At 42.0% G+C, this 239778-nt stretch overlaps 1 protein-coding gene and 1 pseudogene across 11 annotated transcripts; one reads left to right on the top strand and one right to left on the bottom strand.

The window, feature by feature from the left end:
• Positions 1-22902: 22902 nt before the first annotated feature.
• On the bottom strand, positions 22903-224157 carry Ptk2 (protein tyrosine kinase 2). Of its 11 annotated transcripts, none has more exons than XM_029470110.2 (36): positions 223983-224135; positions 197388-197484; positions 175345-175658; positions 157493-157719; positions 145334-145500; positions 140514-140601; positions 135786-135865; positions 135520-135582; positions 124310-124364; positions 119287-119427; positions 118700-118777; positions 113034-113141; positions 111503-111620; positions 110268-110298; positions 106759-106811; positions 97385-97468; positions 96334-96351; positions 90829-90885; positions 89593-89613; positions 88460-88557; positions 82736-82820; positions 80172-80272; positions 78303-78418; positions 76604-76704; positions 73321-73410; positions 70801-71005; positions 56224-56335; positions 51228-51314; positions 47330-47467; positions 45243-45374; positions 37824-37886; positions 33745-33784; positions 33385-33491; positions 28310-28465; positions 26903-26983; positions 22903-24061 (listed from the first exon to the last, which is right to left on the bottom strand). In XM_029470110.2, exons 3-36 carry the CDS (start codon positions 175442-175444, stop codon positions 23849-23851), a joined length of 3414 nt encoding a protein of 1137 aa, XP_029325970.1. In that variant the 5' UTR covers positions 175445-175658; positions 197388-197484; positions 223983-224135; the 3' UTR covers positions 22903-23848. The 11 variants fall into 11 exon arrangements, with proteins under 11 accessions (XP_029325970.1, XP_085688130.1, XP_085688131.1 ...); XM_085832004.1 differs by lacking the exon at positions 223983-224135 and adding an exon at positions 223528-223626; XM_085832005.1 differs by lacking the exon at positions 223983-224135 and adding an exon at positions 204299-204317.
• LOC115029451 (small nucleolar RNA SNORA70) lies at positions 164655-164780 on the top strand (annotated as a pseudogene).
• Positions 224158-239778: the final 15621 nt, after the last annotated feature.

The raw sequence follows: 239778 nt of genomic DNA, 5'->3' as shown, positions 1-239778 counted from the left end.
GGCCAGACCCGTGCGCGTGACCACACCGCCACCTCCCGGCGCGACTCGACAACCTAGATAATCCTAGCAAAGCACCAAGGAAGCCCAGCAAGTTCAAGATTAAATTTTATCAGCTGTCAGGGAGCAGATCTGGTCGGGGCTCCCCGCTTTCTGGCCTCCGAGCCCCCAAGTTCTGCTCTGAGGCCTGCTAGACCAGCATGCTCTATGCACGCATGTCCCTTCTCCACTTGTTGCTGGCGTGTGCTCCCAGACCTGTCCAGCTGCCTCTGGAACCTTTTCTATAGAAGAGGAGGGTGTGTCAGCTCCTGCCTCGCCCTGCAGACTTTGCAATGTCTTCAAAGCCCATACTGAGAACCCAGGCCAAAGACAAACAGGGTCCTACTGCAGGGACCCCATCATCGGGGTAGGCTCCATATTCTGTGTAGTGCTTAAAGATAGTGCCAGGAGCAAGAAAAGAAGCTCTCCTTCCAATAAAGGAGGAGGAGGAGGAAACTAGACACAGCATTGCAGGGCTGCCATCCCAGCTAGCCAGAAGTCGAGGGAGGCGGATGGCTCCCGTAAATCCAGTCTAGGATACATAGAAGAAAGACTTGCCCCCACCCCTCTCCCAAGTGATTGACACAAATGGGTAATCAATCATACCTAGCCCTTGTGGTCACCACTACTTTGGTACTTTAGGGATGGAGACAGGATTTGCTGAACTCAGGAGACATCTTGGCTCAGAACCAGCCAGGGTAACACAGAACTAATGGGGGGGGGGGAGGCGGTGTTCAGCGGGAGGCAGTGTTAGACTTCAACTCAGCAGTAAAGCACTGACATTGGGTCTGCTCCCAGCACTGACATCCTACCCCCAAAGTCATGAAGTCGTTTTGGGGAACATGGAGTAGGTAAGTTGCCAGGCATCAAGAAGCCCTGGGTTCAATCCTCAACGCCGCAAAAAAAAAAAAAAAAAAGCGCATGATTACACATGTGTTTCTGAGCACAGGGAAGCCTGGGTACTGTGGGCATTGCTGCTCATCACAGGGATCACGGCGAAGATGGACACCGTGCGCGCTCCCTCCAGAGTGGAGTGAGAAAGACAGTAGAGTGTGTCTGCAGATGGGATCCAGTCAGTGCGGCTAAGTGCAGCAGTGTGCTTGGCCCTGAGCCAACAGGCCAGCATCAGCCTGGAGGTGTGACTCCCATTATTGTAAGGGTTCCTACGCATCCAGCTGTGCTTCCAGGAGGCTGAGGCAGTATAGGAATCCCTGCCTCTAAGGGAGGGAGCGAGGGAGGGGGAAGATCCCAAACAAGCAAAATTAAAGTAGCTCAGAGATGCCTTTGTAAGTAGCCGCCATCCTAAAAACAGCTAAGTAGTAGCTACGGTGTCCATCTAGCAGGAAAGGGCCGTGTGGAGCAGCCCCCTGGATACCTGCGGTTGCAGCATACCGTTCCAGGAGCCATGTTTCACTCCGAGGCCCACAGAGCCTGCTTGACAGTATAACACTAGGACCTGGGAGAAAAGCTGCAGGCTCTGCGGTAGGATGGAGGCTGGGAAACTTTTGTTTCCAGGCAGGATTATCTCAGGAAGGCTGGATTGTGTCTCTCCTGAGACCCAACACTGCCCTCTGCTGGTAGAAGGATGCCATTGCTTCCCGTCGGCCTCCTTCCACAGCTCAGTGCCCAGTTAAGTCCCGGGCTCACATTCAGCCACTCCGTACCAGCATTCAGAGTGCCCTTTTCCAGGGTACAGCCATCCTCCCCTGCGCTGATGCACCGTCCAAAAATCTGCAGACCCACAACCCAAGCCAAGGACACCATCGCTCCCTCTGACAATTTCATCCCCAATCCACCTCTTCCCCCATGGAGGGGGGGGGCTGCCTTCTTTCTGGACTGCAAGCTAGGACTCAACTTACAACGGTGTCATCTCCACTCACGCCTAGAACCTTCTCCAGTTCCCAGTCTGGCCTGGCACATAGCATTGGAGGCCTCGGTCCCTCCCGGCTCAATTCCTACTCTTGGGTTGGGGCTCCTGGTGCTATATGTAGCTATACACTCAGGCACAGGACGAGCTGATGAAGCAGGCCAGCCCATCTCTTAAAACACTTTGCACTCCCAGTTTTGATCAATAATCCCCAGGAAAGAGAAAAGAGAGCCTGAGGCATTGCACACCACATGCTCCAATGCTACGGGGCCTGAAGGATTCAACTTTAGGGCCTATTAGTTCCTTCAAGTCGGTGTGGTTATATTTGTAATCCTAGCACTGACGCTAAGGCAGGGGGATCGACAAACCATCTCAAAAACAGCTAGGTGTGATGTGCTGCATGCATTTAATCCCAGCACTTGAAAGGCAGAGGCAGGCTGGCCTATACATGTTTGAAGCCACTAGGCTTCTTTTGCTTTTTTATTCCTTTTGAGACAGGGTCTGAGGTAGCTTAGATTGGCTACCGCAAATTCACCAAATAAATAGCTGAGGCTGCCCTTGAACTTCTGATCCTCTTGCCTTTACCTTCGTGACCACACCTGGCTGTCTTTCCTTTCCTTTCTCTTGGTTGCTTCCTATCCCTCTCCACCCCATCCTTCCGTTTCTGTCTTACTCTAGAGCCTCAGCCTTCCCTGTAGGTGGCTCTTTACACGTGTAGGCCCACTGCCCACGGCTCCACTTTCTGTTGTGTTTAAGCCATGGTCTGTGGCATTATGTTACGGTAGTCACTATGGATTGAGACACTTTTACTGGACTCTGCAAATGAGAAGGGAAGCGCTGGAGTTATGGTTCCGTTGGTAGAGGGCTTGCCTCGCATGCACAAAGTCCTGGGTTCTCTCCTTAGCATCACATGAATCAGGCCTGGTGGCCCATGGTTGGAATCTAAGCACCAAAGAGGCAGAGACACGAGGATCTCTCCAAGTTACAGGCCAGCCAGGCTATATAGTGAATGTTTTGGGGGAAAGGAAGTTTCGAGACAGGGTTTCTCTGTGTAGCCCTGGCTGTCCTGGAACTTGCTCTATAGACCAGGCTGACCTCAAACTCAGAGAGATGTGCCTGGCTTTGCCTCCCAAATCCTGAAATTGAAGGCATGCGCCACCATACCTGTTAAAAGGTTCCTGCCATGAAACCTGATGGTGGGAGTTCAGCCCTAGATCCACAGCGGAAGGAGAGAACGGGCTTTTTCCAAGCTGACCTCTGACTTCCACATATGAATCATGAAAGGCAGGCACATGTGTATTGCACATGCACATACCAATACACAAAAATGTAACACAACATATATATTTTTAAAGGCCACCAAAAAAAAAAAAGAGTAATATATAACGGCTAGAGTACTTGCCTAGTATGTGTTAAGGCCTTGAGATTAGTCCTTGGCACTGAAAAAATATTGTGTGTGTTTGTGTATCTCTGTGTGTGTCTATGTTCATACACACGTGCATAGGCAAACTGGAATCTCAGACTTTCCTATGCGCCTCCGAGTACAAGGAAAATAGTTGCTATGTGATCAGATGTGCAGTACACAGCTGGTTAAAGAGACGTAAGAGTTGGATACGAAATAACCCAGTCACTGGGACTGTTGTCTTGACTGTAAACTTGACTCCAAAGATGCCCAGCTCACTAGTAAAGCATAGCCTAAGGGCCCGTGGAAGTGTTTAGATCGTCCACCGTGCGGTTCCTGGGATGAATGACTGCAGGGAGGTGGTGCAGCTATGCTGGGAACCCGGGTCACCAGGTATGATCCCGAGGCCTGCATGGTGCCTGACTATTTCCTGTCAATCATGAAGGAGAAGAGCCTCCACTAACACATCTGCCACAAGTGCCATGGAGCCAAGCAGCCATGGAGCAAACACTCCAAAAGAAATCTCTTGGGACTGAAAGAGGTGGCTCAGCAGTTAAGAGCTGGTCTTCCTGAGGCCCTGAGTTCACTTCCCAGCAACCACATGATGGATCACAACCATCCATAGTGGGATCTGAAGCCCTCTTCTGGCATGCAGGTATACATGCAAATAGAGCACTCATAGACATAAAAATAAATCCCAAAAACAAAAAATCTCTTGCCCCTAGGGGGCTTCTCTCAGGAATCTGGTCACAACGGGATAAAGCTGACTGATTGTTACAGTCATGGAAAGGACAATTTGAGTGGAAATTTATTTCTTTTTTTTTTCCCCCTCCTTCCCTCCCTCCCTCCCTTCCTTTCTCTCTTTCTTCACTGCTGGGGATTAAAGCCAGGGAGTGCTCAGGACATACTAGATTAGTGCCCTGTCCTGAGCTCCAGTCCCAGCAGTAACATAGTTCAAAGAGAGAACAGAGACCTTTCTTTGTCCATGACTTGACGAACCCAAGGAAGGGCTGCTGATGGCTGGAGGGAGTAGGGGGTCTTTGATTGTTCTTTTCTCATTGTTCATTTTCCCTACATCAGCACCACGGGAGCTATGGGCCCCAAATAGCAGGTGGCATCAGGAGGAAGTTATATCAAAGTGACTCCAGTCTCGGAGCCATTTCAGCCTAAGGCCAGAACCCCAGGCAACCTCTTTCCTGCAGCCGCAGAATTGGACCTAAAGCTGGCTCACTGTGCACTGGTGCACAGGGTGGGGAAAGCAAAGGTCGGGAAACCAAGCTTAGGTGTGTGTTGGCAAGAGAAGGGGCCAGAGAAGTGACCTGCCTGCCCTAGAGCCTAGTTCTCCCTCCAAGACACCTGTGTGACTAGGGTAGTACACACTCAGACGCCTGGAGACCTGGCCTCAGCTTGGGTCTCGCCAAGGCCACCAAGAGCAGCTTACCCCTGGTGGCTATGGGGCCAGCCTGGCCTTAGCTGCTCATGGAGCACTGTCCAGCTGTCCAGCTGCGGCAGGCCTCAGGTAAACACAGCTACCTCAGCCAACTGAGCCACAACCAGCCAAGCCTCAGATGTGGAGTCAATAGCATTTGTTAAATGAACTGGTACAAACCCCAAAGGGCTTTTCCCAGAGTGGGAACTGACAAACTGACTTTCTCATTTAATACAGTTCATTGGTGTGGTCCTGGGGATTGAATCCAGGGCCTAGGCAAGTGCTCCGCTGCTAAGTACACCGGAGCCCAGAAACTGACAAATTCACTCTAAGTGAATATATAACTGCAAACGACAGCGAGACATGGTGGCTCAAACCTGTAACTCCAGAACTGGGGAGACAGAAGCAGGAGGATTAATATCCCTGTGAGACCAGCCTGGGCTACATAGTAATCACCAGGCCAGCTTGGGCTACGTATTAGACTATCTCAACAAAACAGAACAAAGTGAGACATAAACAAAATGACTTAGAAGAGCCAGAAATACAATGTCTTGAAAAAGGACAAAAGGGTCGGGCAGTGGTGGCGCACTCCTTTAATCCCAGCACTTGGGAGGTAGAGGCAGGCAGATTTCTGAGTATGAGGCCAGCCTGGTCTACAGAGTGAGTTCCAGGACAGCCAGGGCTACACAGAGAAACCCTGTCTCGAAACACACACACACACACACACACACACACACACACACACACACGCATCATGAGCTGTGTGCAAGGGAAAGCAGGGAAAGCTTGGGGACATGAGAAGGAGAAAGGAGCCCCTTGCCCTGGAGTCTGGCTGAAGACTCTAACTAGCATAGTTAACTGCTTAAGGTCTTTCTCCCTTCCCAGTTACAAATGTGTGAAATTCTGTAGGAATCTCATCAGAAACCCCATTTACATGGAAAGGGCACACACTAAGTCCCCTGTGCAACCCTACTGACTCCTGGCTTCACCTCATCAGACTAAAAATCCGCCCAAGGTATCCACAGATCTTTATCTTGCCCATCAAAATGCCTTTAATCCCAGAGCTCTGGAGGCAGAGGCAGGTAGATTTCTATGAGTTCAGGGCCAGCCAGTTGTACAGAGCAAAGTCCAGGACAGCCAGAACTACACAGAAAAACCCTGTCTTGAACAAAACAAAACACACATCAAAAACAAAAACAGAAAACAAAAGAAAAAGCAAAAAGGAGAGGGTGTTTTAGCAAATGTTTGAGGTGTAACTTGAGACACCCCCCCCCAAATGGTCTTCAGGGCTGATGCTGAGAAGCCATGCCTACTCCAGCAGAAGCTCACACGCACTTGAGTACATTTTACTTGCTCCTATTCTCCCGTGGGAAGCACACCATCTCTCCACCTCAGGGAAGGGACATCTCTCTCCTGAGAACCTTTCTCTTAATTCTCTCATAATCCCAATGCCTATAATCCCAGCACATGGGTGGTAGAGTCCGGGGAAATGGCCACAAGTTCCAGCCCAGCCAAGGTTTCACAGACTCTGTCAGAAAAACTAACAAACAAAAAGACATTTCAAATGATTGTCATCCTTTACTGGGTAAAACTGAGATGGCCTGCAGAACTGGTATGGACTAGGCCCGTAGAGATGTAGTCCAGGGCAGATACAGGTGGAGAACACTGGAGTGACCATGCACCCAGCAATGTAGCCCAGGGCAGGGCAGCAGCTGGTGTGTCCTGCAGCTTCAGGGCCACATGCCTGAGAGTGTGAGGGAGGCCTCTGGCTCTCCATACCATGTAGACATCAGACTCCATTCTTGCAGGTACTGTTTGTTTCCAGGGCTCCCAAAGCTCAGCTCTCACAGTCCTTTCTGCCAGGCCTCACAGGCACCCTTAAGCCTGGGAGCAATGGTTTCTTGCTTTGTGAGGAACTGAGATCCCCTGGCCTTTTGTGAAGTGTTCTGTGAATGCAGGAATCTATTTAGATGTGGGCTTGGTGAAGTGAAAGCCTGAAGCAAGAGTCACATCTTTCCTGGGTACCTTAGCTGCTTTCAGCTGTGCTTGGCTGCCTGTAGGTGCCTCCCATCTTGCTGCTCTTTTTTGAATAACAGACCCTTGGGGACATGGTCACCTAGCAGCACCTGGCTCCCACGCTCCACAACACAGCAGATGGAGATGCACTTGAATCCAGCCATCCACTCCTGTCTTTGTACAAGCCAAGGCATCACTGTGTTGCCATAGAAACAGATGCTCCGTTCCTACGCAACTAGCAATCAACCTCCGCACACAAAAATGCTGATGAGAGCTTCCACAAAAGCAGACATTGGTGACTCCTAGGTGTCATCCTTCTAGCAGGTAACATCAGTCATCTAGATGGGCTGGGCTGCTGGGCCATGGTGATGGTCACAGAGTACTCTATAGTCAACAAAGTCCAAGAAAGAAGAGAGGGTCAAGCAGTCTCCCAAAAGTCAGTAACCCTGGATAGAGAGCCAAGCAAGGTCCCATCTTTGGTTCTCTAGTCCTCCTGATGATGACTATATGGGCTTCCCTTGAGCCAATGTGAGAAAGCAGTGGTAAACCCAACAGAGGCCAGGCACCACAAGCCTGTGGCCTATAGGCCTATAAGGATACAATGTCGTTTGGTTTTTGTTTGTTTGTTTTGTTTTTTGAGACAGGGTTTCTCTGTGTAGCCTTGGCTGTCCTGGAACTCACTTTGTAGACCAGGCTGGCCTCGAACTCAGAAATCCACCTGCCTCTGCCTCCCAAGTGTTGGGATTAAAGGCGTGTGCCACCACGCCCGGCTTTTGTTTTTGTTTTAGTCAGGTTGCTGTTTGAAGCCAGCCTGGGCTACACAATAAGTACCAGGAAGTATGGGATACATGGCAAGGCCTTGTCTCAGAAAAGCACACTTCAAAATCAGCCTGAGCCTCACTGAGACTCTGACTCTTAAAAACAAAGCAAGTCCAAGGGCTTTGTGATGGGCGAGCGAGCACTTGACAGCTTCCCAGGAGGAGCGGCTGTGATTGCAGGTCAGTGTAAATAGCCCACACTGGCTCTTCCCAGGGTGGGAAAGGACAAGTAATATGCACCATCACACAGTGCAGCAAGCAAACTGGAGAGGCACAGAGAATAGCGAAACAAGCCACTGTTGTTTAAAGGTATTCACTTGTGCTGGCGCGTGCATTCGATACCAGAACTGTAGAGGCAGGCAGATTTCTGCAAACTCTAGCCCAGCCTAGTCTACATCTTAAGCTCTAGACCAGCTAGGGTAACATAGAGATCCTTTTTTCAAAACGTCATTTTACTACCAAATGACAGAATGGATTCCTGGAAGGTATCCTCTGACTACATTGACACAGACTGTAGACACACAGACACACGAAAAGGCCAGCTCAGGAACTTTGGGAAGGTCCTGAAACGTTTGCCCCTCAGGAAGGGAGAGGCTAATTAATATTCCTCAGACCAAGGGGCAGGAACCGACATGGTGGGGACACATTCTGCAGGACCAACCTTGCTCACCTTCAGACAAGGTCAGTCCTTGTCACCTCATTCCCCAAAGACCAATCAGTTTAAAGGGTGCATTGTTCCGCCAATCATATTGTGCCTAGTTGCTGATGCTCTATTCTGCCCCTGGAAACCATATAAAAACTTGCCAAATGGGCACCAGGGGTCGACTCCTCTCCTTCAGGTCTGGGATGATCCCAGTGCACTGAAACAGCAAATTCCTCTTGTTTTTTGCATTGATCCCGGCTCCGCGTGGTTCACTTAGGGGGTCCCCAGTAAGCTAAGGCTTCCCATAGTCTTACACACACACTAAATGTAAAATACTTTTAATTTTCAAGGAAGAGGATTGGGGATAGTTCAGCAGTAGAATGTTTCCCTAATGTGCCCAAGGCCCTTGCTTCAACCTTCAGCATAACACCTAGAGGCACATAGCAGACGGAAAAAGCAGGCACACTTAATCCCAGCCTGTAGGAGGCGAGGCTGACAGGTCTCTGTGAGTTTTAGGTCAGCCTGGTCTATATCGTGAGTTCCATGTAGCCAGAGCTACATGGTCAGACCCTATCTCAAAAAGGGGTTGTGGGGAACTGGTGGAGAGACAGCTCAGTGGTTAAGCACACTTGATGCTACTTTAGAGAACTATGGAGAGCTTTGGGGGTGGCTTCTAGAAACTTGGCAGAATTTGACACTGGGCTAGGACACTGAAGTAGACTTCAGGCAGAAACCTGACTTTGGACTAGAACAAAGAAGTAAGCTCCCGCAGGAATTTGACTTTGGGCTAGGACAGGGAAGTAGGCTCAGATAAGAATCTTTACATTTGGGCTAATACAAAGCTCAAGGTAAACTCAGCTGAGGCCCATGGCAGTTCTTTTATCTTGGACATCCTGGTAAGCCCCTAGAAACACCAATCACAGGCCTTTGTTTATTGCTTTGTTTGTTCCTTAACCTAGAACTGAACTCATTATTTGCATGTAATTAAAACGGTATAAAAACAGACTGGGACCGGGTGGTGGTGGCACATGCCTTTAATTCCAGTACTTGGGAGGCAGAGGCAGGCAGATTTCTGAGTTCTAGGCCAGCCTGGTCTACAAAGTGAGTTCCAGGACAGCCAGGGCTATACAGAGAAACCCTGTCTCGAAAAACCAAAAAACAACCAACCAACCAAACAAACAAAAAAACAGACTGGGGTAAAAATAAGCCTGCTTCAGCCTCAGAACAGGCTGGAGTCATGTTATAATGTTGTCTAATTGTCATTTTCTTTTTAATCCCCTCTCCCTCCCTGGAGAACTCGTTGACTGTCTGAGCTGGCTTGGTCAGAGAACCCAGGTTTGGTTCCCAGCACTCAGTAGCTCACAACCATGTGTAGTTGCTGTTGTAGGGGACCCAATGCTCTCCTCTTACCTCCATGAACAGCAGGCACACATGTGGCATGTATTGCATACATGCACACAGAGCATTCTTTTTTTTTTTTTTCCTTCGAGACAGGGTTTCTCTATATGCTCTGGCTGTCCTGGAACTCACTCTGTAGACCAGGCTGACCTCGAACTCAGAAATCCGCCTGCCTCTGCCTCCCAAGTGCAGGGATTAAAGGAGTGTGCCACCACACCGGGGTCAGAGCATTCTTTATACATGAAATAGAATAGCTGTAAAAAGGAAGTGATACCAACCTGACCCAAACCAAGACCTCAACATAACCTGACCATAAAAGCTGGGACTCCAGGCAGGCAAGATGGCTCAGCTGGTAAGGGCATGGCCTAAATCTGATTCCTGAAAGAAAATAAAACTTGAGGCCCGTGATTCATGTAATTTATGTCAAATAGCCCAAAGAGTTGTTTGTGAGCTTTGAAACCAGGGGCTGAGAACATAGCAGAACAGACATGCCCGGGCAGGCCCATCGTTAAGACATTCCTGAGAGCCGGTTAGTCCCAGCACTCGGGAGGCAGAGGCAGGCGGATTTCTGAGTTCGAGGCCAGCCTGGTCTACAAAGTGAGTGCCAGGACAGCCAGGGCTACACAGAGAAACCCTGTCTCGAAAAACAAAAAAAAAAAAAAAAAAAAAAAAAAAAGACATTCCTGAGGCTGCTTAGCCATAAAGATAAAGAGAATGACATGTCCAGACTGGCCCGGCGCCTCCCTATCTCCCGCCCTTCTGACCTAAGTTAAATGTTATCTGCATGTACAGTCTGCTGATGTTTAAATGGACCAATCATGTGAAACCGCCCCAATTCCTCCCCCAGCCCCAGACCCTTTTCTATAAAACCCCCTAGCTTGCAAGCCTCGTGGTCAAATCCACTGTCTCCTGTGTGAGATACATTTCGACCCGGAGCTCTGCCATTAAACTACCGCGTGTATTTACATCAAGATGGTCTGTTCGTGATTTTTGGGTGCACGCCAAATCGGGAATTGAGTGGGGGTTTCCCCACTAGGTTCTTTCAATTCCCAGAACTGACAAGGCAGAAGAAAAGACCTGATGGACAAAACCATTCTAACTCCACATGTCAAAAACATACACTTACATACTCAAGATCTTTTAAAACATATAAAAAAAAGACAAGTGAAATTCACATATTTTATTTTTAAAATGTATTTTAGAGATGCCTGTTCTCTTATTCTGGTTGAGTAAGTTCAGTGAAGTCCCACATGTACAGAGTGTGTAACAATTCCTCTGCCAGTTTCTCAGGTAAGAATGTGCTGAGCTGGTTGCGATGTGGCGATGCATTCCTTTAATCCCAGCAGTTGGGAGACAGGTTAGTCTCCAGGTTTAAAGCCAGCCTGGTCTACAGAGGGAGCTCCAGGCAACATACAGCCAGCATTCTCTCCTAAGAACAGAGAGGGCAATAGAAAGCAGGGATCAAAACACCCACACGACAAAGACGAAGCGATAGCACCTAGAATTGCAGTTTTCCCAATCCCAGATGCCTAGATGCCAGTGTAAAAGCATAATAACTGGACAGCATGTCTCCATGAGAGCCCAGCAACCCTACCATGGCAGGCCATAGATGCTGCAGCATAGCTGAAGTACAAGGCATAAAGACATTTAGTCTTTATAAATATGATAGAAGTCCTAAAGAGGAAGTGAATACATCCCTCAAGGAAACCTATCAAACACAAATGAATAGTGGAAGAAAATGAATAAAATAGGGCTGGAGAGATGCTTAGCAGTTTAGAACAGAAATGAGTGGCATTATCTGAAAGAATTAGAAGATATGTCCTTGTTCAAGGAAATGTGCGACTGGGGTGGGCAATGAGGTTTCAAGGGCCAAAACCAGGTTCCTGTCTCTTTCTGCTGCCTTAAGATCTAGATCTTTACATAGAATTCTTAGTCACCTATGTCTACTTTCATGCTGTCATGCTCTTCATCATGAGATAATGGACTAAAACTCTGAAACGGTATGCAAGCCTCAATTAAATGCTTCTTAAGAGTTGCCATGGTCATGATGTCTCTTCACAGCATTAGAACACCACGATAGCATATAATATTCAAAACACTAAAGAACAAAGGAAAAACAGTAAAAGCTGCAAGGGAAAAAGGCCTAGAAACATGTAAAGACAGACCTATTAGAATTACACCTTATGCCAGGCGTGGTGGCACACGCCTTTAATCCCAGCACTCAGGAGGCAGAGGCAGGTGGATTTCTGAGTTCGAGGCCAGCCTGGTCTAAAGTGAGTTCCAGGACAGCCACGGGTAAATATGATGCCCTCTTCTGGTGTGTCTCATGTGCTGACATGTAATAAATCTTAAAAAAAAAATTACACCTTATTTCCCAATGGGAGATTCTAAAAGTCAAAAGGGCCCAGACAGATACACTACAGACTATAAGAGATCATAGATGCTGGTCCAGACTACTCTACCCAACAAAATTTAAAATCACAACAGATGGAGAAAATATGAGAATCCATAACAAAACCAAATTTAAGCAATATATATCTATAAATCCAACCCTACAGAAGGTGCTAGAAGGAAAACTCCAACCCAAAAAAGTTATACAAGAAAATACAAAAAAAAATAAAAAATAAAAAAATAGCCGGGCGGTGGTGGCGCATGCCTTTCTTTAATCCCAGCACTTGGGAGGCAGAGGCAGGTGGATTTCTGAGTTTGAAGCCAGCCTGGTCTACAAAGTGAGTTTCAGGACAGCCAGGGCTACACAGAGAAACCCTGTCTCAAAAAAACAAAAAACAAAACAAACAAACAAACAAAAAACCAAAAAAAAGAAAAGAAAATACAAGGATTAAATAATCCCAGATCAGGAAATCAAAAGAGGGGAGAGACACACCACCACCACCACCGCTACCACCACCTCTACCTCTACCACCAACAAAATAACAGGAATTGACAAACACTGCTTACTAATAATTCTCAACAGCAATGGTCTCAATTCCCCAATAAAAAGACACACACTTAACAGACCAAATGTGAAATCAGGATCCATTTTTCGGATGTGTCCAAGAAACCTCTTAAAATCGAGAATACACATCATCTCAGGGTAAAAGGATGGAAAAAGATACTCGAAGCGAATAGACCTAAAAAGCAAGCTAGTGTAGCCATTTTAATATCTGACAAAATAGACTTCGAACAAAAACTAATATGAAGAGGTTGAAAAGGACACTACATCCTCATCAAAGGAAAATCTACCAGGAGAACATTATAATTCTTAACGTCTATGCACCAAATGCAAGGGCACCATAAAAGAAACATGACAGCTTAAATCAAGTATTGGCCTTCACATACTGATAGTGGTAGACTTCAATACCCACTTTCACCAAAGGAAAAAATACTGGAACCAACTGGTATCATAAACCATATGATACTAACATATTTATAGGACATTTCATCAAATCCAAAATAATATACCTTCTCTGCACTTCATGGGACTTTCTCCAAAATTTACCACATACTCAATCACAAAGCAAGTTTCAACAGATACAAGAAGATTAAAATAAGCCTCTTTATCCTATTTGACCACCATGGATTAAAGGCAGGTATCAACAACAGAAATAATAGAAAGTTTATAAATGGGCTGGTGAGATGGCTCAGCGGTTAAGAGTGCTGACTGCTCTTCCAAGGGTCCCGAGTTCAAATCCCAGCAACCACATGGTGGCTCACAACCACCCGTAAGGAAATCTGGAGTGTCTGAAGACAGCTACAGTGTACTTACATATAATAAATAAATAAATATTTTTTTTTTAAAAAGAAAGTTTACAAATTCTTACAAACAGAAGCTGAATAACTCATCACTGAATGAAAAATAGGTCAAGACAGAAATTAAGAAAGAAATCAAAGACAGTTTAGAACTGAATGAAAATGAATACACAACATACCCAAACTTATGAGAGACAATGGGGGATGGAGAAATGACTCAATGGTTAAGAGCACTGACTGATCTTCCAAATTCCCAGCAATCACATGTAATGTGATTACACCATCTGTAATGGGATCTGATGCCCTCTTCTGGTGTGTCTGAAGACAGCTACAGTGTACTTATATACATTAAATAAACAAATAAATAAATAAATAAATTTTAAAAAAGAGAGAGACACCATGAAGGCAGTTCTAGAAGCAAGTTCATAACAAGTGCCTACATAAGAAACTTGAGGAGAATTCTTACTAGTAACTTAACAGCATACCTGAAAGCTCTAGAACAAAAAGAAAAAAAAAATCACATCCTAAAGGAGTAGACAGAGGAAAAGAAAAAAATCAAACTCAGGGCTCAAATCAATGAAATAAAAACAACAACAACCAACAACACAAAGAATCAATGAAACAAAGAGCTGGTTCTTTGGGAAAATCATTAAGATTGATAAACTCTTAGCAAAGTTAACTAAAAGGTGGAAAGAGAATATTCAAATTAACAATATTATAAATGTGCAGCGGGACATAACAACAAATACTGAGGAAATCCAGAGAATCATAGGAACATCCTTCAGAAAACCTGTACTCCAATAAACTGGAACATTTAAAAGAAATGAATAGTTTTCTTGATATATACAACTTACCAAAGTTAAATCAAGATCAGATATGCAATTTAAGCAGACCGTTAACCTCTAGTGAAACAGAAGCAATCATTAAAAGTCTCCCAACTGGGGCTGACGAGATGGCTCAGCGGTTAAGAGCATTGACTGCTCTTCCAGAGGTCCTGAGTTCAAATCCTAGCAACCACATGGTGGCTCATAACCATCTGTAATGGGATCCGATGCCCTCTTCTGGTGTGCCTGAAGACAGCTACAGTGTACTCACATATATAAAATAAACAAATCTTTAAAAACAAACAAAAACAAAAAAAGTCTCCCAACCAAGAAAAAAGGGGGGGGGGCAGCGCCAGATGGTTTGAGCACAGAACATTATCAGACTTTTGAAGAAGAGTTAATGCCAGTATTCTTCAAATTATTTCACAAAATAAAAATACAATAAACATTGACCAGTTCATTTTACCAGTTCACAGTTATCCTGATACCCAAACCATGTAGAGATCCAACAAAGAAATATAATTTCAGGCCAATTTTCTTATGAACATAGATGCAAAAATACATGCAAACCAGATCTAAGGACACATCAAAGATCATCCACCATGATACAGTAGGCCTTATCCCAGAGATATTAAGGTATTAACATATATAAAGAGATAAATGTAATTCATCATATAAACAAACTAAAAGATAAAAACCATATGATCATTTCATTAGACACAGAAAAGGTCTTTGACAAATCCAATAGCCTTCATGATAAAAGTCCTGGGAGATTGGGGATACAAGGGTCACAACTCAATATAGTTAAGACAGTTTACAACAAGCCCATAATCAACATCAACTTAAGTGGAGATAAACTCAGAGCAATATTAATAAAATCAGGACAAGACAAGATTGCCCACTGTCTTCACACCTATTCAATATAGTACTAGAAGTCTTACCTAGAACAATAAGACAACTGAAGGAGATCAAGGAAATACAAACTAGAAAGGAAGAAGTCAAAGTATCTTTATTTATAGTGATATAACCTCAAATATAAAATATCTTGGTGTAACTCAAACCAAGAAAGTGAAAGGCTTGTAGGGCTGAAATCCTCAAGTTGCTGGGCTGTCGTGGTACACACCTTTAATTCCAGCACTCAGGAGGGAGGCTGAGGAGTCAGGCAAATCTCTGTGAGTCCAGGCCAACCTGGTCTTCAGAGCAACCAAAACAACCAGATGATACACACACACGCACACGCACGCACGCACATAGTGACAGCTCATACTGACAAAGATACAGAGTATAGCAAGGACTATACAGAGAAGGCCTGTCTCAGGAAAAAAAAAAGCAGTCAGGCAAGCAAACAAGTGACAACTCATGGTGGCAAAGATGTGGAATATGGGGAACATTTATCCATTGTTGGTAGGAGTGCAAACTTGTATAGCCACTATGGAAATCAGTGTGGTGGTTTCTCAAAATGAGAATTGATCTACCTCATGATCCAGCTATACCACTCTTGGGCATATTCCCAAAGAATGCTTCATCCTACCTCACAAGACACTTGCTCAACTACAATCATTATTGCTCTATTCATAAAAGCAAAAAATTGGAAACAACCTAAATATTCCTTAATAGAAGAATGGGTAAAAAATGTGGCACATTTACAAAATGCAGTATTACTCAGTCATTAAAAAAATGACATCATGAAATTTGCTGGTAAACGGATGGAACTAGAAAAAAAATCCTTAGATAACGCAGACCCAAATAAGTATGGTATGTATTCACTTATATGTAAATATTAGCTGTTCAATAATAACTAAGATACAATCTATAGAATCACAGAAGTTAGGTCCAGAGTAAGGAACTAAGGGGACAAGTAGATCTCATTAGGACAGAGAAATATAATAGTTATGGATAAATGGATGGATGGATGGATGGATGGATGGATGGATAGATGGATGAATGGATGGATGGATGGATGGATGAATGGATGGATGGATGATGAATGGATGAATGGATGGATGGATGGATGGATGGATGAATGGATGGATGGATGGATGGATTTATGGGAGGCTGGAGTGGGAGGATCAAGTGGGTAGCAGGAGAGGAGATGGAGATGAGGAGGGAACACAGGTAGGAAAGATACATAAATTGAGGGCCACTTGAAGGATAGTATGGAAACCTAGTACAGTATAAGATTCCTAAAACATATACATATACAAAGATGATCTAAATGAAATTGCCAAAAAATGGGGGAGACAGAGCCCCAACTGGCCACCAAATGAAGCTTCCAGTACTGGGACTGGCTTATATCCAATTGAGTTGCTGGCTGTCTTAGTCAGGGTTTCTATTCCTGCACAAACATCATGACCAAGAAGCAAGTTGGGGAGGAAAGGGTTTATTCGGCTTACACTTCCATACTGCCGTTCATCACCAAAGGAAGTCAGGACTGGAACTCAAGCAGGTCAGAAAGCAGGAGTGGATGCAGAGGCCATGGAGGGATGTTCTTTACTGGCTTGCCTCCTCTGGCTTGCTCAGCCTACTCTCTTATAGAACCCAAGACTACCAGCCCAGGGATGATCCCACCCACAAAGGGCCTTTCCCCCTTGATCACTAATTGAGAAAATGCCTTACAGTTGGATCTCATGGAGGCATTTCCTCAACTGAAGCTCCTTTCTCTGTGATAACTCAGCTGTGTCAAGTTGACACAAAAACAGCCAGTACAATTGACCCCTTGTCAACTTGACACACAAACACATCACTAGTAAGCCTCAACTCTTACATTCTTATTCATCCCCGAGATCTAAATAACTTTAAAAGTCCCACAGTCTTTACATATTCTTAAATTTTCAATCTCTTTAAAATATCCATCTCTTTTAAAATCCAAAGTCTCTTTACAATTAAAAGTCTCTTAACTGTGGACTCCACTAAAACAGTGTCTTCCTTCAAGAGGGAAAATATCAGGGCACAGTCACAATCAAAGCAAAAATCAATCTCCAACTGTCCAACGTCTGGGATCCAACTCACGATCTTCTGGGCTCCTCCAAGGGCTTGGGTCACTTCTCCAGCCATGCCCTTTGTAGCACACACATCGTCCTCTGGGCTCCAGATGCCTGTACTCCACTGCTGCTGCTGCTCTTGGTGGTCATCTCATGGTACTGGCATCTCCAAAACACTGCATGACCCCTTCAGTCCTGGGCCTTCAATTACAACTGAGGCTGCACCTTCACCAATGGCCTTCCATGGCCTCTCACAGTGTGGAGCCTCAGCTGCTCTGCATGACCCCTTCATGCCTTCAAAACCAGTACCACCTGGGTGACCCTTACACATTACCAAGTCCCGCTGCAGAAGGAGTACAACCTTGCCTATCTCTGGAACACAGCCTCTTTGTGCTTTCAGAAAACACTTCCCAGAAGATGTCACCTTAACGATGCTGGTCTCTTCTTAATCACCACTAATTCCTTAGCTCCAGCTAACCAGGATCAATTTTCCCAGTAGTTCCTTTCATTCTTAACTCTAGAGCCAGAGGCACATGGCTGAAGCTGCCAAGTTCTGCTGCTTACAGGAACTAGAACATGATCCCCTTGTATTATTACATTATCACTAGCTTTATGTTTTCTAAATCCTTCACTGCCTAAGCTTGACTATCCTGGTTCTTGCTCTGTAGATTGACCTTGAATGTAGAGATCAGCATGCTTGTCTCATGGGATTAAAGGTGTGTACCACCATGTCTGGATCTAATTTAGCTGGGTAGGATCTTGCCCCAAGGTCCCACTCCCTTAATCTTTATCTCCTAGAACACAAGATTTTGCTCCATTTCACTTCCTGGTACTCCTTTAATACTCAAACCATATATTTTATATTTTTCCTTTCTAAGCTTGCTATGCTTATTCAAACTTCTCTTCATAATACTTAACCAGAGAACAAAGTCTCTGGTGGGCTTCTTTGAAACTTCCTTTGTCAATGCAATTAATGCAGTTAATCCAAGTCTCTTAACCTTAGCCTCAGGCAGACTTTTCAGACAAGGGCAAAAAGTAGCCACATTCTTCACCAAAATACCACAAAACCAGTCTTTATGCCACATTCTGAAATTCTTCTCCTTTGAAATCTCTTGGGCCAGGTCAACACAGTTCAAATTACTCCCAGCAACAAAGTCTTCCATATTCCTACTAGGATGTCCCATTAAGCCCCATTTAAAGCATTCCACTGCTTTCCAAATCCAAAGTCCCAAAATCCACATTCTTTCAAATAAAAGCATGGTCAGGCCTATCACAGCAATACCCCACTCCTGGTACCAATTTCTGTATTAGTTAGGGTTTTACTGCTGTGAACAGACACTATGACCAAGGCAAGTCTTATAAAAAAACAACATTTAATTGGGGCTGGCTTACAGGTTCAGAGGTTCAGTCCATTATCATCAAGGTGGGAGCATGGCAGTATCCAGGCAGGCATGGCACAGGAGGAGCTGAGAGTTCTATGTCTTCATCCAAAGGCTGCTAGTGGAAGACTGACTTCCAGGCAACTAGGGTGAGGATCTTATACCCACACCCACAGTGACACACCCATTCCAACCAGGTCACACCTATTCCAACAAGGCCACACCTTCAGATGGTGCCACTCCCTGGTCCAAGGATATACAAACCATCACACTGGCTAAAGGGGTACCATGGGAATTTCCAAACAATTCAGGCTATTGCTAAGTAAGACTACAGGTTGCTCTCTACAAACTGCCAGCAAGGTGTTGATGACAACACCTAGACACCTCATTGAACATAGAGAAGTCAAGCTGGTGCCTACATAGAGCCTTTACCCCGTTCTAGTGTTTCTGGTACTCTGCATACCACCAAAGGAAAAACGTAATCACCAAGTCAGCCATAAACTCTGTGATCACCAGTGGTGTCCTGCCTACAAGACATGCTAGGGCAATGGTGGCACAAAGCTTGTGGGAGTTACTAATCAATATCTAATTTGACTTAAGGCCCACTTAACATGGAACCATACTCAACACTGCTTGGGTAGCCAAGAACCTGTGACCAGATAGCTCAGAGACCTAGGATAAAACCAACTACTACTGTTCTAAAACAAAACACAAAGCAATAAAATGAGTCATAGTGACACAGCTATACTCAGATACAAGTGCCTTTCTTGCTCGGCCATCATTAGAGCTTTCTCCTGCAGCAGATGGGAACAAAAATGGAGAACCAGAGACAGACACTGGAGAGTGAGACTTTCAAAACATCTCATTTAGAGCCAAGTGTTCCATCAAATCCTTCCCCTCAGGACTCAGGAAACTCAATGAAAGGAGATGAGAGCATAAGAGCCACAGGGAATGGAAGATAACCAAGAAAACAAGGCCTCATCAACGTAAGTGAAGCTCATATGAGCTCAGAGAGACTGAGGTAGCACGCACGTGTCTGTGTCAGGTCTTCTATGTATACACTATGGCTTCCAGATTAGTGGTTTTTATGGTATTCCTGAGTGTGCAAATGAGTGGGTCTGATTCTCGTGCCTTCTCTTAGGCTGCTGGTTTATCTCCTACAACTCAGATGTGATAGTTTTTCGTTTTATCTTATATTTTATTTTGTTATATCAAAGGAAGAGAAAGAAGAGGAGGAGGGGAGGAGGTGTAAAGGAGCTGGGTGAGGACGAGGAGGAGGACAGGGAGAAGGAAAAGGAATGCCCTATAGCTAGGTATGGTTTGCTCATACCTGTAAGCTTCACCACTCTGGAGAGTAAAAAGTGCTAATGAAGGCTAAGAAAAAGAAGGGGAAAACCCTCATTGCATAGAAACAAGTCAGCAAACAAAACACAGCCACCATTCAGGAAGGCAGTGAAGTCCAGAATATAAATTAGAAAGCTCAGAGGTCGCCAGTGTGAGCTTTCCTTTCTCTTGACTGGGTGGCAAGGCATGTGGTTTGCCATCATAGGTAGCTGCTGTCTCGGCAGGCAGGCAGGCGGGATCAGGGAGTCTTCTGAAGACTTGAGGGTCGGATGAATTCTCCACCTGTCCATCCAGCTCAGAATCCAGAACCATTTGGTGAGGGCTATGAGGGGCTTCCGCAGGGCACTGCCAGCTCCTTGTTCCACATCTGTCCTCTGGCCAGTCACCTGCCTCCCCGTTCTCACAGCCAAGGTGTCTTTCTCGTCAGGGTATATGGTTTGATACTCACCTGTGACTGTTTTAGAAGAAAATCAAGGGAGCAGTGGAAGTTGGAATGAGGTAAAGGTGCTAAATGTGGTGAACCCTCACCCTGCTGCAGCCCGAGAGCTCAGTTCAACTCTGTCTCCTTGGCACATATGGCAGCATCTAGAGCATTGAAGGTCATGACAGAGTCTGAGGGTCTCAGACTCTGAGTCCCTCTGAGGGATGAAGTGAAGGACACCCTCTTTTGTGCATGCTATATAAACATTCCTATGGAGACCCACCCCTAGCTCATGATTGATGTCTTAATGGACTCCGCAGAAGTAACAGCGCAAAAGACTGGCAATCCCTAGTCCCTTTTCCAGATGACCTAAATGTCATATGTCCAAAAAGGAACAAGAGTTTGCTCTTGGGAGTTCCATGTTTCCCTGAGCATTTGCTCCACAGTCCCCAGGGCTGTGTCACTAGCCGCCTTTTCCCAGTCCCAGTTTTGTTTGGTCTGGCTTTGTGGCTCAGATCAGGGAAAGCCTGAGAGACAAAAGCTAGCAATTCCCTTAAAAAGTGACACATGTACAGACAGCTTCCTAGAGTCTGGATAGACAGACTATTATCAGATACTGAAGACATCCAAAGGGAATTCTTTCTCAAATTTATGGCTTTTCTTTAATGGTTGACCGTGTGTGTGTGTCTATACTTAAATATACAAGTATAACACGTTCAGACGTTCAGTTTGTTTTTTTGAGACAGAGTTTCTCTGTATAGCCTTGGCTGTCCTGGAACTCACTCTGTAGACCAGGCTGGTCTCGAACTCAGAAATCTGCCTGTCTCTGCCTCCCAAGTGCTGGGATTAAAGGCATGTGTCACCGCTGCCTGGCATGTTCAGTTTTTAAGTTAACTTGCATGAATATTTTCAGGGCTGACCATTTGTTGTTAGATAACCAATCTATGTGTTCTTCCCTCAGGAAGACTATTTCTCCTGCTCTCAGCATTCCTTGGTTCCTGAAATTCTCTGTTTAGAGTTGAGGCCTTGTGGTCTTTCCTCTATCCATGTTGGCAAGTCCACTGATGCCATCCTTGCTCAGGTAGCCATGTTAGTGACTTCATGTGTGTAGCTTCTCTGACATCCCTAGGAGACACAACCCCACGAGAAATCCCTGCTCTGGCTCTCAGTCTTTCTGCACCCTCTTCCGTAGTGATCTGAGTCTGAGCCTTTCATGCAGGGCTTGGATTATGTTTATCTGTTGGGACTATCCTCCCTGCTCCTGCTCTGCACATTGATCAGGTGTGTGTTTGTGTGATGGTCTCTGTCTATTGTCGCATAGAGAAATTTCCTTGATGAAGGGTAAGGATTAATCTATTTATCTGGGAAAATGCTTAGAATAGAGACTATGTTCATTTAATAAAATGGCAGTTTTAGGTTCTCCTCTAAGAATCATGACTTTGGGCTGGAGAGATGGCTCACCGACTGCTCTTGCGAAGGTCCTGAGTTCAAATCCCAGCAACCACATGATGGCTCACAACCATCTGTAATGGAATCTGATGCCCTCTTCTGGTGTGTCTGAAGACAGCTACGGTGTACTCACATACATAAAATAAATAATTCTTAAAAGAAAAAAAAAGAATCATGACTTCACTAGACAAGCTGGTCACACACCCCCCCCCCCCCTTTTCTTTCTAGACAAGGTCCAATTATATAGCATTGGTTGGCCTAGAACTTCCTATGTAGACCAGGATGGTCTTGAACTCAGTGGTCTGCTTGCTTCTGCTTTCCAAGTGCTAGGGGCTCTGTCTACATTTTTGAATCGAGACAGAATAAAAGCAAGACATAGTGACTCATGCCTATTACTTATACACTGGAGAGGCCTAGCATGAGGACTGTCATGAGGTCTAGGCTAGCCTGGAGTACAAAGTGAAACCTTGTCTCAAAAGACCAAACTGGAGCTGGTGAGTTAGTACAGCAGGTAAAAGCACTTGGTACACAGCCTTACCCAAGTTCAATCCTTGGAAACCTTAGTAGATGGAGAGAACTGAGTCCTAAAAGTTGATTCTGTATGAGCATCTCCCCCCCCCCCCCCCCCGAACCAAAGGGTAATAATAAATTTCTAAAAAACAAACCAAGCCAGCCAGGCATAGTGTTGTGGATCTTGAATCCAACATTTGGGAGGCAGAAGCAGGTGGTTCTCTATGAGTTTAAGGCCAGCCTGGTTTACATAGTCAGTTCCAGGACAGCTAGAGCTATATAGTGAGACAATATCTCAGGGGAAAAAAACAAAAATAAAATCAAACAAACAAACAAACAAACACCCTCTCCCAACAAAAATACACAAAAAAGAAATCTCCTTAAAAAATAAAATAAAATAAAATCAAGCAAGGAACATCTAAGACCCTGACAGAATGGAAAGTCAGGTTCCACAGAGCGATTATCTCTGGTGGAGTCCTCCACTTTATACAAGAAACAGGAAGAGACTGCTGATTTGTGAGCACTCCTGTAAGTGACAATTTCTTACAGGTCCCCTGAACAATTTTAAATGATTTGAAAGAATTTCCTCCCCCATTAAAAAAAAAAAAAAAAAAAAAAAAAAAGGCAAAGCAACCTTTGCTGGCGCCACCTTTTTAATAGGTCAGAGTAACTGTACAATTTATTATATTCTTCCTGAGAATAATTTATATCCCCCAACAAACTAAAGGGAAGGTATGCTCTCAAAATCACCTAACAGAATGCATGGTAAACCAACTGGACATCTAAGGAAAACCACATCCCTGTTTGTCCTGCGGGGTCCTCCCTGGGAAGACAGACGCAATGAAGGTCAGTTAGCTCCAGTGGCTGTAAGAGTCAACATGGCTTTAATTATTCTTATAAATTATATAAAAATGGAGAACAGGGCTGGTCCTGGAATTTCTTGATGCAGTTGGGAGTGCTCTGGTACAAAACTGGCACAGAATTCTGATGAGGAAAGACAAGTTTTTGTCAGTTCTACAGAGAGTTCGCAACCCAATGCTTCAGTATCCACAGGAAAGAAGGTGGAGACAGGGAGGGCAGAAGTTTTCTTTTGAAACCACTCATTCTTCAAAATATAGCTTTTATGCACTTTCTCTATAAATGAGATTAGCATATTGCAACACAGTCTGGATAGGAATTCTGGCAGGAAGGATAACCAGTCTCCAAGGTCTCAGGGAGCCCTCCCTCCTCAGACATTTCTCTTCCAACTTGAAGTCATGGTCAGTATGAATTACCACTTCTAGGAACACACATCCCAATTTGAACACCAAGTATATTTTAAAAGCTTCTTAATGTATAATCTTCATTCTCAGAAAAATGCCACATTTTGGATCCAGAGTTTTCTGAACACTATTTAGAAAAATAACAAAATCAAAACCATGTATAAGTGGTGAAACTTATACAAGAGAGACTTTCAGCTAGCTGTCATTCAGTTGGAGCCGTGAGCACGGGCGACTGAGGCTAAGGTTACTTCCTCGCTGCTGGTGGAATGCTAGAGAAGATCTCCCAAAGGGCAGAAAGCCACGTTCAATGGCCAGTGGCTCAGTGTGGCCGTGTCTGCCCTAGCATTTTCAGTCTTGCTTGATCAATAACATCAAGTAGATTCTTGGCATCCACAGCCAGGGCGTGAGCAGCTGTCAGCATCTGCTTCTTGTACTCCTGCTGCAGGCTGGTCATGACATACTGCTGTGCCAGCTTCATCTTGCTGATGAGCTCGCCTAAGTCGGAGTTCAGCAGCTTCTGTGCCATCTCGATCTGGAAAGACAAGAGAGAGGTCACAAGAACGGCTTCCAGGCACTGGTCCTGAGTCTGTTTTTGAGCCACCAAGACAAAAAAAAAAAAAAATTTCCCTGGAAGAAACTTTCCTTAGAAGTAACAGGATAAGCTGGGCATGGTGGACAATGCCTTTAATCCTAGCACTCCAAAGGCAGAGGCAGGTAGATCTCTGTGAGTTCCAGGTCAGCTTGGTCTATACAACACACAACAACTTCTAGTCCAGACAGAATTACACAGCGAGGGGATAAAAGGGCAGATTTCAACAGGATGTGCAATCTGTCTGTCTGTTTGTCCCCTTTGGAAATTCAGCAACTGTGTCTTGTGTGCACTCATGTATGTACACATGTGTCTTGTGTGCACACATGTATGCATACATGTGTCTTGTATGCACACATGTGTCTAGCATTGCTTTCCACTCCCAGCCCTCACGCCTCCACAACTAACTCTTCTGCACACTGTACTTGCTGTGTGGACTCCAACCTCAGTGTGTGGCCGAGAATTTACCTCATTTTATAGACACAAAGTGTCTATAAAAGAAGCAGAGGTGATCAAGTCCAAGCATGCACAACCCTAACATGAACAACTGTAATACCAAGTGACCTCAAGTGGGCCACACAGGCTAAGGACCATGAACATGCTTTCTTACCATGCCGACTCTCTCCAGGCCTTTCCTTTCCTTTTCTTTAATTGGTGCATGTATGTGTGTGCATGTCTCCTGTGTACAGGTGACTAAGGAGGCTAGAAGGGCCTCCTCACAGAGCTTAGTTACATTTGGTGTGACCTGGCGTGTGGGTGCTAGGAACTGAATGAGGGTCCTCTGTAAGAGCAGCCAGTGTGCTAAACCACTGAACCATCTCTCCAGCCAGCCCTCTTTCTATGTTTTCTGTATTTTGTCTTAGTATTCTAATGACTGACTGACTTCCAACAGCTATTTCTCTCTATTGCCAGTATCAGGGTCACCGTCAAACCACTCTGCTGGAGTGGGGTGGGCTGTGGAGTACACGTTGCCTTGCAAGGCTCACAGCAATTCCTGTTGATATTTTTTTTTTTTTTGGAGACAAGATTTTTTGACTATTTAATATCAACTAGTCAGCCTTAAAAATATACACACAAGTAACATTATACATACAAATACACACACACAAATGCGCACACACACACACAAATGCACACACATATGTAACATCAATTGAAGAAAAAAAATGAGGCAAAGAAAGAAAGAGAAAAAGAATAAAGCTTTCCCACTCTAGAAGTCAATGCCATATAACAGGAATGCAGCCAAACAACTTTCAGATGAGCAGAGGTTACACAGAGATGGGCTGGCACCACCATTTGAAACAAACAACCCAAGCTGCCCCTACATTACAGGAGGGAAGAGGCTTACAGCAGCCAGAGGCTCAGAGATTACTACTGTAGGGTGGTGTCTTAGTCAGGGTTTCTATTCCTGCACAAACATCATGACTAAGAAGCAAGTTGGGGAGGAAAGGGTTTATTCGGCTTACACTTCCATACTGCTGTTCATCACCAAAGGAAGTCAGGACTGGAACTCAAGCAGGTCAGAAAGCAGGAGCCGATGCAGAGGCCATGGAGGGATGTTCTTTACTGGCTTGCCTCCCCTGGCTTGCTCAGCCTACTCTCTTATAGAACCCAAGACTACCAGCCCAGGGATGGTCCCACCCACAAGGGGCCTTTCCCCCTTGATCACTAATTGAGAAAATGCCTTACAGTTGGATCTCATGGAGGCATTTCCTCAACTGAAGCTCCTTTCTCTGTGATAACTCCAGCTGTGTCAAGTTGACACAAAAATAGCCAGTACAGGTGGTGTCTTAGGGTTTTACTGCTGTGAACAGACACAATGACCAAGGCAACTCTTACAAGGACAACATTTAATTGGTCTGGCTTATAGCTTCAGAGGTTAACAGCTTCAGTCTAGTATCAAGGTGGGAGCATGGCAGCATCTAGGCAGGCATAGTGCAGGAGGAGCTAAGAGTCCTACATCTCCCTCTGAAGGCTGCTAGTGGAAGACTAGTTTCCAGGCAGCTAGGATGAGGGTCTTAAAGCCCACACCCGTAGTGACATACTTATTCCAACAAGGCCACACTTACTACTCCAACAAGACCACACCTTCTAATAGTGCTACTCCTAGGCCAAGCATATACACACCATAACAGTGTGGGTGCACAGAAGGCCATCTCTGTTATCAGGACAGGCCTACAAGTGTTCATGGTTAAGGGAGCACACGTGAGTATATGGAGCAGATGCAGGTGTGTTGGTGACCGGCATGTGATACTTATATTTCAAACAAAGGATGCTCAAAAATTTTTTCTTTTTTTTTTTTTTTTTAATGTTTTTTGGAGACAGGGTTTCTCTGTGTAGTCTTGCCTGTCCTGGAGCTCACTTTGTAGACCAGGCTGTCCTGGAACTCAGAAATCCACCTGCCTCTGCCTCCCAAGTGCTGGGATTAAAGGCATGCGCCACCACTCCTGGCTAAAATTTAAGAGGACTTTTGTATCTCCTTTTCAGGGAATACTACCACCAGCTAGAGAAGGTGAGACTTATGAGGCAAGAAGAAGAGGGGCCTGGTGGGAGGAGGTGATTACCCGAAGCGTTCTTTCTCAAGGCTGTGTGTTACCCCAGAACTTGCCCTCTCCCTCCAGACTACTCTGTTGTTCCGTCACGTCGTCCTGCCCCTCTATAGTACTGAAACAATGGAGCCAGGAGCTGAAAAGTCAGTTGTTTTCCTCCGTCCCCTTGCTGACCGGCCAGCACTGCAGCAGCTGTGCTCTGGCATGACCTCCTTCCCCCAGCACTATGGCCTACCTCTCGATGAGTGCTGGCTGGAAGAACAGGAATGGTCTCATCCACAGTGGCCAGTAAGGTCCGCAGGGCCAGGCCAACTTCCTAAGACAAGAACCAGAGCAGGATTAGGACACATGAAGACATTGGGCCAATACTGATTGATATTTTCTCTCAGGAATGTACTTTCTGCTAGTTGTAAGGAAACTTTTTTTTTTTAAAGGTATGACTCTGCAGCCAAGGCTGGTCCTAAATTCACCATAATTTTCCTGCTTCAGCCTCTCAAATACTGAGAATATGAGCCACCATGAGGAACATATATCTGTCTGTGCTTGATACTGACCAGTGTTGCATGTTACTAGGCTCATGTCCCTGAAGATTCAGATCTAACTATCCTTTGCTCTAATGCCCAAGGACAGATGCTCACATCAGAAGTTCCCATAAGCAATGTAAAAAGTAGCACTTTTCTTTTTTGTTCCACTGAGCTTCCAGGTAGATTATGGTAGCCTCACAGTTCAGACAAGCTGACAAAGGACACATCCTTCTCCCTGTGTATTCAATTTGGCTAAAGAGAGGTTCTCCCTGCCTGGAAGCAATGTGGGCCTGACTTGGGAGCATGTTTTCAATTTCACTGCATTCAAAACTATCCAAAAGTTGTAAAGAAAAGGCCTGTTGTAGCCTCCTTCTATAATCTCAACACTTCTGAGAATGAGGAAGAAGGACTGCTCAAAGTTTAAGGCTGGCCTAGGTTATATGCAACACTGTGAGAGAGAGAGGAGAGGAGGAGGGAGAGCAAGAGATGGAGAGTGGGAGAAGTATGCCCTAGCATATAGTAAGCCAGGCATGAGCACACAAGTATGGTGGCTCATACTTGTACTTCCATAACCCTGGCACTTGTGGGATGAGAAGGACCTGTTGAGTTCACACCCAGCTAGACTAAGCTGTATAGTGAGATACTACCAAGAAATGAGTTTCCTGCCTCTCCTTCCAGATGTTAGGGCAGCAGGTGTGTGTTATGCTATTTACAGGACACAAGGGATGAAGCCCAGAACTTTGTCCATGCTAGGCCTTCTGTTAGAGCTCCATTCCCAACCACCTCTTGCCCCCATCTCTGTGTAGCCCTGACTGTCCTGCAGCTCTCTTTGAAGACCAGGCTGTCCTTTAACTCTGAGATCTGCCTGCCTCTGCTTCCTAAGTGCTGGGATTAAAGGTGCACTCCGCTAAACTTAAAAGTAACAGTAATTAGAAGACTCTAACGCTTCAAGGAAGCAGCCTAGTACTTATTGATAGGATCAAGTGAGAGCTATGACAATCCCTTAGGATGCTTCTCAGTGACTCTGTCACCACCTGGTGCTTTTACATCCAAAGCATCAGCTCTGGCTTCGCAGGGAAAAGAAGCCATCCCCACCGTACCGAGTGATCGAATTTTACCTTCACCATAGGGACGTACTCTTCTGGAGGAGCTGGCTGGATCTTGCTGGACATCTCGATGACAGCCTTCACCAGGCCTGTCACATTTTCATATACCTTGTCATTGGACCGGTCAAGGTTGGCAGTGGGAGGGGGGCTGATTTCCTGGGGTTGAAGCTGATAAAACAGAAGCTGGTCAATTCCTGCTCTCCAGGACAGCATGCGGTATCACCACAGTTAAGTTAGAGGGTCTTTAAAAGAGATCAAAGCAGATACAGAAGGTAATAAGATTTTCTTGTTTGTTCAGGACATAGTTCAGTTTGAGGACGACAATAAAGCAAGTCATCCAAGGGACAACACACAAGGCAGTGATGTCGTCTAACTTTGAGCTCAGTTAAAGGAATTGAGAAATCATGATATGCACTAAAGTCTCGAGATTCAAAGAAGCAATTAAGCACCCCATACTCCCAAGTCATTCACAAGGGGAACAACCCACAGAATTTACAACCAAGAATTTATCCAATTTTAGGGAAAGCTACCACTGCACCACTGAGTGATCAAACACTTAGCATCAATGCTAAACATCTCTGCTGGTTGTAAGTTGCCTTCACACATCAACAGCAAAGTGCTCTTTTCATGATGATAGTGCAGACCCACAAGCATCTGCTTTAGGCAGACACTATTTCCTTGCATAAAGCTACTCATGTTCTAGTGGCAGAGAAGTGACCTCCTGCCAGTTCTATGCTGCCAGCTGGGTAAACCAAGGCTGGCAGGGCTTGGCTCACGTAGTAATGAGGATGAGCATAAGAAGCCGCAGATGTAAACATGTACCTAGGTCCTGTGCAGAGGGATGCCACAGGCACCACCTACTGTATCCTGAGTGCTGAGGGCAGAATGACACAGAGCTCCTAGGGAAGGCTGAGTAGTGTTTCAAAATTCAAGTCATGCGTGGTGTGTATTTTACAAAGATTAAACTGTATAACAGCTATCAAATTATAGGTCTGTTATGGCCCTCAGGCTATACCAGATTTCTGGATGCCTTGATCATGCCCAGTGGCATGTTAGACAGTTATGTCTAACTTCACTGCAAAGTTGGTTATGTACCAGTCTCTGAAAACTACAAGAACTCTTCTTGGCATTTGTCAGTCATGAGAGGTGACAAACAAAGCAAGTGTGCCCTCCCACAGGGCTATCCACATGGTAGTCCAGAGTCACATGCAGAGAACTGGATGTGATAAAGTGAGCCAGACAGACACACAGATATGATGTGCTTACCCTCCACGGCTATTGTCGAACAGAAGGTGAGGAAAAGTTAAAGGAATTTATCAGAGAAAGGGAAAAAAGAAAAACAATATTAATAAGGCAGCAGAAAACTCCCATATAACACAAGAGCAGAACATCTGGGCACTAGCTACAAGCCTGCTGTGTGCTCTCTGCTCACTGGCTGTCAGAAGTGCCTGTGCCTGCTATTGGCTCTTTGCACAGCACATTACCAGAGCTCTGCCATGCAACAGTTGTTCCCATGAGATAAATGAGGGCAGCATGCAAAGCCTGTGAGCGGCAATGGGCAGTCGTGCAAGTCTAGAGAGCAAGGCTCTTTGTGAGCAAGGAGAAGGGCATGTGCAATCAGTAATCTTCCATCTGACTCTAGGAGAGTAGCGAGAAGCCACTCCACCCTCAGTCACTGCACATGGTCCCTCAGGCTTTGAGTCCTTGAATCTTAGGCAGCATTAGCCACACTGTCTGAGACAGATTCATGGCTAGGGGCTATGTCTAAAGACCTCAGAAGCTTATTTTTAACTCTCCTTCTCACATATTTGTTGTTGTTTTGTATGTATATGTTTTAAAATCTTTTAAAGACAGGATTCATTATGTGGCCCAGGATAGTCTCAAAACTCCTGATCCATCTGCCTCCATATCTCAAAACGCTGGGGTTATTGGTGTAAATCAGGCTGGCATTTTTTGTTCTGCAATTGGGTGGCTTTGGTGTTTTATCTCCTCAGTTCAATCCCTAGCTATCTTATTATGAATCGACTGGCATGGGAAATGCGACCACTTGCTACCTACACACCTGTATAAAAGCCACCATGCCACCGTAAGCCCCAGAGAGTCTTGAGTTTAGAGGTGCAAACACCCAGAGATTTCCTGCACACTGATGATCATAATCTGTCTCTCCACAGGCACGGGTTTAAACCAGCACAGCAAGGTGGGTGGGCTCCTTAGAGGGGATATCTAAGGAGCATTACATCACAATATGAAATAACTGTTTGGTTCCAGTAGGCCAATGCAAACTTAGTTTAAGCTGAAAGCTTTTTCTTCTTTTGTATGCTACCCTTTGATCACCCAGTCCTAGGAAAGCACTGTCACGATGCCTCTAGGACTCTTCATAGTGACATACCGCAAGCAGGGCTTGGTGGGAGAAACATCTATTATCGATTTTTAATTGTCCAGAGTTTTGATGACTTAGAAACTCCTGGGCTGGGAATTAAAAGCCAGCCCCCCTCCCTTTGCCGTCCCCCAGAGACAGCCAATTCCTACTCTACTTAAAACCCAGAGAAGGAAGAAAATAAGACATGTGAGCTCAGTGCCTGCCTTGCGTGAGCATAGGAAACAACAGAACTATGCAGAGAAAGCTGGAGACTGTGTCCGTCTAAATGTTATTTGGGTGAATGACCTGAGTCACACGCACTCAAGGCAAACATTTTTACATCAGAAATACTGTCAAAAATATTTAAAACTCAGTATTGTTTGTTTGTTTTTAGGATGGGTTTAACTACCTGTACTAGTCAGATAATGGAAACATGAACTTTACCTAGATGAAGTAAGTCTATTTCACTCATGAGATTTCTCCTCAGGCAGTATCATATATTAAGGCGTCCTCAGGAATAACTCATGATGTTACTCTCATCATGAACTATAGTAAGAGGGAGTGTCAGGATTTCAGAACAACTGTTCATTATAACACAAGACAGGTCAAAGGTCTGCTCTTGTGGCTTTTGAGAACAGTTCACTGCTCTAACTTTTCTTTTTTCTTTCAAATTTAAAGACATAATATTAGGAAGAGTTTTGTCTTTGCCTGTTTCTTCTCTAAGAATACCCAGCGTTGCCAACAGAGTTAATGAGAAGCTACCTGGATTGATGGAGCTGACAACAGCTTGTAGGTGTTTGAGGCCCAATCCCCTTGGCAGGGTTCCCTCGTCCAACTGCGTTTACTCACCATAACTTGTTGTATGCTATTCTGTGCCACAGTAAATCCTGCTGCTCTTGTTACCTTATGAACGCACATGGCAATGATGCCTCAGAGCCGCAGACCAACCTGCACTGAGCATGGTGAAGCTGTGTGCTCTGAGATGACATCATACCACTCTCATCACTCTCAGTGTGCAGTCCAGGGTCCTTGGACAATGGCATGCTACTTCAACCACTGGCTCGAAGTGACCATGGATAAACGGCTACACTTGTGTGAACAATAGTCATCTAATATAAAAAAATGTGACCCCTACCAACCTTGTGAGGCTGATGGCAAGGATAAAACATAAGGAAGTCTGTCACTTCAAGTACAGAGGCAGCACTACATAAACATCCAGCCTCATCAGATTCAAGATGCCATCCATTACACCCTGTACTATTGGTTTTTTTTTTTTTAAGACTGAGTCATGTTACAGAGCCCAGGCTGGCCTCGAACTCGATCTTCGTGTTTGTTTCTTTTTTCTTTCTTTCTTTCCTTTTTTTTTTTTTTTTTAAGATTTATTTATTATTATATCCAAGTACACTGTAGCTGTCTTCAGATGCACCAGAAGAGGGCATCAGATCTCATTACGGATGGTTGTGAGCCACCATGTGGTTGCTGGGATTTGAACTCGGTGCTCTTACTTACTGAGCCATCTCTCTGGCCCTCGTTTGTTTCTTGAGTGCTACATCAATGATGCCTCATTTTGTACATCTGCATGACTGCACTCATATGCATCGAAGTCAAAGGTCAATCTAGCTATGGCTCCTTAGGTCTCACCCATTTTGTTTTGAGGCGGTTGGATCCCTTTATAGCTCTGGCTGGCCTGGAACTCACTTTGTAGACTAGGCTGTAATCAGAGATCTGCTGCCTCTGACTGCAGAGTACTGGAATTAAAGGTGCGTGCCACCATGCCCATCTATCTTGTTTTAGACAGTGTCTTGTATTGGGACCTAAGGTTTGCTGATTGTGCTGGTGTAGATGGCCAGTGAGGCCCAAGGATCTGACATTTCTGCTTCCCCACTGCTGAGATTTTGAACATGTGCTACCATACCTAATTTTTTGACATGGGTTTTGGAGACTGATCCTCATGGTTGTGTAGTAAGCACCTTACTGAATAACCTACCCCTCACTAAAAAAGCAAAGCAAACAAACAAAAAACCCAAACCAAAAACTTAAACCACTAAGAAACAAATTCCACCTGTATTCTAGAATTACTAGAATGAAAAATACTGTGTAACAGATTGAAGAACAGGACACAAGGAGAGGTATCCTGCCACTCTGAGTGGGAAATAAAGAGGTCCCAGCTTTAAGTACTGGACAGGGGTGAGGGTGTCAGGGGAGTTGGATACTTCCTTTCTGTCCTTGGGACAAAGAGATACAGGAGAGTTAGACAGTGACACAACCCTGGGGAGAAATACTGAGAAATCCCTCCAAGAGGAAGCTTGCTGGAATGTGTAAGTCAAATGCTGCCCTTAGGTTGAGGAAGGCTCCTGCATGATCACAACTGTGAGCTGAGAAAAATACACTTTCTACAAAGCCATATTTATAAGTGTGTGCAGATGACAGTGAGCCTACACATATCCCCAGCATCCCGGCTTCATGTTTAAAACAAGAAGCATCTCGTTGATTCCTATCTGGCTAGGGGATGTTGGCATAAAGTCCCTCAAGCCTAGCACGCTCAGAGAGTCCATTCAGGAAAGAGTACAATCAATACTTTTCTGAATCTTAAGAGGTTTGGAACACAGGATGCTAAATCCAGGGTTTTCCTACAGTCTTATTGTCAACATCTCTAACCACATGAGCTGAGGACTCAGTGACTCTACTAACCAGGAACAGACTACAGTGCACAGGCACAGATACCCACCTTGACACCCTCATTGTAGCTGTCTGCAGGGCTGCTGATGCTGGACAGGTTGCTTAGGTGGCCAGGTGCTCCAGGACGAGGAGGTTTCTTTGGTGGAGCTGCAGGATCTGGAAAATCAAAAGGGTTCCATTGCACATTAGTGAGCACTTTCAGGCCCACCCAACTCCGTCACTCCTAGCATTGGTACGGCATATAGGAGGCTCATGTTCTAAGAAGGAGCTTCTGTAAGTTCAGCTTTCTAGTTCTCTAGGTACAGATCTAGTATGGTGAACACCACACTGTGCAGAGGAAACTGTGAACATAACAAGGCACTCCATTTAAATCCTACCCCTGCCAAATCACAGGTACTTCCTCACTTACCTGGTTTCCCCACAGGCTGATAGATGTGTTGGTTTCCAGTCTGTGGAAGAAGAAAAGTTCAGTCTACTGCTCTGTGCCAGATAGAACAGCCCACCTCCCCTTTCCCTATTCTTCTTTATCTTGAGGTCTCTGCTGGAGTCTCCAGATGCCTCACAGCCTCAGGTGGGTGTCACTAGGAAAGTAACCAATGCATCTGAGTGTGCTGCTAGTCTATGTCAACTTGACACACAAACTACAGTTATCTGAATGGAGGAAACCTCAACTGAGGAAATGCCTTCATAAGATCCAACTGCAAGTGATTTTCTTAATTAGACTGATGGGGACGGGCCCAGTCTCTTTTCTGGGTCAGTGATCCTGAGTTCTATAAGAAAGCAGGCTGAACAAGCTAAAGGAAGAAAGCCTGCAAGCAGCACTCCTCAATGGCCTCTGCATGCTTTCAGGTTCTTGCCCTGTTTTGAGTTTCTGTCCTGACTTCCTTCGATGATGAACAGAAATATCAGTGTAAGCCAAATGAACCCTTTCCTTCCCAACTTGCTTTTTGGTCATGGTGCTTTGTCGCTACAAATAGAAACCCTAATTAAGACATTAAGATACCCTGGAATTGAACACAGTGGTCTCAAGTTCTCACAGCTCACAGGACTTCATAGTGTGTGCTCATTCTGCTGGCTGCTTGGGATCCACCTCTCCTCTAGCTTATCACTTAGATCGTGGTAAGGATATAGTCAGAACAATTATAGTAGGAAACCACCTGGTCATACTGCTTATTATATCCCAGAGGCACTCAGAGTCATTGGCCCTGAGGCACTGTGTCAGTGTTACCTAAGCCACTGCATAGGCCAGTCAGCAAATCCAATTCACAGACAGTCCTCAATCTTTTTTTGCTGGGGGTATAGAGTCAGGGTTTCTGGCTGTCCTGAAACTTGTTCTGTAGACCAGGCTATCCTTGAACTCAAGAAATCCACTACCCTGATAAGTCCATGCTAGCACCACCTGGCTAAGTCCAAGGATGGATTAAAAGGCAGTTCTACCCATGACAAACCCTTCTTTAGCTGTACTGCCTAAAACTGGGTAAATGTTTATCTGTGATAGCAGAGTCTTTCTATGTAGTCTAGGCTTGTTCCCCCCCCCCCCCCCCGGGTTTCTCTGTGTAGCTCTGGCTGTCCTGGAACTTACTCTGTAGACCAGACTGGCCTAGAACTCAGAACTCCACCTGCCTCTGCCTCCCAAGTGCCGGGATTAAAGGTGTGCGCCACCACTGCCCAGCTAGTCTAGGCTGTTTTAAACTTGATCCTATCTCTATCTCCCAAGACCTAGGATGATAGGTACATGCCACTGTAGCTGGCCTTTGCTATGTTGTGGGTTCTTTTCCTCACCCTTTATTCACCAGTTTCACCCCTTATCACTAGATAAGAGAGAAAGAAGGATAGTGGGGACAGACACATCCTGAATCCAATTTACTTCTGTTTCTCTTTTTAAATATGAGTATGCTGTAGCTGTCTTCAGACACACCAGAAGAAGGCATCTGATCCCATTACAGATGGTTGTGAGCCACCATGTGGTTGCTGGGAATTGAACTCAGGACCTCTGGAAGAGCAGTCAGTGCTCTTAACCACTGAGCTATCTCTCCAGCCCCAAAGTTGAAGCTCTTATTACGCTATATATACACATATGTACATATACACCCACACATACATCTACACATACATGTATAGTGCTTTATTTTTAACTGGAATGAGCACTTCTTTAAAATACTGGAGCCACAAGACTATTTCATGGCTAGGGACATATCTCAGTTGGTAGCATAATTCCCCAGTAACATATCAGCCATGGTGATAGGTACCTATAATCCTAACACTTGGCATCTAAGGTCATTCTTGGCTATACAACTAGTCTGAGGCAAGTATAGGATAGGTTAGAGAGATGCCCTCTCAAAAACAAAACAAAACCAAAGGACAACAACAACAACTACTAATTCTACTCAAGACTAATCCTGCCCTGCCGTGCCTCAAAACTATTTCACATCCTTGCCTCACAATTACAGCTGTTTGTTTTAACATGCTACTTATCTTGATTAAAAAAAAATCATTGATTAAATATCTAAATGACTTAAATTGTTAGTGTGTAGTTGTTTGACTGTACACCTCCCTGCTGGGCAGGGATGTCTAAACATGTGGGCCCCATCAGGTGGCACTGTTTGGGGAAGGTTTAAGCCTTGTTGAAAGAAAGAAGAGTGTCACTGGAAGCAATCTCCACCTGTCAATATGCCGCCCTATCATCATGAACTCTACACTCTGCAACCATAAGCCCTAAATAAATGTTTTCTTTTATAAATTGCCTTGGTCATGGTGTTTTAACACAAGAAAAAGTAGCTAATATGGCTGGCTTTTAGGTTCTGCTATGTAGCCCATCAGGGTAGGAAACCCTAAACTTAACTGATCCTCCAGCCTCAGCATCTTTTTTTTTTTTTTTTAAAGATTTATTTATTTATTATACATAAGCACACTGTAGCTGTCTTCAGACACTCCAGAAGAGGGCGCCAGATCTCGTTACGGATGGTTGTGAGCCACCATGTGGTTGCTGGGATTTGAACTCTGGACCTTCGGAAGAGCAGTCGGGTGCTCTTACCCACTGAGCCATCTCACCAGCCCTTTTTTTTTTTTAAAAGTAAGGATTAAAAAGTTTTAAAGTAGCCAGGCGGTGGTGGTGCACACCTTTAATCCCAGCACTAGGGAGGCAGAGGCAGGCGGATTTCTGAGTTCGAGGCCAGCCTGGTCTACAGAGTGAGTTCCAGGACAGCCAGGGCTACACAGAGAAACCCTGTCTTGAAAAACCAAAGGGAAAAAAAAAAGTTTTAAAGTATGTGTGTCCAAGTGTATATGAGACTACAGGTATCAGGTATGTGTCACCAACCATACCTGGGGATGGGGGGGGGGGATCTCTCTTTTCTTTTCTTTTTTAAAGATAGATTTATTTATTTAATGTGTATGAGTACACTGTTGCTGTCTTCAGATACACCAGAAGAGGGCATCAGATCCCATTACAGATGTTGTGAGCCAGCATGTGGTCACTGGGGATTGAACTCAGAACCTCTGGAAGAACAGCCAGTGTTTCTAATCGCTGGGCCATCTCTCCAGCCCAGAAAAACCCTTTAATTTTTAGTGTTTCTGGGGACCCAACACCCAGGACCTCCTGCATGAAAAGCAGTGTCCACTCTATCACTCCTCAGGAAACAAGGTGTGAAGAATGGCTCTCCAAGAACTCGCTTTGCACGGTGCTTTTTATTCCACATGCCATCAACTTACTAAATGTTAGGACAATTACTGAGCCCCTGTTCTACTCTTGCTGTGGGTACAAAAGAGATCTTTGCCCTACGTGGACGACAGCGAAGTGAAAAGAGATGATGGACACATGGAGCACACATGGAGGAAATCCAGCACTTTGTATGAGAGGCACCCCCAAAACATGGCCAAGGTGAGCAGACCTTTAACAACAGTGTCTGTGGGCTGGGCTGTACTCATAGGCCCACCAGTAAAACACACACACAGTATGAAAGTATCTGTTCTCAGAGCATTCTGGAATCATCTAACAAGGTACACATGTGTAGAATAGAACTATAGGCAGTTGCATGGATTCTGTTTTAAGGGCTAGCTGTTTAAAAACAATTTAGGTACTTCTGCCCTAAAACCCAGAAGAAAGACATCTTGCTTGAACAAGTTTTAAATGACTATGAGAAAAGTTGTAATTGTGCCCAGCATTGTGTCATCCTGGGACCTGGAGGCAGGAGGTAGTTTAAGTCTATCTTTAACAACTAGTGTATCTGCTACTCTAATTCTTACTAGACAGAGTACAGCTTCACTGCTAAAAATCTGTTATCAGTAACAGGACAGTGATCTGCATCTATGAAAATCTGGAACATGGCATATTTTGACAGTCTTAGATAACTTTCTTGTGTTTTACAGAAAGGCCATTCTATTCCATATCATGAATGTCAGCATGCCTTGATGTCTTTCAATAAAATGTGGAAGGCTCCAATATAGAATTTGGGACCAACTCTGGGGACAGTGCAGGCAGGTGCTTACCGGACCCTGAAAACTCCCGTCCTCCCTGTCGATGCTGCCTCGAGAGAGCCTCACATCAGGTTTCTGAAGAGCAAAACAAAGGCCAAAATAATTTCATTAATATGTGTATGTTACTGACATATTTTGGACTTAAGTCCACCACTTTATACCCAGTTCTCAGATACTGTAGCCCCAACCCCTCGACAGTAGCAGCTTCCGGCTGGTCTTCTCGCCTGTACCCAACATCATCTCAGTGTCACTGTGATGTCTGTGCTCCCAAGTGATAACGACTTCTGGGATCTGTGATGGTAAGACCACCATTGCCTCTTTTGGTGTTGGTAATGTAACTGAGGCTTATGAACATGTTAGACATGTGCTCTACCACTGAGCTTATGGTTAGCCCACAGTGTCAATCTTTAGGTGATCTTAAATGATTTCTATCTGAATTCTGTAAATATTAATAACTTTAATTACATATTTATTTAGCGTGTATGTGTGAGTGTACATGTGCATATGCACATACTGTGGTGTGTGAGAGGAGGTCAGGATAGCCTGAGAGAGTTGATTTTCTTTCTAAACCACGTGGGTCTCAGGGATCAAGCTCAGCTCATTATCAACTGATTTATCCACTGAGCCATTTTATGTGCCCCTTCTTAATTTTCTAGCTAGGACCCTACATTTTTTTTTTTTTCATTCAGAGCCATGTGGACTGGTCAGAGCAGCTTCTTATGGCTGAAAGGAGATCTGCTGTGCAGTTTGGGGTCTTGCACTGTTTTCATTTGTTGCTTCCACCTGTGGGGCATTGAATCAGGATCAAGCGATGCAGCAACAAACAGCTTAAAATCTGGCCAAACAAGAAATTTTGGACAGTACTATGAATAGAACTAGTCAACTTCCAGGTAACAGAGTCTATGTGCTCACAGTAGGGAAGAGTGTAGCTCACAAACGCTGCCCAGTTCACCACAAGGGGACATCATGGATGTCTTCATAGAAACTTGGATAGACATTTTTTTTTTTAAGGATACCAGAGTTTATAAAAGGCAGCCTGGGCCAGTCAGACAGCTCAAGGCTCATGTTGCCAGAAAATGCAGAGACCTTTCTCCCTGGAAGCCTGTAAAGGGAGGGGGAAGGGATTGCCACAGTAGGCTATTCTCTGGCAGGCAGCCCTTAGCTACTATTCCCTAGTTCCCTCATTGGTTTTCCTTCATTAGGACTGACTTGGTCCTCTGTGAGAGGAACACAGAGTAGGCTTTATGTAGTCAGGGCTTCCACATTTAAACTATAAAAAGTCCCCTTTTTAGTACAATACTGTTCGTACAATAATAAGAAGCCTAGTCACTATTTTTAAGCAGTGCTCAGAGGAAACCAAGGCTTCTCATCAGACTGCAGCTCTAGCAGCCCTGGCGGCTAGCACTCTGGCAAAGGAGTCCAGTAGCAATTACAGTAGTGATTCACATGCACAGGGCATCTGAGTAAGGCCACAACCTTGAGCTGGGGAAAAGAGAGGGGACACAGCAGAACAAGGAGCATTTGCTGTCAAGAGGGCATGTGACCTCAGGCAGGATCTGTTGTCCTCAAAATTATCCTGTGCAGGACCATGATCTGACAAGAGACCTCTGACCCACCAGCTACTTCCAAATCTAGTAGAAGTTCTGGAGACCTAAGTCTTCCAAGAACAGTTACTGTGATCTAGTGGAAAATAATTCAAACAGTACTATAAATAGAACTGGTCAACTTTCAGGTAATAGACTCTGTCTGCTCATAGCAGGGAAGAATGCAGCCCACAAACGCTGCCCAGTTTACCACAAGGACACAGTGGATGTCTTTAGAAGCTTCCACAGAAACTTGGACAGGATTTCTTTTTAAGATGCCAGAGCTTATATGGTGGCCTGGGTCAGTGAGATAGTTCAGCAGTGAAAGGGCTTGCTGTGATACACCTGAATCTGAGTTTGCACCCCCCCCCAAGTTCCACTATGGAAGGAGAGAATCAACTTTTCAAAGTTATCTATGTATATACAGTGCACATACACATGCACACATGAAAACATTTTAAAGAAATAACAAGACTGGGCTTGTATATTTCGCTAGAAATGTCATTTTTCTATTGATTTTTACTTCATGGGAGTATTGATCTATAGTGGTCTACACACTTGATAAGACCCTCCTTTTCTGCAGACATAATACTCTGAGAGAAACATACTATATTCAGGCTGCTGGAAGAGGGCAGCTCCAGTAATGTCTTTTAGCATAGTCTCTTTAAAGTCGCTACAACTCTCACTAGTGCCTCTGGTTCGGCAGTTGCAGGTATTCAGGGATTGGACACAGATGAAATGTGCTCCAAGAAGATAACATGGCTGTGGTGCAGGAGCCCACAGGCATGTGCAGATGAAAGCAGATGGCAGGAGCCTTCTGTAGACACACAGTTCTCTCCTACTCAAACATCACCACACTCTTCCACTCTTCCATGCATTTCTGTTTATGGGCAGGTGCATACACCCAATGGCACCCCAAAGGGTATCTGTGCCCAGACACATGACAATCATCTGACAAGAAGATGCATGAAAGAAGCTCTGTTTACTGACTCCAGTGCCCAGCACTTTCTATGCTGAACATAGGGCCTGGCTGGAATGAAATGGGCACAGACTGTTTCCAGGAGACCTCAGTTCAGCAGGGAACACATAGAAAGAGTGACGGCATTTCAGAGAACATCACACTGTGATTGAAATAGGCCAGGAGAGCTTGCTTGTCACCCATCTAACAGCCTCTCTCCACCACCCACTTGTAGCTTAAGAGGGAAGCCCTCAGGCTTGTCTGCCTCCACTTGGTGCCCTTCTGTGCTGCCCATCTCCTTCACTGACTACACATGGAAATGAATGCAATTGCAGCCAGCACTCGTAAGACAGCAAGTGGCAGGAGATATTTTGGTGTTTTTTTTTTTTTTTTAACCAGATTAGGATGGGACAGTGTCCACTCTGTGCCCCACCCTACATGTTCACCCTGGGGCTCTGCACCTGTTCTTTGAATCTCCTCTTCAGATTCTTTTCAAAGCATTTAACTTCTCCTTCTCTGTGTACTGCTTCATTAGTTTGTCTCTTTCTCCTCACTGCATCTGGCTTACTCATCAGTATTTGCTGAGACTGGATGGGCCTGTGAAGAGCCTGACATAATCAGTGAACGTGTGAGGATGGCAGCACTCAGACCCGAGAGGATCTGGTCTCAGTGAATGTGGGAGAAAGTAAAAAAGCAGCACCACCTGGGCTTTTCAAGGTTAAGTGTGTAAGGGAAACGACATGAAAACCACAGAGAAAGGTAACGGAGTTGCTCAGGCTCTGGCAACTTCTGGTGTGCTGAGAAACGAGCTAAGAGGAGTGGGGAGGGGGAACGGGGGCAAGGGGAGGAGACTGTTTCCAAAACACCTGGACTGGGATATATATCATCACTCAGTGAGTGTAAATCACAATTCTGAATGAATTAGTACAAAAGCCCAACCCAACAGCTGTAAGCATGTAGGGATTTGTTGCAGAAGGCAATCAAGCTTCTAAGATGCTTCCACTGGACTTGGTAAGCCTTTCCAAAGCTTCTCTACATATGGGTAGAATGTTTAATACATACAATCATGTTTCATGGAGAACATACTTTTAAATAAAAGCAGGCAAAGAACAAAAGGCACAAGCAGGCAATTCTTTAGGAGAAAAACAAATAGGGTAACAAGAACTGAAAACAAACAAAGAAAAGAAAACACAAGCTTTGGGACTGGGTCTCATATTATAGCTCCAGTTGGCCAGGAATAGCAACATGGCCTCACCCTGCTAAGTACTAGGATTATAGGTGTGTGACTTTTTTTTCCTTCCCTATACTGGGGGCTAGACCCAGCATTTTACATATGCCAGTCAAGCACTTACCACTGAGATGAATCCCCAACCCAATTTTAAAACAAACAAACAAACAAACAAACAAAACCAAAAAGGGTGACAGGCAAAGGCCTGTGATCTCAGTTAATCTGAGGGAGAAGGGTTACAACCTTGGGATCCTAAGTTACACACTGAGTAAATAGAAGGCTAGCTTGGACAATTTAGTGAGACCTTGTAACAGCAGCAGCTAAAGGCCTAACTAACAATAGAGTGCACCACACAAAAATGCAGTGTGGCAGCTCAGTGCCAAGGAGAAACTAAGACAGTTGAGGCTCTATATAGACAGCCGGTACTTTATTCAGGCAGTTAAAGCAGGTACCTCCTCAGAGATCATAGAACTATACAGGATAAGTTAGAATTGAATTGGGAAGATATCCTACTTCAGCAGGTCTTGCTGCTACATACAGAGGGAGACTCTTTAAGGCAGACATTATAGTCAGGGGTCTGGGCATGTGTTACTTAATTCTGCACATGGGCTATGCACACACACTTGGAGCTACCTGGAGGCTGGAGACATCCTGCACAGAGCATGAGTTAGACTTTACCAAAAGTTACCATGTATTTCAGGATGAGGTGTAGTGTATGAAAATAATCTCAAAGAAAGAGTAAGCCTGTAGGATACAGGCACCTCTGAGCCTTCTGATGAGAATTCCCCAACTCCCACAGAGACCAGCTTGGGTCACATCTGGCTAAACTAGTCCCATGACCCCACATCAATACCCACGCTCTTCCCACTGCCTGGAATGTATTTCCTGTGCCTGTTTGCTCTGCAAATTCCAGCTTCTCTTTTAAGACTTAGTTCACACATCGTCCAGACTCTCATGTCTCCCCAGCACCATAGGAGGCACAGAAACTCCAGTTTTCTTTTGACCTTGTTGGCAGGTTAACCTGGTGTCAACACAAACCTCTATTTAGTGGAGCCATAGTAGCACACCTGCACTGAAACCCATTAGCAATTCAAATAATTTCATTTTTAAAAATGCAAACAAATGTGTGTATATGGTAGGGAGGCTTTCTGGATAAAAAAAAAAGCTTAAGACATAAGACAAACAACAATTGGTGTATTCTTAAATTCATTTCCAAATTGAGCACCCACATTAAGAAAATTAAATCACAACTAATACTGTTAATTATTATTTTGTGGCATGACTTACAGGATACTTTTTCTCTAAAGGGATATAAAGTGCAAATCCATGTGATGAGGGGTCTGACAGCTCAACACAGTAAACCCCAGCTCCACAAAGAACCCCAGTGCTGACATGACTAATGCTCTGCATCTGCTCCTCACCTCTGTGAGGAGACACAAGTCTTACTCCCAAAATCTAAGCTTGCATTTTTTTAAAGTTTAAATGCATGTGATATAGCAGTAAAATCTGACTGAATAGAAGACATTTTATCTTTGTTATTATCTTATCTTACTATTATTACTATTTTATCTTTAGTTCTCTGTAAATGTATTTATATTTTGTATAGAAATATTATTGGTTGACTATGGGAGTTTAATGGAGAATTATAGAATAATAAGTGTGTCATCCACTAGTTTTCTAGTTAAAAGAAATCACAATGAATTCTGAGGCACACATGGCCCCTAAGAATTAGACAAAAGGATTCAGAATATGTCCTAAGTGTACAGGGTGGCTGGCTATGAAAATTGAATAACTTTATACAGGAACATTATATAGAAAATGCCAATATTGTCATTGTTTACTATCCTATTACTCGATGTTAACTTTGATAAGAACATGTGTTAAGAGATGATGCACTATCCTGAAGGGGCAGAGACTTGAAATGTGGACTGTGTGCATATCTGAGGCTGAAATAGAAATAAGACATTGAGGGATAACAATATGGCTCAGCAAGTAAAGGTACTTGCCTCCAACCCGTATTACTTGAGGACATTCCCTGGTGGCATGATTCCTCCAAATTGTACTCTGACCTCCACATGCATGCCAGGGCACACTGGAGTCCCCTTCTCACAAATAAATGTAATAATAATAATAATAATAATAATAATAATAATAATAGCAAACACTGAGAAACAGAGCCTCTCCAATGTGATCTACTTCCTGGCTCCCATGAATGCACTGTTGGCTATTCTAGAGTTGGCCCCAGAACTTACCCGGGAGTACAACTGAATGCTCTGCCTGTTAAGGCATGCTCCATCATTCTGAAAGCAAAAACTTTCAATGTTTTCACTTCAGTTGAAAGAGAGCAGCCTTTGCACTCAAACTTGTGGAGTGTGCTTTAACCTGTACAGATCAGTGTTAGAACAATCAGCTAGGATGAACAAGGCTCTGGGTTCAATTGTCACGATAGTGCAGACACACCCCTTCTCAAAAAAAGAAAGCTATTTATTTTACAATGAATAAAGTTAGAATCAAACCCTGATGAAGTCTGCAGAGTACAGTTTGAAAACACTGCCTTACAATACCATCACTGGTTGACTGAAATGCTTCCTGCCACAGACTTCAAGGAAAATAGGACCCAAATTGGTTCCTGTCTTCCCTGTATTTTGTCTCTTGGTGTCTTAGGGTTTCTATTTATATGATAAAACACCATGACCAAAAGCAACTTGGTGAGGAAAGGGTTTTCTTCAGATTGTAACTTTTGGGTCAGGCTCTAGAACTGAGGGAATCGGGACAGGAACCGTGGAAACAGGACCTGAGACACAGGCCATGGAGGACCGATATCTGTTCCCTATGGACTGCTCAGCCTGCTTCCTTATACCACCCAAGACCACCTGTTCAGGGATGGCGCTGCTCCAAGTAAGCTGGGTCCACCCACATCAACTATTATTAAGAAAACGCACCACAGAGTTGTCTACAGGCAAATTTTATGGAGAAGTTTTCTCAACTGAGAGTCCTTCTTTCCAAATAACTCTAGCCTGTGTCAAGTTGATATAAAACCAATCAATACAGGTGACATTGATGAATAACGACTCAGTCAAAGCATGAGGAGTCAGGTTTGTATTCTCCAGATAAAATGACTAAGAAAAAATGTATGGAAGCAGCAGGAAGCCTGGTTCTTTCTAGTCACATTTTTTTCCCCGAGGATTGTAGGGCAGGAGGACAAAGTCTCAAAGGCCCCAATACTGAGGCATGGACATAGCACTCAAGAAGGATTAGACAGAGAGCTCTCTTGTCAGCAAGAGTTTCTTGAAAGATCATTCTTATTAAGGTCCAGATGCATCTGTCAGACACTGAAGCAGGGGCGGGAGGTAGGCTAAGACTCAGCCATGTGAGCACATGGCTACAACAAGGCTGAGATGCACTGTTTTACCTTTACACTAGCACTGAAGTTCTGTGGAAACAACATAATAAAAAAAAATAACAGTGAGATCTGAGCCATTATATACTACAAAATTTTAGAAACCGATTCCTAAAATATCATCAAAAACAACAAAGAGCCCATTACGCGTGGCAAGTGTTTCTGACCAGATGTAAGGCAAGCGTCTTGCTTTAGGAATGGAGCTCTGCAGCAGTGCATGAGGGGGGTCTGGGCGGGGCCGAGTGCTCTGCTGAGTAGTTACCAGGAATCGCTCTTCCTTCTCCAGCCAGCGCTGGTCTTCTTCCATTTCCTGCTGCTGTCGGATTAGCCGCTCTTCCATCAGGTGAGGGGGAAGCACCTGTCCCATCCCTCGAAGGTCCAAAGCTGCGGAATCCTGGAAGGGACATTATTAACAGAACATTTAGTTTCCTGGGTCTGTTCCCATGTTCCTACTCATGCTGTAGGTCTTCTCATACTCCAGCCACCTCTCTGAAGGCTGAGATTTACTGGTTTAATATTCATGTGTATATTCTAAGAAACAGTTCAATACACAAAAGAATGCAATAGCACTTAAGAGTAAAAACGGAAAAACAACTGGTTAGTAAGAAGAGCAAGCTGAAATATGACCAAAACAAGAGCCATATGTAGTTGGCACACATGTCAAAAGCCCTAAGAGGCTAAGGCAGGAAGAACAGGAGTTCAATGTCAGCTTGAACTATATCAGACTGTCTCACAAAAGCACAAGAGGGGCCAGTGAGATGGCTCAGTGAGTAAAGGAGCTCTCCTTCAAACTGGTGACCTGAGTTCAAAATCTAGATTTTAAATCTATTACCTATGTAAAGGTAGTAAAAGAGAATTAACTCCACAAGGTGGTTCTCTGACCTACATAGTCATGGTATCATTGCCCCCATCTCCCAAAATAACAAGTAAATAAATTTTTACATACACATACACACACACACACACACACACACACACACACACACACACACGCAAGGACTGAGGATGCAGCTAAGTTGTTGAAAGTACTAGTCTAGCAGCATGATTCCCTCTCTAGAATGTTATGGTAGTATAGATCTATAATCCAACACTCAGGAGATACAAGCAGGCAGATCAGTCATACTTGGCTTTATAAGGAGTTCAAGGTAGGAGTCAATCTCCAACAACAACAACAACAACAACAACAACACCCCACATTTACTTCAAGGAAAAAATACAAATAGACAATTACAAATAATTCTTTTAAATCTTATTTTATATGAATGAGAGTTTTGCCTGTATGTGTATGTCTGTGTACCACTTGTTTGTGGTGTCCAATGGAAGTCAGAAGAAGGAGTCAGATCCCCTGCGACTGAAGTTACAGACAATTGTTAGCTACCATGTAGGTGGTAAAAATCAAACCTGGATACTTTAGAATAGCAGCCAGTGTCCTTAACCGAGGAGCCATCTTTCCAGCCCCTAGTGTTTCTTAGTTTGACCAGGAAATTTGCATATAACACACACAGTTGAAAGAACATTAGTTGGGTATGTGTGTGTGTATATCTATATATATCTATATATATATACATATATATATATATGTATATATATATTAGCCTTATGCATATGCAAATTACACCCATCAGAGGGTTCTATTTTCAAACAAACTGAGTGAGACATGACTATGTCTGACATGATAATGCCTGCTGGAATTCCTTTTCCATTTGGACAGTGCTAGGAAAGCTCTCTACTACAGAGTTACATCCCCAGTCTCTGGATTAAAACACAAACTAGATGGGGCTGGAGAGATGGCTCAGAGGTTAAGAGCACCAACTGCTCTTCCAGAGGTCCTGAGTTCAATTCCCAGCAACCACATGGTGGCTCACAACCATCTGTAATGGGATCTGATGCCCTCTTCTGGTGTGTCTGAAGAGAGCAATGGTGTACTCATATACATAAAATAAATAAATAAAATAAATCCTAAAAAAAAAAAGAAAAGAAAAAGAAATCTGTTAGAAAAAAAGCAAACTAGAAAAGATTGAGTAGATAGACATTACCATACATGCGGATGACGGTTAGAGTTGGTCCTATCCTTCCACAGTGTATACTGGGGGTCAACTCAGATTCTCAGGCTTGTTCTGATAAAAGCTTTTAAGATAAGGCCTGGCTATGTAACTTGGTTGGCCTGGAAGTTTCAATCCTCCTGCCTCATCTGGAATTCTTGGTATGGACTGCTATAACTGGCTAAGTGGGGTACCTAGATTTTACAATTAAATAATCACAACCAAGCAATCTCAGAATTATAAATAACAGGTGACTTAAACCACACTTTGTCCATTAACTAACTATAGCCAAGAACAACCCGTTTACCTCCACACTGGGCTGCCACATGGACATCTCCTGAGGTCTGTGATTCCACAATTCTGTCTGGTCCAGAAGAGATGCCTGACCTGGGTAAATGCTGCCAGCCATGGCTGGGATTCCATGGGAACCCGGGTAGCCAGAGACCTGTGAGTGATTGAGGAGGCAATGTAAGCTTCTGATATAACAGAGCTTCTGCTATATCAAAAAACCAAACAACTTCTATTAAGGAAAACATGCATGGTAGGCAGAACGGGCCCCAGATCCATGTCTGGTTCTCTGAGCATTCTCTTCTCTGACTTGATAAAAAAAGACCGTGTACATCATGGACACAACTGGAAACAAAATTATTTGAGTGGGTCCAATGTAATTACCAAAGTCCTCAAGTTCAGGGTGGAAGCAGAATACTGAGAATGGTCAGAGAGCCAACACTGTCAACTTTGAACTTGGAATACATGGAAGGTAACCAGGAGCTCAGGAATGCAGGTAGCTGACGTCATCCCTCCACCCCACCCCACCAAGGTTTTGTAGCCCTGGCTGTGCTGGAACTCACTCTGTAGATGAAGACTGTAGTAGAACTCAGAGATCCACCTGCCTCTGCCTCTCAAGTACTGGGACTAAAGGCATGCAGCACTATTGCACTGCTGAGTTTTGTTTTATTTTTTTAAGATTAAAAGTAAATTACTTTTATTAATTTAAAGTTGTGTGTGTGTTCTTCTGGGTATGTACATAAGAATGCAGATGCCCACACAGGTCAGAGGCATCAGATCCTCCTGGAGTGAAAGCTACAAGCAGTCGTGAGCCTGACACAGATGCTGGAAACAGTTATTTTACTTTGGAATTTGTACACCATGTAAGTGCTCAGGGTGACCATTGCTGGTTACAAAGGTAACAGGAGCACTGTACAGCTGTTTCATGTTTAGTTCCAGATTTTCCCTTTCCTAAGTCAACACCATTCATCCCCTGAAGCAAGAACCACAGCAATCATGACGTATCTGTAGGGCAAGCTGATGAAAGTGTATAGTTCTAGCACTTGTAATCTATGGCAAGAGGCCAAGAGTCTGAAGCCAGCCTTTCACAGTGAGGGCTCATCTCAAAAACAAACAAACAAGCAAACAAACAAAACAAAGCACAACCCTACCAAACAGCAGAGCTGCATATGGTGGGCACATCCTGTAAGCCTGACACTTGTGAGGCAGAGGCAGGAGATCATAAGGATGAGACTAGCTTGATTTATGCAGTGAGTGATCATCTAGATTATGGTCACACACTTTAGATTCTGTTCTAAAAAATTCTAAACATGCCATGTGTGGTGATGCACACTTTTGATCTTAAAAGCACTTGGGAGGAAGAAGCAGGCAAACCTCTAGAGTGAAACATTATGAGTTCCAGGCCAGCCATTTCAACAAATTCCAAATAAACTCATTCTCCAACAAGAACAAAAACTGCAACAGAATTCCAAATGTTTTTCTCCAGTGAACAAGAGGCTGATAATGGTGGGAAAGGCCATGTCTTCTATATTTCTTTTTTTTTTTTTTTTTTTTAAAGATTTATTTATTTATTTATTTTATGAAAGTACACTGTAGCTGTCTTCAGACACTCCAGAAGAGGGCACCTGATCTTGTTACGGATGGTTGTGAGCCACCATGTGGTTGCTGGGATTTGAACTCAGAACCTTCGGAAGAGCAGTCAGTGCTCTTACTCGCTGAGCCATCTCTCCAGCCCCGTCTTCTATATTTCTAAGTGTGGCAACTAAACCAGAGAGAGAGAATGCTCAGAAGGACACGGTGACAAAACCCAGGCACAGAAGGAAGCAGAGGGAAGGATGGGAGCAGCACTGGGAACATCATCATCACACGGTCTGAGTTGCCAGTTACTTACTTAGTGAGAGGAGATGAATGCATGGAGAAAGCTACATCCCCAAATATCAATACAGCCTTTGCCAAAGGCCTGTGCACATTTAGTTCTCTGGGCATTGATAAATGCCCAGCCTTCACTGTAAAATCCTACTGGATACAAGTGCTGCACATACAAGTGCATTTTTATATATTTTATGCGTATGTCTGTGTCTGCTTGTCTGTGTGTGCAGGTGTTAGAGGAAGCCAGAAGAGGGGGTTGGATTCTCTGAAACTATAGTTACCAGCAGCTGGGAGCTGCCTGATGTGGATGCTGGAAGCCAAACCTGGGTCCTCTGCAAAAAGTGCTCTTAAATGCTGAGCTGTTTCTCCAGGCCCTATACCATTTTTTTTTTTAAATAAAAAGGAGTACATTATTAACAGAACTTTCAGAAATTTTACAAAAAATAAGTTTTGTGTAACTTACAGCAGTTTTGTAAATAACCCCCAGGGGCTTCCAAAGTAGTGAGATCAGACATTTTTAAAAAACATGTCCTTGAGTGTGATTAGGTTTCCTGCATGCCTGTGAGAACATGCAGAACTGAGAGCTACCTCAGAAGTGGGTGCTGCTGCTGCTGTCTAATTCGCCCTCAGGGTCAGTTGAGTACTGACTACAGGTAGATAGGCCCTGGCTATTTTTCAGGGTGGCTGTGCTATATGCTAGACCTAGGTCTCCCATCAGTCAGAAGTGAGTTTGCCTACTTTAGCCTAACCACACACCTCTCACTGCTATGATCTGTGTCCTGGTCAGAGCTCCAGCCCTTTTGCTGAGCTGGAACACACCCGACTGTGCACCCTCCAGAAGGAGTGGAAGACTTCCCTTTTATGTTCTAAGTGCCCAGACAGTAGATGAATTAACTTGGGGACCCATTCTCCTTGTGAAGTAGTATCTCCCAGAACACAGGCCTAACCCATCAGCCCTGAACCAGTCCCTAGTGATGGGAATCTTCTTTGGCTCCATATGAGAATCAGTTTGTGGGGAACACCGGGCTGTATACAGAGCCCAAGACTTCCCCAGTACCCACTGTCCTAGACTACCGCAGACATATGGCCTTTTGTTTTCTAGTCACTGTCTACCTCCTCCCCTACCACCCTAGTAGCAACAGCAAAGCACTTTTTTTTTTTCTCCTATATTGGCCCAAGACTCTCAGTGACCCTATGGAATGTCCTCAGCAAACCTTGTCATGGGGAAAAAAACTGACCCCTCAAGCACACACCCCACTTTAATCACATCAAACTCCATAAAAAGAAAAATACAACTATGCCTCTGCTGGCCAGGTAATAGGGATCAGAAGGGTAATAGCCTCGATGGCTAGGATGACACACAGATGGCTCCTAAAGAATGGCGCCATGGTGTGGGTGCTGGCGCTCATTAGTAATAGCCTATGCATTTCTAGCAGGAATTATAGTTCAAAGTTAGTGAATGTCTTTCCCTTGACTAATATTCTCCTGGACAGCTGCTTCAAACCCAGCACTGCTCCTCACCCACTCATCTGTAGGGCATCTAGCTCATCTGCCTTCACTTACAGATGTCTGTCTTCAGTCAACAGAAGAAGGCATTGGACCTTGTTACAGATGGTTGTGAAACTCAGGACCTTTGGAAGACCAGTCAGTGCTCTTAACCGCTGAGCCATCTCTTTAGTCCCCTATTTTTTTTTTTTTTTATCTTCTCTAAGAAGTAGAGTTCAGTATTAGCTCTGCCTAGATGTGTTTGTGGTTCCACCTTGTCCTTTAGAGGTAGGTGGGAAAGGATGGATCTAAGTATAGCCACAGGCACTGGCCTGCCTGCTTTAAGACAAAACTAATGAATGTTATGAGCCTGTGGGAGGTTGGAAAGGCATAAGGGCAAGATAACCATCTCCAAGGCAAAGACCAAGGTGACTAGTTTCTTAGCTTCCACTCACCAAAATAAGTAGACAAACCAGAGAACAGAAATGAATTCAAGGTTTTTCCTACCACACAAGTATTGATGAGTCAAGTGGTATGTCTTATATCTGTGACAATTCATATACCTGGTAGTGATTGGTCTGGACCATGTGCTGTGGGCTGGGATAAAATCCTTCACTGGATCTCGGGCTAGGATAACCAGGTCTGCTGGGCTGTGAACAAATTAATAGAACATTATAAGGATGAGTCTTCTGATTCTGAAAAACCAATGGCTCACAGTAAAGAAATTGCTAATACAATTTAATTTAGTTGAATGAACAAAGGAAGTAGGATACTTCAGCAAAGAGTCTTCAACAACTGACACTTCCCCACAACTTACCTGACAGTTAACTCAAAATGACTCACAGCCTAAATGTAAGAGCTCAAACTATAACAATATAAGAAGGGAACAGGGGCTAATCTTTTAAATTACCTGGAGTTGGGAAATGTCCTCTTAGCTACAATACCAAAACCTCAAAGGACAAAACGGAACCCAAATATAAAATTATATTATCAAAATAATAATAAAAAAAAATCTTTGTGTTGTAGGTGACACCACAGGAGGAAGGCCAAGCTGAAGACTAAGAGGCTCTCAGTGTGACAGAGTTCCCACAGGTGAGTGCTAAACTAACAAACCATCTGATTAAAAAGTGGACAAAGCTTGCCACTGCCTCCCGAGAACTGGGATTAAAGGCATGAATCACCGAGTTCAAGGCCAGCCTGATCTACAGATTGAGTGTCAGGACAACAAGCTACCCAAAGAAACCTTGTCTTGGACCAAATAAAATAAAATAAAATAAAATAATTTTTAAAAGGTGGACAAAGCTGGCAACACAGTACAGAGGAGGCTGGCCTAGGCAAGATCTCAGGGCTGGTGACATTAGAGAATACAGACTGGCAGAAAAAGGTACTAGGCACCTTTGGGCAATTCCAAACCACAAGTAGTGACTTATTATGACCTCCAGGATAGAGATTAAAAAGACAAAAATAAAAGTAAGGCCAGCAGTGGAGGGATGAGCTTTGAATACTACTGCTGGGAATATAAAATGGAGCAGGTGCTATGCAGAACAGTATGCTGATCCCTGAGAAAATGAAACACAGAATTACCATACAATTCCGCAAACCCAGAGAAACGAGCATGTAAGCGCAAACAACAACACACACACCAATGTTCTTAGGAACACTGCTCATAGCTGGACAGTGGTAGTGCATTCCTTTAATTCAGTACTCAGGAGGCAGAGAGAGGTGGATCTCTGAGTTCAAGGCCAGCCTAGTCTGCAGAGCAAGTTCCAGGACAGCCAAGGTTATACAGAGAAACCCTGTCTTGTATCTCCCCCCTAATACCTCCACCCCCACCCCCCAAAAAAACCCACTGCTCATGACAGCTAGAAAGGGTGAGGATTATCTGCCAACTGATGAGTGGATAAACAGAATCAAATAGCCCAGGAAGGTGATAACTAAAAGGATGATGCAGTCATTAACTGTGTAGGATAGGTTTCTAAAGCCAAGAAGTGGCAACACTCACACAGTAGCATCCGATGGCTTAAATGAGTGTGGCAAGTAATATACACAGGAAAACACACTTGTAGCTTATGCAGTACATCCTGTACACACTAGATAGACCATTCTGCCAACAATGCTGTAAAGTCATATCACCACTTTAAATAGGCTCAGAAAAGTCAGGTGCTGCAAAAGGCTCACACAACTGACAATGGCAGAAACCCCAAATCTTTCTGCCACAATTCTACTTTGTTAACAAATACATTTATATTTCACCAAATAAAAAGGAACATGGAAGAAATTAGCCTGAACAAGGCAAACCTCGACTAAACATCACACAGTGAGTCACATGCTTTTACATTAGTGTACTGGCTAGTTTTGTGTCAACTTGACACAGCTGGAGTTATCATAGAGAAAGGAGCTTCAGTTGATGAAATGCCTCCATGAGATACAACTGTAAGGCATTTTCTCAATTAGTGATCAAGGGGGAAAGGCCCCTTGTGGGTGGGACCATCTCTGGGCTGGTAATCTTGGTTCTATAAGAGAGCAGGCTGAGCAAGCCAGGGCAGGCCAGCCAGTAAAGAACATCCCTCCATGGCCTCTGCATCAGCTCCTGCTTTCTGACCTGCTTGAGTTCCAGTCCTGACTTCCTTTAGTGATGAACAGCAATGTGGAAATGTATAAATAGGCTGAATAAACCCTTTCCTCCCCAACTTGTTTCTTGGTCATGATGTTTTGTCCAGGAATAGAAACCCTGACTAAGACAATTAGTTTTAGATTATTTTATGTTATATGGATATTTTGCCTGCATGTATGCATGTGTACCATGTTTCTGTCTGGTGTCCTTGTGGGTAAGAAGGGGGCATCGGAGTTACTGATGGATGTGAGCTGACATGTAGGTGCTGAGGATCAAACCCGGGTCCTTTCCAAAAGCAACAAGTGCTTTAAACCCCTGAGCCATCTATCCAGCATGAGTCACGTTCTTAAAGTGAGCAAGTTCTGCTTTTGGACTCTGCCTAAACCAGCTCCCTTCTTATGCCCTGTGCTCCTGACTGCTAGGAGAGACAGGACAGTGAGAAAGTCACTTTCTCCAGCTGTGTCTCTGACTGCACAGTGGATCAGCAGGATCTCTTTACTATCTTCTTCAAGGTCAACTTGGGTCATCATGCAGCAGAATACATAGGCAAGGGGATTTTGGCTGAATCTCCCTTGTGAAGATAAAGGATAAAAAGGTGATGATTAAAGCTGGAGATATAAAGCCGGTATGTCTTCTCTCAAAGGTATGCAAGACCCAGTCAAATTTTCTGATGACCACAATGACTGTCACAGAATGGAGGCCTGAGGAGTGATTCTGGGAAGTGAGACAGGATCAACTCCACTGTGCATATTAACACAACTACAGCTCTGCATGGTTTATTAACTTCCTGGAATAGTAACTGTTTTAAAAAAAAAACAACACAAACAAAATGAGCCTCATATAGCTATTTGACTAGAAATGGAAGACTAGTTCTTTGTGTGCTAAATGTGGAATCTGGGCCACATTTATCAGGTAAATGCTCTACCACTGAGCTATAAATCCCCAGTCCGGAAAGCACTGTGCCCCTGAAAGGTTTTCAGCATAATTGTGAATACTGTTTCTTAATGCTACACCCCAATCACTACATGAATACTTCTTACAATCAGGGCCAGTATGGAATCTTAATCTACTCACCAATGTGCTAAATTAGAATTCATGACTCTGGCCTGTATTTTTGTTGTTAATTTTTTTGAGGTAAGGTTTTGATATGTAGCTCTATCACTATGTCCTCAAACATGTTATTTTCTTCCTTAGCCCTGGTATGTGGGAAGGTAGGCAAGAGCCACATCTTACTTCTGTCTTCTCCTTTAGATGGACTACTTACCTATGTGTGACCCTGTCACATCCCACCATCCATCTGGAGAGCACTAGTTCACTAATGTATGCAGAGCATCTCAGTAAGACACATTCTAGAAGACAGGATGTACCTCTGTGTGAAACACCGTCCTCTGAGCAAATAGCCACCTTTATCAGGGCGGCTGTGACTACTTGCAAGAGCCCCTAAAGGTCATGCTTGTTGATGTACCTTCATATATTGGGTTCATTCCCTCTGTACCTTCCTGCCAGGTATCTATAATTCAGATTCAGCCGCACATGGCCTTGGCTATGCTAGAGAATGTAGTATGGAAAGTTAACTAAAGTTCGCATAGTAGTGTGGAACTTGGCAGTTGGTGCAGCTGTTTTGGGGCCACCCATGTTCCTATAAGCAGCCTCTCCCCATATTCTGTGGGTTAGACAATATATTGCAGGCAGTAAAAGACAAAAAGCCCTGCATCTAATTAAAACAAAACAAAAATTCACAGACAAAAGGTAAATAGCCCATGGAGGGCCATATGTCCTGGGTTGAAGGGTTGGTTCCTTTTCTGTAGGTAAGGAAGAATTTTGTTGTTGTTGCTGTTGTTAAATTGGGAACAACATCTGTTTTTTCACTGCCTGTCTCAAAGTCCTGCTCCCTCAGGTGGTGGGTTCTGTGTTGTGGGAAGAGCTGGGTGGATGAGGCTCCCTGGTTTGTAGACTGAGTTGACCCATTACCTATGCTCACTTTCAGAGTGTGTCAGGTTTACTACTTCATAGCTCAACATGGGACTACCATTTGACTTCTGACACCATGATAGAACACATAGTACAATACTAACATGGTTCCCGTGTTACCAGATTCCTACTTTTCAAAAGAAAACAAAGTGGTGTAAAACTATATTTTTAGCTAACCAATATATCATATAGCAGGAAACAACTTTTAAAAACAAACAAAAAACACCTGTTGTCTTTTTACTTTCAGGAAAAGGTCTGAATTGGATTATTTATTCAAGCTGATGTATGAAGTGTCTATCCCATCCAACACCAAAAGGATGGAAAGACTTTCCCGTGTGTGCAAAGTGACAAGGGCCACCTGTTGTCCCAAATCCACAACCACTCCACAACCACTGTCCAGCTGTTGTAAAAAGGGAACGGCTTTCCTGCCCTGGTTAGAGGAGAGAAAAACCTGGAAAACAAGAGAAGGCAGGTGCCATGCCATGCCGGGCGTGACAAAGGCTTGAGACCTCTCCAACACCTCGAATCAGCCAAAACCCAGAAGCAGCACCCCAAACTCCAGCAAAACCAAAGCAAAAGGGGTATAAGTGGAGTGGTAGAAGAGTGCTAATTTGAAATACACCAAACTCTTAGTGCCTGTGGTCTAGTCTTGTGTTTTAACCCTGAATGTCTGGGAGATCTCTAATTCTCTTGCCAACAAGAGAAAAAGACAAGTCCTATCTAATCGTCTTGGGAGCACCGTGAGGAGAAAAGGGCAGTTTCACATCAAGTCTCTCACAGCCCTGGCTTCCTCAGCTTCTACAGAGTGAGCAGCATATTGGGCAATCTACAGACAGACAGGAGGGTGACTACGCTACAGTTCCTACTCCTCCAATGACTTGGGGGCTCATCATACAATCAACAGAGTCTACCCCCACAGTCTGTACAACTTAGTTCAAGAGGACCCTTAAAGCTGGGGCAGGGACCTCAGCTACCTTGGGTGGTGCTTCATCAGACCCTCCAGAGTCCCAGGACACGGTAGCCTGTCTTCTGGATTCCATCCTCATCCGTTCTTCTTGCTGCACCTTCTCTTCCTCCAGGATTGTGCTGGAGAAACAACACACCGTGTTAAGGGGAGCTGCCAGCCAATCACCCACCCCACTCACCAGTTCCTCCCAGTAGAAGACAGACACAGAGAAAGAACCCTATATAACACAGGTTTCTAGCCTCACTCAAAAGGATTCTAGAGAGGCCATGATGACAACCGGTAAGTCCACTTAAATAAGAGCCATAGGTAAGAAGGACAGATGGTAAGAAAAAGAGCCTGGTGAAACCAAGGCCAGGCAAGATGAACTGTATACACACTGGAGTTTATCCTTGTGCAGACTGGAAGGACCCTAAGAGATCTCCAAGCACTTCTCTATCATGCACCTACATGTCTCCGGCTGACTGTATGAAAGCAGACTCCCACATAGCTCCAACTCACCAGCACATGGTGAACAACTTGTAAGAAGCCAAGATCTCCCCACTAGCTCAGACAAATAGTGTACTAACTTTTGCATTAAAAAAAAAAATAATAATAAAAATGGCAGCAGTACTACTTACAGGTGCTCCTAAAGCACTGCCTGCTCTAAACTGGAAATGCCCCACTTACCACCACCAGGCCGCGGCAATGCGGGCGGCGTCTCAGTCCTGGCTACGTGCCATCTTGTAAACGCCTCAGAATGCAGCCCAGGGAACGTGGCCAGCCCTCCTATTCCCTACTGCCACTTTGGGGTTTGGTAAGCAGCAGGTCTTTAAAATCTTCGTCTTAACTGTGGCAGCAATCGGTTCTTCCCTCCATGCCTGAAACCTGGAGTTCTAATAATGAGGCTCATTCACAGATTCTGGCTCTTGGCAGCCAGATGGAGTAAATAACCACCCAGAATCACTCAGGAAACAATGACATCAGCTGCACAGACTCCTTCTAATCTGGGAATCTGCCTGACTGTTTAAAAAGACATTCCTGCCGGCTAGGGGCTGGAGCCTGCTCTTCTCAGTCACCTCCCAAATCAGGAACAGACAGACAAAATTCACTTCATAGCTGGCCTTGAGTCAGCAAGCCGTCACTGCAGATATTAAGGAAGGCTTTCTCCTTAAAGGAAAATGGAATGTTCTCTTCGAAAGAAAAGTCACTGCCTCTTTAAAAAAATGTTCCAGTCAAAAGGACCGTCCTTCCTCCAAGGGAGATTAGTTCCCTTCTGCACGAGTTAGGAAGAGCAGTACAACAAACCCATACACACCAAATTACCTTAAAATTTAAAATTTTTCTCAGCAGCACAGGATGCAGCTTGGTGGAAGAGCACTTGCCTACAAATGTGCACGGTCCTGCTTCAATCCTAGCACCACTTCTCCTTACAGGCTATCTATCCACAGAGAGCGCTGAAACCCAAGAGGCTTTTAAAGTGGATAAAACTATGGCAACTTCTCATCAAGAAATGTCTCTAGTAGCCAATGGCTACCTACACACAAAATCAAATCACAGCTTGAAGTATAAAAGGGCAGCCATGTCTTGGCAAATTCACTTACACTGCTATCTCTAAGTCTGCAGTCAACTTTCACAGGCCTGCTACACAGCCACTGCCATGTGCCTGTGAGTGAACTGCCAAATAGAGAACATGCATGACCTCAGCAAGAGCTAACCCAGCTTTCCAGATCCCAGATCCCAGGTACATGCAGGCCCAGGGCTAAGGGGGTGTGAGTGGGGACCTGTGTAGAGAAGGCCATTTTCTGGGCAAGGGAGGCACTAGCTGGGATCACAGCAGGTTAGACACCGACAGCTGGCGGGTGACTTCCTTGGAGGAAGCTGGAGAGAAGCACATCCTGGTAAGCTCTCCAGAGCCCCACTCTCTGTCACCATCACCAGGTAATAGAGCCTGACACTTTACAAGTTAAAACAAAAACAAAACCCTGAAATGCCTGACAAAATCAAGGTTAAAAAAAATAACAGGGACAAAAAAATTAAAAGTCCTTTATCTCTTAAACCAAATATAGGCAGGCAGCAAGAAGGCTAAGTAAAACCTTTCTTTCAAGCAATGGAAAGTCCCCATTTTACATGCTCTATGAAATGGGCTACCTGATCTACTGTCCACCCATCTGCTGAGACCTCAAACAGGTACTCTGAGGTTCCCTTGTTATAGGATGTGCTCAGGCTCCAGCAGGCCAGTCTCTTTTGTCCAGTTATGCCCCCTTTCTCTGATTACCTTGAATGTACTGCCCAAATCTTCCTTCCAGTGTTTATGCATATAGTGTAAGCTTCCTGCACTGCTCAGGAGTGGATCAAGTCCTCTGGCAACTGAAAGAGCATCTGCACACCAGTGAGGCTCCAGTGAGTAATCACGCATGGCAGACTTTCATCTCAAAGGGTGCAAAGGTAACCGAGAAGCTATTCTTTCCATTTCAACATTCACTCTCATACCAGATATAGAATGTCAAATGCTCTTGAGAATCTATAACTTGTTGCTCCAAGAAGCCAGGAATATAAATAAGCCCTAAAGATCTGTTTGACATTGGGTGGCGAACCCACATGTGGGGCTCCCAGAATCACTCTGCAGCTGCTGAGTCAAAGCAGCAAAGGAGGATGTGTAGGGTCATGGAGGTCAAACTGCCGCATATTTTCCCAAACTCACAATATTTTTAATAGTCATACATTCCAGTGAAAAGCTTTTAGCTGCCTAATGCACATAGGCAATGATGGATGGACGCTTACAAGTTGTTAATTTGCAAGTGGAAGGAACAAAAAAAAAAAGCTGAGACTTGTCACTTAGAAAATATGATAATTATGCCTGCTTATTTGTGGACCACAGCTAGTAAAGGAGTTCTGAAAGGGGAGAGTTTTATTTACTATTAAATCTATGGAGCAGAGACTGAAGGAAAGATCATCCAGAGACTGCCCCATCTGGGGTTCCATCCCATATACAGTCACCAAACCCAGACCCTATTGTGGATGCCAACAAGCACTTGCTGACAGGAGCCTGATATAGCTATCTCCTGAGAGGCTCTGCCAGTGCCTGACAAATACAGAGGTGGATGTTCACAGTCATCCATTGGACTGAGCACAAGGTCCCCAAGGGAAGAGCTAGAGAAAGGAGGAGCAATAATATGAACCAACCCCAGAGCTCCTAGGGACTAAACCACCAACTCATGGCTCCAGCTGCATATGTAGCAGAGGATGGCCTTGTTGGACATTAATGGGAGGAAAGGCCCTTGGTCATGTGAAGGCTTGATGCCCCATTATAGGGGAATGCCAGGACAGTGAAGTGGGAGTGGGTAGGTTGGTGATCGGGGGAGGAGGATGGGATGGGAGTCTTCAGAGGGGAAACCAGGAAAGGGGATAACATTTGGAATGTAAACAAAGAAAATATCTAATAAAAATTAGATTTCTAAAAAAATATTAAATCTATTTCTTGTTTCCTTCACTTGAGAAGAAAAAAGTCACCAAAGCAGTCGACTCACGGAGACTATGATAACTGCTCTGACTTTTTTTTTGGCCTCACGACTACATTGGTAGTCAAGTACAGGAATCTTCTAACTTCACCTCTGGAGCAAAAGTGAAGGGGTCTGCTAGGCCCTTGTTTCTAAGACAAAACAAAAACAAACCAAGTCTCCACCCAAGGCATAAATGCTTAAGGCCACTCAGTCTTGGGAGTCTGGGGTTCAAATTCTTTGGCTACCCCAAAAGGAAAAGGCAATAGTGGGGAGCTAATCTCCCTAGGAAGCTGTTCCATCATTCACAATCAAGAAGAGCTCCATGATGGAGAAACAAAAGACTTTGGGAAAAGACAAACACAAAAGTAAATTCAAGTTGGTTCCACACTCCTCCAGCCTTAAAGCCAACAGAAAAGAAGAAACCATGATACTTCCCTTTCCCTATATCGTGATGCTGGGGTAGAACCAAGGTCTCACGTGTGCCACCTCTGCCCCATTTCATCTCTGTAGTATCTATTCTATGGGCTACTATGGGTTACTGTGATACAAACTCTTCTCTTTGAAATTATAAAACATTTATTGTTAAAGATAAAAAACTGATAAAGGGGAAAAAAACTTTTAAAAACTCTAATCACCAAGACAAAGGGTTGGTATCACAGCCTTTTCTTTGGATACAAACTCAGACTGGGTCTGTAGTTATTTAAGTCGGTCTGGAAAATATCCAGAGAAAGCAGCAGTAAATCCAAAGGAAAGGCTAGAGGAGGGACTTGCTCTGGCAAGTTCACGGGAACACCAGTTCTGAAACATGATCTTTTACAGTTACTAAACACTGCCTCATCACAAAGGAATGGACTTGACCTTTCCACAAACCGGGGGTGGGGGTGGGGGTGGGGGGTGGGGGGGGGTCCTTGAAGGAAACAAGTCTATAGCTTGAGCTGGGCTGGTAAGAGCAGACAGACTGCTCCAGTGGTGCTGGCACCTGGCAACTGTCTCCTCCCTGATGATGTAACTTAAACAATGGGAAACAGGCTCTGCTGTTTGATCGTCGTACTAACCACCTCAAGACTAGTTTTCTAATTAAAATTATTTTATCGTTTTATGTGTATGGGTATTTTGTCTGCATATCTGTCTGTCTGCTTACCATGTGCGTGCCCGTGTCTGTGGGGGCTAGAAGGCTGTGTCAGATTAGTTGGAATTAGAGTTACAGATGGCTGTGTGGCTCCGTGTGTGTGTGTGTGTGTGTGTGTGTGTGTGTGTGTGTGTGTGCTGAGAATCGAACCTGGGTCTTCTGAAAGAGTATCCCTGTGACCCATGAACCCCTCCATACCCCCCAAAAAAACCCTGCAAAAAACCTGAAGGAAGTGGACTCTAATGAGAACTCATATGTTGAATTAGTAGATAGAAGCTCAAAGGATATAAGAAGTTCAAGGATATAAGAGAAAAATTGTTTAGAATTTTAAAACAATAGAAAATATGAATAGAAAGACTCACATGGTAATTACACCTGGAAGATATCTGAAATAAAAATCTCAATAATTGGTAGGACATAAATGACAGGAGTTAGGGAACTTGAAGGAATTACAAACTGAAAGAGAGTAAGGAATATAGGAGAGGAAGGAAGAAGAAAGCACTCACAGCAGGAGAGTTGCTGGGACTAGACCTGAGGATGGAATCAAAAGTTTTAGCCATCTGTGGTGAGTCAGTTGGGAAGCTAAGGCAGGCAGGAGGATGTCTCTGAGCTCAGAGCCTTATAGTGAGTTCTAGGACAGCGTAGCCAAAGAGAGGCCTTATTTCAAAAGCATTGGTGGCAATGAGTAAGCAAATCAAATCAACTGGAGTAACATGTAACTGGAATCTATAAAGGAAACAAGAGAAATGAAACAGAAAAACATACTTAGAAGATTTTTACTATCATATGTGAATACATGATCTGTATGTGTGTGCATGTGTGCTAAGAAACTTATCTAAAGGCCAATTCGGTGAAGTTAGCCTACCACTTCTACCTTTACATGGGTTCCAAGGACTGAACTCAGATCTCCAGGCTTACATGGCAAGTTCCTACACTGGCTGAGATACTCTGTCTGATCTAGAAAAAAAAAATGTATCTCAAGAAACAATGAGGGGTGGGGGTGGAGGTAATGGCTATGGCTCAGTGAATAAAGTACTCATCATAAAGTATGGAACTAGTGACACCTATCACACATATGCACACACAGACACGCACTCAAACACTCATGGCCATGTATACATAACACATACAGATGAATAACAGAGCATACTGGATTGAGGTGATGGTAAACCAGCCTCTGCATTTTCATGAATTCTGATTAACTACACATAGACAATGAGATGTTAAAAATATTATAAGTCTTAACACTAGAAGTAAACATAAATTTGAGAGAGAGAAGAGAGTGAAGGAAATGTTGGCTTCAGAGGGCTACCACTACTCTGGCCACAGAGAATTTTTCTTTTCTGGTCAGGCTTCAGGCCTCCTCCTTCTATACCCATTTATAGGTTCTCCCTATGTAGACCAGGCAGGCCTCAAACTTAAACACTCTTGCCTCCAACCCAATGTGCTAGAATTTAATTACATGCTAAACTTTTCCTTTGATATTCCTACATTCATGCAGTTGTCCCATCTCTCTATCTAATCAAACTCAAACATAGGAGAAACCATCTAGAAAAGACCCAGACACTTCACTTTCCAGAGAGGAAAAGAGACATTTGTGGACATAGGGGCACTAACTCTGGAGACAAAATTCAGTACATGGTATCAAGACAAACTAAAGAGACTGTGAAGAGAAAGAAAATGGTGAAAGAGCCAGGCATGGTGGCACACGCCTTTAATCCCAGCACTTGGGAGGCAGAGGCAGGCAGATTTCTGAGTTCAAGGCCAGCCTAGTCTACAGAGTGAGTTCCAGGACAGCCAGTGCTACACAGAGAAACCCTGTCTCAAAAAAAAAAAAAACAAAAAACAAACAAAACAAACAAACAAAAAAGAAAATGGTGAAAGAACTTTGGTAGCTACAGCAGATCAGTTTGACAGCTCCATTGGGGTTCACAGGATGCTTTGGGTGTTAGATAGCAAATGTGAGTCAGAGCTGAGATAACCACTCCATCAGGCCAGAGGTCTCTTGCTACATATAAAATAGGTAATGGGAAGTAATCAGAGCAAAGAAAAGTATAGGAGAGATGGGAAACTGTTGAGGAAGGGTGTACTGTGGAAAAGGCAAGAAAACAGGGCTTCTGGAGGGTAAATAGGTCTGCCCCTTGGGAGCTATGTCAAGTCACATGACTTCTAAGCTTCAAGCTCTCCAATGAGGGGCAAGAATGTTCATGCTTAGGATGATATGTGCAATCCAAGTAAGCAGTAGCCATGACATGGTCTGGAGCATCAGTTCTCAACCTGTGAGTTGCAATCCCACTAGGGATTGCATATCAGATATCATACATTATGATTCATAACAGTAGCAAAACAGAGCTCTGAAGTAGCAACTAAAAAATTTTATGGTTGGGGGGGGGGTCACCACAACATGAGGAACTGAATTAAATGGTTACAGAAGTTTGAGAACTACTGGTTCTATGTAAGTACTCAGGAGTAGATCCTGTAAATTCTAACTCTCAAGTATCCTCAGATCACACTAAAGCCACACTAGAGGCTGATAACTAGGAAGAGAAATACTGTGAATATTTAGAAGTGGCAGAACCAATGAAGAAAAAGGAACCAGGTAAGAATTTAAGTAATTTCTAAAGGAAATATTTTAAACTTTGCATGAAATTCCTACTAAATTAAGATGGACTATTTATACTTCATTTCTGGGAAAGCTGTTGATGTTACAGGCATCTGAGGAAATAAAAGGGCTCAACGGGAAACAAACAGAGCTTTCTTTTGGATAATATCTTGCCCCCAGATGATGGTACCAAGGAAGAACTCACAGTCATGAAGACAGGAGGTGTGGTAAGACACCATCTTTGAAACTGAGAATTACTTTAAAAACTGCACAGCATCGTCTACCATTAAATCAAGACAGGCATTAGATTCAAAACTTGCCAAATAGGACAAGTGAAGGACCACAAAGTGTTATTAGTACACTGGTTTAAGAAATTGTCTAGCTACCTGTTCCTGTACCAGTAGCAAGAAAGGCTTGCCTTAAATTAAATTAAATTCCAGCACACTGTCCTGAAGGCACCATACCCCGTAAATTTAAATCTGAAAAAGCTCTGATGTTACTACTGCCTTCTGGGCTGACAGCATGTAAGGCTTTGATAAACTGTCTCATTTCATTCTAAAAATACCAGTATGGGGCAGTATCTGTGATCCTGATCCTACAGGAAAGCTAAATACCTTGTCACAGCTTAAGAATTTCTTGAAAAATTCACACCTTTAGTCCTGGACAATGACTCGTCAGTTAACTAGATAGAACCACCCAGCAGCCTCACCTGCCAACTGAAGTTTGCAGTGAATTCCTGAGATGTCTTGAGGGTAGGACACCAAGCTACAAAATGGAAAAACTTAAGAACTTTTTGCCTGCAGCCACGAGGCTAAGTTCAGACCAAACAGAATCTTCCAAAAACCACCATTGATAAAGCTGGTCAGCAGCAGAGTCTCCAAACAAAAAGCTAAATGAAGACTCCAAAGACCCACCCTACATCACATATACATCCCCAAATCCCCAGAAGCTTCAACCTGGAACCAAGGCTCTGGATACAGCCTCCATAAAGTTACCTCTATAGATTCTACTTTGTCATCAGCATCCATAACTGTGCCCCATTGTCTGTGAGGTTACTAGGGTTGGGGAAAGAAAATGTAGTACATTTAAGACTGCCAAAATAAGACGTGGTGGTGCACGCCTTTAATCCCAGCACTTGGGAGGCAGAGGCAGTTGGATTTCCGAGTTCGAGGCCAGCCTGGTCCACAAAGTGAGTTCCAGGACAGCCAGGCCTATACAGAGAAACCTTGTCTCCAAAAACCAAAAAAAAAAAAAAAAAAAAAAACCAAAAAAAAAAAAAAGACTGCCAAAGTATACAAAGAACTCAAGAAGTTAGACTCCAGAGAAACAACCCTATTAAAAATGGGGTTCAAAGCTAAACAGAGAATTCTCGAGTGAGGATTCTCGAATGGCTGAGAAGCACTTAAATGTTCAATATCCTTAGTCATCAGGGAAATGCAAATCAAAACAACCCTGAGATTCCTCCTTACACCAGCCAGAATGGCTAAGATCAAAAACTCAGGTGACAGTAGATACTGGTGAGGATGTGGAGAAAGAGGAACACTCAACCATTGCTGGTGGGATTGCAAGCTGGTACAACCACTCTGGAAATCAGTCTGGTGGTTCCTCAGAAAATTGGAAATAGTTCTACCTGAGGATCCAGTTATACCACTCCTGGGCATATACCCAAAAGATGTTTCAACATATAACAAGGACACATGCTCCACTATGTTCATAGCAGCCTTATTTATAATAGCCAGAAGCTGGAAAGAACCCAGATGTCCCTCAATAGAGGAATGAATACAGAAAATGTGGTACATTTACACAATGGAGTACTACTCAGCTATTAAAAACAATGACTTCATGAAATTCCCAGGCAAATGGATAGAACTTGAAAATATCATCCTGAACGAGGTAACCCAGTCACAAAAGAACACACATGGTATGCACTCACTGATAAGTGGATATTAGCCAAAAAGAAGCTCAGAATACCCACAATACAACTCACAGACCATATGAAACCCAAGAAGAAAGACCACATCAAAGTATGGATGCTACAGGCCTACTCAGAAGGGGGAAGGAAATAATCTTGAGAAGTAGAGGGAGAGAGGGGCCTGGGAGGGAGAGAGAAGGGGAGGGAAAAAGGAAGGCCGGTTCAGATACCGGAGGAGATGGGGGAGAAGTACAGAGTGTTAGGAACTTGAAAGGAGGTGTGTAGCAGTAGGGGAGGGAGAACTGGAAATAGCCTCTAGAAAGTCCCTGATGCCAGGGACTAAAGAGGTTCCCAGGACCCAACAGGGAGGACATTGCTGAAATACCCAACAAAGGCGAGATAGAACCTGTAGAGACCATATCCAGTGGATACACATAGTCCCCGGCTGAGAGATGGGTGACCCACTCACCTCAAAAATATTAATCCAGAATTTCTTCTGTCAAAAAGAACAGGGACAAAGAGTAGAGCAGAGACTGAAGAAAAGGCCATCCAGAGACTGCCCACCTAAGGATCCATCCCATCTGCAGACACCACTGCTGATGCCAAGAAGTGCTTGCTGACAGGAGTCTGGTATAATCTGCCAGAGCCTGACCAATACAGATGCGGATGCATGCAGCCAAACATCAGATTGAGCGTGGAGACCCCAGTAGAGGAGTTAGGACAAGGACTGAAGGAGCTGAAGGAGTTTGCAACCCCAGAGGAAGAAAAACAATTATCAACCAACCAGACCCCCCCAAAGCTCCCAGAAACTAATCCACCAAATCAAAGAGTACACATGGGGGGTTGTGGGGACGACCCATAGCTCCAGCTGGATATGTAGCAGAGGACTGCCTTATCAGGCATCACTGGGAGGGGAGCCCCTTGGTCCTGTGGAGGCTTGATGACCCAGGGTAGGGGAATGCTAGGGCACTGAGGCAGGAGTAGGTGGGTGGGTGGTTGGCACCCTTATAGAGGCAGGGAGTAGGGGGTAGGGGATAGGGGGCTTGTGGAGGGAAACTGGGGAGGGGGATAACACTTGAAATGCAAATAAATAAAATAACCAATAAAAAAAAGAAGAAAAAAAAAGACTGCCAAGAAAACAAACAGATGACCGCAAACATCCTGAAAGTGGGCAATACTGTCATACCTTCTGACACTCATTGTGCAAGAAAGCAGGAGCTCTACAACATCTGCTTTCCTTTAACTGGAACACCAATCAAGTGCTCTCTGATCCAAAAAGACAGCATCTTAGTACCTGCTAGCCATGCAATACCAAGGTAGTAGGATGACACCAATGGCCTCTGATGGCTTCCTGAGTTGCAGCTTATGTCGGGACAAGTACGTCACTACAGTTTTAATCTTCTGTTTTATAAACCATCTGAGACAATGCTGACTCCCACAGCAACGACGGCCTGTGGTTCAAAGACCTCCGTAACTGTCACTTTTTTATGTTGTGACTGTGAAGCTCACTATAGAGGTTGGACCGTTGATATCAATACATATGTTCTTTCTGAAGGGCTCAGTGACAGACAGCAAACTCAAAACACTTGCCTCACTACTCAGTGGGTACATGCTCTTCACAACACAAGAGATCCTGGGAAATTGCTTTCACTTACCACTTACATTCTCTTACTTTGTGTTAGTAGGGATTGCTTAGAAACACATAGCAGTATCCAAAGGCTAAAAATTAGAACAAAACCTGGAGGGGAAACCCTACAGGCACTACAACTCAAGTTCTGCTCACTTTGAAAACTGTCAATGCCAGCCTATGCAGACCACGCTTGTGCACATTCACAGTTGACAGCAAGCTTACTGTTCAGATGCTGCTGTGTTAATCAACTACTAATTTTTCAACCCCAAACTGAAAACCACCTTAACTTCCACCACTAACAAGATTATCAAATTAACAATGGTGCATTCACCATTCAAAAACAGGACTCTACACATCAGTGGCATTAGCATGGGGGAGGAGACATGACTACCAGGATACCACATACCTAAGCTTTAAGCAAAAGAGGCTGCCACCCAATGATACCCTGAACATGAAGGTCAAAGAAGACAGGAGTCAGTGCCAGGAGAATGACATGGAACAGCAGCTTTGGTAGAGCTTTACACTAGAAATCTTGTTGACACGGGTTCCCAGTCTTGCCCAGTTTGTGAAAATGCACCAAACTGATCACCCAACATTCAACTCAGTGTTGGTGTGTTTATTCTATCAATAAACCCAAAGGGTGCATAGAAGCTATGGTGCAAAGCTAGCCTGGTAGTTCTGCTTGTCTATTGCCCTCATTATCTACAAGGGACTTGAGGAACTGAATGTGAGCCAAGCACACTCACAGATGCTCTTTATTATGTGCACAGACGCTTCATTCCAAGACGTCATTGCTGGGAAATGTTCATACTGAGCAGAAGCTCCAAAAGCTCTTTATTATGGTTCCTTGGCACAGGAAGGATTTTCCAATACAAATGTTTAATGCATATTATATCTGCCAGTCACAAAATAATAACAAAATGCTGGGGGCTTATGAGAATTTTTTACTGACCATGTTAAAATACTGCCATTTAGGAACTGTTCATCCCTAACCAAAATGCCAAAAGCTAATCTCATTCTGCATGAGTTCACCCTCGTGAGCACAGAAAAGGACACAGAGACAACTTCCTTGAACCTCAAGGACCCATTCAAGAAAGTGTGGCCAAGAATCTTTGCTAAGTTACAAGCATCTGAAGGTGCCCTTTCTCAGCTCTCAGTCAGTGAACCCACAGTTCAGTTGTGGATGCTGTAGTGATGCATCTGCTCAAAGGGTTCCTTAAAAGTAGTTAAGGAGACAAATTTGGGGATCATGTTTGATTTATTGGTGTGGCAAAGGGCTTCCTGCTTCTTTAGTAAAGAATTGGATGTAATATAAATGAAGCAAACCTCAATAACAGAACTCATTTAATTATTGTGACATGTTGCTCATGGAAAACCCAACAAGAAATTGTATTATAAAGTACACAGTACAAATGTCTTCTGTTGGCCATACTACAAATGTTCCAATGGTGAAGTCCAACTCCACTGCAGTCTCTGTGTACAAGACAGCCATGGCTACAGTAGAAGCACATGTGCACTGTGCTCCTGGCAGGAGGTGAGTATGACGATCCCTGTCCTCAAGGAGCCTCAGTCTAGTAGGGAGGAGACATACTAGACTGTGAGCTCCTCGAGGGCAGGAAAGCGCTCCATCATCTGTGCTCCATGCCCAGGACCTGAGCAGTCCATCTGCAGCTGCCTGGAGCATGGCTAACCCAAGAGAGCCTCAAGGACTTGAAGGGCAGGCTGCAAAGCCAGAAGGGCCAGGACACAGAAGCCAAGAAAAATGGGAGGATTTTGCTAGTGGAAGAAGCATTTCATGTGTGTAGAGTCTGGCTTTATTTAAGAGGTCAAGATATTCTCAGGCCCTAAATATATCCATTCAGCTTTTGCCTGGACACAAAAGAAGCCAGTGGAAGGTGTTTGAGAAGCAGCAATACTTTCCTAGAAAGTCATATTAAACCAGTTACTGCCAGATATATGAGAAGGGGCTAGGATTGGAGAAGCTGGCTTAGAGAAGGCACAGCTCCATTTCTTAGACAGTATGATGTACTGCAGGAAACTTACAATCGAAGTTTGAGGTTTCTAAGCAGAGCAAGCCCAAAGCTATAAATGGAGGGAGAGGCAGTGCCTAGGAGTGGGCCAGGCAGTGGGGAAGGGTATATACAGCACACAAAACTCAAGGCAGGGAAATGGCCCGTCTAACTATAGGTAGAATATCGTGTCTATATGGAAAGGAGCTAGTCAGTAGTCAGGAGGCAGAAACATTTAAGCTGAAAAAGTCAGCAAAGAAGTGAGTATAGAGAGGGTGATGGATCTCCCACCAGAAAGAGGAAGATTTCAAGGTTAGGATCTGTCAAGATCAAAGGGGACTTGTGCAAAAAGCAACCAGCAAAACAAACATATCTGCTGAGCAAAGCAGCTCTAAGAGTTACAACACAGATACGAAGCAGCCAAAAACACGGGGTTTCAGATGGAAGAAAACTCAGGAGGAAAGACTGTGGCTGTTGCAGGCATCCAAAAGCCTACCATGAGAAAAGCAATATAGAGCTGTGTGGCAGGGAAAAGAGCCATGAGAGTGTAGTGGTCTTATGGAAGTGAGTCTCACTGCACTAAATGACCACAACTGCCACTGTCTCTTCAGTGGAACTATTGAGCTCTCTAGGTTGAGGCTACAAATGTACTTAGCAAACATTGCTCACTTTATAAACTGCCTATTTTTCCCATGGGGCCTGACCTCCTTGACACACTCCAAAAAGAAGCTTCAGTCAAGGATAGCTCCTGAGGGCCTATAGAAGTAACAGAGCACTAGGCAGTTAGATGAGCATTCTGTCCTGCAACAGTTGGAGATGCTTTTGAAAACAATATAGCCAGTAAACAAAGAAGTCAAGTTCAGGCAAGTACCCTAAATTTGAGAGAAGACGGCAGTATATATGGAGCCAAAGTGCTACCTGTTTCAGGCTGCCTATCCTGCAAATTATATTAAAACACAATCTTATCAAAGTGCTAGCTCAGTCCAAATCAACTCAACAAACTTTTTTTCTTCAGTCACCTGGTGCCCAGTCCTAACCCCAGCACTGAGCAGCAGAAATGAGCAGGACATGGTGACATCTATCAGGTTGAGTCATGCCAGGGACACAGACAAGCCAGCCTAAATCTTCTCAGACCCAGAATTAGGTACTATACAGATGCTCCTTTGAGGGAATCGGCACAAATCTGGTTTCTGTGTGAGTTTCCAGAGGACTGGTAACTCCTCCAAGACCTAGTGCCTACCACTGCCTGGCACAAAATTTCTGAATGAACAAGAGATGTATTAAATACAACAGCAGTAGTCTTCAAAAGGCACCAAAGTAATGCTCTCTCTTTGGGAGATGGGGTTAATGGGGGAGGTTTATTGGAGGAAGGAACATCTTGGCTAGATTCTGAAGACTGAACAGGAGTTTATCAAGTAGAAAAGAGATTGAGAATAAAGCATGTGAAAAGGTCAAGAGCCTCGGCAGGAGAGTTATAAAACAGTCAGGTGTGGCGGGTGCACAAAATGTCATGAAGGAGTTCTATGAGGTGAGATTGGAGAGGTAAGCTGGGTCATTATAATGATAGGTCTGATCAAGCCTTCTAAGTCAGAAGGGGGGTAAATGAATTAAGATCATCATCAGAGCTTCAGTAAGAACTTAAGATCTAATTCACTGATAGCTCTAAAGCAACAAGATATACAAATCAAATTCCAAAGTGTCTGTGTCCTAAAGAAGCAGGGCCACCTTAGATATGCTGACATAACCATCTCAGAACTATGACTGCAGAGGAGGAGAAGCAGCAAACCTGCCCCCACCCCAGGCCCTCGCCACCCGACTCCTACCTGAGCTGAGCTTTTAGTTCAGTAAACCTGGGCCGCCTGCTGGGGTCATAGGCCCAACATTTCGTCATAAGGCTGTAGAGGGTAGGAGGACAATTTGGAGGCATTGGTAATCTTTCCCCATTTTCAATTCGACCGATCACATCATTGTTCTTCACTCCTTGAAAAGGCTTCACGCCATGCATCAGTATCTCCCACATACACACACCTGCGGAGTGGGAACGAAAACAGTGCAGTGAGCTCAGCACCCAGAGAGAAAGGTCCAGGCTAAGGGACCAGATAGGCAGCTGGCAGAGCTGGGCAACTAGACTAAAATATGGTGGCAAAACACAGGTGAATAGCAACAGCTAGTTCATGTGGCACCAAGAACATCAGAGTCAGAACTTCCTAGGCGGCTTATTTCTGAAAATTCTGGATTAGCAAGTAGTCTACCAGCTACTGTATAATTTAACTGGTACAAAAACAAACTACAGAAAACCAAAACCAAATCCCCAATGACTTTTTATACCTGCCCCACCACCAATGTAGGGCCATACTGATTTTAAATATAGTCACTAAGGTTTAACAAAACAAAACAAAACAAAATCCTATCATTTAAGTCTCAAGCTCAAGAAAGCTTGGATTCTTTTCCACCAAGGTACATAAGGGTTATCATTTCATTTACACAACTCCCACCTCATCTAAAGACCATGACTGAACCTCAGAGGCTGTACCTACTCTAACTCTGGGAATCAGGGATCTGTCCACCATCTTCTTATTCACCAAAGAATTCATCTTTCAAACAAATGAACAAATGTAACAGCACTGCCAGACACTGACAGTGGTGGCATGGGATAGGGAAGCAGCCCAGTGGCATGGTGCGCAGGTCTCTCTCTGAATCCCGTCAGGGCCACTCTGTATTCTGACCCTCCTTACCCCCTCGTGCCTTCTGGACAGACCAGTTCTAAAGAGCTTTTCCTGTATCTATTCCTATCCTCAAGCACACATTTAAAAATAAGGTCCTGAGAGGAAGGTACAGACTGGGCAGAGTGAAGTTTGCCTCTAAGGAGGCAAGCCATATTATGTGTTCATTGGAACCAGATTCTCAAATTGGCCCCAAATTTAGTTCTATGAACTAAATTTGTAAAGAGTCCCTGACAAAAATAACTCGCTGCTGAAGACAGAGCTCCTTGCTCTCTGGGAACCAGGACAGTATTATCCGCCATGGTACTACTGTATCATGTCTCCAAGCACCTTTTTTGAAATTTACATGTCTCATCCTTAATTTCCAAAATGGTTTTACATTTCTTTAAATACTGTATTTTTTAAAGTCAAATCTATGATGACACTGATTATAAATAGTAAACATTTATGGCAAGATGGGAAAACAATGCCAGTGTACTTATGAGATAATCTTTTCTTACCATTTAGATTTTCTTACCAAAAAACCTCTCTTAAAACGATCATACAACAAAGTAACAATACAGCTTAAACTCTAGCAAAGTCCACACGAGACAGCAAGTACAGCTGCATTAAAACATGTCCTGATGAACACCAACTATAAAATCTTAAGGTATTCCAAAAATGTTAAAATGTGCAGGAAGAGGCATTTAGCCTGTGAAGCACAGAGTCCCTGAGAAGATGAGCGAACATCTTGCCTTGTGGTTTACATGGCCAAGTCCACCTAGCACTTGTACTGACCGAACCCAGAGCCTTCAACTAAAACCCTGCCTAAAAGCTAAATGGATTAAAATCCACAGCATTCGGACAAAAGAAAAAGAATGCTTATTTGATATCTATGGTTAACTTTACTTACAGAAGTTAAATAAACAACTATTATATTTCTGTTCTGAAGCAGTTTCATACTTTACAGAGATGACTTCACTCAAGACTACCCACAAGAGCCACAGGTGAGCATCAGCGACAGAAGGAAAAGCAGAGTGTAGAGAGATACCTGCTATGTGAAACTTCCCAAAAGTGGGGACATTTTAGGTCAGACAGGGTTCAGCTGAGGAGGAGTAAGAATCAGGAATTCCAGGCAGAAAGACCAACATCAGGTAAGACGGTTTTGGAGACAGTAAGAGGAATCAGTTACTTTACAAGCACAGAAAGTGTTTAAGCATCCACACTTTCAATACAATATAGTCAACAGAGCAAGGGGGAAAGAATGTGTGTAAAGACCAAGGCAAAGGAGATGAAGAGCCAGCTCCCAAGCCCGGAGACAGGCAGCTTCAGAACAAGACAGAGAACAAATACAAATGCTTTGGGCTAGCAGCAACTCACTGAGCCAGAAGAGCCTACACGCTGGCAACAGTGGGAGAGAACGAAAGCGAACAGAAAGAGGAAAACAAGCAGCTGCTCCTTTGGGGACGGCAGACAGAAAAGAGCAGGAACAGTGACGACAGGCCATACTGACCACAGACGCTGTCAGACCTCAGCGTCTGACAAGGGATGCTCACTCTGAAGATGCTAAGTTTTAGGTGATGCTAGTTTTATTTTGCAGAGTACAGCGAAGTTTACTTAAAAAAAAAAAAAAATACTCACCAAACATCCACACGTCACTAGCTGAGGTAAAACGTCGAAAATTGATTGACTCTGGAGCCATCCATTTAATAGGTAATTTTCCTTTGGAAGCTAGAAGATTAATTTCAGAAAATGAATTTTCTTTGTTAGCTAATTGAGTAGTAACAAAGCTAGTCAAGATTTTCAGCATCAAAATAAAAAGCATCAGCTCTGACCCATAGGCATCCATTTCTTTGGGAGAATGACTCTTTTACTTGGTGCTTTGCAGGGTGAAAAGTATATGTGGGGTAGACAAGAAACTTGGATGCTCTCCCCTTTCCATTTGAGGCTGAATCTGTGCATGTTAGGAAGAACACACAGCCCATGATATGAGGCTTCACAGTATCCTGGAGCACATTCACCTGCAACTGGGATCCTTGCTCTCCAAATGCCCCGTGTAAAGCCTATACATTCCACTCCTGCTAGACCAGTTATGCTCTACCAAGCTGACCCAGACACAACACTGTGCTTCCAGCAAATACAAAGAAACATATTAACCTTAAATCCTAAAATGAATCATGCTTGGGGGTTCTATTCTTTATAAACAAGGCTCAAACCCACTAAGTCAGTTGCCTGGAGTTGCTTTGCTCACAGAAGCCAGAGTTATTCTCTGCCTCCTGATCAAGTCCTCTGGCTCAGACCTCAGATAGAAATGTAGAGCCTAGGAAAGCTCAAAGTTTTTATTGCCTTACGCATACCCTGAGTGACTACAAAAATCATTCCAAGTGTTAATGTGGAGTCATAAACTCTACCAAAGATGTGAATGAACAAAGCTGGAATTGATGGAGAATCAAGATTGATTATATCTTCACTGATATGTGCAGAGCAGGAAGAAGCGATTGAATGATAAATATATCAAAGCAATCCTGAAAACACTCCTTCCTACTAGGGGTGAGGCATAACTTCGTTAATGCTCCAGATGCTGAGTGGGACACACAGGGCACTTTTCCTCAAGTGACTCTCATTCTTGAAGGCAGGCAAAAAAGCACAGTCAGATGTGGTCCCGGGAGTAACAAACAAAGAATTGGTCAATTGTCCCACCATGCACTGAGGAGAAACACAGTGGGGAGCATGGGGAGGGAAGTGTACAGAGCAGGCAGGAACAAGCACACACTCTATAGGCCTTACTCTGTAAGTAGCAAGACTCTCTGATCAATTCTGATCATTCTGATATGGTGTTTATATGGATTTTGTTAGCTGACTATCTTTTCTTTTTCAATTTTTTATTAGATATTTTCTTCATTTACATTTCAAATGATATCCCGAAAGTCCCCATACCCTCCCCCACACCCTGCTCCCCTACCCACCCACTCCCACTTCTTGGCCCTGGTGTTCCCCTGTACTGGAGCATATAAAGTTTGCAAAACCAAGGGGCCTCTCTTCCCAATGATGGCCAACTAGGCCATCTTCTGCTACACATGCAGCTAGAGACAGGAGCTCTGGGGGGTACTGGTTAGTTCATATTGTTGTTCCATCTATAGGGTTGCAGACCCCTTCAGCTCCTTGGGTACTTTCTCTAGCTCCTCCATTGGGGGCCCTGTGATCCATCCAATAGATGACTGTGAGCATCCATTTCTGTATTGCCAGGCACTGTTAAATGTTCAAATGATGTGGAATTTTGGTCTTTATACAGAGGAACTTGGAATTTAGCTCTATAGTAAAATTTTAGGACCAGTGAAGATTTGTACTAGATATGAAATGCATTTCAAGATAGTGAAAAATGTAGATTAAAATAGCCAAACTATTTCTACAATTCATGAAGTAATGGGTCTACTGGGAGAAGAACTCTGGTCTGAACTGAAATGAGTTGGGGTTAGTGAAGGCTGGGAATCAGACCAGGGCAGTAAACAGGCAGCCCATCACTAAGCTGAATTAGTACTTGAGGTCTGGTGTGAAACTAGGTCTTACTTCTTTGTATCAATGCCCATGAAAAAACTGTTCTGTCATACCGGGAGCTGTGTGATAAGTTCTACACCTTTTTACTTTCTTTTTCTTTTCCTTTCATTTTTTTTTTAAAGAATTATTTATTTATTATATGTAAATACGCTGTACTGTCTTTAGACACTCCAGAAGATCTCATTATGGATGGCTCTGAACCACCATGTGGTTGCTGGGATTTGAACTCAGGACCTTCGGAAGAGCAGTCAGTGCTCTTAACCACTGAGCCATCTCTCCAGTCCCCCTTTTCACTTTCATAAGCAACAAATAATGTGTTTCCCCGTATCTGTTTCTCTACTGTACTGGCACTACTTTTCTTTTAGCAATTCTGATGAGTGTGTAATAGTATCCTTCAGGGGCTTGAACTTGTATTTTCCTAGTGGTTAAGACGATGAACAGTCTTTGTGAACTCATATTTTTGTCCAGGATTAAATGCATCCTTTCTTTACATTTAAGAGCTCTTCCCCTGTAGGTGCAACAACATTATGAACTAACTAGTACCCTGGAGCTCTTGACTCTAGCTGCATATGTATCAAAAGATGGCCTAGTAGGCCATCACTGGAAAGAGAGGCCCATTGGACACGCAAACTTTATATGCCCCAGTACAGGGGAACGCCAGGGCCAAAAAGTGGAAATGGGTGGGTAGGGGAGTGGGGGGGAGGGTATGGGGGACTTTAGGGATAGCATTGGAAATGTAATTGAGGAAAATATGTAATAAAAAAATATTAAAAAAAAGAGCTCTTCCCATATTCTGGAGACTACCATTTGTCATTTATGTTCTTCGCAAATATTTTTCTCCTGCTTTGTACCTTGTCATTCATCCTTTATAAAACAAACACAATTTCAGCATGATTGGATCTATCAATTTTATATTTTAATAAACTTTGTTTTTGGTGGCATGTTTAAGAGTCCCTGTTAAACTCAGATCTCAAAGAGTTATGTTGTTTCTTCTAATTTTACATCTGTATGTCTCATAACTAAGTCTTAGTCTGTTTTGAGTTATTTGGAGGTGAGCTCTGGGTTGCGATTGTCTAAAAGTTTCAAGCACCTTTGGCTCACAAGGCCAAACTTACTCTATTACACTGGTCTTGGATCTCAGTAAACACATCACGGCACACATCCTCAAAAAAAAAATGCATTAAAATCTTCATGTGTTGACATATAGGTGTAAGTCTAGGATTTAGAAGACTAAAGCAGAAAGGTTACAAGTTTTGAGACTAGTCCAGGCTACAATAATGAAACCCTGTCAAAAACTCATTCTTCCCACAAGCAACCCAAGTATCAATGATTCGGAGCCCATTTTTCATTTGTTGCCCTGGTTTCTTACCTTTATAGTAAGTACTGTCTTCCATATATCGAGATAATCCAAAGTCTCCTAATTTTACACAATCATTTGAAGACACCAGAACATTCCGAGCAGCAATGTCCCTAATCAAGAACAATTGAGGGCAGTAAGCACAGTTAAAACAGTCCCATCAACTCAGAATCGTTACATACAGGAGTACAGGGAGGTATTTTGAAAAACAGTTCATATACAATATGAAGAGATTCGTAAGTTGTTTCACTTCATATGTATTCCTTCTAGAGGATATTTGTAAGAATGAGTTGATTATCCTTAGGAATAATTGTGAAATGTATTCTCAAACCCTGAAAATACTCATCACCTCAATAAACTCACACAGTGACAGGCAATGATACCTGGTCAGTAGAACTCTCCAGAGTTCTCTGTAAGCACTTGTTTAGAATAACTTTTACAATACAGTCTGCTATAATATTGGACATCAAAATAGTAACTCAGCCATGATCCTTAGAACTTAGGAACTTTCACTTGTGTTCCAACCCAAAGCTGCAAATTCTAAATGATATTCTGAAGATTGACAACTATGTAACTTCACAACATTTAGATATTCTGCCACAACCCAGGCATTATCTGTTTTGGGGTCATTTCAATGCATTTACTGTTCCACAAGAACAGGCTCTGGTCGGGCAGTGGTGGCAGTGGCACAAGCCTTTAATCCTGGCACTTGGGAGATAGAGGTAGTTGGATTTCTGAGTTCGAGGCCAGCCTGGTCTACAAAGTGAGTTCCAGGATAGCAGCAGGGCTATACAGAGAAATCGTTTCAAAAAACCAAAAAAAAAAAAAAAAAAAGAAGAAGAAGAAGAGAAAAAAGAAACAAACAAACAAACAAAAAGAACAGGCTCTGGAGTAATGTTTGGGGAAGGAACAAACATCTTGAAAGCATCATACAAGAAAAGGGACAGAAGGAGCACTTCCAGGGCAGGTTGAGACAGCCTCACTGCAGCCCATGCTGGCCTAGAATCCATGCAACTCCTCTAGCATCAACCCCTCAGATACTGGGATTAATGGTGTGAGCCTCCATGGCTGGTTTATGACAACAATCTTTTGTCTGTTGACATGCCATGACTATTCCCTCTCAAAGGACATAATATACCCGACAACCCTGCCCCATCTTTGGAGACAGAGCCTAACTATGTAGATCCTGGAACTCACAGAGATCTACCTGTTTCTGCCTCCCAAATTCTGGGATTAACAGCATGACTGACTCAATGCCTGACTTTTAAATGAATGAACAGTAGACTCAAATAATACACAAGTATTTGTGTACAGTATGCAGAGAGTAACTTCTTTCCTTGTTTCTCACTGTTAAGGGTTTAATGCTGAAACATCCTCCCACTGGCAGATGTGTTTGAACACCTGGTTCCCAGCTAATGCTGGCTTGTTTTGGGAGCTTGCAGAACTGTTCAGAGATGGGACCTAAGTGGAAAAGGAGGTCACTAGGACAGGTCGTGGTCAATTGGTTCCAGGCTACTTCCTGATGCTACAGACAGAGCTACTTCCACTACCGTTCCTTTCCTACAATCATGGCCAGACCCCTTGAAACCACAAACCATAATAAATCCTTTCTTCCTGCAGTTGTTTCCATTAGTGATAAGAAAAGCTAATATACTTGTATACTGCTTACCCCTTATCAGAAGGCAATGAAACAGCTTTACGAATGCCTTACCTGTGAACAAATCTTTTGCTCTCCAGATACGCGAGTGCTGTACTAAGCTGATAGGCATATAAGATCAAAGATGCCAGGTCCAAGCTGTATTTTCTTACTTGCAAAAATGACCTCAGCTTTTGAAACAATGGCCAAGACAAAAAGGAGAATTAGAAACAGAGTATAGATATTAACAGCACAAAACATTACTGTGAAGGTTCCCAAATGCATCTTTGTTTTATGTAATTTTTTTTTATGAGACAAAATCTTGCTATGTAACTCTGGTTGGTCTCCAACACATAGTGATCTGCCTGCCTTTGCCTCCTGAGCACGAGGATTAAAGGCATGAATCACCATGCCCACTTCTCAAAAAAGGATTTTAAATTGTTCTATACTTTAGTTCTTCTTTGATAAAAGTACAAAAGATCAAACAATTATTATTTAAAAATCTTTTAAAAATTAGAATCTCTGAGCTGGAGAGATGGCTGAGCAGTTTAGAGCACTGACTGCTCTTCTAGAGGTCCTGAGTTCAATTCCCAGCAACCACATGGAGACTCACAACCATCTGTAATGTGATCCTATGCCCTCTTCCAGTATGTCTGACAACAGCTACAATGTACTCATATGCATAAAATAAATAAATCTTTTTAAAAAATATAATTTTTATGACTACATACTTCTAAAACATGCAAAAAAAATAGGCCTGAGGAAGGAAAAGAAAACAGGATGCTGTAAAGCACTAGTAGACAGTAATACGAGAAAACCAAAGGACAGCCACTCCTTCAAGCACAGCACACAGCACACTCCATCTACCCCTACTGTGCTTTGCTGTGCTTTCAGGGAGTGTTTGAGGATAAGACAGGAGAAGAAGGAGTCCACTTTCTTTTCTCATCCATGGTTTGGATGTAGAAATCTAGAATGGTCACACACTGGGTGTTTCTCCCACTGAGCTAAACAGTCTTATCACTGAACCATTCATTCAGCTAGATGCTTATACGGAGTTTTATCATGAAGACCCCAATTTCTACCAAAAAAAAAAAAAAAAAGTAAGTAAAAGGGAAGCATTTAGCAAACTCCTTAAAAGCAAAAGCATAATAAAACAGCAAACCTGTAAATCCAAACCATATGTCACCCTCCAACTGATGTGGAACATGGACAGAAGGAGGGGAGGGGGGGGTGTAAAGTGAGTGCTGGCCACCTCCCTGCCCAGCTGAGGTCTGACTCAGCAGCCTGGGTGGATCTCAGGATCTGCTTCCATCCCACCTTGTTCTAGGTAGAGGTGATGACTGATTAGTTTCCATGTTTTGGAGAATGTCAAACAGGACCAATGACACTCTCTTACTCATAGTTTTCAAAGAAACTGAGTAATGGGTTAGTCTGAGAGACTACACGTGGACTCTCAGAAGGATTAAGAAGCTGCTTGGATTTACCACTGCTTCCCCATCCTCAGATCACTGGCCTAGTTCTTCAGGCAAAGGCACATGAGGAAATTATCTGGGCATCTGTGGTCACCTCTTTCACTCATACACCTAGATGGACAGGAAACTGCTGCCAGGGCTGAGGAGGGGGACTATCTTGGAATGTAATGGTGAAGATTTTATTTCATTTTATTCTGAAGATGGGAGTCTTATCCTGTATTGTCCAGATTGGCCTCAAATTCCTGGGGTCAAATGATCAATCCTCATCAGTCTCACAAAAAATAAGGACTACAACTGTGCTCTATCATGCCCAGCTCAAATGATGGACACATTTACACCACAGCCTCTGAATGAAAAGCATACTAATATTTGGGGATGTGACCAGTGTACTTGTGTTATGCAAGTGAGGGTTCTCACACAGCAGCTCTAAGTCTGTTGCCACCAATGGCTGGTCAGCCTGGGGTCTTTTTACCTCTCCAAGTGTGCACAACTCCATGATTATCCAGACGGGGTTCTCTGTAATGACTCCAATCAGCTTCACGATGTGAGGATGGTCAAACTGACGCATTGTTACTGGGGGAAAAGTGGTCTCACATTAATCTCTTTAAGCCTTTTCAGTTTCTTTAAGCTATTTCAATTCACACACAAGGCCAAAAGCATAAAAACTTTGTGCTCAATGCCACACGTCAATCCTGACTGAATGTGGGTGAAAGCTGGCATTACAAGTAACACGGCACCATGAGGACACCAGATACAACCCATTCTAGAGAGAAAATAAGGTGAAAAAGGGGGCCCTAGAGCTATCCACCAGCAACCACAGAGACTTCCATCTTGAAGATAAATAGCGCCAACACCTATTGTTCTCCTCAGTATAAATGGCTGCTCTCAGGCCCCTAACGAAGACCAATTCTCACATAAGGTCTAAGGACATATATGAAAGAGAAACTCTAGATGCTGTCTGGCTGCCATGTTGTACTGTGACTAAACACTACCTTTCAGAAGGAACCCATGTCAGGTGACATTTACAGAAGTAACAGGGCTTGACCACCTGAATGAGCCCAAGAGGACCCAGAATATATGGCACAAAATCATTCATAGTTTCTACAACTCTCTAGCATCAAAACAAAAGCTAACCTTAAGAGAGTTTCAGAACCTTAAAAGAAACTTCAAGTTTTAAAGGCAACTACTTGGAAACATAGGACTTGACATTCCTAAAATGCAAAGACAAAAACAAAAGGATGTCAAACAAAGAAATAACAGCAAAAGTATCTGTCTGTGAGTGAGCATGCATATGTGAGTGCAGGTGTTCAGAAAGGACAGAAGAGGAAGTCAGATTCTCAGGAGCTAGACTTACAGGCAGTTGTGAACCACCTAATGTGGGTGCAGGACACTGAACCCAGGTCCTTTGCAAGCAGTAGTACACGTGCTTAACTACTGAGCCACCTATCCAGCCCTTCCTTGTTTGTATCTAACATATAAAATACATAGAGAATAAACATTAAAAGTATATCACCAAATTTGATATTGTTAAATTCATGTCACTGCTTAATCACTGTTATTTTGTGAAAATTTTCTAGGTACCCAGGGCATCTGTTATCACCTCTGGTTTTCTATGACATCAAGATCATTATCAGGACTTTTTATTTCCTTTGAAATAATTAGTGTTGATAATACAGAGCACAGAATAAGGAGCTGAGGAGGGTCTTGCAGTCACTGAGAAACTGTCACACTACACTAAAAACCCCAGGTGAAGTTTAGCCTGTCACTTATCTATCCAGATAGTGGATGAAGTGCTATCTCTTGCTTATAAAGCAAGCTCACTGCAACCTTGCCTTGCCTTCCTTTATGCACCATCTGTGTTTCTGTAGCACTGATGGGGTTGGAGAGCTAGGATGTAAGCTACATTGTCATTGAAGCTGAAATCTTTCCTATCTGGCCACAGTTTATGTTTTCTGGACTTAGGCCATCTCCCCTATCTTACAGCTTGTTATTGCCTGGAGGTGGGGGGTGCGATTTGTGTGTCAGCTACACTACATCTGTCGTATTTCCTGAAGAAGCAATTATCAAACCTTCAAAAGATGAAAACAGTCTTAATCTAACCTGGCTATTTCTACAGAAATATATAACCAAATTCTGCAGTAATGTCTTAAGAGATCCATCCAATGTTTGTGTGCTGAACATCACTGGGGTTCTGTACTAAGGCAAACATGCCGATTGCCTTCCCCAGGCCAAGCCCTACACTGGTCTCTGTGCAGAGTATTGAGTACATAGCCCTTGTCCCCACAGAATGTAAAGTCTAGAGGAGAGACAGATAATAAGCACATGTGATCATTTTATGTATTTAAGCAGGAACTCTCAAGAGGAGCAGAATGTGGTTCTGTGAGAATGACAGTGGCTGGCAGGAGGCAGGGACTTGAAGGCTAAGAATAGAGAAATCCTATGAGAGGAAAGGGGACATCAGGGTGTTTGATGTATACAAGCTAGACAAGATCCTATTCTTTACCACTAACCTTTGAGGAGAGAAGGCTCATAATGCACAGCTCATCTGAGACAGCCTCACTACCGGATGTACACACCTAGGCCAGAAGGCTGTGAGTGGGGTGGTGGAAATCATTTCAAGCTAAAGTCACCCAGGAAGCTGTCACAGGAAGCCTCTCCTGGGGTTTCTGTCTGATTACATAGGGCAGGAAGCTAGTCATTATCCTGACTCATCTGTAGCTTATGGGCTCCATCAGGTTGTAACTGCTGCCATAGTTACCTCTGTACTCATGGAACCTGGCAGGATCTGGGCTAGAGCCATTTATGTGAATGCACCAACTCCAGCCAAAGATACGAAATGCTCAGGAACCAAATAACAAAGGGAATGTGCCATCTTCCTCTGCATATAAACATGTCTGCCTATGAAAATCTGTTAAATTTAGACATTAGTTTGCAAGGTGAATAATACTTATAAAAGTAAAAGCATCTTTCCTGCAAAGACAGCTAGATTTAGGTAAAAAGTGAAATTGAATTCCACAGAAGTTTCAACAAACTTACAGGCTTCTTGAAGGAACTTCTCTCTCACGCTGTCCGAAGTACAGTTTTTACATGTTTTGATTGCAACAGCCAAAGCTGGATTCTCCTGTGTTAGGGAAATTACAGAATCACTCATACATGCAAAAAGATTCTCCATATTAGTCAACACACACACACACACACACACACACACACACACACACACACACACAGAGTTTTGTAACTGTGGACTTGTGGTCAGACAGAACTGGAACTATAAAATCAGAGAGTTAAGAATATTCTGTATGAAATTCCAGAGTGAAATGGATACACATGTGAAATGCCACAGGCAAGTCACTTATGCATGTACCAGATGCTGAGTATGTGCGATAGGGTAGGTGCTATCCTGGGTTCTTGGGGCACACAAGTGAACAAACTGCTTTTAAAGGTTGGCTGGCATTCCAGTGCAAAACCCCAATGATAAAGTACAGTTATTTCACAATATATTAGAACAGCATTTTGGAAGACAGGAGTAGATCAGGCAGAACATGGGAGACAAAGGGGTGTCAGCTACCTGAGGAATACTTCACTGAACAGATGCGAGGAAGACAAAGCTTCCAAGAAGAGGGAGCCAGTCATAGTAAAGTGGGGAAGTGACATGCTGTTTAAGAAATGGTGAACATGGAAACATGGAAGCTCAAAGGATTTGGGGATGGGGGTGATGTAGCAAGACTGTAAGAGCAGAATGTATAAAGGTATAAATACTGAGACGGGAACCTAGGAGCCAGAAAAAGAGGGGAGGGGATGTATGCATTTCTAAGTTAATATAAAGACTTGGTTTTCATTTCAGGAGGATGATAGCTTGGGTGTGGTCAGGAGGGTTGAACACATTGTCTAGGATAGTCTCAAATTAGCAGCAATCTTCCTGAAGCAGCCTTTCCACACTGAGAATGTAAGCATGAGTCACCATGCCTAACTGAACCTATAGCTCTGACCATTTGGGTGTGGAAAGGATACTCTAGCTCCATCTGCTGCTGAGAGATGATATATAAAGTCAAGTCAAGCATGGAGAGTGGTATAGGTGGTTACTGCTAGAACCTGGACAACAAGCTATGGTTGCCTGGGCAGTGGGCATCAGTGGAAGTGGGAGGAGGGCTAGGCATGTGGATTTTTTTTTTTCCTCAAGGTTCAGCAAAGGTGTCTCTTGGTTTGCTAGGAGAGAGTGAATTCAGGTTTTGACCAGAGGAACTAATAATGTGGAAGGAGAAATAAGAAGTTGAAGGTCTCTAAATATGATAAGCAAGGACACTGTTGAGATAGCTGGGGCACCAGAGGCATTACGACAGTCTGATCCTTGGGACTGTGGATCATCAGAAGAGTCAGTAGGTTCAGGACTATGCTTTGCAGCTCCACAGAAATAAAAAGTCAGAGAAAAAAAAAGAGAAAATGGTGAAGGAGACTAGAAAAGTATGAGCCACAGAACAGGAGAAAACCCAAGAAGATGTGTAGTTCTAAAAGCCAGAGTTTGTCTTCAATAAGTTCAAAGGATGAAGCTTAAAAGATAAAAGGAACATGAAAAAAGACATGCTCTGTGGTTCTGAGTGAATCAAGGGCACAGTATGGATGAACATGGGCAGACATTATATTTGTCAAAAACATAATTCACCTTTCTTTATCTTATGCCTCACATTCTGTCACTAAGCAATGAAGAAAAGAGCAAGAAAGTGAAGTGGATCTGTCAGGGCTTTATAAAGGCTTGGCAAATGTCAAGTCACCCCATCCCCACTGTCTTTATCGCCTAACTCCTGTCCTTACCCTATGAAGTATTGATTAATAACCCGGGCAGAGGCACACCTAAGGACAAAGGTCACAGTATAATGCTGTTATGAATCTCTCTCTTTCTCTCTCTCTCTCTCTCTCTCTCTCTCTCTCTCTCTCTCTCTCTCTCTCTCTCTCTCTTGTTTTTGTTTTTTCGAGACAGGGTTTTTCTGTGTAGTCCTGGCTGTCCTGGAACTCATTCTGTAGACCAGGCTGGCCTCGAACTCAGAAATCTGCCTGCCTCTGCCTCCCAAGTGCCGGGATTAAAGGTGTGCCCCACCATGCCCGGTTTTCTCTTTGACTTCTATGAATCCCTTTCTTCCTAAAAACAGCTAGGTGTGAAGAGAACTGTGCTCTCTGGTTTCCTATGGGGTTGTGTGATCTGTGTTTGGTTTTCTTTGCCAGTTCTCAGCATTTCTGTGTTTTCTGTAGGTTTCCCATTGGACTATGCTACCTTCCTTCTGAGAATATATTACTGGGACCTAAGTCCTGCAGACTGAGTATGAGTCAAAAGAAGGAATATTAGATGTTAGAAGGCAGAGTAGGTGACACACCATGCTGGACAAGAAGCAGTTGCTTAAAAAGTGAATCACAGCAATTCATAGTCACCATAAGCTCCAGGCACAAGCAACAGGGACTAGACTTAACGACAGCTGAGGGAAAAAGATCACTCTGAGCTTCTCGGTGTTGGAACATCAGGATTCAGCCCTAGGTTCATTCCTCTCAAGCACTTGGCTAATTTACCTTGTGCCTTAGGACTTTATGTCACTGACATGCTGAACTGGCACCTCTTGTCCTTACTGTTCCTAGGAGCCCGTATTCACAGAGTGGAGTTACTCACTTCCAGAGTCCACTTGCAGGTACAAAGGTATTTTTAAGGTCGCACGCTCCAAAAGGAACTCTAGACAGCACCCTCGAGTGATTTTATGTGCAATTTCATGAGGCAATGAGATATGTAAACCAGTATTTTTCTGGATTTTTTTTTTTTTTGAGGTTGTTTTGAAGGTCAAGGTTTCACTTTGCTGTGTGACTAGGCTGCCTTGATCTTACAGTCCCCCTGCCCAGCTTCCTGAATCCGGGAATGACAGGTGTGTGCCTCCACAACTGGTTCCCCAATGAGTTAACATTGGGTTGTGAGTTGTCCTTTCCAATATGTAGGCCTCACCCAGAAGACTCTCACAAAGAGGTGGGAACTGAGATACTACTATCTTCTGACCTTAAACTGACTACTTTTTCCTTTCCTTTTGGACTTTGGGCAACATCATCAGTTCTTCTGAGTTTGCTAACCTGGGGTCTTGGAACTTGCTGGCTTCCATCACCACAGAAGCCAATTCCTTAACTCGTATCTACACAGGCTTTATTCTGTGCCTCTAGAAGACTGTCAAAGCTGTATGTTCCATAGTCTTCTCTATCTCTGAAATGAAACCATAGTCACAGCTGTTTAAAGAAGACATCTTGATGAAGCTTTAAACTTCTGTTTCCCTTACCCTTATATCCAGCAATTTAGGAGCAGGTTCTGCTGTTCTTATACACAACACACATCCCACTGAAGTTGTTCTCTAGAGGACCCTAGGGAGGGCAGCCACTGCTGCCTTGCTACAACACCCTCTGCCACAACTCTGCACAAAGCAGGAAGATTTTTTGTTTGTTTGTTTGTTTTGAGACAGGGTTTCTGTGTATAGCCCTGGCTTTCCTGGAACTTTGTAGACCAGGCTGGCCTCTGCCTCCCAAGTGCTGGGATTAAAGGTGTGCGCCACCACGCAGGAAGACATTTTTAAAATGCAAAATGGATCTTCTCACAATGCCCATCTCTCTCTCTCTCTCTCTCTCTCTCTCTCTCTCTCTCTCTCTCTCTCCCCCTCTCTCCCCCTCTCTGTTACAGATTCAGCTTTCCTTCCTGTTAAGATAGACATCAGAAAGGGATCCCAAAGAAGGTGGGGTGGTTCCTGCTATTATTCTGAGGAAGACAATACATTTTACAACTATAGTAAATACCAGACTGAAGGTATAAGATTGTTATATGTAAGACAGATTCTTTTTTTTTTTTTTTTTTTAAAAACAGGGGGATACATGGAGGGAGTTTACCAATGCTGCTGTGTGAGTAACAAGTCTGGGAATTTACTTATAAGTTGTTGGAAAAAAAAAAAAAAAGCAGCCCACCTACCCAATTTAGTAACAGAAACCCATGAGCCCTACTTCCTGTCATCACAATCAAGCAGAGCTATGTCCAGGCTTAGACTTTCTACCAATTAAGACCCAGGCTTCCTTCTGCTGTATTTTGGCCTCAAAAGGCAGAGTAAAGACAATGAAAATAAATACAGATATAGTTTTCTTGAAATTAAAAAAAAATAGGAAAAATGTATAGAGTTGTGTGAGAAAACTACAAGAAAACAAGCTAAGTCTTATCTCCTCTGTTTCTTGAAATCACAGACTTTTTCTTTGAATGCGTTTTTGTGCTCCTCCTAGGTGTAACAGATAGAAGTGGATTTATTTCAGCTGTTGTTATTTATATGCCTCTATGGAGAAACATGGTTTTGCCATGTGTGGCTTGTCCTTGTGACTGAACACCTTACTCATGTGATTCTTAACTCTCAAGAATATTGTTGGCTAGAGAGATGGCTCAGTGGTTAAGAGCACTGACTGCTCTTCCAGACTTCCTGAGTTCAATTCCCAGCAACCACATGGTGACTCACAACCATCTGTAATAAGATCTGATGCCCTCTTCTGGTGTTTCTGAAGACAGTTACAGTGTATTCACATAAAAAAAATTAATAAATAAATCTTTTTTAAAAAAGAGAGAGAGAATATTGTCTGGTGTTCTGAATAAGGTTGGCTACTGCACGAGACTTTAGTCTGCCTCATTTTTAAGTCCAGCTCTCCCACCACCACCAAGTAGAGTGGTAAACAATATATTATGTAATTCCATTTAAAAAAACAGAGGAAAGGCATCAGAACCACTTCCAACTACACAACAGGACAAGCGGGGAGCTTTTTCTTCTGTCTAGGTAAAGTGTATGAAAAAGGCCGCTATGGAAACTCGGTGGTAAGCCATTATCTCAAGTGTTTACACCAAGAATGGCACAAGAGCCAATTTCTGTGCTGTTATCAACCATCTGTGCATCTACCAACTTTTGTTTTAAAAAGTTTCTTCAATAAATATATACTGTAATTCTAAAACACAAATTTAAATACCATCAATCTAAAAAGAAAAGAGACAAAATGAAGGGTACCAGTGAAGATATAGACATCTTGGCTAGGAGGCTTGTAACATGAAGAGTGCTTTGGAAAACTGATAGTCAGAAAGTTAAGCATAGCTACTATATGAGGAAGCTCTACATATCAATGTTCACAGCAGCCGTCAATAGCCAAAAAGTAAAAACATCCTAGATATTCAATAAGTGGAGAATAGATAAACAGGGTCTGGAGTGATGGCTCACTGGTTAATAAGACCAGCCGCTTTCCCGGAGGACTCAGCTTTGATTCCCAGCATCCACATGTCAGTTCACAACTGTCTGTAACTCCAATTCTAGGGGATTCAACATCCTCTTCTGACCTCTTTAGAAATCAGTAAAATACATGGTAGACATATATACATGCAGGCAAAACACTCATACACATAAAGTAAATTATTTTAAAAAGGATGCATAAAAGGTGGTAAATGTATATAAATGAATATTATAAAGCAACGAAGGGGAAGAAGATTGTATACTGTATGATCCCATTTCTATGAACTGTCCTCAGCAGGGAAACTGAGGCACAAAGGAGACAAGTGGCTTCCAGAAGCTTGGAAGGGAGGTGTAGCATGAGCACGTATCTATCAAGTATCTTAGATGAAGAAGAGTTCTAAAATTGACTGTGGTGGCATGCTGCACAATTCTGTAAACACTAGCTTTATATACTTAAACAGTCACAACTCAGTCTTCATTTCTGGTGGTGGTAAAGACTTACTGGGCTCAGGTACACGCCTTGATGTACATCTCCAAACTGACCTTCTCCAATACAGCGTCCGAGTTCTATTCTTTCTCTCTGAATCTCATAATCCCTGGCTGCAAAACATGGCCCACACATAAATAAACTGGCACAGAATTCCAAATGTGAGTATAGCACAATAGATACATTTATCTGATTACCATTCATGAATATATTTTCATTTGCAGCATATCAACATAAAAAATTTTGAACAGAGTAGAACCCTCTTAAACGTTATTTTAAAGACTATTAATAATCAGGTATGATACTCTCGTAGAACTACCAAACAGTGAGTTTGACTGATGGTAGATTTTTTTATTTTTCGCCCATTTTTGTGCTTAGAAATCTCTGATTGATTTGGTTATCTGATAATTTTCTAAATAATTACTCTAATATGCATTTTATGCATAATTAATAATCACTATTGGTTTAGGTATTAGAATATGAAGGCTCTAAAATTATTTAAAGCAATTATTTTTTAAATTACTGCAATTTCTAAGTATAGAAGCAACATTAAACTTTTTGAGTAAACTAGTTTTTCAAAGTTTAAGAGTTTTCTACTTTATTATAATCCTATCTCTAGATTATTTATGGAGCTAAAAGAGTTTAAAGAGGTAGTTTCTAGAAATGAATTTCAAATGACTTTGCATTGAATATATCTGCATAAGCATCTGAGAGTATGTGCTCCAATTAAGACATTAAATCATGAGTTATACGGAGTTATTTAGCAGGCTGCTGAGGCACATAGAAATAAAGTATTTACTAGGAATGCAGACAAACCAAACTCTAGTTGGATTAGATATTCAGTTTTGGGCTACTTCAAGTACAAGAATCATCTCATGCCTCCCCTGCATCTCTGGTGTTACCAACGTAACAGCAAGAGTTAGCGGATACCTGGGTCAGAAAACTAAACCAAACAGATCACCCACAAGTTTTAGACAGCTGTTTTCCTTCCTCTTTAAAATCGATTTAGCCAGCAACTCCACTGATTTAACAGTATGAGTAAACCAATGACAACGAGTTTGAAAACATATTAACTGAAACTGAAACACCCCCATCACTCCATCGTGGCAATTGCAAGCATATGCAGTTATATCAAAGGATCCTGTTACCTTCATCTATTCCATAGCTTTCTGTATTGCAATTAAGAAAGAGAGAAAAAAGTGGAAGACCTTGCTTAGAAATTGCTAATAGTAATTAGATTAACAACAACAAACTTGGAGAGTACATTTCAATAATATTTACTTAATTACTTTAATGAATAAATGAATAAAATGAATAAAAAAGAAACTAAACACATATAACAACCATCTTTGAGTTAACTCAAAGACATTTAACTATGTATTCCATAAATTCTGGATAAGAGATGTTTGTATTCCCTAGTCAATTATAAATAACAAAGACAAATGTGGGCTCTCTGAAGAAATGGAGAAATGACTAAAGGCTAGTCAAAATAGTAAATTCAAGTTGAACTCATTGTCTTAAGTAGCTGTTTGCGGCCCAAACCTACATACTGCATCTCCATTCCTTCACCTAGATGTTAAAGCGACTCTTAAAAGGTAGGTAGACACGAGCAGGGAACTACAGGCCTCAGAGGTCTGCCTGTTTTCTCTTTATTTGGTAAGATCTCCCTAATGCATACAGAAAATCCAAATAAGGACACTTTAAAAATATTCCACAAGAGTACAGAACCTAGCTCTTTTGAAACACATGAAATCAGGTCATTTGATCTTCAAGTTAATTTTTAAGGCCTAGATGTGGGTCTTGATTGATTGATTTATACACCAAAGTGAAAATTCAAGGAATTATCTATTTCAATATACAGGGACAATATACTCCCAGGCAGGTCTAGGGCATGCAGATTTTCCTCCACCAATACGGTGCACAATCACTGTGGAAAAGGGTATGATGACATGTCCAAGCTGGAGTAGGCCATCAAAGGGCCTCCCAGTGGGCTGCTTGAATAGTGGGCTAGCTTCTGCTAGTGAATAGCAATGAGGATAATTTTAGGGAGAAAAGCAAGCCATTCAGTGAGTGCATATACACATTTAAACTTGAAATACTATTCCACTTAATGTGACTGCATATACATTTAAATTTAAAACAATACTCATTTTCTATCAAGGCAAAATAATCAATGAAGACATTATATAGAATCAGAAAATGATATGACAAAAATTCTACAATTGAATGAATAAACTTATTTCTGGTATCTGTATTTCAAACTTCTGACTTTAGGATAGGCACAAAGACTTCTACCTAAAAGTTGAAAGAACATTTCTGTTAGGTGCTCAAATGACAGATGTGCTCTAAAGCTTCTTACAGTGAGGAGCGAGCAGCCTACTTACTCGAGGGCATGGTGTATGTGTCTTCCTCATCGATGATCTCAGCATAGTCATCTGTCTCTGTTTGGAAGAAAACAAGACAGGTTGGGTGAATTGAAATGCTTGATTGATTGGCCTTCAACATCATTTCAAAAAAACAGGATTCTGTGCCCCAAACCCACAATGTGCAAATGGCCTTCTCAGAATACTAGGATTCAGATCTGGCTCACATGTAATTATACAAGGAAAAGTGACATTGTAGCCCAACATGTCCTCACACATGCTTGTCTATCAGAAGGCAAACAGACTAACAATCCTATGGAAACCAGTAGGATGTTAATCAAGCACTACAGAATTCAAAGGGAGATCCTGCTTAGGCCAACACTCTCCTTCAACCACAGCAAATACATATCGGAATCACACTGAGGGCTAGTGGGAGCTCCCGAGTGACACAGTTATCTTCAAATGGAGTCCAATTCACCCCATTTATCCTGTCAGGACGACTCTGAGCTTCTCCTCAAGAGCACATAGTGACCCAATTTCTGAGGGCACTCACTATACTGGAGTGATTTCCTGCATTTATTCTGGGTTAAAAACAAAACAAAAACCAAACAATCCAAGAATTTATCTTTTGGTGCCCTTTCACCCAGGCAAAAGATCTAGTAAAAAGAATAAGAACAAACAAACTGCACATTAAACTGAGTTACTTATAAGATAATGTGGATATATTCATGCTTTCAGTAATTCCTTTCAGTAAATGCAGCAACTTAACCCCAATGGCAGTACTGGGAAAGTTGAAAGACACTTGTGGAGAAAACTGCCACTACTGAGTAATTCATGCCGGTGCTGGGAAGGCAGTTAGGTAGACCCCTCTGGAGAAGACTACCACCTGCTAAGCCCCTCTGAAGCTGGGGAGGACCTGCCAAGCTGCTGATAAAGCTCCCAGGGAGCTAGCTTAACCCTACACTGCAAGTGCTCTCTCCTGTCCACCACTAAGATGAAAGCCACACTAGTCCAGGAAACTTCAGAAAGCACTCTTTCCAGTGGTGAGGACACTGCCACTGCATGTGCTGCAGCAGTGGTTCTCAACCTATTGGTCACAGCACCCACAGGTGTCAAGTATCAGATATTCCTATGATGCTTCCTAACAGGAGCAAAATTATAGTTATTAAGTAGCAATGAAATAATCTTATGGCTGGGGGTCACCACAACATGAAAAAGTGAATTAAAGGGTTGCACAATTAGGAAGGTTGAGAACCACTGCTCTACAGGGAAGAAGGCAGTTCTGAATGTGTAGTCAGCACTAAAAGGGATTAAAAATTTAAAAAGAAAAATCTGGCTGGGGAAAAATACCATCAACAAATCAACTCTCCTAAAACTTAGATGACAGGTGCATATTCTATAGTATCCTCACAGGGTTATAAGCATTGTGTATATAGAATTAAAACATTTTTTATATTTAATATTTTTGTTCTGCTTTGTTTTTCAAGACAGGGTTTCTCTGTCTTGGCTGTCCTGGACTCTCTTTGCAGACCAGGCTGGCTGGAACTCACAGTGCCTTTTGTCTCTGCCTCCTGAGTGCTGGAAATAAAGGAATGTGCCACCATGCTGGGCTTAATTTAGTTATTAAAAATGTTATGTGAATGGATGCTTTGCCTTCATACGTATGTTTGGTGCCCATAGAGGCCAGAAAAAGGCATCAGATTCTGGAACTGGAGTTACAAATGGTTGTGAGCTGTCATGTAGGTGCTGGGAATCAAGCCTATCCTCTACAAGAGCAGTTAGTGCTAACCTGTGAGCCATCTCCCCAGCCCCTAATGCAAAACGAATCTGAAATGCAACCTTCTTGCCTCCCTTACTGGGTCCTCAGGTATTGACACCCAGTAGGCCTGCCACTTTACTTTGTGTACGACAACCAATAAAAGAAAAGCTGGAGGCTAGAGGGAGCTGCTCTCTAAAATCTATGACTAGGTGAGGAGGAGTTGACTCCTATTGAGCTATGGAAACAACATACCACTCAGACTGATCTCTGCCAATTGTTTTCTGTTCATTATGTAACGTAGCAGACTTAATCATCACACTGTCCTATAAACTGAATGCCCCAAAGCGCTGCAGCACAAATTCCTGAGTAGCAGAAGACCACAGCAAGCTCATCCCAAAGTGAATCCTGTCAGGTAACTGAAGTCTACTGTCTAAATGAAGGATGTGAAACAGAAGATGACACCTCAAGACAAAACCCCCAAGACAAAACCAATAGCGGTGACCTCAACTGACTCTTACTACGTGCTAAAAAAGGCTCATGTGGGCTCACAGCTAGTTTTGGTTTCTGCTACCATACCTTGCTTCCAAGTTTTCTTTAAACTATCCTTATTCCTTATTCTTAATTCTCTAATGTTGTTCTTTAAGTATCATATACTGGTTTGCTATATGCCACCTCTCCTGAGCAGAGTCTACTGGAGCAGCGTCCCCAGTGCCCTTGACATCAAGCACAGTATCTGACACAATGCACATGCTCAAGAAGCTTTGTGCTAAGCAATGAGGATGAATGCACAGTGCTAACACAGTATTCCCAGGACTTGAGACACTTATTATGCAGGGTCACACAGACACCAAACAGCAGGGCATGCTGCTGTACCTGTCTATTTACCTGCCTATGCCACAGCCATGCCTTCATGTGTGTAAGAGAGCAGTATGCACCTGTAGAGTTATGATGATAGCAAATGATGTTGACAGGGGTTGAAAAATGGCAGGCACTCCTAATGCTACTGTTCACAAGGACTATCTTAGTTCTTGTCTGAAGACCCTTTCAGTCTTCCTTTAACTCAAGTACCTCCAAAACAAGTTCATACCATGCCCACTACCCACCCCAGGACATAAACTTGAATCAACTCAGAAAGCAAAAAATGGAAATTATATACAGCAGGCTAGCATCAATATGGATTTTGGAAAATAGTATCACTTACATTTCAGTTAGTTCACAAAATCGTAAGAAAGGACCTATACATGCCAGGCACAGTAGCTCACTCCTGAAATCTCAGCACTTGGGAGGTTAAGGCAGTAGGATCATTCATGAGTTTGAGGCTAGCCTGGGCTAGAGAGTGAGACTTCACCTCAAGACAAAACCCCCAAGACAAACTAAAAGAGAAAGGATTTGTATATTTTCTAAAAAGTTATTTGAGTTCAACATAAAATCTCTGATGACTTATAAGAGCTGTATATGAACTTTATGGATTTATACACAGAGAGCACACTATAGAAGGAACAGAAACCAGGGAGAGTTTGTTATCTTTAGGGATTGTAGGACAGTGTGGAGGCCTGCCAGAAAATGCCCCCTGAATGATGATCACAGGAGCAACACAGGAAGTCAAAAAAGGTAAAGGCTCAGAGATCTGAACACCAAAATGAGAAAAAATGGGGGGACGGGGGAGAACTTGGGCCCATATTTTCTACTTGATGTGATTGGAAAAAGTTCCCTGAACTGATAAAGACTGGACAGTGCTGTGACTAGTCACACAGCTCTCAGCAGACCCTTGTTCACATGCAAAAACTGAGAAAGTTAAAGGGTCTCAACATAGCTCTAAGACGTAGCTTTTATTATCTTTCCAAGTATTTGGAATGTTTCAAGGTGTGGTGGCCCATGCCTTTGATTCCAGCACTGAGTTCAAGGCCAGCTTGGTCTACATAGTGAGTTCAAGGATAGCCATAGCTACATAACACACACACACACACACACACACACACACACACACACACACACACACAAAGTGTTTGGAACTATACTTGTGAGATCAGATAACCTTCTGCTTTGAGACTATCAAAATATGTACTTTGAGGCACAATTTGCTCCAGAGACATTCACATTTTTCAGAGAAAAGTTCATTAGACCTGTAAACTTGGCAGACAATTTTGGGATCATAGGCCCATAAGTTCAAGGCTCAAAAGTCAAATATATATATTTGCCATTCCTGTTATGCCTGAGCCTAAGGTGGGAGGATCATTTGGGGACAACCTGGGCAACACAAGCTATACCTTGCCTCAAAAAACTAAAATAAAATAAAAAGGGGGGCTGGGAATATAAAGCAGTTAGTATACCTAGCATACACAAGGCCCCAAGTTTAGTCCCCAGCACCTCAACTAGGCACAATGGCACACACCATAACATCAGCATTCAGAAGATGAAGGCAGGAAGATTAGAAATTCAATGTTATCCTTGGTTACATACCAAGTTGGACACCAGCATGGACTAGACATCTCTATCTCAAAAATAGGATGAAATAGAATAACTTGGAAAAATACAAATAAATATAAAACCAAGAACTTCTAAATATTAGAATATTGACATTTTTTTATGTTTCAGTATTACAATATGAAAGGAAAGAAGGTCATAGCTCAGAAATGAGAGACAAGTTCTCATGTTACAGCACTGTAAAAAGAGACAAAACTACTACAGAAACAGTGGTATCACAGGGTCACACACACCCTGGCACACGTGTCCCTGAAGCTACATGACTGGGCCTGCCTAGAGTTTGTGAGGGATGCCTGGTGCAGCACGGATACTGTCCTTAGGTCTGTAGAGAAAAGCAATGTAAAAAAAGCCTGAGCTCAGAATTTCCCTCTGAAACTGAAACTGGGATTCCTGATGCACTGGGTAGGACACAGCTCTGCCTCCATCTCTTCCTTCTGTCTGCTAGAGCAGGTAGGCACCCAAAGCTCTAATAACTGTTCTCCTGACTGGCTTTCCTGCTGCTCTCGGGGCTTGGAAGGTGGCTCATGCATGTGTATGTGCTTTACGTCTGTGCTTTACCATCACGGCCATGCACTAATACTGCCACAGGGGCTAGCTCATTTAGATAATCCAGGACTAATAACCCTCAGGGTCTTATCCTGCCAGGGCTAACATGTTATGAACTCTGTAGAAACGTGTAGTCTCACTAGAGCCTCACTTCTAGTCTCTAATGGTTGATGTGTGCATCTGTCAACCATGCAGCCTGATGAGGTGAAGGAGGGTTTGCAGGTAATCAGGAAGCACAGGAAACATTGCAGAGTAGCAGGTATTAGCCCCTGACTTTCACAGAGCGCCCCAGAGTGAAGCTCCACACTGGCTTCCCAGTCCACAAGGAGCACATTCTTTCCTAGGGTTCCGTGTTCCTGTGTGCTCCTACTCTGCAGGTTCACATCTAGCAGTAAAAACCTCCACTGAACGTATTTTGTCACTCAACCACAATGAGAAATAATCATTTCCCTCTATTTTAGTTTATAAAACTTAATCTTCTGGAATTAATACACCAAATTTTGTGCAACACAAAGCAGACAAAAACCCTAACACCAAAAGTAATTTTAAAATGTATTAAATGCTGATGAACAAGCAATCACTATAGTGCTAGTGTTTCCTTAATTGTCATAGCAGTTAAACAACTGTTAAAGATCACTGTGTTTGCTTTCAGTACCCCATTCATAAATTAAGAGTTATTATACATGCACCACATGATTATCTCACAGCAGTAACACAAATGTGAAAATAAATATTACCGTCCCCACTAATTTCATCTGCAGATCCAGGTGGCATGCAAAGGAAGAAGTAGGGAGCAAAGGGTAGGAGGGACAGGAAGGAAGGAGAAAAGAGAAGGAAACACACTATTAAAATGACAAGTAAATCAAAGCTTAAGAAAATAACAAAATCACCCCAAGGTTCATTCACAAGGTAAAAAATGTACTACTAGTGTCTCTACTGGAGGTGAAGCCATTAAGCAATGTTTTAAGCTGCCAACAGATTATACAGTTACACAGGAAAACAGTGGAGCTTAATTACTTTCTACCACAGTAGGCAAAAGTAATTTCACTGTCTTCCATTGTTAAACATTAAAGGAGCTTCCACTTTCCTTAAGGAGCATTTGTATCATTTCAGATACAAGAAACTCTTCATTACCCTGTAAGCAAAAGGATCACCAGAAGATAAGCAGTGAATTGAATGAGGCAGTGAATTGAAGTCCACATACTATGGGCAAGTGTAGTTCTCAAGGCTTTAATGACAATTCAGGTTCCCATTTGAATTCATACAAAACTACTAATTTTCAAGCATTTTTGAAAAAACTGTTTTAATAATTACAACAAAAATCACTCACTGATTTACTAGAAAACCCTCCAAATGGCACAGCTGCCTCATTTGTCCTGAACATCTGCCTCCCAGAACACAGAATGCAGACACTCAGGGCTCATATGGACTGTGTCCCACATGCTGTATTAGGAAATTCACAAGACCAGAACAGGTCTTGACAACCCCTGTCAAGGAAAACAAGATGACAGAAATGGCACCAGGAAGCTACTTCTTGCCCTGTCATGCACTTAAAAGCAGGAAATGGGCAACAAAAAGATTGCCTAGTTAGACAATGGCATAAATTCTGTCAACTGTGAGACACAAAACCTGCCCCATCAAGTTATCCCATCTGGACAGTGGACAGCACATACATTGCTATTCAGTATGGCTATTGACTGCTTAGGACAATCTAAAAGCATGTAGCTATAGTTAGTTTTGTGAGGTGACTTGGTTGACAGGAAAGCCTGTGTGAGCGCAGTGCAGTACCCGTTGGAGGAGGTTCAAGAGAACAGAAGACCAAAGGGAGAAAGCGCCTAGCTTTCTTAACTTTATGTTGGCAGTGACTGACTCCTTTACAAAGAGGCAAGAGAAGAAAGAGAAAAACAGAAACAAATTATTTCAATACAAAAAAACAACCAGTTAATTTAAAAACTATAACTATAAAAAACAAATACAAAATTGAAATGCTTTTATTACTATCATTGACTTGTAGCTTAAAAAGAACTAATTGTTTTACTGAAGATTAACACTAGATACAAAGCAAGCCAAAACAAAACAAATGAGGAAGAGCTATGAGCTCTTCAGGCCAGCCAAATAATAAATAACACAACTAAAAATAAAAAGGGGCGTGGGGAAACCTGTACAAATACATACATACATACATACATACATACATACATACATACATACTAATGAACAACTTAAGGATCAAGAACAGTCTATACATTTGTCAACATTTAACACTTGTCCATAAAGAAAGAAGTCTTATTTATGAGCAGTTAAGATCTGGAATATGTTAACATAAACTGATGATGATGTCCAATTACAGAAGCTGCAAAGCTGCCACTCATGTGTCCATCCAGTGCTTAAGTTAAGGAGGGACCCCCTCTCTCTGTGAAGCAGTGAAGACACAGAGTCGCCCCAGCACAGCCACAGCGGTACAGCACACACAGCAGAGTGAAGCAGACACAATGTGATGCTATGTACACACTATGGTGCTATCACTAACAGTCCTGGCTTGAATGTGGGCCCATGAAGAATGAAGGTTAAAATAATCTGGCCATCAAGAAGGCAATAATCTGGGGCTGGAGAGATGGCTCAGAGGTTAAGAACACTGATTGCTCTTCTGAAGGTCCCAAGTTCAATTCCCAGCAACCACATGGTGGCTCACAACTGTATATAACGGGATCCGATGTTCTCTTCTGCTCTGTCTGAAGGCAGGGATGGTGTGACTCCTATGCATAAAATAAATAAATCTTAAAAAAAAAGAAGGAGGTAATAATCTCAGTATTAACACACTAGGAAGGAAAACGAGAAGAATTAAAATGTACAAATTGCAGTATTTTTCAAGAGGCATGTTTTGAGTTCAGTGACAGTTACTGACTACATCATCTGAGTGCTTGGTCTAAAACCATTCTTAGTTTCTAGAATTCCAGCATAATAGCTCTGGCCAGATAATAAAATGCTCCATTTGATGCTGGGTGGATCATGGACTAAGGTAGGAGGGAGACGATTAAGATCAAAGACTTACAGGGGGAAATCCTGTAATGAATTAGAATGGGCTACGGATGACAACATTTGTCAGCATTAATTTCCTGATATTAAGAAATATGCTCTGACTACATAAGAGGATGTCTGAAGCCAGATATGGAGGTAAATGCATATAATCTCACAGTTTGGAAGTGAGCTAGAAGAATCAGGCGATGAAAGTCTGTCTGGGCTACCAAGAAATATGCTCTGACTACATAAGAGGATGTCTGAAGCCAGATATGGAGATGAATGCATATAATCTCACAGTTTGGAAGTGAGCTAGAAGAATCAGGCGATGAAAGTCTGTCTGGGCTACCTAGGACCTCATGTCAAAAAAAAGAAAAGAAAAAAAAATACAAACCAAGCCAATATGAAATAAAATAAAAGTGAGAAAAAAGAAAAACATTAAGTTTTTAACTCATGATTCTTAAAACCATTCTCTAAGAAAGAATGGTAAAAAAATAAGAACATAAGAAGCCTGGCAGTCTGAATTCAGACAGCAGCTCTATTTACTCACACTGACAGTTTCCACTTCTTGGAGAGGAACCACTGCTCATGTCTAGCTTTTCTTAGTTCTTTATTATATAGTCTATTTCTAGACAGGTAAATGTTCTTTAACTTGACTGAAAAAGAAGCAGTTTTAAAAATGTACTTCTTGAGTAATACTGAGTTTAACCTGCTTCAATATAAACAGTTATGCGGCTGCTTAACTTGCAGAAGATAATTATTTTTGCTGCATGCTTTGAACATCTACCATGAGTTAGGCATACTGTTTAGGAAACAGTGTTAAGCAAAATAAAGCCATGGACTTAAGTCTCAGGTGTAGACAATCAGGATCTGCAATGTAATGAACTGGAAGGAGAAGCAGAAGGCCAATGGAGAGAAGGAAGCCACTCAGGGAATGGCGGAGGTCCAGGCATAGGCTCAGCAAAGGCACTAGGATTCAGCTCCAATGTGCTAGGCCTGAGGTACTCAATGAACTTCTAAGAGCAGGTGGTAAGCAGAGAGGCCACAGACTAAACTAAGCCATAAAGGAAAGAGATCACACAAGGGAGATACAAAGACTGACAACAGTGATCCATACATTCAGTATTGAGTTTTTGACATGAAGAGTGGCCAGCAAGTGAGGCATCAAGTGGCCAAGATGCACTGAGCCCTCAAGAGGAAAATCCTGCTGGGGTTGGAGATAGGAGGGGGTTTGGATGAGACGTCACACTGTCCTAGTATCAGTGTGGTGATAAATTATGCTGACAAAAGGCAATTTGGGGGGGGGGAGTTATTTTACCTCCTGATTATGGAGTTATGTGAATTTCAGGTTACAGTCCATTCCTGTGGGAAGTCAAGGCAGGAACTACTTGAAGCAATACTCATATACACTCAAGAGCAGAGACACATGGATTTTTGCATGCTCATACTGATTAGTCCCCTTTCTCTATTTCTATACAATTCAAGACTCAGATCTAGGGAATATTGCTGCCCACAATGGGCATGACTTCTCACTTTAATGAACACAATTTAGACCATTTTCCACAAGAATGCCAAGTTGATAGAAATAATCTTTATTTATGACTTTCTTTTCAGGTGATTCTACATTGTGCTAAACTGACAATTAAAACTAACCATCACAACAAGGGCATGGTGGTGCATGCTTTTAATCCCAGCACTCTGAAGACAGAGGCAGGAGGATAAAGCCAGCCTGGTGTACATAGTGAACTCCAAGAGAGCCAGAATTACATGGTGAGATCTTGCCTCTAAAAACAAACAAACAAATCAAACTGCCATATGTATAAAAAGTTGTTTTTCTTTCAGAGTGCATTACAGAGGTCAGGTTTGAAACTGGCTGGGCCACAAACCAATGAACAATTTTCATTTATTTATTTTTGGTGGCAGTGTCTCAGAATGCAGCATCGGCAGGTCTGGGACTTGTTATGGAGTAAGGTGAACATGAGCATAAGCAAGCCAGCAGGCAGCATCCCTACATGGTTTCTGCTTGAGCTCCTAGCCTAACTTGCCTTGATGACTGTAATTTGGAAGTTTAAGTCAATAAATAAACAAATACACACATAAAAGCCTAAACTACTTTTTGCCAGAGTATTTTATTACACTAACAGAATTAAAACGAGAACATTACAAACAGGAACACCTGGCTGACAGACAGAAGTGGCAGGGAGGAAACTGGACAAGGATATCTTGTTTCATTATTATCTGCATAAGACTGAGCAGAAAGATGGAAGACGTGGGATTTAAACACACTGAATGCCTGTTAACATTTTTATATTTAGAGGGGAAGGAGCCTGAAAACCATTTGCTTTGGAATAATAACAGGATTAAAGGCATATGTAAGAGCTGCAGGCAAAGCTAACATGAAACTGGTTGTAAGCTTTGGCTGCTGATTCTGGGTGATGAGTATGTAGAAATCAACTTACACGTCTGTCCTCTCTTTTGTATATACTCGAAACACTCAATGATAAACTATTTAAAGAAATTCTTCAAAGGCAAAAGACACAGTAAGAATTTGATATTGTCTATTTACCTATGGCTTATCTTGCATCACAAAGTCTGAATTTAACCCATAATTACTATGCAGTTACTATCAATTTCGAAGCTCTCAGGTGGGATTCATTTTTCCCGTTCTTCCATATTAACAGTACTTGTTTGATAATTAGCGAGATGGTGCATAGGTTTCTTATAATCTATATTGAATTTTATTTAATCATCGTTCTCATCAGTTTAGCCAGAAGATTAAGGTTTGTGAATCAAGAATACTTAAATACTGCTTATTCTAAAAAACACACTTTTGTAGAGTGAAAATTTCATTTTTGTTTAAAATACTCTGGTATAGCATTTCATTTTCCCCCTGATATTAAGGCTTTTAGGAAAGACAAGAAACAAACCCTACAGGGCTGAAGAGGCAGATCCACAAGGACTACTTGTAAAGACAGAAGTCCTCATGCCTAGCCTTTTTGAATGGGAAAGTGGCTCAGGAGATCTGATGTTAGGAAGACCTACCATTCCTGCACCACCTCCCACAAATGAAAACAAGGAGTTCAATGCCAGGGGAAGTAGAAGAACTCTCCACCTCTGTCCCTCTCATAGGACACTATTTCTCAACTTACAATGCTGGGATTTCCTGTGACCTCTGAGCACTTGAGACTGCTCAGGAACCACAGGGGGGGAAAAAAAAAACCTGTGATTAAGAGCACCCTCAAATCTTACTGATTGCAAACTGAATTCTAATGACATCAGGATGGGAGCATGGGCAAGAAGTAACGCTGATGGACTATTCTGATTACTCTTGCCCTTATCTGTGTACACCATCACCAGCCAGAGTGGCTCTAGATACCAGAGACATTGAAGCTCTGTAATGCCGTAGAGTTCCTCCTAAACTGCCAGATCAGACATGTTTATTGTGACCACTAAGACTAGAATAATTCCTAGTTTTCCAGGTGCTCAGAGTATGTTTAAAATAGCTAATGCTTATCACTCTGCACATATCACTAGCAGTGCGTCCTAAAAAAACATAATTTACAACAACGAACTTTTCTCAAGCGGTATTAGGGATTGAACAAGGCCTGCACATGGCAGGTAAATGGTCTACCACTATCTCCATCTCTTAACAAAAAAAGTTCATACAACCTCACTTAGGCTCCTTGCAGAGGCTGGCTTCAAACGTGTAAGTCTCCTGCTTCAACTTCCTAAAAAATTGAGATTTTAGATGTGTGTCACTACATCTGGCTCTTTTGTTTTGCGTGCATTTGTTTGTTTGTTTGTTTTTTAAGACAAGGTTTCTCTGTGTATCCCTGGCTGTCCTGGAACTCATTCTGTATTTCCAGGCTGGCCTTGAACTCAGAGATCTACCTGTTTCTAACTCCCGACTGCTGAAATTAAAGTAGTGCATCACTACAGCTAGCTGTAAACTAGCTTCTTTTGCAATAGTTAGCAATATTCTGAACAGTGTTTAAATCAAGCATTCAGAGGAGGGAGGACGACATTTTGGCAACAGAACAGACAACTTTGGAAGGCATGGCACTGTTACAGTGGAGACTAGATAGTAAAATTAGGTGTAAGTAGCTCTTTCAAAGTGAACAAAAGGCAGACTTTTGAATTCAAACAGAAAAGACAGTACTTTATTATTCCTGTTGAATGGAGAAAATTGCTATAATGAAAACACATGCTAAAATATTACTCCCTGCACACATAAAGATTCTGCATAAATGATCAATGGCATCTAATGAAAAGAGAATAAATTCCTGGAGTTCAAGGTCTAGGCTTACAGTGGGCTTTCTATTACTCGCTACTCCATGAACCTGGTCAAGCCACATAAGTAAGTGCAGAGAGGGGTGGTCTCCTCATCTCCACAGCAGGGTTATTAATAAACAAGGCAGTACTGTGGATACGTCAGGCATAATCCCTAAGCATGTGAGTATGTATTTGCTAAGCAGCAGTAAAGCATCAATGGACAACAGACTCAGCATGCAAGGGCTCACAAGGGAAGAGATGCAGAGATGATTATCAACTTCCCAGACCTGCACACAAACCACTCAATCATATTTGAGATGCTCTAGGATTTGAAATGAAGCAAACTGATACAAATAACATTTATTTTGCTATTGTTTTCTTGATAGAATAATTTTTAGCCATTAACTCAATATAACTAAAAGAAATCCTATATAAATAGAATTATGCATAGTAAAATAATAACTAAAACAATCTGTTATAAACATTTTACATGTGCAATAATACTACAAATAAGTTGTCTAAAAGTAATACATCTGTCCTTTAAGCACAGAGAGGTCAATAAAATCAAAACAAATACCTCTGCCAGGTTAAAATTACAACACTGCAGTTATTTCCACAGACATATATAAAAGAGATAATTTGTAATTTATAGTCTGGTTTTGCATGGGCTAACATTGAATAAGGGCCACAAAAATAACATAATGGCAGGCATCATGGACTTCTACTTACAGCTGAAGTTTGGGCACTCAATCAAGGGCCTGCTTATTCTTAGAGAACTCAAACACACACAAAAAAACCCAAACACAGTTAAGTCTTCAAAATACTTGAAATCATCTTTACTCTAAGTTCTGGGAAGTGTCCTCACGCCAACCCTGTTTCACTGGTCTTCACTTAGAGCATGCTAGCAGATCCCTGAAGACAGCCTGGGCGCTGGTCTTATAGGCTGGGCTCAAGGTCTACCTGAACTCACAAAAGGCATTAAAACAATTATTTTGTTTTTGTTCTTTTTAAAAAATTTGCTTAACTCTAAGAATAACATGCCTCAGGAACCATTACTCTAGTAGACGTCTCTGTGAGACTCTGTCAATCTCATTTCTATAGTGAAATAGTTGAAATTTCAAAGGTCAACCCTTCAACAACTAACCTAAGGCACACACACAGCAAGCATTTGCTGAATGTATTCACATCCACCTGGTAGGACACGTCATAGATAAGTGAGGTAGGGTGTAACAGGAAAATGACCACACAGAGCACAGCCTACTCCATTGGCCTGGACAAAGCAGGCTCACTGGGGTAGTAGATATAGAAGACCATAGGCTCAACAGAAACAGAACTTAGTGCAGAGGATCAGCATCTCAACACACATCAGAAACACACAGCAAAGTCAAGAAATAATCTTGGGATACGATTATAGCACAGCACCATCAGTTGTATCAAACTAACAAAAACATTCCCAGGGATGCCAGACTGGCACTTGGACTCAGTGCTTGTGCACAGGCTTCCAGCTAGATGGGCACTTTACAGTCTGTGAAGACAGGATTTATAAGCAAGTAGTAGATGGTCTGATCAACAGGACTAAAAGGGTTAAAAATACCAGCTGTCGTCACTGGTCACCCCTGGACACTGAGCACTCCTCTCTGCCTGGTCCAGGACCAAAGTACTGCCCGTGAGCTTTTAGGGATAGAAAGGTTTGGTGTAAGGAAGGAAAGAACAAAACAGAAGAGAGTGACCACAATCCTTAGCATAATGTGAATGGGAAACAACATGGTGAAGGAAAAGGGGGTGAGGAGAAAGGCAGGCCTAGGCCAAGGGGTGACATGACAGCCTCTGATTGAGTCTTAGTGTCATCTGCTAGATTTAGGATTTTTACTAAGAAATTTTCTGGAAGAAATAAATCAGAGACAGAAACACAATCCCTCCATAGACAACTCCAGGAATCCCAAGAAATTAAAACAGACTTTGAGGCTTTTATCCAAGTTTGCACAATAACTCTATTTTTGCTCCCTGTGTATCTTCAGCAATTTTGTAACCTCTTAGCTGTTAGCCTCATCATCTGTACAACAAGAGAGATGATCTCAGCAATCTGTTAGAAGTTCATGAGTTAATTCATAAAAAAGAACACAGAACATAAAGCAAAAACTACAACAGCACTCACTAAAACCCAGCCACTTAGGCGTGGCAGTGCACACCAATAACCTTAGCATTCAGGAGTCAGTAAGAACATCAACAACTTCAGGACAGCCTGGGCTACAAAGTAAGATTTGTTTTAAACAACAACAAATGGCCAACTTTTTTCTTTCTGGGGAGAAGGTGTCAAATAGGAGGGGCTGGCAGGGAAGTAAAATGCAGAGCTTTGATGCTGACCAACTATTGAAGGAAACTGAAGCACCAATGTGAAGAAAGAAGATAGAAGAGCCATAGGGACTAGGACCTGCGTAACACCCAAAGGCAAGTAGTAGAACGAAACTCCCAGGCACAAGGGAAGTCTGAGCTCATTCCTCTTATCTGAGCAACTGCAGAGATTGTGGCAAACAGTCATCAATCAATTCCTAGGCTTAACCTGCAGCTGCCTTTCCATGGGGCATATATATTTCACTGCCTGAATGATACATGCTGCTCAAATCTCACCCATCTATCCTGTAACCAACACTGAAGAATCACCCTTGAAGACTTAGACTGCTTCCTTCCTCAGGACTACTATTGCATTTGAGCCTTTTCCTTCCAACATAAAAAAACTATGAAGGCTTGATAGGTTTACCAAGTCAATCCATATACACACCACGAGCTGAATAAGAACTATACAAAAGGCTGATGATACCCAACAAACCTAACACTCAAGATTTACTCCCAAGTCATGGTTTAGGCTCTCAAATAACTGAGAACATGCGGTAGCCCTGAAACTGTCCAGTAAGACCAAATCCAGAACCAAGAGCTTCTCTGTACTCTGTCAAGAAGTAGCTGTTGGCTCTAGGCCATCAAAGCATTGACAGTGTTGTCCACTAACAGAATGACTCTGCCAGGTGTGTATCACAAACACCTCTGGAGTGAAGGTTTGTGGGATGTTTGTGGGTAAGGAAGAGAACAAACAGATACATTATTATGTTGGGTACCAAAAGAAGATCCAGGAACAACTGGGCAAAACTACAAATTAAATTTCAAGAAAAGCTGACTCAAAACAAATGAACAGGAATTAAGTCTCATCTATGATGTAATGAATACAACAGGTTTTATTTTAGAAATATAGTCTTTATGTTCACAGGCATAGCTGAGAACAGATAGTGTGCAGTAACATGTACACTTGAGGAATTATGTACATGTATGACAGTAGGGTATAATGTATATTAAGATGTACAGCTGGGGCCCTTAGAAGGTGCCTTTTTCTGCCCCTCCCTAAAATCCTTTTATTCTCCACATGTTTAGATGAGGAAAAGGGAGCACATACACTTTGAAACCATAACATCAAAGTCACCATGCCAACAAAGAGTTAAGATAATGGGTATATAATACCTTGACTGTATTAAATAAAAACCATTTTTAAAAAAAAAATCACACATGTTGAACTTCAAACACAATATAAAGTGTATTCTGCTAAATCCTGCTAAACTCAATAAAGATAAATCATAACGACAACTTCAAAAGTTAAGTTAAGTTTTCATTCTAAACACAACATGGCATTGAAACAATATGGAGCCCTGTGTACTTTAATGAGTCACAGAGTCACAGACAGCATCTACAATAAAGTCCATATGGATAGCTACTTCACAATAGTAAAACCACACAGGTGCTTTCTAAGCAGATGAACTGAACAGAGTAACATCTGCATCCTCCTCCTCACAGCTTACTCTTCAAGGTCTCTACCTGAAGATCCTTACCTGACACAGAGACTGCATGTGTCCGCATGCCTTGCTTTTCACTGTTGGCCAACCTGCAACAGAACAGATAAAGTGTAAGGACTGTCCTTACCAGGACTAAACACCTGCCCTTGACAAACAGAAATCTGCATCTGCCTCAGATTAGGAAGGCCAGCACCATTCCTGAAAGATTATGTTCTAGACAGGTGGTTTGATTTTTTTTTTTAACTGGAGTTAAAAGACACTGAGTATAGACAGGTTGTGTTAATGCTTCTAAGACCATTAAAACAGACAATTGGACTGAAGATGTAGATCAATGACAGAGCACTTGTTTAGCACATTTGAGGCTCTGGAATTCATCCCCAGTACCACAAGTATAAATCAATCAATCAGTGAAGGGAGGGAGGGAGGGAGGGAGGGAGGGAGAGAGGGAGGAAGAAAGGAAAGGAGGGAGGGAGGGAGGAGTATTCAATCAGCTAATTAATCAATTTAAAAATAGACAAATGAAGAACGACAGATGTGCCTGGACTAAGCTACTTTACAAAGGTCACTTAGAGCTATTTATATAATACTATGTAATGTGCAATGTAAAGGTTATAAAAGGGCTTAAACACTAGACTGTAAATAATTGTTCAAAAATTATAAGGAACCATGCAACAAACACTAAACTTTTCTATTTAAATCATAAATTAAGGGTCAGCAAGAAAATCCAACAGGTAAAGGTTCTCATCACCAAGCCTGACTATCTGAGTCTGCAGCCTGAATCCACATGGTAAAAGTATAGAACGGATTCTGACAGGATTGTATTCTGTTCGATACAAGTGAAACACTGGGGAATGTGTGTACTTACAGATATGTATGTCTATGTGTGTATGCATATATATACATACATAAGCACACAAATGAATGTACAAAATAAAAACTAATTAAAAATGTATAGTAGCATTTTAACCTTTTAAATCTAAAGCCGGGCAGTGGTGGCGCACACCTTTTATCCCAGCACTTGGCAGGCAGAGGCAGGTGGATTTCTGAGTTCGAGGCCAGCCTGGTCTACAGAGTGAGTTGGCCAGGACAGCCAGGGCTACACAGAGAAACCCTGTCTCGAAAAAACAAACAAACAAACAAAAAAACAAATCTAAGTATAACATGTAAAAAAGTTTAAAAGTATGTGTATATGTTGCTATTGTATAATATCTGCTATTCAATAGATTTTTAAAAATTTAGTGACACTTAAAAAAAAAAAAACTAGCATAGTTTAAAATTTTTGGAAAGCACCAAGCACAAGAAAAAAAGGTCTCTCCCTGGCTGAGAAAATGGCTCAGCAAGCAAGGGAGCGTGCACTGCAACCTGGCAGCCTGGGTTAGACCTGGAATCTCTGTAAAGTGAAAGGAGACAGAGGACTGACTTTGATTTCCATGTTGGCAATGTGTGATATGTGCTTTTCCAATTATATGTACATGCAGTCATACAATACAGAGGATGATAATACATCTTTTAAAAATAGAAGTTCTATATTTTTCAGCTATTTCCTTGGTTTTTACTCATAAGGAAAACCTCTTCCTATTCCATAAGCATTTACTATACAAGTGCCAAATGGAAAATTTTCTTAGAATACAGGGTTTATACCAAAACAAATATCAGAACTTAACACAAAGTCTTTCTCTTTTTTTGCAGCCAGAAATATTTTACATAAAACTGCATAACTTGTGCAATCAAAAACCACAGTACAGGATCATATAATTTATTATCTTTTACTAAATTAAACAAATATTTGAAATCTATCTTTATTATAAAAACTGAAGTTACTATTTACCAAATCAGAGTTTTCTCTTCCACTGAAGCAACATGGCTACCACACTGTGTATCAACTCCACTCACTAGCAGGCAGGGCACAGTGTTACTGAGTAAACCACACTGCTTGTTTCTTATTCTATAGCCACAACACCAGGTCCCTGCCCATCAGCTTTCTCACATGTTTGCCTTGTCATTACTGTGGAAAATGTAGCATTAGAGTTTGGTTGCTATATGGTCTGTGCCTCCTTTGTTCATGTTTTACACTCATGTTCATAATTACTATATGGCTAGATCAAAACAATTCCTTACGTTCTAGCTGCAGACACTCTACGAAAGCATAAGCTGTTGCCCCCAAAAGGGACACAGAACAGACCATGAGAGAAAACTACTTCTCCAATTCCTGTTCACCCTCATCCATGACTTCACAGAATGCGGCTAACAGAGAGGTAGGTGACTGTCAGGTACATGAAGACAAGACAAGCGGCTATTTTCCCAAAATGTGGATACATACTGACCAGATATTATAGGCAAATGCAATGGTATGCCCTCCTGGCTCAGAGGCCTATATTTCCAAAAGTGATGTAGAAGAGAAAGGCCTGAAGGAGAGTTGGGGACAGTTGATAGAGAAATTAAACAAGCATAATTTAGAAGAAGAGAATTCGAGGAACATCAAAATTGAGGCTAGAGGTGTCAGCAAGGTCACATGTCAGAAAAGAGCTTTATTTAGGATGGTTTGATGAGGGGCTGAGGCAGACTCAGTAGGTGTGCAGGGCAGAGTTGATAAAAGGTACATTCCTAACCAGCTCCCCAAACAACTTAGTGCCAAGTCCTCATGGACAAGCCTTTACACACTCTGCCACCACGTACTGCTTAAGACCGCAGTGTGTCCTATGGGACTCTTAGAAATGTTCTCTTTGGTTTCCCTGGACCCTGCCTAGATCCTTCCATATTCTGTAGCAAGTCATTCTTTTCTGACTCTGATACAACTCTGGGCCTGAGGTCCTCAATAAAGTACCTACTAGAATAGCCCTGACAGGTGATACTAATTGTGAGGAGCAGGAGAGGAATGGTAGGAGGCTGCTAGAGCAGGTATCAGATACATTTACCAAGGAGAGCCAGCAGATGTGGCTACAGAGAACAGGGCACAGACAGAATGAAGACAAGCCCAGGGTTAGCACTCCTTGTCCCAGGCTTCCACATCTCCACTGCTTCTTAAGTATCTGAGAATTGACAAGTTTCTAGTGTTCAGTTACCTGTTTATCTGAACAGCTAGATTTTTACCTTATGGCAGTTCTTAGCATGCTGACTAGGAATACAGAAGTAATAATGTAATTTTTTTGCATTTCTATTTCATTTCTTTAATTACATTAAAGATCAACATTTCTCTTATGGAATTTGTAACATGAACAGTAAACCACCCATTACGTCTCTTTCATTTTCTCTAATTGCAAAAGAGAACTATTTTCACATTTCTAAACAAGCGATGAAGTGAATGTCTAAGCCTATTATTACCATAAACATCTCTAGATCCCTTAACAGACTTGAAATAAGGGAAAAACTAATTTTGAAACTTCTATAACTTACAACTTATATGATCTATATTTGGAAAAATGTTTTCACAGTCCTTGAATATATGTAGAGATTTAATTTTTCAGGAAAACAGATAATAAAGCCCAATGGTTATCTTAAAGCTTCTAACAAAGCTAAGTAAGGAAATGCACAAATGGAGCACTTACTTTGGTATTGATGGCAACGCCCGTTCACCTTCTGGGAAGAAAAAGGAAAGAGACATGAGCAACTCATAGACTTCTTTAAAAGAGAGTAGGAAGGTAAGTCCAGGAAGGAGGAGAAGCCTTATTCTGGTATTTAGTGACAGTCCCTTATAGTCAAGGTCATTACACTGATTCTACTTTAGGCTATTAAGGGTTTCCATACAAAACTTAAACAAACATAACTGGGTGTTGGCTTCACATGGAAAGATATGCCAAGTCCTAATAAAGCCATAATGCAAGGTTTGATAAAACACAGTCTTCCCAAATGACTTAAAAATCAAGGAGCTCTTAAAATACAAGTCTAGGTGCCTTGCCAAAGGTCTTTGATAAAATGGTTTACTAGAAACACCCAGAATCTACGCAGGAAGTACAATGGTACAATGTACGTAGCTGCAAAGGAATTCAGCAGAAACCTTCCTTCCTTACCATCCAGGTCCATCCTTATCCCTTACAGGGAGGGAGCTTTCTGGAACCCTGTACTTTGCTTGGCCCTCTGAAGTTTCTGAGCCCCTAAGAGCACACTGTCATAGACTGTTCACCCTTCCCTCTTCACATCACACCCCTACCTGGCCCTGAGCTAGCTCTCAGAGTGCTTTATAGTAAAGGAAGAAGACTGGAGGAACTAGTATCCTACCAAAGCCTTGGCTTTCCCTGCACTCCACTGATGCATTCGAAATGTTTCCAAAGATGCTTCAGAAATCCATATCCTCAGTATAACCTTGTCCTTTGAACTATACTTACAAAGCTCTTCTTCATGAGGAGACATGAGCCCCATTTCTGGGATATGTTTATTCACTCAAATCTTTAATTTCATATATTGACATAGAATTTATTTTGTTCTTCACCTACTCTAAGTTTTTCAATTGTAAAGGGGGAGAAAAACACAACAGGATAGAAACTTCAACCTGAAGTACAAAGGACACTTGAAAAAGAACTGGGAAGATAATCTCCCCAGCTGAAAGAACCAATGGTCACTCAGGAGCTACTCTAAGGGTTACTCAAAGTCCTGTACTGTCACAGTACACTTCAGCCCAGCCTTGAGTCCCTGTGCTGTGATGCGGACCACTGTCCCTACACAAACAAGCATCCAGGTTGCAACAAGGCATCTGGCCTTCACATTTACAGTGTTACCAAGGTCAGAACTGGCTGCTGGGATGAACTTGTCTACCGGTGCAGCAGAAATGAAAACAGAATCTCACCTTTCTGGGGTCTGATGATGAAAGATTGTGTGGCTCCATTCACCAGCCGGCAGTATCCATCGATCAGGTCGGCCATGTTCTCTGCAATGGTTAGGGATGGTGCCGTCACTGTCAGAGGCTAACAAGAAAGAACATTAGAAAGAGGCATTATTGTTCTTCCCAGTAATCAAAGGGACAGCTGCACTCTGACATCACAACTCTGCATACACTTGAATAAAGAGGATTAGGAATGAAACATTTGCCAGAGTGAAGTGAAAATGGAAGCTTGGTATTTAAGATCATCATTCCCTGGATGTGTGAGAGAAGGCACACTTAGAGCATAAGATAAAAAGTACTGAAACAGAATCTCGCTTTTACAAAAGAAGTCAGCAAAACATCGTCTTCAGAATGTCTGGACCCTAGGAATTCAGGTAACAGCTTATTCCAGACACTAATATACAATAACATTTTATTAATCGTATCTTAATTTTCTATCATTAGAGCAAACTGGTAAAAATTCCCGCCTTTTCTGCATTCATAACATGTTAGCCCAAAGGCTAACATGATGTCTCCTACGATGTAAGCTTCAGGAAGTTTTTGACAAACTTCCTAACAAGCTATTTCTAAGTGTCTGTATTTTGTTTTCACATCCAAGTATGTCCTGATGCACTTGTTCCAGATGAATGGCTTGCTTCTCTCACTTGTCAATTCCTATCATTATTTGTGGAACAGACAAGGGCAAGAGAAGCTTGAGCAATACACGGGATCTCAGAAGGAAACTCATTTGCAACAAGTTTTCTATACTCCAAGTCAGAATCTGCTCATCTGCTGAAGAGTTTCTAGATGTCTGTGACTTGGGATCACAGGGCAGGACAAGGGTGCCGTAGCCTAGTGAGGAGAACTGAGCCACAGGCAAAGCTGCCTACACAATGGCTCCAACTGCTCTTCAATACGCTCTGTCTGGAGCCCAGGGTCTTGTGTAGATCAACAGTTCTTTCTTCTACCACTTATTACTTTCTTTCTTTTGTCTTTATTGGTGTTTAGAGATGAGATCTTGCTCTGTGGCCCATGCTGAGAGCTGACCTGGAATCCAGAAGGCTGGGATTATAGCAGTGGCTACTGTGCCCTGCCTTCCTATTTTTATCACACTGCTGCAGGTACTATTATCGTAGTCACTGCCCAGGGACTCTTCCAACACAATTCTAACTGGCTTCCTTGATGCTTCAGAGTGGTCTTTGATTATACTTACAGCAATAGTTAGGTTTTTCAAATCTAGTCCTCTCCTATTCTGAAGACATTTAACCAGTAATATTAGTCTTTATATATTAGGAAATTGTGAGATTACCGATGAACACTTCATCTTTATCCCAGAGAAGTCATTTCTACATTATCAAAGGATCAGATTTTAATGTAAAAAAATTTTAAAATTTTTTGACAATGTATTTCAATCATGGCTTTCCCCATTCCAACCTCTCCCACATCCTATCCACCTCTCTACTCACCCGACCTTTCTTGTTGATCCAAGTCTTTAAGAGCAAGACTTGTGCCTTACCTCAGGAGCGCCAGCGATTTTGAGTTGTAGCATCCCTTTCCTGTCTTTGTCTTCACTGTTTGAGTACTGGATGGTCTGCACTTGGTTAAAGTCTGCTAGGTGTGTGGGCTTTGGGAAAGAAAGATATAGCTCTTAGGCCATGGAGAAGTCTTCAGTGCCTGGGGTCTACTAGCACTGATGTTATTCTTTCTGACCCCAACTACCAGCCTATTCTCAAGAGCCTTAAGAGTCAGGGACATTTTCCTCTGGTGGACATCATGCAGTAGCCGTATGGGCTTCCTTCCAGGTTTAGGCATGCCCAACTGTGATGACATCTTTAGGAGAACCAGATAAATGAGAGGGTAAGAGAAAACTCAGCTTCCATAGATAGGAATGAAGGAAGACAGGAGAATGAACTATTGCCATAAACTACCTGTCCAATTCAAGAAGCCTGATTGAATTCTCAATGAGAGCAGATATTTAAATAGTTGACAAAAATATACAAGCTAAAAATATAGTATGGAAGCATTTACAGAACAATGCAGTACTATAAGGAATTGGTGGCTTATTACTAGCACAAATGTTCACATAACTTACAACAGGAGCTGTAAGCAGAAGGCAGAATAGAATACAAGGTCCTTGACATGATAATAGGAGCTATTCACAACAAAATCTAAGCAGAAGACCAAAGGTCTTTTATAGTTTGTTTGTTGACAAAGCATCATCACGTAGCCCAAGCAGGCCTTGAACTCCCTCTAAGAGCCTAAGCTGGCTTTGAACTAACAGTCTTTATACCTGCTTTCATTTGCTGAGTATTATAGAAATGTCTTCCCAGTAAGAATTCACACCACACACTCAGGAAAGATAAGGAAAGACTCTTTCATAATAGTACACAAATGGTTCTACCTAATGCCAAAAGAAAACTTGCCTCAAACAAAAATATTTACCAATTATTATATGGGCCCTAGGCTTATATATTCACATATGCAGTTATCTTTAAATATTTTTCAGGTCATGAATCCAAAGCTACATTCTGAATAATTTAAACAGAGATAGGTGACTTGACTGTAAGACTGGCTACTTGGGTCATGGAAGATGGAAAATTTACACATTAAAGATACTGTCAACTTACTTCTTAAGTACACTGGTGTCTATCTCCCTCCACCCCTGCCCCCGGGCCCCAAATAGTTGTTACCCAGGGTCATCTTGTCCGTGTAGAATTACACTTTTCCTGGCAGGACACAGGGGACTTAAGGGGACTCAGCAGAAAACAGGACTTAATGGTGGTGACCCTCTGTTGCCCCTTTGAGTCCGATTATTTGATACAACTAATTGCTGGTTGTAAGTCAGGATTGTCTCTTGTCGTTATGGGAATGGAGCCTAATAGAGGTCAATCTTGGTAAATAAACAGAAGAAACTTTCTCAACAAGTCTAACATTCCATAATGGCACAAAATTTTCTTTCTTACAGTTTCTAACAAATCTCTTAATTGTACTACTTATCTTCCAAGGGAATTAGAGGTAGTGCTCCTTTAGCTAAATCTATGTTGTAACCTAATATTTGCTAAGCAAGTTTATGAGTAAATCTTACATAGCATCAATTTTACTGCTTCAAGTCTCTCATGTGTCACTGAGATTAGAAGTGTGGTGTGTGCCATCACACTCAGTTTAGATGGCATAATTTTAAATATTAAAGCCATGTTATTAAAGCTTAACAAGGACAGTACTACATAAAGTCACACTGTGTGAGCAGAGTGCTGCAGAGGCAGTGTTAGGTAAAGCACTGATCCACAAGCCCAGTTCTAATGACGTACTTTCCATTGGTGAATTACAATTTAGTTCTGAAACCCTAAATGACTCAGAACACCCAAGGAAGAAGACCTACAGAGAATGCTATACAAAATACATCAAAAGAGAATCCACTGGGCCATACATCTAACCAAGCAATCAGTTTGGCAGTGTGTTAGACCAGGAAATGAACTAGCATCAGTGCAGCAGAACAGGAGAACAAGAAGCAGATGACAAATGTAATGGCTCATTCAGGGGTAAACTAGTTAGTATCTGTGCAGCCATACACAGCTGCTCCCCTGCAATAGACACAATGGCAGAAACCTACCAACAAGGGTGACCATTTTCTATAGGTTTACTCTGTAAAAGGGCAAAGGTGACCATTTTCTATAGGTTTACTCTGTAAAAGGGCAAAGGTGACCCATTTTCTATAGTCTTACACTGTAAAAGGGCAGGAGATAAGCACCTTAATTTCTCAATGCCTTTACTTCTCCCATAGCTGTAATCATTACTGCTTCACCAAGAAACACAGGCCCAGATATGAATGACCCCAAAAGTCATAAAGCCAGTGTCAACATAATGGTAGCTTTGCAATGCACCTGAGAACAGGACCTTTTGAGCTCTCTAAACCCCATTTTTCATCTTTACCTCTAGACAAAATGGAGTTGGGGGAGGGGGGATGTTTGTCACCATCTTGAACTATGCTACAACACCGGAGATAGAAAAGAGGCTTTAAATGTAAAATGATAGCAAAAAATCTTGCAAGAAAAAATGATTACAAACTGAAGTCTAAGCGCTATGACTAAAACTCATTAAGTCATAGCTGACTGGACACTATGGGGCTTTCTAAAGAGGTATGCCATTTACACTTCATGCCAGTGGATTAAGTGGCCCTGCTGCTGCATCTGTCCTGACCCCTCAGTTTTCACCATCGCTGTAATAAATGAAAAGTGCAGAGTGTACTGAGCATCTGGAAATCTTTAGGCCGGCTGTGTTTTTCCTATTTGCAATGATTTTTTAGTTTTTATGCTATGGAACTTTTAGCAAAAGCATTTATCACAAATACCTAGCTTGTATCCCATTTTGTGTTGAAAAGAAATTCTTAATTTCTATTTAACATAACTTATCAAAAATTTTACAGTTATCATTTTTATATCGTGTTTTTAAAAATTCATCCATGATGGGTGTGGTGGTGCCCATCTATAATCCCAGCACTATGGTGGAGGCAGAGGCAGATAAATATGAGCCCAGCCTGGTCTACAAAGTTAGTTCTAAGCCAGGCAGTGGTGGTGCACACCTTTAATCCCAGCACTTGGGAGGCAGAGGCAAGCAGATTTCTGAGTTTGAGGCCAGCCTGGTCTACAGAATGAGTTCCAGGACAGCCAGAGAAACCCTGTCTCAACCCCCCCCCCCAAAAAAAAAAAAAGTTAGTTCTAGGCTAACTACAGATACCCTGTCTCAGGAAAAGGGGAATGTGGGGAGAATACCTTCGCCACAGTCATGAAATCTCTTGTTTTCTACTAAACTAGCATTTTTACTTTTCGTGCGTGGATCTATAGTGTCATTGGGTTCAAGTTCTTGTCATGGTGAGTCTCAGGGTTAAATACCATTCAGTTTTCTTCTGTGATGCAGCATTTATTGCAAAGTTAACCAACGATCCCAGGTCAAGATAGAGTGGAGAGGTAGAATGGAGTGGGAGTTCTGAGATTGGTGTGTTTAAAGTAAAAATACCATACCATAGCAATCTCATAGTGTTTATGAGATTTGGGAAAACAACAACAAAAGAAAAAAAAAATGGAAGGAAAGAAAAAGGAAAAGATCTCTGATTCCTGGACCCATGAGAAGACAAATCACAAAGAAAGACATCTGTGCTGGTAACACAGGTACAAACACAGGCACAATACAAGCAGTGACCTCAAAGAGGCAGCAGATAGGGTAAGACTGAACAGCTTCCATTCCCAGAGGTTTGCTTTACATCAGATTGACAGAAGAAGCAAACATGCTTCCAGCTTATTCAAATGTGAAAACAAAGCCAGGTGTGGGAGCTAAAGCTTGTAGTTTCTGCATTTGGGTAGTCAAGAGGCCAAAGATTTCCACTGAAGTGTAAGAATGGTCTAGGTTACACAAAAGAATCAAGGTCAGACTAGGATACAAAGTAAGACCCAAAACAGAAACATAATAAAACACATGAAAGAGAAAAATGACAAGAGCTATAAACATGGTGGAATCTAGGAGTAGAAAAACTTCTTACCCACACTGTCAATGAGAAGTTTCCCAGCCTTTCTAAGAAGCAAACTGGTAACTTCTTTTCAAGTTAAAATGCTCTGAATACATTCAGCAGTTCTATAACCTGGAATCTCTTCCACTAGAGAGAAAGTAACAGTTTCTAGAAATACATACAAAAGAAATCTTCTGTACTCAAAGGAGATGGTGCAATGGCCAAGACTGCTTGCTGTACAAGCATGAAGACCTGACTTAAAATCCCAACACCTATGGAAAGAGGAGAGGCATGGCAGTACATACCTGTAACCTCAAAGTTGCAGGGGAAGAGGAGTGGGCAAGGCAGGATGGCCCTGGGAGTGCAAGAGCCAGTTGGCCTAGCCAATGAGTTTCAGGCTCAATAAGAGACCAAATCTCATCAAGGGATTAGGGAGGAAAATGATGGAGAAAGATGTCCTCCACTGGACTCTGCATGCACATACATGAGCACATGTAACTACTTACTGACATGAGAAATGGATGAATGAACAAACAAGCAAACACTTATTTCAACATGGTCTTAAGGAAGAAATAAGAAAGTTCAGTGACTGGGCTACTCCCTTTTGGTCCCAGGAGGCCATCATTGCCAGGTGGACTGGAAGGCAGGCTGAAAGACAAGATGCACAAGAGGCAGAATGTATGCTTATTAAGATCCATTTCTATCCAACAGATAAGATTGAAGAGAATAACACACAACAGTTGCTGGTCATTTATGTGTGGGCACAGTGAGGACAGGAACTACTAACAAGAAAGAACTATAGGGCAGAAGCAAAACAGAGTAGGAATAGCCAGCAAGGAGTGCATGTGAAAACCATACCAAACACAAATACACACCTGTGATCAGAAAGCCATACCACTAAAACTGGCACACCTGTTAGTGTGAGCCTGCAACAAAGATATCAGAACCAAACTGTCTTAACCACAGGCACACATCCTCAACACCAGAACCCTGGCAGGCCTTACAATTCAACCTGTATTCATCAACATGTGGCACAGACTCCACACACGCTTTCCCTGCATGTCTGACTGTGACCTCTACCAAAGAGCTGCAGTTTCTTTGGCCTTTCTAGCAAAGCATGTGCTCAACACCATTTGCTGCAGCACACAACAGGAGCACATGTTGGTGAGACAACCTGAGGATTTCTCTCCGGCCAGCAGTCTCCCTCAAGGAGGTAAGTAAGGGCAACAGCAAATTCAGAATTTAAAATAAAGATTTATCTTTCTGGAATTAGTTTATAAAGATTATTTAAGTACGATGTCAGTACAAATATACTAAAATCACATCTAGAAGTTAGTTTTAAAAAATTAAGAGTGTAGGTCAGTATAGAGTCCCTGGCTAGAGTGTATAAGATCCTGGATTTGATCCTCAAAATTGCAATGAAAAAAATAAGACTTCACAACATAAGCCGGAATAGCCCTGGTCAGTTTTCACTCCCCCACCTAGTTTGTCTGATTCATTTCCCTTTAAGCCTAAGGCATTCCAAAGGCTTAAGTTTAAGTATCTCCCACACAACACTTGAGCAATACAATGAAGAAGTTTCCTTACAGAATAGTCTTTCATGTGAATGCCCTGTCCAGTCCTCAGGTTCATTTGTCTATACCCACAACCAAATCCATGTGCCCTCCCAGGAGCCAACTTACATTGCAGCCTTTGTCTGTCAGGTAACTGATCCCTTCTTCTGGGCCGATTGCCAATTCCACAGAAATGATCCAACTTGACTTTGGAAGAGCAAACAGGTGGGGACAGAGGTATCAGAAGGAAAGAAATGATTTTAGATATGAGCCCATAAATATATCAAAGAACTTGGGTTGGAAGAAGACTTGGTTTGTATTAATCTATCTAACCAAATAAAATAAAATATTTATAATTTCAGTGACCCAGGAACTACTGAGCCTGAACAAGACTAGTTATGGTTACTCTTGAATCTAGGAAGCCATTGTTTTCTCTGGGAAGATTATCTTAACAGGATAACTAGTACTTAGAGAAGAGCTAATGAAATTGCAGGCCAGAATTAAAAACAACTACTTATGAGCATAGGCATACTATTTAAAATATGATTTTTATTATCTAATTAATGTACTTTCTTCCTACTTTCCCCTATAATTAAGTGCCAAGCAATATTTTTCTGTAAGGACTATGACAAATGTTTCCTTTAATCAGAAATGTAGGTACATGTGGATTAAGAAAAAATTAAACTATTTCCCATCCCCCAAGGTTCCACACTTACCCCAAGGGCACACTTGAAGCACTCTTTGTCAAATCTGTACACAGGAGAAAGAATCTCAAAGAATTTCAGGATGCTTTCTTCTCTATTAAGGTTGGCAAACTGCCTGAATGTTTGCTGGATCAGCTTTCTTAGTGTTTTGGCCTGAATGATGAAATTTTAGAAAAATACGTTTTCAAGTCAACCAACAGGGGAAGGAAAAAAAAAAAAATCCTGCATACTAATACCATTTACATTACTACCAAAACTCACTCAGTCAGATAACTAGTAGAGCATTAACTGTTGTAAAATACACATTAACAAACTTTCCCCTGTGACCAGTTTGAAAGGTATAGTTAGAAACAGAGGGCTTTATTCAACTTCAACAGAAGTTTAAGGCAACAACACCATTTCTGAAAGTGTACAAATAATTAACTGTAAAAATCCTTTGTTATTGGATCTACAAAGTGAAATTTCAGAGCACTATTCTTTAGAAAGATTGAAGACATTCAGCAATAAGAAGGATCTTAAAAATCATTCATTCAACAAAATGCAAATTGTGGTGGATACCTTCACAACTATTCTATGCAGCCTATAAACCACAGTAAAGAACTAGTTTGGGGAGGTTGAAATCCTAGCTTATTGTTTGTGTATCTTATTTTCTTTGTTACATAACAAAGAGAATAAACAATTTGTATGAGCAGAACAGATCTTTTAGAAGACAGCTCATTGTGGCTTCATATACATGTGTGTAGAGGGGAGAAGACCTACAGTGTTTTACCTTGCACAGATAACCACTGACTTCTATTCCTGTTATTCGAATACCTGGGAATGGAGCAAGGGCTTCCTAGGGACAAAGCTCAGTGTGTGAGACACCAGGGAGGCAAGGAAACAGTAACCCCACAGTGAAGTCTGAATACAAAGGACCAATGTAGGCATAGTATAAACTTAGCTTCTACACTGCTAGCACTGACTATACTTCCTTGGGTAACTTTGAGTGAAGAAGCAGTATTTTCTGAAGTAGGTTTTGGCAGGGATAGCAACAGTAGGGAGAAAAAAAAAAGTTGGAGGCTTTCTACTAACTCAGGCAGGAGCCAACAATGTATGTAGGTACAGAAGAAGAAAAGGAGCCATTGGTGGTCACATTCTTATTTTATTTTGGAACTGGTATTAAACTAACAGGGCATAAACTAGGAGGAACAATATGGAAGGCAAAGGTTGGATGAACATTAGGTAATATTAGGAATCCAAGTGGACGCATCACATGAGCTGTTGGAGCTGAAGGTGGAGGCGGGCAGTGGCTATCTTAACAAAAAAAAATAAGGTGGTTATGGTTGTTGTTGTTGTTGTTATTTACTTGTTTGCATGGCTTTAAGATCTTAATATGTGCCTAGTCTGGCTTTGAACTTGAGATTCTCTTACCTTAGCCTCCCAAGCACCCAAGTCATTGGTTTAAGCCACTATGGCTGGTACAAACTCAAGTCTTCCCCTGATGTTCTAGGAAGCTATCTTACTGACTCACGTGGGAACTAGATAGATCCTCTGAGATCTTTCAACATTTGTAGTTTTGAACTTGGATTTCTGCTGTGAATAATCAAGAGATACATTAAGGTTTGATTGTTTTGATTTGCTATCTAGATTTAAATCTACAATAGAGCTATTAAGATAGTAGGCAGAACTTCTTTAGTCCTGCCCCTTGTACAAACAAGAAACAAACATAATTACAGTGAATTACACAATTCACTGAATTACAGTCCAGAATGTATACATATTCATGTTGCTAATCTCCAAATGATAGCCTGCTGGCCTCTTTATCACTCATGACCTTGATACCTTTGAGAAGGAATGATGAGAACTATAGAGTGCCCCTGATCTTGGGTTTACCAGTGTTACTGGTGTAGTGATTTTAATCATGCAAATGAAATATTAAGAGACCTTGTCCTAGATTCTCAGTACCCAAGGTATATGTAGCCTGTTCCTCTGTTCTTGGAAACATTGCAGCTCAGTCAAGTTCTACCAGGATATGATAATCTTTCAACCATTCAATGGGAAAGTTAACTATAAATAGTCTTCTAGAAATTTAAATCTAAGACAAGTAAAACAATTTGACTTTGAGGGAAAAAATACAAACATAATAGCCTGTTTATAGAAAAACTAACATTAATAAACTTAGCCACTCAATATGGCTAACTCTAGAACAAACAGGAGCTCAGATAGGTCTTTACCCTAAGTTATCAATAAGCCTAACAATTCAATAATTTGAATTATTGAATCCCATAAATTGTATTGTGATTTTCATGTATGTTCTGTGGCATGTCCAAGAATGCACAAGCATTTGTGTATATGAGCTAGCATACAAAAAAACCACATATATGTACTTACATACATATACTAAGTAATAAATTAAAAAAATTTTTTTGGAGAGCACTTAAGAAAATGGTTCTTGGCCAGGCAGTAGTGACCCACGCCTTTAATCCCAGCACTTGGGATGCAGAGGCAGGTGGATTACTGAGTTCAAGCCCAGCCTGACCTACAGAGTGAGTTCTAGGTCAGCCAGAGAGAAACCCCGTCTCAAAAAAACAAAAACAAAAACAGAAGAAAATGGTTCTCAAAACCTTCGTAACTGAAACTGGTGCATCTATAGAGAATGGTAGCTAAAAATTAGCTCTGCTTATATCCCAATGCCCAGCCATAAAAGCACAACTTCTCTGAGTCAGCTTCCTATAAATCCGTGAGACCCTACCCTTAGCCACCATAACTACCAAAGCATTCCCAGTACCCTTTGACCACTCTTTCTACCTCTGTTTCTTGGCTTTCAATCTGTCTTGTTATCGGGTTCTCCTTATTCCCTACTATAAAAGCTGCAAGCTTCTTGCCCTAGCACTTAAGCCCACAGAGAACACTGGCCATAGAGATCACATCTGACTCTACTAAACAGGGCTGAGCCCTCACCACACTGCCAGATCCAGGCCTAGATTCTATAGAAAAGCAGGTGGGAGGAGCTCAGACAAGAGGCCAGGAAGGTCGGAGCTGGGCCTCTTGTCTCAACAGTGCAGCAGTCGAAGCACTGAACTCTCTCTGAACACTTCTCCAGCTCTATTTATTTGTCAGGTACCTGTTCATTTTCCATTCAAATAAGAACTATCAAATAGACGATGCCGGGGCCTAGCAAACACAGGAGTGGATGTTCACAGTCAGCTATTGGATGTATCACAGGGCTCCCAATGGAGAAGCTAGAGAAAGTACCCAAGGAGCTAAAGGGATCTGCAACCCTATTGTTGGAACAACATGATGTACTAACCAGAACCCCGGAGCTCTTGTCTCTAGCTGCATATGTATCGAAAGATGGCCTAGTCGGCCATCACTGGAAAGAGAGGCCCATTGGACTTGCAAACTTTATATGCCCCAATATAGGGGAATGCCAGGGCCAAAAGAATGGGAATGGGTGGGTAGGGAAGTGGGGGGCGCTATGGGGGACTTTTGGGATAGCATTGGAAATGTAATTGAGGAAAATATGTAATAAAAATATTAAAAATCAAAAAAAATAAAAATAAAAAGCAGCTCAATCAAAAAAAAAAAAACTATCAAATATGCTATATACCTAGTGCTAGACAAACCCATTGTGTAAAAATATGAAGACAAAAAAACCCAAACAAGTCAGAAGCTATAAAATTACAAATTCAGAAAGAAAAATAAGCCCTTTAGATACTGAGTAGGGTCTAGACTGGAGAGATGTTTTCCATTCATGCATGGGCATAAAGAACAGGGAGGCCAGAGCAGGAGAATCAGGACATGACCAGGTTCCACTGAGCTTCCATCAATATCTGCCTCAAACAGGCACCACCATGGGCTGTACTCAAGTCACTATTTTCAATATAATGGTTATAAATGATTTATAAATATAAAACAGCATCTTAGACTCCAAAGATGGCAGTCATACTTGTGATGTTTTTTACACATGAAAATCTGAGGAGACAGCGGTTTTCAAAAGTCACCAAAGGCATCGTCATTTGAGAATCACTGATACATAAAACACAGCCATTAAATGAATGTTAGCTAGAGCATTGTTAAGTTGTAAACACTGTGGCTTACCCTGTTTCCATGCCTCTACAGTCCTCCTATTCCTGAGCTACCAGACAGGTATTGAATTGAAATATACATATTTATCTGTCAAACACCATCCCTACAGAAGACTCTTTGTTGCAGAAATAAGAGACCATGCCCCATACTGTGAGGCTGGCAAATGGAACCCTTCTTGGACCAAATCCTATGTTCTCCCTCCGTAACCTGGTGTTTGGAGGTGTGCTCTGGATTGGATAGGAAACAACATTCAGAGCTGCTCTGTCTCCAATGATAGCACTGCTGGAGTAGGATTCCAAAGTTGCCACCAAGAAACCACACGGAAGTAAGAGATTGACCATTATACTGTGCACATGTAGAGTACAGCAATGCAAACATGCACAAAGGAAACAGTGACAGACACACAAATGCAGCACTTACACACATAAACACACACACATTAGACCTAGTGGTGTACACACACACATAGACACACAAACAGAGGATCCAGTGGTGTATAAATGCACAGACAGACATGGAACACAGTAATACACAGGGGCCTCAGCAATGGTAAATGCACACACACAACAGAGACATACATGCATGTGGGGATACAGCAATGCACATACAGGCGTGCACACACTGCTCATGATTCACTATGATTCTTTAATGCAGTATTCCTTTTCTTTTGTGTAACTTGACAAACCTTGGCGACAGGGCTGCAGCATGAGCTATTTCTAGTTTTGCACTTAGGTGTTTATTACAATCATCAAGTAAAGCCAAGGTTCTATGGAGAAAGGCTGAACCTGCAAAAATGTACTTGCCTGAAGTTAACAGACTCCTATCTTACCCAGTCAGCCTGTGCCATTGCAGCTTTATCGTATAAGGGAGAACTGCGCCACTTCACTTTATTAAAGGCAAGTTTTCGGTAGGAAAGGTATACATGCAGAGCTTAATATTAGGTTGTGATAAAGCAGACTCTACTTACCTTGACAGAATCCAGTAAACTCTTAGGAAAAAATCGCTTTAAACCAACATCTTTTCTGAAATATAGAAAGAAGCATATTAGCAAATAACAGCATTAAAAAAAAAATAACAGCATCAATCAGTAATAACATACTTGAAAGAATGCAAAAGTAGTTTATTCTTCTGTTTGTTCATGAAAGAACCAATTATAATCAAGCTCCAATCAGTCAGCAAACTCATGGAAGAAGATATGTAGCTATGCACAAAAACATGATTACAATTCATTTCAATAGAAATCTTTGGTTGTTCCCCCGCTACTGTTGAAGTCCTTTTTGAAAAAGTCCCATTCGCCTTCCCAAAGGGCCGTGTGTAATGAAACTGGTTCTGCTCAGGTGTGGCATGGAGGTGATCCTTATACATATTAGTTCCTCAACTGGCCTAATTAAATAATAAACTGCTGGAACACAGTCCAAGAATGGAACTCTGTGAGGGGGTTTCTGAGTACTTGCAAAAAAATAAGACGAGAGTCTCAGTTTCTTCAAAAACACAAAACTGTTTTGGGAAAATGCTTTTGTGTCCCTCCCAAATGTAGCAGATAGGAGTTTACTTTAGATTATTTATTACAACTGATAATTGCTATTTGTTTATATGCCTCTATGGAAAACCCTGTTTTTTCCAAATGTGATTTGTCTACCACATGCAGCTTACTCTTGTAACTGGACACTATACTCATGTGACTCCTAACCCTCACAATGTTCTAAATAAAGTTGGCTGTAGCTTCAGACTTGAGTTCACCTCCTCTTTAGGGCTGGCTCCCCAGGCTCACACCAGCTCTAAAGCAGTAACAGTAAACCTTTCAAATGCATCTGAAGTGGTGATTGCTGTTCTCCCTGATTTTCTTTTGGGGGAAGGGGTTTCTCTGTGTAGTCCTGGCTGCCCTGGAACTCATCCTGTACACCAGGATGACCTTGAATTCAAGAGATTTGCCTGCCTCTGCTGCCCAAGTACTGAAATGAAAGGTGTGCCTTACCAAAGTCCACCTTTCCTTGACTTTTATTAACTCATTCCCTAATCACATTTCTCCTTCTCAACATCACAGAATGGGAAAAGGAATAATACGTCAAGTGATTAGTCCTGGTTCAAAAACTAAATGTGTAGAAATGTCAGAAATCCCAACAATTTTGACAAGTTGGGCTATAAACTAGGGCCTGCTATTATTATTAAAAACCTTAGAACACTTAGTCAAGAAACACATTGAAAAAAACAAACAAACAGTTGGGCTTGTTTGAAATGTACCACTTTTGTGTGCTGAACTAGCAGTTTGTCCACTAGATGGCACTGTTTTCCAGGAAGATGAAATGTACATGAGAAGACATGAGATCAGGAAATCATGAAAATACAGAAAAGGACCAAGGACAAAATTTAAGTTCAAGTACTGTACAGGTGTCTTTCTGCAGAGGTACTAGGGGGTAAGCTAAGTAAATATGAAGTATCAACAAAAAGGAGTTGTTTCACAATCACTTTATAGTCAAAACCACAGAAATCATGTGGTTTGTATGGTTGACCTCCCATCCAATTAAATTCATTAATCTGAGCAGCAGCATCCGAATCAATTGACTCCTTGTTAAACCAACTTACCACATCCAAAAGTCACTTTCTTGGCTCTGGCCTGCTGTTTTCTGGTTTTACCTGACAAGGAACTGCTCCACAGTAATTTCACTTCATATCTCATGCCCAAACCCTAATTGTCCCATATGTAAATAAACATACATAAATAAACAGAACCATGGCTTTTAGTGTAACTCTCCTATATTAGTAAATACCAAAAGGTGTATATCCTGAATGCATTTAAATCCATCTGATTAAAAACAAAACAAACTCAAAGGACAATTTGAGAACACTGCCAAATTGCAATCCCCCAGGTCAGACACTAAGCTATTAGGCTCCTTCCTTGCTTCAGTGTTACTATGGAGGACATACACATAATAACAGGTCAATAATATCAGGTTAGAGCAGGATTGCTCAACACTGTAGCAAATGGCTATATGTAAATTAGCTAAATTAAAAGTTCTGTTCCTGGTTTTAGCAGCTGTCTCCAGTGCTCAAGAGTCTCACATGTGGAAAATACCTACTGACTGGATAGGGCAGAGCAGAACCAGAATGTTTCCACCACCCTCAGCACAGAGTGCCAAGGCACACAGCTGTGTTGGTGACCACAGAACATTCAGCACCTTCCTGCCCAGTGCACCTGAAGGCCCTCAATAAGGACAGAGATGGTAACAATAACACTGGGAATGAAGACAATTTCCATGGGGACAACCACATAAGCTCCAGAGTTCCTCAAATAGGGGAACAGGCACAGAAGGGTGTGGAGAGCTGGCCCACAGTACTGACCCAGCATCAAGACAGAGCCCATCTAACTGTCTTTACCTCAGAGCCTCTTCCTGAAAGCAATCTCAAGTTGCAAAAAGGATTCCTGTGGCATGCACTCTATGTTCAGATTATTTTGACTTAAGGTATAGGGTAACTTGTGCTCATCTGTTTTTTTCTGACAGATGCCTTCATTTTGGTTTTTCGTCTTTTAAAAGGTTTCTTGGTTTGTTTGTCTGCTTGTTTGTAAAGACACTGATTATGTGGCTAAGGCTAGTGTCTCATTCATGATCCTTCTTCCTAGGCCTTCCAAGAGCTGGAAAGATAGCTATGTGCCTGGCCTATAATTCCTCATGTAACATTCTCAAACAACTAACCTGTGATAGTATGAAAAGTTCTAAAACCTAACAATGCTTCAAGCCAACCAATTTAGCATTTGGGATCTACAGCCAGTGAGCCTTCCTGCAGAACTTTCTTAATGTCTGTTTACTCAGATTAAAATGTTTCTATTTTCCCTTTGCTCTGTCAATCTTGGAGCCTTTTCACCTCTGTTTGATTATCCTGTCTTTCAGCATGCTCTTGCTTGGAAAGTTGTACATGCCTTCCCTTCACTGACACCATATGGGTATCCAGAATGGAAGAGACAGAAAAGCAGTATAGGCAGGAGGACTCCTCTCCAGCTACATGTTTCTCCAGTGCTTTAGAATCTGTGGTGCTATTTGAAGTCTGAGACCTCATTCTGCATGTGTATGTTCAAGTCCACAAACCAAACCACACGGGCCTTTGTGACTTCTGATTAGACTACACCCAACTTACATGCTGAAGAGGAGCTAAGTGTGTAAGTGAAGAATCCTATGTCCATGTAAACTAATATGCTACAGAGGGAGAAAGAGACTCTCCTCAGTGGTGCAGCCACTGGGAAGTTGGCCATGGTCCTCCTGGAAGCAACTCCTTACCCACGTGTCTGTCATTATCCTCACTGGTTACATCCTCCTCCCCTCAAAAACAGCAAAGCGAGACATTAAGGTTCCAGGTGGTAGGATTCCACCCTCAGTAACACCACTTCAGAAGTCAGAATTTTAACAGTGCATTACCCTACCGCTTGGAGTGTGACTCTTATCTAAACCTGTGGCCTCCTGTGGCCTCATTTTCAGATTTACATGGAAGTCTCATCTAACTTCTATTAAGTCTGTCCATCAGGAATGTGAAGGAGTAGGTGAGGCTGCACCCTCACTGACAGAAGCCAGGCAGTGGTCGTGCATAACTTTGATCGCAGCACTGGAGAGGCAGAGGCAGAGGTAGAGGCAGGCAGAACTCTGGGGTTCAAGGCCAGCCTAATATACAGAGCTAGTTAAGGGACAGTCAGGGTAACACAAAGAAACCTTGTTTTGAAAAACCAACCACTCCTCTGAAAAAAAGAAAAAAGAAAAGGCACCCTAGGTCTGTCAAGCTTAGAATGACAAAAGGGAAAGTAATAAAATGTTTAGTTTATGGGAAGAAAAAGAAAAGCAAACAAACAAAGGTATCCAAATAGTGTGGGCCTATAGTTAGATATTCATTTTATTGTTTTAAACATGATCAAAATCTTGAGGGGTATTCTGTAAATTACCACACTTGAGTTTTCTTCTAGTAGTATCTGACTGCTACACTACTAAAAGTATATGGACTACTTAATGATTTTTTTTTCTTTTTAGAAGGAAAAACAAAGAGAGGCTCTTGAAGCTGTTAATAAACATGTAATATTCTGAATGTGAACATTTTTTCTGTACTGAAAAGTATACAAACTGTAAATGGCTCCATGCTACCCGCCGGCCCTTGAATGGGAGGGAGGGAGGCTTACTGGGTACTGTGCAAGCCAGGCATGGCGGATAGGAGTCACAAGTATCACCTTAGCTCACACTGCTCCTAGGGCACAGACCTGGCTCTGCAGTGTGCAGGATAGAAGATAAGAACAAGCAAGGTGTCTGTAAATATCTGTGAAGCACTGAGAAAATTAACTACTAATCTAGAAGTAAAAACAGAATAAATCTACTTTTCAAGAAATGAGGAAATTAAAAAAGATTCCAAAATGACAAAAAGAGTTTTGCCACCAAAAACTATACATAAAATAACGTCTAGGGTTGGATACAATGGCCTTGTAACCCCAGCATCTGGGAGATGGATGCAAGGGAGTAGTTCAGTGTCATTCTGGGATATATACCAAGTTCAATGTCAGCTTGAGACTAGCTCAAAAAGTCAAAACCAACAAACAAATTAACATTCTTATAAGCAACCTACTTCATGAAAACAGAAGACAGGAATGATGGTAAATATCTATAATTCGGACTTCTTGGAAACTGAAGCATCCCAAGTTCAAGGACAGCCTGGACTCTGGGCAAGTGAAACCCTAAGAAACACAGATGAGCAGGAAGGCAGGCAGGCAGTCGCGTGCACACACACACACACACACACACACACACACACACCAGTAATGTCTCCAAACAGATTGAGATACTGCAAAGATGGTTTGGTTGATAAAGTTAATATAACATGCAGGTCTGCAGGATGCCCTGGCTGGCTGTATACATTCAGTTCTATGGGAACCTCTAGTGAAATTTATAGTTGAAGCTATGTATATTGAGAGATGAATAAACCTAACATTTGGACACTGAACTGGGAACTAAGGGAGGCAGAAGTGGTAACATTCCTTGGATCTCCTCAAAAGTAATCGCTGCAATTTTCAGAAATGAAGCCCGTGTAACACAAGTCACCTCATCATCTAAGATTAATTGGGGGCCTAAGTGGAAGTCAAGAGTAGCAGAAGACTTAAGACAACCCTGGTATGACAAGATTAGTATCAAGTACAAAACATAAGACAGTTATGCAAAAGAAAAAGGGGGGAAATAAAACTCAACACGTAATATGGACACAGAGTTACTGAGAATGAAGGAAAAGATGATAGCACAGAGCCTAGACTTGCAGAGGGAATGGCAAACAGTAGCACAAACACCAAAGCTATGGGCCAGCAGAAAAGATTACTACTACAGTATAATAGCATGTTGGCAATCCTTTAATGCCAGCATTCTGCAGACAGAGGTGGGTGGATCTCTGTTGAGTTCCTGGATAGTCAAGGCTATACAATGAGATCCTGGGAGGTCTCAGGGGAAATACACTGATAGGAAAATTAGAGAAATAACGGCATACATTTTCCAATGAAAACACAAACCTACAGAGAGAAACCCTGTCAAAGAAGGAAGAAGAAGGAGAAGGAGGAAGAAGGAAGAAGAAGGAAGAAGGAAGAAGGAAGAAGAAGAAGGAAGAAGAAGGAAGAAGGAAGAAGAAGGAAGAAGGAAGAAGAAGGAAGAAGAAGGAGGAGGAGGAGGAGGAGGAAGAGGAGGAAGAAGGACGAAGGAAGAAGAAGAAGGAAGAAGAAGGAAGAAGGAAGAAGAAGGAAGAAGAAGGAAGAAGAAGGAAGAAGGAAGAAGAAGGAAGAAGAAGGAAGAAGAAGGAGGAGGAGGAGGAGGAGGAAGAAGAAGGAAGAAGGAAGAAGAAGAAGGAAGAAGAAGGAAGAAGGAAGAAGGAAGAAGGAAGAAGAAGGAAGAAGAAGAAGGAGGAGGAGGAGGAGGAGGAGGAGGAGGAAGAGGAGGAAGAAAGAAGCAGCAGCAGCAGCAGCAGCAGCATGCTCTGTCCCAAAGTTCTAGAACATAAAAAATGAAGAGAACATAAGCACTTGCTGGAGTGCACACACATCATTTATTAAGTTAAAAGATCTGAAAACTGGAGTTAAGGAATCTAGCTGGTTGGATAATATTTATAGGAGATACAGATAAAAATTTTTGAGAGAAAATTTGCAAGAAATAAATGGAAAATACAAACCAGGGCTGAGGATATGGCTCAGCCATTAAAAGCAATAGCTAATCTTGCAAAGGACTCAGGTTTTAGTCTCAGCATGCACATAAAGACTCTCAATCATCTGTTAAGTGGCGTTTCAGAGGATCTGACACCCTCTTTTGATTTCTTCAAGAACCAAGCATGTACAGGGTGTGTATACATCCATGCAGGCAAAACATTCATGTGCATAAAATCTAAAACAGAAAATAGACTAAGACAGAAAAATCAAAATTAAAAAATTATTAGACATAGAGATCACTGAACAGAATTTAACAAAAACACACACATACACACACACATTCTGTTTGTATGATTGAACAAGGAGCTTCTAAACAGAAAGCAAACATTAACGACACATGAATGTAAATCAGCATGGCCACCATGACAAGCTGTCTATTTTACTGTGCTTCTTTTAATGTTCTGTAAAGTGCTGACATCCAGGACATGCAGGTAAGAAGGCTGACTAGAAAGTCAGTGCATAAGTGCACATGCAAGTGTGTGCGTAGGTACTGTGCATGGACCCCAGGCCTAAGAAAGGGTTAGGCTCTACCTCTCTGAGGCAAAAAGGAACTTTTTAAGCCAGGCTGAAAAAGTTATAAAAGTTGATGAAGCAAATAGAACATCATGTTAAGTAGAGATTGTATGGAGACACACGAGCCAGTTACTTTTCAATTCTCTTCATTTTTTTGTGTATTTCACGCATTTACATAGTGTGTGCGGGGTGTCTTAAATCATCTATTAAGACACAGTCACCACATCAAAGGTAATTCTCAGACTGTGCTCTGACCAGACACCTCAAGAATAGCAATGAACCTTTAAAAACAAAAACAAAAACAAAAAAACCACAAAATCACCAGACCTCAGGGCATACACCTGTAACCTCAATACTGAGGAGACTAAGTCACTCTGAGTCACACAGTGAGACTTTTTTTTCCCAAAAAACCAAACATAAATACAAAGTAAGGCAAGATACACATTAAAAAGGTAGGAACAGAAATCTACTTATTGGTTTCATGTTTTTCTTTGAATTTTTTTGTATGTGTGGTGTTTTGTGTACATATATTTCTATGCATCATATATGTATCTGGTATCCTCAGAGGACAGTAAGTGTCAGATCACTTGGTACTAGAGTAACAGGTGATAGTGAACTACTATGTGGGTGGGTACTGGGAAGTGACCTCAGGTCCTCAGAAGGGCAGCAAGTACTCTTAACCACCAAGCCATTTCTCCAGTTCCAATTTCAAAGGTTTTAAAAGAAACACTTGCTGGGCAATGGTAGTAAGCCTTTAATACCAGCACTTGAGAGACAGAGGCAGGAGGATCTCTTTGAATTCAAAGCCAGCCTGGGCTACAGGGTAAGTTCCCAGGACAAACAGAGAAATCTTGTCTCAAATATAAATTTTTTTTCTTTAAAGATTTATTTTTTATTTATGTATCTGTGTAGGTGTCTGCCTGAGTGTTATGTTACATGTGGGTGCTCATGGAAACCATTAGAGGTGCAAGGTACACTGGAGTTATAAGTGACTGTGGGACCCTCCACCACTTGGTTTTAATTTTTATACACACTTAACATTTAAGTTAAGGAAGTGGTCATTTAGGAAGGGGGTGGGGGAAGGAAGAAGACATAAGAAGAGAAGAACAGGCTATAAAAGAAGAACAGGTTTATATACTCAGGGTGGATGTAGACGTCTTCAGAGAGGATGATAAAGCTGGATAAAATGGCAGAATCTACACCTAAGCTTATCTCATTTACAATGGATGCATGCTGCACCCATATTAAATCCTGACTGCAGTCTCCCCTCTTTCCTTTCTCCTAGTCTCTCCCTGCCATCTCCCTTCTCCCCTAGATCTATTCCTCCATTTCCCTTCAGAAAATAACAGGCCTCCCAGGGATATTAAACTCATATGGAGCATCTTGTAATCATATTAAGGCTGGACAAGGCAACCAAGTAGGAGGGAAAGAGTCCCAAAAAGCAGGCAAAAGAATCAGAGACAACCCCTGCTCCCACTGTTAGGTATCCCACAAGAACACAAAGCTAAACTAAACAACCATAACATGTATGCAAAGGACCTAGCTCAGACCCATACAGGCTCCCTGGTTGTTGGTTCAGTCTGTTAAGCTCCTATGAGCCCTGGTTAGTTGATTCTGTGGGGCATTTTCTGTGGTGTCCTTGAACCCACTAGCTCCTCCAAAGGATTAAGTTCTGTATTAAGACTGAGAAAATATGGGCTGGTGAGATGGCTCAGCAGGTAAGAGCACTGACTGCTCTTCAAAAAGGGTCTGAGCTCAAATCCCAGCAACCACATGGTGGCTCACAACCACTCGTAATGAGATCTGATGCCCTCTTCTGGTGAGTCTGAAGACAGCTACGGTGTACTTATGTATAATAATAAATAAATCTTTGGAGTGGAGCAAGCAGAGACTGAGTGAGGGGGGTTGACAGGAGCGAGCAGAGGTCCTAAAAATTTAATTCCCAACTACCTCATGAAGGCTCATGACCATCTGTTCAGCTACAGTGTACCCGTATACATTAAATAAATAAATAAATAAATAAATAAATAAATAAATAAATCTTTAAAAAAAAAAGACTGAGAAAATATGGGATATGAATCCTGCCCCACTTAACAATGCAACTAAAATGTTCTCTAGCTAGAGAACATTTTATTACCTTTGAAAACAACCTAAAACCCATTCAAAAGCACTCCAAATTAACCCAACTGGTAACGCCTATACTCTGTTAGTCATTTTGGCCAATGTTCTTTGGAAGAGCTCTACAGTTTGGTTTCATGCTGACTGATCATCTCTCCTCTTCACAGTATTGATTACAGTCAATTCACAGTTCTGGGATCATGAAACTCAATCCTCTGGTAATACCAACAGGCAGGTACCAGCATGACCACTACTGTATACCACAAAAGGCTTCTCATCAAGTAGCAAGAGAAAAGCTAGGCCTGGAGCCAGGGGCTCTGCACATGCAACCACTCAGCTATCACCAATCCTTTGAAGTGGTAAGTGACATCATACAAATGACTCAACTGCAGAGTTACTGTGGCAAAAGTGCAAAAACTTGGGTATTTTAAGTGAAGCACATACAAAAGAGCCAAGCAAAGTTATAGTCACAGAATATAAGATCGTTTCTTGCAGTAGCCGCCATGTTTACCTGTGCCATCACTACATATATATACATATACAAACTGAGCGCTACAGACTGTATCACTCAGGGGCTCAGCCATGTCTCCTAAGCAGGATCTGATTTACATGTCTGCTCTGACTCTTCCTCTCTTGTCCAGTAGTAAAAACCACAGCTCTGACCTTTGTAAAGGAATCTCACAGTCCATTTTTCTGATTTTTCACAAAAAAGAACCCACACCTGAATTTTGAAGGTGCTAGTTAAGACCCCAATCCTTTCTCTTCTGCTAATTTGTTCTCTGCTGCCTGATTTTTGTAATTTCTAGAAACCAGATTTACATCAACAGTACTGCAAAACTTGCCTCATTTCCAACTTAGAAACTGGAACCTAAAACTTTCTCCAAATACTTCATCAATCCCAGTATACCTGCAATCCCAGTACTTGGGACTGAAGGCAATAGGATCTAATGTTCAAAGCCAGCAGGCTAACTGAAAACCTGTCTCATACAACCACCACCACCAAAAACAAGACAAAACAAAAACAAAAACAAAAACAAAAAACAAAAAACAAAGCAACCTTTAATAACTTCTTAGGTTCTAGCAATCTGAATTTTAAGTAATAAGGAGTCTTTTAAGGCTGAAGAATATATCTATTTTAAATTAAAAACAAAACAACAACCACAAAAACAAACAGTGACTGCTAAACTGAAACTAAGGAAGGACAGTAAAAATTCTACTGAAAATTACTTCTTTTATACTCGTCTCATCAATTAGTGGATACAATGCATGTGTCACACTTTCATAGACATATTTATTATCTGCTAGGCATATACTGTCATGAACCAAATGCAAGATGTCTTAAACTCAGAGAGCAGAAGCTGCATTAGCTCTGGGCAGTGTTAAACATGACGGACAGACTGGACCAGCAGAGGCTTACCAATAGCCAAAATGACTCTAAAGTACCTATTACTAACAGTAACTTTTCCAAAATACTTTTACTTTTCTTTTTCTGTGACTATATCTGCAGTACAAGCTCCTATTTTCAGCATGGGGGAATGTGATACTATCATACTATAAAAGTATTTGTACTGACCTAGAAAGTCTAAATAAAATCTAAAACCATTTATAGTCTTCATTTACAACAGATGAGCTCTGAGCAAACTTTGATGTTATGTTAGCACATCTCTCAAAATACTACAAAAACTTCAATAACAATACAGATGGAAACTATAGTGGTAAATAACAGTAAAATGGAGCTTCACTCAGAAATGATAAATATTAACTATCTGGTTCAATTAATTATCAACAAGATGAAATACAGAACATTTATCAAGATACTTTTATTGAGGTCCAATTTCCCTTACACACGTTTAAAACAATGAAACACAACAGGTAAATATGCAAACTAGTATCATTACTAGAAATTGTCTCATGCTCTACATTCTCTAATACATGAGTAGCAAATAACTCTCATTTCTCCATTTGTTAAAAGAATCCTTCATTTATCTGCAGAAAAAATGAATAATTAACCAATATATGGGTAACTCTGAATTTCAATGTAAAACAGAAGCGAAGTATCATGTCAGTGAAATTTAATGTATACTTTTTAAAAACCAAATCCATTTGTGTAGTATAAATGTATTTATGTTGTTAGGTGACACACATAATTAGCTGTAAGACATTTAACATTACATTTAAATGTTTGTGAATAAGATTAAGGCCATCAGTACTTTTTTTTAGAAGCTTTTTCTCCTCCAAATAAAACCTGAGAAGACCATTACGTCAGGCAACCTCTAAGTAGAGATGAGCTGGAGGAAGTTAACTCAGAGTCTGCATGGGCAGCCCGCACGTGCAGTACTTACTCTAACACTTCATAGTTGGACTTCTTCTCTAGGGCATTACCCCTCATCTCCCAATAGGATCGCCTGAAAACAGGAAACACATACACTGACGTGTGTATAAAAGTAATCTTTAGGCTGTTACAGGAGAGACAACTAGGAAAGGCAGATCTAATAGTAAGTAATGTGGAATATCTCACAGTTTAATCATGATTTTACTTATAATTTCATAAGGAAGAAAATACATAAAAATTAAACAGACACAGAAACTCTGTAGCATTACTACCTACCTAATTTCCAAACAACCCAACTTCAAAGCTATTTCTTGGTCTACTTGATCAGCTATTTCTAGCATGTAGTCACTCTTCACCTGAAATAAAGGAATAGAAGACAGGAATGTTTGTAATATGATCAATCCCTAAATATTTGCTGAATGCTTTTTACATATTTGTCCACATTTTATCAATAATTATACTGAATTTTGGACACAAAATAAGTACCACCAGGAAACAACTTAAACTATAAGTCTTTTGACACATGCATGTTCCACAGAAGTGCGCGGATCAGAAACGTTTTGTGGCGCTGGTTCTCTCCTTCCACCTTACCTGGGTTCCAGCAATGAAATTCAGGTTGCCAGGCTTCAGTAGCAAGCATCATTACTGCACCTTTTACCAACGTAGGAGGGCTTGTACAGTCTAAGACTGCTCAACTTGTGTGTGGCTTTGAAGCCACAACAATACTCTGCTGCTTCATGGTCTCCCCCCTCAGCCCAAAGCAGAAATGAGCAGCATTTCTACTAAACTGCAGGACAATTTTTCTCTGAGTAATAAATCCAGTTCCCAGAGCATTTGGGGGCCTCAGAGCAAAAGCCACAAAAAATTCATGTTCTTCAAAATTCAATGTGCAACCTCACAGTCCCCACCTAACTGTCCACTCTGTTATAAATCTGCAAAGGAACACCCCTGAAGTCTAACATAAAGCAACAGTGGTGACAACTCTGGCAATAAACATGTTCAATTAAAAACAGATGGGGCCGGATTTAGTGGTGCAATCCTGCCATTCCACAGTGAGTCTTTGTTTCAAACACACAAAAAGCAGGCCACTAAGATGGCTGAGCAAATAAAAGGGCTTGCTGCACAGACCTGATTACTTGAGCTTGATCCCAGGAACCCAGAATGGAGAAGAAAAAGGGATCCTGAAAGTTGTACTCTGACTTCCAGATGCACACTGTGGCAAATGATGCCCCGGTCATTCATATATACATATATATATATATATATATATATATATATATATATATATATATCACATACATGCAAATAATAAGAAATTTACACACACACTCACACTAATGAACGACACCAGTTTGTGTGAATACCTGTCAGCATGAACACATCTGCAAAGCTGAAACATTCACAATTTCCTCACAGAATTGAATTAAAAGACAAAAATCTGCAGTTGATATTGAAAACAAGGGCATGTACTCTGAACCTAGAGTGGAACAATGTCTGCCTTCCCTTGCACCACACCTCTATTACCAAAATCTACACGCAGTTACAGTATGAGCAACATCAACACAAATGCTTGCCAAAATTGGTTTCTTGTCTTGCTATACACATACCTTCTTATTGTCTTCAATTTTGTTTCTTGGTCTTCAAAGTCTAAAATATTCACTTTCAGGCTCTTTGCAGGAGAAGTATGTTGACTACTGCCCAAGAAAAACTTCCAAATTTTCAACTATTATCTCCTAGGCTACCCGCTGCTAGTTCAAGGATTTTGATCCCGTTTGTCACACAGCCTTCATTAAGATCTTTCCTTGCAAAACCCCGAAGACCAGTGTCTGACACTGCTTATCTACTTAATTGCTTGGAGAAAACAACCTGTATTGAGCACAAATGCCCTTTATCTACACTCACTGCTGAGCAGCTGGTATAAAACAGTATGTTTCACTTAAACTTAGGACTCCCATACAGACTTCCTATTTTCTTAGAAGGAGGAAGGTCTTATTGTCTTTCAATCACCCGGGGTAGGATTCAGGGCAGGTACCACTGTGGACTTTCAATACCATATTGATGATAAACAGAGCATTAACCAACTGTCCAGAAGGTCAATAACTGCAATGTCTAAACACTCTTCAGAGATAAGAAAATCAATAAAGTGTTCTAAGCCACTCATTAAAGCCAAGTATTTATTTAGTTGCAAAAAAGAGACAATGATAACAATCTTCAGGGAAAACGCTCTCACATATAAACATTTTACTCTAAAATTATACAAGGCATTTCTTCATAACAGTTGGTTCATAGGCTAAAACTTATAGTCTGAAAACACCTGTATTCTTTCGATAGCTGAATGGACTCTCTGCGCACTATTTTTCTACTGCTACCCCATTAGTGTCACAGCACTGCGTGCTTGTCTTCTGCTCCAGCATTCTCTGTAACCACTAAGCTCAGTCACATCCTGAGGGTGTGCTGTAAGACTCAGGGCTCCTCACCTTCACTGTCCATTTCCCTTATTAATCATTTTAAAACTGTGACTCTCCCATTAGTTCCAGAAGAACTGTTTTCATTCGTGAAATAAACCAGATCGATCAAGCATTTCAGCATATATACCTATATAGCCAAATATCACACTACATTCCAGTCAATAAAATGACTGCAAAAACTGTATTTGTTCCTTAAGACCTGTCTGATGATGTAGCCATCTTAGTTTGTGCAAGGACCCTGTGCTATCTGCACAATGACAAAACTTCCCAAAAATGCATTTCTCAGAATATATCCCCATTGGTAGACTATACCATACTTCAAATATATAAATAAACACACACACACACACACCTATTCATTCTTATACTGAACTAATTTGTTAAAATGCTTCATTCAGTCTGGACACCAGCATCCTCATAATCCCATCTTACTGCCTCAGAGAAAGCCTAAAAGTTACGATGATTATAGAAGAATCACTGTCTAAGGAGAATCTACTAGCAGTCAGGTTCTAGGGCTAATGTTTTATATAAATCACTTCTCATCAATGTAATTATTCAGGGCAAGCTTTAATAGTCCTACTTTATACACAAAACTCAAAAGATAATTTACAAAGGGTCTCAAAAACAAATTTTAAAGAGACAGGCTTATAACCCAGAATTATAAATTTCCAAAACTCAGACTTTGATTGCACTTTCATTTTCTTATGCACCCGAGACTCTGGGCAAGCACTGACCCTAACAATCCACATAGGAAAGAGGGTGACTATAATACTTGTCACCTTTATTTTTCTTAAAACATTATGTAGTCATAAAAGCAGGCAAAAACATAACAAGATAGTTCCCTGTACTTTCTAAAGGTATGTTATATGATTTAACAATTTGTTTTAAATAAAAGGGGGGCGTGAATAAGTGAATTGCAGACACGTGCGACAAGACTGGAAAGGTCCTAGAAACACAGAGATGATATATCTTCTTAGAGCATCAGTTCACATCTGCTGTGTGGTTAGTAGACATGAATGTGTGGTCTTCAGTGGCCTGATATTCTCCAGTCACAACATTCAAAATGAATAGCAAGCACATGTCAAAACCATCTAAACTCTCAGATATCAGACATGGCATTACAGATTTTGGAGTTTTCCCTGCTAGGTGACCATCTTGCTTTGGTCTAGTATTTCATCATTATGCCTCCCTTTCGGACTGGTAGTGCATATTCTGTGCCATTGTTATGCTGGAAGTATGTAATTTATGATTTTACAGGGAGTTACTTTGAGTCTTAGAAGAGACTTTGGACTTTGAGCATTTAAAATGTGTTGACACTGATGACTACGGGGACTTACAAAGTTAACCTAAACATATTATGCTATCGGGCCAGGGAGTGGAATTTGATAGTCTGAATGAGAATGGCCTCTACTGACTCATTATGTTTGAATTCTTGACTCCCCAGTTTGTGGAATTGCTTGGGGAAGATTTGAAAGTGTGGCCTTGTTGGAGTAGGTGTGTCACTGGGGATGGGCTTTAAGGTTTCAAAAGCCCACACCAGTCCCAATTAGCTTTCTCGGACTTGTGCTTGTAGATTAAGATATAAGTTCCCAGATTCTGCCCCAGTGTAATGCTACCTGCTTGTTACCATGCTACCCACTATGATTGTCATGGTCATGGAGTCATCCTCAGAAACTGTGAGCCTCAAATAAAGTCTTTCCTCTAGACCTTGGTCATGGTGTCTTAATGACAGTAAAAGAAAAGTCACTAAGACATGCCACAAGTAATTGCCTTTGGCTTCCCTTTTTTTTCCCCCAAAAGAAGTCTCACACTCTCATTTTTGCTTTATTATGAAACTTAGCATCAAAAATTATCCAAGTTCACTGACAGGACTTTCTTTTTTTTTTTTTTAGATTTATTAATTGATTATATGTAAGTTCACTGTAGCTGTCTTCAGACACACCAGAAGAGGGAGTCAGATCTTGTTACAGATGGTTGTGAGCCACCATGTAGTTGCTGGGATTTGAACTCCGGACCTTCGGAAGAGCAGTCGGGTGCTCTTACCCACTGAACCATCTCACCAGCCCCCGTGACAGGACTTTCTACATGAAAAAGCTACTGATGTCATGATCAAGTGTGATCAGAGAACAGTGGTCATGGCCAACTGTCCACATACAGTAGAAGCATTTTGGTGGTGGTGGTGGTGGTGGTTTGTTTTATTTTTCAAGACAGAGTCTCTATGTAGTACTTGCTGACATGAGCAAAATGGACAAAAGTCAAACAGGCTGGCCTTGAACTCACAGAAATCTGCCTGCCTCTGCCTCCTGAGTTCTGAGACTAAAAGCATGCCTGGCCAGAACAAATATCATTTAAGCCTTGCCTAAGCATAAAACAAAACAAAACAAAACCAACTTCTCATGAGTTAACACTCTTAACACTGGACTACTCTACATTGATAGTCTCTTCAATACAAGGTTTAATATTACTCTAAAAAAATAAATAAATAAAAATGATTCAAAGAAACAAAACAGCATATATAGAAGAAAGTGTTTTATACCTGTTGATAGAAGAAATTCAATGTTGGCTTATCTTCAGTAAACTGGTTTAGAAATCCTTTTGGCAAGTAACGAATTCTCAACTCATATCTAAAGAACAAATCACAAAATACAATGATTAGAAAGAAATCATTTTCTCAATTTACAGTCTACAGCTACCTTCTGCTGGAGAGCTACATAAGGACACTAGAAGAAGGAAGATCCTCTCTTTCCCGGCTTGCACTCATTTGCCAGCACAAAGGAGGTTCCAACTCCAGAAGACCAGCTGAAACAACTAGCTGAGCAACTACTAGATTCTTGGACTTCCCATTCACAGCTGACCATTGTTGGGGTAGTTGGACTACAGACTATAAGTCATTACAATAAATTCCCTCAATATAAAGAGACATTCCATAAGTTCTGTGACTCTAGAGAACCCTGACTAATACAAAATAGTAAAGAACATCTTGACCTGCCAGTAGTGGTGGCACACACCTTTAATCCCAGCACTCAAGCCGAGGCAGGTGGGTTTCTGTGAATTCAAGGCCAGCCTATCTGACAGAGCAAGCTCTATGTCAGCAAGGGATACACAGAAAGATTCTGTCCCAAATAACCAAAACAAACAAAACAAAAAGACATCTCTTTTTTTAAGGTTTATTTATTATATGTAAGTACACTGTAGCTGTCTTCACACACTCCAGAAGAGGGAGTCAGATCTTGTTATGGATGGTTGTGAGCCACCATGTGGTTGCTGGGATTTGAACTCAGGACCTTCGGAAGAGCAGTCGGTGCTCTTACTCACTGAACCATCTCACCAGTCCCCAAGACATCTTGACTATACAAGTTTTAAAAGACAAATACAATCATGACAAAAATAGTAGACAAACTCAAAAACAAAACAAAACAAAACAAAACAACAACCTAGATGGTGTTCTCCAGAAGTTTCAGTCAGACACAGTATGGGCAGACTTAGAACACTAAACTGGCACTGTGGTATTTCCTCCTAGATCATACGTTAGTAACAAGAGAAATGTAAGAAAAACACATATCCCAACATGAAGTATCAATGAAGACATTACAATCTGAAATGCAGAATCGGGTAGGATGTTTCAGAAAAACAAAAACTAGTTAAATACATTAACATGTTATTTCCAAGCAGACAAATGCAAACAGTATTGGGATAGCATAAAAAGAAGCTTATGTAGGGTCCCACAACACATTCACTTCCCATTACTTTTTCTTGTCTGTTTATACTGATGTAGGGTCTTGCTATGAAATCCTGGTGAGCCAGAAAGTCACTAGATAGCCCAGGCTGTTCATAAACACAGAGCAATCCTCCTGCCTTAGCCTCCCATATTCTGTGATTAAAGGCATGTACCATCCTGTCTGGCCACAAAACTACACACATTCATTCCAAAAGGAATGGAGATATTAACCAAGCCCTGAAGGGCAAAGACTAATCTGAACAGAATTTTTAAAAGAGAAAAAAAAAAAAGCATCATAAAAATATTTACCCTTCTCATCCAGTGTAGTGGCACATAGCTTTAATTCCAATACTTGGGAAGAAGCGACTGTGGTACTCTGTAAATTCTAGGCTGATCTACATAGTGAATTCCAGGCAAGCCAAGACTAAAATAAATAAGTTACTCTTCTCATGATACATGAGAACAAGTTAACAGTCAGTACTGAAGACACACTTAAATTATCCTCTGATTGATGGGGAAAATTCAGAATCAAAACCAACATATTAACTGACAATGCAAATGCTATAAAAATCATGAAACACTGCCAAGCAAAACTTAGATGGTGGGGCTAAAGAGATGGCTTAGAGGTTAAGAGCACTGACTGCTCTTCTGAAAGTCCTGAGTTCAATTCCCAGCCACCACATAGTGGTTCACAACCATCTGTAATGAGATCTGACTCCCTCTTCTGGTGTCTCTGAAGACAGCTACAGTGTACTTACATATAATAATAATAAATAAATCTTCTTTTTAGAAAAAAAAAAAAACTTGGATGGTATACTGGCTAGTTTTGTGTCAACTTGACACAGCTGGAGTTACCACAGAGTAAGGAGCTTCAGTTGAGGAAATGCCTCCATGAGATCCAGCTGTGGGGCATTTTCTCAATTAGTGATCAAGGGGGAAAGGCCCCTTATGTGTGGGACCATCTCTGGGCTGGTAGTCTTGGGTTCTATAAGAGAGCAGGCTGAGCAAGCCAGGGGAAGCAAGCCAGTAAAGAATATCCCTCCATGGCCTCTGCATCAGCTCCTGCTTCCTGCCCTGCTTAAGTTCCAGTCCTGACTTCCTTTGGTGATGAACAGCAATTTAGAAGTGTAAGCCGAATAAACCCTTTCCTCCCCAATTTGCTTGTTGGTCGTGATGTTTTGTCCAGGAATAGAAACCCTAAGACAGATGGCAACAACTTTTAGATCAAATACAAATCTTTAGAAAATCTGAATGTAAAAATGAAGATGAGGTGAGCTCACTTTGGTTTGGTTTGGTTTGGTTTGGTTTGGTTTGGTTTGGTTTGGTTTGGTTGCTACCAGAACACTATCATATTATTTTCCCTCCTGCTTATGTTATCAACACATCACCTTACTCTATTTTCATTAAAGTATTTTTTACTCTAGACCAGTGTGATCCCTGCACAACCAGAGCCAGAAACAGAGCGATGAGTGTGAAAGTTCCTGAGCGAGAAAGGTGAACACTGGTGGTGACACAGCTGAGCACTCACATGAAACAAAAGCAGTAAGTGCACTGGAAAAGAACAGAAGACTCAGACCTTTAGGCATCACGCTTGATATGTTATGAAAGCCACTAGAAAGTTGGAGGCTCAAATGGGGCAAGTGAAAAGTCATGAAGGTTTTATGTAAAAGCAGAGGAGAGAACAGGACTGAGGAGGTCGGAAAGAATGAAGGGCTAGTTTACTCAACAACTACCAAAGGCATCATGAGAAAAGACTCAGATTCCAATTTAGGTTGACAAAAACACTTTCAAATTACACTTCAGAGTTTAGTTGAAGCTGAAACCTGAGAGGCACGAATGTCATCAGAGAAGGAAAGCAGCAGATGGAGCCAGACTACATAAGAGGCAAAACCTCTGGAGCTGGCCCTCCATGTAGAGAAGCTACAGAACATTTCTGAGCAGAAATGACTCAAGCACTGCAACTCAAACACTCAGGATCTCCCAGCACTGCCTGGGAGAGACCCTTGACCCACTACTTCCCACCCCACCATCCCTGCTCTTCTCTGTCCAACATCTTTAGGCATTTTGCACAGATGACTGAGTAGTTTGCTTGCTGTTTCTCTGTACCCCATCCAAGGATACGTAAAGATGCAATGGGAAGCACAGGCACAAGCATACACAAATACACATCACACTTATCTATCACATTAGAGAGTGGGAGGGAAGAAGCGAGAGGTTAGAACATCTTTACATCCCTCATGTATATGTTTCTGCTTCCTCTGGTCATCTCTGCAATGTCTTCAGCAATATTCAACTCCACATTCATGGATTATTAATTTTTCAAACATCGAATTCTGTTTTAGCAATAATAATCTCTACTCTATTTTATTTAAGGTAAAATAAACTGGCTTAAAAGAACACAAAAACTGATGCTGGAAAGAGTAATATTCCCTGAGCATAGATAACCTGAGCAGGAAATTAATAGATATTACCCAGGAGAATGCACTTTCCCTCTAACGTGTGTGCGAAAGAAGAATGGAACCTAACTGCAGCAGGCAGAAACCTGCAGCTATTTTTATTTGACATTTAGGTATTTAATTTTTAAACATTAAATGGTCTGATTAAGTGTTTAGAAGTCAAATTTCTCTTCCCTACCAGATGCTATAAACCAATCTAATTATACTCTCCAGAAATAGCTTGTTCACCCCAGTGATTTGACAAATTTGAAAATACAACTATATTCTCTGATGAACTACCCAACTGACACAAAGCTGTATGTATTCAAGCTTTATCTAACCAAGCTAGCTTTCAGTGCTGACCAGGGCCTTTGTTTCAGCTACTGACCTTCATGAGTACATGCCTCAGAGTACAACATGGAAAGTCCATCTTTGAAAGATAGATTCCTCTCAAAACTTAGTATTTTAGATTTAAGATTTTCCAGCTAAAAGGAATCACTTACTCATAAAAATTAATAAATATTAACCAGGAAAGGACAAAAGACTGAGAATATTCTATTTATTAATTTATTTATTATTTCTTTATTTTGGGTTTTTCTAAGACAGTTTCTCAGTATAGCTAGGCTATACTGGAACTCACTCTGTAGACCAGGCTAGCCTCAAACTCCTCCCTAGTGCTAGGATTATAGGCATGTACCACTACTGCACTGCTGGGAAATCTTTTGAATCCCCTTAAGATAACTTCAGTTACATCCCTGTGAGCAGGGATCACTAGAGCTCACTCCCACAGCCATCCTATGTATGAACAAATGTGCAACATTTTTTTTCAGGTGAATGAGATTACTGGAAAAGTATGCTATTAGATAGCCCACTGATAAGGCCATTGGCTTTGCTCTTCTCCTGGACGAGTCAACACTGGCTCATAAAGCAGCAATATCACTTAAAACAGAAGTGCAAGCATAGCAGAAGCACTGAGAACAACTGAGATCTACAAAGACCATGAGAGAAGACGAGGAATGGAAAGAGAAACACGTTTAACTAGGTGTTCTAAATGGATCACTGGTTAGTAACTACAAGCCAATTTCCTCTACACAGAATTATTACAAGCAGTATAAAAGCTGGCATACACATTCATCCTCTTGCACATATTTTAACACACAAAGTAATCCAGCATAGTCATGCTGTGGTGGATTAGACTCTTACTTCCACTCCTCTGGTGGGTGGGCGAGTTCATATTTCTCCCTTACACTGGAGACACCCATGTCCACGTGCAGCCAGTGCACCTCCTCCGATCGCAGGTGACTGAGGCGAAATCCATAGCAGGCCACGTGCTTTACTTTGTGACTGTCCACTATCTTCTGAATGATGCCCTAGAACACACCCCACAAAAATGATGGTTACAGACCAAAAAACTCTAGTTAGTTATGGGAAATGTTTTTATTTTTTACTTTTATTTCATGTGCACTAGTGTTTTGCCTGCCCGTCTATCTATGAAAAGCTGTCACATACTCTGGACATATTCTGGAACTGGAGTTACAGACAGCCGCGAGCTACCATGTGAGTGTTGGGAACAGAACCCAGGTCCTATGGATGAGCCATCTCTCCAGTCATTATGGGAAATCTTAATAAGTACATCATATAAACAAAATGTTAATGTCATATAAGAATTACTGTTTCTCATGCAACAATAGTTTTATGAATAAGGAAAAACTTTGTGCAGGGGGAGGACACAAAAAAGATTCTCTATCCAACTGTTTATTGATAAACAAGGCAATATTTCAGCAACTCCACTTTTATATATCTCAGTCCTGTCAGAGCAGACCAGCCCTGTCAAGTTCCACTTTCTGAGACAGTATCTTCTGAAAGAGCAAGCTATCACATCAACACCTTAAAAAAAAAAAACTATGAGATGTTCTATAAATCAGTCATAACTAATTTGCTCTATTGTATAGATTAGAATGTGGCAATTTTAAATGCCTACAAACCTACTGCTCTAACACTATGCTGAGTTCAAGAGACAGCTGCCTTCAAATACATCAACAAGGAAAATGAAGTTTCTCCTGGGGCTATGATAAGAATGGCCATCTCTTTCTCACCTGCCTCCAAAAGGAAGCCCCGAAAAACAAAACAAAACAAAACAAAACACAAAAAAACAAATGACAAATGTGTAACAAATGTGTAAGCTGTGTAGAAATCAGATTGACTCACATGCTGCACTTTGTGTGCAGGACATACAAAACAGTGTACTGTACTGTTTCTTTAGTGATGAAGATGAAGGAAAGTGAGCGATCTCTCTCTCTCTCTCTCTCTCTCTCTCTCTCTCTCTCAAATTTTCAAGACAGGGTTTCTCTATATCACTCTGGCTGTCTTACTCTGTAAAACCAGGCTGGTCTCAAACTTACAGAGATCCACCTGCTTCTGCCTCCTAAGTGCTGGAAAAAAAAGGTTTTCTAAAGGAACTTGACATCACCATTAATATCAACAAAAGAAAAAACTAGTTGTTTTTTCTTTTTAAGATTTATTTATTTATTTATTATATGTAAGACACTGTAGCTGTCCTCAGATACTCCAGAAGAGGGCATCAGATTTCATTACAGATGGTTGTGAGCCACCATGTGGTTGCTGGGATTTGAACTCGGGACCTTCGGAAGAGCAGTCGGCGCTCTTAACCACTGAGCCATCTCGCCAGCTGGAAAAAACTAGTTTTTAAAACTCAGCAATATGGCTCAGAAAATAAGAACATTTGCTGTTCTTGCAAAGAACCTTGGTTTGGTTCCCAGCAAGGCCTATAATTGTCTATAATTCCAGTTTCAAGGACTGATGCCTCCTCGGATACTACAGGCATATGATACACTAATATATATGTAGGTAAAACACACACACATTTACAAATTTCTTTTCTAATTTAACAACTAATTTAAAGCTTTATACTTATTGAGGAATTTTTTATTATGGTCTACTGCTATTAATAATACAATAAAAGATATTCTCAACTATCTTAGTCACCATATTATTGCTCTGAAGAGAAACCATAACCAAGGCAACTCTTGATTTAAAAAAAAAAAAGCATTTAACTGGGGGCTTGCTTTCAGTTTAGTTTAGTCCATTATCACCACTGACGAATGCAGGTAGGTGCTACTGCTCAGCAGAAGAGAGACTCTGGGCCTGAAATGGGCTTCTGACACCTCAAAGCCCATCCCCAATGACTCATTTCTTCTAATAAGGCCACGCTTCTTAGTCCTTCTAATCCTTTCAAATAGTGTCACTCTTTAGTGACTAAACATTCAAATAGATGAGCCTATGGGGGCCATTCTTATTCAAACTACCACATCAACGTTCTATTTTATATCTGATGTGTGCATGCATTGGTGTGTAAGTGTACACATGTGTGTACACAGAGGCCAGAGAAGGATGCTGAGGATCTTTCTATGTTGTTCCCCACCTTATTCCTTTCAGATCAGATCTCTCACTAAACTGAAAGCTCACTATTTTAACTACATTAGTTAGCAAGAGAGCTCCTGGGAGCTATCTGCCTTTCTCTCCTGCTGCTCTATTCCCCTAGCACTTTAGTTACAGACACCATCAGCTATGCCTAGCTTTTAGCATGGATATTAGGGACTTGAACTCAGGTCCTCATGCTTGCACTGCTACCCACTGGGTCATCTCCCAGACCTTTAACCTTCTCTACTTAAGACAAAAAAGAAACAGAAGAAAAGAAAAGAAAAGAAAAGGAAAGGAAAGGAAAGGAAAGGAAAGGAAAGGAAAGGAAAGGAAAGGAAAGGAAAGGAAAGGAAAGGAAAGGAAAGGAAAGAAAAGAAAAGAAAAGAAAAGAAAAGAAAAGAAAAGAAAAGAAAAGAAAAGAAAAGAAAAGAAAAGAAAAGGTACCATTAAAAAATGGTTAGAAGTGGGCTGGAGAAATAGCTCAGTTGTTAAGAGCACTGACTGTTCTTCAAGAAGTCCTAAGTTCAATTCCCAGCAACAACATGGTAGCTCACAACCATCTGTAATGGGCTGCGATGCCTTCTTCTTGTGTATCTGAAGACAGTGACAGTTTACTCACATACATAAGATAAATAAATAAATCTTTTTTTTAAAGAAATGGTTATAGGTACAGTGAAGAAGTTTGTACTGTTCTATGCCATAGCAACAGTGCAAGCCATGCTCTGAGACTCAAGTGGATGAGTCAGTCAGTCAGCTAGCTTCCTTTCAGACCTCTCAGCACTGAATAGGAGGTCATGATCAATACAAGGAGTGACAGAGGGGTATGGAATAGAAACAAGAAGTATTAGACATGGTACCAGAAGAAACAAACAAAATATCAAGAGTTGTGGACTGCAAGAACCCAAGATAGGTTCATAAGGAAGATAGATTCTCATCAAGATAGAAAGAACGTCTTCAGTCTGCAGACCTCTGTGGAACTAGTGCAACACCTGGAAAATTCCACAGGACTAACTACATTCTATACAAGGTTACCCTGACACAAAGGGCCAGTCAGCTGACCTCAGCCCCAAGTTACAATTTTAAATCCTGTGTACTGAATGGGTTTTCCAATAGGAAAGGAAAGGAATATAGACTAACCTTAGTGAATTTCTTAAATCAAAGGCCACTTGTATATATCCTCCTAACAAACCCACGAGTCCTTCCACTGCAAGAAGCTGATGCTCTTAAGTTCTCAAAGGCACTCATGTCTAACTCTGCTAATTCTATACCAGTGTATGTATACCAACATTACTCACCCCAGAATATCACAAGTGCCACATCACCTCCTTGCAACTCAATCATGCAAGCATGCTGTCTCTTGTTAGGTCATACACTCCATGCACCAACCCAGCTATAATCACACTTTTATGCTCACCTAATATATCCTTCCTTAGCTCATCTGTCAGCTGTAAGGCCCTGCAAAGCACAAATTACTCCTTACACTAGCATTTATACCATTAACACACTATAGGTAATTCCATTCCAATGGGTGCTGTCCCCAATGACCCTGTTAAAGGGTCACCTTCATATCCTTGCAACTCATGGGCACTTACAGGAGTCCACCTATAGCATATCAGGAATAGTGAGAAGCTTAGCCCAATTTATAATGAGCAATGGGGTAAAGTAGGCTTCTATCTAGTCTTGGTGTTTTATGGAGCAAAAAATGAATTTGGCCACATTTGGTAGTGTTGCCTGAAGAAACCCAAAAGGACCTCAGCCTGTGTTACAGTAACAAAGTGTTCCACACTACAGCCTCTTGACAAACCATAGAGGTTTACGCTCCAGGAATCAGTCAAAACAACAGACATACAGAGATTTCACTGTTTTCCACCTTTTTGCTTTTCCATCACACTTCTATACATGCCCCATCATTTTCTTCACTCTACAAATTGCTTACCAATTCCTCTGGGTAGCAAGTAACACAGTGAATACATAAGTCACAAGTTCCTAACTGTGCTACTGACAATGCATACTCAGTAACCCAATGAGTAAATCTGAAAACCCAAAAAATACTTTGCCCTGGAGGACTCCAGTACTGTTGACAATTGCTTATTGAAGAACACTTTTGTGCACTGTATATTCAGTTGCTGATTTCTGTCCCCAGATACTTAGTTACAGCTATTCAACCATCTTCTGTATCTATGTTGAATAAAGTATTCCTCCCCTACCCCCAATTATCTCTGATTGGTTAATAAAGAGCTGACCACTATGACTGGGCAGAGAAGGCAGGACTTCCAACCCTAGGGAAGGGCCCCAAAGTGAGAGAAAAAGGGAAAAAAGAGGTGCCCATGAGGCAAAATGTCCAGGAGGAATCAAAGGACAGGGTGCCAAGGGATTAACCATGAGAATACACATGGAGCCAGAGCAAGACTCAGACTGCAAGTTACATAGGGCTTGTGGCTGGGAAGTAGATAGCTTAGAAGGTTAGAATAGATGAATATCTGCCCAGTGACAGTGCTTAAAGTTTGTTAATAAACTTAATAGGTCTTGTGTCAATTATTTGGGCACTAGAATGGAAACAGATATGGCTTTCATCCTTAAAATACAGCGTACAACTACTTGGCAAGTAATGTGTTCTCAAAACACAGTCCTGTTGCTGTGCAATGCTCCCATAAACCTCCCCCAACACACACAAATACAGACAAAAAATTTCTGGAACACAGGAATTTTGAAGAGTAGTTTTATGAATATGCCACTGAAATTAGCTGAAATCAACTTTTAACTTCTTAGCTTTATATGCCTTTAATCATCTAGGCCTATGAAACATAAAGCCTTGCTTGGCTACTCTGAAACCTCCATTTCCCTCATTATGCCAGGTTTCAAAACCAGGAGTTTTCTGGACTAAATCCTCATAATAGATACCTTTGGAAAGGATTTAAGGATGAAAACAGGGCAATGCTCATGACCAAACTTTAGCACTGGGTGCATGCAGTCACTCACTACTACTGGGTTGTTGTAGGTGAGAGCAGAAAGTATAGACGCAAAACAGTACTCACTGAACATCTTTCTAGCTGCTGTCATTCATGGTATACCACCAGCACAGGGCAAAGGTAGCCCACTGAAACCAAACACCTTGTAAAGTACAACAAACTATACACTAATAAAATGAACCAATCAACTCACACAGGATGAACTTTCATTCTACCTTAAAAACACATAATCTTAAGATGGTTGTTAATGTGAAGAACAAAGCTAAAAATAGAAACTACCATGTGCATACTGTCATAACTGGCATCTCCTTAATTATATGTTAGCGATAAGGTTCTCACCCTCTCATTTTTTTTTCTTTATGATCTTGTCTGGTCTGATGTACTTGCTAATCTTTTATGTAAGACTGCTAGAAGTAAGTGATGACATCCCCTTTCTGCATGCTCACTCTTTGCTGGATATCAGCTCACTGAATCCACAGCACCCACTCACTATGTGTATTATTAGGAACATGATGAGCGATAATGTCAAGTGAAAGGCATAACACATGCAAACATCAGCTAATGTGTGGGAAAGGCTTCCCTATCTTCTCATGCTTATTTTCTAGATTCCTTACTAGAGAAACTACCAAAAGCCCCTATTAACACTGCTGACTGTATTCTATTTCTAAGATGGGCAGTGATCTCACCTCAATGTGCTTCTCTTTTCTTCCTTCCCTATCTCACTCACTCTGCTAACTATCTCAAAATAAGGGTGCAGAGCTTCAGAATTCTTGACATCTGGCCCAGAAATCTATCTAAAACTCCCTCTAAAGCAAAGAACTTTATCTCTGGATGGCCTACAGCAACTGTATTAGTTCCCTGCTGGTGCTATAACAAATCACCACAAATGTAAAGACATAAATGACACATGAGTATTATCTTTGGGGTTTGGAGAGCACAAGTCTGAAAGAGTCCTGTTGAGCCGACTTCAGGTACTTGCATTTAAGTCCCCAACTCACTGGGGCTTTGAATGAGGATCAAACTAGCCTTGTGTTGGCCAGAATCTCCCTGCCCAAGACTGGTTTCAGGCGCATATTTTACACACCAAAGCAGACCTGGCCTGTAGATTCTCAAAGCATCCCTCAATTCCTAAATGGCATACACTACCCCCAACCCTGAACTTTCCAGTCCAGAGGCTTAGCTGTCATTCCCCCAGAGGCTCTTTGCTATATAACCCAGACATTTTGGTTTTTCTTTCTCTCTCTCTGTTCCCCCCACCTCTGTGCATTTTCTCTCTTTCTCTTCCCCCTCTCTCCTTTCCTATGGCAACTTCCCTGACCTCCTTCCTTGTGACCACTGAACTCACCTACCCAAGAGCAACTTCCCAATGAACCTGCATTTATATATATTTTAATCTGGTTTGAAGTGGCTTGTTTTACTGGCTGAGAAATAACTTATCAAAGACCACAGTGATAAAGAATTCCCTTTCAGCCGGGCGTGGTGGCGCACGCCTTTAGTCCCAGCACTCGGGAGGCAGAGGCAGGCGGATTTCTGAGTTCGAGGCCAGCCTGGTCTACAAAGTGAGTTCCAGGACAGCCAAGGCTACACAGAGAAACCCTGTCTCGAAAAACCAAAAAAAAAAAAAAAAAAAAAAGAATTCCCTTTCTTCATGATCTGCCACCTCACACTCTCCTTAGCACAACTTTTCTTCTACATTCTTTTCTTTTTTCTTTTTTTTTTTTTTTTGTTCTTTTGGTTTGTTTTTTGAGACAGGTTTTCTCTGTGTGGCCTCAGCTACTCTGGAACCTGCTATTGATAAGGCAGGCCTCGAACTCAGACATGTACTTGCCTCTGCTAGAAATAAAGATGTGTGCCACCACGGCAGCCTATTTTGTTCTTAACACTTTCTTTCTCATCTCTCTCTCTCTCTCTCTCTCTCTCTCTCTCTCTCTCTCTCTCTCTCTCTCTCTCTCTCTCTCTCTCTCAATTTTTATTATGTATTTTTTTTTAATATAGGAGTGCTCTGTCTACATGTACACTTACATGGAGGGCATCGGAACCCATTACAAATGGTTGTAAACCATGTTGGCTCACCATGCTGGGAACTGAACTCAGAACCTCTGGAAGAGCAGCCAGTGTTCTTAAGCTCTGACTGTCTCACCCACCCTTTCACCTTTTTCTCTAGAAAAAAGTCCAAAGTCTAGGACATGTGGAATCTTTTCTAATCCCAAATTATTTGGACTCACAGTAGCCAGCATTCAAGAATCATCACAAGAGAGAAGAGAAGAGAAGAGAAGAGAAGAGAAGAGAAGAGAAGAGAAGAGAAGAGAAGAGAAGAGAAGAGAAGAGAAGAGAAGAGAGAGAAGAGAAGAGAAGAATCATATCTTGAACTCATACCCACCTGCTCTTCTAACAGAAAAAAAGTATGCAGTTCTGACTGGTGACGTATCAGAGATGATACCCAACAAACACTGCAAACCTTGGACTGCTCTCAGAATATCTCCAAGGTCTGTGGTGGAATTCAGGGGACCAGACCCAAAGTTCCTCTCTCACTGGAGCCATTTTTTTTAATTAGGTATTTTCTTCATTTACATTTCCAATGCTATCCCCAAAGTCCCCCCATACCCTCCTCTCCCCACAATCCCCTACCCACCCACTCCCACTTCCTGGCCCTGGTGTTCCCCTATACTGAGGCATATAAAGTTTGCAAGACCAATGGGCCTCTCTTTCCAATGATGGCCGACTAGGCCATCTTCTGATACATATGCAGCTAGAGACTCGAGCTCCAGTGGGTACACTAGCAAGATTTTGCTGAAAGGACCCTGATATAGCTATCTCTTGTGAGACTATGCCGGGGCCTAGCAAACATAGGAGTGGATGCTCACAGTCAGCTATTGGATGGATCACAGGGCCCCCAATGGAGGAGCTAGAGAAAGTACCCAAGGAGCTAAAGGGGTCTGCAACCCTATAGGTGGAACAACAATATGGAGCCATTATTTTTAACATAGCACAACTCTGTTCACAGAACTCATTACTCATATTCTCTTACATATTCTCTCTTGGAGCTGGAGAGATGGCTCAGAGGTTAAGAGCACTGACTTCTCTTCCAGAGGTCCTAAGTTCAAATCCCAGCAATCACATGGTGACTCACAACCATCTGGAATGGAATCTGATGCCTTCTTATGGTGTCTGAGGACAGCTACCGTGTTTTCTCTCCCTCTCCCTCCTCCCTCCCTCTCTCTCCCTTTCTCTCTCTCTCTCTCTCTCTCTCTCTCTCTCTCTCCACACATACACACCCAAGCCTCACACCCCTCTAGCCAATGAAGTGTTTTCCCATTCTAATAAGAATGCAGTCACCAAGTGCTATGATCTAATGTTGGGTACTCAAAGTCCTCTAAAGAAGTGCAGATGCCTGCAGAGGTCAGAAGAGGGTGATGGCTCCATTAGCTAGCGTTACATGTGATTGTAAACCAGAGCTGTATACACTCCATTTGGCCCTATGTTCTTTGATTTTATTTATGTATACTCTGCACGTTTGTGGGCATGCATGTACAGGCAAGTGCCCATGGAAGCCAGAGGAGGGTCCTGGAATCCCAGAAGCTTCTGAAGACCGGCAAGCTCTCTTCAACAGTGAGGCTCCTCTTTAGCCCTGTTCTTTGCATTCTGAAAGCAGACACAAACCAGACTCTTCTTCCCTACCTATGAAAGTCATAGATGCCATCATCTACTAGAGAGCAGTTTCATCTACATTAAAAAGTCTTACTTAGCCTAGCAACCTAGCTAGGTCTTCGAGATAGTGTAGAACAGCTTCTAGGCCAGTTGTTGCTGCTTCACCAGTCCTTCACATTAACGGAAATTCTACTTTCTTTAAACATTATGAACCTCTGCTGTTTGAAAACTGCTCTAAAGTGGCAGCTTCTCTTCTCTCAACTTTCACAGAACCTGGATTGAGCTTTGTCTTGAGGGACTATTATGGCTGATGTGCTCTTCTATCCAAGACATTAGAATTCCCTCCTTATTAGCAATAAAGCTGCATCACTGTCGCATCACTCTTGTGTTAACTGGAATTAGGCTTTTTATCTCTTAGAATTTCCCTTTGTATTTATAACACAGCACTGTCTGCTTTTTGTACTATCTTGGCTTTCCATATGCCCTCCTCACAAATGGCTTAAGCCATTTCTAGCTTTGTATTATAAATGCAAGTCTCCATTTCACTTGTACCACTAAAGGATGACTAACTAGTATAATTTCAGCAGTATTACATTTCAGGGAATGGGAACCCAGAGAAGAGAGAAAGTATGTAAAGGAGATAGCACATACACATAACTTATCTATTAAATTTGCTTTCTTATCCAGGTGTGGCTCATGGATCCCTAAAACCATTTAGACAAACATCAAAGATCAACAGAATCCATAAAAGATCAACAGAATCCATCATAGCACAGAGAGAGACAGAGACAGAGACAGAGACAGAGACAGAGACAGACAGAGAGAGGCTTCACTTTCTTCGGGGTTCACTTTGTCCGTGCTCATTATACCATGTAAAAGTTCTCAGAAACCTCTGTACTGTCACCTTTTCACGTAATTGTTCATCTTAAGGCAACGTCTGTCAGAATCCTGACTGGACAGTTCATCTGGTATCCGTTTCAGAGAGACTAGTGGTTTCCTTAAGCACTCTAAAGATGCTCTTCTGGCATTTCCCTCTTCCTGCTGTTATATGGGGAAAGTAGATAATAGGTGTACTTTCTTCTAGATAAGAAGAATTCTTTCTTGGGTTTGGAGGATATAAAGTTTTCTTTGTCACTATTCTAAAATATCACTACAATGTTCTTGGGTTAACAATTCTAATACTGCACAGTTCTGGTCAATGTTTCCTGTTACTGACCACACATATATCTCTAGGATATCTGCTTGAAGTTCTGAACAATATATACACTACCTGCCAACAGGGGTGCCTCAGTTTTTAAAGGCCGAACAAAATAACATGTCAAAACTATTTTTAATCACAGTTGGATGCACAGCTTGCACCTAAGTGTGACTACATTTTGGGCACTCAACATATTTCTCAGATGTCAAGTGCCCATCTTACAGGTCACACTACCACGAGACAAGAGGCTTCCTCATACTGAGGTGCTATATACAAAGCACTGTCTCTAACACCCTCATATCACAGAAATGAGTACCTCCCCCACACATCATGCTCCTTTAATCAACACAGTCCATCAATAGAGTGGTTGTACAAAGGTAACAGGGATGTATAACTCATAAAAAAAAACTTCGCTTTAAATCTATCAATTTCTTTATTTGAATAAAACAGTAAAGGAATATAAATAAAATGATTCAATTGTGGTTAAAAAGAAAAAAAGGAGAAAGACTTGTTTAAGCTAACCATATCACTAGAGACTCCTGTTCTCTCTAAGAATAAATACAGGTAAGTGGAGAGTGGGAAGAGGGATCTTCAACACCTCACCAAAACAAATGCCTCCTAGAAATCCACACTGACTCCATTTTCTAAATCCTTATGCTACTTGCTCACATCTAACTTTCTGAAACACACTTTCCCCTTTGCCTTGCCAGTGTCCTCCCTAAGTCTCTAGCTCTCACACCCTTAAGAATCCAGGACCTTTGCAGTGGTAGCTCCTTCAAGCTTCCCAGCACCCCATCAGCCTGTGTACAGTACACCCTAGAAGAAAGTGCTCTACACTATGCCATGTCTCTGACCTATAGACTCTAAGCTGTAAAAGCAAGGGCTTGCTATGGTTAGTGCCTAGGGTAGGAATACTTCTAGGATGAAGGGCTAGTCAAAGATCGGTAGACAGCTAGAGCATCCCAGAGGGGAGCTAAATGATCACAGCAGTCTCTTCCTCTTCCTTTGTCTGCTTCCTGGCTCAGAAATGGAGCAGTTTGCACCATGTACCTCCACTATGTTATGTGGCCTTGGCAGAGGCTTAAAGCAACAAGACCGCTTTCGTTGCTAGAACCTCAGAACTAGGAGGCACAATCAACCTTAACTAATCAGAAATTTTATTACAGTGTGAGAAAGCTGACTAATATAGACCTTTTACATCCCCACAACATTTTTGAAACACATTATATATTCAATGGTCTTTAAAGAAATTGTTCTATCTGAAGATATAGGAACACTCCCAAATTTACACTTCCTAGAAAAAACATTTTATATTACAAGATAAGAGGCTATTTCAATTACATTGGTTCCCTGTACCTTTCCAAGGGTTAAAATAATTAGGTGGAGCCGGGCGGTGGTGGCGCACACCTTTAATCCCAGCGCTTGGGAGGCAGATTTCTGAGTTTGAGGCCAGCCTGGTCTACAAAGTGAGTTCCAGGACAGCCAGGGCTATACAGGGAAACCCTGTCTCAGGAACAACAACAACAACAACAATAATAATAATTTCTAAAAAGGGGAGCTGGAAAGATGGCTCAGTGGTTAAGAGTACTGACTGCTGGGCTGGTGAGATAGCTCAGTGGTTAAGAGCGCTGACTGCTCTTCCAAAGGTCCCGAGTTCAAATCCCAGCAACCACATGGTGGCTCACAAAATCTGATGCCCTCTTCTGGAGTGTCTGAGGACAGCTACAGTGTACTTACATAATAAATAAATAAATCTCTTTTAAAAAAAATAAATAATAATAATAATAATGTGGGAAAACAAAAATTGCAGTATATGATTAAAATGAGATTTAGTTATTATTTTCCTAAGAAAACAATACTTACATATGAACAAGGTCCTACTTGACAAGTGCTGGGAAATCAAACAGGGTTCACACTATTAGGCACTAAACACTTCAATCCCTAGCCAGTTGAGTGTATATCAGAAAGAAAAGATTAACATCTCTGCAATATGTGAAGTTAAATAAGACATTAAATAAAAACTATTGTCTTTTACTTGGGGGATAGGGAGTTATATGCTTTTGAAACATAACTATTTAAAGATGTCATGTGAGAAGACATACTTACCCTGACATCAGTAGCATCTCCATGCCTGATAATACTGGCCCAGGTGGTTGGCTCACTACTGCTTTCAAAATAATGAAAGACCTTTAATACTCGTTCCATTGCACCAGGGGACCGTTCCATGCCAGTACCCAGGTGAGTCTTAGTACTCGAACTTGGTGTGTGGTTCAAGTTTGGGTCAAGATAAGCAGCTGCCATTCTTTTGCTAGATGCTAGGTATCTGTCATATTCTGTTGGGGAGGGGGAGGAAAAAAAGTATTTTCAGTGTAAAATAAATAGCAATTACAATCTGACAATTATGTCACCAACACTGTCTTCTAGTCACCATTCTGTATGTGCAAAGTATTTAAGGAGAATAGGGCCTTAGCACACCACACAATAACTGGGCTCTCTCTACACCCAAGGCCTGTTATAGAGAGCCATAAATGCCTACTGAAAAAATTTTGTTTAAGGACCAGGACTCCTATTTAATAATGTCAAAACTTCACTGACTTATTTAAAAATAATACAATGGCGGGCGGTGGTGGCACACGCCTTTAATCCCAGCACTCGGGAGGCAGAGGCAGGCGGATTTCTGAGTTCGAGGCCAGCCTGGTCTACAAAGTGAGTTCCAGGACAGCCAGGGCTACACAGAGAAACCCTGTCTTGAAAAACCAAAAAAAAAAAAAAAAAATACAATGGCACACCCCCTCTTCCCCGCTTTTTTTTAACCTACTCTTTACTTGTAGGACTATATCACTGCAAGAGCAAACTTACCAGTTTGCTGCCTACTTTTCAGAACTTAAGTAAATTTTCAGCTTTATGCACACTAAGTACTGGCAACTAAAACCAGTAAAGCAAGGGAGCTGAGGAGACGGCTCAGTGGGTAAGAGCACTTTACTCTGCAGTCATGAGTACCTGAGTTCAAATCTCCAGCACACAAGTAACAAGCTGGGCACAACCACATGTGCCTTTAACCCTGGCATTAGGAAGCAGAGACATGCAAATCCCCTGTGCTCACTGGCTGGCCAAAGGGTCACCTTTTGACCCTTGAGAGAACCTCTCTCAAAACAGTAGGGCTTAAAACAATAAGAGAAAGACACCTGATACCCTGCTCCCGCCTCTGCATTGCAATGTGCAGAAACACCTGCAGCCACACTGTTCAGATATGGTGTAGCTTCTATTCCTGACAGTGGACTTCCTGTTCCTCTGGTTAACAATCTTTCAGTCCCCTTTTCCAAAATGTACCATAGGCTTTAGGTGTATGTACAACTGTTTTGTAGATGTATCTGCTGTTGGGGATCCCACTCAGAAACAAAGAACTAGTGACTGATGAACAAGGGAAATTTAGCCTCTCCCAGGGATAAGGCCCGCTAACTTATCTAATACAAAATAGTCAGTCCTGAAATTATATATATACAAGCCACACTAAAAAGACTCAGAAAATATTATATGTTATAGTAATAATTAAAAAAAGAGTCCATCAATCTGAGAGAGAACTGAGTTATGGGAAGGATTGGAGCCAGGATAGGGATGGAAAAAAGTGATGCAAATATAGTTTAATTTAAAAGTTTAAATTCTTCTTAAGAATTCTTTATTTTATTGGTTTTATGTATAGTGGTACACTGTAGCTATTCTCAGACACACCAGAGGAGGACATCACATTACGGAATGGATGATCCCATTACAGCAGGTTCTAAGTCACCATGTGCTTGCTGAGAATTGAACTCACACCCTCTGGAAGAACAGTCAGTAGTGCTCTTAACCACTGAGTCATCTCTCCAGCCCTTAAAAGCTTAAAAAAGAAAAAGAAGCCGGGCGTGGTGGCGCATGCCTTTAATCCCAGCACTCGGGAGGCAGAGGCAGGCGGATTTCTGAGTTCAAGGCCAGCCTGGTCTACAGAGTGAGTTCCAGGACAGCCAGGGCTACACAGAGAAACCCTGTCTCGAAAACCCCCCCCCAAAAAAAAAAAAAAAAAAAGAAAAAGAAAAAGAAAAAGAAAAAGAAAAAAAAAAAACCACAAACAAACCACAAGAAGAAGAACCAACATCCTTAGTATTTTAGAAATTTGTTAAGTTCTAAAAAATTTACTTCTGCCGGGCGTGGTGGCACACGCCTTTAATCCCAGCACTAGGGAGGCAGAGGCAGGCAGATTTCTGAGTTCGAGGCCAGCCTGGGCTACAGAGTGAGTTCCAGGACAGCCACAACCACACAGAGAAACCCTGTCTCGAAAAGCCCAAAAAAAAAAAAAAAAAAAAAAAAAATTTACTTCTTAGAAAAGATACTACCTATGCTGGCAAGGATTTAGAAAACAGAAACCCTTGTGCTATGCACATAAAAAGCTGTATAAAACAGCACAATGAACATGAAAGCAGTCTAGCCACTTGAGGAAATGGCTAAGCATGACCACTATGTGACCTAAAAATTCCACCATGCAGTGAAAAATTCCAAGAAACTGAAAACACATATCCAAATAAATAGTTGGTATATTTAAAGCAACATTGTCCATAACAGCCACAGAGTTCAAATTATCCAAATCTAAAGCCCTCTCACATTGACACACTTCCTCATAACAAAGCCACATCTACTCCAACAAAGCCATCCTCATAATCCTTCTCAAGCAGTTGCACTCCCTGATGACTAAGTATTCAAATATATGAGTCTATGGAGGCCATACTTTTTCAAACCACCAAAATCCCTGTACTAATGATTTCTAAGATGTAGTAGTGCTACGTTCAAAATCAAAATATAAACGATGCCTAGGAGATACTTTGTATTAAAAACAAAAACATAAATGTATATGCTCAAATATGCAAAAGAACTGAAGACTAATGACACTGAATACTGCACAGAACCAAGAAAGAAAGGATAGGAACAGAGAAAGGGCAGGTATGGCACTTCTATGCACAATTGGGCACAGCACTCTAATTGCTAGTAACACAGACAACAGCAAATCTGGCAAGAGTCAACAAAGACGATGACTACTTGGAGTAGGTTCTATGTCTATCATTAAGCTAAACAACTATTAAAATGAAAACTTAATCTTTCACTGTCTAGAAAGCAAGTAACATTTCTTAAACAATTCACTTGTCAAAAGGAATCATCAAATGTTTTGAATTCAAAGATAGAGTTAAATATTGAATCTGAAGATGAAGACAGAGCTGTACCTAGGGTCAAATCTATACACTTAAATGTGTACATCAGAAAAGGCTGAAGGGGGGTGGTGGGTAGGTAGTTTTCCAGAGGGAAGCCAGGAAAGGGAATAACATTTGAAATGTAAATAAAGAAAATATCTAATAAAAAATTTCAAAAAAAAGAAAAAAAAGGCTGAAAACCAGTCATCTAAGTACATGTGCCTAGCAAAATTTAGAAGATTAAGTAATTTTTTACAATGAAAAACAATAAAATTGAAATAATTCCAAGGAAGGTCAATCAAGAGAAACAGATGCAAGATAAACTAGAGATATCAAGAAAGAAGAAAAAAGAAAACTAGGAAGATCATGGACTATTAGATAAGACATGCAACTGTGAATACATTCATAGTCTTGTTCTTGCTAATGAGATTACCAATAACTTTGTACCAAATTGAAATTTTAGATAGAATATGCAGTTCTTTGCAAAGAAGTACTTAAGGAAATCAAGAAAACAAATATAAAATTGAAGCCAACTATAATAGCTATAGCCTGTAATTCCAAAATTTGGTGTCTGAGGCATGAAAATTGTTTGGATTTTTTTTTTTAAGAAAAATTTTTGACTAAATAAAGAGTTCCTGGGCAGCCTAGGTAACAGTGTGAATTCAATCTTAAATCAAAAGTGGTCAAGTACAGAGACTGCAGAGTGTTCAGCTCTACATGGGCCATCTTATCATACCCTTTCTCCTCCAGGCTCCAAGGTTATCAAGGAAGAGGAAGTCGAACAATTCTAAGAGCCAAAGGTTGTGAGTAACTCTAAGAAAAGTGTTTACAAAAAAAGACATATCCTTTCCACATACAAACTCACAGAGATTATGACAACATGCACAAAATCTACATAAGTTCCAAGCCAAAACAAAATTTCATCATGAAGGGCAGTGTCTTAGATAGGGTTTTAAATGCTGTGAACAGACACCATGACAAAGACAACTCTTATAAGGCCAACATTTAATTGGGGCTGGCTTACAGGTTCAGAGGGTCAGTCCATTACCATCAAGGTGGGAGCATGGCAGCATCCTGGCAGGCAGAGTCCAGGAGGAGCTTAGAGTTTTACATCATCATCTGAAGGCCGATAGAAGACTGGCTTCCACAAGGCTAGGAGGAGGGTCTCATTGCCTACCCGCACAGTGACTTACTTCCTCCAAGAAGGCCACATTCCCTAATGGTGCCACTCCCTGGGCCAAGCATATTCAAACCACTACAGGGAGCAATGGGCATTAAGTCTCATTCCTAGCTGAAGAGCTATTAGTATGTGATAGCTACTGAAAGGAGAGTCCATTTTTGTATAGGGTATGACACCTTATAGGCTGACCACTCTCCAAGGCAAGCCCCACATCCAAGAATATTTGGTAAATACAAATTGGACTTACTTTGTTAGGGAGAGGAAGGAGAAACACAGTGAACACCAAGATGGGTGGGTGGGAAGGTGGGGGTAGATCTGAGAATAGTTGCTGAAGGGCTTAAATATGATCTAAATACATTGTTTAAAATTCTCAAAGAATTAAGTTAAAATATTACTTTAAAAACCTAAGCAGGAGCTGGAGAGACGGCTCAGCAGTTAAGATAGCTAAATGTTCTGTAGGACCTGGGTTAAATTGCCAATACCTACATGGCAGCTCACAACTTCATGTAACTTCAGTTCCAAGGAATGCAGCACCCCCACACAAACATACATGCAGGCAAAACACCAATGCACATAAAATAAAAATAAATCATATTAAAAAGACATCAAAATAACAAATAACTTGAATGGAAAAATAGTTATGTACAATGAAAATTCTTTTCACAATAGAATATTTGAATTTTTCCAGTAAGTTAAAAAAAAAACTTACAGATATTCAACAAAGATAGAATATTTGAAGTGTCTGTGAGACTCACAAAACAATGATGCTACAAGGTGTGGTGGTACATGTCTTTAACCCTGGTACTGCAGAGGCGGAGACTGGTTCGTGCTCGTATCTGTGAGTTTGAGAGTCATCTCTACACAGAGAGTTCAAGTAAGGCATAATAACCTGAGTGTGGCCCCAGTAACCACATAGAAAGCCAGAGGTGGAGACAGAAATGGAGGACAGCTAACCTAGATGAATCAGTGAGCTCCAGACTCAATGATGTGAGAAACAGTCAATATTCTGTAAATCTCCCCCATCACGTTATGAATTGAAACTCTACTGCGCATGTCTATTAGCTCAATCTCTGGAATTCCTAACTTAATGAATGTCAGATTCCTGCCTGGACTTAATCTCTATCACACCTTTCCCCTTTGCGCTATGAACTATCAAATTATAAGGTCAAGCTCCCAGCAATATGGTGAAACACTGTAGATCAAAAACTAGGTCAAATTCCTGCTTTGCTGTGTGCTTGCTAGCCCTGTGTAAGTCATGGGACACCCTTTTCTTAAAAAAACAAAACAACAACAACAAAAAAAACTGCCTTTTTGTGGGGTTGCTTTCACTTTGTTAGGTCTTCCTTAACATCAAGAATTCTCTTCTTAACACAAAGAGACCTTGTCTGAAAAGTAGAGAGTGACTAAGGAAGAAAACGGACATGTATTTCTGGCCTCCACACACAGTGCACATATCTGTATACCATACACATTGGCAGGGTGGATAAGAGTATAAAACATAAGGGTGGATGAGAACACTACTATTCTTAGACAACATGACTACATATCTACAATGAAACTCAAAGAAGGTCTCTAGAAAATTGGTGAGTTTAGCAAGAGTCTTGGATCCCTAATCATTCCAACTTTCTCATTCCTCTCCCACATTAAACCACTAAGTAAAACACAGTACCACTTGATTCTTGACAACAGAAAAATGAAACAAAACTGTACCCCAAAGTAGTCAGAGAGGCCAAGTGGTGGTGGGGCACCTATAGTGCTCAGGAGACTTAGGGCAGCAGGAATCACTTAAGCCCAGGAGCCTAAATAATACACTAGATCCCATTTTTGAGAAAAATAAAATGTGTGTTGTAACTCCAATTCCAGAGGTCCAACCCCCTCTTCTGATCTCTCAGGCACCAGACATGCACCTGGCACATAGACATACAGAAGCAAAACACTCATACACGTAAAATGAATCTAAAAAAGAAATTTTAAAGCTTCTCAAAGAGGAAATCAAAGACTTAAAATTCTGAAATTAGGTTTACACCAGTACTCTAAAACTATCTGTGTTTTATTTATTTTTTTTTAAAGATTTATTTATTTATTATATGTAAGTACACTGTAGCTGTCTTCAGACACTCCAGAAGAGGGCGCCGGATCTCGTTACAGATGGTTGTGAGCCACCATGTGGTTGCTGGGAGTTGAACTCTGGACCTTCAGAAGAGCAGTCGGGTGCTCTTACCCACTGAGCCATCTCACCAGCCCCTATCTGTGTTTTAATTTTAAACCTGTTACAATATAATGCTTTTTCTTGGGAGAGGGAGGTGCTAAAAGCTGAACGTATGGCCTCACAGAGACTAGCATGCTGAGCGAGCACTCCACTCTTTGCTCCAGATCAATGGTCTCATAAAATACAATAAAAAAGAAGTTCTAGAAAAGTAAACTTTAAAAAAAAAAAAAACAAAGTTGAGTGAGAATTTTATTTTTATCATTAATGTTAATAAACGGAAAATGTCTGCAAGGCTGCTATAAAGGTTTCCGAAAGCTTACAGAAAGTCACCAACCTTGTGCCTAGTTTAGACTAGGCACAATCCCAGTGCCAACATTAGTCTGGTATGCCATGCTTAACAGCATCCTCGCTGAGCACTAGGGACTCTAAATCCTCAACCAGACTGTCAGGTTGAAGTTGGTTTAGCCAAGAATTCAATTGCTTACAGGACCAGCCTGCTGCCTGCTGCCTACTGCCTGCTTTGGGTCTCCCTTGAATCAACAGGAAACACCTCTAGTGTCCTAACTGCCTATACTTCTTGAAAAGGTTGGGCAGTCTTGAGTCAAAATGGGAAGATCTGAGAGTCCATCTACAACTGGCTTATAAATCCTACAGAAGAAGTATTTGCAGCCAATTAAGCCAAGCAGGTTCTTTTCTTCCTGGGAACAAAGGAGGCAAACAGTGGCTTCTGCAGTAGTGCATGCAGCATGCGGCTTGTATGGGATTTCCTACGGAGCCTTGGAGACAACTTTCTGGTTACTATTCCCATCTCTCACCTCGTGCTGTCTCCAGTCTAGACTCCGCTGGCTATGTGTGGTGCTTCTGAGAAGCTCAAGGACAGTGGCCAAGGGTCACACTAGTCACAAGGTTCATAAAGGTCATCATGCCCATCCACACCAAGATACAGAATACAGAATGTGTGACTGAGTTGCTGTGTAAAGCCAAGTGCAAGTTCCCTGGCCACCAAAAAATCCACACCTCAAAACAGTAGAGCTTCACCGAGGTTTCTGGAAATGAATTTGAAGACATTGTGGATGAGAAGCAGCTCACCCCTGACTGGCTATGAGATTAATAAATATATCTGTATGTGTAGGCCCCTGGGCAAAGAGAAATCCCTAAACACCTCAGAGCATTTAGAGTGCTGAGCCCTACCAATCATTTATGAATAAATCTCTATCTAGTGGAAGGGGCACCAGAATACAAGGATAGACTTCCCTCTTTTATAATCACTGCAGATCACACAAAAGAAACAAGTGACTGTCACATCAGAAGCAGAAAAGTAGACCAACCAAAAAACTAGTCCACACCCAGGCTTTAGAACAGGAAAAAATTCTGGACTAAGGGCAAAGAAAGAGGAAGCTGGGGGGAGATGGGGGGGGGGGGGAAAGCTGAGTAACCTAGGAGGACCTACCTGTAGAACCATGCAGGGAAAAAAGAAAAAAGAAGAGAGAGAGAGAGAGAGACTCCACAATAGCCCACATAGTCACCTTATGCATTCGGGTGTTTGAATTCATTTGTCTAGTTGTTCATAAGGGAGAAAAATGAGTGATTTCTAACCAAGGATCACTATCTTACCATTTCAATATCTTAACACTAACTCGCAGCACTTTGCTTTTGCTTTTGAAAATTCTGTTAGGAATAAAAATGGTGTTAGAACACTAGACAACTAAGTCAAGAGAACTGAACATAAATTCCCAAGTTCTTACCACTCATATTTTGAGCAAGTCATTTACCTCACTCTACATGAAGATACCTAAACTGTGGCATCACTGATCCCACAGAACAATTGCAAGGACTATTGATTCAACTATAATGTCCACATTGTGCTTTGCAAAATCAGCACCATGTCTGGCATGACCACCCTGTTAATTCATTTCCTTCAAGTGACTCACACACCAATTTCATGTATAATATATCATTACAAGTAAGGACACTGGAGCACTCAGTGAAGTTACAGAGCTGAAGAAGCCTAATAGTGCTGCTCCAAAATCTGTTTTCATCCTCTATACTAAATGCTTGTTCCTGCAAGCATGGTTCAAACCACAGCACATGAATCACAGGGAGCTTGTAAGAAGGAAGAATGCAGGAAACGATCCCACAGTGGCCCATGTGAAATCTCAAGTTTATAAACTGTAACCCTGATACTGATGAGCTGTGTCACAACTTCCTCACTGCATTTATTACTTCCCAGCTGAAAGACATCTGAGAGAAGATGCCTTTTTGCCCATAAAGACCTGCACATCCAGTGCAGGTTGGTCTCACCACAAGCAGCCATAAACTTTCTTTGATCGTAATGTCCTGTTGCACCTGGGCCTGCTGACCACACCACATATCAAGGACTACCACTCCCTACGTCTCAGCAAAGGTTCAACTGCAATGTATTATGGGATGGCCAGCAATATCACTGATGCATTCATACTGTCTCTTACAGGTGAAGGAATGGGCCACACCTTCCACAGAGTAATTATTTACTAAGAATATTTACTAAGCCACAGCTGCATTTGTGCATGTAGTACTACGAAGTGTAACCAAAGCCTTCCATTATCAAAGAAGATCTATCTACTCATAGTCCAAATAATTAATTAAAGCAAAAATGAAGCAAAACAAGATATACTTCCTACCCTAGAGAGTTTTCAGTCTAGTTGGGAGAAAACCACAAAAGTTTATTAAGTACTTTTTTTAAAAAAAAATTATAATTAATAAGAAGCCAAGTCAATGAGGAAAGCCAGACAGCTAGCTGCTAGGGATTCAGTACATAAGAAAACGCCAATATTTTGGTATCAAGGCATAGTTGAGAGACATTTCCCCACTTGTTTTATGAAGCATCAATACTTTGATAATGATAATCTGAAAAAAAGATTACAAGGAAAAGTTATGAACAGATATCCTTCATAAACAGACACAAATAATCTAAAATCTAAATAACAAATATACTGAACACAACAGAATAAAAACCAATGGTATATAATGTTTAAGAGCAAATTTATTATCAGGAATACATGGTCACTGTTAAGGTCAGTGATCTTAGTCACTGTTCTATTGCTGTGAAGAGAACAAGGCAACCCTTACTGGGGCTACTTATAGTCTCAGAAAGTTAGCCCACAGCCGGGCGTGGTGGCGCACGCCTTTAATCCCAGCACTCGGGAGGCAGAGGCAGGCGGATTTCTGAGTTCGAGGCCAGCCTGGTCTACAAAGTGAGCTCCAGGACAGCCAGGGCTACACAGAGAAACCCTGTCTCAAAAAAACCAAAAAAAAAAAAAAAAAAAAAAAAAAAAAAAAAAAAAAGAAAGTTAGCCCACTATCATCATAAAGAGGAGCGTAGCAGCACACAGGGAAGCATGGTTCGAGAGAAAGACCTTTACATCCTGATTCACAGGCAACAGAGAAAAACACCTACTCCAAAAAGACCATATCTTATAATTCTTCCCAACAGTCTACCAACTGGGAACCAAGCATTCAAATAAATAAGAGGGGCCCTCATTCAAACCACCATATTCCACTCCTTGGTCCACATAGGCTTGTAGCTTTGTATACTGTATCATGTTACAAAATGTGTTTAGTTCAGCTTCAAAAGTTCCCATAGTCTACCACAGTCTCAACACTTTAAAACTCCAAAGTCTCTTCTGAGACTCAAGGCAATCTCTTAACTGGAACTTTTTATAAAATCAAAAATCAAAAGGCAGATTACATACTTCCAAAAGGCAATGAGACAGAATATACATTTCATTCCAAAAGGGAGAAAAGGGAAAATAGGGAGCATAGTAAAGGAATACTGGACAAAAACCCAGCAGGACAAATCCAAACTGCATCTCCACGTCTACTATCAAAGAACGCTTCAGATCTACTCCTTTCAGCTTTGTTGGCTGCAGCACAGTTCTCTCTCTTTGGGTTGTTTCCATACCCAGTCAGCAGCTCTCGTTGGCAGCTATCCTACTGCTCTAGCACTTCCAACAGCTTGGGCACGGCAACAAAATCCAGGCTTCACCTTTACAGCTTCACACAATAGCCTCTCCTGGCCTCCATACAAGGACTCACTTGACACAACCTGCCTGGCCTCAGAGACTTTCCTTAGCTGCGGAGAAGGTTCCATAAGTCCTTTTCTTTATCCTTGATTCTAAAGCCAGACTCATGTGACCAAAGCAGGCAAGTTCTTCTCCTTGCTGGGGCTGGAACCTGGGCCCCTCCTTCAATTACGATTGCATCAGCTTTCTGTAGTTGATGCTTTTCTTCCCTGTTTAAGCTTTCCTATCAACACCATTAATCCAAAATTCTTCAAATTAGCTTCTAGCAGATGTTTCTGAGCAAACGCAGAAACAGTTATTCTTTTTTTTTTTAAGATTTATTTATTATTATATGTAAGTACACTGTAGCTGTCTTCAGGCACACCAGAAGAGGGCGTCAGATCTCATTACAGATGGATGTGAGCCACCATGTGGTTGCTGAGATTTGAACTCGGAACCTTTAGAAGAGCAGTCAGTGCTTTTAACCGCTGAGTCATCTTACCAGCCCAAACAGTTATTCTTTACCAAAATATCACAAGGCCATTCTTGTGATTAACCACTTGCTAATATTTTCCCCTCTGAAACTTCTTGAGGTAAGCCCCTACAGGCCATCACCCTCAGAACCGCTGTTTTCTTTGCTCCTACTAGGATGGCCCAGTAAGTACTGTTTAGTTCAACCACCTTTCTACTCCAAAGCCCCAATATTCTTTTTAGTCCAAAGTCTTCCATATTCCTCCAGACAACATGATCAGGCCTGTCACAGTAATACCTTATTTCTGGTACCAACTTTATCCTTAGTCACTGTTCTACTGTTGTGAAAAGACACCATGATTAAGACTCTTAAAAGAGAAAGCACTAAATTAGAGGCTTGAGTTTCAGAGGGTTAGTCTGCTATCATCATGGCAGAAAGCATGGTGACACATAGGCAGGCATGGTGCTGGAAAAGCAACTCAAGAGTTTTGCATCCTGATCCATAGGCAGCAGGCAGAGAGAAAAAGACATCGGGCCTGGCATGGACTACTCAAACCTCAAAGCACTCCTGCAACAATGGCACACATACTCCAACAAGGCCACATCTCCTAATCCTTCCCAACTATCTACCAATTGGAAACCAAGCATTCGAATATATGGGGAGGTGAGGGTAGAGAGTTCAGTCTTATTCAACCCCCACAGTTGGCTTAACATTAAAAACTTAATATATCAGACTGTGATATACATAAGCTTAGTACCTGAATGACTTAAGTTCAATTTCTACCATCAAAACCATATTTAATTTAGTAATTAACACCATAATAGATTACATGTTTTTTTTTTTAAATTCAGTGATCAATAGAGGTAGAAAAATATTTGGCAAAATTTAACATCTTTCTCACTACAAATAAAAAAAGCCTCATGAAAAAAAGAACTAAAGGGCCGGGCGTGGTGGCGCATGCCTTTAGTCCCAGCACTCGGGAGGCAGAGGCAGCCGGATTTCTGAGTTCGAGGTCAGCCTGGTCTTCAAAGTGAGCTCCAGGACAGCCAGGGCTACACAGAGAAACCCTGTCTCGAAAAACCAAAAAAAAAAAAAAAAAAAAAAAAAAAAAAACTAAAGGAATTTTTTCAAATAATAATAATTAAAAATACAAAGCTAGAGCTAACACATTAACCCTGAAAACTTCCTGAATCAAAACAAATATATTTCCTCCCACTACTTTCCCACAGTCAAAACAAATATTGATAATGAGCCAGAGGAAAAGAATGAGGCTGGGCAGTGGTGGCGCACACCTTTAATCCCAGCACTTGGGAGGCAGAGGCAGGCAGATACAAAGTGAGTTCCAGGACAGCCAGGGCTACACAGAGAAACCCTGTCTCACAAAAACAAACAAACAAACAAAAAGAATGAGATGAAGACATGCTAATGCCCACTGCAATATTATGGTAAGGAGCTGCTGCTATGTTCACAACAAAAAAGAGGAGGGAGGGCACAACACAGTCTTCCTGTTAAGTCATCAGAAGCAACATCTATCTGCTTACTACATTGGAAAAAGACACAGCCATGTTTCCTACAGGAAAACTACTCCTCTAATTCAATCATTTTTTAAGCAAAAATAGATTAGAATTGATCTGCAATTTACATGATTTCATCCCATGCCAGACAAGAGAGAAAGTCAGAGAAAAACAAGTCGGAAGGTCACTCTCTGCCAGGCACACTGCTATCCACTGCTCTCTGTCAAGCCTTCTGTTAGGGGTTCCTTCCTCCACCTTCTAGGATAAGCCTCTCTCGGGTGGGCCTACCTGACAAACTACTTTAGACTGTCACCAGACCCCCAACTTGGATGTAACACCACATTCTATCAATTCAGGGAGCAGAAATCTGTGCCTTTTACTCCTTAGTATCAGCCAAGTATTGACAAATACATTCAGCAAATACTGAATTTGCACTTAAAACTTGTAAAGTGAAGTAATGACTTCAGAGAAAAACATTTAAGAATAGAAGCAGGTTTGTGTGTGTGTGTGTGTGTGTGTGTGTGTGTGTGTGTGTGTGTGTTTGAGAGAGGGAAGGGAGGAAGGGAGAAGAGAAAGAGAAAGTAAGCTCTGTGCATCTTGTAATTGTTAAAGTTCATTCCACAGATACAAAATGTCACATGTGAGCTGAGTTTGCACATGTATATGGCTTCATTTATTTCTCACAAAGGCCTCTGAGATAGCGTTCATCAGTATCCCAGTTTTGCATATGCAGTGTTGAAGCACTGAGGCTAAAAACTTAGCAATAGTTCCTTAGGTCACAGAAAGCAGAGTCAGGTTCTACACAGTGGGGAATCTGACTCAAGTAGTGAATGTTCTCTCTGCATGCTGAAATGGAAATATGATAATATAGTAATGGAATTGTTGTTCACTTTGCCCAATGTTTAAACGTTAAGAATCATAGATTCCACTCTTTTTTTTTAAAGATTTATTTATTTATTTTTAGGTGTGTGAGTACACTGTAGCTATACAGATGGTTGTGAGCCTTCATGTGGTTGTTGGGGATTGAATTTTTTTAGGACCTCCTCGCTGCAGTCAACTCCGCTAGCTCAGTCCTTCCTTGCTCCGGCCCAAAGATGTATTTATTATTATACTTAAGTACACTGTAGCTGACTTCAGACACACCAGAAGAGGGCATCAGATCTCAATACAGGTGGTTGTGAGCCACCATGTGGTTTCTGAGATTTGAACTCAGGACCTTTGGAAGAGCAGTCAGTGCTCTTACCTGCTGAGACATCTCTCCAGCCCATAGCTTAGGGTTCAATTCCCAGCACCCCCATGGAGCTGTCTGTAACTCTAATTTCAGGAGATTTAAGGTCCCATGGCCTGTATGGGCACTAGGCACACATGTGCTACAGATATACATGCAGACAAAACATTCACACACATAAATAAAGAGGGAGGGGGAATTCTAACCAATTGGGGTACAGGAAAAAATAGGAACTATTTAGTGAAAGTCAAATAAGTCTCAAAGAACTGATAATAGCTGAAGACCAAAGCCAATACCTCTATCAGCTATAGGCCAACTACTAAGCTACTACACACACACTTTTATTTTCAGGAAAACACACACACACACACACACACTCTCTCACTCAGAGATTAGAATAGTCAAATTTGGCCAGGCAATGGTAGCACACGCCTTTAATCCCAGCACTTGGGAGACATAGGCAGGCAAATTTCTGAGTTCTAGGCCAGCCTGGTCTACAGAGTGAGTTCCAGGATAGAGAAGCCCTGTCTCGGAAAACTAAAAGAGAAGGGGGGCGGGGAGGGAGACTGGTCCAGAAAGCAAGGATAGAAGCAGGGTACATGTAAGGTGATGGAGACAGAGTCTGCTAAAGGTGTGTGAGTTTGAAAGAAATCATGTTTCTGAGAGCGACAACAATGCCTTACTTAATGTTACCATACTTGCAGTGCACATCTTAGAATAGTCAATTTGATAAGTCTAAAACTAGGTTTAATCACATACAACATAATACAAGCAAAAGAATGTAGCTCCAAAAAGAGCCTTTAAAATAACATTGACTCTCTACAGAATGCATTAACAAACATTTAAAACAATATCTACTTGTGCCAACTATTTACTAGGCAGAAAAAATTCTGACATCTCAGATGATGTTAAAATTTAGTAAGGAAGACAGAAACCTGACAGGTTAACTCTCAAAAGACATGTCACAGTAGATGCAGTGTCAGGGCAGAAGTGTAGGCTCTGGTGGGAACCCTGGAAAGAATCTGGCTAGGTTGAGAAATGAGAGCTCATTTAAGGAGTAGTCTAATAGTAAATAGGACTGGGGGAGCGGTGAATATAAAACACAGCTCTAAAGGGGACATCAGCATGTACAGAAGGTCTGAGAGAGAGATTGCAATATGCAAGGCACCAAAAAACTGAAGTGACTACACTGCTAATGAGCAAGACAATAGCTCAAGGCTGAGACAGGATGAAGTCAGACCTGTGGGGCATAGTAAAAATGTGGGATGTTATCCAAATCTAAGAAGCCACTGACCAGCTTTAAACAGGAAAATATCAGATTTTTGTTTTCACAAAATCTGAAGGATGAACAAACGGATATGAACATAGTGAGGCCATACATTAACAGAGAGGTAAACCAATTAACTCAAAATATATATACCCTGGATATATAATAATCAGAATAAAATGACAGGTATACATGGAAAGGAAAGTCCAAGAGGCATACTGGATCTAGAGCATGAGTAAGTGTGTACTAAGACAGGACGGATTTGGGACAGCAACTAAGAGGCCCATCTCTGAAAGGTAACTGATATTTCTGCACACTACAACCATATACACCAAGAAGCAGTTAACACTCCAATGTAAGGGAGAAGGAAAGAGGACAGATGACAAATAGATGAACAGATAAAATTTTAAATTCTTAAGCAGAGTGTGACTTCAACCAGAGAAGTCAGAAGTACATAAAATCTCTATTACTAGAAAAAATTTAAAGAAACCAGAAAACATACTTTTCCCTAACAACCAAACCTCTGGCACCACTATAGTAATGGCCAGTCTCCCCCACCCCCACCTGCCACAGTGACAGAACAGTGTACAACTGATAATCAGAAAACCCCACAAGCAGGTTTTCCCCACCCAACACTTTGTAACCTAACGTTCTGAGAACATTTACACTTAGTATTCTTAATTAATACATGTTTTATGCATAGGAAATCACACTGTAAATACACACCTCTCTTAAATATTTAAAACATAATCTTCTTGGATGATTCTTCAAACTAAACAATACACTAAACTATTAAAGAACAAACCCTTGAATGTTAAGGGTACCTTAAAGATCCACTTCAAAGTATACAAATATAGGTCTGTTCTACTATTTTTAGCCTGTCCTGGTAAGAATCTTTTGTCTTCTTAAAACTGGGACACGGCTATGTGTTTTGAGGTTAATGTGACTGGTTGAATGAAATGCATGGTTTAGAATGTCCACTTGCAAGCAGAGAGTTGTATATTCTTTGGATCTGATCTTTTAACTTTTATCTACACACTGTAACTGTTATACTTGAAATAACTTAAGTCAGCTAATTCTTACTTTGATCATGAAGACAATAGTAACAAGCATGGGGCCAAGTCTCCTGCTTGGTCCTAATGCAAGAAAGTAAAATGGGCAGTCAGAGAGGAAGTTTCTGAAGGCTGCTGCACTGGATAATCACTGTAAAAGCATAAGCTCAGCTGTGAGGCAAGGTTAACAAGCTCCTCACCTAAACCACCAAAGTCAAACTATCTACAGCAGAGAAGGCACTTGGCTCTGCACGTAGGAATGGAGCCCACTGTGTCCTTGATGTGTCCTAGTTCCCATCCTCTGCTTTGAGAGCTTTGCTCCCCCTCAATCTATAATCTACAGAAAGGTACATTTTAATTAAAAATCAGCTATTTGTATTTTTCTAATAGTCTGCAAACACTTAAAAAGCAAATTGCTCTGATAAATTTCTTTGGTAAGTCAAAACACTACTATCTCTTTTGTCAAAAAGTTCTCATTTCTAGGACCACTTTGCACAGGAAATCCAGTTGCTAACTGTTCAATACTCCATTGGTCTAGGTCTGTAGCTGTTGGCTAGCCATGGTCTGTGAGACCATGGTCTGGAAGGCTTGTACTGCACCCATATACTATGGAGGTGGCATTCTGTATACAACCTACAAATTCTTCAGTAACCCTAAACTCTGCCTCAGTTATGCTCATTTACATTACATGGTCCTCATACCACAAAACTACAATTGTAAGAAGTCAATGTCTTTTAAATTTTGAAAGCTTCAATTTAACTTTACAAAATCTTTACTCTGAGTAATGGGTGCTTTATTCAGATACCGTAACATTAAAACAGTTTAAATGTTGCAAGCTTTGGTGCAAAAGCTTAACACAAGTAGGCAAAACAAATCAACCAATGAAAACTAATCTTGAAACTGCAGTATGATACTAATACATCCTAGTCTAGAAATACTAATATCTTTAACCTAAAAACTAAGTTGAATAAGCCTCTAGTTCATTCATCAAAGCACAGCTCTTGACCAAGTACAGTCTCCTCCTTTTGAAAGCCTTCCGCAGCACATTAGCACAGTATCTAAATACATTTCACATAGTGATATATTTTTGTGAAATCTTAAGTGTGTTAATGGCTTAAATATTCACCACTATGGTAAGCAAAACTTCTAATCAAAGTTGTCTGTCTTGAATTAGGCATCCATTTTATAGCTTCTTTAACTTACTAACTGTGCTTTCTAAATGTTGTGTTGAATGCTAAATGGAAATGCCCTACTTCATATTTACACTTCTGCATCAATACAAACTCTCACACTAAAGTGGAAAAATTCTCTACTCATAATATTCTTGACCTGTGGTAATAAACACAAAATAACAAAGCTTCAAGTTAAGTACTCATTGCATATAGACAATAAAGGAAACCCACTTTAAAACAACTAAGCCCACATTACCCTTTTCCCCTCTAGTCCTCCAGTTAAAACTAATCACTTTGTTCTTTAAAAGTCTCCAGTTACAGGATAATGGAGTCTTGATAATAGATAAAAGGAAAAAGCAAAAACACATGACTTATGCACAGGACAAGTGATCTAAATCACTTAAGCACATTTCCATACAAACATTTCATTTTCTACTTGCAAAGTCGCCTAACTGGTTTTATACCCCAGCCGTAAGCCTATACCACATCTTTCTTTCCCCTCAAATGTAATTGTAACTAACTTCTGATAGAACTATTACCTAGCTTTTTCAGTACAAAAGCATGAACTGACATAAGCACAGACTGAAGAGATCTTTAAGTTGTTATACCTTTAGCCCAACACACTGGAAATGGACTACAGCCGCTTTTCTCCATACAGACGGCACCTGTAGGTCTCAGGGCCTCTTGGCCTGCCCGTTCCAACAACATACACCCAATCCTATCAAGATCAAGCCAGGAGTCCGCACACAAAGTCCCAGTTCATTGCTCCGACAGCATTTGCTTGGATCCAAAGCAAGACTAAAGCTTCCCCTGTGCTCCTTTTCTCAGAGCCTGAAGCACGGTTTGAGAGGTGCTCCTTCTGTAACAGTTTCCAGCAGCTCCACGGTGGCCTCTCAGTTACCGAATCTTCTGCTTCCGCAATCTGAAACACAGACCGTCCTGGCCAGATTAAGCCAATGAACAGAATAAAACCAGCTAGTCATGCGACCCCATGGGTCTGGGTTCCTAGATTCATTCAGGAAAAGGGAGAGGGGGAGGGAGAAAAGGGAGGAAAAAAGAAGTCCCAGAGCCAGCACCTTATGAATATGCTAATCTCGCCCTTCTGTTCACTTCATCTGGCTGACTTCTGTTTACAAAATGACAGTCGACTCTAAAATTGAGTAAGCTGCAAGCAAATCCAGTCTGACCCAGATCAACTGTCCATAGATAATTCCTAAACAAGTCCTGTCTTCAGAATCATGCCTTTGGCACTTTACCAGCCTTATTCTGGTCTTAGACTAAAAATAATTAACTTGATGAAATACATTTTGAAAAAATGATCACAATCAAAGTAAAAACCAAATATGGAGGGGATGACCTATATGAGTCCAAATACCACAGAGGTAAAATATTTTCCCTCACTGATACTTTTACCATATATATATATATATATATATATATATATATATATATATATATATATACACACACACACACACATATACATACACACACACACACACAGATTATCTAGAAAACATAAACCAGAAGCCAATTTACTTTAAAATATGCTTAAAGAATAATGAGGGGTCCAAGATACAAGATTTTTTTTCCTAGCTTCAAGTAGGATTTCTTTTTCTAGCCTCAAAAGATGAGTACTATCTCACACTGAAGTAGGACACAAACAACTTTTTTTTAAAATGCAAAACTTACTTTTTCCATTCAAATTGAGAGTCAAGGTCATGCCAAAAATCAGGCTATTTGAACACATTCTACATCAGCATCAGGACAGCAGGTAAGGAGTTTCTGGTTAACACCTTGTCCTTCAAGCATATGTAGCATATACTGAAACTCCACAGTTCTCGCTTGCCTGATACATTAGATGACTCTGCAGTCACACAATCCCACAAACAGCCAAATTCAAGCACTTCCCTTACTGGGTAAAGGGCCAAGGTTTTGTTTTGTTTTTTTTGTTTTATTAATTTATTAACTTCAGAAAACAGGAGCTGAACAAATACTTAGAGCAAGAAACTTGTTTGTACTCAGCGATGCCCAGGACAGTTTCCTTCAGTCCCATCACCAAATGTGATGACACCTTTGACTCCAGGCTCCATTCAGACTCTTAACAGCTGCTAGAGCTCCAGAGGCCATTCCTGAGCCACCCTGAAAACACATTATTCCCAGGCATGAACTATGGTCCTAGGCCACACTAAAAAAGAAAGGGCTAGAAAACATTTCAAGCAGGCTGGAAGAACAGAAGCTAGCAAGAGTCACCAGATCCAAAAGGACAGCCTGGGCAGTACTCACTAAAGAGGAGGAAGGCTCGTTCACAAAGGACTACTGCCATCCAATAAGAAGTAAGCACACCAAGCAAGACCATCTGTCTTACCACAGGAGCATAGTCATCACCAAGAGGTGCACAAGTCATCCAAGTCAAGAGTGAGACTACTGAAAACTTACGACTCTCAGAAACCACCACCCAGCTACTCCTACTGCCAGACTCCACTCCACACCCACTGCACCAACTATTCAAGGCACCCTCTGAGCTAGAGCAGCACGACTGCTAGGCCTCCACCATGAGGGCACAGACACCGGAGGAGAGGCCCTGCTAGAAGGGAGGACCACATGCTCAGCTAGATATAGGGACTTTGAGCCACCCAGCCACAAAAACCATTTGAGCCTAACTTGATAACAGCCTCAAGGACTCCCAGAACAAAATAAAGAGTGGTCCAGGCAAGGGATGAGGAGGATGGAGCACTGGCAGGAACAGTGGAGGAGACAAGTACAACTCTGAGAAGGGAATAGGAAGAAAGGACAGGATGGACCCAGTTTCTGGTTTTAATCCACCGATGGAATTCTCTCTACAACCTCTCACTAACTTAGCTTATTCACTGCCCAAATATTTCCACCTCTTAATGTGTAAGTTTTTAAGGGGTGGAAAAGCCAGGTATGAAAGATGACTACTTTCTACATTTACTCAGAAAGCAAATGACTAAAGGTATGCCTAGTACTCACTGTAACTGAGGCAGTAACAAAAACCTGAGAACCCATTGGCCCGCTGAGGATCACGGGGTCAGATGACAGCTGGAAAGAGGGGGAGAGGAGGTACATTACCAGCAATCAAAAGGATTACAATAACTTTTTCTAAAAATTGTAGTTATAGTTAGGCATAGTGCTGTAAACCTTTATTCCCAATACTGAAGAGGCAGAGGTAGGAAGATCTGTAAGTTCAAGACCAGCCTGATCTACATAGAGATCCTGTCTCAACAAACAAAAACCTATAGTTATAATCAAAACAATACAATACCCCTTAGTCTATGACACAATCCCAGAGAGGATTCTGATGATTCAGAGAGGTCAAGCATTTTAAAAGAACAGATGTAGATCACAATGAAACCTAAAAGAAAACATTAAGAAGGCCTCTGTTCTCTATCTTGTGAAATATACAGGGCCAGCATTCATTAAAAATTCTGTGCTGCTCCAATTAATGTTTACTATTAGCATAATGAAATGCAACTCTGGTAAATTCTCCTTTATATTAAAATTTACAAGAAAGAGATAGTACTATTTGTAGAACACCAAAATCCTTCATCCCTAGTCACTGCTGCCTTCTTGCTTCAAAGGGATCTGTCAGAAACCTTTATCAATACCTTCAGAACACAGCCAGTGTCTACGCACTTCTCATTGACTACTGCCCACATTCTAATTCAAGCTCCTGCTATAGCCTGCTTCCTCAGATTCTATCCTAAAACTAGCAGCTGCTGAAAGGGCAAGCATATCATTCATTCCTCTATTTGAATCTTGGTCAACACTTCCCCAAGATATACACCAAAATACTTAACAGAATATGCAAAGCCTTGTGTAATATGGCTACTGCCTACACCTTCATCTCACAGTTACCTATCTGTTGGTTTCTATAGCACCAACCACTGTACTGACTTCCCTGCTGCTCTTTGCACATCTCAGCACCTCTGTACTACCTGCCCCTCCTCCACATGGAATGGCCTTGCCTCAGCTTTCACAGCCATGCCCTTTCCCTACTTAAATATCACCTACTCAATATGTCCCTGTCCTGAGCAGTCTATCTGAAACCAGAGAGTCTATCTACTTCCCTACTGTATTTCCACACATGGTTTACTGATGCACAGTTTACTACTCAACTGCCCCCACTAAAAGCAAACTCTGATAGATGGTAAAGGTGTCTATTCTAGCATAATCTCCAGCATTATACTATATATAGCAGCTACTACAGAGGTGTGCAAGCCATGTTCCACCGATCCTCCATTTGCATCAAGGCAGTAAGAAGATGGTGAGGGAATTTGTGGTTTTTTCTCTAGGTCACAGAAAAGGTACAGTATACTATACAGTAATATACCTTGATGGTAAGTCCTGTCTCCATCCTAGACCCCATGTCACCTCCAGATGCCACTGGTCAAAGGCTAATGAACAGTTACAGAATGAATATTTAAAAAAAAAAAAAAAAAAAGGCAACATAGAGCCTAAAAACCGTGACTGTCTATATCCCAGCTACACAATAAATCACAGGTGCACTGCTCTGATACTTCTCCTAAACTTCCACTGCAGAAGAAGTACAACTGCAAAATTGGACTAAAAAACATCAGGTTAGTAAATACTGCTATGAGCATGATCAGTATGCAGAAAGGTAACTCTAGCAAATGTTGTGCACAATCTGTCAAACCTGGCCTGCAAGTCCCTGGGAATGAACTGTTTTTGAATTTTTTATTATTTTTAATTATGTATATTGTATGTGTTCAGGTTTTCACGGACCCCAGAAAAAGGTACCAGATCCCCCAGAGGTGGAGTTACTGGCAGTCGTAAGCCACATGGTGTGAATGCTGGGAACTGAACTCAGGTCCCCTGCAAGAGCAGTATTGTGCTCTTAACTACTTAGTCACCTCTCCAGCTCAGAATAAACATTTTAACAAATGAACTGCTTATAAATGTTAACAAAAGTGTATCATAAAAATAAGAAACTGGCTTTCATGTTTCTTATAATGCTGCAGTGTCTTTATTTAAAAACATCAGAATACTTTTGGAAACAATAAAGAACAAATAAATACTCTATGTCAGTTGACCAGAGAAATATCTAGAAAATAGTATTCTGAGAAATATACTCATGTGTATTTTTCTAAGTCTGTGACCTATGATTGCATGAGAATTGAACATTTAAGTAAATACAACACTTCTACTTAGCATCTAGTTTTTATAATATATGACAGCTTTTCAGTGCTAGAAATCTCATACTAAGCTTACATCTATTAAGATTACTAATTATCGGGCTGGAGAGATGGCTCAGCAGTTGAGAGCACTGACTGTTCTTCTGAAGGTCCTGAATTCATTATGGATGGCTCATAACCATCCATAATGAGATCTTATGCCCTCTTCTAGTGTGTCTGAAGACAGCTACAGTATAAGTACATATAACAATAAATGAGTCTTCAGAAAAATTACTAGTCATTTCACTCGCTGTGTATCTTTGCTTCCACTAAAAAAATAATTTTCTTAGAATTAGTCCATCAACAAAGCTTATGGCCTGATAGCAATTAGCGCTCTATTAATGTGAATAAAGACTATAATGCCTTCTGAAAGCAAAGACAGCAAGCAAGCAGCTTCCTAGTACAACAATCTCCCAAAGTGCGGTAGAACCACTGTTCACCTCCCTGCCAGCTTTGAAACAACTGCTGTATCTCTTCTGTCATGCTGCAGGAAGCTGGAGAAGGCGCTAACTACCTATGAGACAAAGAAAAAAATCACCACCAGCAGGAACCTCAGTTTCAGTATTTGTAAAACAAGGACACTGTTAATACCCATCCTCTAGCCAGCACTGACTGCATGTCAGCCAACCACAACACTAATAGAAGTACTTGCTATATGCCAGACCGTGCTCAGAGCATTTTAAAATGTGCTTACTTCATTTTCACTAACAACCCAAGGAGGCAGATATTATCACCCCATTACAACTATCACAACCTCAGCTTCACAAATGAAGAAAATGAAGCAGAGAGATTAGTCAATATACAGCAACGCCCAGAATTGTGCCCCCAGTCTGTGTTCTTTCCCAATTAGCAGCAATGCTTGTGGCAGTTTTCTCAATTAATAGTTCTTCAGCTACACAGATACTATTACAAACCTGTGACACTAACAACTGAAGAGAGAAAATGGACAGATCACCTACTATTAAACTACTATTCAGCAGCCTAACAGGTATACTCAAAGGCACCTAGACCTCAAAAAGCAAAATACACAGAAGCCATCACCTATAGCATAGCCTACCCCAGAAACTTCAAGGGTTCCAGAGAAGAGGCCAGAAATAGGTTCTATACCCAGGGTTCATTTCACCTACAGAGGACAAGTGAATAGTGAAGCCTAAAGGGACAAGAAGGAAGAGAACACAGGCTCCTTCTACCCTTTCAGAGTACTTGGCATTTAACAACAGCTAGTGTTGTTTCAAGTGTCCTGCTGTGTGCTTCTTCTGTGTTTGTGCAAAGGCCCTAAGTAAGCACTAGAGACCACAAAACAACTAGGACAGAAGTTCATAGCTCACAAAAATAACAACTTGAATCAGAGTGCTCAGAGTCCTGGAATATGAGAGACAGAGACCCCACCACCACCACCAGCTGGTACCCCAAGTATGGGGCTTCTTCCTCAGAGGAGGTAAGAAATTTTTCTTTAAATAGAACTGGAAGGTTGGAATTCAGAACTCTCAGCCAAGGAGTTGTGACCATATGTAAGAGTAAAATAGCATGGTTCCTCTCAGTCCTCAAGGGCAAAGCATTTTATTTAAGTAGAGGTGTTTGTTAAAAATCCAGAAGAGAAAAATACTAGAGCAACAGCTCTGCAGCTTTGTACAAGTGACTACAAGATGAAATCCTTGATTTCCTAAACTAGAAACCATTGATGTTGAAAATTGGAAACACAAAGGACCTAATGTAGTAAGAGCCCATGAAAGGGGGGATAAAATCTCTGTCAGTTATCTTTTAAGATAAACTACGATAATATATTACTTGGACCCTCTCAGGAAGATCATAAAAAGAAAATTTTAAAATCCTCTACAAGACACATCTTGGCAGGGCAGGGCAAATAAATCCTGGGGCCACTCAAGCAGGGGACTCCAAGCCCTCTGGTTGAGCTGCCCAAATTGGCAGGCCTTTGCTTCATGGCCTATCCACTGCCCTACCAAGGTCCTTCCCACTGAGTCTGACGCCTGAATTTGGTTGGGCAGCAGGCACTACCCCTTCTGCCCACGCTTTAAAATCTTTAAATCACAGACTCAACTGTTTAAAATTGCCATAAATTTTGAAGATTGCAAATCTTGCTTAAATAGTCGTTGGTTTAAATCTTTAAAAATTAATAACCATTGTTAATTAAGTAAGGTTTTGTTTGCTTTTTAAGTTTTGTGCTTGTCCTTGGTCTGACATAAATGATCATACTCTAAAAAGGGAAGAAGTTAGAGGAGGGTCACAAAAGCCCATGTTCTACTGAAGGCGCATTTTACAAAGTACTCTAAACTTTTAGTGTATTAGTAGAAGGTGATTCTCACATCAGCTTGACATCTGGAGCTAGGGCTGTCTGTGACTGAGGTATTCCATCCGCTGTTAAGTGTGCACAGGCCTGGACAGTACCCCTCCCTGACTAGTCAGCTAGAGCATATTGCCCAGGGCAGCATGGGGCCCTCAGGGCTACAGGAAAATATCATTGTGGCATATTTGGAACTTTACTTTTTCAAACAGCTCTTTACACATTTCTTTTCTAGGACTCCCATTACAACTAAAAACTGGTAATGGTCCTATTTACATTAGCAAACAATTTAAGGAATTCTGCAATTTATGGAAATCCCTTTTAATTCACAGGGTCAATCTACTATGGAACAACAAATATTTAAATGACAAATTTTAAAAATAAAAACTGGGTCTAGAAACACACCTAAATCTTCACATACTATGCTACATTTAGCCACAGTAACTTTAATCTTTCTTCCACAATGTTTCTGCTGCTTCCCAAAAGCATTCTGACACAGTCTAAAGTATAAGTTAAATAGAAAGATTGAGGGCTGGAGAGATGGCTCAGTGGTTAAGAACGCTGACTGCTCTTCTGAAGGTCCCAGCAACCACATGGTGGCTCACAACCATCCGTAATGAGATCTGATGCCTTCTTCTGGTGTGTCTGAAGACAGCTACAGTGTACTTAGATATAATAATAAATAAAATCTTTTAAAAAAAAAAAAAAGAAAGATTGAGAAACTGATCAATGGAAAAGGTCTAATATGCTACCATCAGGATGAGGTTATGCTTTTATGTTTTCAGAAAATGAAGTCCCAGATGGCTCCCACTCCAATGCACCTGACTAAGATAGCATCCCAAAGACCACTGGACAGATAAAGTTTCTGAAAACAGACAACAAACCCATCAAGAGTGAGATGTCCCAAAAGGAAGAACAAGCTAATGACTTAGAGAAGCAACAAGGACACAGTATTAGTGACCTAAAAATATGATGCTGTTATGTTATCTGACTACATGTTAATTCTCAGTTTGTCAATGAAGAATCCAAATGCTTTTTGTCAAGGGGACATAAAAGGCACACCTGTAATAGGAGACAAGAAAGACACAGTCTCCTCTCTATGGCAGGCCTGCTAAAAATGCTAAAACTTTGATTCAATCATCAGAAAACATCATATAAACCCAAAATAAGGGAAAACCTAAAAACAACCTATATCCTTCAAACTTATTATCAATGCCATAAAAAGACAATGCAGAGAAACTTATCCCAGGTGAGGAGACTAAGGAAGGATGATTAGACACTGCCTGAATTGGAAGGACCCTGTATGGAGGGAAGAACCTCTGTTAAGAGACACGAATAGGTCAGCTGCCACAATTTAGACAGGCAAAACAGGAAATAGGGTAGAGTAGATTCCAAGATCAACATATAAAAAAGGGTGGCAATAGAGAAAGACTGAAAGCCCTGCCAGTAGGTTTCTTTCTGTGTAATTTACAGTACAGAGGTAGAGGAACGTCCAGTAGCTACCCTCTAGGCTCAAAACTCTGCCTATAATAATAGAGATCAGCATGTAGCATGAGAATTTTTTTTTATTTGACAATTACTTCATTGGTGTTATAAAAACATCCTTGCTGCCAACAAATACTCTCTGAGGTAAAGTGCATTACTATTTTACTTCCTGAGTCTTCTCCAATAAATGAAACAATGTTTTCAAGATTAAAGGGGGGGAGGGGGCAGTGGTGGCGCATGCCTTTAATCCCAGCACTTGGGAAGCAGAGGCAGGCGGATTTCTGAATTCGAGGCCAGCCTGGTCTACAGAGTGAGTTCCAGGACAGCCAGGGCTACACAGAGAAACCCTTGTCTCGGGGCGGGGGGGGGGGGGGGGGGATTCTAGAATCAGGCATAATGGCATATGTCTTTAATTCCAGAGCTTGGGAGGTAGAAATCAGGATCTGTTTTAGAAAAAGACCAGGATATGTTTGGTGGAGGTGGGAGGCCGGGCCCATGCTAAGGCATCCCTTACCCCAGGTACCAAGTAGAGCATAGAATAGGGTTTTATTTCGGGCATGGGAAGGGGAGTTGAGAAGGGAATGGAGACAGAGAAAGACAGAGACAGATGGAGAGAGGGAGGGAAGAAGGAAGGGAGGGAAGGAGGGAGGGGAGAAGGGAGGGGGAGAAGAAAACATCAGCCAGGAACACGTGAAGTGGGGGGGGGGGTGAGGGGGGAGTGAAAATGGGGTTAGGGAGAGGAATAGGGCAGAGAGCAAGGAGGAGTCAATAGCAAGCCAGGCCTACCTGGCTATATAGCCAGATAACTGTTGGGTGGAGTCTAGAAGGAATGCCAACAGGATCTTTGTCAGTTTGAGGCTGGTCTGTTCTACCTTTGGGAATTCCAAGCTAGCTAGGACTACATTAAAAACCAAAAACAAGGGAGGCAGCTAACTGAACCTTGGAAAAGAATCTTAATGGGGGAGTGTGGAGGGGGGGGGCTGTCTATATTGTGCTGTGCTGAGGACAGGTCTAAGGGATAATTGCTTAGCTGAGGTGGGAAGATGCCCACTGTGAGTTGCACAATTCCTAGGCAAAGAGTTCTAAACACTGTAAAAGTGAGTTGGGCATTAGCATACATACATACATTAATTCAGTGCTCTCCAATGTAAGTGACTAACTGCTTCCAAGTTCTTGCCCAATGATGCACTGTAACCTGGAATTATAGGACAAAGAAACCCTTTCTGCCCTAAACTGCTTTTGTTGGCATATTTTATCACAGCAAAAGGGCATTAAAATAACACTGAGACTATAAAGACTATAAAGCTTGATATTTAAACCAGGTGTTCACAGAGAGGATCCTGAAGGCAGAAAAACTGAAAGTTAGGTTGGTATCTGTTTCACAGAACTGGGATCAAACCCAGGGTTTCATGCATGTTAGGCAAGCAATCTACAGTATGTTTTAAGGCATTTTATTTAAAATCTGTTAAAAGACTTTTCTAACATAAGAAACATTCTTTACATTTATATTTCACCTTTTTCCTTTCTTTTTTCTCTAAAGTGTGTTGGAGCATTGAGACAGGGTCTCATGTAGCCCAGGCTGGCCTTAAACCATTAACTCTTCAGCTGTCAACTCTCACTAGTGCGATCACAGAGTGTACCACCAAATCCAGTTCCCAACTCCGCGCCCTGACTCTGGATTTGTGCTGTTCTACATTCATGCTAACCTTTCAATGGAAATAGGTCATAATGCAACATTTTAGAGGACATTTTAAATGACTAACTTACTGTGTGCAGTTCAACAATAACACACTAAATCCAACAGGAATCAATATAATGTGTGTGGTTATTCCACACTAAAACTGCAGGCCACTTGGCGGAAGCAACTGTCAAATCTTCAGACTTAAACATGCTTTAAGCCTTCCAAAACTAAGATTAATGCAGTGATCTCCAGGGGAAAATACCCTGATGTAATTCTACAATGAACCACGTAAAGTAGGATCAACCTGTCATCACGTTCTGTTCCCAAATACCAATTGTCCAACAGGCTATCAGCAAGTACCTACTATATATCACCATCTAACTGCATCAAAATACTTTGTTCACATGTCATTATCCCAGAACACCTGACTTATTTGTAATAAGTAACATTCTCCCTTTTGCATTTTCTTTTTTTGATTTTTGTTTAATAGCATTCTGTTGCTGTGATGAAACACTGTGATCAAAAGCAACATAAAAGAGAAAGGAGTTATCTGACTCACACTTCCCGAACACAATCCACCACAGAAAGACTCAGGGACTGAGTAAAGGGGCTTGCTGATTGATAGTTAGCTAACCCACTTTTTAAAAAAACTGAGCAAACATTTATTTGTTTGTTTTTCATGTTTGTGAGTGTGGGTAGGTTATTGTGTAGAGGTGAGCGTGGTAATGTCAGTGTAGCGATCAGAAGACAACTTGTTCTCTTCTACCATGTGAACCTTTTACCAAGGACTGGGCATCTGAACTGTTCCCACTGACTAGGAAACAAGCTGCTACAAATCCTCCTATGGAGAGTTCTGTGTGAGCATATGTTTTCATCTTCCTTGGGGAAACACCCAGGAAGAGGGCTGCTAAATCATATAACAATTATTATGTCCAACTTGTTAAAAAAAAAAATTTCCAAATCAAATTGTCTCCCACAGTAAAGCAGAGTTTCATTTGTTCCACACATTTGTCACTTGACAGTATCAACCTGTTTAGTTCTACTATAACAGGCCTCACTGAAGTTATAATCTGCCTTTTCTGATAGCTACTAATGTGAAATACCCTTTTCTGTATTGTTGTCATACATACAAAATGGATGAAATATCCATTTTCACCATCTTTAATTGATTTTTAATTGTTCTACATTTAAAACTTTTTGTGTATTACCATCCTGTGCGTGTGTGTGTGTGTGTGTGTGTGTGTGTGTGTGTGTGTAGAAGTTAGAGAACAACCTTGTGCAGTTTTTTCCTCCCTCTAACTTTACATGGCTCTAGGGATCAAACTGGGATCATTAGATACAAGTGCCTGTATCTACTGAACCACCTCACTACCCCCAACCATGTTTTTAATAGTTTATCAATAAAAAAAATGTTCAAGCCAGGTGGTGGTACATGACTTTAACCCAGCACTCAGAAGACAGGGGTAGGTGGATCTATGAGTTCAAGGCCAGCCTGGTCTACAGAGTTCCAGGACAGCCAGGGATACATAGAAAAATCAAAAAAAAAAAAAAAAAAAAAAAAAAAAGAAAGAAAGAAAAGAAAAGAAAAGAAAGGAATAGAATTTGACAATAAAGTATCTCCTTGCCACTGTACAACACTCTGTTTGCTCCAAATAACTAATATGGTAGAATGTGCAAAAACAAGTAGAAGGAAACTAGAACACATCCATCCCTGCTTTTCTCTCAGCCTGAAAGTAAGAATCTTAGGAAATGCAGCCTGCATTTCTAGGAAATGAAACTCTTCCCCACTGTGGCCATTTGTTTTGTTCTTTGAACAAGAATGTATAACCCAGACCAGCCTTAATTTCACTGTGAAGCTGAGTGACTTACCGTTTTTGTCTACTATTGTGACACCTATAAGAAGCAATTCACAAGGCAACTAAGAAATGCTGAGAAGAGAGAAGAGAGAAGAAGCACATCACCTGGTTATAGGATACCAAAGCTGAGCCCTGGTAACACAGAATTACAAGAAACATTATGCGGATTAAACAGACTGTACTGTGTGTTTAGGAACACACAAACACAAACAACAAAAATTAAAGAGACCACAAATTTGAAAAAGAGCAAGGGAAGATACATGGGAGGGTTTGGAGGAAAGAAAGGAAAGGAAGAAATGATGCAATTTTTCATAATCTGAAAAAGGAGGGGCAAATATTTCTTTAAAAAGGCAGCAACTCAGGGAAAAGGGGTCTAATATGGCTCACAGTAAGGGTACAGTCCATCACAGAAGGAAGGCACAGGGGTAGGAGCATGAAGCAGCTGGTCACAATGAATCCATACTCAAGATGTGGACAACTGCCAAGTATATTGAGCACTTTAATCCCAATGCTCAAGAAGCAGAGACAGGCAGAGCACTTTGGGTTAGAGGACAGCCTGGTCTACACAGGGAGTTCCAGGCCAGCCAGGACTTTTTTAAAAAAACAAAAATTATGGGGGCTGGAGAGATGGCTCCATGGTTAAGAGCACAAACTGTTCTCCCAAAGGTCCTGAGTTCAAATCCCAGCAACCACATGTGGCTCACAACCATCCATGAGACCGGACACCCTCTTCTGGTGCATCTGAAGACAGCTACAGTGTACTTACATATAATAATAAATAAATCTTTTTAAAAAAAAAATTCTGAAAAGATGGCTCAGTGGTTAAGATCACTGGATGCTCTTCCAGAAGACCTGGGTTCAATTTTCAGCATCTATACAGTGGCTCACAACTGTCTGTAACTCCAGTTCCAGGGGATCTAACACCATCACAGACATATATGCAAGCAAAGCACCAGTACACATAAAATAAAAATAAGTTTTAAAAGAAGAAGAGGAGGAGAAAGAAGAGGAAAAAGAGGAAGAAGAGGAAGAGAAGGAGGATGAAAAAGAAGGAGGAAGAAGAAGAGGAGGAAGAGGAGGCAGAGGAGGCAAAGGAGGAGGAGAAGGAAAGATATGAATAACGTGACTCAACTGCTTCCTCCTTCCTACCCTGGGTCTCCAATCTGAGGGATAGTGTCACCCATACTCAGGATGCGTCCTCCCTCTTAAGTTAGACCTTGCTGTAAAAATTCTCACAGACACACCCAGAGGTACATTTCCACAAAGACTATAAATCCAATCAAACTGTCACTCCCGCCCATCACACCCTCAGAATGCTGGGAGTGCAGAGTATATCACCATGTTTGACATTTACAAGTATTTGGTGAAGATAAACTCTCAGCGTGTGTGTATAAACAAGAAACTGGATATTATTTGCAAACATTACAGAAATGATAATGTATTCAACAAGTCAATCCATTTAAAAAGGAAATGCAAATTAGAAGAAGTAGCTCGGTAGATGGCACTATTCCCCTATCTGTTAAATGCGTGACCACCACCTGTTCATTTGAGTATGCTCAAGATTAAGCTTTAATCAAAAGAACTACAGAAGTTGGCACTGCTGTAGGGAAAGGAACTCTGCAAATTTCTTAACTTGACACTCGGTTTCTCATCGATGAAATGAAAACATAAAATCAGTACTTTAAAAGCTGGGGAGAAGCACTTTGTGTGCACATGAAGAGTGGTGGTGCACGCCTTAGATCCCAGCACTTGGGAGGCAGAGGCAGGAGGATTTCTGAGTTCGAGGCCAGCCTGGTCTACAGAGTGAGTTCCAGGACAGCCAGGGCTACACAGAGAAACTCTGTCTAGAAAAAAGAAAGGGGGAAAGGGGGAAAAGGGGGAAAAAGGGGGGAAAGGGGGAAAAGGGGGGAAAGGGGGAAAATAAGGGAAAGGGGAAAAAAGGGGAAAAGGGAAAGGGAAAGGGAGGAAGAAAGAAAGAGAAAAGAAAAGAAAAGAAAAGAAAAGAAAAGAAAAGAAAAGAAAAGGAAAGGAAAGGAAAGGAAAGGAAAGGAAAGGAAAGGAAAGGAAAGGAAAGGAAAGGAAAGGAAAGAATGGGAGTTCAGCAGGATGGTGATGGCAAACACCTTTTCTTTTTTCTTTTTTTTAAGATTTATTTATTACATGTAAGTACACTGTAGCTGTCTTCAGACACACCAGAAGAGGGAGTCAGATCTCGTTACGGATGGTCGTGAGCCACCATGTGGTTGCTGGGATTTGAACTCAGGACCTTTGGAAGAACAGTCGGGTGCTCTTACCTGCTGAGCCATCTCACCAGCCCGCAAACACCTTTTCACTATCATCCTTTATAAAGTCAAGTGTGCAGCCCAGAGAGATGGCTCAGTGGTATATACCTTTATCCTATGACAAGGGAAGCAGAAGCAGAAAGATCTCTGTGAATTTGAGGCCAGTCTGGTCTACATAGTGAGTTTAAGGCCAGCGGGACGACATAGGAAGACACTATCTCAAAAAACCAAGAGAGTTGGCTGAGTCTCTTGCAGAAGAGTCATGTTCAGTTCCCATTACCCCACATCAGGTGACTCAAAACAGCTTGTAACTACAGCTGCAAGGAATCCAATGCCTCTGACCTTCACAGATAACTGCATTTAACAGGTACACACACCACAGAATTTAAAATCAATCTTTTTTTTTTAAATCCAGATTTGTAGCACAAACATCTATACTCCCAACACTCCTTTCGGGACAAGAGGCAAAGACACAAGAACCCAGGAAGCTCAAAAGCCTGCTAGTCAGAAGAGACAACAATTTAAACAAGGTAGAAAGTGAGGAACACTACACCAACACATGAATACTATGGCACATACATAAGAAATAAGGTTCATAATTCACCTAACACACAAATGGCAGCTATAATGGCTGTGACTATAATGTTCTAGCCATAATTCTTGAAACACAATGTCATGACTGAAATGGGTGTTCTCCACATACCTAGGTGTAAATGGGAAGCTTAAAACTGAGCTCAATACAAGGCCCCACCCATCCATGAATTATGTGCATTCACACGAAAGGCACTGTGGTGTCTGCAATTTTTAAGACTATGTGTAGGCCTTATTTCTAATTATCTGTCTCAGAATTTCAATATAAGCAGTGCTTCTTTTCAAAAACAAGCAATTCATCAACTTCTGTCTTTTCACCATCTCATCCTTGAAAGCTGGTTTTCCCTGGGGTTCTACAGGTATTCTTGCATGCCTCAAAGACATGTTCCCATGCCCCAATTGCCCTCTCCAAAGATAAGCATATTAGCAAGCAATTTCCTAAGTTTCTCCTAGAATTCATTCAATTCCTGGAAATCAAGACTGAGGCAGCACTATAGCACTGATTCCTACACCCAGTGAATTAATTGGCTTGGATACCCCAAGGCCAAAGTCATTACTTCTGTGACAAGTATTCTTAAAAGATTTCCTCATGAAGCAAGATATGAAACACACTTTAAAATTTACCCTTTGGATACACGTGGTCTAATATGCTCTATGTTCAAGTCTTAGGACTATAATAAAAAATCTGTCACCCATGTTTAATAATGTGAACCTAATTCCCATGTAATCTGGTTTAAAATTCGCAAGGTACTGTCTGTATTAAGGCAGTATGGTATGTACAATCCAGTAAAAGTCCCAGCAGACAAGACTTTTAATTCAGTGAAACCTAACAAGTCATTTCTACAATCCCAGGCTTTTGCTCCCATCAATTTCCCCCACTAAGAAGACCCCTTCTTCAGGGGTCCTCTGAAAGAATAGCCAGTGCTCTTAACTACCAGGCCATCTCTCCAACCCCTCTTTCTCTATTTTTAAATCTTTGGGGGAAATAAAGGCTAGGAGCAGACTACTGCCCACTTTAGTGGCAGAGTGATACAGCATAAAGGATGTGCTCAAAGACAGCTGGAATCCATACACACTACCAGCTCTAACATGTGTCAGCTATCATTCTGAGAAAAGCAGCTTCCTCAACCTGATCTTCCTCACACAGGAGCCATAATACTATGAACCTTTTATGTGGGGTTGCATGCACAGCACCTAGCAAACACAGAGAATGACTGACTACACGTCTGAGTAGTGGTTACGTCTACATCATAAGTCTCTCTCATATGCAACTCTACCCCCTTATCTCCTACCTGTACACAAACTACTAACAAATCCTACTGTCATGACATCCTAAGTCCACTTCTTTGATTGCTAGTTCCCTAGCCCATGTCATCTCTGCTACACACCTGATTCCCTTCATAACATCCCAATGGATGTAGCTTGTCATGAGCTGAGTCAGACTTCAACAAAAATGACCAGCTCCATCAAACACTGCACATTCTGTCTGCACTGCTGTTCACTCAACTACAATGTTCTTACAACCATGGATCTACTTAGGTACTACGTTCATCACTGCCACATCTGGCTCACATTTCACTTAGCAGCAAGGCTTATTGTAGCATTCTATGTACACCTCAAACCCTAACTACAAACTGTAGCATGATTTCCTCCACTGTACTTCCCAACATGGGGTACTTCTTAGGTTCACAGCTCATTAGTTGCTTTATTTCTCTCTTCAAGACACTCCTGTCTTGTTTTTTGATGTCTCTACTTAAAGCAATTAGAACCATGGCTGGCACTTAATATAAACTTAGCATCCTGAACTTAACCAGCTCCTATTGCCTCTACAATCAATCCTCCTAGAATGGGCCCATCCCACAGCTCAATGTGCATTCAAGACCTCCTTCCAGAGTCTATATGAGCTACTGAGAACTACCACTAGACAAAAATCTTACTATCTTAAAGATGGGCATATTCTAGTTTAATTCTCACCAACTGCAACTGAGCCCATCATTCCAGGACCAACCCCCCAATGCTGCAAAGTCTTTCCTTTCCTCAACTACAGACCTCTTGCTACAAGCACATCTGCAACCCCTGGCAATGCCTTCACCCATTCTCCAGTGATAGCCATTTGCCCTGCTTCAGAGAAATGCAGGTCTGTACCTAAAAACTACCTCAACTATCCCCTATCTTCCTGCTACTAACACAGTAGAGACTGAACAAATCCTTGTAGAACAAATGAGGAAACAAACTAATAGAAAAGTAAAATGTTTTATATAAAATACCACAGTCAATAGTAGTAACACCAAGGTTAACCTCAAGCCATTATGATTCCAAAACTGTGACTATCCTTAGCCACAAGCAAACCAACCCATACCCCACCACTTAAATCCTCACATGACAAACCAATACACCACACCCTCCTCAACCCTCACACCACGAGTCAACATAGACCTGCAGAGAATTTTAATCCAGCAACATGGCTGCTCTGGCAAGGGATTACATCCAAAGACCTAGGTCTGTGTAGTCCAGTTGGAATATAGACAGTCCACACACCTTTAATACCTCTGGTTGGAATACAGATATGTCCTTAGTACACACCTCTAATCCCAACAATGTAAGCAAGGTTAGTTTGTAAAAGAAAGTAGCCATGTTTGCTAAAACCAATGTTTGGGGTGTCTCAAAATAAAGCTCACTGGGTAATGGCCTTTGTCGCCAAGTCTGATAACCTGAGTTCAGTCTTCAAGACCTACATGAAAAGGAGAGGACTAACTTCAACAAGTGACACTGAATTGTCGGACAAAGTGATTAATCAGAGAAAGATCTGATAGAGTGAGTCACAGATAGGATAATCCCAACACTCAAAAGAACAGCGCAAGAAAAGAGAGGCAACTTAAAGAGAACAGACCAGAAAGAAAGGCAATAGGGAGTGGGGGAAAGGACAGTTTTACAGAGACAGGTTGCAGGTGAAGACAGAACAAGCCAGAAAATGAGAAGGAACCAGAAGATTAGAATAGATTGCCAGTTAGTTTGAGACCAAACAGAGCAATTCAGTCAGAAGCCAAGAGAAGCCAGTTTGAATCAGTCCTTAGAGAGGAGTTTGGACCAGAACAGCTGAGTTAAACCTAAGCCTCCAAGACAACAATTACATCTAGCTAATAAAAGTTACTTTGGGGGCTAGAGAGATGGCTCAGCAATTAAGAGCACTGACTGTTCTTCCAAAGTTCCTGAGTTCAATTCCCAGCAACCACATGGTGGCTCACAACCATCTGTAATAGGATCTGATACCCTCTTCTGGTGTGTCTGAAGACAGCTACAGTGTACTCATATAAATAAAATAAATAAATCTTTTTTTTTTTTAAAAAGGTTACTTTTAAAACCTTATATAATATCAACACCATCTCCAAAGCCCTCACTGGCTTCATGATCAAAATGTAGACTAATGAGTTCTACTCCTCTAAAGACTTCTAACAGCACAGAAAAACAAGTACGTCCGTCTGTAATAATAAGGAAGAGTCACCAAAAGACAAAGATCTGGATTAGACTGGTAAGACAGCTCCATAGATAAAAGTGCTTACTGCACACATCTGACGACCCAAGTGCAATCTCTGGAACACATAGTGAAAGGAGAGAAACAACTCATATATACACACATACATACACACACACACACACACACACAAATAAGTAAACATAATAAATAATGATCACTCTTACAGCTCAATTTATGAACAGCTCTGCTCCTGTTTTGGAGCCGACTCTGCTACAAAGTTTCATTTGCATATTCTCATTCATTCATTCATATTCATGGTCTCTCTCACACACATGCACAAATCATCAGCAGCAGCAGCTAACAAAAAACTTACTTTGTGACAAGAATTTAAAAACTCAAATATAGCTGTCTCTTGTGAGATGATGCCGGGGCCTAGCAAACATAGGAGTGGATGTTCACAGTCAGCTATTGGATGTATCACAGGGCTCCCAATGGAGAAGCTAGAGAAAGTACCCAAGGAGCTAAAGGGATCTGCAACCCTATTGTTGGAACAACATGATGTACTAACCAGAACCCCGGAGCTCTTGTCTCTAGCTGCATATGTATCGAAAGATGGCCTAGTCGGCCATCAATGGAAAGAGAGGCCCATTGGACTTGCAAACTTTATATGCCCCAATATAGGGGAATGCCAGGGCCAAAAGAATGGGAATGGGTGGGTAGGGAAGTGGGGGGCGCTATGGGGGACTTTTGGGATAGCATTGGAAATGTAATTGAGGAAAATATGTAATAAAAATATTAAAAATTAAAAAAAAAAGAAAAAAAAAAGAATTTAAAAACTTCATTCCTAGGCGTGGTCAGGAAGATCTCTTGGGTTATAAACCAGCCATAGCAAGTTCCAGGTCAGTCAGTGCTTCATAGTGAGACCTTGTCTAAAAAAAAGAAAAAACAAAAAACAAAAAAACAGGGGCTGGAGAGATGGCTCAGCAAGTAAGACTGCTCTTCCAGAGGTCCTGAGTTCAATTCCCAGCAACCACATTGTGGCTCACAACCATTTGTAATGGGATCCAAAGTCCTATTCTGGTCTGTCTGAAGACAGCATACATACATAAAATAAATAAATCTTAAAAGAGGAAAAAAAAACCCACCAATATGCCTGGAGCCAATGAGATGGCTCAGCACTTGCCATTAAGGCTCATGACCTAAGTTTGATCCCTAGAAACCACATGTATAAGGAAAGAACTGGCTACCAATGTTGTCCTGACCTACACCGAATGAGTGGACACGTGCACACATGTATGCACATGCACGCCTGCTCTCGAGTCTATACACACACACACACACACACACACACAGAGACACCACAATAAACAAAGAACTCTTCATTCAGTAGGAATGAAAACTAACCTTGGGTCAAACAGGCATGATACCACAGATGACACATAGCTCTCACATCTGGCACAGGCAGACATAGAACAGACTCCTCCCCTTACTCACAGGAGCAAGAGGAACTGGAAAAAACAGAAGTGAGATTAGAGTCCTCTACACCTAGACTAGAAAGCTGAAACTGCATGTATGGGAAAATTTCTTTAATACAAAGAAAGAAAACTGATTTCAGGAGACAAGAAATAAGTGAGGAGTAAAGTGAACTAACCCTCATATGGAAATGGACGAGACAGAGGAAGAGCCTCTACTCTAGAAACCCTCGCCAAAATCACACTTAATAAACTGTCAATCATTTCAACTCCATGAAGTTTAAGTTTGCTAAAACAAATGTTTTCCGAGGCAAGATGGCTCACTGGGTAAAGGCCCTTGTCGGCAAGTCTGACAACCTGAGTTCATTCCTTAAGACCTACATGAAAAGGAAAGAACCAACTTCAACAAGTTGCCCTCTGATCTCCACATGTACCCCATACACATATACACACACAAAAGAGATAAATGTAAACTTTCTATTAAAAAATAAAAACAAATATTCACTGATGCCAACCCGAGAAGAGAGAGTTTGGATCTCTTATCACCATCTTTGTCCTTGGTTTAGTACCAGATCTACCAGAGAGTAGGCTCTAAGCATAAGACAAACTTAGGAACTTTCAAAAGTCTATAATCTCCCCAATGTGAAGAAAAACAAGTTTAACAATTTACAAGTCAAGTAATCTCTTTCAAGGTTAAGCCCACTGTTTGTACTGTAGAAAATACCATCTGGAATAACTGCCTTTGTGGCTAGTTTTATGTCACAAACTAAAGGAACCTCAGTTGAGAAACTGCCTCCATAAGATCGGGTTGCAAGCAGGCAAGCCTGATGGGTATTTTCTATCTTTCTTTTTTAAAATTGAGACAGGGACTTAACTATGTAGACCAAACTGGTCTCAAACTCAGAGATATGCCTGCCTCTGGTTCCCAAGTGTTGGGCTTAAAGGTGTGTCCCACTATGCCCAGCTTAAAGGGCATTTTCTTCATAAGTGATTGATGGAGGAAGGCCCAGCCCATTGCAGATAGTGTCATTCCTGGGCTGGTGATCCTAGGTTCTTCCATAAAGCAGGCTGAACAAGCCATGAGAGCAAGCCAGTAAGCAACATCCCTCCATGGTCTGTGGATCAGCTCCTAACTCCAAGTTCCTGTCTCATTTGAGTTCCCGCTTTGGTATCCAATGATGAACTGCGGTAAGAAAAAGTAAAATAAACCCTTTCCTCCTAGAGTTGCTTTTGGTCATGATGTTTCTACACAGGAATAGTGAGCCTAACTAATACAACTACTAATGATACTGAGTGTTGACTACATATTAGATGTATCTTAAAGTTTCTTCCTAACAATCTCCTAGGAGAAAACCTTAAATAAACCTCTAGGTCAGATGAGAAACTAGGTTTAGGTAGAAGAAAATAACTTAAAGTAGGGCTGGTACTTAGCAGGTAAAGATCAATTGCTAAGAACCTGAATTTGGATTCCAGCACCCATGTTAAAAAGATGGACATGACCACACATGTTTGCTTGAGTGCATAGGAAAAAGCATATATAACATATATGTAGTCTGATCCTATCTGTAGTTTCAGGCAGCCACTTGGGGGTACAGGATATATTCCCCAAGGTAAGTAGAACTATTATAAATAATCCATGAGCTGGGCAGTGGTGGCGCACGCCTTTAATCCCAGCACTTGGGATCTTAGAGTTCGAGGCCAGCCTGATCTATAGAGTTAGTTCCAAGACAGCTAGAGCTACAGAGAGAAACCCTGTCTCAAAAAAAACCAACAAATAAATGAATAAATGAATAAATGAATAAATGAATAAATGAATAAATGAATGAATGAATGAATGAATGAATAAATAAATAAATAAAACATGAGACCAAAATCTGAAGTCAGTATTCATGAGAATAAAATACCAGTAAGGAACACGCTTCTAAAGCTATAAAAAAATATGAACCTAATACCAACACTTATAACTTAGAAACCATTAACTTGTTTGAGTTTATGTAAATGTGACACAGAGAACAGCAGATCTTGTTCCTAAAGTGGCTGTAATTATTTAATAAGTAACTATAGTTCAGACTGTTTACAATGTCCAGTGTTTTCCAAGCACTATTCTTTGAACAACCAATATCATAATGCTAATATTAAAATATATAAAGAATCAACATACAACTTACAAGTCTTCTCTGACCCTACCAATCATTTATGTTCTGTTGCTACTACAGATCAGAGGCTGTTGGACAAGGGAAAGAAAAAAACAAAAGACAACACCAAGGCCCGAACAAGAGAAATATACTCACAACTCAGAAGGCAGCAGTGACTTTGAGAAGAAATCAAATAGCTGTTTTAAAAAATATTCCTAGTATCTGTTTCCTCTTTTCATTGTAGCCCAGAGACCTGGAAGAGACAGAATGTGCACATACATAAACATCTTTATTTCACTGCTATTTACTTATTTATTCAGCAGAGCTGCTGGGTAAGTGTTCTAACACTAAGCTTTTATCAGCCCATTTTACTCCTCTAATAAAGTCTTACCATGCTCACCCTCTTGAGCATGTTATCCTCATGTCTAACATATAAAGTGCTAGACAATGAATGAACTTAAAGATAAACACATAGAAGCTATTTGAAAACCAGCATCCAGTAAAAAGGATGCATACAAGTAGCTGAAAACTATTAGGCAATCAACAAGCATAACCTGCTGAAATGATGGCAAAGTCGAAAAGCACAAACCTGCTTGTTCCCACTAAAACTATGCTAAAGAGATAAAGTTCAAAAATCAAATACAAATATGTGAGAACTAAAAGGAGTGGAAACTGGGGAACTGAAAAGGCTAAGATAAACATCAAAACAAATAGATATACTGAAGGAGGGACAATATTCTGGACAGCAGAGAGACAAATTTAAAATGGGAAGGAAGCACAGCCAATGATTTAGCAGACTATAGGCCAGGAACTGAAAAGTTGAAGTACCAATTCCATTTTCACAGCAGAGTAAAAAAAGTCTCAAGCAGCAGCACTGAGTGAAGTGACAAGAGTGTTACAGTGCCCGGCTGCAGTGAGAGCCCTAGTAGCCTGCCTCCATCTGGTCCCCTCTACCCACCTGAGAGCAGTCCAAGAGCCAGTCTCTGGAAAAAGCTGAGTAGCTTTCATACAGAGGAAGAGTAAGTCAACAACTCCAGCTCCCACAACACAAGGCAATCAAGTACCAGAATCTGGCATCATATCTTTTCCCTGCAGGAAACTGTTAGCCTAACAGGTAAAACTAAAGACACCAACACAGAACTCCCTGACAAAAGGCCATACAAAATATCCTGATGCAAAACATATATACTTAAAGTTTCCCTAAGAAGTCCTGAATTCATCACAAGGATATGAGAAAGGCCTCTAATCAAGAGAGAGAGAGACAAATACAGCAAAGGGAGGTCAGAATGGACATAGGGTAACTTGGAGGAAACAGAAAAGACACAAACTTTCAGTAACCTAGAGGCAGGACTCTACCATCATGAAACAAAGATATAGAAGTGTCTCCACCATCCATACTAGGATTCTGGCTTGCATGATCTTCTATATACAGGTACAGTATACAACAGTTCATGTGTGCAACAGTGCAGTCATGTCCAGCAAATGTTTTCTACAGCTGTCCACTACCTCTAACTTGCCTCTTAAAGGCTGCTGCCTGCACCCATGGCTGGTCTTACACTCATGCATATACTTTCAACATTAAATGGTTTTTAAGAAAAAAAGTACACTATAAGTTATGAGAGAAAAATGGAAGGAGAGGGAGGAAACAAATATATAAATCAAAATATATCATATACATGGATGAAGGTCTCAAAAAAAAACTTATGTGACTCATTCAACATAAAAAACAATACTCTTTAAATTTTTTAAAAATGATCTAATGTTCGGGCACTAAAGAGATGGCTCAGCAATTATGAGCATACTCTTTCAGAAGTCCAGGTTCCATTCCTAGCACCCATATGTCCACCAACAATCATCTGTAACTACAGTTCTGGGGGATCAGAGGCCCTATTCTGGTTACCACAGACACTGCTCACAAGTGGTACACAGACAAATATGCAAGCAAAACATGCATAAAATATTAAATCTTTTTTAAAAAGTGATAATCAAAATACAACCTTTCCCAAACCCATTGTCAAAGACATAACTCAAGTAACATTGTGCACACTCCAAAACTATTCTCCTTCGCTGTTACTGTAGCTCTTTCAATTTAACTTCTATCTCAGAGTAATAAGTAATCAGTTATATTGGCTTTGTGCCTTAAGTTTTTATATTTATTTTTTCTTCTTCTACAAAAAGCTATTTATTTTATGAGTGTTCTGCCTGAATGCATGTGTGTGCACCACATGCATGCCTGCTACCCAAGAAGGCCAGAAGAAAATGTTGTATCCCTTAGAACTGCAGATACAGACTGCTGTGAGGCTCCATGTAGATGCTGGGGATCAAACCCAGGTCCTCTGGAAGAACACTGCTCTTAGTCACTTTAACATCTCTTCAGCCCCATAACTATTTTATAATATACAGTGAGCAGATATTAAGCATTAATATCTAGCAGCACTAAGCCCACTGATTACTATTTTAGCAAGGGGTAATTTAAGATATATTATGTTCTGTTTCATAATCCAATCTTATTTAAAAGTATAAACCAGGAGAGGCCTGCCCATCACCATGTTGCTCAGGCAGATGAAAGACACCCAGAGGCGTGCCCGCAGTGGAGGCCACTACAACGTGCAAGTGTGTGATGGTCAGGTGGGAGAGAAAAAGAAGCAGTTTGAGCACTATGAAGAAAGGTGGAACTGGAGGAAGAAGGTGAAGAAGAGCAGACTGATGTGAATAGCCTGCCCTGGCACTGCCACTGAGGGCCATGTATGGGTCTGTGGCCATGCAGCAGGAGTCTGTGTCAAAGTCCATGGCCCCTATCACCACCAAAGGCCATGCAATGTTCCTGGTCTGAGTTGCAGGGTAAGACCATGTTAATGTACAAAGCTGTTTTGGCATTCAGAAGAGTGCCTGCACCTCACCTAGACAGCACAGTAAACCTGGTCCTGGTGTGTTGGGGGACGGAGGTAAGCTGGCCCCAAGGGCATGAGAGCAGGAGAACTAGCCCCTTTTTTGTTTTATTCTTTTATTTGGGGGGGGTGGGCTACAAGAATGGAAGAGTAGCTACAAAGGGACAGGGAGATGAGTGGGACTGGGGTAAGGATAGGAAACTCACAAAGAATCAATAAAGATGGTTTTTTTAAAAAATATAAACTATGAAACTGATAAAAATATCAGCATGAACTAGTTCAAACAGGGCCTAAAGTAGATAGTCTACAAAATGTATAATTAAGATACTTACATTTGCTCCAGATAGATAAAGAAAAACTGAAACCTGACTTATTATGAAATGAAATACATTTTCAACTTTCCAAAGCTATCTGTAAAATGAGACTCCTATCCTTTAGTATGAACAAATATATTTTAAGATTGATACAAGCAGATAGCCAGAGTCCTTAAAACTCTACTCTCGCCGGGCGTGGTGGCGCACGCCTTTAATCCCAGCACTCGGGAGGCAGAGGCAGGCGGATTTCTGAGTTCGAGGCCAGCCTGGTCTACAAAGTGAGTGCCAGGACAGCCAGGGCTACACAGAGAAACCCTGTCTCGAAAAAAAAAACCAAAAAAAAAAAAAAAAAAAAAAAACTCTACTCTCATACATACGTTTTTGCTATTGCTACCATGCTTCAAAAGCTTCTTGCTCTAACGTGTAATCCACCCCAGTCAGTGTTCCTACCATCCATCACTCACAACTACAAGTGTCCACCATGCTGTAGTCACATGTCCAAAGAGTTGGCACGTTCAGCTCATTAACACTATTTACATTTTACACAGAACGAAAGTTAAGTCTTAACAATATCAGCAAATTATCCAAGGTCACATGATAAACAAGGAAGAAATTAAAAGATACAAGCACTGATTTCTTAGCACTCATATTTACACTGCTATTCTGAATCCCTATATAAGCCATATTAACATTTCTATTAAAACAAATATGAAATGGAGAAATGGCTGAGCCCTGGCTGTTCTTCCTAAGAACCCAAGTTCAATTCCCAGCACCCACATAGCAGCTCACAACCACCTGTAACTCCAGTTCCAGGGGATCTGATGTTCTCTTCTGGTCTCTGTGGATAGTACACAGACATACATGCATACAAATGTGAATTAAAATAAATCCTTTTCCTCCAAGTTGCTTTTTTGTGGTAAATACAGTATTATAAAACACTCTTTTACATTCTAAGAGACTGGAGCTTCTATTCAACCTCACAGCACAAACTAATAATACACTTTCAGATCACTTAAGACTACTACCCTGCCGTGTATACATAGACTGTTTACTTTGCTTTTAAGAGAACAGTATAACAACGAACATTGTTTGCCTTGGATTTTCCATATAATTAATTTTTACAACATAAGGTAATACATAGGTTTAATTTTAAGTTATTTACTGTTCCTAGTCCCTGACCCAGAGTTGTGTGTGTGTGTGTGTGTGTGTGTGTGTGTGTGTTATGGTAATAATTTGCTGATAACAGCAAATGAGTCCAAAGTAATTACGATAAATACCCACCATAAGCGTTGAAAGCAGCATGGAAATAGTCTGTTTGCAGTGATGATTACAACATTGTTATCTGGATTAGTGGAAATCAGTAAAGTTTCAACATCTCCTATAAAACTCTGTTAAAGATTTTTGTAAACTAACCCTCATTCCTTTCCATGTGAAACTTTCTGTGCTGTTTAATAAAAGAAATAGTAAAGTCCTTTATCAGGGACAAGTTCACAAGACAGCATTCAGGCAGGCATGGATTCAAACTCACACAACAGAGTACAGACAGGACAGAAACCACAACTATAGACAGACGGAAGACAGGGAAAGAAGTGGAGAATTCAAACTTGTTCACTCTTGGTCAAATTAACTAAATATGACACTAACAAATGTTGGTGTTTCTGAGGCTATTTTTAATGCATTTTTTTTAAATAAAGATTTAATTTTATCTGTATGAGTACACTGTAGCTGTCTTCAGGCACACCAGAAGAGGGCATCGGATCCCATTACAGATGGTTGTGAGCCACCATGTGGTTGCTGGGAATTGAACTCAGGACCTCTGGTAGAGAGCAGTCAGTGCTCTTAACCACTGAGCCATCTCTCCAGGCCCTCTTTAACACATTTAACAGACTCATTTTGTGTGTGTGTGTTATTTTATCAAAGCAACAAAAATGAAACTAGGACAGTAGATAATCCTGCCGTCAGTTTGGGTTTTTTATCAATTGTTATCAAAATCCTTGACTTTTAGCCAATCTTTCCTCATGTTTCCATCATTTTTCCTTTCTATTCTGCTTCCATTTGTAACACTCTCCATTGTCCAAAACAAACTTACTACTTCAAAGGGACTTATCTTTTAGCTTAGTCTACCAACTTCTATACTTAGACTAGCTGTAACCTATATTCTGCAAGAACATAGATCAGAGGTAATGTCCTAAGCAAACAAAACACTGCAACAACAAATCAAGAATGTTGGAATGACCAATCATGGTGGCACACACCTTTATTTCCAGCATTCAGGAGGCATAGGAAGATGGGTCTCTTTGAGTTCAAAGTCAGCCTAGTCTACAAAGGGAGTTCTAGACTAGTCTGGAACAAACTGTGAAACCTTATCTGAACCCACCCCCAAACCCAAAATCAATATTGGTGCAATTATAAAAATCACCTGGGCAAACCAAAAGTTCTTCATATTTCAAAATTAGCTCCTAGCCAAAAATATTATATTACTAGAATGTGGAACTTGCCATGGTCAGAATACTGTGTGTCATTCATCATATGCCAGGGTTAGTACAGGGCTTCTGTACAATTGATACTGAGCCACTGACCAAATACCCTAAGCCAGAAAAAGAAGCCATGAACTTACTGACTTCTGAAAAGGGAGTATTAACAAATGACTGGAATTCATTCTGTATGCAGAACCAGCGACATAGAAGCTGCTTTCTAATCCTCAGAGTAACGAGGAGAGTCAGGAAGCAACTAAGATTAGGAGCTCCTCTTGCACAAAACAAGGAAGATTCTGCCCTAAAAGCAATAGGTTTTATTTATGACTATCCTCAAACTAAGAACTAAATCTATTAATTTACAAGAGTTATGAAAATGTCCACATAGTATGTGAGGAAGGAAATTACTTTAAAGAGGGTTCAAATCTGGAAGAAGGACCCACATGTTGGTCTCACCTGATTCTTTTTTTCTCTTGGATGGGTGAGTGGGTAAGTGGGTGAGTGAGTGGGTGGGTGGGTTGGCTGGTGTTTGATTTTTTCAAGACAGGATTTCTCTGTAGCCCTAGCTGTCCTGAAACCTTGCTCTATAGACCAAGATGTCCTCAAACTCACAGAGAACTGCATGCCTCTGTGCCCCAAAAGTGCTGGGATTAGATGTGCCACCACCAGCTTTAAAAAAAAAAAAAAAAACAGTTTTACTTTACAGCACAAACTGGCTTTAAACTCACTATGTAGACCAGGCTAGCCTTGCACTATCAATCCTGCCTCAGACAGCCAAGTTCTAACATTGGAGGTTTATATGGAATCTGGCTTTTTGATTGATCTATCCACCACAGCTCCACTCTGCACTTCAAGTAAAGGACACTCCCTGGCAGGGCTGGTGGACACAGCAGTAACCCCTGTTACTTGAGAGGCTGGGGCACAATTATTTAAAGTTCAAAATGTGGTAGCAAATGACCAATCCCAGTGCTTAGAAAGTGAAGGCAGGAGAATCAGGAGTTCAAGACTAGTCTGAACAACCCTACAAGAACTTATGTCAAAATAAAAGGTAAAAGGGAAGCTGGGGTATGATACCAAGCACCCACAAAACCCTAGGTTTGATCCCTAGTTCTTAAAAGAAGAAATGAAAAGAAACTTCATACTGAAGTAATTAACACACACAGTATGTTGAAGACAAGAAAGGCCACTTTTAGAGCATATTTAGAAGACCTAATTGCTGTCACAATATATGATAAGGGTGATGTGATGTATCTGAGAAAGATACCAAAGAAAGCCTTATGAAAAGAGACATCAAAAGGATATACTTAAGGATCAGATTTAACAAGTAACCTAGAGGACCTCCTGTATCAACTGGGGAGGATGATACAGTTGCATCATCAAGGGACACACACCTGTCATTTGGGCATCAAGGTCTTGCTGAAACTGGAGACCAGCACTAGGCAGGGGAACAGCATACAAAACAAAGGGCTCCAGGTCAAAGTAAACAAGTAAGCAGGCTCCACCTGACACTTCCTTGAAAAGCAAAGACAGAATGGATAGAATGACTAAAAAAGCTACTTTTTATGGAAAATTAAACAGTAGTGACTCCAGGAAGACTGGAATTCAGACCACCAGCAGATCACAAAATTTAAATAATAACTCATAATCTTCTACCACGATATTCAAACCATGGGAGATACACAAATGCACTCTGCCTAGGAAGAACCAGAGAAACTCAATTCCCTCAGCAAAGGATGTCCAGACAAGTCAGTCCTATAATACTGTAAATATAAGAACTATCCAGCTGGGTAGTGGTGGTGCACGCCTTTAATCCCAGCACTTGGGAGGCAGAGGCAGGAGGATTTCTGAGTTCGAGGCCATCCTGGTCTACAGAGTGAGTTCCAGGACAGCCAGGGCTACACAGAGAAACCCTGTCTCGAAAAACCAAAAAGAACTACCCCAAAGATATTACAGCAGTTGTGACACAAATAATCCCATAAATATGTACACACAATATGCTCAATATCACAAACTTTCTTCCATGTATCTCTTCAGTCCAACCATGAGAACTCCCATTCAAGATTACTAAAGACTATAACTAAGCCCAAAGGGTGTTATTCAGTCTGTCATCTTCTCTAGGCTTCTTTCCATCCATCAAGCAGCCCCTCCTCTTCTCCCAAAATCAGTTCTAGAGCTCCACAAGGCTCTATCCTTCCATCCCTAGCTCTGCCTGCCTCCTAGACATTACCACTTGACATGCTATAAGCATGCTTACTCCATCTCAGACTTCTCTTCTGAACCCTATCTGTAAAACCAAATGACTGGCTGTCAGCCCTACATCAATGCTTCACCACTTGCAGCATAGAGACATGAGAGCCATATTCTAAAAACTCCCACTTTCTATAAATCACTGAGAGAAATAACAGAGAAAGAAACTTTTGCAAGACTGATTTGACGAAAGAAAACTCTGTGCTTAGGTTGGTCGGTGTATAGAAAGGAAATTATAAAACCAAGACCTTATGTAGCCTCTAAAAATTCCCAGCAGCCTCTGAGAAATACTCAAGAAACCATGGCAACCAGTAGTGGCTGACTGCCCAGCATGACTAACCCCAGAGACACTCCTGGAAAGTACTCATTCCCTGGTATTATCGCCTCTATCAAGGGAGACCTAATTCCATATATTTAAAATAAGTCTAAGGTAGTTTCTATTTTCCTGACTAAACCTGAAAAACTAACTCCATCAATAAAGACCATCTTTTTCTTTTTTTTATTTTAATTTTTAAAGATTTATTTTATTATTATATGTAAGTACACTGTAGTTGTCTTCAGATGCACCCCAGAAGAGGGCATCAGATCTCATTACAGGTGGTTGTGAGCCACCATGTGGTTGCTGGGATTTGAACTCAGGACCTTTGGAAGAGCAGTCAGTGTTCTTACCCACTGAGCCATCTCACCAGCCCAAAGACCATCTTCTTAGAGAGAAGCATTGTTAATAAAAGATGAGTGGACAAAATGTTCAACAGATGTCTCAAAGATAAGTAAGACCCTGTCTCAAAATGAATGAATGAATAACAACCTTTACAGTTCACTACCTCAGTTTACAGTCTCCTCCCTATTTAGGTGCTAAGGCCCAAAGCCAATAATGCCACCCTTGACTCTTTCTCTCATATTCCCTATCACCCTTGTCAGCAAATAACATTCTTCCTGCTGAACTGCCCAGCAACTGTCCTTTGATGCAAGTCCACACCCATATCATGAGCCTCTACCTCTGTTCACAGAAATGGATCCAACAGCATCTTCTACAGGTAGTGTTGACACATCTCTTTTACATTTATGCTGGATAATTTTTACCTATTGAGTTATCACATTACAACCTGCCAAAATGTTTTACAATTCCAAAACAAAAAGAAAAAAAGAAAAAAAAAATGATCCATTTCTCAGCATGATGCCTGTTCTCTATTTAAATCCCTTAAAGATTTATATGTTAGGACAGATGTCAAAAATGACAGACACACTTAAGAGTCATGCTCACTTGTGTTTTAAAAATGTAATGTTTTCATTTTCTGGAGGTTTTATTTTGGTGTTTGCTTGTTTTGAGGTAGAATATCATTCTGTTGCCTAATCTGGTCCCAAGCAATCATACTGCCTTAACCTCTAGTATGTGGGACTAGAATTGTGCACCATTCTACACAATAGCTTCACTTTAAATGACACTACACATAGATATGACATATTCTCTATCAAAAAGAAACTGATTCTTTAATAACAAAAATAATTTGCTTCTCTAGGTCTCATGCACTGAAGAACTGTCTGTATATGGGGGTGGAGGCTGTATATGGGGGTGTCTGTGTATGGGGGTGGAGGCTGTATATGGGGGTGTCTGGGTATGGGGGTGGGGCTGTATGTGGGGGTATCTATATGGGGGTGTCTGTGTATGGGGGTGGGGGCACGGTATTTTTGCCTGCATACTTGTCTGTGCATTACTTGCAGGCCTGGTACCCACAGAAGCCAGAAAGGAGGCTCGAATCTCCTGGAACTGAAATAACAGTTATAAGCCACTATGGGAATGCTGAGAATTGAACCTGGGTCCTCAGAATAGCTGTCAATGCTCTTAACCCCTGAGCCATCTCTCATGCCCATAAAGGATTATTTTGCCCAAAGAAAGGTTGGAGCCTTTGCCTAACTACTAAGAGAGAACATTAAGAGCTGAGAATCTCCTGCCTGGAAAAGCTGTCTTTATCTGGTGGCACACAATTTTAATCCCAGAAGTCAGAGAGACAGACAGGCAGATCTTCCAATCTCTGTGAGTTCTAGGCCAGCCAGGGCTACATGGTGAGACACTGTCCAAAAACAAACAAACAAAAGGGGGGGGGGGCTGTTTGGAGGAGTTTCAAATGCATATTGATTAAAAAAAAAAAAAAAGTTTGCAAAAGTTCTGATTCCACTGCACTGTTGGAAAGACAAACCAGACAGGCAGTGACCAGGCCTGACCGGGAGAGAGCAATGTGTAGACTGCAAAGGACTCTAGAAAGCCATAGTATGATCTTGTAGGACTCAGTAGCATGGATATGTTAAAACCCATGCTATGTGTGGGTTTGGGTTTGTTAAAACCCACACAGCTTAAATTTAAAGGACAGGGGCTGGAGAGATGGCGCAATGGTTAAGAGTGTTCTGACTGTTCTTCCAAAGGTCCTGAGTTCAACTCCCAGCAACCACATGGTGGCTCAAAACCATCTGTAATGAGATCTGATGCCCTCTTCTGGATGACAGCTACAGTGTACTTACATATAATAAATAAATAAATAAGTAAGTAAATAAATCTTTTTTTAAAAAATTTAAAGGAAAAAAAGTATCTGTTTGCCTGAGGATCTTGAAGGGCAGGATTCCAGACCTGAAATGCTCTCTGAAATGGTAAGTCATACTAGTGCCAGACTTTATAACCTGCTTCCCCAACAGAAACCTGGGTACCATATCTCAGATAGGCGTCTAAGACAGGCAATTCCATGTCTGTTGCCACATACTGATATGAATGAACAAGCACTGACCGCAGAGTCCATTAGGAGAGCAGAAGGATCTCACACAGGTCTCTTCTGGACTCTCCCTGTATGCTTTCCATTCCTGATTTTAGTCTGTTATCCTTTTAATATAATAAATGGTATATTACAAAATAACCCTGCACCTTCTTAGCACAGTACACAGCCAGTCAAGGCTCATATTTTAAAACCCTAAGGACCCAGGTTTGTTTCTTTCCTCCTCCTCCTCCTCCCCCTCCTCTTCCTCTTCCTTTAGCTTTGTGAATAGTTCTTGCAAATAATTTAATCTGTGGTGTTGGGAACCTCCAAATTTTACAATGCACAGCACTAGACCAATATTCTTACAATGCAGGGATGTTCATTTAAAATCATTAGCTAAGAAGAGTAGTGCATACCCAAGACTCAAGAAGCTCAGACAGAAAGACTACAAGAGTTGGTAGCCAGCACTGCTACAAAGTGAGAGCTGTCTCAAAAAAAAAAAAAAAAAAAACCAAGCAAACAAACAAACAAACAAAAGACTGCCAGGCACAATAATGCATGCCTTTAGTCTTAGCACTCAGGAGGAAGAGGCAGATGGATCTCTATGAGTTCCAGCCCAATCAGGACCACACAGTGACATCCTGTCTCAAAAAAAACAAAGTCAAAACACATATGAAAATAAAATGTAATGCAGGACTTGATACTACAGCAGGCATGAAATGTAACAATCTAAGGCTGGCTGCAGTGTACATACTGCTTTTCATTCCCCCAACAGTAAGTACCAAGTATGCTATTCTCTAAACCACTTATGAGCCCAGAAGGACAGGAAGCTATTCTTACTCAACAATCCCCAGCTCTTAGCACTAGAGCCCTTCATGAAAATCCTTTAAACTTGATAGACAGATAAGTGAATCAGAAATCATTTTGGGGTCTTTGTTTGTTTTATTTTTAAACAGGAAATTAGGATCAGAAAGATGGCTCAGCAACTAAAGGCGCAAGCTTGGTGACCTGAATTCAATTCTTGGAGTGGAGCCCATATAAAGGTGGAAAGAATCTACTCCATAAAGTTGTCCTTTGACAGCCACATAGTACATGCCCACAAACACACACACAATTAAAGACAAAACAATAGGGAATATATAATGTCTTGTCAATCCTCATGCCTTCAAGATAATGTGGAAATTAGTATCGGGAATTGGAGGAAACAAGTTCAGCAACTGACTCTTACATTTACTTCTGTAAATTTACTGCCAACAGTAGGTAGCCATGATTCCAATCTCCTCTCTGAGTTTTCCAGGAAAGTGCGTTTCACAAACTGTGTCATACCCATCACACCACTAACAGGCTCTGGCTGAGCTGCAAATGAATAATTAAGAATATCTGAGCAGCGGGGCATGGTGGCGCGCACTTTTAATCCCCGCACTCGGGAGGCAGAGGCAGGCGGATTTCTGAGTTCGAGGACAGAACAAGAATATCTGAGCAACTCCCCCCTAATTCACATTGCCTTCTCTAGTTATCACCTGAACTCACAAGAAAGAGCTCTGGACCCTAACATTAAATCTATCTCCACAATTCTAGACTACCTACAGTAATTTGGATACTGAGGGACAAAATAAAACTAGAAAAGTTGGGAGTGTATAGGAGACTTTTGGGATAGCATTTGAAATGTAAATGAAGAAAATATCTAATAAAAAATTGTTTAAAAAAAAAACTAGAAAAGTTAGAATGTTTTCCTATAAACTAGCAAAAAGCAAAGTTCTAGGACGGATGAAATCAAAGACAGCAACTCTGCCAAGCACAGAATTAATCCTGAACTGTCGGAACTAGCTTCACATAGACAGTATCAACTTAACGGATGTTACTTAAGCCCCCTGGCTCATGTGTATTACTATAAGTTATTCCTATAAGTAATGTTTCTTCTTCCATAGAAAGCAAAATGTAAATTGATATTCCATCGAACTAAGCAGAATGTCAACTTTTTGCTATCACTGAGAACTAAGCAGAATGTCAACTTTTTGCTATCACTGAAGTCACAACTAAGCCTAGGCCCAAAATCATCTGAAACCATCCAGGTCTACTGTGACGCCTATGTCATTCAATCATTTACTCTATCTCTGTCACTCATGACTCTTTGCCCCTAATAGGAGTCAGAGTTTGAGATAGTCCATCTCTAATATCTCCTCCCTAACTTCTTCCACAGGTACATCAGATATCTCACATTTCTGCAGGTTCAGCTATGATCTGTGTTCCAATCTAGTACCTGAAACAGCCTGCATCTCAACAATCAGCCCACAGTTGCCCTACTGCCCTGCTCTAAGGTAAGTGCTCACTAGGACATCACAAATGTTTTATATCTCACTCCTAACTTAATCCAAGAACTTGGCACAGCACTCCAAAAGAGACACTATCTCACAGCCATGTAAAAACTTCCTCCCTTCCACATAAAATCAATCCTCCATTGTCTCCCTAATTAAATTAAGGCCTTTTTCTGGAGAACCTAATTAGAATTAAACTACACTTAACAATCTTTATAACCTTTAGCTTAGTCTAATGTTAAGCCACATGCTAAAGATATGACAGTCCAATCAAAGTCCCAAACACCTGGCTGGCCTTGGAGGCACCCAAGCTGTGTCCTTTTATGCATTCACCTTTACGGGTAGGGGCCCAAAGTGAATTTAGGAAAAGAAAAAAAAAAAAAATTTAATTGCTACTTGATGCTCCCAGGACACAATGTGTACAAGTTTACCTGACAGTTGAGCTGCATACAGATGGCTATTTTAAACGTAACTAACTACTCTTTCCTTAGAGACATCATTCCAGTGTGTCAGTTAAGTACAGCCTAACACCAAGGAAGGTCACATCTCTTCTCTGGCCTCCATCCTGTTGAATCTTGGGGGACAGTATTCCACTTATTCATTCACAGTTTTGCTTAAGTTTTAGGAGTTTTCATGGTTCTGGAAGAGAGTATGCCTGACTCAAAGCAACAGATGACAGTTCACTCAATAGGGGAAAGGAGCCAGAAGAACTTCATAAACTAGTTACCAAAGAGAGGACCAGGCAGGCCCTGCTGCCCCCTGGACCACTGGAACCTTGACTTTCTTTTCATGGTCAGTGCTTACACAAACAGGCTTTAAAATCAATCCTCCAGCCAGGCGTGGTGGCGCACGCCTTTAATCCCAGCACTCAGGAGGCAGAGGCAGGCGGATTCTGAGTTTAAGGCTGACCTGGTCTACAAAGTGAGTTCAAGGACAGCCAAGGCTATACAGAGAAACCCTATCTTAGGAAAATAAAAATAAAAATCAATCAATCCTCCATTGTCTCCCTAATTAAGGCCTTTTTCTGGACAACATAATTAGACTGCTGTAAGAACATTATCAGAGCTCAACTTTGTTTGCTCCCTTTGTCTTGCTAGCTAAGCCATAGCAGAGCAGCTACTTTATGAGGATGATGACAAAGTGTGGGTCCTTCCCCCTTCTCAGGTAGATAACTGTGACACCTTCCTTACGAGCCCTGTGACTCCAGTGGAACCATCCTAACATATAAATCTGTTTGTTCCTGTCACTCTGGCACCCAAAGCTCCCATCAAAATCAACTGCAAACTGCTCTGATCCTGTCCGATAGAAGCTTCTTCTCAACCCAACCTGTACTACTCCAAACAAACATGACTAAAATTTCGATTCACAACATCCAACTTCTCACACCTCCATGTCTTCCCAATACCTCTCTCAAGGGGACTAATTTCCTCATATGACCTAGTCCATTTCTGTACTGTTCCTGGGCCAAGCATTTTTCACGTTTGAAGGGATTTTTTTGTTGTTTGTTTATCTGGTTTTTTAATAGGGATACACAGTGGTGAAAAGAATAATGTAATAAGCTATATGTTGCCTACAAAGAATGAGTAATCTGTCAAGCCTTGAGCCCAGACACCACCTCTAGGTTTCCCTAAACACACTGCTGTTACACAGCCACTGTACTCATCACACAAACTGGCCACTAAGCTGTTCTGGTCTCACTCCTTACAGATATACCTTCAAGACAACTCCTGTTCCAGGCACAAAACTGCTTTTAACAAACATTCTGCAAATGAATTAACTAATAAACCACCTCAAGAACAAGCTGGCAAAACCCAACAGGGGAGAAGAACGAATCTTTAGCAGTAAAATACTAAGTGGGGAAAAGACACTAACTTTATTTACATATCACTTCATATAGTAATTACACAGTAACTTCAAAATCTGGCATCATAAATGCTGCACAGAAAAGGTCTTGACTGGACAGGAACCAAATTAACTTACTGAAAGTCAGACTCCAAGCCAAGAAGTGTTTAGACAACCAGGCAGTAATGATGCACACCTTTAATCCGAGCACTCAGGAGGCAGAGGCAGGTAGATCTCTGAGTTTGAGACTAGTGGTTTATAGAATGAGTTCCAGGACAGTCAGAACTACACAGAAAAACCCTGTCTTTGGGGTGGGGGGTTGGGGGTGAGGGGACTAGAGACACAGAGACAGAGAGATGGAGAGAGGGAAGGAGGAAGGGAGGGAGGGAGATTGAACAGACTACTTACTTAAACTCAGGTCTATAGTTCTCAGAAACACTTTTTTTGGCCAGGAGTAATGGCTAACATGTACCTCTGTACTTTGGAGGTGGAAACAATAGGACCAGGTGTTTAGAACTAGCTTCAGCTAGAGTGAGGCCAGCTTAAGCTACAGAGTGAGATCTTAGGAAAATGAGGAATGGGGCTGGAGAGATGGCTCAGTGGTTAAGAGCACTGACTGCTCTTCCGAAGGTCCTGAGTTCAAATTCCAGCAACCACATGGTGACTCACTGCAGGTTCAGCTATGATCTGTGTTCCAATCTAGTACCTGAAACAGCTTGCATCTCAACAATCAGCCCACAGTTGCCCATAATGAGATCTGACGCCCTCTTCTGGTGCATCTGAAAACAGCTACAGTGTACTTAGATATAATAATAAATAAATCTTTAAAAAAAAAAAAAAAGAAAAAGAAAATGAGGAATGTTTTTCCTGTTGGTCCTAGTTTCACTTCTGCTGCTGTGAAAGAATGTCCTGACAAAAAGAAACTGAGGGGAAAAAGGGTTTACTCAGCTTACAGTTCCTGGTTACAGTGCCCCTGAAGTCAGAAAGTCAAAGCAGGAATTGAAATAGTCATATTCAAAAACAAGAGCAGAGAAAGAGAATGAATGCATATTTGCTTATTGCTCAGCTTATTTTCTCTACTCTTAACCCAGGCAACGGTGCCACCCACAGTGAGATGGGTCTTCCCACAACTTGAGACAATCCCCTACAGACATTTCCATAAACCAACCTGATCTAGATCACCCCTTCCTGAGACTTTTGACTGTGTCAAGTAAATAAAACTACTCATCACGTTGTTACAGATCTACCTCTCTCTGCAAACTATAATGAAGCACGATGTCTTCAATACTGTTGTCTGACGTAGGAGTAAGGTGGGATTTAATTTCTAACCCATTAACAACATTTTCAAATTAATGCTACTTCTTATGGGGAAACATACAATAGATACCACTAGGCTGTAGCTTTTGAATAACTACAAACTAAATATATTGTCTTTCCTTTTTTGTAAGTGTCAGTCCTTGAGAAATCAACAAAGATTAAACAGCTTAATTAACAAATGCTATTGAAAGGCAAGACAGCTGCACCCACAGCATGACCCTCACATGCCAGCTAAGCTGGCACAATGCCAGCTGAAGGAATCAACTTTTGAGCTTCAGTACAGGTAGAATAGAGTCCAAAAGCCAACAGGGCATATTAACACCTCAGCTTCAGCCAGGAAAATGCACACATACTTTCAGGAACAGATAAAAATATAAGAAAAATTCTATTAACTTAAAACAACTTACAAGCGGTTTTGCACACTAGGTATATGGGATGTTGTCTATTCCAGAGCAGCAAACCACTACCTGCAGGCCAACCCAACCTCACTTGACTCTGTACAACCCATGGTTATTAGATTTTACAAGACTAAAGGAATGATAATAATGTATCATTCACGTGAAAATTACATGAAATTTACACTTCAGAGTTCAGGAATGAAGTCTGGTTGCTCACAATTAGCTCATTCCTTTATTAGCACCCTTCTGCACTCCAAGAGCTAGGCACTGGTGATGCAGGTGTCATGAATTACTGTGTTTCATTTTAACAGGAGTACCAATGTTATAGCATATATGCTCCCAAAGCAAGCTCCTCTTCTATATATCTAAGTATCAACCCGATTCAACACAAAGAGCCAGCAATATCAGACAGTAAAAAGGGATGATGGCAAAGGTGATGAAAGCACAGAAAATGTTACAACATTCTGGGGTCTTTGTGCAACATGGGGAGGAGTTAGTTTTAAGACCAGGTCTCATGTATCCCAGGCTATCTTGGAAGAATGCAAATTTCCCACTCTCTTTGAGCTGCAATTTAACAGGCAAAGATGTACAGATAACTGAGTACTTTGAAAACTAGAAAAATGTAGTGTAAACATTTATTTTTAATAACTGTTATCTTTGAGAAGCATTTAATTAGGCTAAGCACTACACCATCCTAGAGTATGACACAGACTGCATCATGTAATTCTCCCGACAAATAGCCTAGGGCTCTATTATTTGGCCCATTTAACTAACAAGGAAATGTAAATGAGAAAAATCAACAACTGAACCCAAGATCAAAGGGCTGCAATATTGAGCCCTTTATCAAAGCATTCTCAATGGTTATTCAACTTCCACATTCCCCTCAACACCTTGACCTTCCACAGAAATCTTGCTATTCACAAGGTGGACCCACAAGCCAATGGCTAAGGCACTGTTCTAGCTATGTTTCTACTGCTACAATAAAGACCATAACACTGAAACAAAAGCCAGATACCTCCATAAACAGGCTGATTTAGAGCCTCAAGTAAAATAAGATCTACAAGTGATGTGTGTACATAGACATTAAAATTTGAAAATCCTAATTTAGCACCTGTCCATGCTATCTTGAGATGTTTCTCCAATTCAAATGCATATCCTTGTACAGAGCCTATTTGTTTTTTTTTAATAATCATTTATTTATTTTATGTATACACTTTAGCTGTCTTCAGACACACCAGAAGAGAGCACTGGATCCTATTATACATGGTTGTGGACCACCATGTGGTTGCTGGGAATTGAACTCAGGACCCCTGGAAGAGTAGTCAGTGCTCTTAACCACTGAGCCATCTCTCCAGCCCAAGCCTCCTATTTGTTGCTTGCTGAGATTCCAAACCTAACGGTACACCAGGACCAACAGCCACTCCCTGGGCTGCCCAGGAAGCAACCCAGTTTTTCTTCTGTTCTCAGTTTGCTCCTTCATTACCTCATTACAGAATCTAAACCACAATCCAGCTTTCTGAACCCTCCTTCAGAGTAAAGGACAACTAGGCAATTAGGAATGTCCCAAGTTCCTTAGAATGGGAAAGTATAATAGCCACCAGGAGCAGAAGGGACAGTGGGGAGTGCTTCTGTTACATGCTCAGCTCATAACAACTGGAGAATAATCTCAAAACTGGAGGTGCATGTGTTACAGAGTCTCCAACACATCCCTAACAACCCTTACTACCAAGCAATAGGATATACTTACATGAGTTATCAGAGGTCTTTAGCTTTCCTGTCAATAGTTTGTGCTTCTGCTGCCTCTGGGTTATTAGAAACTTAACTGGAGATACATCAGTCAATCTGTACACAACCACCAACACCTAGGCTTGCCCTTGCTCTAGCTCCTCATTCATCCTCTCCACCAGGTTATTCTCCTCTTAGCCCCTCAAAGTGAGTAATATGGATTTTCTGCCAGCCAAAGCATTACACAGCTCTGCTTGGCAGTACACCCAAAAGTAGGGACATTAGGGGCAATGAATCTAGAACACAAATCAATACAAACTGAAAATGTTTTCACATCTTTCATGACTGATTAGAAAATGAAATACACACACACACACACACACACACACACACACACACCATTTGCAAGCTTGATAATCCACAAAGAGGCCAGACTAGTCTACCTAGTAAGTTCCAGGCCTTCCAGAGAAACCTTGTCTCAAAACAAAACACTGACAAGGTGGGCACACCACAGCTTCAGTCACCATCTTTACCTCTGAGCCTCAAAAGAGTCTTACAAACCACTTAGATTCATAGCTTACCTTACATCATAAACAAAAGAAAAGAAAAGAAACAAAAAATAAAATAACTCAAAATAAGGCTGACAAGATCGCTCTATGAAGGGCTGATGAGATGGCTTAGCAGGTAAGAGTTCCAGGACAGCCTGGTTTACAAAGTGAGTTCCAGGACAGCCAGGGCTATACAGAGAAACCCTGTCTCGAAAAGAAAGAAAGAAAGAAAGAAAGAAAGAAAGAAAGAAAGAAAGAAAGAAAGAAAGAAAGAAAGAAAGAAAGAAAGAAAGAAAGAAAGAAAGAAAGAAAGGAAAGAAAGAAAGAAAGAAAGAAAGAAAGAAAGAAAGAAAGAAAGAAAGAAAGAAAGAAAGAAAGAAAGAAAGAAGAGAGGACAGGAACCAATTGAAACTATAGGCCACAGCGGACCGCAAATGCATAAAAAGATGTACAGCCTCATTATTACCAGGAAACGACTATTTGAAGCCTCAGAGCAGTAACACTACAGAAACCCACCAAGGGTGCAGAAGAGAGATCAGCCAGGAGCAGAAAAGAGATCAGGGAAGAATGGCCAGTGGGAGAAAGGAACTTAAGCACAGAACCACTAACTCAAAGTTATTGAAAAGCTCTCTGGAACAGGCATTCTGAGAATATTAACAGGGGACATTGGCTACTACTGACTGTAAATTATAACTCAACTTCACTGAATCAATTTAGACAGAAAAAGGCTGTTCCAGATGTGTTTCTCTTGCTATCTCACTTCTGTTATTTTTGCTTTCACAGTTGATGAGAGAGACAAACAGGCATTTCATATCTCACTCATTGCTTGAATTTGGGATTGCATGACCATTAGCTCTGCTCCTTCTCTACCTCTGCAACTACCTTGATATTCTAAAAAGTCACTTAGAACAAAGTCCTCTAGTCTGATAGACTCCCTCCAGACAGATGGTCTTTTATCGTTATTCTCCAAGTACCAATACACTGACAAAGACCCCTGCCACACATCTTTTCCCAACCACCACCACAGTGCGTGAGGAAGCTCTGAATCACTTAAGAATACTGAAGAATAATAGAGCCCTTGCCACTGAGCTTGCAACAGTCCCTTCAACAGATGCACTTCATTCTACATAGGGCATACAGATAAAAGGCGAGTAACTTATTTTCATCTATGCAGGTTCTTTACCTTTCATTTAGCCTTTTATCTAAAAAGAGGTGACATGTGGCCAAAAGGCCAAAGAAAACGTACTAAACCAAGTGTGCCTGCAACCTCAGCACAGAGAATGGGAAGATAGGTGACATAGGAGAAGAGAGGAGGAGAAGGAGGAAGATAAGTGAAAAGAGAGGACAAAGGAAGAGGAAGGGTGGATGGATGATTTATATGAATTCAAAGCTAAACTTAAAATCAATTTATACAATACTGCTTCATTAGTCACCCAAAGGCTTGGCAATCACCCTGACTTAGTAAATGCCAGCCAAGCTTTTGGACCAAAACAAAACCACCAGGGAATTTAAAACTTTGTCTTAAGCACCAACATGTACATTCTATCCTATTTGCCAAAAGCTACACACCCAGGAACCACACAACCTGTTCTTTCAATGCAAATTGTTCATTTAAATTCCAAACCAAGACCAAAAGACTTAAGTGGTCTCGGCATAAAACATGGTAAATTAAAACGTAGTTAAGGTGTTCTCAAGATTCTGGGAAATACTAAAAACAGCCACGACTGAGAAAAATGAGAGCAAACTCACTGGCATATCTCAACTCAAAACCAACATTTCAAACTGCTCTAAAAGTGTAGTTCACAACCTTATTATCCATCTGAGCTCCCAGACAGCAAGCTCAAGCATTATTCACAGTCTGACAAGATTCTAGGTGAAGGCAATGTTTCCTGCTGTCACCACTTGAAATCAATGGGAGACCTAGAAGAGGCTGGATGGAATGTGTACCTTTTGAGTTTCCTCTGCAAGGTACAGCAAGGCTAAGGGAGGCCCTGACAAAAAATGAGGAACAGATTCTGTACTCAAATGCTAGTTTCTCTTATCAGTGAGGACACTGTCACCTGTGGCTCAAAACACTGCACATGGATAGCATCCATGCAGTGAAAAACTGTGAGCAGGTCACAGCACACTTGTAACTGCCACTTTCCTGTACGTGGCTGTAGGATATGTCAAGCCCTTGAAAAAAAAATCCAGTTGATGAACACAGACTATCCTAGAGCTTCTGGCATCCCATATCCTTCTATTTTTTTCATCTTATTTTCTGAAGTGCTAGAGATTGAACCCAAGGCCTTGCACACTCTAGGAAAGTGATTTATTACTGACCTACACTCTCAGCATGGATCCTTTCTAAATCCCACTCATTTTGCCTCACTTTGAACAACTGCTTCCCTCAAACCTGAGTTGAATCCTAATATGTAAGACTAATTCCTATAAAAACCAATTTCTATGAAAAAAGAAACTCAAAACTGTCAAATGGCACAGAAGCATTTTTTTTCTGATCCCAGTAGCCTGAGTGACCCAATTCTACAATAATTAATACACCTAAGGTTCTTCCAGTCACTCATTCAAAAGGACTATGTGACAGAAACTGGGAATGCAGTGGGAAATAAAAGGGTACTTCTGTCCTCTTGGAAGACACTGAATCCTCTAATAACATAGAACACACAAAATTGTTCACAAAGATGATCATATGGCACTCTGGTCAAGTAAAAGCAGAAACTGTAAGTGCCTACAGTCACAATGGAGTCCAAGATACACAATGATAGGAATTGTAACAAAAACTGTGTCAAAAAGGAAACCACAGGGCTGTTGAGATGGCCCAGCGGTTAAGAGCACTGACTGCTCTTCCAGAGGTCCTGAGTTCAAATCCCAGCAACCACATGATGGCTCACAACCACCCATAATGAGATCTGAAGACAGCTACAGTGTACTTACATATAATAAATAAATAAATAAATCTTTAAAAAAAATTAAAAAAAGGAAACCCCAGACACAAACAACCCAAAGCAGAACTTCTGAGGTCCTTTTGACAAAAGGCTGGGTTTTGGTCCAGTGGCCTCAAATAATGGAATTGAGAATAAGTCTTTAAAACATGATGGAAAATCCAGATTCATAGAATGAATAAACACACATCAGAAATCTTTATACCAGTGGTTCTCAACCTATGGGTCATGATCATGGGAGGTCAAATATAAGATATGCTACATATCAAATATTTATGATTCATAACAGCAAAATTATAGCTATAAAGTAGCAAGAAAATAATTTTATGGGTAGGGGGTCACCACAACATGAGGAACTGTATTAAAGAGTTTTAACATTGAGAATGTTGGGAACCAGCTGGGCGTGGTGGCGCATGCCTTTAATCCCAGCACTTGGGAGGCAGAGGCAGGCAGATTTCTGAGTTCGAGGCCAGCCTGGTCTACAAAGTGAATTCCAGGACAGCCAGGGCTACAGAGAAACCCTGTCTCGAAAAACCAACCCCCCTTCCAAAAAAAGAATGTTGAGAACCATGGCTTTACAGGAACACAGTCTGTTAGAAATTATAATTTTCGCCGGGTGGTGGTGGCACATGCCTTTAATCACAACACTTGGGAGGTAGAGGCAGGCAGATTTCTGGCCAGCCTTGTCTACAGAGTGAGTTCCAGCCAGGGCTACACAGAGAAACCCTGTCTCGAAAGAAAGAAAGAAAGAAAGAAAGAAAGAAAGAAAGAAAGAAAGAAAGAAAGAAAGAAAGAAAGAAAGAAAGATAGATAGATAGATAGATAGATTGATTGATTTCTGGGAGTTACTACACAGGAAAACTCATGCCTTGCCTCTGAAAGAAACACAGTTTTTCTTTGCTTTCCATAAACTGTTCCCCTTATACACATTAATCCAAGAACAATCACTCACAGAAACCCTCAAGGCTGTGTCAGCTACTAAAACAAGTAAGCACCATCAAGCACTGCTCCACCCTTATAGATCTGTATTGAACTAATTCTTAACTGACTCCAAATAACCAACACTTTGATACACTCAATGGTTAGTCTATATTGTGCTGTCAGAAGCTCTGGTACTGAAAGTGCCAAGACAGAATCTACTTATCTAAACTTCCCAGGTACCATCACTCACATTCTGAAAACCAGTTAAGCTTTGTCCAGTCCCGCAGGCCCTGGGTGGCCATTTCCCCTCCAGAGCTACCAATATGGGCCAGGAGACCCCCCACAAGTTACTCTCAACTTCAACATCCAGGTCTTCTGTGTACACTAGGGATGTTAGAGCACCTGCAGGCCAACAGTTCTCATAGGAATAACATTGAAGCAAAATCCCCATCCAAGGCTGGGAAGGAGGGGAAAACTCTCCCAGGTTCTCCAAGGCAGTGACACACAGGGGCCCAGTGGTAAGATCACTCCCCTATTATAAGATGATTCCAGTCATTTTCTTTCCAGCAAGGGGAAATCTTCATCAGCAAGTTCCACATAGAACTACTTTAATTAATTTTAAGGCTGATAAGGAAACATCTTCATGTCCATAAACTCTGGTCAACACTAGTAATGCTCTCTTCCAGCTCCAGCAGCACACTCACACAAATTCTATTTCCCACTTCCAAGATTGCAGATTAGATACAACAGCACCCACTAAACTCCACTTAAACTGAAAGCTGAGTCATACAGAATTCTCCGAATTATATTTCCATACTAGAACCCAGTAAAGATAAAATCTTTAAGAATTATAGATAATAGGCTTTATAATCAGCAATACGATCTATCATAATTCCTAGAAATTAGTACCAGAAACTGAGATATATAAATTTCATTTCTTGTACGTGAGGCTGCTTTTCTTCCATAAGTCATAAACTTTTTGCCAAAATAATGTAGAGGAACAAAGCCAAAAAGGCTCAAATATCCACTATTAATACAGTGGTCAAACACACCTTCTCAGTGTAGTCTAGTGAAAGCGGTGAGTCTCAGGGGACCGGGAGGAGCCTGACAGCTGTACTCTTAAGGACCCTGGAATGTATCACTACCAACACACACACACACACAAAACACACACACACACACACAAAACACACACACACACACAAAACACGGCCATTAACTCTGCCAGCCTTTTAAATTTCTTCAACTTAAGTAATTCTAAAAGTATCAGGAAAAGATCCCAATAACAATTTATTGCTGATTATTTTAGGAATCTTAGTAGAGGAAATGATAATGAAAATATGTATTCTAAGTGGTAGACTCCAAGATTTAAAGCAAAGCCCACAGAAACCATAATTGTCTGATTATTTTGATCTTTGCAGTGCTAGGGCTCAAACGCAGAGCTTCATGAACACTTGCTACCACTGAGCCACACTCCCTATATGCTTCTCCAATTGTGGTGACTATCATCACCACCACTGCTGCTACCACCGCCAATGATGACCTCGATGATGATGACTACGACGTCCACCCCATGACCCCAAAGGGCTGGTAAGATAGCACCACAGGAAATAGCACTTGGCTGTAATAAGCCCAGCAACTTAAATTCAACCTCTGGTAGAAGGCAAGAAGCAACTCCACAAAGTTGCTCTGACCTCCACACTTGCACTGAGGCACACGCCAACTTGCACATATATCATACACATACACACACACAAATAATGAAAAAAAATTAACTTTTAATGTGACAGAATTTAAAACAAGAAGTGACCCAGGGGGCTGGTGAGATGGCTCAGTGGGTAAGAGCACCCGACTGCTCTTCCGAAGGTCCAGAGTTCAAATCCCAGCAACCACATGGTGGCTCACAACCATCCGCAACGAGATCTGGCGCCCTCTTCTGGAGTGTCTGAAGACAGCTACAGTGTACTTACATATAATAAATAAATCTTAAAAAAAAAAAAAAAAAGAAGTGACCCAGGTAAAAATTCATCTAAACCGAAAATGTCTATTGCAAACTAAAAAGATGTGCACACTATATGAACATGTTGAGTCACATCTTTTGAAATTCATTTTTAATTATTTTCTCAAAATTAAGACATAAGGGGGGAGTCGACTCAAAATTTCTGTGAACAAAGTTCCTACTTCTCTTACTCAAATTAACATCCCAAGAAAGGGCAATGATGTCAAAACTAGTTTTATTGCGTTATACAGTGTAATATAAAATCCTTTCTTCCACACGCTCAATCATCTTTAAAGCAACTCGGGTTAACACTGTTGTCTTTATTTTCTGAGGGAAGGACCGTGCCACTGATCAAACTCCGAGCCTTTCACACTTAACACACACAGAGCTAACTGCCCAGCCTACAAATGTCTTTTAGATCTCCAAATTCCTATGGAGAAGAGTTATCTAACCAGCTCCAGAACAGGGTTTTGAGGACTGGGGGATTATGTAATTTCCAACAACAGGATTAGAGAGAGCTCCAAACTACTTCACATACCCCGCTTCCTCCGTGCTGCCTCCTCCCACCCTTCACAGCTACAGCTGGAACTCCACCCCCAACACTTCCTTGTTTAGTGGGCTGCCAGCCCCAAACACAGTAGGTCCCATCTACTCTAGGGAGCTTGCCAAAGCTGTCCTGGCCCAACACTATGGATTTTGAGCCAAAAGGACTTACCTATCCAGGCATCATCTCTGCGTAAGCCACACAGTCCTAAAAGCTGTGACTTGTGGGTCCCTCCCAAACAGAAGCCACCTTTGCCTGTAGATCACGATCACGTATAAGTTAGCTTAAATGACAATGTCCCTAACAAGATTCTTTCCAGGAAAATGTACTCTTGTAGCCTTTTAATAAGCTCAAGTGTCTTGAAAGGAGGCCAGGGATCGGCCCACTTACGACAGCCACAAATATAAAACAAGTAAATTCATAATGATACTGGGAATCATGTCTATGTCCCTTAAAGTTTCCTGTTAGGACTGGGGGCGTGGCTTTGTGGCCCAGCACGAACCCCGTGGGAAGCCCTGGTGTTTCATACCCAGGGGAAAAAAAAGTTCACGTTTAAATACTACACGAAACTCAACAGTATCACTGAGTGGAAATATTATCTATAATGTATCTCCACAAAAATTCGGAGAATGCTAATGTTAGATGAACTAGCTCTTTTTATGTCTGCATTCACAATACTTCTGTCCCAGGTCTCTGTTCAGAGACCTGTCTTTGAAAGGAGACTTTTCATTCCTCAGTTTATAAATTACACACACACACAGTGAGGCGCTGCTATTTCACTTCAAGTAGTAATAACCCATTACCACAACCATGATAAAGCTTCCATTCTAAGTAGAAATGCCAGCGCTGGTCAGAATTTAAAACGAACCCGCAAACTCTTGCAGTGCCTTCAGCTCCAACCTATTTCAACCAGTTCCCATAATCATTACAGTATTGCTATTATCTTGGTCCCACTGCCAAACACCCAGCTGCAGTCTAACTATGCAAGAATGAGACACTGTTGAAATGGCTTTCAAAAAGAGCAACTTTCTCCTCGGCGCATTTCTCCGCAAAAATAATAATAATAAATAAACCTTACAATTAAACGACACAAGTGCGCACACAGACACGATCGCTCCTCCGAGCGGTGCCACAAAAGCAGCCGGCGAGGACCGGCGGGGACAAGCAGCGCGCCGTGGCGGGGCTGGGTCGGGCCGGAGGGAACTTGGACAGCACAATGACTCCGGGGTTCGTGCGGTCGCACTGGAAGCCCCGCGCCGGCCACCCCGCCGCTGCTCGGCACTCCGCCTGCCACCTCTTTTGTTTTTCGGCTTTCGGGCCTCCCGGTCCCCGCCGCGCCCGCCCCGCCGTCCCGGACCCCGCGGCCTCTCGCGCCCCAGCCCCGCGGCCTCCTCAGCCCTCGGGGCCCGGCCTGACGAGGAGCGAGGCCGGGGCGCGGTGGGGGCCGTGTCCGCCGAAGCCCGCACCGCGGCCCGCGCCGCCCAACGCCCTGAGCCCGCGCCTCCACGGCCGCGGCCCGAACCCCGCACTCACCGGCCGCCGCTGGGCGCGCGAGGCTGAGGCAGATAGACGGCAGCGGGGCGGCGCCCGCACCGGCAGCCGTGCTCTCTCCCACGCGCACGCCGGGCGCACGGCGGTCCGGCCGGCGGCGGTAGCGGTGGCGGCGGGCTCGCGCCCTCGGGCCGTGCTGAGTCGGCGCGGGCCCGCGCGTGCGCCGTGGCTGGGGAGCGCGCGCCCACACCTCGCGGCGCGCAATGCCTCACCTCAGCGCAGAGCTCTACGCCTGCGCAGTGCGGACCGCGCCTGCGCAGAGCAGTCCGACGCGCCCGGCTCCTAGTAAAGTGTATCCCAGCTGTGCGGGCGTGGCGACGTCCGCGGATAGCTCTGTTCCGGGATGACGAGGTGGCCCCTGTGGCCGCCCCAGGGTCTGCGGACTAGGCCTGGGTCCCACACAGTCACAGGAGATCCTCAGCCGCACACACGCCGGCCCTGATCTTCTCCAGGCTTCACCGCTTCAATAGAGGTTCATGGGCTTTCTGTAGATGGGGAAACTGAGGCACAGAGAGTATTTTAATGGATCTCTGAAGACGGTCCGAAAGATCGTTTAGGAGTGCCTGGGGCCACTCACATTCCAGCCCCTTCCCGCAACCCCTGTAGATCTTAAGACTGGGGAAGCCTTTCGGGGACACTGGGTGGACAGGAGGGCCAGAACGGGAGAACCACTGTGCATGGCTGCTGGCTTAAGAGCCAGTTCCAGCGCGGAGCTTACCACGAAACGTGAGACTGGGGGGACACCTTCGCCTAAATCAAGCAGGTGGCCCTGTCCTTCCGAGCCATGCCTAGTTTCCCTGAGTTTGTTTTTGTGCGCAGGCACCCTACGGAGAGTCTTAAGCAGGAAGTGGTGACTGATTTGTGTTCTCTGGGGAAAAAAAGGAAAAAGGAAAAAAAATCACTGGCATCCTTGCGGTAGGAAATGAAACCAGAAGCGGGGAACTTTCATTTTTAATGGTGTCATTTTGATCTTCGACCACAAGCCAACTAGCAAGCAGGACCGGCAGTGAAAGGTGAACACGGAACCACCCACTACATACCTGGGAGCTGTAATTTACTCAGAGCAGAATCAGGTATAATAAAACGCTTTGGGTTGTCGAGATTTTGCCATATTTTAGTGTTCTTTTTTATTGTTTTTTTAATGAAGTGTATTAAACTTGGATTTGAACTAGTAGTGGTGGTTATGTTTGGGTTTTTTTTTTTCTCTCCCAGATTTATTTACTTTATTAAACTTGTGTGTTTTCCTTGAGTGTATATATGGGTATCACACACATGCCTGGTGCACGTGGAGGTCAGAAGAGGGTATTGGATCTCTTCTGAAATTAGAGTTGGTCGTGAGCCAGCCACCATGTTGGTGTGGGAATAGAATCTAGGACCTTTCCAAAGACAAGTGCTCTTAACCACTGAGCTATCCCTCTAGCTCTAGTTTTGTTTTGTTTCTTTCTTGTTTGTTTTTTTGTTTGTTTGAGACATAGTTTCATGTAGCCCAGGCTGTACTAAAACTTTCTGTGTAACTGAGGATAGTCTTGAACTCCAGCTCTTTCTACTTCCATCTTCTGGTGCCGGGATTACAGATTATGTCACAATAGCCAACCTATGGTGTTTTTCTGCACTTAAAATTAGAAGGGATTATGTCTCTGTGTCACCTCTAGCACTTTTTCTTCAGCCCCTTGTTAGTTGTCACTTCGGTAATGTCAGCTGACTACTTTGTAACCCGAGCCACCCATTGCCCTGCTGTGTGTGTTCCCGTCTAGGCTCCTTGCCTGCTTACCCTGTTGTCTCCAAACCTATTGTTCAGAACACAGTTCAACACGGCTCTTGTCCGTCACTCAATTGTCTCTGCTCTGGACTTCTAGATTCATAGAACAGGGACTTTGTTTTGTTCCCCAGGCAGTCCCTGGCACACAGTAAATATTTGTTGAGTGGGTGAATGAAGCTTTGCATGGTGTAAAATGAGAGATTATTATTTAAAGTATCAGAAGGATAAGGGGGAGGGGCTTGGAGTGGTGACACAAAAGGGGTTTTGCATCAAAAGTGGCTTTGTGAGGAGAGGTAGCACTCTGCGGTGGACTAAAAAGGGTCACTGAGTCTTTGTCAGGCCTCCCAACGGGGGGGGGGGGGGAGGGGGGGGCAGAATCTGGTTTTCACCCCTTGAATCTGAACAAGTTTCATACTTTGCTTTGATCACCATGATATATCATAGGTGACATGGTGCAGATCACAGGACACCCAAAGCTGTTTCTTCTTAACCCTGACAAAGGAGTGAAAGTTAGCCTCCTAAGCAAGCCACATGGGACCCTAGCAGCAAGCTGCCAGCCTCTAGGCTTGTGAGCGAGGCTATGCTGAGCCACCCAGCTCCAGCCAAATGGTCAGTCAATAGCAGCCTCATGGGGCCTTCAAAGACCAGTAATGTCCAGCTGAATACAGTCCGAACCTCCAAATTGTGTCTTAGTTACTTTGTCAAAACACCATGACTGCAGCCAGGCAGTGGTGCCACACACCTTTAATCCCAGCACTTGAGAGGCAGAAGCAAGCGGATTTCTGAGTTCGAGGCCAGCCTGGTCTACAGAGTGAGTTCCAGGACAGCCAAGGCTATACAAAGAAGCCCTGTCTCCAAAAAGAAAAAAAAAAGAAAAAAAGAAAAGAAAAGAAATAGTATTGCCATGAAAGCAAAGAGCTATTACAAAACAGCAGAGTGTCTGCTGTGTCAGTGTGGCTGACAGATAGGAGAGTAGTGTCCAGAAGGCTGTCCTCATACATCCTATAATAGCCTCATAACCCTGCGGGTGACCACCTGTTATCGATACCCCCACTTCATGGATGTGAAAGCTGTGTCTCAGGATAAAAAGAATGAGTCAGGTAACAAGGCAAAAATTCAAGGCTGCTTCCTTCCAACTATATGGTCTCTGCGCCTGCTTTTCTCTCTCTGGGTAGTCAGCCACACTCCAGCCACCTGCATTCTCACTCCTAGAGCAGCCTACTGCACTCAAACCCCTTGCAAGAAAACAAAACAGCCAGCCCAACTTGGCTTCTCTCTTCCTGCACTACATCAGATAGGCCAGTACTTCCCTGGCGTGGGAAGTCTTCAGGAAGGGCTTCCTGTATTCCAACAGCGCAGCTGCACAATCCCCCAAGCAATTCCACTTGAAATGCCCATCCTCCCCCAGCTGCCCAGAGCTTCCTCCTAGGAGAGCTCTCTCACAGTGGAGAAGCAGAAACGGACATTTAAAACTCTCGATGCACAGTCAGGCGAGGCAGTGACACACACTCTGGAGACAGAAGCAGGTGGATCTCTGAGTTTGAGGCCAGCCTGATCTACACAGTGAGTTCCAGAACAGCAAGGACTATTACACAGTAAAACTCTGTCTTAAGGGAGAAGGACACTTAGATAGACACTGCAGCCTGCATTTTTGCCCAAAGATGCTGGAATGAGAGACAGTGAAAAACGAAGATCAGATGTTGGATCACAGTTGGGTCTAGCAATGACCTGTAGCAGGGGAGGCTGGCCCTTACAGTGACAAACTAGGGAAAAGAGCAGGAAGCAGGGAGGACCTCAGCAAACCCGGATTGCAGCCCCACCTTCCTCATGTGACAATTCAATGACCCTGAACAGGCTGACCACCCTCTCTGCTCACTTTCTCCTCTTTAAAATGAGGAGATTTGAGAAGGAGTCTGCCAGCGCAGGAGCTGGAGCTGGCAGCTTTGTGATGTAAGCTCTTTGTTTCCATCCTTGCTTCACTAAGGACTGGCAGCATGTCCAGACCCAGCTGTGCTCCATGCATCTTACCATGGGCAGCACCACATCCCAAAGATTAAAACACAAGAGGTAGGACTGGGAAGATGTCTCAGTCAGAAGGCTTGTCAGAGGAGCTCAAGGACCTGCATTCAATCCCTTGTTATCCAAAAGCCGGGCAAGGCAGTACCTACTTCTACTTCCAATGCTAGGAGGCATACAGAGGGGACTTTCCTAAAGCTGGCTGACTGACCAGATCCAGATCAGTGAGACACCCTGTTTCAAAACACAAGGTGGTCAGTGTTTCACGAATGATACCAGAGACTGATTTCTGGCCTCCATATGTATTTACACACACACACACTTAAAATAAAAACCAAAGTTTGAGTTTGTTCAATATGTACACATCAGAAAAGTTTCCCACCAGCCAGGAGTGGTGGCGCACGCTTTTAATCCCAGCACTTGGGAGGCAGAGGCAGGCGAATTTCTGAGTTCGAGGCCAGCCTGGTCTACAGAGTGAGTTCCAGGACAGCCAGGGCTACACAGAAAAACCCTGTCTCAAAAAAACGAAAAAAAAGAAAGAAAAGTTTTCCACCAAAGAAGGGTACATTAAAGGCAATGTGATCAAGAGGATATTTTCTGGCCAGGTGTGGTGATACACACCTTTAATCCCAGCACTCAGAAAGCAGAGGCTTGCCTGGTCTACATACTGAGACCCTGACTCAAAAAGAGAAAATTCATTTTCCTACGTTTATGAAATAAGGACTTTTATATCTTACAAATGTCTATTTAACAAAAAGCTAAGTAAAACTATAATGTATGAATATCAAAATTTTGTTAAATATGAATAAGGCTGGAGTTTTCTTTGAGACAAGGTCTCAAACTTATAACCATCCTCCTGCCTCACCTTTCCAAGTACTGATGTTACAGCTCTAAGAATTTCCTGTGGCTCCTTCCCATGCAGCTGATGCTTCCAGACTTGTCTGTATCTCACAGACAAGAGACAGAAGAGCTGGGTATTTCTAAGGACACCACCCAGCTTGCCAGTGCCCTCCAGAGCTCACCTGGCTGCGACTTTTTTATAAGAATATGTCCAGAGTGTTTCTGCTTTTTGATGGACTATTGAGGAGTCCTGTTGGACATTTTTTTATGGCAGTCCAGTAGTGGCATTTGTCTGGTGTTCTTCCCATGAAAACACAGTGTTATAGGCCAGTATGAAGAAGACTCCAAAGAAATTATCATTGTCACAACATACTGAGTATGTGCTGTTGACACAACATATGCCTATTGATATCAAGTGTGGCTGCCTGGAAGTTGGTCAGGACTGTCACTGTCCCTGATGTCCAAACCTTATGCTTTGGAAGGAAATCACTAGTGTGGCCACACCTAAGCTTGGAGCAGGCAGACTGATGGAAGTGAACTTTACATAGCCAACTTCATGCTTCTCTCCAATGCGTTCATTTATTCACCCCTTTCTATCTGGACCTGTAAGGATGGGTTGCCTACTTTGGGAATAATCAGTCACCATCCTATTCATTTATTTTGGGGGAAATTGTGATAGCATCCAGAACACCTTCAAGTCTGACACAAACCATTCACAATCAGGCCTGTGTTGGCGTATATGCGGGGAGCATGGCAGGAAGTTGCTCTGGAAACACATGGCCCTCTCCCCTGCATGAGAAAAGAGCCAGGTGGGCAGCAGCTGGTGGGAAGAGACTGATGGATCTAGTTGCAGAATGTGAAGTCACCCCCCACCTCCCGAGTCTGCAACATCCATTCTTTTTCCCATGCATCATGCAAACCCCATGCACCAAGCCCGAGCACACATACACACACACACATACACCTGGAGCAGATGCTAAATATCAGGTTGTACCTGTCTGGTGGAGAACAGACAAGTAGACAGGTAATTATGACATGGAGCCATCCAAAGAGACAAGGTTTGGAAGGACATCCCTGGCTGGGGGAGCAGCAGGGGGTCAGAGGCACAGGGTGACACGCAGGCTCGAGCGGATCGTGGGGGAAAGGAGACAAGACGGGTCCCTACACATGTAGCAGGAGGCTGTGCTGAGAGCAGCAGAAGGGCAGTTGGTGAGGCGACAGAAGCCAAGGAGCTTTACTGCAGTGCCTCTGTAGGATTCATCTTCTGCAAGAGGGAAAACACACAAGGCCCTGCTCTGTCCTGTAAGCAAAGCTCAGAGTAGAAAAAAAGGGAGCAGAGCTCCAGACACCGCTGTGTGTCTTCTTTGCTGTCCATAACCTCCATCCTCAAAAGCAACTCACGGTGGTCTGCCATTGCTGGGAAAGTTGCAGCTCTCACTCCCGAACTTCCTGAAGCAGGAAGGAAGGAGGGAGGATTAAGTGGTGCATTCTCCTGAAAGTCTCACCAGAAACCAAGGCAGAGCATGAACAAATGACTCAGTCATGGGGACAGAAAAGTAACATAGTGACAGGTAAGGATCACAGGCACTCTGGGCAGAATATGATAAAGAATAGGCAGCGGAGCGTGGTGGCGCACGCCTTTAATCCCAGCACTTGGGAGGCAGAAGAAGGCGGATTTCTGAGTTCGAGGCCAGCCTGGTCTACAGAGTGAGTTCCAGAACAGCCAGAGCTACAGAGAAACCCTGTCTCAAAAAAAAAAAAAAAAAAAAAAAAAGAATAAGGGCTACTAAATCCAGTGTTCATTGAATGACTGAAGGAAGGTTCCCTAACGGCCCGTTTCACCACAGTTATGTGAACATATGTTACTTTTGACCTGGACTCCATTCTGTAGTCTCTTGACTTGCCTTTATAAACTATACACTCCTTATAATAAGAGTCAAAGACCGTGGGTTCTCTAAAATTGGGATCAATAGAGATCATTATGAAGTTTCAAGGAAGATTAAAAAAAAAGTGTATGGGAGCTGGGTGTGATAGCACATGTTATAATTCTAGAACTAGGAAGGCCAAGAAAGGAGGATTACTAAGTTTAAGGCCAACCTAAAATACACCATGGAATTCTGTCTCAAAACAACCTACGGGGACTGCAGAGGTGGCTCAGGGGGGCAAGGTTTGCTTCACAAGCAGGAGAACATGGATTTGAATCCCTGGTCCCCACAGCTGGTGGTGTCCACAGCTGTATGTGCTTGTATCTTCAAAGCTAGGGGCAGAGACCGAATGCCTGCAGCTTACTAGCCAGCCTGGGCAGCAGGGAGCTTCATGTCAGCAAAAGGCCCTGTCTCAAGGAAATAAGGTGGAGCTTGATTGGGTAGGATGCCTGTGACATCATCCTCTGTCTCTGTGTGCACAATAGCACACACATGCATAGACCACACACAAACACACACAATTACTTTTTTTTTTAATCAACAGCCAGGTATGGCCCTTGACTGCACTTAGTAGGCTAAGAAAGGTCGTTGCAAGTCCTACTAGCCCGTACAGAACAAGACGGGCAAGGGAGAGGGGAAGGACAGAGAAAGACAGACAGACAGACAGACAGACAGACAGACAGTCCTATTCCTGGTGTTTCTCTTCACTGGAAAACTGTCTGGCAGGAAGCACTTGAAATGTTTGCTGGCTGGAGAGAACAGTGCACGGATGTTAGTGGTCATTATTCTGACGGGAATGCCTGGCTATGGTCTGTAATTCACCCAGGATGCCAGGACTCAGAGCATTCTACAAATGGTCTCTGTGGACGCATACATACAGGTTCGTTTCTAAATTGGCTATCCAGAACCGCCTCCACTAGAAACGAACTCTGGGTTCACCACGCTGTAATTGCCACCTCCACTTGGAGAAAACCCAAGTGACTCAGAGGGTGGAAATGCCACCTATGCCTTAGGGACCGGAAAAGCACTGGAACATGGCCAGCACCCACAAAGCATGCTGTCTGGCTCTCTGTGCAAGCTCCACCTGAGCTGTTGACACCTCACACCCCACCCTCTTCAGCCTCACTCGCTGATCGATCAGTGACAAATTCAAAAGGGGATAGACAGCATTTAGTCTGTGACAAGCATTCAGTATTCCTCTCCAGCAGGTCTCTGATGACAAAGACAAAGCCTTGGGCTCACACAAATGGCAAAGCCATCAGTGGATAGTCAATAACAAATCACTCTCCCTGTGTAGGAAAAGTCCCAGTCTCTAGCAGGAGAACCAACTGCAAGGTGGGCTTTGAAGATGAGCAAATTGTGAGCTGGTGTTGGAGACTAACTGAGGTTTTGTGGAGGTGAGTCCAGATCCCCTGGTTAGGCTTTAGAAGCAGGCCTGCGGATGGCACTTATGATAAAGACATGAGGAAGGATTCTCAGTCCTGTGACAGACACTAGATATCGCTGAAGGATGCAGTTTGAGCCTCCAAACAGCACTATAAGGTAATTACCTCTCTGATTCCCATTTTACAGATAAGGACATTTAGGCCAGAGATATTCACTTGCCCTAGAGTCTACAGTCATTGGTACAGAGCCAGGATTTGAACCAGTGTGACCTGGCTCCTGACCACTGCTGCAGCATCCATAGCTCCTGCCTGTGCACGTGGCTATAACTTCAGTTCAAGAAAGATGGCAGCCTATAAAAATATGCCAGTCCCAGATTCCTATTTTAAGACAAAGCAATGGCTGGGAGGAAACAGATAAGAAGGCTGTGCTTTTGGAGCTCATGTTCAGCCAACCCTCCCATGGATGTGGATCGGGGTGACCGTGAGCAGGAGACAAGAGCATCCTAAGAGAGGCCTTTAGAAGGATGGGGGCCGTCCTGCTCTGCTCCACTCTGCTCTGCTCCACTCTGTTCTGCACACTGGAGGCGGAAATTGCTAACTAGACATGAAAATATACAAGTCATTGCAGACAAATTTAATCAACACAAGGAAACAGACAAAGGGGAGGGGAGGGGGAACAGGTGGCTACAAATAAAAGAGAGGCAGAACAGGCAGCAGACCTCACGGAACAGCAGGCTGTAGAATGTCCCTGCAAGTACGTGTGCACATGAGTTCAGTATTCCAAACAAGCTCATTCATCTCTGCAATAATGCAAAGTCCGTTAGTGAGTGCAGCAAAGGAAAGAATAGCAGGAGATCCCAAGCAGGAAGGAAGCTGGGCTGTGGCCTTGGGGGAGGGGATGGACCATGGAGGTCAGCCAGCATAACTTTGCAGGGCCACAGCTCTGGGGTGTGGTCCAGCTTTTTAGCCCTGAGCTTTGAGCCTCAGTCTCAGGATCAGCTGCTGGCTGGGGCAAGCGGTTCTCAGAGGATGTATCTTCATGGTCACTGTTATTATTTTAAGTGTGATGGGTGCAACAGGGAACATAGTAGGCCTAGCAAAGTATTTCTGTGGGGGACCTAGACCTCCTGGTTGTCCTCCTGGAGCCAGAATGACCTGAGGAAGTACTGGCCAGTGGCATATGTAGGCCGAAGAGTAGCTGAACCTGACTATAGCTGCCATCCTGGGGGATAGGCAAGGCAGAGCTTCAGGAAGTGGACAGCAGGTAGGCAGGTCACACTAGGGAAGACTAATGGGCCTGGCTTCTGAGGTCTGTGACCTGGGCATCCATAGAGAACCTTGGACTTAGACGTAGACATGGGAACCACGACAGAGACCGCAAGTTCAGCAGGCCCTATCTTGGAATTCTTCATGTTTTTATCATCTAGTGCATATGGCTGCACGTTCTAGAACTTTAGAGCCTCCCTGACTACAACCTCCCAGTCTCTAGGTTCCTTGGACTGTGTCTAGCCTAGTTCTTGCTCCCACTTGTCCTAGACCTTATAGTGTTTAGGGTGGGGCACAGCAATGGCTCTCTGCATCTGTACCTGTCATCGCTGATACCCCTACTCTGATCTAGGTCCCAACAGATCTGGATACATCCCTGGTGATCATGCCAATGGATTTACTGAGCTTACGTATAAGAGCGTATTCAACCTCCAAAGAGCTGCGTCATTGAAACATTCCTCCCTAGCATAAGCAACAACTTCCCTGTAGCTACACAGATGGAGTGCCTCCTTCAGGAACTTTCCGTCTCCTGAGAGCGTGATGTAGCTGGAACAGGATCATGTAGTAGGAGATCGGCCGAAGAGGTAGAGTGTGGCTAGACTCTCAGTTGAAGGTCTAACTCTCCCTCCCCCATTCCTTTTTCTATGGGAGCATCCTCAGACTTCAGCTCATTTAAGGTAACTATAGCTTTTCTAAGATGTAGTGGCTGTTATGCAGTGTTCTCCAACAAGTCATTTCAGCTACAGAAAAGGTCAAGTAAAAGGTACATGGGCTAAGGGCCATTGCTCAGTTTACCACACAAAGAACTGGAAGTCAGAATGTGATCAGAGGCTCTCAGGCAAGTGAGACAAAAGGGGGATAGTTGTCTCTAAGAAGGGAGAAGTGGTATCTGTGGATCTGGGAAAACCCTTTCAAGAAGATGGCACCTGAGCTGAGATGGCAGAGTATACCAGGAACACAGGCAAGCCACCTGTAGCCCTGGGCAGATGGAGGGCATTGCCAGACACACCCATCATGTAGCCTGCATGTTTCTCCTCTTCTGGCATGCTTGGTCTTTGGTGGTCCTCCAGTGGGATGACCCTGATGTCCCCCCAAAGACCCAGCTGGTAAGAGTCAGGTAGGGAGGCAGCTCATGCTAAGACACAAGCCTGTGAGCTAAACCATCTCCAAAAGCCTCCTAATGACTCCTCCTCCTCCTCCTCCCTTCCCCTCCTTTGTTTTGTTTTGTTTTGTTTTGGTTTGGTTTGGTTTGGTTTGGTTTGGTTTTTTCTGAGAAAGGGTTTCTATATATAGCCCTGACCATCCTGGAACTCACTCTGTAGACCAGGCTGTCCTCAAACTCAGAGATCTGCCTGACTCTGCCTCCTGAGCACTGGAGTTAAAGACATGCAGCATCACTGCTGGGCAAAGGCCTGACTCTTAAGGAGCTGCCTACATGGCTGGTCAGCAGCTCGTCTGATCCAGGGAATTTACACTGGGATATAGTAAGAGAGTATCAGGGATGGAGCCAAAATACAGGGATACAAGAAAAGCCAGCCCCAAGGCAGAAGAAGCCAGGCTGGGACAAGAGAGATAAAGAAGTCAGCTAGAGGAAGCCATGAGTCAGCAGGAGGGGTGGGAAGCTCAGCAGTGAGTCAGCTACAGCCCTGAGCCTGCTGATGGCAAGAACAGGAACAGAGAGGACGAGAAGCTGAAAGGAGTCATAAAGACTAAAGCCCTTGAGTCACCATGCATTTTGTTGCCCATGGGGCCTAGAAGCCTGATGACCAGGTCCTGAGGCTCTATCCAGTGACATTCCCGGCAGTACTATGTTCTGGTCCTGGGAACCAAAATACACCATGTCCTGAAGAGAGAGACGAGGCCTAGAAGAAGGGCGAGGAGTAAGACATGGGAGTTCCAGTTCTGACTCACCTCCCAGCTCCTGCCTCTCAGGAGTTCCTTCCCCTCATCAGTTCCATCCCATGACTGCCACCAGCCCCCTGCCCCTCTGTGGCTCTCTTATCCCTGGGATGTGAGTGTTGTGACACTGCCATAGCACCACCAAGGCTTGACAGTGCAGTGGCTAGGGCAACTCAGCTTTCTGAACACAAGCTCTATGCAGGGAGTAGCCCAGCTGCTCCCAGGATCGTGCTCTCAGTGCCCTCTAAGAAAGCCTAGCTGGATCTTTCCAGTTGACCTTCTGTGAATCACTTCCGAACAAACCAATTCACTAATTCATGCTTTCAGTAGTCTCGGTGGCAACCTAGAGACAGGGACTGAGCTTGCTGCAGGTATGTGTATGTAATATACACAGACCTGTAATTACATGGGTCAGTTCAGGCACTAAAGGGCAATCTAGGGAAGCAAAAATAAGACCTGGAGATACAGCACAATGGTAGAGCATGTGCCAGGCATGGGCAAGTCCCCTGGTTCAATCCCCAGTATTCACAAATGAGACAAATATACCACTAGAAGGTAAAAATACGGCATTGTAGTAGTGAGGGCCTGGGGGTGGTATAAGGAGTCAGGAAAGGACTCTAGAATGACAGCTTCTGAAACAAAACCAGAACACCATGAAGGAACCAGCTATGCACACAAGCTATTCGGTGTATACGTGCATTTATCAGACAAAAGTATTTCAGCTTCGTGAGGGTGGCACACACCTTTAATCCCAGCACTGAGTAGGGAGGCAAAGGCAGGTGGATCTCTGTAAGTTCCAGGCTAGCCTGGTCTACAGAGTCAGTTCCAGAGGATAGCCAAGGGTACACAAGGAAACCCTGTCTCAAAATAAATAACTAACTAAATAAAAATAGCCAGGCGGTGGTGGCGCATGCCTTTAATCCCAGCATTCGGGAGGCAGAGGCAGGCTGATTTCTGAGTTCAAGGCCAGCCTGGTCTGCAAAGTGAGTTCCAGGACAGCCAGGGCTATACAGAGAAACCCTGTCTCAAAAAAACCAAAATAATAATAATAATAATAATAATAATAGCCGGGCAGTAGTGGCACACACGTTTAATCCTAGCACTTGGGAGGCAGAGGCAGGCAGATTTCTGAGTTTGAGGCCAGCCTGATCTACAAGAGTGAGTTCCAGAACAGCCAGGGCTATACAGAGAAACCCTGTCTCAAAAAACCAAAAAACAAAAACAAAAAGAAAAAAAAAAAGCATTTCATTCTTGGACAGCATCTGCAGCAGCTTCAAAACAGTCATGGAAACCGCCTGGAAAGTTTTCACATTCTATAGCATTCAGACACAAAAGTATATATGCAATTATAAGACCAAAATTACTGATCTTGGCTGACTCCATCGCTCAAGACTTCTAACTTGATGTGTTCTCCTCCTCCTCCTTCTCTGCCTCCTCTTCCTCTTCCTCCCCCTTCTCGTCCTCTTCCTCTCCCTTCTCTTCCTCCTCCTCCTCTTCCTTCAAGGTGGACTCTATGCCTAAGTGGGTGAAAGAATGCAGGGGAAGAAAAGAATCAGGGATGCTTATGAGAGTTGTACAAGAGCCATCACCAAAGACGGTTGTGAGAGATCAGATCTGGAAAAAGCCAGGACTGACACAAACCTGCTTAAGAATTCAATGTCACACTTGTGGTGTGTGACAGATATAAGGGAAGGGTTGAAAGGACTGGAAATTGCCAGCAGGTGCTGCTGGACGGTACTCCAGGCCTGTACCTGTGAGTAACAGGCCTCTGAGTGTTGTTTGGTCAGTTGTTCATTGTTCATCACCACGATAAATACCTGGGAAGATCAGCTTCAAGGAGAAAGATATCTTTTGGCTCATAGTTTTGGAAGTTTCCATCTAAGGTCACTCAGTCCTATCACTTAGGGCTGTGAAGAAGCAGACACATCACAATGGAAGATACAGCAGAGGAAAGACGTTCATTCCATGGCAGTCAGGGAGAGAGACCGAGAAGGAGAGACAGAGACACAGACAGATAAACAGAGAGGGAGAGAGACAGAGACAGACAGACAAAGACAGGCAGAGAGGAAGAAAAGGAGGAAGAGGAAGAGGAAGAAAAGCTGCCATCACCACTACCAAAGACAAGACACCGTTTGTATTAGGTACGTTTCTATTGCTGTGATAAAACATCTGGATCAGTGGAGCAGTGATGGTGCACACCTTTAATTCCAGCACTCAGGAGGTAGAGGCAGGTGGATCTGTGTATTTGAGGTCAGCCTGGTCTACAGAGTGAGCTGTAGGACAGCTAGGGGGGCACAGAGAAACCCTGTCTCAAAAAAAACAAAAACCGATGCCGGGGCCTAGCAAACACAGGAGTGGATGTTCACAGTCAGCTATTGGATGTATCACAGGGCTCCCAATGGAGAAGCTAGAGAAAGTACCCAAGGAGCTAAAGGGATCTGCAACCCTATTGTTGGAACAACATGATGTACTAACCAGAACCCCGGAGCTCTTGTCTCTAGCTGCATATGTATCGAAAGATGGCCTAGTCGGCCATCAATGGAAAGAGAGGCCCATTGGACTTGCAAACTTTATATGCCCCAATATAGGGGAATGCCAGGGCCAAAAGAATGGGAATGGGTGGGTAGGGAAGTGGGGGGCACTATGGGGGACTTTTGGGATAGCATTGGAAATGTAATTGAGGAAAATATGTAATAAAAATATTAAAAATCAAAAAAACAAAAACAAAAACAAAAACAAAAAACAAACACAAAAAGAACTAAACACCTGGATCAAGACAACTTACAGAAGAGTTTATTTGAGTTTATGGTTCCAGAGAGCTAGAGTCCATGATGGCAGAGCAAACCCGTGTGTGTGTGTGTGTGTGTGTGTGTGTGTGTGTGTGTGTGTGAGAGAGAGAGAGAGAGAGAGAGAGAGAGAGAGAATGGGTATGCATGGAATTACACATAGAGCACACCATGTCCTGTTCTAGTGTTCTGCCTTATTCCCTTGAGGTAGAATCCTTTACTGAACCTGGAACTCAACAGCCAGCAAGTCTAAGCCATCTTTCTGTCCTGGCTACCTCCTCACACTACCGGGGTTCCAGGCATATGCAACCATGCCTGCCTTTTAATATGGGCACTGAGGATTTGAACTCGGGTTCTCAAGCTTGCATATTCAGTGGTCTAACCTGCTGACCCATCTCCTCAGCCCTGACTTCAACTTTTGAATAAAAGTATCGAAAAGTATGGTACTGTGAAAAGCAAGGCCTGGCTAGAGGGAGCAGATCATTCGGGCCATGTTATTGGACAATGCCTTCCCCTGGCTGTGACACTGTTCCTCTCAGCTTCCTGCCTGCTGTGATGTGAGCAGCTTCCTCTGCTGCGTGCTTTCACAGACTTGATATTCTTTTTCAGGTACACAGCACCAGCCAATGAAACCATGAGCAACATGTAATTAATCCCCCCTGATGTTGTTACCTTACAGATATATAACCAATACAGCACATCTCGTTATGCATGTAAAGGCATGTAAAGAGACAGGACATGAGGGGTCTAACCTAGTCAACAGTTTCATTTATGGATTTGGGGGGGGCGGGGGGCAGGGTCCTAATGTATTCCTGGCCTGGAATTTGCTATGTAGACGAGTGAAAGAGTGTGTGGCCCACATTTGAAGAGTAGTATGTGAGGTTGACCTCTGGCCTACATACATGTATACTGCATACATATGTGTTCATACATGTGTATCCATATCTGTACTTACCTTTACACACATGCAAACACACGTGCCATCTAGAGTTGGGTATAGTGACTTATTCCTTTAATCCCAGCACCTAGGAAGCTGAGAAAGACTGATGTGAGTCTGAGGCCAGCCTGAGCTACATATAGAGTGAGCCCCATCCCAGCCTGGGCTATAAAACCCTATCTCAAAACCAATAAACAACCAGTAAACAAAACACATTATCTAGACTGCTGCATGGGTAACTAGCTGGTGGGGTGTTGCAACCGGTCTTGCCCCAGACTTCTGCTCCACTGGCCTATGATGTTAAGATTCATCATGCCTTGCAGCCGCCCTTGTTCAGATTTGCGCCGCTGCACTTCCAGCTGTATCTCTTCTGGCTTGAAGGCAGCCTAGGCCTCTCTCAATTCTCCCCCAACCTCTTTCATACAAGATGTGGGAGCCCAGCAGGACCCTCTCCCACACTCAGCAGCCTCCTCTCTTCTGTCTGCAGACGATCTCTCCACCACCCGACTCTGAGGCTCTGGGTGACTGTTCCAGAAGCTGACAAGATGCATGATCGTCTCTCTTGCACACAGAAACACCATGGCAACAGCAAAGGAAGCCAGACTGGAAGTTGCCAGCCCAGAGTGGCAGACCATCTGGGAGGCCACTCCTCCAAATGTCGCCTATTCTAAGCGCTCATCTTAGCCGGGCTCTCATACAGAGCGGGGTGACATTTAAGTGCCACAAGAGTAAACAATAGCGAACATGATCTCCCTCCCCACTGTACATTTTTCTGCCCTGATATAATGGAGACAATGAGCAAAAGAAGCTGAAGAAGGCCCTAGGTTGGAGTGAGAGAACACAGTAACGAGATGTAGATCTGCACGAGGGAGGAGCCCTTCATTACAAGCAGTGGGCTAGTCTGTGTATATCCATGACTCTATCTCTGATGTCATCTTAGAATTCTACTTTCCATGTAGGGGAAA

This window comes from Mus caroli, unplaced genomic scaffold (genome assembly GCF_978045245.1).
Source record: "Mus caroli unplaced genomic scaffold, Mus_caroli_1 scaffold_16, whole genome shotgun sequence".
Classification (NCBI taxonomy): Eukaryota; Metazoa; Chordata; class Mammalia; order Rodentia; family Muridae; genus Mus; species Mus caroli.
Note: the sequence above shows the minus strand (reverse complement) of the source record. Positions and strands in the feature narration are given on the sequence as shown.

Bases quoted from the DNA above. Each gene is read 5' to 3' on its own strand.
- Ptk2 (XM_029470110.2), bottom strand. From the start codon at position 175,444: ATGTTGTTGGAACGGGCAGGCCAAGAGGCCCTGAGACCTACAGGTGCC. The intron at 76,705-78,302 runs GTAAGGCATTCG...GTTCTTGATTAG, and splicing joins AGCAAAAGATTTGTTCACAG to GGACATTGCTGCTCGGAATG. The intron at 45,375-47,329 runs GTAAACGGGTTG...TGTCCCTTCCAG, and splicing joins TGTGGCAGCCCAGTGTGGAG to GATTCCGCAGCTTTGGACCT.